Consider the following 226308-nt stretch of genomic DNA (forward strand, 5'->3'; position numbering starts at 1 on the left):
GATTCACTTCTCTTCCCACTAGGGAAAAAAAATCCAGAAGAATACAAAACCAACTGTCTGCGTTAGAAAAAGTTAATTTTACTTAAGCACAGGGAATTGTCCCACTGACATCCACACAATCAGGGAGCCTGTCTGCACCTAGGTTTGCAGAATCACAACAGGGTCTCATCCTGTTCCTGTTAAAGAGAGAAAATTTCTATTACATTTCACAATGCCACATTGGTGACAGACCTGTGCCAATAAAGCTTTTTTCCTACAATGTCATAGCATCTTGTTTCTCAGTTGTAATGATCAAACATAAAATAGTTCTGCCAACTTTTACATATATGGAACTTATTTAACATACAGGTTAATTGTTACTCACACAAATATTTCTATTCCTACATTATAATTTTGAACAGTATCAAATTAAATAAAATTCACATGAAGTAAGCCTATCCTGAGTATGGAAATGAGCAAACAAAATTGCAGTGTGAAGAATCACAGCATGTTTTTATGTGTTTTAGCAACTACACTTCAACTTAAGTAATGACACCAGACTTCAGATAAATGCTGTCGTTTTGGCAAAGCCTTGCTGAGATCAAGGAGGCATCAGAACAATATATCCAGTCAATCAGTCAGTCAGTCAGTCAGTCAGTCAGTCAGTCTTTCCTGGGGAGCACCAAGGGTTTTGATGCAAACCTCTGGTATGACTACTGCCACAGAACAACAACTACCATAGTAATTGTTTAGTGAAAAAGGCATAAGTAGAATAATCTAAAAAAACATTCAAAAGAATATATTCATGACATAACTAGGAAGTGCCTGTGATACTTCAATGTTTAGTTTGTTTAGGGCATCAGTTAATTTAGAGCATTTTGAGAATGCCTTCAAGCCAGAGAAACAGCCTCTGAAAGTGATGTGTATGTGAGATCAAGCATTGTATGGGGAACAGCTGCTTGTTTTCTGTTTTCTCCTTCTTCTCCCAATCTCGCTTTTACCATTTTCCTCAGCCTACTCATACAAACTCCCTTCTGCTCTACCGGTGTCTATAGATGGTCCCGTCCAACTTGCTTCCCTACCAGTTTGTGAATTACTGACGTTCACCCATAACTGCCCACATGAACACATGACTCGGGTGAGCAGAAGGTCCCAGTGATATTGTGATAGCTGGAGGGGTGGGTGAGGCACTGAGCAGGCACAGTCTCCTTTCAAGGTGTTCCTCTCTGTCCTTCAGTTCAGACTTCAAAGCCCGCTGACTGGCTCCCTGCTGGAGGGAAGGGCATCTGGCCTCCCTAAAGTTTGGGAAATGTTCTTGTGTCCAATTCTGGGCTCCTCCATACAAGAGGGACATGTAGCTGCTGTGGGTCCAGTGGAGGGCAGCAAGGGTGACTGTGAGACTGAAGTATCTCTCTTATGAGGAAAGGCAGAGAGAGCTGAGCCTGGTTGCTGAACATGTGACTGAGGGGAGACCTCATTACTGTGTGTAAATACCAAAAGGGAGGTTTCCAAGACGATGGAGCCAGGCTCTTCTGGGTGGTCTCAACCACTCGGATATGAGGCAACAGGCAGAAACTGATGCATGGGAAGTTCCACCTGAACATAAGGAAGAACTTATTAACTGGAACAGATTTCCCAGAGAGACTGTGGAAGTTCCCTCACTGGAGGGACAAGAGCTGTCTGGACGCAGTCTTATTCCACGTGCTTTAGGACGACCCTGGTTAACCAGGGAGGTTGGACCAGGTGACCACATCGGTCCCTTCCAACCTGACCCACTCTGATTCTGTGGCTCTGTAGCGCTTCTGCTCCCACGCAAATTATTATGAGCTTCCATCATTAAGCTGCAAAGGAGCTTCGCTGCAGGAGAGCGTCCAGCCCTGGCGGAGCCTTGCTGCGGGCCGAGCCCTGTGTTCCTGGCCGGGGCGGGGCCCGGGGCCGTGTCCCGCTGGCCGGCCGGAGGCGGTGCGGCCCTCTGGGCGCTGCCCGCCCGCGCTCCGCGGCCGCTCGGTGTCGCCCTCGCAGCGGCCACAGCGGCGGCGGCGCCTCCCCCGGGGCAGCCCCGAGCCCGGCCCGGCGGCGGAGGCGCCGCTGGAGGGGCAGAGCGGAGCGCGGCGCGGCGGGAGCGGCGCCCGGGAGCGGCAGCGCAGGTGAGCCCCGCCGGGCTCCGCGTGTGGCTGCGGGGCCGGGGGCCGGGGGGCCCGGGCGGGGCGGGGGTGCTGCCGGCCCGGCCGCACAGGTGATGGCGGAGGTGGTGGCGGGGCCGCAGCTGGGCACGACCGCGGCGAGGGCAGTGTCCCGGAGCGGAGTCGGGAAAGTGTTCCCGTATTCCAGCCCCGAGAGGGACCCCCCCCGTCCGGCAGGTCGGACCCTCCGGGATGCCGCGCACGTACAGCAGCCTGTGTCGATGTAGGGGCTCGCTTGCGGGTTTGGGGGTGAAAATGAGGAGAAGTAACGCTCTTGTTCCAACTTTTAAGGCCGCGTCTGATGAGAAATGGAAATCTGGCTCCAAGTCATCCTTCCTGTTGTTGACATCACCTGAAAACTCCGCTGGAAATATTTCCACTAGTTTGCTGCAAACATCGCCTCCCCCCGAGGTCTCAACACCTTGTGAGTACACACTGGCTGCTTGTTGAGCTCTGCTTGTGGAAATCCATGGCTACAGCGTGTCATTGTTCTGCAGTGTTCTTTTTATTGCAAGCATTAATAAAGAGCTTATCGTGCCCTGGGGTGTTGTGTGTATTACAGCATGGGCTGTAGAGAGCGCTCTGTTTTTTTAAAAAGGCATAACCAATATCTTCATGTTTTTATAATTATATGTGAAGCGATTATTTGGATTTCTGCTTGGTATTTCTGCAATGCACATGACCAAAAGGACATGTTGTCTGCTAGTGATATATTTTGTTCACAGGGAAAACACTGAGAGAGTTAGAAAGTAGCTTGCTGGTAGGTGGATCTTTGCCCCATGAGTTGTTTAAATGAACTTAGAATGTCCTACCAATGTTAAAGGAGTAATTGGGAAGATCAGTAAGTCCACCTCTGTCCAAACACAGAAAAATGTAACCATGTCTTAACTCTTATGCAGCATTGGTTAGGCATGGATCAGATCCCCTGGTAGGACTGTTCGAGTCTATGGGTTGGTCTGAGGAGAATGTTATTTACTTTCTTTCAAGGTGATGTGTCAGGCTGTGCAGCTAGTTTTATAACAACTTATTTTGGCAGGCTCAAGTTTCAGGTATTGTGTAATCTTCATTCTCCAGATAGCTGGAAAACAAAGTGTTTCTGGAGATGTGTGATTACTTGTAAGATCTGCAGTTGCATTGCAGACCACAAGACATGGTATAATGACTCTCCCTCAGAACTTCCTAACAATTTCTGAGCAGAAAATACTCAAAAATAGTTAAATACACTGCATGTAGCAAAACCTGCAGTTGGATGGCTACATAAAGTACTTACTTGCCTGGTATGTAGATGATGTATGCCTGTTTATCTGTGAGGACCTATCTGCAAGGGTAAATGGGAATTGTGCAGCAGCAGTAGTAATGTCACTGCTTTTCTCTCTGTTTTTTTGTTTTGGTTTGGTTGTTATGTTTTGGTTGGGGTTTTTTTTGTTTGAAAATAAACAAAAAAAAAATTAAAAAGGAGTTTTATGGTAGTATTCAGCTGGGAAGTTTTTACTTTCCCTTGCTACTTAATATTTACCCAGACAGTGCTACCAACCTCATACAGGAGACTGGCTTTGAACACAAGAAATGAAATAACCAGTAAATGATTGGCAAAAATACAGTGGAAACCTCCTGATCATGCAGGTGTTTTCCTTCAAGATTTTTTCACAGAGGTCCTTTCATTTTTGAGGAACAGAAATTGTGAGAAGTTGTCTGTGCTAGTGGGGCTCCCGTGTTAGCTGATCTGATGTGGTGGCAGCACCAGGCTCAGCCTCTTGCCCTGTCACAGGTGGCATGTTCTGGAGTTCAGATTATCACACTTAGCATGTTCTTGGACTAGATGAGATGAATGATACCTGAGTAAATCAGGTGCTTGTAGGGTGTGGTGGTGAGCAATTGAGCCTCAAGCTGCATTTCCCCATGTGTCTTAGCTTCACCTCTGTTTGACTTTGCCAGTGAGTCATGTGATGAAAATGAAAAAGACCTCGCTGTCCTTTACTCACTAAATCTGTGTAACAGGATGAACAATGCTTATTGGTTTGGATAGGTGGTGTACCAATGAACATTTTTAAAGCACTTTCAGGTTCTTAAATTAATTATACTGACAACTGTATTTATTCTCATTAGTTTCAGATGTGCACTTTCTCTTTTTCCCTCAACAGTTAGGACTTTGGATGAACTGGCAGAGAACTCACAGTTGTATCTTTTTTTAGAGCTGTATCAGTACAACAGGTCCCTGGTGGAAGTATTTTATTTAAAACCACAAATGAGGTGCCATATTTTATTAGCAAGATTGATATAGGGATATATTTGTCAAAGACATAAATTGATTGGAATTGCTTTGGGTAAATAAAAATTTGAAATGAGTATTTTTAGTTCCTTTTGTTTATTCAGGAACTAAATATGTGACTTAAATGATCCAGCCAAAAATACAAGGTGCAGAACTGCACTTCAGAAAGACCTTAATTCATAACAGCAAGGGGCTAATTTTCTTCCTTGCCTCATATCCAGCTATTTTGATCCCAAAAATCTCCAGAATAGCTTCTGAAGTACAATACTAGAAATATTCTTGCATACCATTGCTAACTTGTGAACCATTTAGGAATAGCTTAGTTATTTCTCGCTTGGCTACTCCACTCCCTGTTAGCAGGTGCTGATGGAGAATAGTTTGTTACAGTTCATTGACAGCAGTTGTGAGAACAGTGAAATCCTGAAATACCCCATGTCTTGCTGTGACCTGTCACTGAATTATGTGCACTGGTCTCTTTCCTTTTGTTTGTATTTGGTTTATCTCATGCTGCCATTCAGAAGACTGTTGGATTTGTGAAGGCAGGCGTTCCAAATTTTGGAAGAGTCAGAATAAATATGCGGACTCCTTGCTAATTTGTTGCATAGCTTTCAAACACATGAATGTTGGGATGTTCCCTGTGCCTGGGATGTTCTCTGTGTGTTGCTTCCTTTGGCAGGTTGTGCATGTGCAATGATGCTTTGTATTCAAAGCTGCTGGTTTGGCCAGACAGGTATTTTTCTTGTTTTCTAGAAAATACTGAGGTCGAGTTGGAAACGTGAAGGTGTTGAGAGTGAAGCAGGAAGGATACTGTTGGTGTGCAGTAGTTTGATACCAAGGTCAAGAATGCTATCAAAAAAAACCAATGATGAAATGAGTGTCAATTTAGGACACATTTTTAGAGGTGTGTGATAAATGAAGCATTAAGGCTGCATGGGACTTTGAGGCTAAAAGCAATCTAGTTTATTACCACTAATAGTTAGTTGGGTGTATCCTGTTGCCATAAATCAATCCCCATTGGATGGCCTAATGGATACAGTACAACAGCTTGAATTCTAGCATTATCCAGATGGAGAGAGGTTGTCTTGGTAGCCTCAGTGATGTACTTCTGGAATACCAAATGCACAGGTAACTCATGGTACAATGCAGGGCTGTAGATTGCTGGCTTGCTCTTGCACTGTTTTACTTTTGATCTTTTGGCAGAGATCCTGCTATGTGTGAAATGTAATTAAAGGTTTTTGGAATGAACAGGAAGACGCTTCCTTCCAGCCAGCACTCGTGTCTTCCTGGTGTCTCCTCTGTGGCTCTCTCCTTCCCACAACCCACACCCACTGCTGCTCCTCCCAGCCATAGGGCATCTCAGCCAAGCCACAGCCATGGCGGGGAACCTGGCTGTGATTAGGGATGGGATTTGGGCACATCTGTGGCAAGTGGTGGATGGGAGTATCTGGTGTGGCTGCCAGCCAGATGGAGCATACTGGGGCTGCAGGGTATCTGGGGTGTGATGTGCTGAGCACAGGTACCGTAGGGGGATTGCCGTAATCCTGAAGAAAAATTGATATACTCCTATGCCAGAAAAGTCTAGGCTTTTTAATGTCATGATCAAAAGCATTTTTGGAGTACTCTTCAAATCATTAAATCATGCCTCCTTCAAATCCTGGATTTAAACAAGCTTCTTCTAACAGCCTATGCCTTCCTCCCTCTCTCATGATTTGCTACCTTCCCCACCTAAACACCACCCACTTTGAGAAGTGGCCACTGAAGATACAGGTTTTGTGTGCATGTCTTGGCATGCTGTTGGACGAAAGCATTTTCATTTGCATTATGGAAAATGCATTTGGAATCGATGGAAGTGAGTTCCTTAAGGGTGTGCATCTTCATTGTGTCTGCATTGCAGTGGGATAATTCCTTTTCCAGTTTGACATGCCAATTGCTTTAAGCCAGTCAGGAATATTTTCTGTTGGTTTTAACAGCATCTGCAATGTGACATCTTAGGAAGATCTGTTGCTAGGTCTATTTATATTGTACCAATACACTTCTGAGTTAAAGTGCCCTAAATTGTCTCAGTTGGGTCAGTCACTGAGGGAAAGTGCCATGAATGTATGGTAATTATATATGAGCTTAATATTTGAGTAACATTTTAATAGTGGTCACAGTGAATCATTTTAGGTATGATTTACTTCTGCTCAGAGTTTGATGTCTGTGCAACAGATGCAGAAATTGCAGCTGGTGCAGAGTCTTGGGCAGGATGTGATCTTTTCACTGTTATCATTACTGCTGCAAATAATTGCACTAATAACTGCCAGGCAGATCCGTTCCTAACTTGGTATTTAGCATTTTGTAAAGCTTACATATGAGTAATTTTCCTTTATTTTCTGTCTGAGCACTTTTGGGACTTGACTTTGTCTGGCTGAAGTCTTTCAAGAGTATTATGGGATGGAGGGAAATGGGGGGGTGTCTTTCTTCTGGCTGCAAAATTATCTGCCTGACATCTACAGTTTTTCATTGATGTTATTGTTTTGGTTTGAATCCAGATTTTAAAAGTGCAGCATTTTCTTATCAGTTTGTTTTTTCCTGACTTTGCAACAGCTCCTGAATTCTTGCAAATATATGGTGGTGTTTTTTCACAGCTTCTGGGTAAAATCCAACTATACTCTTTCAATGTGCTCTTTTTTATTTCTAAGTTTATGGTGATTTTTAATGGTTATTTTTAATGGTGTAAATATTGCTATGAATGGCAGACTCAGGTGTGGAGTAAGCTTAAACATGAGTTTGAAGTATAGTATTTTCTTAATGAACAGTCTGCTACCAAGTTGGATTCCCTTCCTTCCTTGTAAGACTACACTTAATCAGTTTGGAGAAGACAGGTTTTAAGAAATCCTGACCTGGCATGCACTGGGTGAGGCTGTCATCCATTTCACTTATTCCCTGGTGTCTTGACAGACAAGTGGAGGTGCCCCTGCAGGTGAGCAGCTTCACTGCCAGCATGCCTGATAAAGCAGAACTGGATTTGGGGATGAGTGAGGACAGCTCAGTAAAAAGATGGTGTTGATCTTGGCTGCCTTAGTTGCTGCTAGCCTCAAAATAAGCAGGATCAAATTTAATTTATTTAAATTCTAGTAATGTAAAGAGTTTTCAAAAACTTACCGAGTGACATAGATGCTTTTGACATAGGTGGAATAACAGAGTGCCTTGCATCAGCTGCTTCTCTGTGTGACCTTTTTTAACAAATCATTCTTTGGTTGAAGACAGTGAGAGGTGGATATCTCTTGCTGACTAGGGCAGGACTGTCTGTCTGGGGAGAATTCCTTCAGCTCTTCCATCTCTGTGGCCAGGCTGCAGGAATGATGAGCCTGCTTTGCAGGTGTGGGTGAATGGTGTCGTGGTCAGCCTCACCAATTCTCATCTCTAGCTTGGCTGTGTTTCATTTACAGGGAGAGATGACACATATTCTCTTTAATGCCTTTCACTCCTGTAGGGCATCTACATCAGTGACTCTGATGAGGGAAACTGAGGAGGGAACATGAGTGAATGGGAAACAGCCTGAGAAAATCAGAGAGGGAAGACAACAAATGACAAACATAGCTTGAAAGTTGCTATTTGATAAGACGAGTTATTTCTTCTCACTTGTTTTTGAGCTTGAAATATGCTGGTCTGACCTGATGTCTTCTAGTATTTCTCCAACCTGATTTTCTTCTACTTAATTATCCTACCTTTGGTTGTCTTATGTTCTCCTTCCTGGAAACTTTTCTAGTTTTGCTAAACCTTTTTAAAGATGAGAAGGCCAGACTGACAACTTCTAAGATGCAATTGAATTTCTTAGATGATTGAATAAAGGTGAGATTGGTTGTACTCACTGCAGTAATTTTTAGCACCCTTCCTGCTTTTTAACTGTGCTGATGCTTTCAGAAGACCCGTCCACCGTCAATCCAGGATTTCATTCCTGAATCATCCCAAGCCCATCATTATGCATATGAAGTTGAGGATTTTTTCCCCAGCCCAAATACCAGACTGTGTTTATATGGTATTTGAATCTACCAGCCATTTTTAACAGTTGTAATCTTTCCCTGTCCCCTTGTGATTCATTAGTGGGTGTAATGAACACAATATATGCTCAATGCAGATGGCTCTGGGGCTGCAGGCTCAGTGTCCTTCTCTTGGGAACACTGACCTTGTAGTGTTTATTTCCTGTCTCACTGGTTCTCTGTACAGATGAGGACTTTTCCTGTTCTCCCATGACTGCCTAGCTTTTATAATACTGGGACTTTTTTTGTGTTTGTTTGTTTTATTTTTTTTTTCCTTTTAAGCAGCCGCCTTTCCTTTGGAGGGAATCTTTGGGGATTGGACATGAGTTATTGGGAAATAACTTCACATCAGTGCAAGTGTGGTAACAGGCTATGTGTATGCTCACCACAAATGTGAAGTAGCTTAGTTTAAACATCTGTCTTGTGCCCAAATAATCAACATTCGGCTCCATCTATTCTACATTGCAGTCACATCCCAGCTTGCTTCATAAAATTTTAAGTTTCAGTATTCTGTTTGGGATTTAGTTTTGGTTAAAGAGAACCCTGTGTGTATTACAGTAACTCACTTCTGCTTCTCATTCTTCCTACTTGTCAGAACAGGTTGACTGTTTCTATATTTAGCTCTGCTTTGTTTATTCATCCTTTCTCAATAAGAATTTTACACTTTGTTTACCAGGAAGCAAGATGGGTCCCAATGGGAAAGTGAATGGCAGAATTAAAAGGGTGGTATGAATACTTGCCCTAAGAAGCATGCCATATCAACAAATCAAAGCAGAATTTGCAGGCATAAGCTCTGGTCCTTGCCAGAGTCTCTTAACTGAAAAAAGCCCTATATATTTTAAGAAATTAATCCCAGATTCATTATCTCCATACAAGAGTATTTTAGGTTGAAAAAAACAAACTCAATTTTTTTCTGCCTCCTTTCTGTTCCCCTTATCTCTACCCATCAACATGTGGTTGAGAAGTTTAAAAGCAAACTTCTGGATTCCATATTCTTTCAGAGAATTTAGTCTTTCATGTCTATAACTGCAGACATACAAATGAGGAGGATGCTGCTGCTTCATTTACTAGAACTGTGCCAGTTTTTCTTCTTTTTGTTTGTAATCCTGAAAGTAGGATACATGTTATGGAAGACAGAATCATATTCAAAGCTTGCAGAACTTGGATACATGCATTTACAGCTTTTAAGAATGACTTTTTTGAAAAGTTGTAATAATATGAATTAGCTTACATACCATATGTGGGTTTGTACATGGAGCAAATGTCTGCATATACTTACATGGGGTGAGCTGGTTTTGGTGAGCAGACGCACCAAGAAAACAGGTAAGGGTGCATTCAGAAGAACTGAGCACAGCACTCGAAAGGAAAAAACAAACCAACATTTTAAAGGTTTATTTGTTCTCCTCACAATTTGAAATTAAGACTCTCTCCTTGACTAGGCTGAAATAAGTGTTGAGCTACTCAGGAGCTGTGGTTTAAAGCTAGTTTTGTCTGGGACCCATTCTCAGCCTTTCCCAGACATGGAATAAAGAGTGTCAGTGAAACTGAGAACTTGCTGTGTTTCAGTCCTGTGTAACTCTCGTGAAACACAGGATACTCTGCCTTAGCAGAAAAAGCACTAAATGTGCTTTTCAAGTAAGCTAAGCCAGGGAAGGTTATCAGAGGAGAGTGACACTATGATGGAATTTCTCAGAACATTAGTAAATATGTGCTACAGTGTTTCACACTAAGGTGAAGGATTTTTCTGTCTTTCTAGGGAGCTGTATACTTGTCATCTGCCCCAAAGGACTGAGATTTTGGAAAGCATTAACTGTATAGGCAGTGTCTTAGTTTGATGGTCATTAATAAAGTCACATTGTAAGTTTTAATACAGCAGCAAGCGTGTGTTGTATGTCTGTCCTTTTTGCCTGTAAAAAGCATAAAACTGACCTTCAGTTGATCAGTTGTCATTATTCAAATTTTGAGAATGAGTATCCACTTTTCTGCTAACAGAAGTTTTTCATGGTTTGTCTGTGTTAAGCTTAGCTCAAAATACATATGGTGTTTCAGGGAAAACAGAGTCAGGCAAAGTGCAATGCAAAAGTTAGCAGATTTTAGCAAGTACCATTTGAAAATCACTTCCCTTATGCTCCACAAGTGGGATTTTCAGGCCTTGCTTGATTAAGGATCAAGAATAAAGTGATACTGAAATAATGACTTTTTAAAAAATTCTCATGATTTGTACTCAAATAACAGTATGGTCCACAGAGAGGTAATTATCAACAAATTGTTTGCAGCAAAATTATAATTAATTTAGTGTATTACATCTTAGAAGGGTAGAACTGAAAAACAAAACCTTCAAGTAGTTTTTGCATTATTAGATAGTTTAAAGATGGGTGCTTATTATCCTGTTCTTTTAAAATTTTATGTTGTATTTTGTATCAGTAATACTGGATCAAAACCTGATTTCCCTGCTTCTGTGGCTGATCTCATTCAGTTCCATGACTGTTTATGTGAATAAGACTCAAAGAATGTGGCTTTGTATGAAAAATATCCTCCCAGAGGGAGTTGTAGTAGGCTCACACTTAATATAAAGGGAAAAAAGACAGAAGTGAATGTTTACGTTTCATTGTCTTGTTGTACAATGATTTTCAGTGAAGTTTCATATTCCGTGAAATTAAATCTGTAGCCAAGATAATATGATATTGGACAATTTTTATAATTCAGCATGCAGGTCTGTGCTGTTGAAACAAAAGGCTGAGTGTTTTTAGGTGCAGATAGCCTGACTAAAAGAACATGTTGCCAAAGAAGTTGCAGTGCATTTTTGATAATGTTGAGCAGAGAGATAATTGTGAACTCTGCATGGTGTGTTACAGTCATGGGAGTAGTTAACAAGATAAAGAAAATCTCAGCTTTCTCTCTGTTTACAAAACTGGCCTTTCTGGAAGGACTGGAAAACAAGAATACAAATATATGATCTGCTTGCATTCTCTTTCTACCCCTCCTTTTTGCCTCCCTGTCTTGAGCCAAAAATGGAAGACAAACTGTAGGAAAACAGCACGAGAGTCAGTTGTCCTTTCCCTTAGTTTTCTATCCCTGTTTTATACCTCACTGGGAGCTGGTGGTTGTGTGGCACCTGCAGCTCCCCTGGGTAGGTGTGATTCAGTCCTGTGGTGCCAGGGGAGAGCAGAACTCCGCTGGTAACTCCTTACTCACACTGCAGAACCAGCAAATCCAGAGATGGAGCAGCACAGCTCAGGAGTGAAGTTTGGTCCTGTCTGCCCTGAGACACCAATGTGTGCTTCTACCCCATTAGGCCACTCCTGTGATTGTAAGGTAAAGAAGATGTCCTTGTCCTTTTTACCATTTAATTTTCCCATTTTCTCTTCCTTCTGTGCCTTTTCTAAAAGCTCTGCATTGTTCCCCAATTTCATCTTCCCCTCTCTTTTGTCCTAGTACTTTCGTACCATTGATAACAGAATCATCTGATTTTCTTTGATCTGTTTCTCATCTCCTGCAAATCTCCTGTTGTTTTGCTAGTTGTGCTCCTAACAGTGGTTAGTAAGTGCTGAGTCAACACTTAGAACCCAAAAGAGATGTGAATAGAGCAAAAGGTTTTTTGACAATCCTTTAAGAAAGAATTTGTGAATGGAAAAGGATATGTGTCCCTCTTCCATACCTTTCCAGGCCATCTTTATAGATCAGTTTGATGGTCATGACACATCTTCCAAGGCTATTTAAAGGCTTTATGTTGAGTATTTTCTTCCTCATCCTATCCTCTGACCTTTATCTGTCTCAATTGCAATCTTATTTTTTCTGCTTTCACTTCAGCTCTAGTATTGTTTTGGGTCTTGGGGCATGTTTCCATCTCTGACTGCTTTCAACTCTCTCAGTTCCAATATCAGTAGCTTATGGGCTTTTCTGGTTGTCTTCTACCTTTGCGAGGCTTCCAGTCCTTATCAGCGTGCTGATTTTTTGATAACAACTGACCACTGTGTTCCTTGGTAGGAGTGATGGTTAAGGAATATCTATTTCTGTCTTACTGGACAGGAACTGCCACCTTCTTGAGACTTTTATTGTGTTTTTCCTGTATGTTGTACAAGTGAAAATGGAATCTCTTTCAAAAGGGTGTCCTCAAATGTAAGAGGTGCAGGGGTGCTGAGCTTCATAAGGGTAGGGAAGGAGATGGCCATGAGGAAAATCCTGTATGTTTCTGGGAAGATAGTCCAGGAATATGATGTCCCTCTAGCATGATCTGCTCTTCTCTGTTTCTCTGTCATCAGGTTTGGGATTTTTTTGCTTCTTATTTTCTTTGCTCTTTAGGACGTGGGCAACCTTTGTGGGTAGATAATGTAAAATGTTCTCCATGTCTTAACAATCTTGAACGAGCTGGCCTCTTGTAAAGTATGAAGGAGACTCTCAGATATGCTGAGATTTCAGAATATTCATTAACTATAAAGCAGATACACTGACCTGCATGATCCTTTTCAGTACTCAGAATAGACCAAAGCATCTATTTTGACTGAAGACTTAAAGAGAATGAAATGAGTGCAACAAGTAGCATCATCCTCCATGGTTCCTGATAGTGGCTGACCAAGGAGGTGCTTGTACTAAGGGATCCTGACTTTACCAAGGTGCTGTAGGTAAGCCCATGTAGTAACACATTTCCAGGTTTTCCTTTCTTTCAGGCTGTGGGAAATATCAACAAGCATCAAGAGGCTGAGTGTCTTTAAAGCCAGTTTCGGTTCCTAGAGATGGCTTCTATTGCAGGACTACTCCTTGGGGTTCCTGCAGTGCCTGTGAGCACCCAGGGGAAAGGAGGGGGATCAGGGGGCAGTGTGGGGGAGTGAGGGTCATTTGTGTTCATTTTGCACTCTCAGCTCTCCATACCTGACACAAGTACAAATATTTCTGGATTGTGAGCCTGTGACTTCTTGTGTGCAGCCATGAGGGCAGAGTCTTCCCTGGGAGCTGAGGTTCTGTCCTACAGGAGGAGAAGCTTTCAAGAAATGCAGTCTCTGTAGCATAGTTTCTTGAAACACCTAAAATTATATTAGTGGTGATCCTTTGAATCTGTACACAGAGCCTGCTGGTGTGGGAGATTTTTATTTTACCTGGTTGGGTGTTGCATTTCAGTGCAGCAGATGGCATGTGTGTGACAAGTGCCCTTTGGTAAGAGAGTAAACACAGCAAGAAATACCCCCCAAACCCCTGGCATTTTCTTAGGCCTTTTATAACATCAAAGCACTCTTGTGCAATGCTTATTTCAGTCACCTGATGCAAGAGCCAAGGTTTTGTGATAGCTGCTTTCTTCTGTTGTTCCTGTGTTAGTACAGCTGGCAAGATTCTCAAGATACAGGGAAGAGCAATGTGATATTCAAGGTGAGATGTGTTAATTGAGCCATAGCCTGAGCTGAGAGAGATTAACTTCAGTTTCTTGTCCTGGAAGTATTTTGTGTTGATGCATAGGTTTTTAAAATTAGCTGAGATCCTAGTTTGCAATATAAGTAGCATAGGATGGAAGCATGGTTTTGTTTATTTTGGGCTTGGTGGGGAGGCATTCCTTGCGAATCAAATGCTGAGTTGGGACTCTTGCTCTGCATGGCTTGCACAGAACAAATGAAGGAGGACATTTGGGATCTGGGCTGTTCAGTTGGGTTGGAACAAAAGAGCCCTGAGGTAGGGAATCACTTTTGTTATCTGACTGAGATTCCCACCAGTGAACTTCTGCATGGAGTGGGGAAGAGTCTTCTGCAGAACTTGCAAAGAATTTAGCAATAATAAAGATAACACAGAGGGTGCCCACAACCCACTGAGAGATCCTTCAGCTCCATATCTGCCAGTGGTCCAGGCAAGAGGATCAGAATTTTCATTGTTTTGTTTGCATGACCTGTTTGGAGATTACTCACAAACATCACCTCTACAGATAAAACTGTGAAGGGCAGCTTGACCTTGTATTACAACTTTATAGAGGAATTTAGATTACTTTTTGCAGATACTGTTTCTTATGGTGGCCTTCCTTCCAGAAGAACTTAGGTAAAGTCTGTGTCTGTGTGGTATCAAACTGTCTCTGACTAATGATAATGGTGAGTGCATTAAACATCAAAGCCTTATTTCTGTTGGGAATCAAGTCCCTAGTCTGGTCCCCCAAGCCCAGAACCTGCTTTATTGGTATGGCACATCCCTTTGGCCAGCTCAGGTCAGCTGTCCTGGCCATGCTCCCTCCTGGCTTCCTGTGCCCTCCTCACTGGCAGAGCAGGAGACCCTGAAAGGGGCTGGACTCAGGGCAAGCACTGCTGAGCCACATCTGAAACATCAGCGTGTGACCAGCGTTGTTCTCACACTAAAGCCAAAACACAGCACTGAACCAGCTACTAAGAAAATTTGCTCTATCCCAGCTAAGACCAGGACAAGGAGAAGGTGTAACAGGAGCGGGCAGGGTGTGAAATGGACTGGTGCAGCTGAAGGCTTTGTGCAGATACTTCTTCAGACCAATATTATTCAAACCAATGCCAGGACTGTCTTCAGACTGTGTTTACATAAACTAAACTTACTCTTGAATTCTCATTTTGTAGTGTCTGAATCAGCAAATATGTCCTACTACTGTATTCAGCCCAGTATGTTTTAATGAAACAAAGTCTTGTACCAAAACTGCTGCTGTCATTATTGTGCAGTTTTTGTCCCAGCTTTTCTCAAGTGTAACTTTCTGTCCCAGCTTTTCTCAAGTGTAACTCTCATTCTTTCCCCAAAATCTAAAATTGTGAAAGTCTTACTGGCCTGCCACCACATGTCTTCAAAGAACCCAAGGGCATTTTGAATGAGAATTGCTTTAGAATTCCTGGCTTGATTTATGAGGTAAAGAAAAAAATAATCACAGAAACATTATCCTCTAACCTGTTAAAATTTTTTTTCTTCAGCTTTATGGTGATAACAGCTTAACTTTTTGCAAATGGAATAACCAATGTTTACCTGTTTTCCACTTAGAAATATAGACTGTCTTTGCTTAAATGTAAGACAGCTTGAGAGAAAGGGAAATGGAATTGTAAAGGACTAGAGGTCTTTGCTCTAAATTGTGGAATAAATAGACATTCAGGGCCTCAGAATTGGATGTTGGCTGAATATTTTTCCCATAACTTGTCTTTGAGAAATAAAACTGAAAATTTTTTAGCAGTTTACTGTACTTTTCTAAGGAGGTTTTTGTAACTTGCACAAAGTGAGACAAACATGGCAGCAGGTTTTCGCTTTTGGTTTCCTCTCATCAGCCCACCAGTGTTAATGTATGCACTTTCTTCTTTCTTTTGATCAAGACTACATGACAGCCACAGAAATAAAGCAAGTACAATCATTCTGCACTATTTATATTTATGCATTCATAATCATAATTCATAAGCATGTTCACAGATATAGAAATCCACTCCAGCCCATGCTGAGGTCACCAATTACAACAGGTGCCCTAAGTCTTATCAGCATCTTCACTGCCTTTCAGAAAGTGCCAAACCTGTTCTCATTTATGCTGTACTCAGCCACTAGATGTAATTTCTCACTATTCAGTAACACCTCCCTCTCCTTTCCCCCCCTCCAAAAAAAAAAAAAAAGCTTGACTCCCAGCATTCCTCTCATGTCTTACAAATATGTGTGAAAGTCTGTGGCAAGGAGCTGACTCTGTTCCTCCCCACTAGCCAGTCCTCTTCTGCTGCCCTGTATTCTTGTGTCTTCCAGAGCTTATTCCCGTAGTTCAGGTGCTGGAGGAGGTGTGCACCGTGCTTTTAAACACCCTTGAGTGCAAGTCCTGTGGAGCATTAGCATGGCAAAGTGGTGGGAGAGAGCACAGAGGCAAGGGTACTGCTGGATGTTTGGTTTTGGTTTTCCATGGCTTTTATTTAAAAAGGAAACTAAACGTGAAAAACTGTAAGAAGAGAATGCTGTGGTGTAAACCTTAAAGACGTCCTTGAGTGTTTGCTGCTGTGTGGGAGACGTGGCCCGTGTGGTGCCCAGGGCAGGGCTCTGGAGAGGTAAGAGCGCACTTTGTGTGGAAGCCATGACCTGGAACCCCGGAGCAGGCTCGCACCATCGGCAGAAACGCTCCACTGATTCCGGCAGTTCTGCTCTCTCTGTGATTTGCTTTGCAGCTTTACTGTTCATTAACTCCTCCTTGGTGTTACATTAATCCAGGGCAAACAAGTTCCTTGGGTTTCTTGTTGCACTCCCAAATAAATGCATTCATCAAAACTAGGATAACTTTCTGCACATACTTCGCTTTTACTGTGTTCTTTTGCATGCCCTGACACTGCACAGAAGTCTGAAAAATATATTTCAGGATTTTGGTTTCCTTGTTTTAATACCTATCTCTGTAAGTGCTATACTGAGGGGTTAGATTTCCAGGGAAGTTTATTTACACTGCACTAGCAATGATCAGTTCAAATGAGTTTAAATCCAAGGAATGAAAAATTATTATTATTATTATTATTATTATTATTATTATTATTATTATTATTATTATTATTATTATTATTATTATTATTATTATTATTATTATTATTATTATTATGATGTCCCTCGTGTGGTCCAGAGCAGAGCTGTGTCTGAAAATGCAGAGAAAGCATTTTTTGAGAGGAGACTGGCACTCTGTTGCAAAGGTTGCCCAGATGCCAGGTCTGGTACTCGAACGAGACATTTCTTGCCCATATTGGTTCTGCTGACTTTGTTTAAATCTCTTAATTGGTTTTTATAAGCTTTGAATCAGAGCAAGAAAGAGCAATATTCTTCTCATAAAAATGGTAGTAAAACCTCCTGCCACTTCTGAAGTGAATTTCTGTATATCCTCATCCCAGCAGGTCTGTCAGCAAACTAACATGGAGTCTAGCAAGGGAACTTGTCAAATAGGACTTTTCCTAACCAGATGAAAATAGAAATCTGTTGTTCTCGGTCTTCAAGCCTAGTTTATATAAGAACTCAGATGCCTTGTAAGAGGTCAGCTACAAGACTGTTGATGCAAAATCACAAGTATTGTTCTTGTGTGTAAACGGTTTGTCAACATTGCTGGAGGTACCAAAACAGAAAAAGTAGAAAGAAAACTGTACTCACCAAGGAGATAGTCCTACTCTGCTGATGCTTCTGACAGATGTTGTGCTGTGTAGGACAGGAGCAGGATCGATTTCAGATTCTTCATTTCTTTACCTTCTGCTGCTTCCTGCTGAACTACCCTTTTTTTTCCCCCAGTAGCCTGAAACACATTCCAGAAATGTCTGTGTGAGATGGAAGGGTAAGAGTGCCAAGGCTGTTGATTAATAAGAGACTTTGTGATGAATCTTGTAAAATTGGACCTTTTCATTCAGAGAACAGTTCTCAATTACTGAGTCTTTTGTTGCCTTCTTTTGAATTGCCCGGGAGAGGAGGAGATGGTAGGTGTTGTCCTGCAACACTTCTCTCTAGCGTACCTGAATTACCAGAGGGGTGAATTGCTTTGACAGGGAGGGGGTGGGTAAGGGAAAATGCAGAGGAAGTTGACTCAGTTTGTTAAATCTGGAGATGCAGCAATCATATTACCTCACTTTTGAAACGACATCGTTTTGGGATATTTATATTTACATCAGAAGTTTGATTTTGAACTTGCTGATCCAAGTTGAGAGATGATAATGAAAACTTTCAGCTTTGAAATCACCACTTTTTAAACAAACGATGTTCAGGTCTTACTGACACCCAGTTCCTTGGAATAAATCCGTAACATTAAATTTTTTGCTATTCTAAACTGTTTTGCAACAGTGTTATTATACTAAGATTTCGTTTATTTGTTTACTAGTTGATACTTTGTTGGAGCTTCATACAAGGAGAATTTGGATTGCATGTATATTTTATCCAGGCTATGTCAGAATCCCAAACATACATTTTTTTCCTGCATAGGGTTTTCCTGCAGTAACAGCTGGAGCACTGTGGTGGTTTCTATCTTAACAAGGCGGTGTGCAGTGTGTGGTCAGGGCTGCAGCAGCTGTGTCCCTGGAGTGCACCTTGGAGAAGTTAAGCTTCATGCCTCAAATGGGAGTATCTGATTGCTAACAGGCAATAGCAATATGTACACTTAGATGTGTGAGCTGTCACTTCAAGAAGGGGCACTTGATGCCATGGAGGAGCTGCCTTCTAGTTCAGCAGGAGTCCTTGCTTGTGAAAGCTTGTGGCTAACAGAATTGAGTCTCACAGACTTGTCTCCAAACCCTTGGTTCTTCATTAGGTCTGACAGGGTGTCATACACATCTTTGAAATTAATCAATTATTTGAAATTCCTGTGATGCTTCTTAACTTAAACACCTTGAGAGAGTGAGAGAGAGAGTGCCTTTAAATAGTTTCATATTTTCCTGTGTAATTATTGTAGGAGCTCCCGTTGTTTCCATTTGCAGTGTTTCCTTCTCTCCCAAGCTGAGGTGGGCAGCTCTGCTGCAGCAAACACTGTAGCATCCTTTCAGCATTGCTGCCAGAGCCATCAGTTTCCAGCTTCAAGGGAGCTGCCCTGTCTCCACAGATCCTTCCAGCTTTTTGTGTTGGCTGTGGTGCATTGGCTTGGCAGCCACTCTTGTCTGGGAGAGCTTTTTAGAAACTCCCATGCTTATTTTTATATGGAAATCTTCTGGACAAAATCTCTAACTCAGGAGGTAGGCAGCTGCTTTCCACGCTCCACCACATTCTGTGTTTCATTTCTTTGTTGTGTACAAGGGCTTTGGCTGGGAAGGCTGTGCTCCCTCTCTGTGCTGCTTGTTCTTCTGAGCAGTGGCAGCGGCCAGCATCCCTTCAGATCTCAGGGGAGACCTCAGAATGCAGTGGCAAACACCCAAATCTCTTCAGTGCTGGGGCAGTGCCCTGGCAGGGGGCTTGTTGAGGAGCACTGCAAGATACCTGGACAGGGCTACTTCTCTCCATCACCAGGCAGGAAAGGAGAGAAACCAGAAGTGGTTATAGGTTTCAAGAGCAAGGAGCCTCTTCTCCCCGTGCCTGTGAAGGAAGCACCCTGACAGCCCATGCCACCTGCTGCACCTGATGCAGAGCTGCACTGGTGGCTCTTCCCTTCTCCCTGCAGCCTGAGATGTCAGATGGCCTCTTTGCTCTCTCCCTGATGGCTTTGTTGTGGCAGGGCACCCCAAGAACACAGCTCTTCAGTCCTTCTGAAGAGCTTCCCACATTTATAGGGATAGGGCAGGCCTGCCAGACTCACACAGCACAGAGGAGTGAGTGGTATATGATGAACTTGCTCCTGATTTCTAATATGAAACCTTGCTCACTGATGTAGGGGGAAAAGACAAGCACATGCCTCTTTTAAAAATGCTTTCTGTGACCAGTTTTTTCCTCCACCCTGCAAAAAATGGTATTGAGGGCATAAATAATTTTTAAGGGAATGAGTCCTGTCATAAACCAACATTGCTGCTTTTGCCCACCTAAGAAAATTCGCTGTGGAGTCTGTTCTTCTAGCTGGGGAGCTCAGCACTGGCCTCTTGGGAAGCAGATAGATAGACTCCTGCAGAAAATAGAGCTGTAGACATATGGTTCCCTGCAAGTGTGCTGAGATACCCTTTTCTTTTGTGCCAGCAGGTGACAGTGTCCCCTCCCAGCAAAGGGACTTTGTCAGTCGTCTTAACTCTTTAACATTACTGTAGAAGTGAGGCTCTGTTCTTAAGGCAAGATGGAAAATCTGGTATCCTCAGTTTTTCTTAGGCATTTCCTAGGTTTTTTTTTATGGACTCATAGAAACTACTGATTTAAGTCAGAAAATACTGAATATTGTGAAAATTGCAATGTGCATTCGCCCAAGAAGATTTTTGGCTGTATGTTGCACTTTCTCCAGAAGGGTGGGGAATTTTCTGAAGATTTGGGTGTTTTGTTTTGTAAACCAAAAAACTGGGTTGTTGCCTAGTGTTGTTGCTACAGATCTCCAAGACGTAGCTCCAGGACTGAACGTGTTTTGCAGGATGTTTGCTCTCTCATCGCTGCCCTACTCTCTCTAACCCTAGCTTGCCACTTCCTCCTTCATTTAATGAGGACAGAGGGTTCTTTATTGTATGATAGTCAAAATGTAATATGATAGGGCTGCAGGAGAGCTGGTGCAATGGTACCAGGTGTTTGGTATTTTCTGTCTCAGGGAGATCTGCAGCTGCAAGAATGGCTTCTGTCTGACTCAGTCCTTATGCAGGAAGGGGAGGCGGGTTGGGAATTCTTTGCGGTGTGGCACCTTGTGTGCAGCCACAAGCCTTTCCAGGGGCTGCAAGTTGGGGTGGATTGTATTTCTCAACACATGAGAAAACCTCTGAGTTGGCAAACGAAATAGATGTGAAAACCCATACAGAATCTCCGAAAGATCCCATTTTAGATCACGTTTTTTCATGAGGGAAGTTAGGGGAGATCTGTTTTTGTATAAAGGCACTGGGGTTGTTCTGTCCCTGGCCTCTTCTGGAAGAAGCAGCTGAAGTTTCCTTATAGAATGTGCTTTTAGTTAGCTGGTTCTGATCATCTGCTGTAGATATTCCCACTGTTTCTGTTTTAACTTCTGTTGTGCTCCAAGTGAGCCAGCACATCCTACAGTATTGTCTTTCCTGATGGGCATACAAATAAAGCAGGACTGATAAATTGTTGTTTCAGAACTGCTTCTTGAAAGACACCTCCATCATTTTGTAGACAAATTCAATATCCAGAACATGCTTTCTTCCTTTTTGAACATATGTCTCAGGAAACATGTTATCCCATGTGCTATCCCATGAACACATTGTTCTTTGGAAGTACTGTTGACTGTGCTTATTAATGCATAGTGAAAAATCTCTTATAAAGAGAACTTGCATAGCCTGTATGGAAAAGTACCTTAATTCTCCTGTCTTTAAAGATTACTTTCATTTTGGAGCTTCTCTCCCAGCAACAGGTTTAAAATAAGACACTTATTTATAAGTTGTCTTGAACAATTAAGCCATTGAGGCAGTCTCAAAATGAGTCAATAGCAGTAGCAGCCTCCTGTTCTCTCAGAGAAGGATGTGTAACTTTTTCTTCTAGCTAAATTGTATATCAGAATTTAAAAAAGGCTTCTTGTAAATATTCCCTTGCTGAAGGAATGTTCAACCTGCCACTGCATCCAATTATATTCCCATATGAAACCATCCTTTGACCCACTAGTATCTTGCATTTTTTCTGGCAAGTAGAATACATGCAACATAAGCCCTGAAACTGAATTCATACTACAGTCATTGTGCAAATTAATTTATTTTAGAAGAGCAAAGTATTTCCATATTCTCCCAGTATATATGCTGATTAATATTTTCTAATCTCATTCATACCACATAATATTTGGGTTTGGAAGGGATGCCTGGGGAAGCTGCAGACTTTGCATGCTGCAACAGTGCATTCCAACCTGAAGGAAACTAAATCAGGTCCTCATACACCCTGCTTTCCTGATTGAAGATGAAACCACTTTTGGCTCAGTAGCTTTCAGCTGTACTGCTGGTCTCCCAACAGTAGCACACTGCTATCGATTTCATCCTGAGTAATCATTCCACAGCTGCCCTTACATCATTGCCATGTTTTTGTCCTTCGCCCTTGACTGAGCTTGTGAGCAATGAGCATCTGGTGAAGGTGATGACAATGATGAAAATGTAACCATTCAGAAAAAAAAAAAAAACGCAGCCAAGGATGTTTGCACCAAAAGGTTTGTGTTGGGTATTCAGCTTCATAGGTGAAGCAGTAAAATCTTGTCAGGAGGTCATTCATTTTGAGAGTAATTGGACAGGGCATTGCAAGTTTTCATCTCGTGTTATGAAGAGTGGTCATGCTGGTGAAAATTTCAAGCTAGTAAAAAGTCATTTCTTGATTTTTCTTTTAAAAAGAGATCAGCCAGGTCTGCAGCCTGTCCTGTGTGGTTTTTTTACCTACTGTATGCTGACATCATTTGGATCTAGCTGCTGCTGAAATAAAAGGCCATTTTACCACCTGTGTTCAACTGCTACCGTGAGCAGAAAGAGAGAAATATTTTGAATCCATCTCTTAGGATGAACTAAGTGCCAGGTTAGGAGGGCTGTTTGGACCCATGTGGGCACATGAGATCTGAATAATTGTCATAGTCTAGTTTCTTTTACAGCCCCTTAAGGCAAGTGTTTGTGGTTTGTGATTATTTGCTGTAAGATACAAATCAGAAATAATATGTACATTAAGATTTGGGGACCATTGCATTACTCTAGCGTAAGAAGAGAAAAAAGAGCCTGGGTAAATTTCCTCATGCTAAAGGAATTTCTTGCAACGCCTGTTATCTGCAGCATAGATGTCATGAAGCATTTTTAAAAGATACCTGTTGAAAGCGAATTGCTGAATTTCTCTTTTTAGTTGGTGGATCAGAAAGCCATTACCCTCTTGAACAGCTTTTGCTCCAGTATCCTGCATAGGCGTTCTGCTGAGCAGCGGAAGGCACAGGAGGAAGGAAGGTCACTGCATGCTATGAAACCTCTCCTGCAGCCCTGCATTAATAGATTCCATTTTTCTGGCCTGTGTAATACCTGTCAGCTGGCCCTTGTGCCATGTTTGCACAAGGATCATTCCTGCAGTGTATTTGGCTCCAGTTTGTGCCGTGGCTGAATTAGATCAAGCCAAACCAATATATAACACTTTTTTCTCCTGCTTAGATTGACCCTGGGAGTAAACCTGTTCTCTGGGGCTGTGTCTGGTTTAATATATGTGCTAGGTCAAGGTATTAACTGTTAGTCAAAGTTGCTGTCTTGTTCGTGGTTCATTACAAATAAAGCAGACAAGCTAACACTGAATCGACTGCTCCAAAGCTGTGTTAATGTTTTCCTTCCTGACACAGGTGGCGACCTGAGCTCTTTCCTCTTACTGGTGGGTTTGTATGCAAGAAGCTTAACTTGTCTTTAAAATCTCACTTGTCAGTAAAAACAGCTGTGTTATGAAATACAAAAGCTCATCTCATCAGTGAAAGAAAATACGCTTTTGCCCTGTAACACAGTACATAACAGGGCAATGTGAAAGTGCAATCCCTCTGTCTAACAGAAATGTGTAAGTCAACTCTGAAATGTTAACTGATGTAATTTACTGACCCTTAGTGCCTTTCTCACCTATTGAGCATGTCCCCTAGGCAGTTTGGGAGCTGCCCAGTGCATTAAAGGACACCTGAGATGCTTTTTGTTCCCAAGCAGTGCAGCTGTTTTTGTGGATGCAGTGAGAGCTGTACTCCAGTTTTGGAGCTCCTTTTACCCTGTGGGGGTAACAGCAGCTTTTGATGCTGTTCCTGAGCATCTACAGCTGTGAGATACTTGCAGCCTTGCCCCTTCACTTCTATTCAGAAGTGGTAGAACCACTGTATCACTCAGATGGTGGGTTGGGAAGATGCCTTGTGGAGGCTGCATCTGCTCTGTAACTCCTCTACCCAGAGCAGCACAACTCCTTGTGACTGCTGTGCTCTGCTTTTGTCACAGTGGTCCTTGCTGTGCCAGAAAGCATCCAAATGAGACCTTCCACCCTTCTTTGGCTTCCTCGGGGTAGATTAATTGCACCCTTGAGAGTAGTAATAAATGTGAGTTTGAATATTGCTATTTAACTTTTATCTTCCGTTCTCAGTGTTTCGATTAAGGCAAATTAAAAATGAATCACATAGCAGCCTGTATTCTAAGGTCATGCAAGTTAGCAATTTGAATTCATTGAGTATGATGGGGGCATAAAGATAAAATGAGAGGTTTCAGGGGGTCTTACAATACTAATTCTTTAGGGGTGAGCAAAATAACAGACTGAGATTTGCTAGACTCAGAGGGATCCTGGGATAATCAAACCATCCACAGGTCTGGAATCCTGTACAGTGAGATCCTAGATAAACATCCAGATATGTAGACTATTAGATAATCCATATCATGTTGTCATTTCTTTGTCTGTGCAAAAAATACCCTACTACCCAAATGGGGACAAAATGTCAGGTACACTTTCACCAGTATGACCGCATCTGCTCCAAGTATCCTGTGCTTATTTTAGTTCTGGCTGGAGATTTGTCTCTGGTTTCACCCTCTGCAAGGTGGGATATTGGCATCACCAAATACCTTTTTGAACAGTAAAACTAAATGTTACCTTTTTTGGAAAAAAAAAATAGGCACTCAGTCATCTTAATAATAATGATAATTTATTTTTATAAAATATCTTACGTAATTTTCTGAAATCAAAGCACTGGGGCCTAAATAGCTGAGCTTCATTAAGAAGATGAAATGAAAGAAGAGAAGCATCTGGCAGAAGAATGGAGGGCAGTGTAAAAATAGAGGCATATGGTGGTTTGAGTAGTATTAGTAATTTCTGAAATTATATTGCCTATGAACCTCTGCTCCATTCAAAGTAGAAGACTGAGCCAACAGAGCCAATTTTCAGGACTCTCACACAGTGTTCCTTTCTTCCTGAAAATAAGTTTGGGGAAATCAGAGGTGCCTTTTGGCCAGCAGAAATTTTTGCCACATGGACAATTCCATAACGTACCCTTAAAAAGGCTTCAGAAAGCAAATCAGTTTTTTTTGGGTTTTTTGGGTGTTTTTTTGGTTTTTTTTTTAATGCTGTTTTCCTAAAACATGTGCCCTGATTCATTGTGATTGGTCGCTGTAAGTATTATGGAGAATTTTCCTTGTATAAACACACAGCCCTGGTTTGCACATATTTATCTGTATAGCCTGTATGAAGAGGCTGGCTTGCTTGGTGCTGGGTTGTGGAGCTTTTGCCATAACATGGCCTAACATGCATTTCAGAAACATTGATGATTTTTCAAACTTTTAATCTTGACTTAAAGAGTCAGTTTCAAACTTCTATTGTAAACTCCTTGTTTCACGGTTTTTGTTTGTTTATTTCGTGGGTTTGTTTGTTTATTTTTGCATTCCTTTGGGTTTTTTTTCTCCTCCCTTACATCATTTTCCCCCACTGTCTACTGTCATCGTTTATGTTCCTGCTAAGAAATTTAGCTGGGTGTAGATGGTAGTGCATTCCTGCAGTACCACTGTATGTCTCAGTAAATCTGGAATCAGTGTCTCTAAAGGTTGTAAACCACAAGTGTAGGAAAATGAAATTAATCTTAACAGCACAGAGAAAGCCTCTGTCAGACCTGGGACTGGAATACAGGATTTACATATTCTGGTCACATCACTGCACCGTGCTACCTCTGTGTCTGCTTGCTGTTTTGTCTAGGTGATGTTTTAATCTTTCTCATCTCACTGCTCTCCTAATTTGAGTCTTCTCACAACAGGCCAGGTTGCTTCAGGCCTGGCCACTCTGGAGCTGCTTTGGCAAAGGTTCATCTGGCTCTCCTTAATGCTTTCCACCATGGTTATAGTGTAGGCAGGACACTGACTGCTGCTTCTGGGATCATAGAGATGCTCAGAAATAATATGGTGGGGTATGGATATGCTATTTATTAGGAAAGACTTCAGAATGTGTAACTGTTGTTGTCTATGGAGAAGAGGGTCTTCAGGATTATTTCTGATTTGTGTAATTGTGAACATGTCCAGCCTGAGAGGTGTTTTGTCCTTCAGCACTGTATTCTTTATTTCCATTTGGGTTTTGGTTTGCTGTGTCTAACAAGTGGTTTTCTCCAGTATTCCTGCTGAGTCAGTTCATTCCTAGTTTTGCATTTTTAGAGTTGATTATTCCTATGTAAATGTGGAACTTTGTACTTTATTGATTGCATCCTCTTTATTCCAGACCCTTTCTGCAATTTGAAATTACTTTGAAAAGTGACCTCTCTCTAAAGAACCTGAAATTTTCTCTGTTCTGATGTTAGAAAGAGATTTCACAAGTGTTATGTCTGTTTCCTTGATCCCAAATGGGGCTGTTTAACAAAATTGGACCAGCATATACATATATAGGAGCCTATCAGAAATTTCAGGATAGTTTGATAAAGAAACCTTCAGAGATAACTACTGAGCTATCGATTTTCTAAACCACTTGGGCACCCAACTCGCACCCATAGGCTGTAATTTGTTAGTTCATGTGTCAGTGTCAAAAGCCTTACTGAATTCCAGATGCATACACTGCTCTTCTTTTTGCCTACTGAGAGGTTTCCCTGTCCAAGAGGAATATTACATCAGGCATAATTTTTGATGATTTTTGTGCTGTTAGAGGTTTTTTTTTATCTTACTTTCATTCTTGTATTCTACTTTTGGCTGCTTAACCATTTATTTGTGGGTGGTAAGGGCAGGGTGGCAGTTTGGAATTCTTTTAGTTTTTCTTCTTTTCACCTTTTCAAAGACAATCTTGACCTTCCTTTGTAGAAATTGTCAATTTTCTCTCTTCTCAGCAAGTTTATAAATACAAACCTAAACAGATGTAGGGACATTGGTGAGCATTTTAATTGATAATATTTTCTAGAATGTCCTGACCTCCCCCTTTGTTTTCTCTCATGGGCTTCTTCTATAAGAAGGCAAGGCAGGAAAATGAGCAGCTATATTGTCTTAGCTGGACCAAAAATCTCCTCCTCCTGGCCTCACACAGTGGCCAGAAGTGCATGGCTAGGGAAGTGAAGGAAGGAAAACTGTCTCTCCTTGACTCCATATGATCCTTCAATATCTACATCATCCTTTTTCTGGGTAAGATGGGGTTGGATAACAATGACCTAAGCTTGATTTCCTAAGTATTGAATGTTTGTGCTAGTTTCTGAAGGTAAAACAGTTATTTTGCTACAATGTAATTGTTGCTGGATATTTAAATAATAAATACTTATATCTTCATTAGAACTTTCTGGTAATTTTTCCTTGTGTTACCCTGTGACTGCTGTAGCTGAAGTGTTCTTTTATTCTAAACTGTGGCATGGCTTTGGAAAGGGTGCCTGGCCTAGAGAGTAAAGGCAGCTACTTATATATTGTGTGAGAATTGAATGACTCTAACATTATTTTGGGGATATGAACATGACTGATAAAAGGTTTATCTAAAATGGTTAGGCATAATTGTTTATATTTTAAATTAAAACAGTAAGCTGCTTTTAGGGAAGAGAGATGAAAGAAGGATGGCAGACTTTGATGAAACAATAGGAGAGAAATATAAGGTGCTGGATACATTTGGTACAACTGGGTGAACATACTGAAATCATGGTGCTTGGAGCTGAAGAGCTGTAAATTTGTGTAAGGTTTAGAGGTTAGTCCATGAGATGTGAGTGTCAGTGTTACTTGTGTGTTTTATGAAACTGATGATTGGGCAGATTAGGCTCTGCAAACACCTCACCAGGTCTAGGAATCCGACCCAATGCTTTATTTGCTTGTAGTTCATCTGTGAATGAAAGAAGAAAACTATATAATTTTATTTCAGTGTTGCTCACAGCAAGTCTGAGAGGTTCTGTTGTTTCCCTTGGTTGCTTCAGTTGTCATTATAGCAGTGTTTCAAACACCACTGTCTTCTCTGGATGTGCTGGAAGTCTCCATGGAGAGCCAGCGTGGTCAGGATGGGCAATATCCAGCTCTAGGCTGCAGGCTGGTGTGATGCAGGAAATGCTTTGCACTTGTACTGAAGTGATGCAACTTCCTGAACATTATCCAAAGCAAAACAAAGTAACAGAAAGGATTTTTTCTTCCTTTGGCACTTTTGCTGTGATGCTTACTCTGACATCACCTTTCCAGTCATTCATGTGGCATCCCAGGAGAGGCAAGACATGAATTTCTAATACAAACAATAAACAGGAGCTTTCATTCTCCTCAACTAAATATGTACTTTAATATTGCAGGGACTGAGGATATGTTTTCTTTGGCAGGTAATTTTTAAGAGTCTTCCACACAATTTTTATGCCAAAACACTTCACTTAAGTAATTCTGTCACAGAGGGACATTAAGAAGGTCAGGCAAGAAAGGCAAGACATCTTCTCCTTGGGTTTGAAACAGCTTGGAAAGTAGATGAGGGAGGGAGGTTTACAAAAGCTCTTCCAGGTTCAATGGGCAGGGAAATGTTTTGCACTAGCAGTGCATTTGGATGGGCACAGCAGAGGCCTGTGCTGCTTCAGCCAAGAGCAGGAACATCCTCTAGGGAAGGGATGGGAAGGGATGTGTGCCATGGAGCGGCGCAGGCTCGTGATGCTTTCTGATGCTCTGGCTCTGTCCTGCATGGGCACCACCACTCATGTGGGCACCAGTGCCAGAACAAAATGTGGCCTCGTCTGAGTTGCTTACAGATGAGGAACATGTGTGTTGGCCCATCATGTTGTTTATTCTGTTTAAATTTGTTAATGTGTAATAATGTGAGAATTTAGCAAGTTACCCCATTCCTCCCCACTTCCCTCTGCACTGAGGCTGCTGCTTGTATTGTTTCCTTTCTTCTTTTCCTTCTTTCTCTTTTAATGTTCACCAGAAATGTGGAATGAAGAAGTTTTACACTGCTGCAGCAAGTGTAGCACCTGCCATGTGAAATCTCTCCTTTTCCCTTTGAGTGAAAGCCTTAAGCAACACTTCCCCCAGACGGAGATTAAGGCCTTGGAATTCCTGTGTGGGGTGGACATTTGATTAACACAGGGTCCTTTTATTGTCACCCTGCCTTTCTGCTCTTCCTCATTAGAAATCAGTGACTTCCCCAATTCATTCATGGCACAGAGAAAAGAATGTCTAATTATACATATAAATAAAGAAAATATATAGCATGCATTCAGCTAGTAAAAGGAGCTATTTTCCCTCATGGGGAGGGGATTAGTCAGGGGGGCATTTGTCTCCTGCAGCTGCTGGTAGAAGCGTCTGACAGATGGCAGTGCAATATACATATATATATATATATATATATATGCGCACATGCATGTACATAGACACACAAGTAGGAGAACTAAACACAGTTGCTGTTCATAGGTAATTTTGTGTTATGTTTCTGTTTCAGTGAAGGGATGTGGTGGCCTGCAGTTGTGGGAGGTTTTGCCTTTGAAGGTTGGAAATAGTTTTGCTCCTGCAAGCTGCTGTTTCCGTTAGCACTTGACAGCACCATTGGATGGAGAGGATTTATTTGCTGGGGATTATCCAGGGAGGGGTGTGGGGGTGTGTTTTGGCCACAGCATGGTGCTCTGGGGACATAATCCTTCCCCTAAGCAGTTGCACAATTTACAGGATAGAAATGGGTATGTTGATAGTTTGCTGTAACCCTTTTAGCCCTTATCTCCAAGGTTTTCTCCACTTTTTAGTGATGCAGTCCTTCCAGACACAGCCAGGGTGAATATGTGCATCAGTTCACCTGGGGTAGAGTTCCCCAAGTGCTTTTCTGCTGTCCTCTGCCTGCTGCCTCCCAGCTGAGCAGCTGCAGCTCATGCCAGGGCTGGTGTTTGGGGTTCCCTTCAGCCTGGTGGGAGCACGAGCACAAGATCTGTGGTGCAAAACCAAACCAAAACCAAGCTCTCTTGGGCTTGTTACCCTGTGCCAGGGCAGTGTGGAGGCACTGCTGATGCAGAGAGAGGTGGGAGCTGCCTGGGGGAGACATTTCAGGTCCAGCTGCTCCTGGAGGGGGTTTGATGGGGAGCAGAAGCTTTCTTCTGAAGGGGCAGGATGGTTGTGTGCTGTGTTGGTGGTGGGAGCAGTGTGGCCAGGGCTTGCCTTGCCCCTGGAGCTTGGGGGTGCAGGCTTGGAGCTGGCTGGAGCCAGGCTGTAGGGATACATGCCAGAGGTGCCCAGAGCAGGGTTACCAGGCTCAGTGTGATAGGGGTGGTACAGAACAGAAGGAGGAAGGAAAAATCACCCTAGGTATCTATAAACCATAGTGCAGAGTGTAGAAAGTAATGTGAAAAAAACCCATACATATATAAATATATTTCATGTATATGTAAATGTGTCAAATATATATATGTATCAAATTGGTAAGGAAAGTTTTGCTTTGCTCACCTTCTTGGTCTCCATGCTCAGCCCTGGTGGTCTTTGTAGTTTTGTCATTCAAGTTTCTGACAGAAGTAAGGATCAAAACAAAAGCCCCCCAGCAAGTGTGGTTCAAGGTGAGTTCAGGTGAAATGAACATGACTGAGGCAGATGTACTTGCACAGGTGCTTAGTGAGTGCTTTCTCAATGGGAGATGCTTGTCTGTCCACTGCTGTGGGGGTCCTGCCTTCAAAACGTACTGGATCCACTCCAAACCATAAGGTGGCCATGGCCAGACCGTGCCTTCCTTCATCTTTCAGTTGGTTTTACTTCTCTTTTTAATGTTTCAGCATAGTAAAGTTTTTATTATCCCCACACCTCCCTGAGAAGCTTATTCTACTGCTATGTAAATTGACCTGGTTAATAACTCAGTTTCAGTATTAACTTTTTTAATGCATTGTCACATGGGTACCTGAAACTGTCAGCTTTCTTTGGCAGTGGTGATCAAGAACCCAAAACTAAGACCTCATAGAGAGGGTGTTTCCACAAACACCTGTTCACTTTCTTTGTGGAGGCACAGAACGAGCTTCATTCTTGCAGCTCTGGTAAATGAGCTGTGACACACTCTTACTGCTGCTGCTGCTGCAGGTAATCAGCTAGAGGTTACTTTGCTGAATGAAATACATTTAAATGGCAGGGAATGAGAAGACTCTGGTTTATTTTGATTGCCTTTCCCCATGATATTTGAATACTGCAGTATGTAATATGAGCAGTTATATACTAAGATTTTTTCTCCATACAATACCATAAATCAAGAGAGAGTTTTAAAATACCCAAATTGCTTTTCCTGACTTTTCCTTTTCCCCTGAAGAGCCCAGGAGCTTATATCTGAATGCTTCAAATGAACATAGTGTTCTATTTATGCTGAATAAAACTATAGATTTTTATGTTGGATAATGCATTTCTGAGGCAGATATCATCACCTGAATGTACAAAACATTTAGAGTCAGCCCTCTTTGTTTATGTTTTCATTCCCAGGTCAGTGGTAAAGGAGTAGTTATAAAACTGCTCATCAGAGGTTTTGATAAACATTTTTGTATAGCTGCAGAGTGATTAAGATGTAATTACATGTTTGAGATATGTTTGAGGAATTAAGCACTTAGTAACCTAGTACAATACTAGCTGTTACAGAACAGCGTGGGTTTCTTCTCCTTACCAAAGAGGTGATAAATTAGGGTGTTTTACTGTGCCAACTCCATCCTTTTTCTTAGGTTCAGCTTCTTTTAAATTGACAAGAATGGGAAAATAAATATGACAAGGATAGGTATAATCGCTCAAAAATTCTTCATTCAGAGTGCATGAATATAAATTGGGGGCACAGGGGTGAATTTGGAAAAACAGAACAGAAATTTACTCTGTAATCTGTTTGTAACAGCAGATTGATACTCAACTCAAATGATAGCAGTTTAAAAAGGGGGAGAGCCTTTGAAGGAGCTGAGGCAGCAATGGAAGCCCTTGCTCGCTGGCTGGCTTGTGCAGGCAGGCGTGTGTGGCTGCTTGTTTTTCAGACAATTGTGCCAGCGCTGTAAGAGCTCTTGTTTGGCACAGCACCACTTGAGTGCCCTGAGACCGGGCTGCTTGTTTCATCCCAGCATCTGGTGAGATTAAGTATTAGTGCTGCTGTTTAATGAACAGTGTGCGGATGTGCATGAGTATTTGGGGTTGTTTTTGTTTCCTCCGGTTTGTGGCCGACAAAGCTGTAGGGATGAACAAAGCCTCCCAGGCTGCCTGCTACATAGATTAATTTACAGCTGCCAGATTATATTAGTTGTTCTATTTATTCTGCTTCAGTGCTTTTTTGAGGAAAGGAGTATTTCTTAGTCAATTGTCTGGCAAAGAGAAAGGAATTCAAGAAATGTGAAGCAAACAAATTCGCGGTAATTAGACAAGCTTTTGGCAGATGAACTGTTTGCTCCCTTTTCTTATGATATTATGGTACATGGAAGGACTGAAGTTTGAAAACAGAATTTAAGTTGACATCTAAACTTTGTCTTTACTCTCCTGTTCTCTGTGTTGGTGATGCTGAGCCTTGATGAATGGCAGCTTTAACCACATCTCTTGTCTGCCTGTTTAGCGTAGCCCTACGGGAGGTTTTGACAGGCACAGCAGCTTATGTCTCTTGTCTCTGCAGCTTTTATGATGCTGTAGATTTATCAGGAATGCTCTTTATTTGTGTTTTCCTGTAACTCTCCTTCTCCCTGTCTCTGCACTGAGTCCTGTTGCTGTGTGCTGCCCACCTGATGCAGCCAGGAGTCCTGGCTCTTTCTGCTGGAGATATCCAAAGCTGTGCACAGCCCTGCATGCCCTGAGAGGCAGCTCTGTGCATTAGGTGATTATCAGTTAGTGCACAAAGTAAATAGCTGAGAGTTTATCCAAGAGCCTTATGGAAATGTCTGAATATTGATAAGGCAGACTGATTTATCTTGTCTGTCTTCTAAAACAATTGCTTTGAAGGACTCAAGTAGTTCAGAGGGGGATTAGTTGGTTTACTCAGAGCAGGATCAGGCACACTGGGGCATGTGCTCTTCTTCCCCACCCTCAGTGGAGCCAGTAATTTGTTGCCCAAATTACGGAGTATAAGATCAGACTGGGCTAAATATAATCTGGAATGATCCTGCACAGGTCATTCTCCCTCTTCCTTCTGCTGGGTTGCAGGGTGGGGAATAATGCACTGGGGGCCTCTTTGGAAATCAAGTGGCAGCTGGGAAGACAGGAGACACCCCAGGTGCTGAGAAGAGACCTTCAGGAGCAGGAGCCTCTGCTCTCAGGACCCCACAGCGTCAGGAGAGCCCGTTCTCCACCTGGATGTCCCTGATGGACTGTCAGCTCTGAGGGAAGGCAAGGAAGTGAAGTCTCTGTAATTCATTCGTAAACCTTGGCAGGTAGCAATTAGAGTATCTTGTGTACTTGGATGAAAGTGTCTAAAGAGAGAACTGTCATGCAGAGATAGATACAGAGGCATATGTGCATATTTATTTTTTTCCTCCTGTTTTTTTCCTCCTCCTCAGAAGGTGGTTTTGCCTGACTGTTTTGCTCTGTAGTCGGTGATTAGCAGCAGGCATGACACTGGTACTGTGATCTTTGCTTTCTTCTGTCTTGATTGGACTTTGGCTTTGGAGCTTGCAGGTGCCTCTGATGATGGTGCAGGTGTTTGCTGTGCAATGTGCAGCTTCATTTGAGACATGCTTTCTACTCCTCTTTTGATCTTTATCCTTTTGAAGGTCTTTGAACTGATTTGGAAATACCCTTTAATGAATGGGGTTTTTTTAACTGTTTCGTGTCAGGTGTTTCAAGTATATGTGTGCTCCATTAATATGAATTTTATTTGTTGACTGTATCAAAAGTTATTTGATATGTCCTATGTGAAAGATTTCAAAACCTTATTAGCTAATCATGTTGTTTTTAAGATTGTGTAGCAAAGTGGAGCTGGTACCGAATTTCTTCAAAGTATACTTTGACATGCAGTGGGTACTTAGAGATAAAAATAAAAAACCCCAAAATCTTCTAAATGCCCCAAACCCCAAAACAACCAGTGAATTATCAGAAAGAAAAATATTACATGTGAGGGTTTTTTTTGTTGTAACCAATCTTTAAAGTTTAATAATTAATAAAACTATTCTAAACCCACTGTTTTTCAAAATTTTAATGGAAGAATCATTCCCTCTAAAAACAGCTCTGCACAATATTGAGAAGTAGCAGTTGTATTGTATAAAAAATACACCAAACAATTCACTGTTTTCTAATACTTTTCTTTGTCCTGAATACACATATGTGAAAATATAGTGCTTTTTGGTTACAAAGTAGAAATGTCAATTTTTATATTTTGTTGCAAGTGATTGTGTCTTTATTACCAGACATGCTAAGCTTTCACATTCTTAATATTACATGTAAAATTAGTTCTTAAAATTAAATCACTTCCTCCCAATGCCTCACTTGCCAGTTAAATCTGCTGCTCAAAAAAAAAAGCTCTTAAGGAATCTTTTCGGACATAAAATCTCAGGGCATGTTGGATCATTTTCAGAAAATGTGAAGCTGAATGAAATGTTGTTTTTTTTTTCTGTTGCTGTTGTGGGAGGTTTTATTCCTGGGTTGAAATGGCAAAACATCAGCCCAGCCCCGTGCCCATTCAGCTGCTGGTAGGGATTAGATGTTCAGAGTTATTTGCTCTGTGGCTGGGGTGGGTTTACAAGTGTGCTGCTTGGCTTTGGTCGCATCCAGCTCCTGTGCCACGGGCTGCAGCCTGGGTGGCTGTTGGCTGCTGCACTTCTCCCTCTTAGTGAGATGAGAGCTCAGACATGGGATGCTCTTATGTAATAACTTTCAGGCAGTATTTTCCTTCTTGGTCTTGGTACAAACAAGATGACCAATCAAATGGTTTTTACCTTAATTTTTGAAAAATATATGGACATTTAAATTGCTTTGCTGTTAAATTACTGGTTTTTGTTTATAGAGTCACTTTCAGAAATTCTGTATGGTTCTCTTTTGTCAAGGAATTTTTATTTCTTGTTTTTTATCATATGCATTGTTTTATGTTACAGCTGAATAAAGAATCAAATTTCTTCATTACTACATGCCATACAGCAATCCTGAGTAGCTGAGAGAGAACTAGAGTATATCTCAGTACCTGGCCTCTTCATTCCATGTAGTTTGTGCTGCTTTGGTAGGCATCTAAAATCATTGCACTTGTTTTGATTGCTATCAGAAGGCAAAAAGTCTGACAAAAGTGCAGAGACACTTGTTATTTTTACTTTCTCTTTCATTCTTTCCTTCTGCAAAAACATTTATCTGTTTTTTTCTATTACACCACCTAAGTCAACAGAAGCTTCATCCTTGTCTGTGTGTGAAAGGAAAATTGCCTCCTGTGCAGATGAGCAGGGAACAGGAATCAGACAGTATCTCTGTTAAGCTTCTTTAAACATTTACTAAGAGTTTTACAGTAAAACCTTTGGCAAATGTTGTGGTTGAAGACTTTCACATCAAATGATGGTATAGGTTTCCTGGTTTTCTTTTATGTCCACAAATGACTTAACAAAAATAATGGCTGTTGACTGTATTATAGAAATATATTTTCAGAGCGTGCATCATTAATAAGACCTTGAAAATAATTACTGTGTATAAAACTCACAAAATCCCACAAAAAGACTTTAAATTACATATGTTATTTTTTTTTTTTGAACGTTTTCTTTTCAACTCTTGATTTGCCGTTTTTTTTTTTTTCTTTTCTTTCCTTTCCTTCTGCTGTTTCTATTGGAGCTCACTCTTAAGAGCACAAATAAAGCAGAAAGTACTTGGGATATTTTTAGGGGTTTTTTTTTCAGCTATCCAGGTTGTAGCTATCCAGTTGCGCCAGCTGATTTTGAACCTTTTTCCCTTTTTATTTGTGCCACAGATGGGAAGCAGGCAGTGTGCTGAGCAGGTAGGCAGTCACCAGCACAGCGGGTGTGCCTTCTGACAGACCTGCCTTGCCTGCCCAGATGTGTCTGTGCATCTGCTCAGAGCAGGATTCTTATGGAAAGGCTGGAAATGGTCAGGAGTGGCAGTGCAGTGAATCCCATATTTGGGATTTCAATATCCAGAACTGAAATGGGACTAATCCCTCACAAACATACACGAAAAGTATGCTTTTTAGTTTAAATTAGATGAGGAAAAGTAGTTCCTGTATTTGCTGATACATTTTAAACATGATGATTTGGAATGAATGTGAGAAAGTGAACAGGTCACTTTGCCAAGTCTTTCAGGTGTTAGTTGAAACATCAGACTATTCCAGTTTAGACATTTGATTCTTAAACCTGCCTGTCTGCCTGAGACTCTCTTTTAGGGAATGGAAGGAGACATTTTTTGTCTGAAGGGATGTTATGAATCTCCAAATTAAGCGCCTAGCGTGGACTGCCTTCTGTTTCTTTCTCCATAAGCATGCTCTGCAGTCACTGAAGAGAATTGGTCTGGGCTACCTGTGGACGTGTATCCCCAGTGCCTTGTCCTTTCTGAAGGGTGGTTGTGAGGTGGGACAGTGTGGCCAGCAGATTCTTCTAGAGGAAAAATCTAACAGCCTGTTCATTTGTTTCAATTAATTCCTACATATGGTGATCCTAAAACTCCCCATCTTTAGAGAAAGCTGAGTAAGTGACATTTCATAGGCTGTCCATTCTGTTATCTAAAGAGCTCCTCTGTTTTCATGTGGAGGGCACCTCATTCCCACGGTCACAGTGCTCCAGAGCCCTTTGTTCATCTTTGCCTCTCTTTTTGCCCCCTTTGGATGGAGGGGCATAAATCTCTTTGAAACATCCACCTAAAATGTCAGGGTACTTAATGAATCAGTGACACAGCTACTTGTGCTCATCATGAAACTTCTAAACAGAAAACAAATAAACAGACAGTAAGTTCATAAATATAAAGGTTTGTTTTCCTGGTGCCTGTGCCTGTGCCTTGCAGCCTGTCACAGTATCTGGTTTTAATGTGTGTGCCCTGCAGTATCTTTGCAGGTAGCTGAATTGTCCTTCCTTTGGCATCCCTAACTTTGAATGGAGTAAGTTCTATCTGCCTAAACTTCCCCTCTACTCTTTCTTCCCTTTCTCATTTGATTTTCTTCTGAAAAGCAGTAGAGAAACTAACAAAAGAGAGGGAAGTAAGATAAAATGGAGAAATGCCATAGTTCAGTTGAACCTATACTTGAATTAAGAACTGCTCCTTTTACAATTCATATTTTGGAGTTGTATTGCAGGGTGAAAATCCCTGTTTGCCTCAAAGAGTGTACATGGATTTTAATAACAAACATTACTCCTAGCAGAAAGAATTCTCCAGCATGCTGTGTTATAGATCGAGATCCATGGACTAAATATTCCAAGATCCAAAAAAATAGCCTAAAGATTTAAAACTGTTTGTAAATATGAACAATAATAAGCCTTGTAGCTCTCTGGGTATTAGGAGTTGGAGTGAAATAATCAAAGTTAACAGTGAATTTCCTGTGATGTAATAGGGTCAAGGATCATACTTATATTCTACTTAAGGTTTTGCATATGTGAGGTTAGAAGTGGTGAAGGTGGTACCAGAAATAGCTTTGCTGCTTTAGTGACAGCAAAATGAATGGTGATTAAAAGGTGCTGGGAATCCTGTAGCCTCAGATGGGAGCTAAGGGCTATAATAACAGTTCAGAAGACAGTCTAGAAACAATTTTTAGCTCTTTCTTTAAGAAGATGGAGGCCTTGACATAGCAAAATATTTTCTCTAAAGGATGGCCAGGCTGTTGTTGTACATGGGGTTTGTGCAATCTAAGCAGAGGTGTGTGAAAATTAGAGGTGATGTCCCTTTGTGGTCAGAGCAAGGGCCAGAAAGCAGCTGGGGCATCCCTGTGCCTGCATTACAGTTGTTTGCCTTTCTCCATCCATGGTAGAAGGGAATGTAACCAATGTAAATCAAATTTTTTTCAATAATTAAGTTATCCAGCAAAGTTTATCCAGCATGGTGACTACTGCAAAGCTTTATGAGGGACTTGTGGGCTCCTGTTAAGAGAAAGAAATTGAAAGAATGAGTAATGTATTGCCTGTAAATAGTGTAAAATAATGAGTGGGAGGAGCAGGGAATTGCAGAAAATTGGCTCCAGGGTTTTGTCTTTCCCTTCCCCCTTGCACCTGGGTGGATCAATAGAAAGGGAGAGCAGTTGTGTAATGGCTTTTTTGCCCATCGCTGTGTGCTGTTGCTTTGACACATGCAATTTACTTGGAAAAGCTTAAGTAGCCTTAATAACAGAAAGTCCCAGCAGAGCTGACACTAATGGTCTCCCCTGTTGTCAGTCTCAACAGAGAGATGAAGAGCTGAATGAACAAAGAGGCCCAATTAGTGTCTCCCCCTCTGGAGGTGGCCCATGAGAGCGGGTGTGAGCTGTGAGAGTGGCTTTGCACAGACCCTGCCGTGCCCTGGTGTGAGCTGTGGCGGTGGCTTTGCACAGACCCTGCCGTGCCCTGGTGTGAGCTGTGAGAGTGGCCCTGCCGTGCCCTGGTGTGAGCTGTGGCGGTGGCTTTGCACAGACTCTGCCGTGCCCTGGTGTGAGCTGTGGCACTGGCTTTGCACAGACTCTGCCGTGCCCTGGTGTGGGCTGTGGCAGTGGCTGTGCACAGACTCTGCCGTGCCCTGGTGTGGGCTGTGGCAGTGGCTCTGCCGTGCCCTGGTGTGAGCTGTGAGAGTGGCTTTGCACAGACCCTGCCGTGCCCTGCTGTGAGCTGTGGCGGTGGCTGTGCACAGACTCTGCCGTGCCCTGGTGTGAGCTGTGGCAGTGGCTTTGCACAGACCCAGCCGTGCCCTGGTGTGAGCTGTGAGAGTGGCTTTGCACAGACTCTGCCGTGCCCTGGTGTGAGCTGTGGCAGTGGCTGTGCACAGACTCTGCCGTGCCCTGGTGTGAGCTGTGGCAGTGGCTGTGCACAGACTCTGCCGTGCCCTGCTGTGAGCTGTGGCAGTGGCGTTGCACAGACCCTGCTGTGCCCTGGTGTGAGCTGTGGCAGTGGCTGTGCACAGACTCTGCCGTGCCCTGGTGCGAGCTGTGGCAGTGGCGTTGCACAGACCCTGCTGTGCCCTGGTGTGAGCTGTGGCAGTGGCTGTGCACAGACTCTGCCGTGCCCTGGTGCGAGCTGTGGCAGTGGCGTTGCACAGACCCTGCCGTGCCCTGGTGTGAGCTGTGAGAGTGGCTTTGCACAGACCCTGCCGTGCCCTGGTGTGAGCTGTGGCAGTGGCTTTGCACAGACCCTGCCGTGCCCTGGTGTGAGCTGTGGCGGTGGCTCTGCCGTGCCCTGGTGTGAGCTGTGGCGGTGGCTTTGCACAGACCCTGCCGTGCCCTGGTGTGAGCTGTGGCGGTGGCTGTGCACAGACTCTGCCGTGCCCTGGTGTGAGCTGTGGCGGTGGCTTTGCACAGACCCTGCCGTGCCCTGGTGTGAGCTGTGAGAGTGGCTCTGCCGTGCCCTGCTGTGAGCTGTGAGAGTGGCTTTGCACAGACCCTGCCGTGCCCTGGTGTGAGCTGTGGCAGTGGCTTTGCAGAGACCCTGCCGTGCCCTGGTGTGAGCTGTGGCAGTGGCTTTGCACAGACCCTGCCGTGCCCTGGTGTGAGCTGTGGCAGTGGCTTTGCACAGACCCTGCCGTGCCCTGGCGTGAGGGGGTGCTTGCTGTGCTCTCGGGTTGCTGCCAGCACTGGGGGATTTTGCTGCAGCATCGCCCAGCCCAGCTTGTTTGCACTAACAGTGCAGCCCAGTCATGCCCTGATAATGCCCATTACAGAGCACTCTTCAGACACTCACCATCCAACACGCTGTGCTAAACCCAGCCCAGCTGAGTCTACCGTTTTTTCTACTTGGACAAATCATCAAATAATTTCACAGACAAATCATCTTTTCCTTCCCAGGCTCTCAGGGAGGTGGCACAGAGCAGCTCTGCAGGGTGTGCAGCCACAGACAGACGTGTCCCCACTGGACTGGACTTGCAGAAAGGTCTCAAAGAAAACAGAACATTGTTTCTGCTTTCATCCAGAGCTCGGAGCGACTTGGTTAATAACAAAACATGAGCACCATCTGGGAATGGCTGCACACTACCCTTTATGAGTGCTGTTCCTCAAATATATTATAAAGCACAGCGCCAGCTCTCTTTTGCCTCCCTTCACTAGGACAGGTTTGTACAATCAATTCAATATTCAGTTTCAAAAAATTGCTGCTGCATGTGCTATAATTTTGTGTCTGTTTTTTATGGCTAAAGTGTGGAAGGCTTTAATTGCAGCTCATTTCTCACTAAGACTGGCCTTTTTTCAGGAATTTTTCTCTCCTTCTGTTTCTCTAGCTTGGCAGACCAAAGATTTCTCACCATTAGGAAATAAAACAAATGTGTTTCAAGAGGGCTCTAGATGGCCTTTACCAACATAAGGTTTGATCGATCATGATTGATTTGAAAAATATGTACCCCACCTTATTCAGTCTCAGTATTGAGGAAAAACATCATCTTTCAGTGAACAGCTGATATTTAAAGATGCTATCCTGTTGACAAACTGTTAAACCAAATCTGTCTCCCTGGGATTTAAAAGATTAAGACCTAAATAATACTTACAGCATCAGTATCCACATTGTCTAGCCTTGCCAGTCTTTGCTTTATAGCTCATTGTATTTTCCAACATCACTTAAAATACCAGGTACACCAGCTGAATGGTGGAGCTCAACATATTTGTATTTCAAAGGCAGTGAAATAGGTGCTTTGCATTTAATTAATTGAATGTAAGTATATGAACATTTAATTGATGTATATGAACTTATTTCATTGATGGTTCTGGAGAGGAGCAACTGCTCTTGTTCAATATAATAACTAATATTTATGCTGCTGAAATATACTTAATATGCATAAAAAATAATGGGTTTGGCTAAAACCAGGTTAGTACAGCTTTGTGTGTTTTTCATACAGCATAAAAAGGAGCACTGCACATCAAATGAATGCAATATTTAATCTAAAGTGAAATGCTTAATACTCATAGCAGCAGTTCAAAGATGAGGACAGTTTGATGAGTGTTTTAGAGTCACGCTTTCTTAAAATTGAATTCTCGTCTTACTGTGATAATTAAAGTTTTGCTGTTGATCTCCAGTGATTAAATTGGCTCCCTTATATATCACAGTTACAGTGTTGGTTTTTTAAGTGATTTGTGCACACATCAGAAATTGCAGGGAGGGGAAAAAAAGTGTTAACAATCTTTATTAACAAAGACTTGCATGACTGATGAAAATAGAGGAGTATATAAATTTTCTATTCCCATCAAAGCAAAATTTGAAATACCTCCTCCTTAATGGACTGGAGTGCATTTTGGGAAATACCTGTGTGTTTCTTAAATCATAAGCACTAAGCAAATACGACAGTTTATAAAGAAGTAGTAATTTATTATAAATATTTACTCTACAGCCCCAGTGAGGTTTTTGACAGCATGGGCTTGTCCCTGGGAGATTCCCTTTTTTCTTCGTCCAGTTCTCTCTCAGCAATTGTTTTGAAGAGAATACTGGCAAAAGAAGCTTTTTCATTGTTTGTACTCTCTTCTCCTTTCTTAGAAGCCTTTCATTCTTCAGCAAAGGCAGAAGTTCTTTGCCTGCCCTCCTTTGCTAACCCTTCCACTTGCCCTGATGGTCATGTACAGTCTCAGACCATTTCTTTACTTTTTCAGCTCTTCTCTTAATGTCCACCCTCACGTCTCATTCCTCTGGTTTTGCAAGCAGCATCTGAACCTCTTCCACCATGAGAAAAGACCAGACCATCACCAGTTACATTTGCTCTTCTAGATACCTTCTGCAATTCTCTTCTCCCCCTTATTTGTCAATGTGCTGTCAGTAGTTGTTGGTGGGACAGTGACTTTTCCAGTCCAGCTTTACACATTTCATTCTGGGCAATCCTTTCCTGACCTCTCCCTCCTCAGAGCTGACAATGTGTGCTTCCTCCTCAGCCTCACATCAGCGGCCATCTCTCTGCAGTCCCTGATGTTCCTGAAATCCCGCCCATGCTTTTGTTCTCTGATCTCATACAAGATGTTGGGTGGCGTGCCTGGGCTCCTAAACTGCTCATGGCATCCCTCCTACTCTGTCTGCCACTCTGTTCAATTGCTGATGCCTGATTTTCCTCACAAATACAGAACAGGGATCTATTTCACCTTTTGGACCCTTTGAACTGAGTTTCAGATTGTTAGCAGTCTTTAATTTAATGTAAATTAGCAGCATGTTATGTTAATTTCATACTGTAGATGCTATTTGCCAGATAGAATATTTGTATTGCTGTGGAGTTACTTCTGCTAGCCTGCAGTTTTCAAAGAGTATAGATAAGAGATAAGATAACCAAGTGAAATCACACTAGCTGTGTTCCCAATGAACCTGCTGAGGTGAACAGAATGACACACTAATCAAATTATCTTGAATTAGGCTTAATTATGTTAATTATGTTTTTGCATGAATGTTTCTGGTTTGTTTATGGTTTGGTTTTTGTTTTTTTTTTTTTTTTTTTTTTTTTTTTTTTTTTTTATAAAAAGGAACCTTCTGTTTTTTCCAGTTTGTACATGAAATTTTAAGAGCACATAACCTAAGGAACTTGTACCACCTCTGAGACATTTTAGGAACCTGTCTTCAGAGTACACCATTTATTCCTAAACTACAGTAGCATATAAATTCATCCAAGCTGTAAGAAGGGATGAGCCTGTCCAAGTTCCGTTTCTTGATTTTTACTTTAGGCTATGTCTTTTTGCACATCATCTTGAACGTGACTGTTGATAGTCTAGCTGTAGTTTATATACAGTCTATTTATTTGGTTCTTTATATTTCAATTGGTATTTCCAATTAAAATGAAACAGCAAGGTGTTTTCACAAGACAGTGGCATTGTCATTGACAACTTAGTCAGCAAAACAGTACCAGAAGGTCAAGTCACAGACATAACTAGTGCTTAGTTTTCCAATGCCTTTATGCTTTTGTACTTAAACATATCTGCTGATCTGAATGTATTAGGAAGAAGGATAGCAAAAGCAGCTAAATTATGTGGTAATTTTAATTAGTAGGAAAGAGGGATGGTAAGGTCTTCCAACAGCATTTTCTAATTGAAGTCACTGAACTGGCATTTCAGCAATGATTTCTGCTTCAGAGATCAAGAGAGATTATTTATCCTTAGCAGTTTTCAGCACTCAAAAGTTCATGCAGGCCAAGTGACTTCCATCATTCATGAACACTGTTGTGAACTTGTCCCTTTCCTGATTTTATTGATTTGTCACGTGATTTCTGGGAAGAAATTAAAGTCTCTGTTACATTTTCCTCATCCTTACAAAGCAGTGAGAGCTGCACAGTTTTATTTTCAGAGGTCAGATAGTGGGAACCAAACTGGAGAGCTGTGGCTGGAACTTGTTTATAATGGGAAGTGGGTGTATAAACCTCAGGAGGAAAAGCCTGGGTTTGCCCAGGTGTGCAGGCAGCTGAGTGCTGCAGTAAACACTGGTATTAAATTCCTGTGTTCTCAGTCTGCTGTGATTCTCTGTTTATGATGTGTTTCTCCTCACCCAGGAGCAGTGTGCAGAGACTTGCTGTTGTTGCCAACACTGGAAAGACTGAAGCTGGCACCCCCATAGTCCTTCTCCAGAGGTTGCCTTGCAAGACACAGCTATAAAATGTTCATCAGAAAAAACTGAACCCTCGATCCTTAAGAGTGAGTAAAAAACAAATGCGGCCTTTCCGAATTTTTGTCTAAAATGTATAAAAATAATGCCATGGATTTTGTATTTTAGAAATGCATTCCAGTTCCTGGGTAACTAGGGACTGTGAAGAGCTTGGACTGAGCCTGTGGCACTGGGTTATGGTATTTACATTGCACTGCTGTGTTCTTTGGGGTGTGTAGTTCCTTGCTTCCTCTGCTGTCCTTGTACGCCTCTGTTGAGCTCCATTTTTGAGGACCAGAGGCTTGAGGAGTTTCAAAGGTTGAAATGGGATTTCCCTGAGCAGGAGGCTAGCTTAGCTAGCTTGAGTTCTTCAAGATAAAGACTGTCCCCCTAGGAAGCCCCATCCTCTGCACAAGGAGGGGTTTCCATGCTCTAAAGTGTTCCATTGTTTCTGGAAAACAAGGCACTCTCAGTGCTGGAGGACTAGCTGCTCTTGTGGGATCACTGACTAGGGCTTAGAAAATTAGACCTGAGAGTGTGATGCAATTTCTGAAGTCCATGCAGAAGATAAGTCATTACTCAGATTTGCTGGTACTTTCTGCACCGGTTCATTTTTGCATCTCTTTTCCAATCTGAGTGTTTTCCCGTGGTAAGTTAGAGTGCTTGCTCCACATGGTTACTCCTGCTCTGTGGTCCCACTGTCCTCAGCTTCCATAAAGGACACCTCTGATTGAAGAGGTGAGTTATTTGAGAACTGTTACCTGTCAGTGTCCAAGGAGAGTCTTTTCCCTCAGAAAGCATCCCTCATTATCATGCTATCACCAGTGCACCTTCTGGTCTCACCAGAGATCTTTCCATTTAGATAATCCCTGCACAGCTGTCTAGTGTCACCCTTGCAAGCCAACATGAAAGCACCATCAGCCATGCCATCAGCATGGAGATATCTTCAAGTTAATAGCACAATACAGTCAAGCAACAAAAAATGTAATCTGGTGTGATGCATACAGCCCATAGAATATGTGCAAAGCACCTTATTTTTTTTAGTTTTATTTTTAAAGTTATTTTTATCCCCTAGACTTGTTTTTCTCAAAGATTTGGCTTATTTAGGTACTTTGTATTGTGGGATGCTGCTAATGATAGTAATTCTTTTATTCCTGAGAGGACTGAGGCATATTGTAAAATGGGATGTAACCATCCTTTAATACAATATAAAAGGGTTTCCATGTAGATACATTCCCTGTTGCTGCCTGAAATATTTGTGGATTTTGGCTCGGCAGGTTATTACTGCTTCTGCCCCTCCTGCTTGTGTAACTGCAGAGAAAAGAGTGTTAAAACAGGACCATTGGGCTTGTCACACTCAATTGTGTTCTTGGTGACCCCAGCTTATGAAAAATAGAAACAGCATTTAACCCTCAAATCACTAATGGGGTGGTGGGACAGAAAGAACCTCTAAGCAGTGTGGGAGGGTGGAATAGGGAGGAAATGCAGCAACTTCAAAAGGAGAGGAAATCCATGGGGATTTAGCTCCTCTCGGTCCAAAATCAAGAGGATTAAACTCTGCTCAGAGTTGAGTGCCAAGCACTACACTGTAAGAATGGATCTGTGATTCCTACAAGGCAGAGAATTACTCCTTAAGCTGCAGAAATAAGTCTGAGAATTTGGAGTGTGTGCTGGGAAGTGAATTTGGTCTGTCTGATGCAGTTGCGAGGAAAGGCAAAGCCCAGTTCCAGGGCTCTGGGATGCAGAAGTTGATCTGTAGAGGAGATCAGAGGGAATTATTAACTGTGTGGTCATCATGACCTGAAGGGTTAACTGGCCTACAGAAATAAGAAGATTTTGACCACGGGGGGTTTCAGGGATCCTGTAGCACAGAAGTGGTCCCAGGGGAAGAGCAGTAAAGCAACAGGCAGAGTCTGGCATCAATGATGAGCCTTGTCACAAAGCTGGGGGTCAGCCAGACATCCCTGAGGAGGGTCAAAGAGTTTGTCTAGAAGATCTTGTGGAAAGTTTGTGTGGGGAGCTCAACCTGTGTAGGAAAACCACAAGCAGTGCAGGAAATAACCAGAGGATTTGGGTAAGAAGTCCTTTCTATGGCACAGAGACATTAGAGGGTGTACAACACACTCACCTGAGCAGCCAAGAGGTGCTGTTAGTTTGTTTTTCAGCTGAGAGAAACAAGTAGATGATGATGATGATTTCTCACATCTCCGATCACTGTTTCCTGTTCTTGCAGTTAGAACAGCCAGTGGCAGTTGTTGAACCTTCCTTTCTCAGGATGTTTGCCCCTTTTTCCACTTTTCCCACTTCTTTCACCTTTTCAGATGATAAGTTCCTTGCTTTTCTGCTTCTTGATGGTATCTCAGGATGGCTGTGGTTGCTGGACACCCCCAGCTGCCCTTCAGAGATGCTGGCTGCTCTTCTCAAGGATGCTGCTGGCTCCAGGCTCACAGTGCAGCAGGCATCTCCTCTTTCAGCACACATACTCTGCTCAGTGTTTCTCTCCTTGCAACCAAGTTGCCTTTAGGGCTGCTCACATCAAGAGCCCTCTGCAAATATTCTGTGTAGTTTTGAGTACCAAGCCTCAAAAGAGCTGTGCCAGGGGATGAATGAGCAGAGAGCTGGAGTAAGTTATCTAGAGGGGAGTGGCAAAAACCTCCAGTGTTTTGTCTAGACAAGAAAGCAATGAAGGAAATGAAAGGAGGAAAGGGGACAGGGATCCTCTAGAGTGATCTTCCATACTTCATTATGTTTGTCAATATAGGAGATATATATTAGGTGTCATTTTGATAAACCAGCTTATTTTGTGGGGAATAGAGTATTTTAATTGTCTGGAGTACAATACTGACAGTATTGAAATCTCTGTTCATTGCCCCAGTTTCTGTGCCTTCACATGGCAGTCCAGTCAATTTTCTGAGACTGCTGACAAATGTATCCTTTGATATGTGTTGGAATCATTTTGTCATTTATGAACAGCTTTGCACCAGAATAGGAGTAGAGACCTTGTGTGGGTGTCATGTAGGACCCTGCACAGCCAGGAAACAGCAGTTTTGGTGGCTGACTTGCCTGGCTGCCAAAGCAGAATTGAGCCCACGGTCTCGAGAGGAAAAGCTTTGTCACCTTCAGCTGCTGCAGTGTGACCCAAAACACTGAGCAGCACAGGAGGCGTGCAGCATGGGGGCTTTGTGCACTGCATCAGAGTCTTTGCTGTCTGGATAGCATAGGGTAAAGTCCCTGAACTTTTCTCTCCTTGTTAGGATCTCCTCAGAGATGATTTAAAGTCGCTCCCCAGTTCTTTAGGTCTCTTGCAAAGCCTGCTGAGGTCAGAGAGAGCCCTCTGGCAGACTCGGCAAGTTTGGAATGTTTCCTAAAGAGGTTCCCTGTGTGAATCAGATGCAGCTAATTTAGCTCATCAATAATGTTTTTTTCTTGGGAGCTACAGCCAGTTTCTCAACAGCAGCACTGGGAGATCAGTGCATGGGTTTAGAAAATGAGAATTACTGTCCCAGCTGTGCTGACCGGTGGGGTGATTCTGTGCAAAAAAATGTGACCTCCATGTCTGCTTCCCTGCTGTGTTCAGTTTCTCTCACTTGCCCATTTTCCAGGGTGTGCCAAATCCCTGGATATTTGTGCTTCCTCTTGCTGTTGCAGTACCCTGTGGTGGGAGGCAAATGGAAAAATCATGATCTCTTGATGATAATTGTGTGCACCATAACAGGGGCACACACCTCTCTGGGGGTTGCAATGGACATACTCAGCACTTCCACCCATGCTTGTCTGAATACACCTTTCTCCCACCCTGGCCTCTTCATCCCTAAGATTTCATCCACTGACTTTCAGCTTGAGCCTTGTTAAGCTTTTAATTGACACGCTGCCTGCCAGACTCTTGCTCTCATGCCAGAAGCCCAGCAAAACTGAGGAATGTTGTGCCAATATCCAAATATCTTGTGTCTCCATGATTCAGTGCTGAGCTGGGTGGCACTGGTTCCCCTGCCTCACCCCACCTCCCCGTGCTCTCCCAAGACATCAGCTGTGAAGGTGCAGGAGGGGCTGTGTCATTGCTGCTGGCAGCTCCTAAGTCGTGCTTTTCTTGAAGAGGAAGAGCATCTCCAGTGCTCTTTTGCCAGCTAAAAAATATTTTGAAGCTGGTAAATGTGTTCTTTTCTTCTCTGCTGTGTCAGCCAGAGCATTTCCTCATCAATGCCTGGGTGCACATCTTTAATAGTGTGTATAAAAGATAGGATCTAGCTCAAATAGGAGTTTGTGCCTTGGTACTGGTTGGCATTACATTATTGTAGTGGTGTTTTCTGGCCTTGAAAAAAAAATCTGTAAGTGTAGCAATTAGTTTTTCTTGAAATTTTCTGGAGTGTATTTTGCAGCATTAACCTGAGTTACTGTTATGTGCTGTCTGGGAGGGTGTGGGGCTGCTTGTGCTGGCAGGGAAGAGGGTTCAGGTCATACATGGGCAGGAGGAGATCTGTGCACCAGCCCTGTGACATGGCAGCAGCAGGGTCCCCAAACTCAATGACAGATGCTGTCCATGCTAAAGATCATGTGAACCCTTGCAGCACAGGACATGCTTTGGGATCAGAAAAGGGAGAACAGCAGAGAAGGACAGGGAGTTGGTTATGGAGAGGGTTATGGCACTTTCTGCTCACAGTGAGGTCCTGCAGTCATTTTAATAGGCTCCTGCACAGAGGGTGACAGTGAGGGACAGTTCTCCCGTCCAGAAGCCCCACTGTGTGTGATGGTAACAAAAAACCCCACTCTCCCATGAGCACAGCCGTGTGTCTGCTTGGTTCCCAAGGTTAGGCTCTGGCACTTCTGTTAAACAGCAGTCAGCTGGAAAGATCTCCTAACTGGTTTTATGCAAATGGGAGCAGATATGTCATGCATGTGTGTTTGCACACTGGCACTGTCCCCTATCAAACAATAGATATTGTTTTGTCATGTAAATAGTGCCCAACTGACAGGGCTTTCTGGGAGTTGAGCTTGCTTGTACTGAGTGGTTTTGACATGTGTGTATGCAGGTGTTGAAGGAGTGGGGACTAACAAAGCTGTGGAACTTCAATGAGAAAAGTCAAATAAACCCCCCAGATCATGTTATATGGAAAGTGGTAAGTATATAACTTGTGTGTTGCATAAGGGAGATCAGGGCTACGTGGCAGAGAAGTAAGTAAGAGGAGAAGAAAAGCAATTGTTTTCATACAAGATTGGTTATGTTCAAGCAATGACTTGAAACTGCCTCTGGTCATCATTGCTGGTCTCCGTGTGTCCGTGCCTTTCTCCAGGAGCATCCTGCCTGGCAGGTGCAGCTCTGGAAGTTGGTTTTGGTGGCACCAAGGCATTGCCTGAGAGCTGCCAGGCAGCTGAGGGTTTCCACTGAGTGCAGCCAGCAGTGGAGGCCAGGCAATGGAGATGGACAAAGCAGCTGGAGAATTGGCGGTCGCTGTCTCTGTGTCCATCCCGAGCGGGGCTGGCTGTCTGTCCAGCCACCTGCAGCGGAGCACTGGCATCAATCAGTCTGCTCTGCTTGTGCTGGGAAGCCTGATGAGCAACTGTCATGCAGATGCTCCCTGGGAGGCTGCTAAATAGTCATTGTTGAAGTAATTACCAGCAACAAGTGTGGGGGGGGGAGGAAGCAGCTCAGAAATTGTTTTCAGATGTCTCAGACAGTGGTGATACTTAGGGTGATGAATATGCAACTATCCATATGAAAACTAAATTATTGTATTTTCCACAATAAAATATGTCATGAAAACAGTAAAGTCCATCCTCCCAGACTCAAAGTCTATGTAGATGTCCAGTTCAAAATGTTCCTTTGAACCCATAAAACCTAACTCCAAAAATAGTGTTGATGATGTTGTAAAGGAAAGAAGAAAAGTGTGAATCAAAAGCACATTGTTCTCAACCTGGTGGGGGGCTTTACTGTTTTCCAGATGAAGCTTCTGCTGGCTTTCACAATTACACCTTTGACTGATTTTTAACTGTCTTTTGGGGCAGGAAGGGGTGAGAGGCAGTATCCTCCCTTTAGCAAAATATATATTTTTCCTGAGTTGTTTCTACTGGATCCATGATGAAACTAAAGAAAAATCACTGAAAGGGAAGCAGTGCTGCATGTCTCAGACAAACCCTTTTAAAGTCAGCTGAAAGAAATGGCAGATATATCAGCATCCTGCAGTAAATGATAAATGGGTTCCAGGAAACCCACTCTTTCTAATGCAATAATCCACTCTGCTGAATAATGCTGTTATTCTAAAGTGAATACAATCTTAGTGTTTACGTCATATTTTATGTATGACAAACTGCTTTGCAAAGAGGCTGCATGAGAAAAAGAGCATTTTATAGGTTTTTATACTATTATGTACTAATAAAAAAGAAACCCATTTTGCTGTGAGAGTCAAGCAAAGAAGAGCAGTATTTAGATGCAGGGAATTTTCTTAGAAAGACTATTATTATGAATTAGTAGCTTTTATCTGCTCCCCCATAAAAAATTTGTATAGTTCCATATTTTAATATTGGAGTGTTCCAAAATAATTTAGACTAATTTTATTCCATTCTTTATGTTGAATAAAATAAAGGTACAAGATGTTGAGATTTTTTCTTGTACTAGATGCTCCCCAGGGCAGTGGTCACAGCCCCAAGCCTGCCAGAGTTCAAGAAGCATTTGGGCAATGCTCTCAGGCACATGGTGGGATTTCTGGAGCCATCTTGTGTGGAGTCAGGAGTTGGACTCGGTGATCTTTGTGGATCCCTTCCAACTCAGGAAGTTCTGTTATTTTATGATTCTGTGGTTCTATTCAGCATAATTTCTGATGATAAACTGAAAAAGAGAATTTGAGATCCCTTGCAGAAAACTGGGGGTCCCTTCTTCTTTTTTTCCCCCTTTCATCTTGTACCTCAGCACATATGGAAACTTTGTCTTAGCTATGTAAGCATTCTTTTATTCAAATACCAATTTAACTTAGTGATTGCATTGAGAATGACCTGTGCTCTGGCATTTCATCTTTTCCATTTAGCACAGAGAACTTCTTAAAATTGATTAGCTCACAGCTCCTAAATCTTTCATAGTTTTGGCTTTTTTCTCTTCCCTCAGTGAGAAAGCTGCTGGTTTTAACCCTTTGCATGAACTGAGGGGAATCTGCTGCCTAGCCTTTCAGTAACTGTGATGTTGATGTTTCCTAGACCGTCCTTTGGCTTTTGAAAATCATCATTCCTGTGCTTTTTTTGTTACTGACGTGCAGGCGCTAGGGCTACTGAAGCAGCCTGGCAGCAGTTTGGAGGGGAGGGAGCTGGGGAGGGGAAAGGTGCAGAGAGTGTTTTTGCCAGCTCTGCCAGTTGCATGGGAGAGAGGACAGAGCTGGGAGCTGTACAGCCCTGCCGCCGAGCAGCCAGCTGCCCACCCACCCACAGGCTGCTGTGCCACCCCAGACAGACAGACAGACAGACAGACATGTCCTGAGTGTCCGTGGGCAGTGTGGCTCAGAGAGCTGAGAGCATAATCCGTGGGGATGCAGCCGGACCTCAGCACCAGGGGACGGTGCCTCGCAGCTGCCGACCGGGAGCACTGATCCACAGTCAGCCTGTCCTTTTCCACACTCCACTGATGGGGTGAGCTCCTTATCCTCGGCAGGGACTGACCCACAGCAGAGCAGCTCAACCTGTGGGCATCACATCTGGCCAGTTTCCTTGGAGAGGCTCGGGAAGTAGGTGTTGCTTTCCCAGCCCGCTCCAGGTAAGTAATCTGATCTTAAACAAAGAAGCACAGAGATGGCTGTTTTTCATTTAAAAATATGCTAAAGCAAAATAATTTTTTCTGTTGTTGTTTTGAAGGCATAAGGTTTGAATATTCTCATGCTCTGTGCCTCCCTTGAGCTTCTGGATCTTGGGAGTGATAATGAGGGATTTAATTCTGGGCAGCAGGTGCTGGCAGCAGGGATGCGATGCAGCGCCTGTAATCGTGTTGTCGGGTTCATTTTGCACCATCTGGGTGTGAAAGGAGCAGTCAAGCTTTTAATTGCAGTCCTTGGGCATCTGGTACCTTCCTCCTGCTGCTGGGGGTGCAGGCATGGTCAAGGAGAGACACTCTGTGTGTCTGAGGCACGCAGAGAGTTAAAGCTGGGGGCAGCGATGCCACTGCCAGTGTAGGCACTGTGCTGGGGATGGGTCCCTGGGGAGGGGAATGGGAAGGCTGTTCCCACTTCCACTGTTCACCCATCACCTTTTTTACCAGCTCAGGAGAAAAGGAAAGTTGGTCTTTCAGTTGTCTGGGCTTCCTGTTCTAAATGGACTCGCTTTTCTGAATTGCAGATAATCCCAATTGAGGAGATGTAAAGCAGATGTGGTCACAGGGAATGTGGCCTGTTGTTTGAGCAGGAGCCAGGCTCGTGCTGTGACTGCCCTCTGGGAACAGGACCAACACCTGCTGGAGACCTGGGCAAAGAGGGAGATACCCCTAAAAGACCAATTGCTAAATCAGCTCCTTGCTGTGTTTTTATGTATGATCCAAGTGGTGGAAAAGACAAGAAGGCGAAATCCATGATAACAGTGACGTGGTACAGTCCATCACTCCAGCGTGGCAGGGCATGGCAGGAGGAGGCTCATGATCTCAGTGTGCTGCAGGGATGGCAAAACTGTGGGAGAGAGGGAGAACTATTCAACTAGGGAGTATGATTTCCAGCATTTACCTTGCATAGGTTATCCAGACTTTTCCAGCCCTACATTGTTGAGGTATTAGTGTCTTTCTAGCAGTGTGGCTAAGATGTGATGAGCATCTGTGGTTTCTGCAAACTTGCTCAGAAATATCAGTGTATCAGGAAAATATCTCATTGAGACTGAAATTTTTGTAGTGAATATCTGTCAGTGACAATGATGTCACTGCATTGTTTTGCTTTTGTTGGTTTTTGATTTTGTTTTTTTTTTTTTTTTTTAATTTTTTAATTTAAGAGGTAAGAAAACCAAGCAGGTTCTGACCAGAGATGTTTTAAGATGTCAGTGTACATGCCTCCAGCCAAAGTGTTGGCAAGCATCTTAGGGGTAAGGCTGGGGCGAAACAAGTGATGGCACAGTTCACCTGGAAACTATCACTGCCCAGGCAGGGGCTGGCACAGACACAGCCCATCCTCTGCCTGAGGAGCTCCCTGTTGTGAGGTGTGCCCTGCACCGTGTTCTGGTGACGGAGGGGAGCTGTGGGGTGTGCTCCTGGGTTGTGGAAGCTCCATTTGGGATGTGATGGAGACTCAGGGATGTTGGGAGCAGGGGACTGGGAGCATGGGCGGGTGGTGGGAGGTGTGGAGGGAGGGTGGGTGTTCCACTTGCTTTGGACGCAGGAGTCACTGGAAATCAAGTACTTGAGGAGGTAAGATTGAAACTGGTGTTGTTTGTTACAGTTCAAATTACTAAGTATAGGCCATCTGTGTCACTTTTAAAATGGTTTGTACTATAATGTGTACAGCACTCTGCCAGAGGAGCAGGGTATGATGTGCTAGTGAAGGACAGGAGGGTTTTTCTTTCATGTTCCCTATTTTTCCATTTGACCAGGGTACAAACTGTGTCCATTACACTGAGGGTGTAGGCGAAACAGTCCAGTGGCACAGGGTACAGCACCACCCCTCTATTGTCCTATGTTATGCTGACTTTGAGGCCCAGAAACTCTTTGGTTTCTCTAAATAAATGTGTAGCTATTTCCACCTTGCTCCAAACATGTTTGCATTTAGAAAGGAAGAGAAAGGTGAGGAAAAGCTAACTTGAATCTTTTAAATGGAAATGGCCTTGCCTAATGCTTATACTTCGAAATCAAGAATCAGCTACCTGGAGTTTTTACTGGCTTTGGCATAACTTTCTATTGACCTCAGAGAAAGCAGTAACTTTCTATTGACCTCAGAGAAAGCAGTAACTTCTCTGTGCTTTCTAGGGCCTTTTTCTAAGATGCAAATAATATTCTCCTGCATATTGCTCACCTCAAAGGGTGTTATAAGAAATAAAGCTCATAAAGCATTCTAAGATTTGCTAATATAAATCACCTTAGGAGTGCAAATTGAATTATGTTGCCTTCTACTACTACAAATTAACCTACACTTTTAGTTATAGCTGTTCTGAGATGGATTTAAAGGATAACATAAGGGTGAAAGACATTGTATTCCAGTATTGATCTCCAGGATCATCCAGGACCCTGTACCTATTACTCTTTGACTATATAGAGTGTTTTGTACTGGTGGCTGTTAAGGGCCAGTGCAGTGATATTTCAAGAGGGGAGGGCAGATAATTTGTAAATACGCTGGATATCTTGAAGGTGTTTTTCCTGTGCTGAAACAATTGCATGCTAAAGTGAGAAAAGCACAAATAAAGCTGAAATCTTCCCAAACTAGGCAGATTCTGGATCCCACAGCTCAAAGTGACCAGTGGAGACATTTTCTGTAATTATATCAGAAAACTCTTTTCAGCTCTGATGGCTCATTGGATGGGTCAGTGAAGCCTGGGGAGACAAACATACTCACAGTTTGCATGATGAGTGCTAAATCTGAGTTGTTTCTGGAATCAGTGGGGAATGATGTCAGCTTGATGGGGAGAACATAATTTCTCAGTGACAGCAAAGATGAGTGTTTCCCAATAGCAGGCTGTGATCTTTCCCAGAGGTGTCCTTGGGATGGTTCAGGGGAGGCTGTGAAGCATTTTATACTCGTTAGGGAACAGTCAGCTGCCTTTAATTGCTGACTGCACTCAATCCTTCCAGGGCAGAGGTTTGTATATCTATATCAGCAGCCAGTAGCTATAACCTATTCTTGTTCCTTTGGCCAACAGGAGTTAACCCACCCTTGGCTAATTAAAGACCAGGAAACCTGGCGAGGGGAGAGAGGATGAAAGGGGACCACACAAATAGAAGTTAGGCTGAAAGAGAGTTAAGCTCTCAGTTCAAGGATTTTTGTGCTACTGTCTATATCCCTCCACCTTGCAACAGAAGTGCAGTGTCTTCAGGAGGTTCTGAGGAGTTTCTGTGCTCCCCTCCCAAGCCAATGCCAAGATAAACGCTTAGGGAGGAGCTGCTGTAGTGCTCTGTTTCTGAAAGCTGCCTGACAGCAGTGTTGTTTTCTGATCCATAGGTCCAATGGATGGCATAGCAATAGCATCACTGTCCAGGGAGCTGGAATCCTTCCTCGCCTGCCTGCATGCTGCTTGAACTGATCCCAAGCCTTTGTTTTTGGACTGAAGAAACGTGAAAACCTTTCTCTCCTAATTCATGAGCCAGCAGGATGTGGTCGCCGTGCTTTCAGAACGCCTGCTTGTAGCCGCCTACAAAGGCCAAGTGGAGAATGTGGTGCAGCTTATCAACAGGGGTGCCAAGGTAGCAGTTACCAAGGTAACCAGAGAAAAACGCTTTGCAAAACCCTGGGAACTAATGTAACTCTTCTAGACCATTGTCTGTGAAAATGCCCTCCTAGCTTTACCAATCTGAATGTGACTGAAGTTAGTGTTCAGATTTCCTTCAAGTTTGCACTTAATAGCTCACACAGATTTGTAGCGTAGTGCACGTCTCGTGTTTATTCCCTTTGCAGTGGGTGCAGCTGTGATCAACACTGAGTCCTTGCAAACACAGTGATACAGACAGAGGGGAGCAACATTTTTCAAAGCATGCCTTGACTTTTGAGCAGCGTGTGACCTGATGAATGGAGCGATTCATCACTGTCAAGGGAAGGCGGGTCAGGGCATCCGTCTCCCTGGGTGAGGGGATGGGGAAAAGCCACCTCTTGTGGCAGGGTAAAGGGATGCAGAAACTGCTTCTTGCTGCTGAAGTCTCTTGGTGCAGCAGCCTCACTTTCACCCAACCTCTTCATTGGTTTGTTTTGTGTAGTCCCTTAGTCAGTTCCAAACTTGGGGTTTGCAAATAGTGTTCCCTGTACCTTTGACAAAAGTCAGAGTCAAAGGATTTCTGCTTAGATATAAGTGAATTCAAACTGATATTCACCTGTTCCTAATTCTCAACATGTTATAAATAATACTCTTAGAAAAGATGAGATGTAATTGCCTGTTGCAGAGAAGGTTTGATCAGCAAAAAACCTTAAAATAGCTAGGTAAGTAAAATCTTTTGACCTGTAACATAAAATTTGGGGCATACTGTTTTGATGAACTGTTGTTTGCCCTCCCACCTACTTATATTTGTGTTTCCATATTGGTTTTGAACATTACATATGTATGGAAGCTAATATTTACAGGTAGAAAGCACATTTGATAAAAAGAGGAAAAGACAGAATGCTTATCTGTCAGTGACAGTTGTTTTCAGTCCCCTCACAGTGTTTGAGTTGTAGATAATGCTTATTTTGAAAGCTGGAGAGATCCAAGGACAACCTGTGCTTTTAAGTTTTGTTTGCCAAAATAAAACTTGCTGGTGGATATAAAGCCCAGATGTTATAAGCATGAATACTCCCACATAGGCAGCTGTTTGCTTCTGTTCTCCAAGCAGCTCCGTAGCTGAAAAACTATTGAAGGTAGTCAGCAATAGACCGGGAAATACTGCCTTACACATACCTGAATGGTAGCTCAGGGTTTTGTGGCTCTGTTTTTTTTTGTTTGCTTGTTTTGGGGTTTTTTTTAAAGATGATGAGCATTGAGGCTGCTCAGGGACCTCTGCTAATTAGAATAAGAAACAAATAGTGTAGATTTGACTTTGAAACACAAAACCAGGTTAATTTGATATAATGCAGATTTCCTAGATTTGACAAGGTTTTCTTTCCTATATGACATAGGTGGCTCCCTTGCTTTGTTGTTCTGCCCTGTGTGGAAAATTAAAACAAAGCTCATTTCGCAGCAAAATTGTGGCCAGGTGCAAAGAGCTGGTGTTTCTGTGGAGACATGTGCTTGCCAACCATGCTGGAGAGCTGTGAGCTCTGATGCCATGCCTGTAGCTCACCAGCTACTACAGCACTGTTGCAATTCTTTCCTAGAAGTTGTGGGTCATCCCGTGGAGCCAGAGAGGGAAGATGACCAGAGCTGTCCCTGTAATATATTGAAACAGGAAATCTGGAGGGGCTTTTTAGCAACAGGTTCTTGTGCAGTTTTCTACTAAGCAGAACAAGCACAAAATAAGAACAACTTTCAGGATAGAGGTTCTTAATTTTAGAATGGCAATTAGATGGCAGAATTTTTGTAGTGCAGTAAAATAGACCAAGCTTTCAGATAAATTGAAAACCAGAACCCTCTTCTCGCCCAAGATAAAACACATTGCACAATGAAGCATAAAAATGAATTTATCCATGTGCCTGCCTTATATCTGCTTTACCTGTATGTCTTCTGCTTTCATTAGTAGTTTACAGTTTGTTCTGCCTAATTACAAATTACAGGGGTGTGCTTCTAAAAAAGAAAAAAATGGATTTGGTCATTGTCAACCAAACTTCCTGCTGAATTCTCTGCGTTTTATTGGTGGAGGATACATGGAGACAAAGCTTTTTGGAGGGAAAAAGTTCCCCCATCACAGCAGGCTTTAAATGTATTTCTGATCCACATCTGTAAGCACAGACTAATTGTTGTGAATCACACCATAGCGCCACAGATTAAAGTGTCCAGGATCTAGAGATAAATTCTAGAGTTCTTTATTCAAAAAGAATTAATCAAGCATATCTTAAGAAAATTGAAGGATATTTTCTGTAACAAACCATGTACTAGTAAATGCCTTATAGCTGACTTGTCCAGTTCTGGTTCTGTCCTGTATGTAAGGTCATATGATGTGGTTAATTATTGCTTCTGTAAGCAACAAGTCATCTGCAAAATAGTTTTTCATTTTTGTCACTTCTGGGTAGATGATCTCAGAAGAAAAGAGGAAGAATAGGAGAGAAACAAAATCCAATGGAGAATGCACACACACATGTCCAGGTGCTGACTTCAGCATTATGGTGAGGATGCACTTATTTCATTTTTACAGCATTACCAGCAAGGCATCTCTGCAGGTGGAATCAGTATGGAAACGTGCACATCCTCTGACTCCAGTGAGGGAGACTCAGGCTCATTCCAGATTTGGGGCCTTTTAAAATACACAAAGAGCAGCTGATGGCCTCTAGGCCCCGCAGGTGCTGGCAGTGTGCCATCAGGGAGCCCGCAGTGGGAGAGGGCTGGTGGCACTGCGTGGCACAGGCGCTGGGCCCTCATGGTGCTGCTGGACCTCTGCCAGCAGCCGTGTGGGGCTGAGGCCCAGGGCAGGTGCCCAGCAGAGGCCTTGTGGCTCTGCGCTTCCCAAAGGGCACCTGCTTGGCCAGGGCGCTCTGTCGCTGCTCTGCCTGATGTGACAGAGATGGTTTCCATTTTTACACCTTTTTGTCTTCAAAGGTATGAAGAAGAAAGCAAGAAAGTTGGTCCCTTCTTTCAGTCTTTTTTTAGAGCTCTCTTTTAGTGAAATTACTGACAGCTGCATCTTTGGCACAACAGCCCGGGGACTTTTACTGAGCTGATGTGCCTCGCTGTCCTCCCAGGATGCTGTTGTCCTTTTCCTGAGGGTATTGGGTTGGCATGGCCAGGTTTTGGTAGCAGGAAGGGCTACGGGTGTGGTTTCTGTGAGAAGCTGCCAAAAGCTTCCCCAGGTCTGGTAGAGCCCCTGGCAGGTGGCTCCAGGATGGATGTGCTGCTGGTCAAGGCCTGGCCGGTCAGCAATGGTGGTAACTCCTCTGGGATAATGTATTTAAGAAGGAAGAAAAAAATGTTACAGAGAAGATGTAATCATAGCCAGGGAGCAGCAGTGAGAACATGTGAGAGGAACAATGCAGACTCCAAGGTTAGTGGTGGAGGGGGAGGAACTGCTTCAGATGGTGGAGCTGAGATTCCCTGCAGCCCATGGAGACAGACCCATCCCAGAGTAGGTGGATGCCTGAAAGATTCCAGTGAATTCCATGAGAAACTTGTGCTGGAGCAGGCTCCTGCATTGATCATAGCTTTAAAATTGAATTCTGCAGAGAATGGATGATTATTCAGAAAAAAAAAGCCCTAAAGAAATGGAAAAGGTAGTGCTTCTGTTTTGATTCAGTAATTGTTTGATTTAACTTCTGAAATAGTCATGTTATGAATACAACATATGGCAGCACTTCTGTAACGCTGGGCTACTTTAAGTCAGCTTCAGAGCATGTTGAGTACTTTAAAGCATTCTCTCTTTTTCTTCTTTTTTAAGCTAAGACAGAAGCAAAAAAATAAATGTGTTTTGGTGCTTTCACATTTTTGCACTCCTTCAGTTTGAAAAGCTATTTGTGTCTGTTTTAAACAATAAATAAAGATAAATTAAAAGGAACTAAGAAACACTTAGGAACTTGCTGAATGCCTGTTGAGGTCAATGAGAAGCTTTCTGCTGACTTGAGTGAGCAGGTTATTCATGGAGAACAGTCCAACAAATTATCAGTGTGAACAATGTGACAGGACTTGGATTTTGCTTTCAGGCTTTTCCAATAAAATGTGGACAGGCATGTTTTTCATGAGTGCAGAATGGATGAATAAATAACAGTCCTTGTGCACCACAAGAATAGGGTGAGATGGAGAACTGGATGTACCTGCAGAAAAGCACCTACGCATAGCTAAACACAAGGAAGGATCATGGAGCTTACATTGCTAAGGCCCCCTGTATGGGTTTGGTTGTGGAGTGCATGGCAGCAATGCTGGGAGGATTCTGCCTTTAAGTGCTGTGTATTGACAGCTGCCTGTCAATATCTGGAAGCTGGAGAGCAGATTTAATGCAAACAGAACCCTACCCTTGCATTTTATGCTGAATTTCCCGTGGCTGTTTGCAGTGCTTGGCTGTGACCCATGCACCCCACAACTACAGCAGCGTGTCACAGTGCCCGGGAGCTGCAGCCTCAGCCCCAATGGGTCCCATTTATTTTGTCAATAAGTCCGTGACACAGGGCCATTTGTATGATTTGTTGCCTGATGGAGCAATTGTTTACATTTGAATAGGAGTCCAAATTGCTGCTTTTTTTTTTACATATGAATGACTGGTTTATTGGTTCATTAATCCCAAGTTGCAGCAGTGTCTCATTTGTATTTGTAATAACCCCCAAAACATTACAGTTTATATTTGGCACAGCTCACAAGCTTCTAAGTCAGTAATCTGCATGTAGAAAGTCCCTGGGTTTGGTGTTGTGTCCTTGAAGCGAGCATCTAGGAGACACTCTGGTTTGTATGTTTGCTTTCCCTTATGTATATTCAGATAAACTCCCTCTTCCTCTTTGCTGCTGCCTTCAGTGCAGAATGTCTTTATGGAGGAGAGACACAGAGGGAGTTTTGTCTGTCTGCCTTCATCTTCCTGCACCCTGTATATTTTGGGTAGGATGAATCGATGTGAGAGAAAAACTTGGTGGGCTGGTGGTTTGACTTAAAGACATGAAGGCAAGAGCAGCCCTGACTTGCTGCTGTGGCATGGACTTTTTCAGTGTTTGTCTCCAAAGCTTGCTCTGCTCCAAATTTGTCATCACAGCACAAGTGGCACCCAAATTGCCTTGTATCTTCCTCACAGTTTGTTCTGGATTGGTGTATGCATGTGTATGTACATCCATACCTGTGTGTAAGTGTATTTGTGGGGGGATTTGATGTTTTTCCAAGTGTTTGCATTGCCCACACTGGAACAGTGTCCAGCTGTACCACCCATCTCTGCTCTCATTTTGGGGTTGCTGGGAAGAATATCTGGCATTGCTGGTTCTTGCAGGGTTGTGATTAATCTTGAGATGATCAGTGCTCTTCCAAAACCCTGAGCCTTTAATCAGTGCAATAAGCTGGAACTGATCTTCCTTCCCAGTCTCCTTTCCTGGTTAGTATCAGTTTTTGTTTACAGTGTCCCCCTAAAGTAGCAAGAACTCAAGGACTGCATGTGTGCAGAAACTCTGGTTCCTGAAGGCCTCTCTTCAGGGTTTTTCAGTAGGTGAGATGCCTCTCAACCTATCTTTCTGGATAGAGAATCTGAATAAAAAAGGATTAAAAATGATCCTGTAGTCTTCCAGTTCAACCATGCCAGCAGGCATCGTTCATGTGGCAGTTGCCCAGGAAGGTGTGCTTGGTGAGGAAAATATGTCCCTTGTATTCAAATAAACTCCTATTCTGCTTTCATAGCTTGCTTTTAACACAGTACCTTTAACTGCATGTCAGCATTTTTGTGGTGGTTAGAGCTGGTTGTCTTATCAGAACGTTTCCCTGCTGGAATATGCATTCATGTTGTTAATGGTTTCTTTTTAAAGCACATGAGCTGGATTGATGATGGGTTTGTTTGGGATTTTTCCTTCTCCATGCACAGATTGCTATAAATTGTTTTCATGGTGTATTAATAACCTTCCAGGAAGTGAGATGGATGCCTGGATTAGGTGATTTACTTAGTGTCATTAAGGAATGTAGAAAGTCAGTTCCCGTAAATCTGAATGTGCTGATTCATAATATTCATAATCCAAACATACTGTTCGTTGTTGGGAATGGTTTTTCAATTTAGTATTTTACAAAAATTTTATTTTATTCTTTTTTCCCCCCTTTCTTTTTATCTTTTTATCCCTCTATTGCCTGGGCATTTTATGCCTCCTGCTATTGAGTTAGCTGGAACAACAACATACCCCTGGCTCTCCTCCAGGCTGATAAAGTGTGGCCAGTGCAGCTCAATGCCCTTCAATAAAGGGACAGGATTTTAGGGACCTGTGGCCAGATAGAGCCAGAGGCACCCAGGCTGGATGGTGCCCAGGGGCAGTGGTGACAACCAAAATGAGCCCTTCCTACACCTTTAGCAGGGCAAGAATGGAAATTTCTGTCATGGGAATGAACTGCTGCTGCCAGCAGGGGACAACATTCAGGTTTTGAGAGATCCATGTGCCATAGTGTGAGTGAGGATTTTGTCCTCAGATCTGCCCCTCTAAGTCAATAATGTTGGACAATTGATCAACACTTAGTGTTTCTGAAGCACAGCACAACTAATCAGTAATGGCACAAACCATTGTGTTGATTCCAACAGTGTTTTTCCTTTTTCTCTGAAAAGGCCAAGTTAACAAGGCTTTACCAGGTATGTGGGTGTGGCGTTTGCTGTATGAAAACAATCTCGTCTTGAGCTTGGTTTATTGCATACTTGAAGTAGTTTTCTTTGTGAAGAAGTTGCTTAAAACCTTGGAGAGCCATTGGTTGCTTTCTGTGTACTTCGAGCCAATAGTCAGACAGCTCTTGAAGTGTTTGCCCCTTCTGTGGTTGATGTGTCAGGGCTGTTTATGCTCCTTTGCAGGATAAATCATTGGGTGGAAAAATTGACAACAGCACCAGTAGTGAAGATTTATAATAAATACAGGTGAAGAGTCATGTGACTTTTAATGTGACCCTCACAAAATGCCTAGTGGAGAAACCAGCATTCTTTGGGAAGACACTTTGTGAATTTAGCAATTGCTGGAATCCTGTTTCCTTTACTGCCATTAAATAATCTGCAGGGAACAGTTTTAGTGTTGTTGTTTCACAGATCTTCAGGTGTTTCACTCACTTTGAGATTTTACTGAGAGAGAGATAAAAATAAGTATTGTCTAAAAAAACCTGGCAGATCTTTTGTAAATTGAAGTTGCTTGTCATACACACAAAGTCACTTGGAGTGACTACCTGCCTTCCATTCATTTTCAGGGGAGCATCTGTCATGTGCAACAGCTCAGTAATTCTTATCTCTGTTCCAAAGACAGCACCCATTACAATATATGAATTAGCCAGTTAGTGCAACTTAGCTGTACAGAGGGAAGGTGAAAGCAGTTGATAGTTTCATGCTCCAGAGAGACAAAAACAAGAGGGTCATGAATTCTGCTTAGGCATGGACACAGAGCCAGCTCTGAATTTGTAAGGAAGGACCCTTATGTGAATATAGTATCCCTTTTGTAGAGTGTCAACATTTCAACGTAAATTGAAATGTTGCAGAAGGTGGAGGAGAAGTTTTCAGCTTTCACAAAACCAAGATAAAGCCTTTGTCACACTAATACATGTCAGTTGCTACAACTGCAGGTTTCAGACAGTGAGGTACAAAGAGAAGAATGATGAAAAGGAGATAAAACTATTCTAAACTACCATGCCAAAAGATTAATCTTAAGGTATTATTATTTTCTTCTCATTCATAGCATGGCCGGACCCCCCTGCATCTTGCTGCCTACAAGGGTCATCTCCACGTTGTCCAGGTTTTGTTGAAGGCAGGTTGTGATCTGGATATTCAGGATGATGTAAGTAGACACAGACTTCTAACTTGGGGTGGAGGGGAAAAGGTGATTTACAAATAACAGTAGACACTCACTTCTTTGAAGTGGGATTAAATGGAAACAAAATCTGTCTCTATTTTCCAATTTGGAGACGTAACCTCTATTAGAGATGCAAAAGAGCATGGGAAACAATGTAAAATGTGGTGGTTTTCAGTGAATAGCTCAGTGCTCTCATTCAAGCTGCAGAGCTTTATAAGAGCTCTGCTTGTGCCAGGCTGTGTGAGAGCCATCATCTGCTGCTTCTGGTAAAAATGCTCTAGGAGTTCATTGTGGGAACCCGCTGGAGGACATCAGGTAGGGGACACAACCAATTTTTGGGTTTGCCTGGAGTGGGAGATGCTTTTTGAGTAGGCACATCCCTCAGCATCCGGAGCAGCTGCCCACAGCCCAGTGCTGTGCCATGGGGAGACCCTGCTGATGGTGGCACCGTGCTCCATGTGGGGGTGCTCCCATCTCTGAGGTGGTGTGTGCTGAGGCATCAGCACAACAGCCAGCTTTGAATTTAGCACATGGTAGTTTGTGTTCTTTTGGCAAAACACGTAAGTTGCTGGAATTTCTTGGGTTTCTGTAAGAGTAGTTCTAATCTAGGACTGGGCTTTAAGGCACTTTGGAGTGACAGGTTATGTGGTTTTAGTACCCTCACTGCTGAAAAAAGGTATATGCTGAAATGTGCAGTAGCAGTTGAATAACCATGATTTCTTAAAATTGATTGCTGACTTCTGATGGCATGCTGGAAGAAGTTGGTGGTAGGGTTGCTTTTTTCTCCCTGAAATACATAAGGTGGAGAGCCTTCAAAGGCCATAGAGGCCCAAAGGTGTTAGTAGAGCCACCTATATGACTGGTAGAAGGACACAGGAAATGTCTAGGTGCCTTTTAAAAATACCTTTGGGCATTTGTTTGCATCTAGAGAGTTAAAAGTCTGTAGCATCTGGAAAACTGGTTTCTTTTTCTGCTGCTGAGTGGCTGATTGCCTGGGAGACGTGAGCAGTCTGCCTGACGAGCTTGGGACTGGGGTACTGATGTGGCCAGCTTTCTGCAGGGAAACTTGTTTTTCTAGGAAGAAAATTTGCTCCCTGTGCTCTTTATTCTTTCCCTGTGCCCATCTGAAATGGAGCAGATTTGCAAGTGCAACGGGAGAATCAGTTTATTCAGATGTGTCCTGGGTATGCTTTTTCACTTCTCCCAGCAGAAATGGTTCATTAGGTATTTAAGACAAAATTGCAGACACTTTACAAATACAGCCAGTTTTCCTGAGAAAAGTGATGCTTTAAGAAAGCAAGAGATTCCACTGATTTGGTCAAATTGAGTTTCTGTGGAAACTGTTTTTGGAATAAGTCTGATTCATTTGTTTTAATCATCTAGGAATAAAGTCTATGCTGTTTATATGTAAATGTGATAGCCATGTTAGAAAAACAGTAAATCAGTGTTTAGCATCATTTCAGTTCAGTGGAGCATCCTGCACTTGTAGAAATACTCAGCTCATAGATGACTTATGAGCTTAGGGGCTTTGTTCACAATTGGATACTGCTTCTACATGTGGTGATTAATATGGGCAGAGTAGCTGCATACCGGATTCATAGATACTGTTTCTTTAAAATATATTTTGATGTGTACCTCTGTATTCAGGTGTAGTAGTAATTTGGTTGGGATTGAGGAGAGCCTCAGGCATTTCTGAATTTCAAAGGGTGTGTTTGGATTTGTCTTGTAGAAGGAGGAAGTCTAAAACTCCATATGAAGATTTTTGCTTGCAATAGGTATTAACTAAAATATTTCTGCTTTCCTTTTACATAGGTCTTCAAGAAGGTTCTCAGCTTATGGCTTCTCCTTGTATAACTGATTTTTACAGTTTATGCCCCACAGAATGTTTGTAGTGTCTTTTAGTTGCAATCTCTTGATTATGCCTTCAGTCACTTTTACTGTGTGCTTATGTGGCAGTGAAGGCATCTTAATCTCAAGTGTTGATTAACATCTGTATGTTTCCTTGCTGTTTTCCAGGAATGTGGATTTAGGTTCAGATATGAAAACACCTGTAAGAGTGGGGAGTATTGTATTTAATTGAAATGCAGATTATTTTGTTGATTTTGGTCTATGGCATTGTTGTGATAGCCCAAAAAAATCCAAAATTATGACCTACATTTTATTTTTCAAAATAACAAGAGAAACCGAAACACTTAATTTTTGAGTTTTAATCAAATTCAAGAACAAGTTTTAATTTGTCAGATGATAAGCAGAAACTTAAAAGCTGCTAATTGTTTCGGAGAGATTAAAATGCTCCCTTTCATGTTCTACAGATATATTCCCTAAACACGGTCAGAGCCTTAAGAATTAGTTGAAGAATGACCTCCAGTGGCCTGGAGTGGGATTATTATGAATTTCAGCCGGTGGAGTCCAGCTCTGTAGAATATGCCACTCCAGGAGCTGACTCCTTCCTTCTCCCTGCCAATGCTGCCAGCTCCTACTGGGATCCCAGTGCCATCTCTGAGTGGTCCATGAGTGTCCATACAGCACACGCTTCAGGAATAGTACAGGAGAAAATTGTCCCGGTGAAGGAAATCAAGGATGAAAAAAATAAGAGAAACCAGAAGAGAAGGGCTAGGAAGGAACCTAGAAGATCAGAAAGAGAGAAGGAGGTTAGAGCTCTTGTGCATCCCCCCTGCGCTGCGCCTGCCCGGCTGCGGTGCATGCTGCGAGCCCCGGTGCAGGCTGCGCTCCCTCTGCGCTGCATGGCTGCTTGGTGCTCTGTGCTCTGCATCCTCTCCTGCCCTGCCTGCACCCTTGAGAATAGCTGGGGAAACAAGCTCAGTTAAAACAAAGGGCAAAGGCCCCGAAACTTCCCTTCTGGAAGCTCCAGTTTAAGAAGCAGAAAATTAGTTTCAAATGGAACAATAGCCCAGGGTTCATAATAATTTCTAGCTGAATGGGAATGTGCAAAGTGGCTTATTCCTGTGGTCCCATTTCATTTAGGCTGTAATTTGTTTTGTTCATGATGATTTTTCATGCCTTGATCACTTCTGCTGGTCATGCATCATCATTTATTGTGCAAGAATGAAGTTGTTCTTAACTGCGTATCACGACTGCCTCTCTGTAGCAAAAGAGGAGAGCAGCACAGAGACACTGAGAAACCTGAGAGCATATTCAGTTCCCTTTGTGTACAGCTGCTTCAGGATATCCACATATGCTTGTAGGCTCCTGCGAGTATTTAACACTTGGTTATATTTTAACTTCAGAATATTTTGATTCTTCTACTGTGAATGTAGTGACTTGATTTTATATTATATGACCTTACAAGTGCTGTTCAGCACTTTGTATCAGGGATTGAAGCCATGAGTTTTTTCTGGTTGTTTTGGTTGTTTATTTTTTGGTTGGCCAAAGTTGCAGATGCAGTGTACAAGGCCAGGCTGGATGGGGCAACCTGGTCTAGAGGAAGGTGTCCCTGCTTATGGGAAGGGAGTTGGAACCAGGTGATATTTAGGGTCCCTTCCAACCCAAACCATTCTGTGTTTCTGTGATTTTGGTGCAATTCTCCAGCAGTCTGTTGATTTCTGCAAACATAGAAGTGAGGAGGCAAAGTGTCACATGGGAGAAGGGCTTTAAAGGAGATTGTACAACTGTTGGATGCTCTGGAGAACAGGAATGGGCAGGAAAAAATGTGGCTATAGTTTGGGTTTTTTTAAATCGGAGAAAGGAAAAATTAATGTTTACTACAAACTAATGTAAACCAAATCTCACTTATTTGGGTCTGTAGAGTCTGTAAGAGAGACTCCAGTAATTCAGGAGAGCTGTCAGAAGTCTACCTGAGACTGTATTGGAAGTCACTTTGTTGTTTTGTTCCCTTGGGGTAAACTTCAGATGTAAATAGATACCTGCCCTATTTCCAAGTGCCTGGTCCCAGTGGTTACATCCACTGTTTTAGGGTAGCACATGAGGAAGCTCAGGGAAATAGTTGCCAACATCAGTACACTGAGCAAATGCCAACAGCCACGCCAACAGAACAGTGCTAAAGAAAGGGTAATGCCAGAGTCCATGAGGAAAAATCAAGATTTAGGTGTTTGCCTTTCTTCAGGACTCCCAGCCTGTAAGCCTCTCCTGAAAGCAGGTGTTTAAGCCCTCTGTAAAGAGCCTGGTTCCCCCCTCTTGAAATGTACCTGCTGCTGTGCAGGAACCCTGTTACAGGTAGAGCTGTCAGATGTGCAGTTCTGCATCCTCTGCATCAGTGCATGCAGATTTCTATCCCAGTCTCCAAGTGTCAGCCTCTTACTATCCCAATGAATACCAAGATTTTTTCCTAAAACTGGAGAACTTTCAACACTGCAGTGCTGCCTGGGCAAGACAAAATGACTGAGCACTGCTGTCTCTGGGCTACTGTGGAAAAACCAGTGGCCACTTCCTTCACTGGCTTTATTTTGAAGGGTGGTGTCTGTACCTGCAACATGCCTGGATCTGCTTCCATCAGGTGTGTGGCAAGAGCTCTCACAGGGCCAGAGAGAGGAGGGGAGCTGCCTGCAGTGGGGCTGTGCAGGGCCAGGGTGTGCTGTGCCACCCTGATGCAGTGCCCTGTACCTGCCTTGCAAGCTGACATGTCCAGGGCATGGACATCTTGGAGTAGAATTCCCTGAGTTTGAGCTGCCTTCAGGGCTAGGCAGAGTCTGAGGAAGGGGGTTTAAGATTCACCAGTGTAGACCTTAGTGCCTTACTTCTGACGAGCCTCACTTAAGGCTTTTTGGCTTTGGGCCCACATCTGCATTTGGGCAGACTGTTGTTTCTGTCAAGGTCATGTTTCTGTGACACGGCTCTGGAATTGTCTCTCTTCATTGCTACTGATCTGCAGTCTGTTCCTAAGGCATAAATCTCTTGGAAACAGAATCATAAATTGTGCCCAACATAATAGTCTGGATGGTTAATATGCATTTACCGATGTAATTGCTCTCTGAGTCTCTGGAACAGACCCCTAATGCTTTGCTAAAGACAGAATTGTAGTGAGTGCTTCCAGAGACATTTATTTCAGTAATTAATAAAAGGTACACAAGTCTGTGATTACACTGCCTGAAAATTCATGCTGTGAAAAAACCACAACTCATCCGTTTCCTTGGACTCCGTGAAAGGCAAGGCAGGGATGATTTGCTCCTCTGCTGATGGGAAGGGAAGGCAGGTTGGAGTGCAGTGGTGCAGGCACTGTTATTTATGGGATGGCTGTGCTCTCCATGGCTGGGTTGCTCAGTGGCTGTCACACAGAAGCCATCACAACCTGGTGGTTCAGCTTCCACAGCACTTTAAGGTGACTGTTTGTGCTGAGGTGTAAGGGAACAGTGGACCAGGTGCTGCCCTGTCCTGCTGGCTGAGGGATCTGGGGCTGGCAGGGACAGACCCTCACCAGGACAATGATACGTGCTCTCTCTTCACTGGGAGGTGCCTCAGTTGGTGAAACAAGATTTGAGCTCTCCTTTGACACTCCCTGTTACACGGATGAGGTGCTCATTGTGTCCAGTCAGGGTGTGGGTTGGACCTTACTCTTGGCTGCTCATGTGGGGAAGGTGTCATAACCAAAGCCCATACCTTGGGCAGGAGGCACTTGAGCCTGCCATTTGCAGAACTTGTGTCCCTTCACCTACGTCTGTTTCAGGGACCAGAATGTATTTTGGGACAAAGGCATGGCTGAAGCTGTCCCAGTGCTGCTCTGCATCCCCAGTGTATGGCCCCCCACCATATGGGTTGGGATTACCAAGGGGCACCTGGTCTTGCAGCTGTGAGGTGTGAAGCCCACTTTCCAAACAGACAAATGTTTATATAAAATCGAAATGAATTAATTTAAATGAGATGCTGTTAGAAGTAGCTGTCATATCAACAAAGCCCCAAAAGCTGAGTGTTCTTTGACCTCACTGCTTACTGTGATGTGGGGACAGGAGCAGCCTTGATTTAAACTGTCCCAATAGGAAGATCCTTAATTACAAACCAAATTCTGTACAATTCATTTCTGCCCCAAATTTGCCTTCTCCACAGTAGTTTTCCCAAATGTAAAGCAGCAGGTACCAATCATTTACTGTTCAGATTCCATCCACTGCAATGGCAGTTGCCATTTTGTTTTAGTCTGTTTTATAATATCTTCTGTGGATTTGCTGGTGCATCAATACCACTTGGCAGGGTGGGTTGGCAGATTACTTTCCACTTCATGATAGTCAGATAAAATGATTTTTGCACTGTCCCACATGACTCACTACTGCAGTAACAGTAGCTGTGCCATTATCAAAAATGAGATATAAAATTCTTCCTTAGTTTGCTGGTGAGCAAATTTCCATGTAGTCATAGTAACCAGTAACTATTTGACATTTGTACTTGTGAGATGGTATAATTTGGACATTTTCCATAACATTTTGGTTGTCTTTGAATTTGGAACAAATACATAAGTTCAGAGCACTTGCCATGCTGTCAATTTTCCAATTCTTTTTGTTTCCACTTCCTGGAAGCTTTACTGCCTTTGCTGAAATCCTCTAAAATATATTTCCAGTCACAAGAACAAAAGTAAAAATACCTAACCTCTAGAAACAACAACAAAAAATAGATAGGAGGCTTTTAAAAAGCACCTTCAACACTATTTTTTAAAATCAACTTCATTATTATAAGCCAATTTAATGATTTGCTGGTAGGGATTACTGAAAGGTTATGGTTGGCAATGCTCATTTTTTTTATAGATTAATAACTATTTTGGTGTCTTTAGCACAAAAGAACCCCACCAAGAGCAATTTTTAAGTCAGCTGCTAATTGCCTTTGAGAACAAATTGTTCAAATAAGCCAGTTATCTAAAGACTTGGACACTCTAGAATAAAAAATAAAGAAATTCCTCTGATTTCAGTATTTAATATAATATGCTATTATCTGATGAAGAATTTTACCAGAGAAATTTTGTGTCTATTTAGGACTTGATTTCCTGCAAGCTTTTTTAGGACACATGGCATATCTCTGCCCTGTGTGTGTTTGTGGTGACCATCACCTAGATAAGCAGAAATGGATTGGATTCCAAATCTGTTTATTAATCCCAAACAAGTCTGTGTGCAGCTCTGAAGCCTGTCTCTGTTCCTGGATTCAGGCTGTGCTTTGGCATTCCTGGTTGAAGGCAACTTCAAAGGAATGCCAAGACCAGTTGTTGTGGCAGCAGTGAAGCTACTGCAGCTCATTTTCCCACTGATCCCTGTCTTACATCCCTACACAACGCTTCACAAATCCTTCTCTTGCCTCTCTTTTATCAGGTTCTACCAACATGTACATAAAAACATAGATAATCCCTGGTGGGCCGGGACAATGGTTTAAGTTTCCCGAGTCTTCAGTTTCTAGAAGAATTCTGGAAACTGACCTTGGGCTCTCTAGCTCAGCAAATGGGTTCAGCAGTTGTTAGAGAGGAGATAGATGGGCAGTCAGACAAGATGACCACATCAGTACAGTTTCTTTTGGAAACCTTAAAGGAAATAAACTGATGTAGGAGACTTGCTTGCTGCTGCTATGTGGCAAGTCAAAGAGAAAGGAAAGTCATTTGGACTTCAGGATGGCTCAGTTGCTTGAGTGGAACACGTGGATGGTCCTGCAGTTGTGGTTCTCATGGTAAAGTTGCCTCCACTCGTTGCAGTAATTGGTAAATTCATCAGAGGTGCTGAAGAGACCAATCTCATCTCGTGCTCCTTATCCTAAGCAGGGCTGATGGAGCAATCAGAGCCAGAGCAGGAGAGCCTTATCCAGTTAGTGTAAGTCCTGGAGGATCATGATGATGAATTACGACAGACACTGATGACTGTTAGACACGTAGAGCCAAATGTGTCCAATTCACTGCCTTCTGACACTGCCATGTTTTTGGAATGCTTCAGCACTGTATATGGGATTGTGATGACTTGCAAACTTCTGTAAATGGTTTGTAGCTCTGATACTTGCAATAACTTCATTAATCTTGGAAACTTCTATGGTAGTTGTTTAGGGGGACTGTTTTCAAAGACAGCTTGGATTTAATCATGTATGTGTGTTGAAGATCCAGCCCCTGTGTGTGTTGTCTGCATTTGCATTAAGTCAAAGTGAGGTGGGAATTGTACCAATTACAAATGTGCTTCTTTTTGCAGGGTGACCAGACAGCGCTGCACCGGGCTGCTGTTGTAGGGAACACTGATATAATAGCAACTCTCATTCAAGAGGGCTGTGCTTTGGACAGACAAGACAAGGTAACAGACAAAACAAAAGCCCTGTGGAATAGCAGCTTTGGCAGTCAGTAATGTTAAGGTCTCAGAGAAAAAGTTCATACTCCTTAGTAAGTGTCTGATGCTTCAGGAGTAATTGGAACAGTTACATTGGAAAAAAAATCTGTACCATCTCTTTAATACAAATTACTGGTTTAGTTATGCTTCTATATTAGGCTGATAGTTTTTGGTTTAAGAGTCTGTTCTCAGCTCATTAAGGGATGAATTAAAGGAATGTACAGCCATACTATACCCTACACAAAAGGCTGCACAGTTCCAATGATTATCCCAGAAACTTGAGAATCCCAGACTGTAAGTTTAATTTAGGAGTAAATATAACTAATTTCAAGTTCCAGACAAATAGCCGTGTTTTTACCCTCTTATAAGAATAAGATAGAAAATAAGCTTGTAGGAAACAAAAATACTTTTAAGAGAGTAGGTTGGTTATACAGCCCCTAACATTCTGCTCTTGTGTGTGTGCTCCTCAGGATGGGAACACTGCTCTTCATGAGGCTTGTTGGCATGGATTCAGTCAGTCTGCCAAAGTGCTTGTTAAAGCAGGAGCCAACGTTCTTGCCAAGAACAAGGTGAGACCCATGCAGGAGGAGCTTTCAGTTCTGGTCTAAGGTGGCTGATTCTCAGAACTGGGGATTTCTGGCCATGCCATTTCTCAGCAGGTGGGGGGCCAGCTCTTAGTGGGACTTTTTTCTTCTTTTTCTTTTCATTTATCATGCCTGGATGGTTCATCCACAGGCATTAGGAAATTCATATTTTGACAGCTGACGCAGGAGAAACTCAATAACGCGTTGAATGATACATTAATTACAGCTGAGGAACACTGCCATTCCTGTGGAAATCTCCATGGTGCTCTAATTTATACTGAGGAGATTCATTGTGATTGGTGTGATTTAAAATGGAAATGAATTGTACTAATAAGAAAAAGGTATTGAAAACCTGTTTTTTTTTCAGAAATTAAACAGCCAAAGGAATGTAAGCCACAGGGGGAAACAAAAAAAATGTGTCTTTTGTTACTAAGTTTTTCCTAATATGTTAGCATAGTCTCTTCCCAGAATTTTGTAATGAACCTGGATTATGTTCCTTTTGGTATTTATAATACCTTGAGAGCCATTTAGAGGAAAGAATAACAAAGTAAAGGGTTTTAGTTCCACTCTAATTGTTATAACTGAGGGGCACTTCAATTCAGTAATTCAGAAGTTAATGGAATAGTCCAGGAAATGGTGGTAGCAGCCCATGGTGTGAGCAGAGTCAGGGTTTGGACAGCTGTGCCCTGCATGACAGGGAGGGGGCTTTGGGAGTGCTTTAGGGGATCTCTGAGCATTTTTGGTAAATGTGTCTCTAAAACAACAACTGAAACAGGGCTGGGAAAGAAAGGAGACAGCTGGTCAAAGCCTAAGGTTTAGAGTAAAAAGACATGATGCTTGGGCACAGTGTTTCTGTATGTGCACGAGTGTATAGGCACTATAGAAGCATATATTTGCACAGTTGGGGTGACTTTGTGGTCTGCAATTCCATCATCTTTGATATTATTTTATGTGTATTCCTTCTTTTGTATTACTTCAACTACCAATTTTTATTTACTGCAATTACTTTTGCTGTAATGTCCACCTAGATTTGTATCAAGGATATTTTAGAAAACTTCTCTCATGCTTGACTGTAAGCTTGTGAACCATTTTGCTGCTGTCCCTGGATACGCCTGTCTGTGTATACACATACACTTCTGTACAAAGGTGTGGGCTTGAGATGCAAGTCTGGTTATCCTGCATGCTTGGGTGCCTCAGGGAATTAGAAGATTTAGCTTACAATCCAGTTTATGTCAGCTGGAGGCAACCTCTCTGGGAAAGTATGTGCACAAAACAGCTCAGCAGGGTTGATGGCTGAAATATGACTGGCAAACTTAAAGACTAGCACAGGAGCTGCTCAGGCAGTATTTGATGTCTTGCCCTTTGCATTTTACTCTTTGGGTGGTTTTTAATGGACAAGATATATTGTCTGGAGCTGCTGAAAAATGTGGGAATCATGCATGCTTGCACCTGCTTTTACCTTTGTTTTCAAGAAAAACTAAGAGCTTAAGTCCACATAATCCCAAAATGGTTTCTCTGTTCTGTCAGCTTTTTGTGTTACTGATGACAAGGCATTATCATTCTGTCAGCTTTTCTGGCAGCCAGGGTTGAGTGCCATGGGCAGGAGCATCCCACAGGCTGTTCACTTACACCTGGGTATTGTGTGATTTTGGATGGATGGGACAGATATGGGCTGCTAGATCTGCCAAACCTGTGAAGCACCAGAAGAGGGGAAGAATTTGACACTGTGTTTTGGGTAGCTGTATTTCTCCTGCACAGTAGTCACCCTGGAGAAGAGGTTTATTTTAATTTACGTTGGCTTAATAAAACCTTTTCTGCTTTGACAGATCATCCAGTGAGATCAGTCATAGATCCTTATTTTTAGATTCTTCATCAGTCTGTACATTTCAGTGAAGATTCCCAGACTGGTACAACTTGGAGCTTCTCTCCCTCTCAGAAGTTGGTGAGAGATTTGTCACCCCATGGGAGATGAGCCAGATGAGCCACTCTGAGCTCTGACCTTGGCACTGCCATTCTCCCAGAACTGAAGTCCTCACCTGCTGCACAGGACCTCTGCCTTCCCACCAGGGCCAACCTGCCAAACACCAAATGATAAAGGCATTGCAGAGGCTTTTCAGAGATAAACCTGTGAGGGAAAAAAATTGACACTTAAACACAATTTAGCTGAGAAGAGAAATGTTTGTGTCTGCCACAACTTAGAGGCTGACACACATATTCAGGTCTATAATATGGGAGTGAAGACCTAAGACCACATCTAAGAGTTGGCTTTTGTAATTCAAACCCTGCAGCTTTGATCTGTGTCTTGAAAGCAAAGGGGACAAATCAAAGGACAAAATCGAGGTGAACAGACAGCGTAGTAAGCCTGGTAACCTTTTTACCTGAGGTGATTTAATTTCTAGCTCCCAAGAGCCAAAAACCCTGAATGTTTTCAGACCAACAAAAACCAAATGATGCCAGAAAAACTTGTCAGACCAATAAAATAGTTCACTGTGTTAGAAAGATAATACACAAGCCAGCACTTCTTTGATTTCTGTCCACTTCTGCACATTTTCTTCTTTGAAGAACCATAGCATGTGATTATCTGCAGCTTGGGTGGCTTTTTGCCCTCCCTTCTGATCTTGGCTAGAGACTGGTGTGCCTTCTGAACACCAAAGCTTCTTGGTAGCCTAAAATCTGTGTCCTGCCCAGTGAGAGCACCTGCAGACCCAGCCAGACTTCAAGCTGGTTTGCATTACAATTGTAAGGAGACAGGAGTTGTGACAGGAGTCTGCTCAATACCCTGCAACAGTCGTGGCTGGGATCCAAGATCCTATAGCACGGCAATTTGGTTTTTTGTGTCTGTGCATGGGGGAAACCCAAAGCACAAGAATTACAGTTCTTTAAATTAAGTATTTAATACTGCTGTTTGAGACTAATGAACGAGACAGTTTCTAGAGTTCTTTCTTCCTGTAAACAGATTTGACCAATGCAGATATCATTATACTGTCCTATTTGTGCCTTTATTATATCCCAGGTAAGCCATTGAAGCAGAGATTTCAGTCTCTGGGTTCCTTCATCTCGTATCTTTGGGAAAACGACAGCTTCCCACCCTTGGGTGGATCTTCTTTAGCAAAGATCTGTGAGGGTTTATATTTTAATGCTTATGTCCATTATCTAAATATGGCTTTTATATTTTCCTGTATTTCTCTAAGGCAGGTAACACACCTCTTCACCTGGCTTGCCAGAATAGCCATTCCCAGAGTACTCGTGTTTTGTTACTTGGAGGATCTCGAGCAGACCTCAAAAATAATGTGAGTTTTGGAAATAACATTTTTGTGTGACTTTGTTTTAGGTATATTGCTTTAACTTGTAGAAATACTCAGAAAGGCTTTAAGCAATGATTTTTATTATAAATTATATTGAAAAAGCTCCACTACTCAACCATTGTATACACCATGCACAGGAATGCTCTTGGTAGGATTGAGCATTGCTCTACTTGTACCCATCTCTTGAGCAAGGATAGAAGGAGCCAAATAGGGTTTTGCTGTTGCACAGACAATGGTAAAAGGCTTCAGATCTGCAGATCTTATATACCGTGTGTCTATCTCTCAAATGACTAGATTCAAGGTGGTTTCAGTTTCAGACAGCTTTCCTCCTATTTTATAATGATTCTGGCCTGATGAAGATAAAAACAGTCTACAAAAGGAAGCCAGATATTTTTGCCCTGCTTGATAACTTGGTAACAGAGCAGGCAGAGAAATGGAAACCTGTGGGGTTTTGTGCAGCTCCTGGGCTCAGCTGCACAAGTGCCACCCTTCATGGGAATGCTGCTCTGGCTGCCACTCGTGTTTTCTACATTATGTGGAATCCTAAGTTGAGATTCCAAATTGCATTGGGTTGAGGTTCAGAAGAACAGATTTAATGGGAAAATATAACTAACTCCGGGTTTGTGGTACCAGTAAAACAGCATTTTATTTTTCCAGTATTTCCCATCAGTGGTTAAAGAATTCATGCTCTCACCTCTCCTGACCCCAGCTCTTGCTAAACTTTCCCACCCATGATAGCAGACTTTGCACTGCAGAGAAGACAGCATTGCTGCTCTGTGGAGGTGTGTGGTGTTTACTGCTCTTTCTGATTTAATAGGATTATTTCATCCCTGAACATCATGACGAGTAGAGACTTTCTCACACTGATTACATGCTCAGAGCTTTGTTTCTGTTTGCAGGCAGGAGATACCTGTCTGCATGTGGCTGCTCGTTATAATCACTTGCCCATCATTAGGGTGCTGCTCAGTGCTTTCTGTTCTGTCCATGAAAAGAACCAGGTCAGTGCATGAACCTCATTGTGACTTTGTGCCCTTTGCATATGGCCAGTTGTTGGGAAGAGGAATTCCTGCCCAAGTAATCCTGCTTCACTCTGTGTGTTCCACTGTACCACCAAATGCCTAAGCTTTTAAGAATAGCCTTAAAGTAATGGCATATCAGTGGTTTATTATTTTGCCATCACATTTGCATTATTTCTTTAAAGCATTGCTTATTTATGAGGTGATTTAATGATCTTATAGCCATTACAGAGACATTGTGAAGCACAACTCACTGACATTTAGATGCTACTAAAGTGCAAATTCCTCTGGAATACTTTGCTGCATTTTGCAGTAGGGGGAATTAAGAGGACATAAAAGTGAAGACAAAGCATGCTGTAAATTCAAAGTAATGATCAGTCCAGCCTAGAATTAATCATCCATAGTTGTTTTATAGGGAAGTAACTGATTGCTGTACCTACAGCATAGCATAATGGGGTAGTAGAAGGGAATGAAATTGGTACATTAAAACATTTTAAATCTGCTAAATAAACATATTATGTGGTGCTTAACTATGTTTTCTCATGTTCCTGGGAAATCTTCCATGTGTAATTGAGGATCATAAAGATGTTTTCTGAACTGTGCATTTAATGTTCTTTCTTCACTATGAGATATTACAGCAAACAAAATAGGTTTCAGCATGTGAAATTTACTATGTAATTTTATTTGGAAATTAGTTTTTTAACTTGCAAAATGAGCTACTGAATATTAAGATGGACTGGTGTGAACCTGGCCCAGAGAGACATCCCTTTCCCTCATTCCCCAGCACTACCTGAAGTTATTTCATATTTGCCCATAGAATTATTTGATTTAGGAGTACACCTCATCTAAGTCAGCAACAGGCACTAGTCCTGAGGAAATGTGATTTTATGAAGGCCAGATGCAAGAGCAGGGGGACAGGAAGGCATTGTGCACACGTGTCCGGTCCCACTTGAACAGTTGCTGGCTCTGTTACCAGTGCCCCAATCTGATCCCGGCTGTCTTCACCTCACTGCACCAGGACAAGGGCAGGGCAGTGTGTTAGTGCTGGACCCAGCTGCCTCCTGGCTCTGATCCAAACCTGTTCTTCCTGAGGAAACCTGTGAGGAGCATGCCAACCCTCTCACTGCCCGTACTTACCTGAGTATTCCTGAGTAATGTGATACATCACCACCTGCACACCAGATAATCAAACCTGAGGGGAAAAAAAAGAAGAGAAGGTTGTAGTGGGAAAACTTGTTCTACCCTCAGATGTCGTATCCATTTACTGGAGGTAGAGCTGGGCTGTCTCCAAGCTGCATCGTGTGTCACTTGGATTAGATAAATCAGATCACCAGTGCCCCAGCTGCATTTCTCAAACCCAGGCTGAGGTAGCTCTTTGCCCCCTCCTGTCACCTTCCTCCCCAGTCAGTCATTTTTTATTGACCAGGCCTTATTTAAGCTTAGTTGTTGCATCAGCAAGTGTAGGTTATTTCCCATCTCTGAGCATCTTTTAGGAAAGTGTGAATTCTGTAGGGTAAGACCCAACGACTGGTGTCACAAGTTTGTTTTCTGCTTTCTGACTTGCAGGCAGGGGATACTGCACTCCATGTAGCTGCTGCCCTAAATCACAAGAAGGTGGTGAAGCTCTTGCTGGAGGCAGGGGCTGATGCATCTGTTGTCAACAATGTAAGCAGGACACAGAGTTTCTCTGGTATTTTATATTGATGTAGAGTCTCTTCAACATTCCTCATTGGTTGTGAAGTGTTGAATTATATCTGGGTAAATAAATGCAATTAGTCACTTTACTCTTGTGCACAGAGTATATACTGAACTTGGTTGGAGAAATTTCATGTTTCCAGTAGCTTGTTTTGAATGAAATGCTGTTCTCTTTTTTCTCTCAGGCAGGCCAGACCCCTCTAGAGGTTGCCAGACAGCACAATAACCCCGAGGTTGCGCTCCTGCTCACTAAAGCATCACAGGTACATTACACATCTCTCCCCAGCACACACATACACGAGGAGCTGAGGCCACTTAATCTTGGGAGGCTGCATCCCCTGCTCCTTGTCTTCTGCTGTGAAAGGTTCCTACATTTCTGCTGGCATTGTGGGCTGGGCTCAGGTCTATTGACATAGAGCCTTTCACTCCCCAAAGTGAGCAAGGTGTACAGATTAAGCCAGCATGAAGTGCTGTCAGAGGTTTCTGTGTCCTGACTGGCAGAGGCACTTGTTCCCTGCAGTGGCCATGGGGTTAGAAAGTTGCCCTGTACCCTGAAGCTCCTGAGTTGTGTCTCTGCTGCCTGCCTCTAACATATCCCATCCCCAGAAGGGTGGTTGGCACTGGAGGATGCTTTGCAACAAGGACAAAATGTTTATGGCTTGTTTATACTTTGCAGCTGTGTGTGAAATGCTGCAATGCTCTTCAGGCCAGAAGGCAGGAAGGCATGAGACCAGGCACAATCCTTGCCCTCCTCCTTGTCACCTCTGCATGAAAAGGGCTGGGCTTGGCTTGGGAACCAGCCCAAGGATAGCAGAGGAGGTGCTCAACCTTCTAGAGGACAGCAGAGTGCCCCAAGAGACTGAGCTCAGTGCTGGTGTGTTTTCACAGCCATGAACACCCACGTTGCTTGGCTCATCAGTGTCCATCTGGCAGTGCACTCTCCTTTATCTGTTGCCTTTCAGAAAAGGAAAAGGTCTGCTCTGTTACTTGTCTTCTGTGGTAGGAAAGAGCATGACATCACTGAGTAACAGTGTGGTCTGTCTTCAGGTCTCGCGTTTTAACCGTGGGAGAAGCCTGAGGAAGAAGAGAGAGAGACTGAAGGAGGAAAGGAGGGCTCAGTCGGTGCCACGGGATGAAGTGGTGCAGAGCAAGGTACAGCCTGGCATTACCAGCTGGATCTGCTGTAAGGGGGGACTGTCACCAAAACCCATTAAGGACACAGTCTGTTTGGAGCCATCACTGTGCATGGCCCCAGCAGCTGCCCCAGGCAGTTTGTCATGCTCTGCTGCTAAAGCATTTCCCACTCACATGTGCAGAGCAGCTTAAAGCTGGGCAATGGAAGAAGGGGCTCCTTTTCCCCATCTCTTCAACTGCTCTGAACTCCCTGTCTTTGCCTCAAGCAGGGCAGTGTCTCAGCTGCTGATGACACACCAAGCAGCGACCAGCCCCCAGAGAGGAAGAACAATCTGAAGGATAAACCCCGGTCAGCCTCACCAGATCCCAAAGGGAAAAAGAGCAAAAAGAAAAAGCCAAAGGAAAAGGTATCAGTAGATTTAAAACAGCAGAGAGAAAGAAGGGATAGCTGTTCAGAAGTGGTGTGGGTCCCTTTGGTGTGTTGGGGCAGCAGCCCCACCATGCTCCTGGGGCAGAGATAATCTTCAGATAAAAGTAATTTTTGCTGTAATTGTCACAATAAATTTGTCCCATTCCCACCAGGAATAGTTTACCAAGGGGCTCATATAGGCAAAACACTGTGTGTATGTTATGCAGGTTTCAGCACTCTCAGACCCCATCTCCCCAGCTGACCAGCAGGCAGTCCCTCAGCCCCAGAAGAGCGCGCCCAAGCGCAGAAGCAAACACCACTGCCCCTCTCCACCCCCTCCCCACGAGGTGCGAGCCTACCAGCTCTACACGCTGTACCGCGGCAAGGACGGCAAGGTGATGCAGGTGAGCCCCTGCCCTCACTCAGGGACACACTGCAGGGAGCCTGGGCACCCGGGACACAGCTAATGGACAGAATATATGCTCCACTGACTGCACTCTCAGGGGCATGAAATCATGCCTTGGGATTGGTTTTCCTTGCTTGGGCTTCAGCTGCATTTTGGCCTGAAGTCTGGCAAACAATAAGGTGGTTTTGTGCCTGTTAAAGAAGACATACTTAAGTAGTTTTGATCTGCAAAGATAAGGGGTGATTGGAAATGACATGAAAACTTTCATTATATACTTTGGAACATTAAGAGCTCTGACAGAAGAAAGAAAATTTCTAAGGAAAAGCAGTGTGTGAGAATCCAAAGCTTACTACCTAAACCAAGAGGCTGAGTAATCTCAATAGATTTTGTTCCAGTTCTTTTTGGGTTTTGCAACATGTCTTTGGGTATTCTATATTTACTGGGGGTAGGATTTGTATAGAAACTGAAAAACAAATAAACCTGGAGCTATCAGGTCACTTGCATTTATTCCAGTTTGGAGAATACTATTTTAGTCACTATATTACGCAATAAATTACCAGTAGACATTTATAAGAAAGCATAAGAACAGTCATTAAATTATCCTATAGACACTGTACTCCTGGAAGGTCTGTCCTTTCATTTCCTTAGCTTCTCACATCCATACATCAGCTCTTTTAAGTCCCTTCCTGTAGTTCAGAATTTCAGCAGATTCTGAAGACCATTGAAGTCAGACTTCTAAGGTTTTACTGGCTTTTTACTGCTTTCCAACCTCTCCATGTAATGTTTGGGAAATTTCCAGACAGGGGCACTATGGAATTATCCTATAGCAGACATCAGGAAGGCTGGGGGACCTTTCATACATTAAAGGCATAAAAGAGCAGAGAGGTGCAGAAGGACTTGGGGAGTAGAGAGGTGCAGAAAGCAGACAGGACTTGTACACAAATCTCATCTGTTCACAAAGATTAGTTTAATAGTGCTAGACTCCCCTGCAGTATTTCCTGAAATACATGATACTCCTCTCTCCTTTCCTTTTTTGCTTGTCTGTCTTCTTTGATGCCCTGAGGCCATGAATAGCAAACATACTTTCTGAAGTACATGTACTTCTGAAGCTTTCATTAGTGCTCAGCAAACCACCCACCTTTCCCTGCCAAGGGAATAACCCCCAGTTTATGAAACATTGCTAAAGAAGAGAGGGAGGCTCCTCTGCAGACAGAGTTCAGAGCAGCTGCTTTGGGCTACTGGCAGAGCCCCTGAAGGAGCCACTTTCTGCCTTTGGGCTGCAGAGGAAGCTGATGAGGTTTAGCTGTCCTTTCTTAAGGGAGCCTTTTGTGACCGTCTCCCAGAGAGATTTAAATGTGGTCAGTGCAGCTGCCCTTGCAGAGGGGCCATGGGATGGTGACACACGAGTCAAAGGCAGGCACAGGAGTGCCCAGCAGGCAAGGGGCAGCTGAATGCCAGGGGAGTGAGGACAAACAGAAGCAGAGAGGCCTTGCCATCCAGTACAGAAAAAGGACAGAGCACATGACTGGCATTACGTTTAAAAGCAAATGCACACAATGCACATGCATCCACAAAATCAGATTTTTTTTTTTACAATTGAGAATTACAGAATTGAGACACAGTATGAGGCCTGTGTGGTGGTAATTCCCTCAGCCAGCACAGAGGTTCTGAGCTCAGTGCTGCTTGTAGCCTCAGTGAAATCAACACTGCCATTTTAGGGTGTGCCCATACACACCAGATCTATCCCTGTGCAGGCTGTGCTTTTTCAACTCACAGCCCATCTGCTGAGCTGCTGTAAGGTACTGTCAGGAGGGTGAGATATAGTACATGGGATAGAAGAACCCAGGACTGACTGAAGGAGGCTGTGATAATGTTCCAGGTGTGCTCAGAGGGTGTAGCAAGTAAATGTATCCTCATCATTTTGATCTGCAAAGGTAAGGGGTGTAGAAAGTAAATGTATCATCATCACTCCTTTCAGGCACCTATAAATGGATGTCGTTGTGAGCCCCTGATAAATAAACTGGAGAATCAGCTGGATGCAACAGTGGAAGAGATAAAAGCTGAGCTTGGGACAGTACAAGATAAAATGAATATTAAGCTGGGCCAGATGGAAAGCAAAACTCAACACCAAGTAAGAACATGACCTGAAGTTCTGTTTGCCTATATGATTCAGAATCATATCCTAAACTTCATTAATATTTTCATTGTAAAGATTCATTTTTTGCTTCTTGTGTTGTAAAAGCAAACCTGCACTCTAATACTCAAGTCCAGGGAACTGTGACATTCCACTGGGAATTGATATTGCAAACTAGTGTCTTGAGAAAAAACAATTTAATGTGTTAAGCGGCTTCTGGTGCTTCTTTAGACAACAAATCTTAAGGGCTTGAGCCATTAAGAGAGAAAGAAGGCAGTCCTATGACTAGTCTGTTCATAATTGTCAAAATCCTCTTGCTGAATTATGAATGCATTGAGATTCAAGATCCTCTAAATTACTTTTTATTTTTAATTTAATAGTTATTCATTGGTAATTTTGTGATTGAGCCTCTTTGCAAGCTACATCTAGTTGTAGTTAGCAGCATTTTTAGAAACCAAGACTGAAGGACAGACTGTGGTTTGATTTGCAGGGCTCGGGGGTGGGAGTTTGGTGTGGCACACGATGATCTCAGCTGCACAGCGTTGTTTCCCCACAGCTCCGGGTTCTGGACAAGCTGATGGCCGAGCGGCTGTCGGCAGAGAGGACAGAGTGCCTGCACCGCCTGCAGCAGCACACCGAGCTGGAGAAGAGCGAGGGGGAGAAGCGGCAGGTAGGGCTTGAGGCAGCCACTCCCTCTTGGTCCATCCCCTGGCAGGTCAGCTCAGGAGTTTCATTCCAGCAGGCAGAAAATATCAGAGATGTGTCACGTCTGTTAAAACAGGTAAAAGAGCTTCAAAAACCAATTTATTCCTGCCCACCATCTTAGTCACTAAACCAAATTTATGATGTTTTTGCAATAGAAATGAGGAATGTGAAATCCAGTCCCACCGCTGTAATTTAATTTGGTGCATCTCTAGTGTGGGATCTACAACAAAATACTGTTTTTCTAACATAGTGATTTGCAAAAATTTCCAGCACTTAATTTTTCACAGTTGTGCTTTCAGCTTTTGCTTCATTAGAGGACATATGCAGGAACATATCCAAATAGTAAAAAAGACAAAGATCTGTGTTGTTCCTTTTCCTTCTCATCCATTTCGTTGTGGGCCCTGGGAATCTCTCCCTTCTTCTCTATCTGATCTTTTTCCCTCCCATGTATTAAAAGGCTGAAGTTCTTTCCTCTGATGTTAGCAACACAGCACTATCTTCAAGCTGTGTATTACTGCCAGTAGGAAAGTCCTTTTTGGTATGCTTGTTCAACTAGCAGGACAAGAACAACTGCTCCCATAGAGATCCAGCTCCTGCAAAAACTCACCATTTAAAACCTACTGAGAAATTTGTTTTTCTCCACTCAAACATGAATTTAAAAAACTGTTCATTTTCTCTTTATTGGTATTCTTACAAGAACTGAGAAGTACACTTTGTGCTAGGAAAATATCATGAGAGTTTGTAAGACCATTCCAAATCCATGTAAAAAGACTGACAGCTGTGATAATCCTTGCATAGGATACTGATCAAGATACTTGGCTCTAATGTCCACCAAACACTCTTCTCCAAAGAAAAGTACTTGCCAAACTAAGGCAGCTTTGATTTTTATTTTGTACGAGACCTAAGTCTTGCATTGGCTTCTGAACATCTAAGCTTGTGCTCCATCTCCTTGTAATCTTCATTTAAGACACAAGATGCTGGAGTGATACATCACTGAACTGAATTAAGTGATGTCAGCTGTTTCTGCTCAATTAGGTCTAATTGAAACACCTGAAAAAACAGAATTGGGCTTTACTAAACACACTAAATATCCTTGTGCCTAGGAGGGCCTGACCTAAATTTGTGATGTCACATGAACAGTAGGGTGAGAAGAGCTACTCCGACTTTAAATTATTTAAATGCATCTGCAGCTGACACTTACTAAGCATCTGTGTAATTTGAAAGCTGTTACTGATTTATCATTTAGTGGGGGACTCACCTTTATGACTGAATGAACAGAGAAGCAGAGGTTGGTAATTTTATAAAGTTGTCTCCCAGAGTGTCTAATTTGAATTTTACTCTTAAAAAATGACCATGTGGTGTTCCTTGCACTTACAAAATACCATTGACTGTAGGTTTAGACAAGTCATCCCTGATAGAGTACTCAGAGTTGAATTGGAAGTAGCATATTCATATCTAAGAGGTGGTAGCTTGGACTAAAGAGACTGCCTTTCATAAGCTCGTGCATAGTTCTCCACCTTTTTTGATCTGGAGTCCTTTAAATATTCCCAGTGGCAGCATGACCATCTGAACAGGGAGTCTAAGCCCATAGATACCCAGCTTGCTTCTCTGTGTCCCTGCCACATGCCCTCAGCAGCCCAGAAACCACAGGATGTCATAATAGGATTATGTAATTTACAGTCTCTTTCTGATAGATTTCCTTGGTTGATGAGCTGAAGACCTGGTGCTTGTTGAAGATTCAGAATCTGGAGCTCAAGCTTTCTGGAGATTCCAGGTCATCAAGACCAAAATCAACTTTGTCCACTTGTGAGTCTCTCACTGAGACCCTGGATACTGACAACAACCCCAACAGTGCCAAGGACTGTAAAGCCAACCAGCCTGTGCTGCAGTCAGAGGGCTCCCACCAGCATTCCTACATCACACTCCCAAACAGCCTCTTGGAAGATGGGGGAAGGAGCAGAGTCCAGATGCCAGAACAAAGCTTTGGGCAACACTTTTGCATTAAACAAGATGGAGCATTGGGTACAACCACGTCAGGTACTTAGCTGTCATATCCCTCCAAGGACGAGCTCAGTAACTGAGGGGCACTTGTATTATTTATAATAACTCTGGTGGTGTGCTCTCCCCCCTCCATATGCCTGATGCCTTGGGATTTGAATGCCCTTCAAGGCAGCCACTGGGAATACTTTAAGAGGTGGCTGGGTGGAATTCCACTGATTGTTCCTGATGCTTCTACTTTTGCTTCTTTGAAGCAAAAGTCCTTTGGTGCTTTGAATAACTCTTGGCCCTGCAAGCTTTTGAAGAAAAAAAAAAAAAGTGCAGAACAGCCAGGTGTCCACAGCAAAGCAGAATGCTACCTGAGCCCTGGCTTCTGTAAGGTACAATCTATGTCCCCTAAACACTAAGCAAAGTGAACAGGCATGGATGCCCCATCAAACAGAAGGGCATATAAGAGAACTTGTGGTGCTTGAGTGTGAGCTATTTTGCATTGAAACAGTTCAAAAGCATAGAAATGTGTGACCTTTCCAAAATTACTGGGACTGCAAACTTTGTAGAAGCAGGGAGTTCCTAAATATCAGCAGACACAACCTACTTTGGAAATCTAGACTGATAGTTGTTAAATGTCCTTCTGATGAAGTCACAGAAGGGTTTGGATTGGAAGGGGCCCTAAAGATCATCTAGTTCTGGACACTTTCCACTGTACCAGGTTGCTCAGAGCCACATCCAGCCTGGCCTTGCACACTTCTGAGGATGGGGCAACCACAACGTCTCTGGGTAACCTGTGCCAGTGCCTCACAGTGAAGAATTTTTGGCTAGTATTTATGTCCTTTGCCTGTTGTCCATCCTTTAATGACTTTCTATTACATCACCTGACTGTGAAGATGTGATAAATATAAGCCTGTACTAGGTACACACAAAACCCCATCATTCATCAAACAACGAGGTCTTCTGAGTGCTAAAATAAATGCCCAGAGCTTTTCTTAATATATTGTCTATAATTTGTTCTATAGGTACAGAGCAACAGGTGGCTGGTGGACCAGTTTCTTCTTCTGCCCCTGCTCAAGATGTCAGGCCAAAGGACAAAGCTGCGAGTGCCAGCACGTTCCACAGGTTCCAGCAGGAGCTGCCCTCCTCCGAGCTTTCGGGCTCCAAATTAAGACATGTTAAAGTTCAAGCTGCTTTGCAGCCAGTGACTGAACCTGCAAAGGCCGAACCACAGAGCGGCTGCTTCCTGGACAAAGGAACTCAGACGAAGAAGCCCAGCAGAAGCGGGCAGGCGAGGCACAAAGCTGCGCACCACGGCGCGGCTCAGCAGGGCCAGGAGCAGCAGCCCTCGGGCCCTGCCCCTCCGCTCAGAGACACCTCCCAGGCCCTGGAGATAACCCAGTACTTCTTCGAGGCCGTCTCCACGCAGATGGAGAAGTGGTACGAGCGGAAGATAGAAGAGGCCCGGTGCCAAGCCAACCAGAGAGCGCAGCAGGACAAAGCTGCGCTCAAGGAGCACATCAAATGCTTAGAAGAGGAGCTGAGCAAATTAAGGACTAAGGTGCAGAAAGAGAGCTAGCACCTGCCAGGCAGCTAATCAAACAACGGGACTCATTTTGGAACCTGCTGTATGGGAATTGGGCATATTGATAGATATTTGTAGTGCCTGTTACATCCAAACACGACACTCTATTTCAGGAGTAGAAATAACTTTGGAAACTCCATAACTGAGGAGAGTTCATATGCAAACTATATTGATAACAAAGAGATGCTGCAGATTAGATCCTTTCTTTGTTATTTTCAAGAGTCTGTCAATATTGCACTCTCAGTTTCCAGATGCTGCTTGAAACCAAACTGCATTAGTAACCAAAACTGCTTTCTGAAAAAAGGAATTCCCTTACTTCCACACAGGACACAAGACTAGAGGGTTCTACTGTATGCTACATGTAAACACGTTGTGTTACCAGTACTGAAATAAATCCAAGATGTTTGAAAGTTTTTGACAGAATTACTTAGTGATGAAGGGCTATTGATCCTATTTTAGATACTCCCAGGGCCTCTCTCTCGTCAGGAGAGGAGCCAAAGAACCCACTCCAGGTACAAGCCCAGGTAGCTGACAGATGCAGGCTTCCAGCTGGGAGAGGGCAGGCAGCTGTGGAGGGAGATGCTAGGGCAAATCATCCCAATAGGTACAGAAGCTTCAGCAGAAGCTTCACTTTGCTTTTCTCTTGGTTTTTCATTATTAAAACAAGTGCTAAATCTGATTTGTCTTTTTTTTAATGATGTCCTGCTTGCAGAGCTTCTCATGATTACACTATTGTTGAGGCTCTACTCCAGTAATCTGACTAAGAATTTTGTTTAGGGCATGGATGACAAGTATTTTACTGTAACCATGGTCTGTTTTTTATGTTGAATGTTTTATATAAATGTTTTTTCCTTCAAGCAGGAAATGGCTAAATTGTCTACTATTGAAGAAGCTTGAAAAAGTCCTTTATCTAAGGAAGTGAAAGCTTGGCTTCCTGAATTCAAATTTTATTTTTCTGCAGTCAGGATTTTTTCTCAGGCACCTTGCCCAGACTGTCTACCTTTTTTCCGCTGAATGATTCCTCCTGGTTTTTTCCCTTCTGTCTCTAAAAAGGAGACCAGGCCCTGATGAGTCTACAGGTTTTAGGACAAACAGTCCCACAAAACAGCACTCAACATTTAGTTTTATAATTGTGTTTTGTTATTAAATCAGAACTTTCATTGACCAATGTTGTCCATGCTGACAGACTCCAGATAACTTCAAGGCACTGTAACTACTGCATCTGCATCCCTTTAGGGTTTCCTCCTTACACATCTGAGAAGGCTCCATCAGATCCTGCTAGAAATGTAAATTTATTTACCAGATCATGATAGAACAACTGTTCAAAAACAGTTCCAACACAGGATGGTACTGTTATGCCACGGAGAAAAATATTTTCTGTACTAAGGAGCTCCAAAATAATACAAAATACTTTACAGTGTTGAAGAATGCCATTCACTAATTAGTAATTAAGCCTTTGTCTTCTTAGCAGATGTATAAAGCAAAAAAGTCCTATTATATATTTTTAAAGTTCCTATTAATGCACTATCATGACAGGAGAAGTATCTGCAGCTATGGAAATACTAGTTTTCTTGCTCTGACTTCTGTAGTCTAACATAGACACTTTGGTATGTTTACAGTTTTGTTTGAGCTACAGTAGGAATGCAGAAGCATGCTATTGAAGTTTTGTATCCCCTGGATGAAGTTCATGTCTTGCCAAGCAATTAAAGTAAGTGTTGCTCAGAAATGTGTGGTGTAACATTTTCTACCCACAGAAAACTGACACAGTCCTCACTTGACTCTGAAGGGGGAACAGAAGATTGGAAACCTGTAAGCTTTTTGTTTGTGGTTATAAAACACAGAAGTGGAATCTGCATCTGTGCAGAGGGAGGCTGCAGGGATTGAGTGCTGTCTGTTGGCTGGTGCAGGTGTCCCTTTCAGAAGCTACAGGGCTGAGTTGTGCACAGATCACACACACACTCCAGAGCTTGCCCAAGCTCAAGGGAGAGGCTGTGCCTTTACTTCCCATACAGACCACACTGGACCACACTCCTAGGTCCAAGTAATTTAAGTAAACCCAAGTAATTACCAAGTAATCTAAGGCAGTAACCAGGCTGCAGGTTACTGATTTTAGAGGTTCTCTGAGGCCAGTGAGTGTATGGCAGAAGAAAGAGAAGCATTTTCTGCTAATTCCTTTCTATACCCCTCCCTTCTTCAAAACTCTGAAAGACTTTATAAAACAGGTGTGACCCACCTACCTGTCTCTTCAGGTAAATTTACTTACCCTCACAGGCTGTACTTGGACTCTTTCAGGCTTCTGGCTGGCAGTTTCATACCTGGCAAGCCCAGAGCAGTGGAGATGAAAGGCAGCAGCACTGAAGGCATCAACATCTGTCCAGGGCCCTGTCAGTCCTAGCTCTGGATGACATGCCCACAACCTGGAAACGTACAAACTGAGAGTCCAGGGGGGAATGCAGGCCCTGGGCTCTGAAAGGAAAGCACCATGGTGAGGCAGCAGGGCACAGCCTCCTGCTTAAGGAACAGAAATCCAAGCACTGGCTGAAGGGGAATGGAAGGCTGCTGTGGTAACTGCCAACATTGGTTATGGCTGTTTAGTCAAAATACCTTTGTGAGCAGCACAATACGAAAATGTTCTGTCAGTCTGTTCTACCATAAAATGTTAATAAAATGTAAATTTTAAATGAAGCATTTTTAGGTATGTGTTTTTCACTGACTGATTGAAGCTCAGAGGCTTCAGTCTATACAGATCTGAACCACAGCTCCTGCTCTCAACTGGGGTCAATCCTCCTGTAGCCTGGAATTCTGTCCTGTCCCTTGCCTGGTGCCAGTGGTGATCACTATTTACCAGATTTGCTGCCAGTTTGTGCAGCTCAGGAATTCTGCAGAAAACCACCTTTGAAACAGGGGTTCTCCTCAAGGGAACTACAAGAGCAGAGTGGAAGAGGGAAGAGATCCTGCATGTCTTGGAATCACAACCTAAAATGGTAAGGTATCAATCTGCTGCTGCCTGTCTAGTCATGTGGAGAAACTCCCCAGGTCATCCAGGCATTTTTAAATTAAATGGAAAAAAAAGATACACCACAGCTCAAGGAAAGTGAGAACAGTTGCAAGCTAACAATTAGAAGTAAAGTAGTATAACGTTTGAATACACAAATAATAACTTTTGCAGTTAGTATTTTTCACCTGTGATTTTTCTTTATATATTGACTTTTAAATACTAGTTTGAAGGTATCTGGTAATAAACATCTCTGAGGCTAAAATCTCCCATTTTCATAAATAAAGACCTCTCCTTTTAAGTTTTATTCAGCTACTACTGAAAATCAACATCTACACACAAAACATTTATTAATGTTTGTTTGTTCTGGGACAATATATCCCAAATTCTTTTTTTAATCACAAATTTTGGTGAAAATCCTTGATATAGTACATGAACAGCTGTCACTGAGAATATTACCAATTACAGCTACCAGAGTAAAAAGTAGACAAAATAATCTGGCATATATTTATTTTCCATTGCACTGGCATTAACACAGGTGTTTAACTGCAATTTTTGGTGCTTTCTGCTTTTCCTGCAGCACATGGTACATCATGCATGCAGTTCTTTAATGTCCTTTGTGTTCAAGTGATTTCCACTTCTGAGGGTAGCAAAACTGAGAAATGGATTGAGGAAGGGGGAAAACCAAAACCCTCACTCTGGTAGATTTCCCCTTCAAACATCACCAGGTTGCCAGCAAAAGCTGTCATTGTAACCACATTCTGGAAAAAACACTGTGCCTATTTGCAATAAATAAAAATTAAACTGTCAACAAAATGAAGATCAGGATTTAGCCAGCTTAATTGTTCTCTGAAGTTCCTGAAGTTGCATGTTGCCTTGAGTAATCATCATCCTGATGGCATCCTGTAAAAGAGAATGGAATCTAGTGAACTGCATGTCTGTACACAGCATGGGTTTTACACAAGCACAAAGACTTTTAATGCATTAAAATACATTCAATAACATACAACTCTTACTGGCACTACTGTCATTTACTTGTGTGACATAACACAGGTGGTTCAAAACCAGGTAAATAAATGGATTCATTTTCTCCAGTTCCTTAATGTACTTGGTAGTAGCTTTGCTTTCAAACTCAGTTTAAAAGAGGATTCAAACCCCTAACAATGGTTTCTTTATGCCTGTGTGTGTGTATTGCCTTTGCCAGCCAGTAGTGAGACCAGCACATGAGCATTATGGAGAGGGTTTTACACAGCAGGTGCTGGTTTCTCTCAACATTATCTAAGGGTCTAAGGCTTTGTCTGCATAGTTCAGCCACCAATGCCTTGGGCACTGGCTAGAACAGGGACTGAACGAGGAAGCAAAGGACAGGATATGTACAAGAAATGTGAAGACTTCTGCATTTCAAACTTGCATCATTATCCTTAACCATCCCATCTCATTGTATTCTGCTTAAATATAGGTTAAATTTAAGCTAAAAAAAGAAGAAAAAAGCTATAAAAAGCTTAACTGTTACTAACTTTATGTTAATTACCATATATATATACAGTTTTCCTAATCTGTGATTTGAGTAAGTACAGCATTTGTTTTTTTGTTTTTTAATTCCAGATTATTCTCTGGAAATTTGAGAAACATTACTACTGCTTAGAGGGGGGGAATAATATTTAGAGATGCTGGATTATTTCTTCACATCAATGAGGAAACAGCAGCAGGGGACTTTTCACCAGTCCGGAAGCGACACCTACAAAACAAACCCCAAGACACAGGACAGTGCAGTGACCATGCCCGAGGCCAGGCGATCAGAGTGGCAGGTTTACAATCCTCACCTCTTCTGTAGCATCCTTATTTCTCTTGAATTCCTCCCTGGCCCAGTCCCTCAAGTAGCGGCGATCCTGCTCAGCAGGGACCTCCCGGATAGCCCGCAGGATCTTGCGGTACAACTGAAGGACCTGCTGCCGCCTCAGGAACTGCCAAAGAGAGAGGGAAGTCTGCCCGCCGCCCCAGGGCACTGCTGCACGCTGCACCCTCGGCGCTTTGTTTTGAGGGGTATTTAAACAACCAGAGTTCCCCATCGTTTGTACAGGACGCAGCTTGCCCGAGCCCCCGTGCCCCGTACCTGCTTGAGGGTGAGCGCGGCCGGCGGGAGCCGCCCGGCGGCCATGACGCGGCTCCGCCCCTGCCCCGCCACGGGGCCGCCGAGCCCGCCCCGCGCGGGCGGGGCCGAGGCCGCCATTTGCTGCGTCACCGCAGCGCTTACGGCCAGGCCGGGTTGGTTCAGCTTGCATCAATTCAAGGCGCAGACGTCGTAATTACAAAGAGTGGTACCTCTCTTTATTAGTATAGACGATACAAGATGCATAGCCTTTGCAATGAAAAATCACGTCCGTGATTTATGAAACATCCCCAACGCCTGCCTCGGACGGGGCAAACTTCACAGTGTAAAGTGGTAAGGCAGGGATCAGCGTATGGTGTGATTCAGAAAACTCCATGCTGCTATCGTCAGGCAAAAATCGGCAGTAATTAAAAAGGATGTCTTAAAACCGCAGAACAGTTTCAAGTATTCAAGTACTTTTTTTTTTTTTGGTTGATTAAAAACATGTGCCTCTCCTGCTCCCCCACTCCTTCCTTCCCAGAGGCACCTCCACATGGGTCATGCTGGAAAAGGCTTTATTTGTGAGACACCTCAACTTCCAATGCAGAAATGCCTTCCTGGGAACAAGACTGGTTTTACTTATGGCAGGGAGGGAGCGGCAGGAATAATATTACCTCTGTTAATATTACAAATGCTTTTTTTTTTTTTTTTTAAGGTAATAAGTTATTACAAGAGAATTTGAGACAAGATTTCCATTTCTTGTGGGAATAGCAGGAGAGAGTCTCCCCATTGCATAATTGTCCTCTGATACACCTTGGGAGGATACCCCCAAACCATTCTGTTCTTACACAGTCTCTGCTCCAGGGCAGCTCCTGCAGGATAATCCCAGTCAGGAATTGCAGTTTCTGTATTTCAGCAGTTCAGCAGCAGCAATCAGGTCTGACCTTGTCTACAAAGCCTAAAGAGTGTCAGAGGCAGTCACCAGCTCAAACCACTGCCTGAGGGCATCGCTCAGAGTCTCTGGGAGCGCGTTCACGTCTCTAAGGATCATGTAGAACGGGAATGGGAATTCTTCCATGTAAGACCTGATTTCAGGCAGTTCTCCAGGTCCTTTGAATATAGGTACTTTAATGTCCAAAATAGAATCCTGTAAAAAAAGTGCTGATGTTACTACTAAATGACACACATATTCTATGATCACTGATAGAATTTACCCTATTTTCTAAGTACTTATAATTCTCCTCCTTAGATTAAAAGTTAATAAAATACTTTTAAGATTAAAAGCTCTAAGTGTTCAGTGGTAAATCAGAGCAAAAGCTGAACATAAATCAGTTACATTCTTTTGCCCTTTTAGATAAAAGAGTACTAATCCACGAATTATAGGCTAGAAGGGACTAAGCTTAAGCTTCTGCAATACCAAATTCTGTAAATAGTCTTTTCTTAGCATATTACAATTTGCGTTTACTGTTGGCACTTTAGTTTCATTAATTTGATGCCTTCCCAAGAGTCTGTAAGCTCTTTAGTGCTGAGTTCAATTCATATTTGTGCAGTGCTCTAACAGAAGATTCTTTAGCAACTTCACAGTATTTCAGCAAATACTACAAACACAAAAAGCAGATTAAACTCCAGCTGTGCTTCTTGTAAAGTAACTTCTCAGTTGCTCAGTAATTAATAAAGGTTATGGAAAATACCTTTTTTTACCCAGAAAAAAAAGCTTATGAAAAAGACACTCAGAATTTTCACTTGATACTACAGCCAGGTTTCATCAGAACCTTTCAGCTGTTTGTCAGCAAGAGAACTGTTAGTTTTTCAACACTAAATATAGCAGATGAGTTTTCTATGCAAAAATAAAGATACAGGAAGAAAACACAAACAACAAAATTAAGAGTCCTTACCACATAATTCTCTATCAGGCTTATGTTTGCTCACTTACTGCCTTACAGAGCCTTCCTGAAACACTCCCAGATATTTCAGCCTCCCAACCAAGGATATCTCAAGTTCTCTTCCCCCATTACCAGATGCAGGACTCAGCTTTCCCAACAGAGGCACTAAATAACTCTCACACACTCCCTTCTGTCTAATGTTTAATCTCATACTGGCTCCAGCCGTCATGTCAATTGGGGACTGCTGTCAGAAATTATCAAGCTGAATCAGAGCTGAGATGGAACAAAGCATCTCTCAAACTCCAAATCTGTCAAGCTGCCAGCTGCTTCCCTGGTGGCCAAGAGCTACAAGCATTCCGTTTGAAGACGGGAGCTCTCGGCCTTTCTGTGGCATGGAAGCAGAGAGGGCTCTTTTTAAAACACAAAAGATAAAAAGCACAGTAGGAAGAAATGTTAGATCTGACAGACGTGGAAAACTGCACTTGGGCTCAGTATCTCTGACCTCTACAGAAGATAAGGTAACTGTATGGCACTATAAAAGACAGGAAAAGGATTTGTATCAGTTTCTCATTCACTGCAGTTGAATACTTCTCCCTTGTTCACTTACCCGGGAATTAGGGTTGTCCAACACTACAAAAATAACAAAGATATTGGCACTCCGAGCTGCTTGAACTGCTGCTGTCACCCGCTCCTTGCCTTCCAAGAAAAGGCCTCTTCCATCAGACACAATCAAAAGCAGCTGCGCTGTTTCTGAGCACAAAAAAACATTTCAAACTCCAGTAAGTTCAGAGTAAAACATTTAAAAGGCAAAAACCCCTACTTTGCTGTTTGGCCTGCTGGTATAAGGGAAAAAGGAGTATTCCTAAGGATATTAACTCCTCAAATAGAATTCTGTCAAGTCAGTCCAATTAGTCTGAAGTAATCCTCCTGAAACATCATGCATCACACTCATGCTGGGTTCCCATTTCTGAAGACATGTTACTTTTAAGTTATGTATTTAATTACACATAAAATCACAGTAATTATAGTCAGGAATGCAAGCCCTAATTGTTACAGGGGGATGCAGAACACACTTCTGCAGACAGGCCCCAGATGTGACAGGACTGTCTTTCCACAGAAGGAGGTGATGAACCCTACAGCCTTTTCTCTTGCCAGCTCCCTAATCCTAAGGAGCTGACTGCTGCTCCATCCCCACCTAGTTTACAAAGAACTGGATGCTGCTCCCCCTCAGAATATTGTGACACCCTGGCCACCCTGTGGCAAAGCAGCTGTGGATTATAAATCCCAGACTGTCCAGTTTTTGGCGTGCTTCAACAACAAGAACTTGTAAAAATACAAGTGCCACCATGACAAGCATTTAACTATCACAGAGCAATCTTTTAGACTAACTGTGGGGCAGACATGAGGTAAGCAGTCTTCCAGCTTTTCTTGGGAAAAAAAAGCAGCTCGTGACCTAAAGTTTCAGGACAGTGAAAGGCAGGTAGGAGGCAAATTCCCTCCTCAGAGCAATGTGCTTCTGGATACCCAGAGAACTCAAGCTCTCAAGCAGGAGCAGAAGTGTCTAGAGAGTCAGGATCCTTAGGAAGCTGGACAATGCTCCCAGCTGGCACTGTCTACACCTTAACACAGTCTGCAATCAGGAGGTAAAGGCAGACAGGTAATGTGTGCTTTCTCAAAAAGTCTTACACTAAATTTTAGTGACTTACTGACAAATATGAAGTAGGTGTCACCTGGGTTTTGAGCTAAATTTTAACAAAACATTGCTTTTGACAAAGCAAAACCCAAAGCCCCAATGCAAGTGATGTTTCAGTCCTAGGAGTCTTCCTGGCAGGATCCTACATCGGGACTGCAGTGAGCATTCTGCTGCCATGGCAACAAGCACAGTAACACAAAAAACTCACCCGGATTAATATTTTGAGACAACTGCTGTGCTGCAGCAAACATGTTTGCTGATGATTCTAGAAACTGCAGAGGAAATAGGTACGAAAATCAAGTTATCTCATCTTAAAAATAATAAACTTAAAAATGAAAACATTTCTAAAGAACAGCTTTCTCTCTTTTAAATGCTAAGACAGTCTGAACACGTAACACAGATACAGGTCTTAGCATTTTCCTGTATCAACTCCAGCTTTAAATTTATTAAGTACTTTTGAACTAAAGAATCTTCAGAGAGCCGTCAAACAGATTATTTTTTTCCCCAATACTAGACTAGCAAATCCATCAACACAGTACACTGCTAATGAGATTAATGGCTTCTTTGAAAATATACATCCTGTTTCTAGGTTGAACTTCTTTGGCTTCAGCCTGAAACAGACTTATCTAGTTTAATACTCCCCATTAATATTAAGAACATCAACAGTACCCAAAATACTTTTAAAGACTCAATAAAGATTTTTTTTATACTTAAAAGTGGTATACATCAGAACTAAAAGTGAGAAAACACTCTTTCTGTTACAAAATTATGACCATTTTACTTCTTTGTTATCTAACCTGCTATCAGACTCTCAAATACAAAAAAACTAGTAAGTGTTACAAAGTGATAATAAAGCTGCTGATATCTTGTCTGGAAAAGATTGGTAAACCTGTTGCCCTAGAGGCGTTTTTGTGTACCTGGGCTATTTTTGTTTTCTTCTGCTGAAACTTGCACAGACGCAGTATCCGTGTCCCTGACTGGTCACTGAACTGCTCGTGGAATGGGTGCAGCAGCTGAACTGTCTCTCCAAAGCTTCAGAAAACAGGAGAAAATTAGAGCAGGAAACTGGTATTTACATTCTGCTCTCAAGTACTGAAGAAAAGTTAAGATTTCAAATAAACTTACCTACACACAGCAATTTGTCCCACTTCTAGAAGACTCAGAGCATTTCCAATAACTGCCAGGGATTCATATGCAAGCTATTAAAGAAAAAAGTTGCATCAAAAATAGCACAGTCAATGTTTTACTCAAAGCCCAGTATTAAGTATGAAGAATGTTACTGAAATTATTTTTTATCATCTAGAAAGAGAATTGAAAAGACTGCCTATCCTTCTGGCCTATCTTATGTAAGACAGTCAGTGCAATAAACATACACTAGTTCTGCTTGAGGGCTTCAGCTGACTGATTTAGAGACACCACTTTACGTAGTCTAATGAAATAAATAAGTAACTGTTCAGAAGGAAACACACAATTTTAATTAATAAAAATCCTACAAGTGGTCTATGATGAATGGGTATTTAGTGCTCCAATGAACTGCCAGATAAGGAAGTTTCAGACTTTTGTAGGCCACAGCAAGTGGTTTTACAGTGGATATGTACACCTCTACCAAACTTAACAGCTCATCCTTTCAGCTAGTTTTCACTGATCTTATGTTAATAATTCTCTCAGGCAAGAAGTGACAAGAGTTCAAGCACACGGACTGGAAAAAGAGGTGCTTTGGAATTATCACTTTCCAGCAGCCACCAGCCCTGTATGAAACAAGTCAGCAACTACACATCAATGACAGGTGGTTTCTCCATGCTCCTCCCAAGGTTTATTTCACCTGTTTAGAGTGATTGTCAATCATACTAGAGGAATCATCAATAGCCAGGCAGATCTGGTACTGCCGTTTGCTGGGCTTGGTCCTGCGCAGCCAGATCTTGTCCTTTCGGAACTGACTGGCGATGTACGGGATCACTTTGCGCATGTTCAGCCTCTTGCCAGTTCTGTAGTCTCCCCTGAAAGTTGGGAAAAAAGACACGGTGACAGGGGTTCTCAGCAGGTATCTCTATATTCTGGAAATCCATGTCCTATGCAGCATAGCCATGAAATAATTTTCTTTTAAAAACAACAAATAGTTTTAATACTGGTATTTCGTTATAGATAAAAATATCCCCACATTTTTAATGTAAGATGGATATTCAGTGTTTTAAAACAAGTTCACTTCCAGGTACCTAAAATGGAAGGCAGACCTTGAATTTACATTCCACCAGTTTGAAACAAGTCTATATTTCTTTAAAAAACAATCATTTAATGTTATAAACAACGTAAAACATTTTGACATTTTACATAATCTTTGACTTAACTTCAAATGGTGAAGTTCATTAATCACCTGTTGCTCAGGAGGAAAAAAAAAGTAGAAGGCAATATCCTCAGGGTGGGTGCCAACTACTATATCATGTTTGCATTTCATAAAATAACCTAATGTTCCTGTACAAGGAAATTGAAGGCATTTGCAAACAGGAATAATTTCTCTAATGCAAGAATGACATAATGCTGCAGTTTTACAGAGGTTAAAGCGCCCCAAACCCACGAGTTTAAAGAAATCAGAAGCCTCAGAAAAACCCAACTTACTTCAACTTGGCAGCCTGAGTGGGTTCCAGGATGAGTCGCAGCTGTTCACAAAGCTGCTGTGATAGAGGAGCTGTCAGTACTAAATACTTCTGCCACAGCTGTGCTGCTTCCTTCTCCTACAACATCACACAAAGAAATTAAAGTGAATTATGAAAGAACAAAACAAGAGGGGGAGCACTGTCTGAAGAAAGAAACTGAACCACAGTGCACCAAGCGGAAGGCAGCAATCAGCTAAAACTGAGGGTGCCTCACATGACAATCTGCATTCACATTCAAAACAAGATCTGAAACAGCATCCTGCTTCAAGAATAATGCAGTATGCTTTTTAAAGTAAGGTAAATGTAACCACAAAAATAGTATCTATATAATGTGATTTTGAGTATTTAAATTCCAGCCTGCTTGGATTCCTCAATGTTTTAGCAGTAAAAGAAGATGAAATAATGCAATGAAGGATTCTTATGACAGTTTTATATTCAAATGAGGTCACGAACCTCCTCTGGAGTTCCAGGCTGTTGTGTCTGCCAAGCTTCCAATTGCCTTTCAAGTTCCTTTCTTAGCTCTTCAGGATCTCTAATGATGTGCTAGAAGTGGAGTTACAAATTTTATGAGACAGAAAATTAAGTTTACACATCTGGTGATTCCCAAAGTATAGCAAACTATAAAGAAAGTAAAATGCATTGTCCTCATTCTTATAAACAAAAAAAAAAGCCCAAATACCTCAATGAAGATTCTAAATCTCCACGTTTTTTTAAGAGCTTCTATGTACATGAAGGATAAACACCTCCCCACAAATATCTCCATATGCGATTTAATCAACATAGAAAAAAAGCTAGGAACATCCATGATAATGACACTGAATACAATAAAATATAGAATTTCAAGATAAATCAATGAAATTATCTTGACAAACACCAGATTTATCAACAGCATAATGGAGACCAAACTATTGAACAATACACCTAACTAGTATCTTTGGAAACAAGAGTACACTTAGTTATATTTTTATACAAGCTTCATTGAAACCACTTGAAGATTGAATGACGTCACCCTTGTTACCTGGCACCAAATATTATTTGATAAGCCATTCTATTGAAGGACACCCAATAGTGACAGCCTCTGTTTTCAGTGACAGCCTCTGTCCCTGACTTACAAACCCCCAGTTTGGCCAAATAGCAATACATGGTCTGTATAACCTGCAGGCTTACAGACTAAGGAAAATAAGCCCATGACTCCAAGCTCAACAGTCCCAGTAACTTCTCATTCCTCAAGAAGCAGCAGCTGTCCCACTGGTCACCAGCTGCACATTTAAGGAAGGGAGAAAGAACAGAAATGGAGCAGATTTCTCTCTTCTTCCTTCTGCTGAAAGGTGAGAAGCTGCACTTTCCCCCCAGCTGCCTCTTTCCCTTCCCCTTTAAATGGCGCTGCAAGAGCTCCCTCTCCTGTTCCACATTTTGCATGCCAGTTGGAAAAAACCTACAAAGTTCAAAGCCACAATTATTCTGACAACATGACAACACTTGCACTCAGCAGCCTTTTTCCAAAAAGCTGAAATACTTGGCATTAGGGTAGAAATACCGAGTGCAGCTGGCACACAATCCTTTCTGTGTTATGCATAGAAACAGTAAAATAGCACGCTCTAAGTATGTACTTAGGACACCATACTATAAGAATGAAAGGTCAATCCTTCTAAAAAAAAACCACACACTGAAAATATTTATATTTTATCAACAGCTTATCCCCCCCCAACTGCTTCTATCCCATAGGTCTTTATGATAAAATGTGCTTTTTCACAGAAGTTTGCACGGGAAAACTATGCTACAGCAAGCTCTAGGATCTTCTAAGCCATGGTATTTTTGGATTGAGACATTAATAAAAAGCTCAAAAAGATTCTACAATACCGACAATCAGCTGTTATAAAGAAGTATTATATTAATGTATAATGACTGAATTGGCTGGAAAAAAGTAATTCTAGTCATTTGCATTCACAGAGTTTCATTAACACAGGTCAAACAAAACCATTGCTTTCTCCTGCTGTAGCTGAAAGAAGACAGACTGGGTATCCTACCTGGGGAATGTCCATCAGGAACTGGTGGGCTGTGTGTATGGTCGAGTCCTTGCTTCTCTCTGGCTTCTCTTCAGCCACCTTTGGTAGTTTTTCTGGTGCAGAGTCATTGACATCCTCTGACTCAAAAGTCTGGAGCTCTGGCTCCATGTCACTTGGTCCTACAATCACAAAATTCATTACTGACTTCATGGGTCAACATAATACAAGAAACAATATTGTATCTGTCTCTTTCACAGAGCATCTCATATGCTTTGTACTGCAGCTGACATTTCCTTCTAAAAGAAGTGCCTAATTTTAAGACATTTAATTCTAGGAATGGGATGAATACATCTTGCAACTCACTGGAACAGAAAACCATGCATTTCCTAATGCAAATTGTTTTTCTGTCTTGTAAACTTCTTGCCAAACAAAGTAATAGTTAACAGATAATTTGACACCTGACAGTTCCAATGGTGAAGTAAATTTACTGACTCTCATAGTCTCTATGACAGAATGATAGGAGGTATAAAGTCATATGAGGAGTCAGAAAACCATCATTAAAAATCTTTGCTGATCTTTTACTCTCTTGATTTTTTTTATAGAACAGCTTTCTATAAATCAAAAATCAATTTACAAATAAAGGAATGGACTAGAGAGTTTGTTTCATTACTGTTTCTACTGTACTATGATATTTAACAACTAATTTCTTAAGAACTATTCTAAAGGAGATAAAGAATGATGTTGTAGGACATTTCAAAGACCAGTTTTTCCAAACATAGTTAGAGAATCATGTGGAAAAACAAGTAGACTGATTACATGCACACCTCTACCATAAATAGAGTCTAGCAAGAGATCTAAGTGATTAAAGCTCAAGGGAGTGGGAGGCAAGAATGTAAGCTTGTAAAACTTGTCTCCCCTCTCCAGCCATGCTTTCTGTTGTTCAAGAAGAAATCTGTTCAAAATTCCAATCTATGATGTCATTTACCTAGATTCATCAAAATTACAATTTCTATTGCAATTGGCAAGAGATACTTCTACCTAGCTTTTTTTTGAAGGCGGGGTGGGGTGTGTGGCTGACAAGTCAGACCTACCTTGCCTACCAACTACTGCTGTTAGCTGCTCAGTTTTGTTCCCACTTCAGAAAGAAGGCAGTGAGAGTTTGGTGCTACCTCACCAGATGTTCTTCAGACCAGCTCCTCAACTTCTTGCTGGTTTGTTTTTTTTGGGTTTTTTTGCCAGAAGTTATACATAAAACAGTTGAGTTATGTGGTGCTGATGGTGGTGACACTGGAATGCATTGTTAAATGCCAATTAATTAAGTGAATTGGCACTGTGTTGAACAGCAGGGAAGTGTTTGCTTTTTATTTCTTCAAAGTGGTGGATAAAGATTAGAGACCATTAACTTGAAAGAAAGCAGTAAACCTCTCTGTCAATCAGTTTAGCAAAGGCTAATGCTGGTTACTGGGCAGAAGTAAGAATACTGCTGCAGAGGAATCAATTTAGAGCAGGCATTCAGCCTTATGAAACATATCTACTACATGCAAATCTGAATACCTACATATACATCTAAAGATCCATATCAGCATGCATTTAGAATGCTTTACAAGTTAATGTACCAGAAGGTTTAGTGGCATTAGACTTCTTTTTTTCTGGTTTCAGCTCTTCAGTGTCTACTGCTCTGAGATCCTCATCTTCCATTTCTGTTTCCATTGCTGCATCTTCAAAGTCTCCTTCTTCCTTCTCTTCAGGAGGCATAAAAGGTTTCTCTTGCTCCTTGCTAGCTACATCTGCACAAAGACAACAACACTTGTGAATAGGAAAGTGGAAGGAGAGGTAGTAAAGTTAAAAAAAAATTACATTCTGAGGCCACTGTGTATCAATTTCAGTGAACTTAGAAGAGATCTGAGTCTCAAACCCCTGCTTTATCTTTCATTCTGGTGTGCCATGTTATGTCAGTAAGCTCTTGCCTTGATTAGCTGAAGTAAGATTTGAAAAGAATAGATTGTGAAGATATTAAGATAAAATTTATTTTTAAAGTCAAAATCAGTATTTTCAGAAGTGTTACTGTTGGTTAGAGTCTGACTGCACAGTAGCATTTATTGTAGTGAAATGGTGTGGCACCTTTAACCAAAGCAAGACAACTTAAGAAAGCAAACAGGGGAAACTACAGCAAAAACAAGTGTTTCACGATTTGATTCTGCAATGACAACTCTTTACCCCCAGAAATCCCACTGTACCATATGTCTGTGCATCATAGTGTTCAGAGCTTTGTTTAATATGTTCAAATGCATCAGCCTCCTCCACGTTTTGTTTAGGCTGAGCTGCATCCTGCTTTGCTTCACTGCTGGATTCCATGGTTCTCAGTCGCTTGTGGATGCGCTCATTGTGATCTCCCATCGAGCGCTCGTTGTCTGCATGGCCAGGTTTCCTCTTGAAACTCTGAAAAGGAACAAATTAACACCATGAACTTCCAGAGAGGTGTAACCCACCACTAATGACAACTGTGCTCTGACAAGGAGAAACTGAGTCCTGACTATTTGCTGGTCAATATTAAGACATTTAAACAAAAATTTAAAAGAAGAGACCAACCTGCGTATTTTTTATGCTTTGCTTCTGAGAAGCCATCCGGGCCATGCGTGTGGATTCATGGCCTTCTGACTGATTTGCACTTGAAGCTCCAGTTCCACTTTCCTGAAAGAAAAAAAAATAAATTTCAAGTGTAACCAAAAATAGAAAAACTACTGTAAATAAACTCCAGATGTTAAACTGCCGTGCTTTGCTACTTTCTGTTCTAAATGACCAATGGATCATAACTGCAAGTATAATTCTTATGGAGAGCAGACAAGCCACTTCTACAGTTCAACAATTATCCTAAACTTATCTTTACAGCAGTGAAAGTGCTGGGTATCACATGGTCTTTACGTTTTTTTTTTCAGTGAATTTACAACTGGTATAAACTAAGGTCTTATATACAGTTCTTAAAAACTATGGCAGCAGTTCCCTGATTTCAACTTGAAAACACAATTTAGCATTGTGAAAACACAATTAACAAATTTAGCATTTTTAACTCCAACACTTCCACATAATTTACCTCTTTAGACTGGTCTCTTTCTGAAGCCTCTCCAGCCAGCTCAACAGCACTGTCACTCTGCAGATTTTCTTGCCCAGTCTGCCCTTGTGTTTCATGCTCCGTTCTTTCCTCGGCCTCAGGGATCTCTTCATCCATCTCTGAATTACCTTTATCCTCCTCTTCCTGAAATAACAGATTATTTTAACATTCTAAAAAACACTGAGAACTGTGTGTTACTGAAAGGCACTTAAAGACAAATACAGTTGTAAGACACAGTCAGGATGGCCTAACAAAGGGAAAGGCCCGTTTAACTGGATAGCCCTTCTGTGATGAGGTCACCAGCTTAGCACATGAAGAGAAGGCAGTGGATGTGGTTTTTCTGGATTTTTAGTAAGGCTTTTGATAGCATCCCTCACAGCATCCTTTTGGACACGTTGTCCAGCTGTGGGATGAGTGGATTCACAGTATGCTGGGTGGATTCTACGGCTAAAATAGTTGTAGTGAATGAGATTTCATCTCGTGACAGTCAGCAGCTCCTTGGGTTTCAGCTCCAGGACTAGTCCTCTTTAATGTATTTATCAATGACCTAGATACAGGAGTTGAATGCTCCATTAGCAAGCTTGCTGATACAAACTGGGAGGTGCTTTTATCCTCTCTTGGAGGATAAAAGGCCCCTTGCAAAGGAATTTAGATTGATTGGGGCACTGGACTATGATTAACAGGACGAAATTTAACAGGTCCAAATGCTGGATTCTGCACCTAGGATGGAATAACACTGGGCTCAAGCATAGAGGGAAGAGAAGTGGTTGGAGAGCAGCCCTGCAAAGGGATCTGGGGATGCTGGCCCACAGCAGGCCCTGTGTGAGTGAGCACTGAGCCCTGGCAGCCCAGAGGGCAATCCCCATCCTGGGGTGCATCAAACACAGCAACCCCAGCTGGTCAAAAGAGGTGCTGAATCCACTGTATTCAGCATTGGTGCAGCCTCATCTGAGTGCTGTGTGCAGCTCTGGGCCCCACAAGTTAAGAAGGATGTGAAGGTCCTTGAATGTGGCCAGAGGGGAGTAACAAAGGTGGTGCAAGGGCTGGAATGTCCTATAAAGAGCGGCTAAGGACTTTGGGCTTGTCTAGTTTGGAGAGAAGGAGGCTGAAGGGTGGCCCCATTGCTCTCTACAACTTCCTGAGGAAGGGACATAGAGAGAGAGTTGCTGATCCCTTCACCCTGGTACCCAGTGATAGGATGCATGGGAATGGTCATTAGGAGTTTGGTATCACTTCTTTACTGACAGGGTGGTCAAACACTGGAAAAGGCTTCCTAGAGAGGTGGCCTATGCCCCAGAGCTGTCAGTGTTTAAGAGGTATTTGGACCATGTGCTTAATAAATATGTTTAAACTTCTGGTCAGCCCTGAAGTGGTCAGGCAGCTGGACTAGATGATCACTGTAGGTCCCTCACGACTGAAAAAGTTCCACTCTAACACAAGGCCAAGGAGGCAGCAGGAACACAGACAGCAGAAACACATGCTTAATAGGCAGTTCTTAGTACCTTGATGAAGACTCTCACTGTGTCTATTCAATGTCAAATTTGTTTCAGAGTATCACACAGCACATCCATTTCTTAAATCTCGTATAAGGCAATAAAAAAAAAAGAAAATCACACTTTTATTTATTACATTGTACCTGAGGTTGAAGGCCTTGGTCTTCATTAGGGATTCCCTTATCTTCAGCAGATTCATTTTTTTTCTCATCAGGTGGTTGCGACTCTTCGTCTTCTTCTTGTGCATCCTCAGTGTTCTCTGCCTTTTCTTCTTGATTGTGATCTTGATCTTCTTTATCTCCTTCATCTTCCTTCTCCTCTTTATCTTCAGAAATGCCTTCTTCAGCTGCTTTTGCATCTTGATCATCTCCTTCTGTCTCACCAGTATCCTCTGCATTCTGTTCTTCTTTCTTCTCTGCCTCATTTAAATCCATAGGTTTCTCATCTATTTCAAAATCATTCTCTTCTTCTGAATAAAAAAAATTCAGAAAGGTATATAAAACTTTCAGTGAAGTATAGAGACAGTGAATATTACAGGTATTTGGTATAAAACTGCCCAGCCTGTCAAAAACCTATAAAATACTCAGTTCTATACACAGAGTCTGTGTTTTCTATAGCCAGATAATGCCTTTAAGTCACAGCTGATTTCTAGCTAGCAGTACAACAGGATGAATTCCTAGTAACTTCCTTTAACCTAATATTCCTGAAAGCAAATTGACTTTCGAGAGTACAAATACTTAGAAGTATAATAGAAGAAAAATGAAACCACAAAAGCAACTGGACAATTAAATAAGGAGATTCCAGCCTGAGTTAGGCTGTATCACTTGGGCACCATGAAAAACATGCTCCACAGTGTGCATGAAAGGGAGGTAAAGGAAAATGTTGTCATGCTGACTTCTTGTCTGGCCTGCACTTGGTATGTTGGTGTTTGGATGCACAAATGAATTTGTAGCTTACTGGTGGTTACACTGAATCCTACCACCATCTCTCTCCTTTCTGTAGACAAAAAGGGTTCATGATCTGATCGTCCCCCCACCCCGCTTTCATGTGGCTTTCATCTCGGAATCTGTAGAGATTTTCAGCTGTACCTTCCTCCTCCTCATCATCACTCTTCTCATTACTCTCCAGATTCAAATTATCAGGCAGGTCCAAAGGTTCAATTTCAGGCTCCTTTTCTTGCTGGCCATGATAAGGATCTACTTCATTGTCATCATATTCACGCTGTCAGCAAAAGAATGAGGGAAACAATAACAGGCACGGACTAAGTGTGAGGATAAGCTAAGATTAGAAACAAGATCCTACTCTCCTCCCTAGGACAAAGACATCCTGGATACAATATTACATTTTGATCAGTTAAAAGTGGATTTCCAGTGGTACACATAATCATGCATAAGGAGCAGAAAGATTAATTTCAGCAAATACATTTACATAAATTGGTGGTACTTACAATCACCATGTTTTGTGTTCCAAAGCCAATTTTCCTAGCTGAAACATTCCAAACAGAATATGCACTCTTGGAGATGCTAAATGTACTCTTGCATACTAAGGTGTTTCTTTTGCTAAACACAACAGAATTAGAGTTTTGAAGCTTTGTCCATCAAAACATCAATTCAATGTAAAGCCTGTTTTGGCAGCTATTACAAGTTCAGCTATTACATATTCCAGAAATCCTTTCTGGAATATGAATCAGAAAATAAATGTGTATTATAATGGATACAGTATGGCTTACTTTTAGCTCTGAAATGAACTTTTTTCAGGGTGCTTCACTATTAAAAAAAAGCATTTCAAATTCTCAGAAACATGGTATGAGCAACAGAGTGTGGTTTAACAGTAAGATACTCCATTTAGTCCAAATAATTTTTACCTCATCAATTTGTTCATGGATTTTCTCTTTATTTCCACTGTCCTCTTCCTGTTGCTCTTTTTCCTCATTCTTGGGAGGCTTTTTTTTATTATCCTTGTTTCCTGTCCCCAAGTTGTCATCTTTTGCAACGAGCTCTGAATCCTCCTATTAATAAATCCAAAAGAAGCTCAATTAACTTTACCCACTTTTCAAAGTCTTAGTGACATCATCTCCTACTAAAAAAAAAAAAAAAAAAGCCAACACTCAACAGAACATATTCCCTGAAATTATCCCCTTCTAAGGCAAAAAGCTACAAGAGCAATTCCCATCTAGGTCACATTAAGTTAGCAGAGTTCAATTCCTTTGATACTTTCCCCCCCCCCCCATCTTGTTCCTTATTACCTCATCCATTCCTGGTCCAGTTTCTTCTGTTTTACTACTAGCATCTTCATCATCATCATCATCTTCATCATCCCCCCAGAGCCTTTCATCTAGTTTATCATCAGCTTCAGCATTATCAAGATTGCCCATCTGCTTATCCAGTTCTTCCTCTTCATCTGAATTTTCCTCATCTTCTGTGTACAGTTCAGAATGTGTTTCAGTATGGAAGAGAGAAAAGATGTTTTATTAACTTTAGAAGCAAATAAGTAATCATACTCTGAACCTAAATTTTATCACCCCATTCAGTTTAATTGATATAAGCTGCAAAGGACACACATGCACATGTTATAGGAAAACATCAACCATTACTAAACTGATCTATAACTTTTCTTATAAGTTTGCCATAATGAAAGAATCAAACCTTTTTTCTCCAATTCTCCATCATGCATCTTTCCTTCAAAGTCTTCAGACATTTCAATTGCATTGTCTTCTCCTTCAATGTCTGGTTTAGAATCTTGATCCTCTTTCTCCTTCTCTTTCCCTTTTTGATAACTGTCTTCTATCTAAATCAGTGGTAAAGCAAAAAATTACAATTAATCTTGCCTATATATTAAAAGCTTCACAAGCATATTAAAACACACAAAAACATATTGTGATATTAAAAGTATCACAACAAGATCTTAAACTGATAAGCAAAAATAAAAGCCAACATAAATAGGAGATTGAAGATAACTTTGTGTTTCTTTTTACCTAACACATCCACATCATGGATTTCAAGAGCTTTTTCAGTTTCACTTCAATTAAACAAGATCAACCCCAAACACTTGCCTGATCTTCACTTTCTATTTTGTCGCTCACATCCTTCTTGCCTTCCCCTTCTCCAATACCACCATCCTCATAGTCATGGAACTCTGTTGCTCCCTCTCCTGCTTCTTCTTCAAGTAACTCTTTTGGCAAACAAAATCCCTGCAAAGGTGAACAGAAACTCAAAATCTTCCTCAGTAGTAAGTACATTTTTCAGCTTAGTTTCTACTCAAGACTTTTACACATTAACTATATGCTTGCCATAAAGCCACTGTTACCTCTAATAACTTACCTTCAGAGCAAGCTCTGTAAAAATGCTGGTTAGAACAGAAAGCAGCTTTGCAGTACTCCTGTGAGATGCCAGTGAAATAGTGAGGTAGAACAGGATGAGGTCTGAATATTTGCAGAGCATGGGCTTTAGGCGCACCAGCAAATAGCACGACTGGTTGAAGAACTACAATTAAAGTAAAAAATCAGCTGTCAGTCATTACTTGTACTTACTGACATGCACCTCAGAGAGGCTCATGACAGTGACTGAAAACACGCTCAAAGCAGAAATACCAGTAGGTGAGTTTAAGTACTAATTCTAATGTTTCTGGAGCTTTTCCTAGATTTTTCACAAAAACTTTGTCTTCTTACTACAGGAATGTTTAGCTGTTTAGCTTTTGCCAGACACTACAGAAGACTACTTTTATTTGTCCCCAGTTTCTCATATGCTTCTAGTTCTAAGGCACTGGGCAAGAAGAAGCAATGCACATTTAACCCCCAAGTAGTTACAATTCCGAATATCTCAAGACTCCTAAGCCAAGAAACTCATGAAAAGAAAAAAATTACCTTATGTTTATATGAAGTGCAGTCTTCCCTGTAAGATTTCAGGATCTCCAGGAGTTCTGAAACACCTAAAATTGCCTTCTGCACATGTAAAGCCTCCAGATCAGCAGACAGATCTTGATCCAAAAGTTTAGTTATATGTCCAGCTTTAATCACATCAAGTAAGGCCGCATCCTCTTTGTTTTCAAACACATAAAAAAATGGAGATCAAATCAGACATTTTTAGAATGTTATAGCAAGTAATCTAGAAATAGCCACCCTGTCTAAATACACAATTCCTATTACAATAGTAATTTCCTTGTGTATTGGTACCTCTGACATACACTGTTTAAAAAATTAATGTTTGCATGGTTTAAACTCTTCTGCTCCCCACTCAAGTATATTGACAAACTTACCATTTTCCTCTGCAGATTTTTCTTCTTCTTTTCCACCTTCCTGTTTTCTCTCTACCAAACACTGAACAGCATACAGAACAGCATGGATAACAGTTTCCACTTTTGTTGAGAATTGCTCCACAAACTCTTCATCTGACTGTTGATTTCCTTTTGAACATAACACAGGCAGTTTTACATGCTTGTAAACATCAGATTACAGGTTCCTATGTTTCCTTTATGCAAGGACAATGACAGCACTATGCAGCTTTTACTGTACAGTTCTACCAAAATCTTCTTGTTAATTGTGACCTATAATTATGGTGCAGGATCCATCACTAATAGAGATGGTAAAAAAAATTCTACTGCACAAATAAAGTCTGGACTAAATTTTGCAAGTTTTCATTTCATGAAGTTTTTGGATATCAGAAGGAACACAGGGCCACCTTCAGCAATAACCAAACGAATAAATTCTTATGTCTTTACCAACATTATAAATCAGGTAGAGAAAAATTATCCTCACCAGTGCAATCTGACACAGGAGCAAGAAGCTGTGTTCTCCAGGCTGTGAAGCGTGAAGATGTGTTATTAACTTCTTCTTGTATATACTTCAGGCTCTTGATTAGGGCAATCTGATTTGCAGCTTCCATGTCTTGTCCATTTGGAAGAAACAGGGATTCTATGCTTTGTAACTGGGCTGACACTTCCAGCAAACAACTCACAGCTGATGTGCAAACTTCAAAGTCTTTCCTGCAACAGAAATACCATAATACTGAAACAAGAACAAACAGTCCAACTTCAGATTAAGCCTTTTCTTGGTCATGGATAAGGGAGAGGCAGCATATCTTCATCCTGAATTTAGTAAGTAAAAGATTTGACAAAAAGCTTATAGTCACACTTTGAAGCAGAGAGAAAATTAGAAGAATATTATTAAATAGGCTACAAACTTATTTTAAAATGAAAATCTCTTCATTAAATTTATATTTGAAATTCACCTCATTAGCTAACGATCTATGGGGATAAAATCCTGAGAGACCAAAGACAAAGTGGGAAGCTGAGACAGAAATTTTTTTCACTTGTCAAGGGAATGGGAGAAGACATACATATCTTAAAGAGTCAGGCAATGCATTTTGCAAAAAAAATGAATGGAAAAATGTTTGAGGAGCACCTGAACCCACTTTTGAATATATGCATAGGCAAAAATTTTCCAAAATCACTTCACACCTACTATGTGAACATAAAGAAGAGATGTTCATGTGTAGGACTCACCAGGAATAAAAGGAGGTCTCACGTGACTGTTGTCTTACTCTGTCCACCTCTGCTTTCACGGCCTTCACGTTTGCTATCATTGCAGTCAGTTGTGTAGCTACCTGCAGCCACAACTGATCCTTATTCCTCATCCTGCACCCAGGAGGCAACTGCTCAGCTGATACTGGAGACAAGAGCTTTAGATCCGAGGGAATCAGGTCAGGTATTCCTGCAAGAACATCTCCCATTTCAGGGACTGCACCCTGAGCAACGTTGGGTTTCACATGGCTCCTTTCACTGTCACTGCTCCTGGCTGACTCTTCTTTTGGGCAGCACTGGAGAAACCAGGACAGCTCCTCGAGAGCCATCACACACTGCATGCAGAGCTGCTGCAGTCTGTCTGTCCAGCACTGAATACTGCCTTGAGGAGGAAATGCTGCATTGTAGTCTCTGCCAGCAGTCAGCCTAGAATCTATCTCTTGTATACAACTCAGGAGGTTCCTAGTAAAGATGAAAGAAAGAGAAGGTAAAATCACTGAGTCTTAAGCTGTACTTCATTTTTAAAAGATATATCTTTAACTAATTTTTTTTAAAAATCTAGCTAATAACTTCTCCTGGAAAGACTAAAACAATAGTTTGTTGGGTTTTTTTTTTAAACGTTGGTTAATTAGTGATTTTTTTCCCTCCCTGAATTATGAAATACTACAAAGCCCTGGAAATCTGATTGTTATGAAAGCCATAGTAATGCAGATAAATGTCCACAAAGTTTTACTATTTCTGTGACTGTAAAGCTAAGAAGTTTGTTTAGTTGGGGTTTTCTGTTTATTCATTTTTTTCAAGTTTCCTGGCCTCACAATAAATTTTGCAGCAGTAATCTCCAGTCCAGAATTCCTTCTCTGTACAAAGGTGCTAGCTCCTAACCTGACTTCTAGAAGTTTTATGGACTAGAGTGCTAAGCACAAATATGCTCAACAAAGGTGTCATTTGCAATGACTCTGATGACTCAAGCAATGAAATAAAAGATCACATAGAGTAAGAAAGATTCTTACACACTTTTCCTTTTACAGTTTTGACACAATATCCAGTATGTCCCACCTTTCTAGAATTTTTCTTTGTAAGCTGTTGATGTTTTATTTATTTTGGCTCAAAATACCATCCAGATCATTTATTTGCCCCAGGTCAAGCCAACAACTTGAATGTACACAAAATTTACTTAGGCCAATACCAAATGAGAGATACAACAATCTGTAAGATTAATGGTTTAACTGTGTAATTAACTACAGAAATTAGCTCACATATATGCCTTACATGTTCTACAAAATTATTTTGATTCCAAAATACTGGCTGCAGTGATAAGATAAACTTAGATCTTTCCTATCTAGGCTTGAGAGGAGAAGAAATACTGGGAAGCAGAGGAAAAAGCTGTTACTTTCTTCTGCCTTATTTTCCATCTTTCTTGAACTGATCTGCTTACTGTCAAAACTTCTTGCCAACAATTTAACATTGGAAGATGGAAAATACCTGAGTAAGATCCACTGTTCTGTGAGTGCAGTAAGAGATCTCCTCTGTCTCACAAGCATCTGCATGAGGTGTGCAGTGAACCCTTTGCAGCGTTCAATGCTGCCCAGCCCAATATCCTAAACAAAACAGAGACAGAAAAGGTGAGAGGGGACAGTTAGATGAACAACGAGACCACAGCAGTCTGTGTGCCTCCATTTCACTGAGCAGGCTGAAAGATTATGGTTTAATTGAACAAGTCTTACAAAATTTGCATAAAATTTGCCTTTCAAGTAATTTCTGTAACAGTCACTCACATTAGATTTCATTCCACTGCAACAATTCTTATCAGGAATTCAGTTCCAGTATTAAATCTACCTTATACAAATAATGATTAAAATCTGAAGAAGTACCAGCCTAAATGCTTTACATTCATGACCAATGCTGCAACCATTCATTTTACCAGATATGACAATTATTTTCACTCCTTCCACTAGAAGTGGACACATCTTAAAGCTCAGAATAGATGGTCACAACACAGAGCATAACTGATCAAAGCCACATTCCACTATTTGTATCTATTATCGGGTGTGACTTTGATAAGATCATGTTGTAAAACAAGAGGTAAAGCATAGTGAGAGGAAGAACATCTGGAAGAGGTGCTTTATTACTGAAATTTTGGAAAAGTTGCTCTGGTATGGCAGAGCTCATTTGTCTGCTCTACTGGTTTTAGACCAATCTTTGGTCTAAAAGTTGAATCTAAAAGAGACACAGACTCCTGTTACGCCCAATTATAAATATCAACTGATTTCTTCAAGAACATTGGACAACATTGGGATTATTTTCCTTACAAGTTTGGATTCAGCATTTCATGAGTTTCTTCATGCACAAAAATGAGGCAATTAGGGATCTGCTGGGATGAAAGATAATGTACACTGAACAGATCATTAACTTCTTTCCCTAAACCAATTTTGTCCCTACAGAAAACAGCAGGTTTCAACATGCTGCATTTAATGAGAGCTACAAAAGTGTCATATTTAGTATCACATTACACAACACAGTGTTATCTCTCATCACTTTTTTACCACAAGGAAATTTCAGTCCAAGCTGGTAAATGAAGTTAACAGAACTAAGATTCTGGTTTTTCTTTGCTGGTTTTACCTTGGCAGGTGCTAACAAGGCTGTCTGGAGCCGTGAGTGACGTGCAAGTGACCGATAGAAGTACTTCTGGCACCCATCCCAGGCAGAAGAAATCTCTGTCAGCAACCTGGCAGAGCACAAAGAGCATGGTATTAAAAAAGTACCTCAGCATGCTGGAGCCACCACATCAGTTCTTCAACCCAACAGTTTTGCTTGAAATCTGCTGTTTAGAAAATCCATCGATCTTCCAATTCTGCTTTTTATCTAAAAATATTCTAGTCTTAAGAATACATTTGATTTTAAAAATAAATTCTAAGAAAACCCTAAGCAACAGCAGCAAGATCTCTATCTTTGAATACCATTTAATGCTTTCATAGTGATATTGTTTTTCTTGCCCCCCATGCAGGTAAATCCAGCTTCATACAGAAGCCTTTCTTTTCACCCTGATACATAAACTAAATGCTTACATCCCAGGACAATAACCACCATGTCTCAATGACAAAAAAGCCCTTGTTGACAGAAAAACAGTTAAAAAAAATCTGAAAAAACATCTTTCCCCTAAGAAAACTTTTCCAGTAATGCCCACATTGAAGTATATGTATTTTCTCCTGAAATATCCCATTATTTAATGAAGACAAAACAAAGAAGAAATCCCTGAAATCACAGTTCACTTTCAATAAAATCAGTAGCAGTTTATGCTCTAATATACTGCTAGCAAAGCATCCCAGGCAAGGCTGGACAGTGGAGGGCTAACTGAAATCTAATTCATGGAAAGAATGAAACTAAGGGTACAGTTGGTAAAGCGCAAATATAGAAAAAAATGAAATTAAAAAAGCCCCGAATCCTTGCTCAGTTGTACATACCAAACTGAGATGCAATGGGAGGAAGGGAACATGCAAAATCCTAAATGAATTACTGTTGAGAAACCCCAGTGTAAATCAACACGCCATAAATTCCATATATTACAGCTGCAATTGGCCCAGTCTGAGGGTGAGAAGTGCTGGTACATACGTGGTGTCCAGCTCACGTGTGCAATCCACGGCGGCCAAGGCACTGCGCACGTCCAGCGGACGCAGGGACAGAACTTCCTGGCAGTTTTCTGAGCGGGACCAAGACAGACCTTTCCGGTATGACAAACCTGGAACGGCATTTCAGCACACACCCTTTGATGCCCTCGTGTTTCCTATGAAAAATGTCCCTCACACGGTTGGTAGTAAGGCATCAGATGTTCTTATTTTGACAAGTCTTTGAACAGGCTGCAAGTTTTGTAATGTAAGAACATGTTGTAGCTCAGCTATCTTGAGCTGAACAACACAGCTGAAATAAGACTAACACAGAGCTGTGTACATTAAAGACTTTTCACTGCCCCATGTCCTTTAAGAAAGCTGAGTTAGGGATCATTTTAAAGATATGAAAAGGCTGATGAATGAGGAGGGTAAAGGTGTTACCTTACATCATATTATGGTGGGTTTAGATATATTGGCAAAGATAGTAAAATACTCAAGAACTCTGTACTTTTAAACCAAGCCCATTTTTAGTGGAAGCTCACCTGTTTTAGCAAGGCTTTTAAAGAGATCTGACAAAGCCCGTTGCTTTTGCATCTGAATATGCTTTGCCTCTGATTTCTGCTTCTCCTTAGTTGCTGTCTGATCAAATGTTAAATTTTGCAGTTCCTCTACAGAAACAATAATACCACCTGTATAGAAGACAACAGACAAAGGTATGAGATTTAAATTTTCATGTACGCAAAGCATTCTCTAGGAAGATATATCTGCACTTTTTCCTGACTTGTTCCATTTATGGCAGAGAAGTCAACTGTGGTATGGACATCACAAGAAAACCTAACCTGTGAACTGGTCGAGATTTTCCACCAGGTTTAAGAATGAATTATTTTCTGTAACTGATGTACACATTTTCTTCATTTTCTTCGTCAGCTTAGACAGACGATACTGAAGAGAATCTGTATGAAATGTGATGACACCCTGACATTCTGGGAGTGCCTTCTGAAAAAAAATGGAAGAAAATTATACACAAATGCTCACAGCTCTTGTTTGATCCCTAGGAGTAAATTGATTTTAAAAAGGGCTCAGTTCTGCATTTATCTGAAACCCCAAAACATGTTCATGTGATTCTTTCATCAGTTCAGCACCAACACTTGAGAAAAATCGTAACACATGTATGTCAGGCAGGCATTATTTTTGAACAGTCAAGTGATCTTACTGTCTTAGATGTTTGTCATTACCTCTATGAAAAAAGTAGTCATTGCTTCAGGTCAGCTTCCTCTGCCTTCCAAGCTTAAAGGTATTAACCTAAATCACTAATGCCCCCAGAGTGTCAGGTAAGAACACCTTCACTCACTTTCCACTAGACAACAAAAACAGTGTGCAAGTAGAAATTATTAAATAACGGAATTAATTCCTCAGCATATCCAAAGCTTTTTAAAATTTTTTTTTGTTCAATTTCAATTGTTTGCATGCATCTTCTTTAAGGAATGAAGACAACATGGAGCTGCAAGAAGTGAAACCAATAACTCTGTTAACCAACAGTAACAGGCTTACAAATCACCCACTAACAAACAAAACGCTCAATCAATCAAATACATTAGATTTGCATTAAATTTCTGCCTCCTTGCTCTACCCTCCTGTACAGGACTTTAGCAAGATCAGCCCTCCTCCTAGTCTGAAAAAACAGAACAAAGCTGAGGGTAACTCAGCATTTCCCACTCACCACCAAATTCTGATGAGTTATGATTGTCTGTCTTCTTGCATCTTGTTAATAGAAACTAATGATATGAATAGAAATCTCTTTCAGGAAGAAAATTAGCTGACTTCCTCTCTGAGCTGGGCAAGTTATTTAGAGACATAGTAAACTGAGACTCTCTGGAACAGGATTTACCATGCATCAGCTTGTCCAAGGCAAATGTTCACAGTCCACAAACTGTCAGTCAACAGCAAACGTGTCAATATAGTGCATTCCCTTATTAGTATCCAAGCCAAAAGTGATTCAGTATTTAATCAGACCTCATATGCACACAAATCCTACAGCTATATCATTATTTGTTTGGGTCCTTTTTTAGAAAAAAAAGGGTAATAACAATTTCAACTCCCAGGCTATTTTACTTCACTAGTAGCGAAGTAACAAATTGCTGCAGACACTACGTAAGCAAATGGGAGATGAGATGTGTACCAGCCTCATCTCTGTGTATCAGACACAGATATAGTGCCAGATCAGTACAGACCATGCTTGTCATCCCATGCTGCATTCCCACCCATCTGCAGTGTTGCATAACACTGAACACAAGTAAGACCAAAAAAGTTTATGATATATTCAACAGATCTGACACTTACATAAGATTTTCCTGCATTAATCAGTGAAAAGCAATGTATAGATGAGAATAGAGAAACTGTTCTTCCCACACTTAGAATAACTAATTCAGTCACCTTGGTAACATCTGTTCTAGCAGACAGAACCTTTCTCAATGTGTTGTTTAGCCTCTGAATTTTGGTTTCTTTGTCTTCAGACTCTTCTTGCTTTTGCATGCAGTCCAGCTGCTCTTCCTTACCAATCTCCACCAAGGCAGGCTGACACGGCTCATCCAGAACAACTTCAAACTTCTTCATGAATTTAAAGAGAGTTCTAATTAACAAATGAAAGAAAAAAAATTACTGGGTTTTGTAATCCTGGAAATCTCTCAGCTGCTGGAAATAAATGTTTTCACTGTGTTGTGAGCAGAAGAAACATTTCTGCATTCAAATGTAACATTATAGAGAAATCATTCAGAAGGAAGGTTTCAAAAAGGGGAGCTTTATTTTAAGTTCTGACTTACCTGCGTATTTTTTCAACTGATTGCTTTATAGCCCAGAAGCTGACATCGTTCCACCTGGAAATCTTCACAAATTCCTATTAGGAAAATAAATAATCAATGGGATTACTTATGTAAATGAAATGAACTATTTCTACATCAAAGATGATCTTTAAACCTTATCAGCTATGATGATCTGGTAGCTTTAAAATGCCAAACATTTCAGTAAGTGAGCAAATTATTGCACAGGCATCTTATTAAAAAAATATTTGCACTGCATAAAAACCGCTGCATAGCCAGATGTTGTGAAATGAACAGGGGCTTCATCCCTGGGTAGAAACCTTCATGGATAAACGGGACTGATCAAGCATTAAAGCTTTCAATCAAACCCTCCCCCACCTCAAGAATTAATTCTTACCAAAGAAAATGTTTAGTAGGGATTTCAGAGGCTAACAGAACTATTATAGACAAATTCAGATATTATCTGCTCCACTGTTTCTTTGGTTAGACTGATACATTGTCTGAGCCAAGTCTCCTTTTACCTTAAGTTCCTTTTCTATGGGCTGACGAAGTTCAGTGATTTTGGCCTCAACACACTCTGAAAACTGCTTATAGTAATTGTACAGATTCCACAGGATGCTGCACAGAACATCTAGAAGGGAGAATGGACAGATAATAACAATAATAATCACCATCATCCTTTTTTTACAAGAGGGCATTTTTCAGTATCATTACAGTAAATAGAACACAGTTCTTTTTGGAAGCTTAGCAACACTGAAAGCTGGGATAAATTGACCAGCAGGAAAACAGTAAAACAGCTCTATTGGCTTGTGTTCTATGTATGAGCTCAGTGACCTGTCTGGAAAGTCTGGAACACCTGATGGCTGAATACTGGGATGCTGTATAGGTAACTCATCAGAGGTAATGCTAACAACTTACCCCTTTCTGCTCCTTGAGGCATCAGCAAGACATGGCAGTGGAAAACCAGCAGTGTTTGGAGCCGTGCCTGAAACTCTCCCAGAGTAGAGCCTTCAATGAAAGCCTGCAATGTGCTGACCAGAGTTTTCAGATCCATTTGCTCAGTTCCTGAACATTGCGCCGGAAATTCAGAAAAGAGAGAGAAAACAAAAAAAAAAACCTTAAAATATCTACTTGAAAATTGTTGTCTGGTCTTTATAACTTTCAACTGAATATTGAGTCTCAATTAGGAAAAGTTCAAAACAAAACAGGAAATGGGCAGAGAGGGGAAGAATTCTGATTTAATAAGTAAAACTAACAGATGAGACGCTGGAAGAAAGAAAAAGGAGCAAGAAGCAGCATTAAGATAGTGGCTGAGAAGGTCACTTATATGTTGAATTTCAGAATCCATTGAGTATTTACAGCATACTTGCTATTCCCTATGAATGAATGGCTTTTTCAGTCATGATAAGCAACAGCACAAATAAGTCACTGCCAGTTCCTTAATTCCTCAAAGTCATGAGGACAGAAATAGAGCAGAAGAATGTGGTAGAGAATACAGTGTCTTTAGGGTATTATCTGTGGAAGAAGACATGCTGTCTTCTTGGAGATGTAATAAAACTTAAGGATCTGAAGCTCGTCAAGTACATTAAGTAGTCATGAGATTGGAAACTTGGCCTCAAGCCAGGATACTGCTTTCATCTTTACAATTCCATTAAATCTGGGGGAGGCAAGGTGCTGCCCCTCATTCCCCTATTTTATGTAACATGAACACGTGCAGACAGATTTGCTAAGAACAGTATGTACCAAAATCTACTTTAAGAATTCTTCAGGCTTTATACAGAATGTATAAAGGTGCCTTTTCCAGTTGCAGATGAAGGCCTCCTACCCTCCAAATCTGTTTGAAATGTTTGTATATGCATGATATACAGCTATCACATTTGTACTTTCTTTTAGATGCTTTTTACAGACATCTTTTCTTTACATCACAACACAGGCCCTATGAGCCACAAGTAGTTTCACAAATATATATAAAGTTCACTGCATATGGAAAACCCTACACAGTCATGGAATTTACTGCAGGGCAAAGACCTATACCTGAAAGTGCATTATCAAATTCTGGCATTTAGGATCTTAATCATACATCCTTAGTAATTACTAGAATAAATTACATTAATTTTTAGGCCAGCACTTACCTTCTGTGTTTGCCTCTGTCTGTTCTTGAACATACTTCTCAATCATCTGATAGATTGAGAACCAGCGCTTTGTGGATTTCTCCACATGCTGCTTCATAATATTGTCCAAACTGACTGACCAGCAACTAGAAATAATAAGAAAAGGGAGAGATAAATCAAAAATATCACGGGTACTTTGGGTTCAAAACAAGTAAAATTTGTTTTCTGTATCTATTAAACTAATGGAAAATTTAGCAGGATGAAAGAACCTGCACATAAGCTTAATATATACAATCAATTTCTGAGGATCACTGTTTTTCTACCATTATTAAATATGAGAGAAGAAAAAAAGAGAGACAGGTTTAAAAGTTTATTTTCTCAGAAATTGAGGTAGACTTGTGGAATTCCTGATTGTGTCACACTGTGGCTTTAAAAATTTCATATGGTCTTAAACAGGAGACTGGACAATAAATTTTAAGGACAATTTAATGATGATTATTAAACAGAAAAAACCTTGCAGGCTCAGGAAACATTTGGATGAAAACAGGAGAGCACTGGTAAAATATTGTTTCTACTTCTCCTGAGGCAAATACACAGAGTCACCACAGCCTAGACACTCATTCTGATCCACTGCAGCTCCTCATTGGTGGTCTCTTTCCCTCACATATTTTCACCATGACAGATACACACACAGAAGCATGTTCCAAAATGAAGGCAGTTCTGTATTGGAATGTGCCTCCATGTGGAGATGAAAGTTTACAGTATCTAAGGAAAAGCAGCATGGAAGGACAATCCTTACTTCAACTCCAGCCTGCGCCACTGAATGATCAGCTGTGTGACCAGATCCAGGTGCTTCCGCAGGGACAAGGCCCGACTGGCGTTCTCCTCCCAGTCCTGGAAAGGAAAAATTCCCCTTCACACAAGGCAGAAATGAGTCACTGCTTGGCAAAACTCATTGCATTACTCTGGATTACTGGGTTCCTGCTCTTTAAACTTTCAGCATGGAGCAAGTTCACTTCCCCAGATCCTGACAAGCAGACAGTTTTCATGTACTGTTTGTCATATAGTACCAAATATAGGTAAGGAAACATAAAAGAGAAAAATGAACTTTCCCTTAGACTTCTTCTTACCTGTGCCTTTGCAAGAAGAATTTCCAAGCCGTTCAGAAACTTTGAGAGAGGACTAGAAAGTGGAAAACTCCGGATTCTGTCCATCACAACTAACAGCTGCAGAACAAAACCAAAACCATTCAGTAGATGCACTTCAACAGAAGAAGCCATGAAATTCAATTAATATCTATGAGCATAACTGACCCTCACAAGAGATAAGATTTTTTTTCTTTTTTACACATTTTTAAACAGTTTTCTCAATTTAGTATAAGATCACTAGGAGTTCAGTAAGGCCAATGCACTTGGAAGGCAGCACAAATTACATAAGGCAAAGAGCTCATCTGGAATCTGAGTTTCTACATTATCCCACAAAATGTAACCTGAAGACAACATGGATGCTGTAAGAGGGACTAAAAATAATTATTCTAAAGCATTATGAAAGAAACAACTTCAGAAGAAAACTGAGTAGAAGCAGCAAGACCTCAGGGATCTTTGAGCTATGGCAGACTGAAGGCTGCTTAAAACTCTAAGTTCAGACTTGGCAGAATTCCACTTAACATTTCATGATTAAAATATAACAGTTTTAATACATACAGCAATACCTATACCTCTTATGAATAAACAGGTATGACTTCAAGACATCTGCATGAGTAATACAACATCTGTGCAAGCATATCAATGTGCATGCACATGTCTATGCATATCTATACACATATTCACACATAAATGCAATCCTAAAATGCTCCAGTTTGCCCCAAATATTTGTTGAGATGTTTTTACCTGCACAAGTACAGGATGCTCTGGCCACTCCTGCATTAGCCCATTTATTTCTTTAGCAAAATTGTCAAGCACAGGCTGGCACTGTCGGACTTGCTGAATATTGGGATGCTGATAGAAGTCATAAGGGCCATCTTGCTGCAGCACAAGATCCGAAGTCACTTCCTCAAAAAAGGTATTGTGGAGAAGAGTGCTCAGCAGAAGTTGGCTTCCCAAAAGACTGTCATTCATTTCAGCACCTAGGAAGCAAGTAAGGAAGACACCACACACGCTATTAGTTCTTCTCTCAGTTGAATAGATAAAGTTAGGGGTTTTTTCCCCCCTGTATCCCAAGCCTTAGCATGTTATCTTTTATAAAGACATAAGACTATACCACTGGAACAATGAGATGGAGTATGGAACACGAGACATACTTAGAGTTTATATTCTCTATTTTATCGGATTTTCTATGGAAGTACAAGGAGTGTTATAAAGACAGGCTGTAATCCTGTCAGAAGAACAGATTGTCTGTATATAAATTTACATCAAGGAGATACTACTAAAAAGCAAGACTCGGTGGAAAAGTAATCCAACACAAAAAATTAATCCCACATACATTATGGCTCAGGTGCAAACACAAACATAAGGTACTGTAGAAACAACAGCCCTTATCTGCTTCATCTTAACTGCACACACACCTAAATCAGAACTGAAATACAGAGCTGTGCTTTAACAAGTGATGATTCTGAGTTCTCACACATTGTTTAAAAAATTTACACATCAAGTTTTTGCAAATTCAGGGTGGAAAAAAACCCTATACCTTTTTTCTTTTTACTTTATATACATAAGCTAAATTTAAAACAATTATTTAATGAACTTCACTGCAAAATTTACTTCTGAGAAATTTCTTCAAGTGCTTTATCTTCCACAGGACTATGCAGATCCTAAGATCAAAATTTCACTCAGTAGTCAATACACTTTTAAACTCTGCTGGTCTTCTATATTACCAAATGGAATTAAAAAATGCATAGAAGAATAAAAAAATCAAAGTATGCCATTCTGAACATGAGACAAATTCTCTGGAAAAAGAATTTTCTGTTTCGTGCATTTCCCCCGTAACAGGTGTATTTCATGACCTGTAATGTGATTATTTTGAAACAGATCTTTACAAATCTAAACCAGCATATCTGAAATACTACTAGCAGTCTTACCAATTAAAGGATAGAATTGTGACACCAGGCATGCACCAGTCTGATAGCAGGAAATAAATGTACTGAAATAATGCTTGGCTTGATGAGAAGGCAGACTCTGTTGATACCACAGGGATCGAGCAAAGTTTAAGCACAACTGCTGATGAACCTTCATTACTGTTTGCATGGAGCTCTTGGACAAAAGGGCTCTGTCAACTTCCAGCTGGTCTTCCACTGGATCTCCAGTTTCCATTTTTTCTTCTAAGCTTGGTTGAGCTGTGATATCTTCAAAGTCCTGCAAATTACATGATAATCAAAAAGAAATTTTCATTTCTTCCTTTAATGCCTCTTCTCCCTATCTCCTCTTTTGCTTTTTTTGGCATTGCAATGACATGCTAATGATTTGCAGCTGGCACCATACAGACAGACTGCCAGTCTGAAACTGAACACAGGTGTACAGAACATTTCAGGGTGTAACTACAGCAGGCAGGAGTGCAGTACAGTGAACCCTGGGCTGCTGCCAACGAAACCTCTTTGCAGAAAAAGCAGCAGCAGCTGTGTCTGCTGATAAACCACCTCAACACCCTGGTTGCTTGAGGACCTGAACCATTCCGTCCCAGCTGCTTTATTTAATCAAGGAGATCAGCCTTCTCCATACATAGTAGTACCTCAGATGACCTTACTTGCTAAACAAACAAAATTCCAACCTTTTACAAGTAACTGTATTATCCTTCAGTTATATAATTTGGGATTATTCACCTAAAGCACAGTACAGTTCAAGCCTGGAAATTAATCCCAAAAACATTTTTCAACCAGAAGGTGAAATAAACCACAAGCACATAACTGAATACCTATCAAAATCTACCCCAATTTGGCTTTTGGTTGAAGGAAAAACTGCTTTATTACTCGTGTCATTTACAGCACTTATTTTCAGGAGCAATTTCAGAGGTAATTTTTGTGTTTCTTAACAGAGTTACAGCTATTACCTTTTCATGAAAAGGAAATCTCCTCCTGAATTCTTCTTCTTCCTCTTCCTCCTCGCTGCATCCCTTCCCGTGGCTTTTGCTCCTGTACCTGTACAGGCTGTGTTCCATTGCCTCCTGCTCCTGGGCACGGCGCTCCTGCTCGTCCCACTCGTTCACAATTGCCTGAGGAAACACAAAGCAAGATGCTTCTACACAAGTTAACATTTAACATCATCTCCTATTCCATCAATGGGACAGCATCTCTTTTGCTGGGCTCTTCCCTCCTCTGTGGTCTACAACAGTAGAAATCAAAGCCATCTAACATTTGTGAGTTACCCTCCTAACAAGCAAATGAGGAAAATGTAAAGACAATACCCAACAGAGTACTTGACCAAGTTCTGATCTCCTTTTTTAAACATTTAATAAAGAAACTCTCCACAAAGTTACCACTGGGGTGCATTTTTCTGTGTGTGTCCACCTTTGGGTTTTGTTGCTTGGGGCTTTTCTTACATAAATAAAATCTTTACTAATTATTACAGGCTATTGTTTTATGCCTTGATAAATTCAAACAAGTTAATCTAGTATACTAGATTATCTTTTACAATTAATTGGGAAAAAATTAGAAGATTTTAAAGAACATCATACTAATAATTATCAAGATATGGACTTCTAAAGATCATCTAATCCAACCCCTCTGCCATGGGCAGGGACATCCTCCACTAGACCAGGTTGCTCAAAGTCTCATCCAATCACTTACAAACACTTTCAGGGTTGCAGCGTCCACAACTCTATGGACAACCAGTTTCTGTGTCTCACCATGCACATTTCAAAACAATTATTTTCATATCTGATCTGGATTTACTTTCTTTCAGTTAAAAACTCTTATGCCCTGTTCTACAAGCCTTGGTAAAAAGTCTGCTACTCCTTTTTATAAACTGAAAAGCCACAACAAGGTCTGCTCATAGACATGTCTTCCCCCAGTGGAACAACCCCAGCTCTGTCAGCCTTTCTGCACAGGAGGGGTGTTCCAGCCCTGTGAGGATTCCTGTGGCCCTCCTCTAGAGCTGTTTTAGCAGATCCATGTCTTGCACAGGGCACAAGGTCAGAGCAAGACTCCCAGCCGTGGGCATCCAGAGCTTACCCGACACAGATGTCTGAAGAGCTGCAGAGATTTCGGGTCCATCTCTCCTCTGGATAGCACATGGCATCGAAGGTGCAACAAAGCATTCACCAGGAGCTGCTCCAGAGTTGGGGAAGGCTGCTCACCTCCCTCAGATCCTCCCTCAGAGTGCTTCAGAGAGAACTTTTTAAGCCCATTAAGTACCCCAACCGAATTCACTGAGCATACAATTTCTGCCCGAGCAAAGTAAGTGGGGAAGGCCCGGCCCACAGAAGGAAATGCCAGCAGAGAAGCGAGGAGGTTGCTGAGATCAGCTGGGCACACCGAGCTCTGCAGCGCCGCGCTCGCCTCGGAAGCCACCAAGCGCATGCCGTGCTGCAGCTGCACGATGGCAGCCTGCAGGGGAACCACGGCGTCAGGGAACACTGCATACTCCTCTGCCAGGCGCTTCCTGAACTGATGGTGTGACTGCTGCCACGATGCCTCTTCATTCAACAGGTTCTGCACAGCCTGCAGTGACTTAGGCCTCTCTCCGCGGAGGAACTGCAGGAGGCGGGCGAGAAGGTCTTGGACTGAGGAAACCTGTGCTATGCTGCTGATGTACTGGTGAGCCTCCTGGTACAAGCAGTCGTACAGAGGAGCTGCAGGCCTGAAGGCCTTCCTTCTAGAGAGACTGCTTATTTGTTCCTTCAACCTTTGCATTCTTTCATGCAACAGCCTGTTAAGAAATAACATTGACCGGTTCAGACACGGGAATATTTTTCATACGAACTTGTTTAAATAGATCTAACATAGCAGTTAGACACAGGAAAAGAATAAGCAGAAAATACTCTGCTATTTTGTGTGAAACAACAAATAAGGAAAAAACAAGGTACAGCCACATTTAGCCCACACATGCAGATTTCTTCTCTCCTTGCCACTTCAACAAACTTCAGGTACTTTTTTCCTGCTACCTGACAGCTCTGTGAGCATTAAAAAAAAATATTACCACAAGCAATTGGTAAAACTCTGCCATTCAGAACTTGCTTTCAAGAAGTTCAAGAATTATTATCATCTCTTTAAGCAGTAATATGGAACTACCAGAGCGTCTATATGTATAATAATGAAATAAAAAAATTCCTACTAAAAGTGGAAAATAAGGAATAATAGACAGTTGTTATCTTCACGTACACAGAACACACCTGGAAGGCTGCAGAAAGGAAAAAAGCTCTCTTGGCTTAAAATTTCCTCCTGAAGTTCCTCTGATAAAAAAGAACTACATAAAGCCCTAAACATAGTAACAGTGGCTACATATTCTAGTACCAACAGTGTACTCTGTGTGGTAAGAAATTTAATTCATCCACTGCAACACAGGCAAAGGCTATTGCTAAAATACATATATGTAGATTTCTCCCCAGTAAAAAAAGCTGAAGAAATTTGCAAAATAGCACTGGCACATATAATGGCCTTGAGAAACTACAATGATAGATAATTAATCTCATTTCAACTGATTGATAGTATTGTCACATCTAAGGAAAGTACTGTAATTTAAATGTATGGCATTGTTTTTACTTCTGGGCATGGTTTCAACTTCATCAATATATGATGGCCACTGCTTTAATTGTTCTATTTTCAGCAGTACAAAGTGTACAGACAATTCCTTACTGCAAGTAAGGAGCACAGCTGCTGCTTCTCTACCACCTCAATATGTAAACTGATACTTTAAAACCAGCAACTCTAGTTTCTGTAGAAAGAGCGAAAAACTGTAAAGCTTCAGAGCCTGAGCCCACAAAGATGACATGTCCACTCTAAAAGAGAGGTTCAGTGCCTGGGTGTTACCTGATATGGGGATGAATATAGTTGCTGACTGTTTCATCTTCAATACTTTTTCCTGTATGCAGCTGACATGAAAAATCATGTGTTTTCCATTCACACTCCAGCTGGTATAACTAAAAAGGAAAGAATAAGCCTTTCACAGCGGTTCTTATTTTAGTAACCAAAGAGGTACATCAACTTTTTGGACATATGAAGAAGTTTTAACAGTATAGTTTAAAAATCATGACCAAGCCAAACTCCTCTGCATTGATTTTATACATAACAAAGGTAAAATCCAACTTGGCTTCATACTCACCTCTTCTTTTGAGTACTTGAGCTTGTATTCTCTTTTAACAGCTGGATCAAACCTGGTCTGTGGAATCCACATCTGGATCTGCACCAAGCCAATGCTCACCCAGAGGCTTCCTCGCCAAGCTATCTCTGGTAACTCCTGAAGCCCTTCCCCATAGAACTGATGCAAGCAAGTGAGCAGAAGGAACAGGAATTCTTTAGGAAGTAATTCCTGATCAGTGATGCTTTCAAGTATCTTGAGAAGGTACTCATATGCAACAGGATCCTTGAGGTAGAGCTTCTCACAGCACTCCAAAAATTCTTCTTGAAGATCCACTGGAATCAGATCTACCAGGGCAGAGAGGAGTCTGCCTAGCATTATTCCTTGCAGTCTAGCATCTGTGTGTCTGGAGAAAAAGGAACGAGAAAACATTTACACACAGTAAGCAACCTTCTGTAACATGCTTGATTTAAACAACAGATATATGGAAGAGAGGTCTTAATACCTAAAATCTGCTATTGAAGAGACAGCCAGGTTGGTCCACAGCGCTGTGCTGACTTTGTGAAGCTGCTGTGCTCTCTCCATCCATTCTCCCAGTGTTACATGGGATGATGACAAGACAGGAAGCCCACTCACATCCCACTGGCTTGTCTTGCTGCTGCTAGTTAGAATTTCAAAGAAGCACTTTGAGAAAACAGCTCGGGTCAAAATGCCTGGGCCCTGAATCAAGAGATTAAGAGTTAGATCATTCAGATGCAACTTGCTCTGACTATGCTAGAACTTACAATATTGCTTTAGAAAACTTGAATTAGTCAACAAGAGCATTCAGCCTAGAATTTGATTAGGTCAGAAGAGACAAACCTTCATAGAATGGTTCACATGGGATTTAGGGAAGTTATTTTCCTCTGCTGCAGGCAGTGGCCTCCAAGTCAACCAGTAATCTGGGTCTGTGGTGAAAGTACTGCTCCAAAAGGATGCTAACACAGCATTAACTAGCTGAGATGACAGAAGAGACATTTCTTCAGGGGAGATCTAAGGAGAAACAAAAACCTAGAGGTGAGAATAATGTACAGGGAGCAGAAGAGAATTAAGCACACACGTACAAAGAAAATATGATTCTGTTTTTCAGTAGGGATAGCACAAGATACTCTCCAAGATCCCTTCAAATTCACATAGCATTTGCTTGCATCTCCTCAATGAAAAGTAAATTTCCTGAGGTCATCACTGCCTCCTGTCTGTGAAATATGCAGCATGTTCAGAGTAAAATGTTAGAATACAGCCTGTAGTCCGTGACTGTGCAACCTTTTGTTACAATACACAAGGATGCAGAGGCATGAAACAGGTAAAGCCATCCAATACTCTGCTCTGAAGCATTTAAGGTGAATTTGTGTTTTACTGTGCTTTGTGGGAACACAACCACTGTATCATAAATATTAAGCAGAGTTATTAAATGTTCTACAGAAAATGCATCAAGTAGCTTTATCAATCTGTTTGATTTGCAACAGAACTAAAAAAATTAGAGGCATGGGAACAGAGGAAAGCATTTTTCGGCATAGAATTACTTTGAATATATAGATACAACCAGGCTGGCACCTTCCATCCAAACTATTTCCCATTAAGTCACAGATGGATGTATGGAACAATACTACCAAACAAAATAATACAAAACTGTTTTATTTGAGATTTTGTTGTATTTTATCTTTCAAAATTGTGTTTTAATTACATTTTCTCAGGCTTGCAGTTAATAAGCTTTCTTGTTAAAAGAAGGAACAGCTTTTGTCAGGCAGACAGAAAAACTGCATGTCAAAAATCTCGGTTATATACATATTTTGAGGAACCTTTTAAAACTTCAGGAAGATTAGGTAAACTAAAGATCTGATTAAATTAAAATAAAATGTGTTCTTACTTCATTCAGGTGCAACAAGTGCCACAGTCCAGAGAGCTGGTGAGAAGCAGCTGGTGTCAGCGTCAGAGAAAAAGCTATGAACTGAGCTACATCTGAACAGATGCTAAAGTCTTGACTGCAGTTCTTCCTGTAGCAGGTAAAAAAAATACAACCTAAGCAGTGCTTAAACACTGAAATTAATCACTTGGATGTTGGAATACCAACCATTAGAGTTCCAACACTTGGATAGTAAAACAAATTAAGAATGGCAAGCAAAGTCACCAAAAGGTTAAAATGACAGAGTTCCAAATGTTAGGGAAGAACAAGCACTCAAATAATACTAAAAACACCTGAATCCTTCAAAGCTAACAAAATCTAAACACAAGGAAAAAGGGGGGAAAATGTTATCTCCTGTAGCTAGAAGCTCCATGTTGAGCAAAAACATACAAAATGTTTGGGGACAATGGTTTGGGGACAAACCATTTTCTAGTTTTACAGCTTTTGTGAAAAGTCAGAACTTTGCTGAATTCAAGAGTGAACCCGTGACTCTAGGAGTCTCATTACATAAAACATTACTTTCACTGAAATCCATAAATGAATAGCTTTTTTTTCAGGAATGGTAAACCAGACTAAAATAAATACACTTGGCCCCTTAAAACAACACTAACACTTCTTAAATTAATAATGTTATTTAAAACTATGATTCTATGTGTGTATAGTCTACACAAAAGGAAGCATGCATGTTAGTCTACTTCCTTCATCTCCAATTCAGTTTTTCTGCAGTAGCCCCCAGCATTTCAGTATAAACACCTTCTGTTGATTCCTGATACACATGTACCAGTGTGCTGCACAGATATATATGCACATACACACAGGTGTACAGAAATCACAAATACATATATACAGATTTACATGCAGATATAAAGCACGAAAGTTACAGCTTCTAGCTAGGGATTTGGAATATCATGAAAGGAATACAGGAGTTCTTTCTCCAAACTTTTTCTTACCTTCTTGCACAAGCCTTGGCCACATAATCTGCTGTTAGTTTGTACTGCCAGAGCACCCCTATGTATTCCATTGCAGGCCACAGCTGAACCTGACTGCAGAGCTGGCCTAGCAGGGCAGGGTCCAACTGGTTGGAAATGGTATCTTCAGGAAGCCTTTCTTCTGAATAACTGTATTTGACTCCTTCTGCTTTCAGCTGTGAATGCACAGCTTTCAAAAACAGCTGTAGCTGACCTGTTTGACAGAATAAAAGAGGCCTATAAATGTATATGCTATGTTTCTTGTCAGTGAACATTTAATATCTTTTCTATCTGTGTACAAAAGAATGGAGATGGCAGAAATCATCCTGCTGGGCTCTTCACAAGTGTTACCTACCCAGACTAACATCTTCTAAATGATTGGCTCTTATTATCAGGCCATCAGCTTGCAGCAATGCCTTCTTCATCTTCACTCCTGTGGTAGCAATTTTCACACAGCACATTTTTTCCTGCCATCTACTGTCTCCACAGGCCAATCTTAGCTCCAGGATGTTCAGTGGTTTGCTGAGAGCTTTTAACTGAGAAAAACATTCCATGCCCAGTTTATCCTAGAAACACGAGAAGGACAATTTGTTTCAGCAGTGCTAACAAAGCAACAAACAAGATTTGTAACCTCAGACAAAAATAAGATTTCAAATTCACATGTACACAACTAAAGTCTAAGTATATATAACCAGCCTGCAACAACAGCCTAAAAATCATCTTTTAGTAGCCTGACTCAATACAGCAAGAAGACAGAAATTGAAACAGGTGGCTACAATTCCTCCTTGTCAAGTTAGGGCTTTTTCCCCTTCATGAAGAAACTACACAGATCATGCAGACAAATACTACTTCAGCTGGGCAATTTACCTAAATCAAGGGCAATAAAACACAAAATACTAAAAAAATACCAGGAATTACTGTCACTTACAAGAAATGATAGTTTACACCTGCAATTTAAGAACGTTTGGAGGCTTAGATATATTAGATGCATTTGGATGCCTAAATACATTTGGATCTTTCTAAACCCTTAGTAAGCACTGAATGTTTTGCAGTCTCATAAAGGAACTATGTGCATTTTTTGATAGCTCAGTATCCTTGAGAGAGAAGGCCATAAAAACCCAGGTCTAAGCACTAGTGACCAACACAACTGCACGTGACTACTTGTGCACTCCTTTTAAACAGGGAGTTGTACTCTAGAAAATTCACCAAAATATTTTTTTAAAAATTAGTTACAACAGATTCTGAAATATGTGAAGAGCAAACTCCAAAACTGTCACATTTTAAAGGCCTTGTTTTGGGAAGTCATAAGGCAGCCCCATCCTGTGCTGTATAAAAGGAAGTGCACAGGCTGTTCTAAATACACCTATGTTCACTGAATAAGCAAGTGGCATATTGATATTCACAAGCCTCCAAAACACAGCAAGGAGTAATATTTTTATGCTCAGGTCCGCCTTTCTATGACATAAATAATTTCTTAACATAGCATAATTAATAGTAGAAATGCTATCTCTGGATAACTGATATATTTCTGAAAAGATATGTACGTTAACATGTGTTGAAAATTTTTAAAAATCAATTTTAAAAATAGAAAAAAACCTGTGTTTTCTCTGTCCTGAAAAGCAAGGGCTGTAAATATAATAAAGCCTATCTGGACATTGCTGGAACTACAAATCTTTTGCAAACATAATATTGATACCTTAAAAGGAAGGGGTCTTCCTAGAGACTTCTGTAGTATCTTCATATTGGCTGAATTACCAGCAGGATTGACCAAGCAGCTCTGAATCTGCTGTGAAATGGATTGAATTTCCCTGGAAATCCTTGTAGAGGGAAAAATAAAAAACGGGAGAGACAGATGGGAGGAAAAAAAGCCCACAGTTAACAGAAATTTGAGAAACAGGCAAAAGGATGTATAAGGATGTATAAGTATTCTTTTACTAACGGGGTAAAAATTCTAGATGATCATTTGAGCAAGCAGAAGCACAGTGCTAGGAAACACAGATTTTAAAAACAAACAATGTTATTTGCCTCACTAATGAACACAACTTGGGACACTAATCTAAACAATGCTTAGCAGCTATAACACTACAGAAAAGAGTAATTTATACAGCTATTTAACAGAAACAAATCAAAAGCCACCAAACAAAGCCACTCACTTGTTCTGGTCTGACCCAATGAGCATCTGAGGAATCCTGGCCACGAGGTGTTTCATGACCCAGTGCCAGTGCAGAGCCAGGAGGGACAACCCTGGCGCATCCACGGTGACAGAGTCGGAGATGGCCCAGAGCCGGTCCCGCCACAGCGAGCAGCACAGCACCTGGAACCAGCCACGGGGGACACAGTTACCCCTGCCACAGCTCACACTGCACTGCTCACTTCCAGCAGGAGAAAAAGCAACACGACCTTCACTTGTGTTAACTTCAGAGCCCCACAGCGCTCTGTATTTAGTGCTGCACAACCAGGACTCAACTACAGGCTCTCGAAAAACACCACACCAGCAAGGGGAACTACAGCAGCCAAAACAACCAATCCCTGCACCAAGTCTACAATGTCAAGATTTGAGCAAAATGATATTCATGGCCTGAAAAGGGAAAGGGAGAAGTGCCACTTCTGTGGCCTGCATGTCAGCCGTCCATGTTCTCGCATTCTTATCACAGATAGAAATGGATACTCTGTTTATCAACAGTGGACAGAAATAGGTACTCCTACAGCACACTTCATGCCATCCTAAGTACTGGAGGGCACAAATACAGCCACTGAAACAAACATGATTTTTTGCCTACTGTTAGGCATATTCTGAATACAAACAGAAGCACTGCACTTTATTTCATGGCCCCTGAAACTAAAAGAGTGTTCTGCACACAATCTCATTTCACCTAATTCCTATAAATGTACTGTGCAAAGTCTACTCACATCATGTGTGTCATCATCACTTAAGGCCACCTGAGTAGACTTCACCCAGTGAAGTACAAATGCATCCCAAAGTTCAAAGAAAGCAGCAAGGCTGACCACGACTACATGAGGAAGACAGTTGTAACTCCCTGGATCTGAGGTTTGGGGAAGAGGAAAAGAAAGGCAGACAATGAATATTCCAGCTACATCACCTGACACATGTGGGTCAATTTCTGATCACTAGAACCTCTCTAAGATTGAGAAATAAACCACAACCTGAAAAGATCCAAGAAATGAAGCAATAAAAGTAGCCCTTCATTATTTTCACAATACTCTGTTACCTCTATGCATTTTATACATATATTAAAAATCCATAATGAGAGTTGATTCCTTGATCAATTGCTTCTATGCAGCACACTAACTTCAATACTAAATTTTACCCTTTGTTTTAAAAGTAAAACTTCTTACTTACATAAAACAAAAACACATCTGAAGAATTTGGTTATTCTTGTTAGCTAAAGACAGAAGACTATTCCAGTTTCTCTCCACTGTTATTCTTAAGTTTGGTTAATTAAGAGAAAAATCATAATGATTACTTCATAGAGGCAGGACATAAATAGATACCTTAGATATATCTAATTTAAGAATAATGTGTTAGATACCACACTAGTCCTCATTTGACTGCTTTACATTCACATATTCTTTCTTTGCACACCATGTTAAAAGTACACATTTCATAACAATGCAAATGAACCATATTTCAAATTGACTACAGAACCAAAAGGAACAGCAAAAATCAACCCACTTTTGTGGAAATCTAGAGACATTCTTAAGGCACTGTTTCTTGGCTTCTTGCTGGCAATCAAACTCTTCTCAAGGTAACTTCTCTTTTCTCGGTCAAGAAACAATACTGCCCTGAAGTAAAAATAAAGCTGCTATCAATCCAACTGTTTTAAACCTTGGCCTTATGAGAATGGTGAACTACAACATGGCATTTGAACTGCAAAGTGACATAATATATTCAGTGTATTATGGAAGAAGCATGAGGTGCAACACAACTAATTACTTGAATATTGTTTCTGTAGAAGCAAGTTTCACAAGGAGCAGATTCCTGACTTCACCAGGAAGGAAAAACCAGTGAGCTGCTAAACAGATGCAACACCACATCCTGTAGGATATGCTAGCAGCTGCTTTTTTACACTTTAACTTCAAAATCTGTGCACTTTCTAATCTTATTAGGAAAAACAGTCAAAATCCAAAAGCAGGAGAACTATATAAGTTTTATCAGAGATCTCACACTACTGCTTCTGTCCCTTTAACGCTTTATCCCACAGTTCTGATTTTTCCTTGAAGTACTGCAGCCTGTATGGAATGCTGGGAGCTCTGTTCCTATTTTAAGTGATTGTGTTTAGTATGCTTCTACAGAAAACAGAAGCAAAGAATTTAAATACCTGTACAAAAACCTCTGCTAGACGTTTTTGACCACACGTATCAAAACCTAAAATCACACTTGGCAGACATCTCAAGTGTTTACTCAGCACTGGTTACAGGCACTGGGCACTCTTTACAAGGTTTTTTTGCAACCCACCGATTTGCTGCAGACTTCAATAGCATAAGAAGCTGATCCGTGTGTTCCATTTCTGTATCAAAGTTCATCGAATTTCTAATGATCTCCAAAAACTGCATATTCCATCTTGGATCCAGAGGCATCACATGTTCATCTGGAAAGGCAGACAGGACAGGACAGCAGTGAAACATCACTCAGTTCTCTTCTTGGTCCCCCTGCCTATGCAAGAACATCAGGGAAAGAAAGAAGCAGCCTAGGAGGAAGACAGTCAAACTCTCCCACTCCAGATATCCAAACAGAAAAGCACTAAAGCTGGCTGCAGGTTCTGTAAAACAGAACAGTGACAATAAATTAAACAGGGATTAGAGTTTAGAAACTCAAGTCGGGCTCACAGTCCAGGCAAGACACCCAGGACCATCCCTAAAAGGCCCAGTGTCATTGTATGCAGCTTCCATGCACCTAACAAGCTCAGAAAATAAGCCACAGGTCTAAGCTCCCCACAAAACACCAAGGGAAAACTACAGGCCAAGCCATGGGTTTCAGATGGGCTAACACAAATCCTGAGGAGAAAAAGATCAGGGTGCCTAAACTATCAAGTTAGAAATGCAGTGAATATTTGAATCACACTTCAGAACATCACTGAGCTGTAGGAAAACATCTGAGTCACAGATACACAGCCAGGACTCATGGGCAGAGCACTCATCTCTAACTTGAATAGAGTATGAATGCATTTAATGCCATATTTGCTATTCTAGACAGCAAGAATGCTTGTGTTTGTTGTAATTTCTTTTTTTGTTTGTTTGTTTTCTTTGTTGTACTTTCTTTAATGACAAAGGCAACATGTGTTTGGAATTCAGCCTTTGTTTTGCTACATACACTTCCTAAGAAGGGTTGCAGTGTGTTCACAGAATAAATAAAGGAAGCAATGTCTTACATCCATCTTTTTCAATACCTGTCATAGTTGGCTGAAGCAACTTGATCATGTTACTGACTCCAGATGAGAGGGGACTGGCATAAAAACAACCAAGGGCTACAGCACCTGCTTCCAGCTGAATCCTCACTGAATCTGCAGGTGAAGAGGGGAGATAAAAGAGTGTTTAGTACAAATAAAAAAAATAACTTCAACTGAGCCAGCACAAGCAGACTGAAACAAATCTGTGCATCCACTTTGGATATGCTGGTTGGTCATAGTTTGTATTGGCTCCAAAGGATTTAAATTTAAAAGCACCAGATTTAAAAGCACCAGAATGTCACAGCTGAAGACATAGCTCTTATAAGGAGTTCTAGTTGAACTAGTGATACTACATGTATGTTAGTAAAATATGGTTTGTGAAAATCCATGAATTTTTACCTTCAAATCTTCCTCTCAATACATCTATTTTTGTTTTTGAGGGGGATGGGTGTATTTTCTTTACAATAAGAAAAAAAAGAGCACGCTTTTCATTAATTTTTTACATATTTTTCTACTTTATAGACCTATTTGCCTAAAAAAATGGCAAAATAAAGAGGAAACAATTAATATAGGGACAGCACATCTGAGATTTCAGACTTTAGAAGAAAGCTGAATGTGTGAATTATTTGGACTAATGGCTGCCTAAATGCTCCATGAGTTTAATGTGATTAATTCTGTAATTAAGTGAATAGCTTATCTCAGCTATTATCCTGAATGTTCTTCAGGAAATCTCAGTTCTGCAGTTTCCTGGCTTTCCAAGCATTTGTATTTTAACACCAGAACACAGAAAGGATTTGCCTGCTTTCACTATCACTAAAAGAAATAGTGAAAAGACATATTTACTTACACAGATGAAAAGCCGATCCAAAAGTAAATAATTCAGAAGTGGTACAAGCCAAACACATGGCTGAATAATAAAGGATAATGTTTAGCCCAAATCTCCTTATTTCCCTAACATGCACAACCTGTTTCTGTCCCTCCCTGGAGCCTCCATGCCCTTGAATTAGTGTGGATAGCTGAGAGTCTTTATAACCCATAAGTTGGAAAGGTCTGAATTTTTCCATAGTATACCTAACAACTCAGCCCTCAGACAAAGCAAAGTTAAATGATTACATACCAAGCACCTGTGGCAGATTTTTGGCCAAGGAGTTAAGCCATTTAACTCTTAATTTCCAGTCTTGATTGGTTGCCTTTTCTGTGAACAATTTCACTGAAGCCTGGAGAACTTCCATTTCATCCATCCAGTTTGCATCTATCTCAACAGCACTGAACTTGAGATTCTCAGGATTAGTGGAATGCAGAACTTTCTTAAGATCTTGCAGAGTCACTGGTAATGTCCTGAAACACAAAAGTGTCCAGGAATAAAGGGCTTGAACTGCCAGATCCAGGAAAAAATATATTTTGCAGGTCAAGATGGTCTGCAACCATCTTTAGGCATCAAGTGTAGCAATGCAATGATCTTTCCTCCATCATTTAGCTTTAAAACCAGTTTCCAACTTCAAATCAATTGGCAGTGTCTACTGTTAGGAGCTCACTGCTGCCAAAAATTCATCCACTATCTCAAGAGAATATGCACAGAATTTCACCGAGAAATTCTAAATGATTTGTGCACCAGAATGTTAGGCAAAGTTAAATTTAAAAAGACAGGTAGGAAAAAAAGTGTCATTGAGTAAAAAATAAACAACAAAACTGAACAAAAATAGCAAACAACACAGCATATTGCTAAGAGTTTACAATTCCAACTTTTTATCTTACAACAAGCTTCCCCACTTGTTTCACTGGAAGCAACCCACAGTACCTACCTGTATACCTATAGTTCAGAGGAGGTTATTAAGCAAAGAAGGCAGAAACAAAGTTTTTGCACCAGTGTTGTAGAAACTAACAGCTATACTGCACAAGAAATCATTAGAAAATTCTTTTATATACCCCCTGCATGGGGGTCTCTGCTTCTTTCTGACAGCTCTGTCTGAAGAAGGAAATTTGTGGTTTTACTTGAAGCTAATGGACCTAAAATTACTGATGAGCAATCAATTACATGAAAACCGGAAATCCAGAGAATCATTAGTGTACTTTAAACTAGTTCAATGCTCAGGTTTTTGAAAGCTTAGAAGGAAACTGAAGGGAGAAATTTTGGGGCTCTTCTTACCTACTAAACCCAGTGTTTGAATTCACATTTTCTGCTAAACAACTCTCAAAATTAGTCAAAAGCACTTACTGAAGATTAAAAAGTCAAGTATTTTGAATGTATCTGGAAGACTTAAGAATAAAGCAGTAAATAATTGGACTTTCATTTGCAGTGGCTGTATGCAAGGTAAAGGTAACAGGAACAGAGTATGACTATCACAATCTCTATCTGCAAAACATCATGAAGACAGGATTTTGCAATAAACAATGACATGCCATGAATAGTTCACATATATTGTTTCTCTTTTACCAGACCAAAAAAAAAAAGCTTCCTGCCTACCTGCAGTTTCTGAGGTTTAGTCTATGCAGACAATACATCAGGAGCTGCCCATCACTCTGGACTGTGGAAAGCAGTGAGTCCTCAGCTGCAAACAGAGCCGAAGGCAGGGAGTCTGGCCACAATCCCAGTGCCAGCAAGGACTCACCCCACGTGTCAGGGGAAGCCAGAGACGAAGCATGCCTTGTAACCAATTCTAACACAAGCTACAACAAACAACCAAAAAGCAGTTTAGAGTCACATTCAAACATGTAGCATGTATTCAAGCACCAAACCTCAGGAAACTCTTTAATTACATCTATGTATTATGAAATTACTAGATACCAAATCTTCTACAAACACTATATAATGTACACAATAAAAGTACCAAAACATTCCTACCAGAAGTGAAATAACACACTGTGCAGTTTCAGAGAGTAAGTGAACGTGTCTACAGATGAGTGTGCACAGTGCTACAGGCTACAGATGCACCAGTGAATATCCCAAAGTCTCAGCTGAAGCTGTCACTAACTACAAGCCTCAGAGTCCAGACAGGATACTGTTTGGTTCATCTTTCCAAGAGCACCATCTTCATCAGTCTCTGTCTCAGGCATTTAAGAAACAGAGGATCTCAAACACTAGCCTCATGAAGTTACATTTTTCATCTATCTAGATGATCTAAGAAAAGCTTTCAAATACAGGATTTTTACCTTTTGGTTAATCTGCAGTTGTTGTGAGCGGCCATAAACTTCCCAACAGGCTCTGTAAAAAGACTTTGCTAATCCAAAGCCTCTCTGTATTTGCTGCACAATTAATACAGCAGCCTGAAGCAAAGGTGACAAAGATGACACAGAACCTGAAAGATACACAGCAATTAGAGTGATACAAATGTTTAGCAACTGTCAGCCCTTTAATGTGACAAACACCACTTCGGGTATCATGATACAAAACAAGTATATCCTATTGACCTGAAAGCTGAATGGATTCTTCCCAAGGTTGATAAGAAAATCTGACAAGACTGTAAATAACAGACAACTAGCTCAAAAGAAGACATCAGACAGCTGAGCTGAATGAAACTCAGCTGCAAAATACAACTTGTGCAAACCTTCTATTTTGCTCATTTTCACTTTGAATACATTGGCTTCCCAACAGCAAGGGAGGATGTGCCAGTGTCTGATGTCGCCCTACAAAGCACAGTAGCTACCACGTTTCCATGACTGGGGCCTACTTCCTGGGAATGCAAAAAAACCAATCCAAAAGTACCTGACTATAGTTTTATGTGCTTACTCATATCAGCACATAACACCACAAAATAACCAGGGTTTAATACTAAAGACTTGATCCAGATATACATAATGAGCCCATGTTGCTAAAGAATAGTGAACAGACTTTTTTTACCTGCTATTGCTTCCTTGGTTTCTGAATGCACAGCCAGAAGCGCATCACAGACACTGTCTCCAACTAAACCCAAACCATGCAGGAGTAATTTCAAATCCAGACTGTCCAATATATTTCCATCATTCTCCCCAGGAACGTAAATTTCAATCCCACGATTCCGCATGGCTCTGGATATTTCCCCATGAACTGGATCCATAGAAAGGAAGAGCCTGTTGGATATTAGAAAAGCAGAACTCAAGTTGGAAGCAGCCTACAACAATCATCCATTTCAACTGCCTTAAATTCTTAAGGTGTAACTTAGGTCCTTAAACTATCACTCTGGAACTACCAGATCTGCTTCTCCATAAAGTAACTTCACCTTCATAAAAATGGGAACACGGTATCTAGAAACCAGGGACAGCTACTGAATTTAAATGAGAAATCTGTATGAATAGTTATACTTTACAATTAGACACAGATATTCTGCATGACTTCTAACTTATTATCTGAATTATGTCTGTTTTATCATTTACCCACTTACAAAGAAAAATTAGACTGTGCCTCCGAGCTATAAAGATTTTTAAAAGTCTTAGCAACAGCTTCAAATAAATCTGTGCTATTTAAAAACCAAAGTACCCAACATTCAAGTAGTTATTACTATCAATAGACACCTCTTAAAAGCAAGGAGGAAAAAGTACTTCTGAGATACAAAGTAGTGGAAATAGGTTTCTGAAAAGTCAAGAATGTTTCCAAGTCAGAGGAACCAGAGGGTATCAGTCCCAATATCCTTGTCATGAATTTGTAATAGGTAGGAACGATATAGAATCCTGTTACATTCTCCTTCCATCTTCCCCAGAGATTACTTCAGATCCGAGAGAAAAGACTGTCTATTTGGGTGGTTTGTTGGGTTTTTTTTTAAGTCCTGTCACTGCAGGAAACTCAAATTTATATATGGGACAGAAAAAGCTGGGAAGAAAATTATTATGCCCATATACCAGCTTTCAAAACCAGCATATCTCAAGACTTCACCATCCTCAATGCATCCTCAATTTCATCACAGTGAAACAGGGAAGTGCTGGAGTCCTAAACTAGAAATGCAAAATCAAGGCACAGGCACACTGCTGTGCATTTTCTTGTGTAATAGTTCATGTTGTGACAGGGATATAAAGCAAAGCCTCTTAAGCTTTTATATGCTCACCACAGTGCAGTTTTCTTTCCTGCTAGAGAGTGTCACTGCAGTGCCTGGCAAGCTGAACAGCATTCAAAATATCAGAAGACTGGCTCACTAATAACATTTCTATGCTAAACCTGCTATTTGATAACGAGAAAAAAAAAAAAAGGAGAAACACAAAGCAGAAATAAGTACCTGAAGTTTGGATGAGGAGCTATGGTAGGAATTGTGCCATCTATGACACCTCTCTCACTCATGGTCAGAACACCTCCTGGCTCAAGCAAAGCGTTCAAGCGGTCCAGCACAGAAGGGCTGCATTCAAAACAAATTCATGTGGTCATTAAAAGGTACCAATTTGATCCCTTTCTGATCTGAAATCAAAATGGTACCAACCTTATGCAAAACCCAAACAGTTCATTACTCTATAAGGTAAAAGGAAAACCGTCAAGTGCTAAGCTGTCTGAGAAGGAAGATACTCTTCCAGAAAATCTAAGTTATTGCTTCTGTGTATCATCAAATGCAAAACATTCAGCTGTGAACCACTCAGTAAGAGGCAAAGTCAATCAGGGAAGTCAAAGGGCTCACTGAAACAAAGCCACTAAAATCTCTTACTTGCAGAAATTAACATTGTCCATTAGGAGCCAGTCTCCAGATTGCAGGGCCTGAACCAACATCCCATCTACCCACTCAAAAGTGCCATGGCTGTTGCAGTCAGCAGCCTGGGTCTGCTGCAGCTTGAAATGCCGGAACTCTTCTACCAGGTGAGCAAAGTCTGAAAGGAAATACAACTTACACTGAGACTTACATTAATGAAGTAACTTCCAGCACCATTCAGGAAAAATAGTAGTTATTTTGTTAATGAACATATATTCTTCCTACTTTTTAGGGGAACATAAGAGCAGAGACTCTTCAGAAGCTTCCTATAGGCAAAAGCCATGTGAACACAAAAGGTTTGCAAGCACAAAGAAATACAAAAGAGATTGTACTCCCTAAACAGGTACTTTTATGCATTCCTTCTCCCTCATTAGATGAAATTTGATGAGTATTGATGCCTTATTTTACACAATGATTAAAAAATAGAAACAAGAAGGAAAGCCAATATACATACCTGCCTTTGTGTAAGAACTTATTTTGTTGTTTAGTCGCTGGATAAGTACAAGTATTCCCTCCAATTTGCTCACTAATTCAGCTGTAACACTTCCACCTCCTTCCCCCAGAGATTTGGGTTTGCAATTCAGGATGAAATTGCTCCAAGCACGCAGCACGAGTTCAGCATCATCTGCACAGAGCTCTGCCAGGAGCAGACTGTCCCGTACGAGGGTGCTCACAGCACTCTCCACCTTGGCCAAGAGGCGCTGCCACGGCCTGTTGATATCAACCTGCACACAGGCCAGGAGAGAGTCAGCTCACCATGCAGAACACCGTGCTGCCAGGGCTCCATTTACACACAGTAAGCTCACAGCAGACTGGCCACCATTAGGCAGGAAGGAGAAATTCTGCCATATTACCAAACCAGTATTTACCTGCTCAAATCCACCCAGGAGCTCAGTTGTGTCCATTGCGCTGTTCATGGCCATGATCTTCAGCCGACGGCCGGTGAGATGGGCCAACAGCTCCACCAGACTGGTTTTGCCAACAGCTGCTGGGCCCACCAGGATCACCATCCAGCTCATGTGCACACACTTCATTATAGACTCCAGGGACTGCAGTGAATGATGCAGGAGTGAGAGAGTTCTGCCAGAATGAGGAATATAGTTGCCACGAGAAAGAACTGAATAACCGATCTGAAAGGGACAACAGACAGGCAAATGGAGTTTAGCTGTGCAAGTTGTTTCCTTCCCTATCCCATCACAAAATCCCTTGTCAACAGTTTACCTGAACATTATATGGATTGATGTGAAACTCCCTGGTTCCTGTATACACACTGGCCTCCTGGCCAAAAATGTCTCTGTATACAGAAATAACCTAGAACAGTTAAAACAGCAGAAAGAGACTTATGAGTTCAAGTTATCCACTGTTCCAAAGATTCACTTCTAAAGGTTTACACCTCAAGTATCTTTTCCTCTCAGCTCCACAGCTGTATGACAGTAACTTAACACTGTAAATTACAAGCTCATTTAACTCAAAGTGCAGCAAGCAATGTGAGTGTGAGATGCCCACAGCAACCATTTCATTAATCATGGTTTCCTGAGACTTGAAATACTGTAAGCAGTGTTTCTCTTTAACAAAGTAGTGGGATAGAATTTACTTCATAAATAAGTTCTTTCTTTGGTAACACAGAAAAATGTGACAATGTTACAGGCAGGGGAGAGTAAAGCCATGACGAAATAGCCAGCCACATACAACCAGTAACTTCAGTTTCACAATCTGACTTTCCAGTTTAATACCACTTAAATCCTGAGAAATTAAACAAAAAGCACAGGATTTCTAACCAAGAGAGGGATAAGTAGGTAGCAAACATTATTTAATACAGAATCACACAAGAGTATGATGTGTTTTAATTTAAGTCCTATGTTATTCTGCTTGCCTTTATTTACATCAGCTGTCTGCTTTTATACTAATTAAACTGATATTTCAAATGGCAAGGGGAGAAGGTATCTATAGCAAACCCCAAAACTCCACACAAACCTATGTTTAATTTTAAGAGATAAGTGTCCATGAATGAATTGCAAAGAATCTTCAAAGTGGAGATTGAAACTTGGATTTCTATAAATATATCCTGAGCATCTGAAGAGAAAGGAAGGAGAACAATGGCTCACCTTTTCTTTGTCTTCTCTGGTTCTCATTCTTTCTCCATATACTAAAAACACATGCTGGCCTGGATCATAACATCCTGGTGACTGGTCAACAAGCATAAGCTGGCACCAGCGGAAAAGATCACGTAAGTTGAACTCCCAGGGTCCTCCTTTCTGTCCCCACTTTTTTTCAGCCATTACTTCTTTTTCAATCTGAAAAAAATTGGTAGTAATTAAAAAAAATAATCATTTATTCCATCCACAAGCTGGTCTTCAAATATTTTTTTAATGTTGATTCAGCTTCTGCCTTTGGCACTGCTGACAAGACAAAGACAACTGAAAGAGCAGGCTGAATTTACTTTGCTGAAGATACACTAGGAACTAAAGCTTGATTTAGTTTGTCTCTTACTGTTTCTCTTAACACACAGCTTAATTTTGCAGTTTACTGTTGCACTCTTAAATGAATATGTAGTAAGATGCTGACACAAGAGATTTTACCTGAGGTCACAGAATATTACTTTCCCCTGTGTATGAATGTTTCATCTTCTGTGAAAAACAGTGCCTCATCAAATATCAACAAGGCATCTGATTGTCATGGTACAAGAAATCAGATTTAGTGGTGTTCTTTACTTTCCTCTGCATATATTTCCATCCCTCTTTTTTTACCCACACACTTCTCTATAAAAATGCTTGGAAATAAAACATTATACTTAATTTTTTTCTACTTACTGCATTCTGCCTACTTCTACAGAAAAGAAATTAAAATATGTTTACCTTGTTATTGAAAGCAACCATTTTAGCAATAATGGTTTTATCAATAGCAGGAAACAATGTATTCCCAATGAATTTCATATCTTCTGCTGACAGTGGATCAACATACACCTGTAAAATCAAGAGAATTCAGAATGTTTTTATCAGAAACCTGCAAGACAGGATCATGACGTAGTTGAAACCAAACAAATAAGCTTGCCTGTGTAAATCTATTAAGAAAGGACTTGGGGAGACCCTTCCTTCCACCTCCTTGTCTGTACGGATTCTGGCATCCAAAAATCTTTGTCGTCTTGTGCTGTACATGAAAATTCATTCCCAGTTCTGGAACATAAATCTCAGCTCTGTGGTCAAAGCATGCATTAAGCCCCTCTAACACAGACTGAGAAGCCAGATTCAACTGAGGAAAGAAAGAAGGATACAATATTAAAGCTGCACAAAACATTTTTGCATAATCTCTAGTCTAATAGTCTGGGATATATAGAAGGCAAAATTCCATTTCATTCCTGTTCTAGAACTAACACAAGTTATTACCACCAGCTAGACTGTTATTATACTGCAGCAACTAACACTTCCTTATGTTGACTTGTTATTTGTACTGTGGTTTTTTTCACTGTGATAACAAAACAATTCTCCATTGTAAAACCTGCATTTTCAAGACATTTTTTTCTAAATTTATGTTCATACATTTGTGGCACTCAGGGCATTTTATTTGTTTGTTTGTTTAAATTCAGGCAGTCTCTAGTGGTTGTTGGAAGTGACATTCTTCTCAACAGGGGGGAAAAAAGGAGGTTTACAAGGGGCTAAGGAAATGAAGATTTTGCACTCTGCAGTAGAGTGCATATTGCCAAGAAGGCAGATCTGTCACACACATGGTTGAAAGCACTTGCTACAGGGTACATGAACAATCCTGCAATGGCAGGAAAGCTTATACTGGCAAGATGGAACTCTTCCCCATCTCAATTAAATCCATAACCAACACAGTATATCAGTCCCAGGAAAACACCTTTTATTTCAGTGAAATTGCATCCATAAAGAACAGTTGTACCAAAACTTCTGTTGACACTCTTCCCTAAAACCTTTCAAATGCAAATCAAACCTATCCTTGGTCTTCTGCAATCATTTAAGCTGGGATTCAATCCTTGTTCTCTTGTCTCAAAACAGTCTAGTCACCACCTGCCTTCATGAAGGGAGGTCATCAGCACTTGTAGGTATTTATTCCACAAGGCAAATCAACCAAATTTGCTCTTCTAGAACATTCCATTTTATTTGTCCCCAAACCTGAACTTACCTCATCTAACACAATCCAGTGTCCAGCCTTTAATGCTGCTAAGAGTGGTCCATCACGCCAGGCAAATTCTCCTCCCTTCCCACCTTCAACAGGCAAGTCTGTCCCAAATAAGTCTGTCACATCCTTTGGGAGAAAAGAACAGAATGGGGAAATTGAAGAATTACAAAATTTAACAAAAGTTCTTAAACATTATTTGTTAACTTAACTCCCTTCCCTTTTAATACCTACACTTTAGATCTAATTAATGATTTTCAGCAATTGCAAAAAATGCTGAAAGCTTTTTCATTATAGAACCCCAGTGATAAGGTACAATATTTAACAACAAAAGTTTAAATTGCAACAGAAAAGCTAAAAAGCCTTAAAGCTAGTTTCAAGTAACGTTGCAGAAACCAAGAAAAACACAGTAGACAAAGAAAAGCATGGCTTCACCTGAAAAGAACAGAAATATCTGGGAATTGGCACTCAATCACAGAAGCTTACTGCTCTGTCTCCTTCCCCCTCCCATTCAGTTCTGAGACCACTGAGACCAAGAAGGAAAAACTGACATTTCAGACACAGTGTCAAAGTTAAAGAGAACTGCACTTTAAAAGTTACACAAAGCTTCTACCCTGCCATAAACACCAAGTAATGAAGGTAATATTTTATTCTACCGTTTGCTCAGACAGGTTGATTCGAACAAGACAGTTTCCTGAGGCTTTTGCCAGGGCAGCCACCAGGCTGGTCTTGCCCACTCCTGGGGAGCCCTCCAACAGAACAGGTTTGTTAAGCTGTAGGGCTCTTAACAGCCTTTGTGCATTCACTGCTGTAGTCCCAGCATTCAAAGCATAATCTGTCATGTTGTTCCTCTGGAGAACAGGGCCTAAAATAAAGGAAAGATAAACCAGAAAGCAATTAAACAATTAAAGAATGTTTATGCTGGAGGTGCTGATAGTATGCCTCTGAATGAGCTCACTCTGTCTGTAAATTTATCTCAGTGCAGCAAGCAATGGAGATCCAGCTTGCATGTCATTCCTGGAGACGTGGCACATAGATTTTGTTTGATCCACAGCCACATCTCAGCCCATCTCCACATATTTAAAGTGAATTTTGCAAAAAAGCACATAGATATATGATTTATTTTGCCATGAAACCTCAGTATCTCCTGGTTCATGACTTAAAGTAGAGATCTATCCCTGAACAAACATAAATGTATTCTTGCATTTCATTCATGTGAATCTAAAACTCAGAAGCAGCTCTTGAAAAATTGACACTGAGGGATACAATCCAGTCATGCTCCCACTGCCCCTTCTGTGAAGGAACAACCCCTTAGTTAAAACTTTGCTTCTCCTTTATTGTTATTATGGCATACAGTGGGGAGAGAGCACAGAGCTTGTCTGCCGGATTCCAGCCAGTACAGCTCCTTGGACATCACTGCCCCAAATGTGTAACACAGCATTTCTCATGTATAGAAGATATTGATCACCAGTGCATCCTACACAAACTGATACCTGTTTAGTAGGAAAGGGATCCAAAGAGATTCCTTTTGTGAACTAATCAGCAAAGGGGAGCTAAGCAATTTACAGAAAAGCTTTACTTTGTACAATTTTATACATGACTAACACAATCCATGAATGCCAGAAAGTCCAAATGTGAACAATTAGTACAGCATTAGGAACACACAGGTCCATATGCTAAGAAATAACCAGCTGAGTTAGAAAGCTCAGAGTCATCACTTTTTAGTCTTGTTGTGGTATTTTAAGGGCAAGCAGCAGTGTTTTGTTAGTTCCATTTGCATTCTTTGTCCCATGAGGAACTGAAATGCAAAAATTAATGATTTTGGCAAAATAGCAGCAAATCTTTGAGAGCCTAGAGCAAGGCATGGCATTAACCTCCATTCTGTTTAGCTTTGTCCTGCTTTCCACACTTGGCACATGGGCCAGGACGAGCTGCAGCTTTAGTTAGTGGAAGTTAACAGGCCTTTTGAGCATGCAAAAGTGACAGAAAATCACAACTCAAAATTTTAAAAAAGCTTTGTTACACCAGAAAAGTCTATGAAAATTAGGCCATTAAGAAGTAATGAAAAAAGAGAATCAACAGATGTGTCTTAATAGAAGTGACTGAGTTGCAATCTACACACTTGGAGGCAGAAAAGGGATTTTTCTAAAGCTTAAGAACTAATAAATTGTTTCTATGATGGTTCAGGTATCCTACTTAGATCTAGTGAATAACAAAACTACTGAAAATACAAATCACAGAATAAATGTCCACCCACTCCCCACAGTCTCTTGCCTCTTGGAATAAAAAACGGGTGAATTCCCATAAAGTTGTCCATCCATACAAATTCTTTTTCCTTTGTTCTGTCATAAATCTTCAGTTCATTCTTCTGACAATCAGTCAGCTCAAAGAATTGACTCATTTTCTCATGTAAGAATGTCAGGCATTTCTCACGAGCTAATAAAGCTGTATCAGCTGAGCAGGATGTTGTACCTGTAATTAGGAAAGTAAAGTGTGCTTCAAAACATTAACTAGGCACATTCATGTCATGACAAGAAACTCATCCCTTCCTGTGCATGCAGGTTTATATTTTATTTTAATGTTTTCAGTGCTTCCAGTACTATTTACCATGGACAGATGGTTCTGTGAGCCCAGAACTAAGGACACCATATTTCCAACCCCCTTTCTTCTACTGTCACAATCACCCTGATATCTTGCCATAGGCCCCCCCCAGGCTTTTTTTCCTGGCATTTCTTGTGCCTTCCACTTTTCCTCCTCTCCCTTATCTACTATTTATCAGCTGGGCCAGCAGCCAAACACGAAGATGCATTCTCAGCTATGTGCACAGTACAGGCCAGCACAGACAGATGCTGACATGTGCAGTGGGGGAGAGCATGAGAGCATAATATGTGCTCAGGTACTGTGACAGCTCAGTAAAACCACATCAACTCAATAAAAACCACAGGTTTTCTTAATATGCGTGCTAGCCTTTGTAATATTATTAATCCCTGTAATTTACTTCAGCTTGCTCTATTACTTAAACTCTTGCTGAAACACAGAAAAGGCACATGATGTACAGAAGGTTGTCAAATGGAAGTGAAAATGTCTCCTGGAAGAGTCCCATGCTGCCCCAAAGCATTTTGTTTGCATTGGACTAAAAATATTAATACAAATACAGTGTTTCATATTTTCTGCTAACAAATGAGCACTGAAGACTTACCTGACCCTATTCCATCAATATACACCAAACATGCAGCGTGGATAAAAGACATCCATGGGGAAACGTTACGGTGGCTGCATCCCTTGGCAGAACTTGACTCATCCTCTGCCATGACATTCATAAAATTAACCCAGGCCAAGATGTCTCTCACACTGAGAATACACTGGCGACCAAACTCTTGATTAGTCAGCCATTCAACAAAGTCCATCATGAGTTCTGCTATGTCTGCCCCTAAAAAAAGATTAAAAACAAACAAACAAACCACCAAATAAATTTGAGTTACCATTTTTTTTGGTCCCATCTGCTACACTGTTTTAAAAACATCTTTTAAGGCAGGTACAGCTGCATGAGCAATGTAGATGGGTACTCTTTATCCTAGAAACAGAATAAGAGAAGAGAAAGCTCCTGCCCGAGCTCTGGTTACAGTTCCTTTTAAATTCAGGTAACAAGACAGCATCACATGACTAACACTAACAGTGAAGCTGCTGGCAGAAAGTGAAGTGCCAGTTCTTTCAACACTCTATATTAAAACCAAGCTGAGACACTGAAGGGCTGGGGACAGTTCAACTACCTGGATGGTGAAGTAAACACAGCCTTGAATTTACTTCTGGCTAGACATGTACCATACAGAGAGAAGGAAGAACAAAGTCCAGAATATAGCATACTGTCCTCAGGGAGAAATGTAGCAGAAAAAGGGTGACAGTGGTGTACATCCTGAGGAAAGGCTGTCAGCCTCCAAACTCCTTACTTCCTGAGCAATATTTGAGTACCAACACACAGAAATACCTACCCTTGTGCTTTACTGCACCCAGAGACAATCCTGGATGAAGATTGTGCTTTACAATCTGTATCAAATCCTCACGGCCATTGCTCTGCGGACACCAAATTTCTGTAAATCTGTTGCGCAGCGCAGGGGAAAGCTGCAAACAAGCAGAGTGTCAGAGCAATTAAATTAAAGATTCATTACAACATCTTCCCTAAAGGTCAGTTAACAACAGCCTTGTAGTCACTGTAATTGTAAACAATTGTAAATAAATAAAATGAACAAGATAGCTATTTCCTTCTAATTTTGACAGAGACACTTTGTAAGAAAATCTTTCAAAGAAGAAGAATTTTTAAGACTTCTAGTAGTGGCATCAATGCAGGAAATGGGTGATATAGAAAGTTCAAAAGAATATGGGAAGAAACTGAGGTGGTTTGCATCACCAAAGCTCCATTTCATTTCAGGACACCATGTATCAAACAATGGCTCTGTATTCTCCCTTTGCTTACAGAGGCAAACCACAACATGGAAATTTGCCTTCAATTACAGCTTGTTTCTTTAATTCCTCTCTTCCTTGGCTGAATTTGTCAAACAAAAATTAGTAGCAAAAATGCAATCTAGAAATAAATCCTACTTAAACACATGGCTTCAATGAGTGGTTCTCTACTTCAGAAACCACTTTAAATGGAGTACCCATCTTCTTTTGAGTAAAAGAGCTTCTGGTCCTTTTTCATCAACCTAGCTTCCAACACTGCTTAAAAGTTGTAGGGTTTTTTTTTGTTTTACAGGTTTTGTTTTTTTAAATATGTTTAAAATTACTTAATTCTCAACTTCAGAAACAATTTTTTCATTTAATGAAAAAGCTCTTTTGGGATGCGATGTTTATTATTCACTAAGAAACACAAGATGGCCATCACTTTCTGAACAGCATTAAGGAGAAAAATCTGATATGCAACTTTGTACTGCCCCAGAGACATGGATTTACTTGCTTCACAAGTCACAGCTCCTGTACTTGAATATTCTATGTATCAAGCCTAACTCGAGTATTTAGAGGCCTGAAGCTTCTTTTGACATTTTGCTGAGTATTCATTTATAATGCCAAAGTGATAGCCCACAGAAGTGGCAGAAAACAGATTCACCCCATCCTCCTTTAGAGTGATGAAGCAGATGCCAACTAGAAAGCACTGGATGCCAGAATTGGCATGATGCATTTTTGTATTGTACCTCCAACCAGTTAATGGTCAGTAATGACCAGAAGATGCATGCTGTACTTCCAGATGTTTTGGCATTTACCTCTTTTTTCCCAAAGTCACCTCCTGGGTTCATGGTCGCAAGGATCCGGAATTTCTTTCCTGCAACTAACTGTTCTACTTCATTCTCCTCATCATCTTGGCCACCTTTTTCAGCAAGTACCAATGTCTTTTCAGCTTCAAGAACACTAGAGAGAAGGTAAAAAAAAATTGCTTAAATTTTGCTCCACTTCAAAAGATCACTTAAAAATGAAACTCATATTAATTGGCCTGGATAAACTTTCCTTTACCCAATATAATGGGTAACAGAAAAGACTAAAATGAGGGATACTGCTGCAAATAGATAATGAAGTTGAATTTATATTTTAGTTGTTCTGGGGGTTTTCTTTACACACACACAAAAGAGGGGGAAAACCAGATTTTGTTTTTGGGATTTGACAAGATATTCATAATTTCAAAAGCTCTCTGGCAGGCTGAAAGCATTAATACTGCAAATGGTAAACCAGAGATTTTACTTTCAAGTTTTATTTGTACCATTGTCCTTTTCGGCGAGAGAGCAGCTCACCTAAGCCAGGAAACAAAAGTGCCTAAAAGAAGTCAGATTTACCCCACTCATGTTTGGATAATGAACACTGAGGATGCTTAGTACTACCACATTTCAGACATACCTGTTAAGTCGCTCTAGTACAGAATCATCAGCTAAAGAAATCTCATCGAGGAGGAAAAAACCCTCCTCCTTCATTGCTAAAACAAGAGGACCATCACACCACTCAAAGAGTCTAGAGCCTTCAGATTCCTCCTAAGAAAAGGAAAAAAAGTGAGAAGTGGTAACTGCTCCTTTTCACTTCCACGGGGACACCACCCAAGGTATTACAGACCTGCTCCCTGGCCCTCTGCCGGACTGGCCGCAGCCCTCCCAGGAAGTCTGATGTCTCCATGTGCAGGTGGCAGTTCACTGAGTACAGCTTCTGATCTGCTAACGCTGCAAAGATCTGACAAATGGTGGTTTTACCACACCTGCAAACAAGTAATTTGATTTAAAAGGATGAACTAAAAAAAAAAGAAGCAAACCAAGCAATCAGCTCACTCTGGACAGGATTCATACTTTCATTGAAGAGCTATGAGGCAAAGGCCCAGCACGCAAATTTTCTTCTGCTCCCTTTCATTGAAAGAAATGTATGCAAAGTGAAGCCATTTTTGGCACAACTGTTGCTGATTTGCACAAGAGACCTTTTAAAATTAAAATTAAACCAAAATCAATTAAATTTAAATCAATAGCTGTATTGATGGATTTCTGCATGTTCAAAGTCAAATTTATTTCAGCTTGCCCTTCCAGATACTCAACCAGCCCATCATTTCACTGAACTGGAAGTGCTACATGTCTACACCAAGCCTAAGTCTGATGGAATAAACTGCTGAGCATCTAGTTTTCATTTACTACCCAAATAAATTTTCCTTCTCTCTTTTCTTGCATTTTTCTTTCCTTCTATTCCATAAAAATTTACTCTACAAATTTATTACCAGCACAAGAGCAGACAGTATTTACGTCCATGACCTCCACTACCGTATATGAGGTGGAGAAGTGGCAGCAAGATTATATTTTCATTTTCCTACTTTCAAGTAACTTCTATGTAGTTACACAATGCAGATGAACCCATCAAAGACACAGGTTAAATGAGATGCATCTGCTTCCCCCCAGAAAGGAACTGTGAAAAACAGCAGCTGCAAGTCTTCCATGAGACAGGCTCAAATTAAAAGATCCCAGATGAAAGTCACACTGAAGCCCACGCAATGCTTTTGTCTCCAGCTCAGTAGCTGGTACAGAACATCATAAAAAGCAAGATTACCCAGTGTCTCCCACCAGCAGTACTGGTTCACCAAACTCCAGGGCTCGTCCCACCAAAATGGCAATTCTCCTCATCCCCTGAGTCCAGACAACATGGCTGAAATCTCTGTCCATCACTGACATCCATGTGGAAGACTTAGCTGCACAACACAAAGCAATCCATCAGCTTCAGTCCATCTAGAGATCATCTACCAGTGGGGCCCCTCGAGGAAACTCACCCAGCAGCTTTTTGACACTTTCCCCTGAGAAGAGAGACTCAGGATATATTTTTTTCTTGAAGTGTTTTTCAATGACACTTTGAATGACATCCACCTCCTCCTGTTTCCTGACTCTGCCCGCCAGAAGCATAAAACCTACAAAACAGAGGAAGAGAGAAAGCAATTACTACCTGGGTAATCAGCGACAAAAATTTACACTTCAGAAGCGGGGACTGGAAAGCAATTCCACAGACACTCGCCAAAGCTGGGGCAGCAGAGCTCACCATCATTGGCCAGGTGCTGAAGCCAGTCGTAGTCCCGCTGCAGCTGCTCTGCCAGCCGGTACCGCTCCGCCCAGCGGAACAGGTCCCGCAGCGTAATGAAGCCGTGCTTCCCGGCAAACACCGTGGAGCCCCTGCGGTACGACTGCCACGAGAACAAACGTCAGCTATCTTCTCATCAACCTGTGCAAACACTGCTAGCAAAGCTAATCACCCCTCCCTGCAGTGGCACTGCAACAAGAAAATGCTATGAATAACTACCTAAAGAAGTTTGGAAAACTCACGATGTCTAAACACTAACTCCTTTTAGGCAGGTATTTGATGAGCATTAGGAACTAAACAATTTAGATAATGATAATTTTAAGAAAAAACAACTAAGAATAGAATATTCTTAGTTGCTACCTGGAATAAAACTAAATCCAGCTTGTGCTGCAATAATTGCTTTTAAATACAAGGTAGTTTTAGTTACATACTAAGTGTCAAACGTCTGTTGAATACAGGAGAATCTAAACATATCCAAAATTGCTGCTTAAAAATAATACCAAATTTCACATGACCCAAAGATCCCTACAAATCCAATTCTGTGCTTTGGCTCCAGAGCAAGGGATAATTCTACACATTAAATCCCAAGGTGTCTGTTTTTTTGGTGGGTTGTTTTTTTGCTCCTAGCTTTCTTTCAAATCTGACATCACCTTTCCTAGCCTTAGTCTTAACCATTGAAAATTAGTACCTTGGTGGGTTCTCTCCGTGATTTAGGATTTTAAATATACTTTAGCTAACAATACCTCCCCCGTGAAGGAATTTCTGTTTCTTTGTGCATGTTACTTTGATGTTTGGATTTCTTATACTAAAAGAAAAAAAAACACACTCATACTTGCAGGTCTAACATGACTTTGACAAGCTTGCTGCAGTAAGAAGGTGGCAGACTGCATCGCTTGTGCAGGATGGTTTCCAGTTCAGCACTTGGCAGTTCATCAAAATGCAGCTCCACAAAACGATTTCTGAAGGCTCTGGACAAAACCTAAAATATGAGACCACACCAGTGTTTGAACTTTTTCCTTTGATATTGCTCATAGATATTCCCCTACACATCCAAAGGAAATAAGGATAGTGTCATAGCATACAAATTAACACACACACATCAACATTGAAAGAAAGCATAACAGACAGATTGGATGATGAGAAAGCTTTCAAATGGACTGGGTGTTTTAAGAGCATAGGCAGCTAGGCATTACAAAGCTACGAGCTTACTCTCCTTACAATGGGAGTATTGGAAGGGTAAAAGTGATAAAACTTTTTAGGCTGAGACAGTTTTATAGGTAAAGCAAAAGGTGCATGTGCAAGCAAAGCAAAACTAGCAATTCATTCATCACTTCACATCAATAGGCAGGTATTCAGCCATCTCCAGGAAAAAAGGGCTTCATCACACACCAGTGCTACTTAGGGAAACAAACACTGAACTCCCCTTCCTCCTCCTCCTGCCCCCAGTTTTGACTGCTGAGCACAGTGCCATATGACATGGAGCATCCCTTTGGGCAGTTGGGGTCAGCTGTACCAGCTGTATCACCTCACAGCATCTCATGCACCCCCCACCTACTCCACAAGTACGTGGGGCAGTGTGAGAAGCACAAAAGGCCTTGAATCAGCCCAAGCTTCGCCCAGCAATCATTAAGACATCCCTGTGCCATCAACACAGTTTTGATCACAAACCCAAGCACAGCACCATAGCAGTCACCATGAAGAAAATTACCTATTCCAGACAAGAAACAGTACAAAATGGACTTGTACAGCTCAAGTAGAATCTCTTTCCCAGTGCTCTTGGACAAGAAATTCTGATTCAAGTGTAATATACATTAAGTTTGGTTCACTAAATCACTTAAATCATAACTACCTAAAATTAATTAGAAATTCTGTATCCATGAAGCAAGTAACTCACCTAAACAGAGCTCAGCTGTACTGACAGTCCACAGCCAGCTCAACTCTCTCTCTCTCTCTCAATTCATGCTGCTATACATCATTACATTTTCCCATCACACTCTATGTGTGAGAGAGATTAACTCCCTGAAGTCTTGGCTACCCAAAAGGAACAGATCATACACACCTTTCTGCCACCATAGAGACCTGGAGGGTTCTGAGTGGCAAAGAGCATGAAGCGAGGGTGAGCTTTGACAACCTCCTGGGTCTCAGTAATGAACAGCTCCCTGTTATCATCCAACAAGCGGTTGAGAGCCTCCAGAACATCAGTGGGAGCCAAATTCAACTCATCTAGAACAATCCAGTAGCCCTTTCTCATTGCATCTATGAGAATGCCTTGGGGGGAAGAGAAAAATGCCTAGTTAAAAATCTTATAAAGCAAATCTAACAGAAGCATCCACTCAGATACTTTCAGCAACCCATTTCATTCAGGATGAACACTAATCCAGAGAAGGAAGCAACAGTACTGTTTAAGTTGTTGCTGGCTTAGCATCTTTAGGTCCCATAGGACAAGCATAAGGAGACTTTCCAAAATTCATTGAAATTCACACAAGTGATTATCATTAAAGTGCAACTACTAACTTTATGACAGGTCATCTCTCTATTGTAATAAACCAGACAAGTTAATCAGAAAAGGGGGAAAAAACTCCCAGCCACTAAAATGAGACAGGAATTTGGAGTATATGGAACATGCTCACTTACCTTCCTTAAATACCAGCTTTCCAGAGGCATCTGATGTGTAACAGCCAATATATTCTTGGATATCAGTATGCTCATGGTTGTTGATCCTTACACAATGATTCCCAGTGGCAGCAGCCAACCAGCGAATTAAACTGGTTTTACCAACTGAGGTCTCTCCTTGAATCAGTACTGGATGAGTCCTAAAAGCCATGACCAAAACAGTGGGTTAGAAGCACAAGCCATGACTTTCTCACACACAAGATGTCAACGTTGTTAAATCACACTACCAAAACACCACCACTTAACTCATTTGGGGTATCCAGGATCACACAATAACAGGGAAATAAAAATATCTTCACTCCCAAGTGCTAACAGCTACCCATGAAGCTTTTCATGGCAGTGTGAAATAAGCAGGTTATTCTAACTGCAAATTTCTAGATCAGAATTTAAATAAAACTAGGTATGGCAGTAAGATGGTTTAAGGAAACAAAAAACACATGTATAAATTTCAAGTCACTCTATAATGAAGTTAACTGTAAAGTAGAAGGAAAATAGACATTATTCATCCAAACAATAAAGATTAGAGGGACACCAACAACTCAAGGCCTAAACAAACATAATTATATTAATTTTTTAAAGTAAGAAGTTAAAACACTTACCCTGCAGAAACAACCCTGACAATGTCCTTCAGATTAAGCTTAACTGAAGGGGTGAGCACGTAACTCTCATCTACTGTAGGTTCTTTGTCTCCAGCTGAAATCCAGTACCCTTCTATAAGTATGAAACTCCCTCCTTTAGGTTTTGGTATTTGCTAAGGAGACATGACAGAAATAACAGATTATACAGATGGGTTTCAATTTGCTAATGAAAACAACTACTGTCACACCACTGCTACATATTCTCTAAAGAAATTTTTAATTAATCCCCGAGCACTCCTGCAGTAACCACTATCCCCCTGCCACAGAATGCAAATTACAGGAAAAACCTGACCAGATTATTTCAGGGTCATGAAGCAGAAATCTTTGCCAGTGGCATGAAGATGAAAATGTCTCAAGAGTCTTAGCACTGAAATTTGAAGGGCATTTACAAGCAGGAGCTTTGCTTTAATCTTTTTTATATATTTATACACATTTTCCAGCATGAAAGGGTTTATTTTGAAACAAATACCCATCTCTTTAACTGGCTTCCCCATCCCCCATGCAAACTCATGCTGGGTTCCCAGCACTACTGACATTCTTCCTTTCCCATAAGAGACAAAGCACAGATGCTTCTTCATATCCATATGTTCTGCATTCAGTCTAAAAATATAAAGCCTGAGAAAGCTTGTCCAAAGTCTGTGAAAGCTTTACAGTTGGAACCACTGCATTAAGCTGTCCACACTCCACAGTGCTTCAGTTATTCAGGCTTCCATATTTTTTCAAATTAATAAATAAAACCAGCTAACACATCAACATTCAAGCAAAGTAAAAAACTAGAAAAGAATGGCATTAATTTTTTCCACTTCTTAACTTTGTAAAATGAAAAACAGAACTGCAAGAATGAAATGTAGAGGAAAATCAAAGGAAGACAACTCAAAATAAATTCTACATTAAATACTAGACAGCTCTTCATAATCTTAGTTGCTTACCTGCTTGAGAAGGCTTTTGATGTTGCCAGAGACTATATGCTGGCATATCAGCTTTTGAACCACTGGGTGAGAACCTCTGTCAAGCTGTGTCAGGAAACTCAAACAGAAGCCCTAAGAAGAAGAATTATTTTCAGTGATAAACAAGAAAAATAAGGAAAAAACATACAGATTTAAGAACCATTTCTGTTCAATACTGAACTTAGAGAAGATTATCCTTTACCCAAACAACCTCTGTAGGGAATACACACTGAGCACATGCCAGCCCAGGTAATCACCTCATACAGGGAGCGTGCTATGCTGCCACAGGGGTTGGATGCTGCAAATCTCAGGGCCCTGCACAGGGTACGGAGACTGTAGTGAGGTCTGTGGCCAGTTCCATCCACCAGCTTGGTTTCTGCTTCCTTTCTCACAGACAAATAGAAGCTGCAAAAATACAGTTACATAGAGCTGTTACTGATCAGCCCGCTGCTCCAAGCAATCAAAGCCCAAGTATGAACACTTCAGTTTATCCCCAACTGTTACTTTTCTCAAAAGCTCCAGGTTAGGAAAGCCATGCCAAGCTCTGCCATCTGTACAGTCAGTGAAGCACAGCAACAGGGTATTTTTAGAGCCGTATTTCTGACAGAGCTTGATACACAGAGAGTGACTATAAACTCCAGATATTCTAAACATGAGATAGGTCACCTCACACTAGGGGAAAGAAAGGTTACTCTGGACAAACACACAATACTTTCTTCAGAATTATCTACAGAAGCAAACCATTGTAGTCTCCCAGACATGAAAGAGGACTGAAACAACAATGCTATATAACTGGTGCCACCAAGAAAACAATTCTGAGTTTCAAAAAATTTAAACCTCCTTCCCACAAATACAGAAACCTGCAGAATTAAAGAGATGGATGTCTACACTCTTCTGTTTCCTACAGCTATGCCAACTGCTGCATGGAGAGCATTACAGTGTTTCCCAAAGTAGGCTAACCACAGACTATCATCACATACTTATTTTTTGTGTCTTATTTCATCAAGAATTTAAAAAGATTACAGTCGACTTACTTCACAATTCCTTGTACTGTATTTCTGCTCACATTCAAGCTTCTCAGATAATCCATTATAAGAATTTGCAAGTCTCCTTCATTTCTCAATTCTTCTACATAAAGTTCAGTAAACCTGCAAGAATCAAATCAATCTGTAACACTTCAGATACCCGACCATATGGAAAAATCATGTTGTATATAAATCCCATGGCATATAACATTTTAAATTTGTAATTAACAGTTAAAGCTGCACACCTATATACTGTCCAACCTACAGACAGACTCAAGAAGCAAAGCAGTTGAAAAATAAGGTATTACTAATATTTTCAAGTAATTTATCTGAATTAGTTTAACATCTTAGACTGATAGTGAACAGTGTGATTTAAATTACAAATTTAAACAATTTGCAATAGATACTCAAATGTTACAGCCTAAACAACAAAGTACTGACACAGCAGTAGCTATTTTTGACAAATAGTAGTAGGTATTTTTGACAAATAGAAATATAAATTCATTTAAACTTAGTAAGTTATGCTGATGCTGAAATCTCTTTTCTTCTGTATTACACTAATTTTCTTTCCTTTCACTAGTCTGCAAGAGAGCCAAGAGCAATAAAATCTTACTTTGCCACTAATAACTACAAATGACTAGTTACACATAGCTAGTGCATCTCTAGAGTCTTGCCCAGTGTTTATGAATCTGGAAAGGGACTACATATGCAACTTCTGGCACTCATGAGTGAAACTGCATCAAGGAGGAGATGTGTGCATACAGGAACAGGTAATGGTACTGAAGAATGGATTTGTCTCAATTCCAATTGCCTTGCCACATTTTAAATGTGCTGAGACCACATATCAAATATTGGGTGCCACCATGCAAATCACCTTCCTTTTGAGTAAACAAGACTGGATATTCAGCTTTTTGCAAGGATCATCAACACTTCTAAGTTAAGAGAAAGGCTGCTAAGCAGACACTTACCTGTCTTTTTCACTCCCATCAGGAACATAATGCTTTTAGCATTATACTGCAGTACCTGGGAATGCTGCAGTAACATTCCCAGGTGCTGACAGCTTCAATGTGAGGAATAATCATTTCCTGTTCCCAATGACAACACTCTACACTACTGCTAGACCATTTGCTCATGGCTTAGCTACTTCCAAGTATTTTGCTGACTATTTCATGAAAAACCTTCACTATACATCTCTCACAGGTAGCAAATGAGTTCACACTTGCATCCTCAGGCTTCAGATAAAGCATTCTTCACTGGGCAACTCCTGAAACTAATTAAACTCTGAAAAAGACAGTGACCATTTTGTCCCAGAATCATTATTTCCTACCTGTTTCTTATTCCTAGAGGAAGATTTCTCTTTCCAACATCTGTAGCTGGATTCATGCACGCAAACAAGCGAAAATCAGGGTGACGGACAAGAGGCTCTAAAGGAAAACAGAAATAAAAGGCAAAGTTCATGATAAACACAGGATATTTATATGTTAAATAAGGTGTATTTGATCTAAAGCAATTTTCTATTGCTGCACTACTACATTTCCTCCATTTCCTTCATTTCCTTAAAAATGCCAGCATCAAGAATTTTCAGAGAATAATCCCATGTGATTTTATCAGAAGTACCTGCATCTTCACAACAGCCACAGGCAAGTAAAACCCTGACTTTTTTGTGTGTAGCAAGATGTTGTAACAACACAAAACACTTCAAAAATTATGTCAGCCCTAAACCTGGAACTCCTTTTGCCTCTTTCAGAACAATAGCCAGTGCTTCCCTCAGCCAGAAGAAAATAAAGCCTGGGATGCTTACACAACATTTGCCTCTCTCTAGCTTTTGAGAGCAGCATTCAGCAACTGTAGTTTTTTATCTTTACATCTCTAAAGGGAGTTAACTTTCTACACAGCAGTGCTCACACTGCTGTTGAGAACAGACCACTTGCAAAGAAGTATGAAATCTACAAAGAGCACATTGCTCTCTTCTGCACACGTTCATTTTAATGGTAAATGATCTCAACTTATTTTGAGCTACATAGAATAGGGAACTCAGCTGAGCACCAAGATAAGGCATAAGCAAGCACAGAAATAGTACCTGTGTCTCCTCTGTCCAGTAACACCAGTGACCCAGATGATCCTTCCAATAAACCACTCAGGCACTCCAAAGTCTCTGCTGCAGCCAAGTTAATCTCATCCAGTAAAATCCACTCTCCATTTTTTACTGCTTGTGCCAGAGTACCCTAAAAGAAAGATCAATTTGTTAAACATGTTGCCAGGAATGAAATGTCAACTGAAGCATTCAGACACTGGAATTACTTGGTGTGCAACCTATGGCTCGATTAGACAAATGGCAATTCCAGACCTTTTACAGAATAGCAGTTTTACTGCTCTCCCTCAATAACAGCAATCATTTGGCCAGTCACAGAAGTCACACAGTTATCATATCATTGGACCAGTTAGCAGTTAGATTGGCTCAAATACAACAGATTTAAGATCCCTTTTTTGTGCAATCTAGCTCTGTGGTGCATAGGTGCAATACCACATGAGAATAAAGTTAATCCAAAGAAATCCAAAGACACAAGCACTATTATGCTCCTAAGGAATCTGTACCCTTTTAATTAACACTATATTAAGACAGAGGTTTTCCAACTACTCACAAATACATTTTTCTATAGAGGACTGGTCAGCATTTCACACACTTTACATGAAATTTGAGAGAATATATTCAGATTATTGGGGTGACAATAAACAAGCATAAATAAACCTCATGGTTTTTCCTAACCACACATAACGTCTTCAAAACATATTACAGGTTTGAAACATTTGGAAAAATCACTTCTAGATAAACAGCACAGATTCTTAATATTAAATCCTTCACAGGATTCCCTAGCCAGAAGCAAGACCTACTGGAGGACTGATCAAGAAGTTTTTTCTAATCTCCTAGAATTAAAAAGAAGATATGACATACTGATATTTTTGTCATACCAGTCCTAATTCCTGTTATACAGCACTGAATTAATGTGCTAGCACAAACCAGTCTCCACTGTCCATCTCACCACTGCTTCCTTGAATCTGCACGCTTGATTTCATGGAGTTATCATGGCACATGTTCTACTTCACAGCAAGGTTCTTGCCAGGAAGCTACTTATATAATACTGATTGCAAAGTCTTTTAAATACTTCTCCTTATTCCTCCTAGCATCAAAATGCACATGTCTAAATACCTCAACAAATGCAAAGAGAAGGGCATTTTCTGTCATTTTCATCTGTTGATGAGCATGATTCAGTTTAAGACCAAATGCCTCCCACTTTTCCTTCAGTGGTAAGCCTGCAAGAAGAACAAATTTTAAGTTTGTACCATCAGAACAGTAGCACAAAAAATGTTTCACAACTGTTTTTTAATCAAGTTGCTTCAAGCAGAGAGATACAAAAGCTCAAGCAACAAAAAAATTTAAGTCCTTCAGATGACAAACCACAAATTAAAAAAATAATTTAATCTTGTTGACTTGGTTTCCTGCATGTGTGGTTTTTTGTTTTTTAAATTTAACTGTGCCCATATGTGAATAGTGCTCAGATAATTTGCTATTCATTCCCAGATGAGGAACAAATACCTATATTGCACATTGTTCCAGCATGACTGTTACCACTGTCTAATTTCCAAAGACAGAAAGAGACATGCCAAAAAAACAAAATCCAAATTTCTAACCCTTATGACAGAACAGATTAATTATGAACACTTCAGTATCAATAATTAACACACTATTGCTTATCAGATACAATATTTACTATAGCACTGATTTCAGTTATTTGTTAAAATCCCTACATGAGCTACATGCAACATCAAAATTCTTTAAGACACTTTGCAAGATTTCAGCTTGTCTTTATTTTAGGATTGTCAATTCCTGCAATAAGTGCAAGAATTTTTTAAACTTTTTTTTTTTTTTTTAAACATTTGGGAGCACTTATTTTAATATCTGCATATTCAGAAGAACCAGTTAAAAGAAAAGTGGAGATAAAGTTTGTGATTACTTTTATTTAGCCCAAATGGAAAGAAAGATACAATTTCACTTGTTCTGCTGGTCTAGAACCAGAAACAACTCCAAGCAAGGCAAAGTATCAACAAAGCCTCAGCCCCAAAATGGGTTGTGAAGTATAAAACAAGAAAAACTTATTTGGAGATAAAACCACTCTGGAACAAAATAAAGCACTAGGCCAGTCAGCATCACTAACAGAGGAACCAAGGCAAAAGAAAGATCTTAAAAATAATTTCTACCCTAAAACAGTTATTACTTTGGGTTTGGTTCTGTTATTGTTGTTTTGCTTTGTTTTCTAAAAAGGACATTTGTGAGACACAGGCAGGTTCCAGGGCTGAAAGTGGGAATGCATTCACATAGAAGAGCGACACACAAATGAGCAGGACTGCTCCCCAGCACAGCAAACAAGTACTGAGTGGAGACCAGATGTCAAGGGTACCACAAAGCAGACAATCTCCACACTCTCAGACATAGCTACCAGCAGAGATGAGTTAGAAAAAGGAAAAACAAAACAAAACCCAACGACTGTTCTAACACTGTTCGGAATGTCTTGTTGCAATGCTGACATTGCACTTCTCAAAACCAGAAAAAAAAAAAAGATGTAACATAGGGGAAGGGAAAAAACCCTAAACTTCAAACAAACCCAAACCAAATTCACCAGTATTCATCTACCCTCTGCATAGTTTAGTATTAATGTGTGTTTGAATCATCTGAAGTCTTACCAGATGCATTTTCTTTTACTTCTTTATTAATAGCAGATTTATGAATATGTTGCATTAGTTTTAGCAGATCATGCCAACGTTTCTGTCTGTAGCAAGTCTGAATGTGTCCCAAGAACGTTTGATTTTTCTTCCTAGAGAATGTCTGATAGAAGAGTTCTTCAAAAGACTCTCGCAGAGGGAGCCAGATCAGCTTGTTATCCACAGGCTTGTAACTGAAGAGAAGCAAAAGAGTAATTATTTATGTGAGACAGTCACCTGTGAACTTAAAAAAGAAAACAAGTCCAAAACCAGTTACTTGAAACAACAATAAGCTGCATGGATGAACCCTTGTTTCTAAAGTTTTTTACTCAACTAATGAACTAATAGAATTGTACATATCTTAATGCACCAGGAGGTGATTTTTGCAAAGACAGGAACACCCTGATGAGTAAAATATTTGTAGTGCTACCAAACAATCTGTCCAGTGAATATTACATCAGATGTATATTGAACAGCTTAGGCATTTTTAAAGCCATTGGGCTGTGTTTTTGAATGACTTCATCACACACAGCTCTGCACACAATTCAGTGCAACTGCTCTGCTCTTCAGCAATGACAAGAAGGTTTCTGCATGCAAACATATTTATTAAGACATTTATCCTACTAGGTAACAGATACTGCCCATTTGTTCTGCAGAACAGACAAAAGAGTGGTCAGTGACTCACCCCCCTAAGAGATCTGCTGTGTCACTTTGTTGGTTCATGTTGACAACCCTCAAACGGTGTCCTTGAAACAGAGATGAAAAGCACCATCAACTTGTGAGTTTGTTTGTTGTTTTTCACATTATCTTCAAGGAAATTACAATTTTTACACATTATTTACCTGTAATATGAGCTAGGTACTGGACGGCTGAGGTTTTGCCAGTTCCTGTTTCACCAACCAAGAGCACAGGCTCCCCTTTGACAACACACACTGCAAGCTGTTCAATCAGAACTGCAGATGGCCGTGTGGCAGCAAAGGTATGTTTTGCCCTGGAAAAACAAACCAAGTTACTCAAACTAAGATTTATCAAGGAGTTAATTTCAATTTTGCCTTTAATTTTTTTTTTTTGTGGAGGTTTGATTTAGGAATTTTTTTAATGTAGGTCGGAAGAGAAATAGTTCTAAGATACCCTTCTAAGATACTCATTTTTCTCAAGATACAACCTAAAAATGCAGGGTTTCCAAATAACTTCCTGGCCAATGAAGTTACCAACACATACAAAAATCTCCCTCAACCAAGGCAGAGCCACCACAATCTTTTTATAACAGCTGTGGATCCACACTCTTTTGAAGACACTCTAGTTCAGAGAAGCTGAAAATATCCATGCTTTGGCTGCCAGAAGCATGATGCAGACACTCTTAAAAATACACAAGGTAAAACTTGGATTGCAAGGGAAAGAGCTCTCACATTCCTTTCATTAGAATGAGAATACCCAATTCGAATTTTCCTTAAACCCTGTGACCTGCAGCCTATGTGAATTTCAATTCACATGGAAACTACAGGATACTCTACCTTTGAAGAGTGAGAGCCTGGTTCTGCTTCTTCACAAGATTCACTCTTCCAACAGAGACATCTTGTTCCCGTATTGAAATTTCCGGTTTATAGAGTTCACAGAAGAACTCCACCTGTGGAAAAAGCATCAGCATCTCCAATACTAACGTTGCTTCCACAACAGTAACAACACCCATGCCATGCTACCAGTATTATTTTGCAGCAAGTTAATTTTTAATAGCATAATTCTGTATTTTGGAGGTTTCACATAATCATAACAAAACACTGTAAAACAGTGAAGGACTTCGGAAGTGTTTTTATCTATACAAACAACTTTCAGCTTAATAACTTGGTAATAGTCTTTGCCACTGTATTTCTACTTCACCTACTTCCATGGTAGTTCAACAACACAAACTTGAACAATTATTTTAACAATAAGAAAACAATCTCTCTTAAAAAAAAATCCTTTGTGTAAACAAGGATATTTTGCCACTTGCAGGGAATAATACAATCCTCTAATGAAATAATGCAAAGAAGGACAAAGAGAAAAATCCACAGAAGAGTCAGGGATCCATCTGTCAACTTAAAAGTAACTATAGATGGAATTCGCTTTGCAGACTCCTTTCTACAGTCAGAAATAGTTCACAAAGAAGTGATTTAGTTTAATTTTGTCATTTATACAGCTCCAGAGAGGCAGCTGATTTTGTAATCATGAGTACAGAACAAGTAGCAGTAAAGATCATGTTTCTCTCTGATCTCTCTGTTTAAGAGTTTAATATTCACTGTAAACCATCTAAGTAAAACACATTCTTTGCTACCCTGTGCATATAGTGGTATCATGTGCTTAGGCAGCTATGCTGCTCCAGCTGTGAAATCCTTCTTTTACATCCTGAGGCCATTTGCTCTAAAACAGGTAGCGGGGAACTTTTAGAGAAAAAACAAATGCAAGTGAACAAAAAATAGGATAAAAACAGATCCTGGGATGGAACAGAAAGCAAAAAAACCTGTTTAGGATGGAAAAGTGAGCATAATTTAAATAAGAAATAGTGTAACATATTTCAATTAATCATAGAAAAATTGCAAGCTATAGAATAAAGATCCAATAAAGATCATGTTAATTGCAGCTCACCATACCTTTTTTTTTGAAATGTTTAGGTAACTTCCAATAACTTTTGCCATTTTCTGTCTGCTCCCTTGATTGGACAACATGGCTGTGAAACAGTCCAATGCCTGTCAAGGGGAAAACCAACTTCTTGAAAACTAATTTTGTATGATTTTATCTGACAAAGCACCATCTTAATCTAAACGAACTCAAATCCAATCCAGCCATTGCAAATAAAACTATTTCACTGTCCTCTGAGGGAGTCAAACAACAGAGTTCAAAAAGATGCAATAAGAACTTCTAAACTCTGTAACGTAGTGGGTTTACACCAAAAATAAAAACTTTTCAATGCCCAACCACAAAAGCTGTTTTTAGACAAATGGACCAAAATGGAGATGGAAGTAACATTATAAGATCTCACATCTCAAAACTGCCTCTGACAGATGCACACCCAAAAAGTCCTCAACCTATACTGTAAACTGATGAGTAGGTAAGAAGAAAACTAGCCCCATATTACAAGAAAAAGAAAGGTCTCAGCCACACGCAATCCCAGCTTGTATCAGTTACAATTATTTCCCACCATGCCGTTTGTACAACAGCACAAATTTCTTTTAGCACCTTACTGCAAACAACTTTCCTAGTAGCAACAAAAGCTTCTGATCAGAGAGATCACAAACATTCCAACTACAGTCCAATTGCTTCAAAACAAAACCAAACAAATTCCCATCTCACATTCCCAAAGAGAGGATTTCGTGAGACATCAATAGAATTTGGGATCAATTTCCGCATCAAGTCTTACCGCACCTCCTGAAAAATATTCACTGCTGTGGTTGAAGAATTACTGTCAAAGTTGCAAGCAATCCTGCTGCACCAATTCAGTAGGTCTCTAAAAAGAAAAAACAAAAAGATTTGGAACAAACATGCCAAAATAAACAGCATCTTCTTTCATGTTCAGCTTAGGTCGTGACATCATCTTGCGGCACTTGCACGCATAGTTGTTGTGCAAGTTGTACATGGGAAGATACAAAGGACAATAATTCTGAGGAGCAGCTGAGCACACACCAACATTGCTTATAAATAGATCATACATACTCCCATTAAATCATAACTTTAACTGTAAAACTCAAAGGTATTAAAGAGTCCAGAAAGGTATAAACCCCCTATTTTTTCAAGATACAAATTCCTTACCAACAACAAGATTTTCCAAAAGGCAAGAAAAGGAAACTTTGTTCTAGAAAAAACTGACATTCTTTTGCTCTACACAAATATCAGGTACTACCCACACCTAGCATTTACTAACTAATTTACAAAGCACTACTGGTTACAGAAATTCCAGATGAGTAGAACTGACATTTGGTAGGAGAGGAAGAAATAATTCAGCATCAAACTACATTTCATCACAGAATTTCTGAAACTAACAGCACATTACAGATACAGTTATTTTCAGACACCTTAAGTTATAATGCTGAGTGTTCAGCATGAAATAATCAAGATAATATACTCAGTTACTGAAAATGTTATTTTCTAGCTACCGAGATAACACTATAAGCACCTTCCAGTTCTTAACTAGTACCAATATCTTGTGTTAACAATAATTAAGAATAAATTCACATGGGCTGATGCCAACAAAGTACTGCATATGACAGAACCCACACATTCCCCCATGCCACCCAAAAAGTAAGTATAGCAAATAGGAAGTTTAAATAATCCAGAATGAGTTTAGCTTCTTTAAATGATATATTAATCATTATTTAAAATGAAAAATCTATTTCCCAGTTTTTCACATTTAATTATTAAGCTATTACCATTCTTTCTAAAAAGTTAAGAAAAATAACAAAACTAAACCCTTCTATCTCTGTAGCTAGCTGGTTTCCAATAAACATGTAAGAAAAGACAACCTTAGAGATAGTTCTCGTCCTTCCAGACTTGGTTTCTTATGTTCTGATCTCGATTCTGATGTTGCTTCTGGCACATGACTGGAGCCAGCAGTGCTGTTTTCTGGTGCCTGATACTTGTCTCCAGCAAGGTCAATGAAAATGTCTAGCAAGTGATCTGTCACAAGAGCAAGGTTGGGGTATCTCCTTTGGAGGATCTGAAACCAGAAACAAAAAAAAATTGAAAAAAAAAATTGAAACAAAACAAGAAAACAACAAACCCATCCACATTGGAAAGAAACCATCAGCACCCCAGTTTTCACTGGGAGATGCTTCAATAGATATAGCTAGCAAGCAATATGAAACTGCTCTCCTGAAATCTCTCACCTGAAGAAATCAGCAATTATGACTACTATGATACTGATTTTGATGCCAAAAACAAACTTTTCCAGCTCAGCTCTGCTCCAGATCATTTAATACATTTGCACAAATAGCAAGAGGAAGAAAAAAAACTACATTCAATCTTATCTGAACCCAAATCGTGACCAGTTTACAACTGGTAACAGAAGTCCTTACCTCCCATCCTTTTATTGACTAAATTCATATTGCATTCAAATTATCTACTCACTGTGCTGACAAAGGCGCGTTAAGGGGATAATTTTTCTTTTGAAACTTCCTTTCAGCTCTGTTCTCTCCACTAAAGCTTGCCAACCAAAATATTGCTTCTCAAAATTACTCTTCACAGATACAGGCCAGGAAAACTGGTCCTACCCTGCCAGACAGACTTTTAAGATAATCAAAAAGATCACGAGACTTTTTTTCAAGGCAAGTAAGTGGGTATACTACTGTGGAATCTAAGTACTCAGTTTATACATTTTTGTGACTTAAGCTACAAAGTTGCAGAAAAAGAATAAAAAGAACCTGGTGGTAAGAGACACAGCTAACACTCAAGTTTTGTTTTTTCATAAGGTTTTTGTAGCTGTTCTTGCCCCACTCCTACCAATTAGCTGACAAATGACAAGAAAGGAAAAAAACCTCACAGATATTTAAGGCCACCTATAATTGTGCTGGCTGCTGAATGAGACCAAAGGAGTGAATGAATTCTACTGAAAAAATTGTCTTCTCCATTTTAGAAAATTCAGAACTTTCTCCCTAACTGTTCTGCTATATACCATTCACTGCGTTTTCCCTCAGCCAAGGTTCTTCCAGAATCAGATCCTGTTTTGAGCTCTGTATCACAAGGAGAATCTCCAGAGAACTGAATTTTCATATGAGCCCTAGGCTGTTTTAATCTTCTGAAGAATTACACAGAGCAAACACCTCCCAGAGATGCTAACAAAAGAAAGATGTTAACAGAAGCAGTTATTTTTAACTGATAACTGACCAACTATTTTTCAGCTCAAAGCTTAGAACACCAAATTAGAGTAAACTCAATTTTCTTTTTTGCTATTTCTCTCTGCTTTCAAGTCCCTGTGGGCTAATAAGCAGCAAAGTAACTTGATTCTTAGACCCACACAAAGCACAATTGTGTCTGTCAAGGCAAGTTCCAGGAATCTTGGTTCAATTCACTTCAAATTTTCCTGACAAACTGCCTGTTTACTTCAAAATTGGCAGCACAAAGCTGAAATTGTAAGGGTCTATTGTAGAACTTGAAGATAAATAAGGATTCAATTAACTACTGAAAACCATTTATTACTCTAAGATGAAACAATTAGTCACATGCCACAATGGAGCAACGCACCCCCATACCTCCTTGAGCTCTCCTTTGCTCATGTTATCCAGATGAATTTTGGTCCAATATTTGTCCAGGAGAGCAGCATGGCTGCTTTGCTGCCTGTACCAACCTCCACCACAGCTGAATATCCTAAATCAAAACAACAATGAAGAAACACAGCATGTTGAGCGTGGCTGAAGAATTCAGCCTTTTCAGTGCATTTCTGTGCATCAAAGAACATGGTACATACAGCTGCTACAGCATAATGCAACAGGCATAAATGACACTGTTTGTCACTGTACTGTCCTGTAGCCCACCTTGCCTATCCATGCCTTCCTATATGCCAAAATCTCCACTGAAATACTTTCAGAAAGACTTAACTTACTGTTAGTTGTCTGTCAGAAGCAATATACAGGATCTTTTGTAAAGGGAGAAACCTGACGGAAGTGGCCTGTGAAGAACCTTAAAGGATCTGTGATCTTACTGCAGAGGTGCAGAAAAAGCATCTTCAGCCCTGTCCCCTCCACAGTGTTCCACAATTCTTCCTCCTTGTCCTCCAGACTCAGCTCTTTCCATCATCTATTTCATACTCTTTGTTCTTTTACTACAGAAATAACTATGCAGCATGTAAGAAGTAGCCTTGCACATGCAAAGCATTAGATTTGGGGTTGTGGTTTGGCTTTTGTTTTCTGGTGGGTTTTTCATTAAATTTTTTCTTCTTTGTTGTATTGTGTTTTGTTTCAATTGTTAAATACTATTTCCCAGCTGTAAACTGCAACAGATTTACAGAATCTACTCTAACAAGCCTAATGAAAATTATAATTTGCTGCCACACAAACTGTTCACTGATGGTTTTGACTGGGACAGAGTTAAATTTCTCCATAGTGTGGGTGGCTGGTGTGGGGCTGTGTTTTACATTTGTGACCCAAGCAGTGCTGATAATGCAGGGATGTCTAAGCTACCCCTGAGCAGGGCTTCCAGAGAGGCAAGGCTTTTCCTGCTCCTCAGGAAAGCACCAGCACCACCCAGCAGAGAGGGGTGAGGAAACACAGGGAGCTGGGATGGGACACGGCCAGGAGAGCTGATCCCAACTGAATATCCCACCAGGATATTCCATACCAGATTCCCAGCTGACCACAAGGCTGTCCCATATTCCATATCAGCAGTGCCCAACACACACAGCTGTGGGAAGGAGGAGGAAGGGTGGGGATGCTCAGAGTGATAGGGTCTGTCTTTGTTTGTGTGGAAAGCTTTTGCTTTATCTAAACTCTATTTCAATCCATGACTTTTCCCATTTTTAACTCTTCCAACTCCCTCCCCTATCCTTCTGCAGAGGAGTGAGCCAGTGCCTGTGTGGTGCTTAGTTGCTGACCAAGGTTAAACCATGACAACCACGCATAAAGAAACACAAATTCTTATGAAATGAGGCAACCAAAGGAGTGGAACACAGAAGACTCAATTCCAGAAAAAACACATCAGAAAAACAAATTTATAGAAGTAAGACAAAATCAGGGAAATTTGTTAAAGGCTTTGAAATAAACTACAAAATATTTGAAAACCATATAACTGTCATTCCCCATACAGACCTCCTAATCTTTAACCTTGATACAAATATTACATTTTCCTATACAAAAAGTCATTTTGACATCCAAGGCAGGAGCCACTACAACAGTGAAACAATCAGGCAGAGCATATTCTATCTTTCTCTGGTTAGAAAAAGTTAAAAACACCTATATTGACACTATAACTATTTCATAACTATCAATAATAAACCTTTTTCACACATTCCTACGAGTGGTGTTTTGTCTTGGTGATGGGTTGGTTTTGTAGGGTTCCTCCTAGCAAGGTTCATTTCTTCAGCCTTGCTGAAGCTATTTTTCTGTACAAAGACTGGGATTCACCCCAAGGCTGCCTTCAAGTGGAAAAAAAATTATTTTCACAGTTTCTATGATTTATATTGCTTGTTAACTGGAAATTGCTAGAATACTCCTATAAAGGTATCCTGTAAAAATCACCATGGACTTTAAAATAGGATACCATGTTCCCAATATCATTTAAGTTTACAAACCTACCTCCTGGTTGCAAAAAATTGGAATCCTGGTGCTACTTTTAAACAGTCACCACGACCAGGTATCAGTAACTCTCTTTTCTCCAAAAGTGGAATCAGCACAGAGATCTGGAGAGAAAAATTATAAAACCCTTTTTGTTTTGGTGACACTAACAGACAGCACAACCATCCACACTTATTTCACACTCGAGATGCTGGAGCAATGCCACTGAGCACCATTACATTGCCAGCAACTGCTATTTCCAGAGATACACTTCCAAGTGATGCTACCAGGAACTGCAGAGCTCCCAGCAATTTTAACCAGCAGTGGAAGCCAAAGGTGTAATGCTTACTTACCTTTTTTTTCTCCTGTATTCAAATTTAATGGTAAGACAATGGAAACGGCAGCCAGTACACTTCAAGTCCAAATCAAAACTATTAATTTTAAAATTATCAAATTACTTATTGGACACATTAAAATCAGAAGCTTTATTTTGTTCATCTGCCTGAACAAAAATAACCTGTGTCTCAAGGATGACATTCTCAACCATAATCCTTTTTCAGTGTATACACTGCTACCCCAGGACAGTTTGGTACCTATTTATAAAACCAACCCTTCCCTGGGGAGGGACAGTAATGGTGGTGGAAAGAAAGAAGGGAGGTATGACCACACCAACCACTCAGCACACAGGGAGCACACAGAAATCCTCTGATATGGACAAAGCAGACAGGATGCCTGCAGGGAGGATTGAAGAAAGGGATTTGGTGAATGCAGGATAATACTCAGGGTATGCTCATCATGAGTGCACTGAGCTAAATCCACAGAAGCAAGTAAGTGCACAACCTCCTAGCAGTAAACTGTCTGTAAATACAAGCTCTATTAATTTGCTTTCTTATAAATTTTCTATTTCTATACCAGAAAGCCTAGAACATAATAAATAAACTGACAGGTTATTCAGTCACATAAAGGATGCTTTATGGAACAGATATGAAAGGAAACAACCAGCAAAGCACCTCTATCACACCATGCTTGCAAATGACTTGTTTTCAGTAGCCATTACTTCAAGAGGCAAGGATGACTGACTAACTAGTTGTTCTGGAGCCAAAAAAAACCAGGAAATATATTAAAGCTTATAATGCTTAGTGCAACAGCACGTTTTTAATATGGAAGAAATGTGTAAGGAAAAATATGTGGAAGGGAAAAAAGGGCACACAAACAAAAAAAGTCTTAAGCCTCATATATTGACAATATTCTGTGGTGTTCAGGGCCACATTTGGTTTCAAACACCAAAACACTACTAAATAGACACGTTATCAGACACATTATCAGTGTCAACTCCAGTTTTCAGAGTGAAATCTGTGATCAGTGTCAGGGTCATGACTACTCTGTAACAAGGACAAAAACAAATGAGGTGTGCAAACATGTGAACCAAGACAGGTGAATTCTGTCTAAGCCCTTCTAAGCAGCAGCATTTTCAGTGTGCTGCTCCAGACCCCTGGTGATCAGACTCCCAAAACTGCCATCATGGGCAGTAAGAGCAGTACCTTAAAGCAAACACAGAGCTACATACCACATCCAGAGGAGCATAATCAATATCCTCCAGGAGTATCCAGCGACCTTTGGTGACAGCTTGTGTCAAGGTGCCAGGCTGCCACACAAACTCCCCAGGTACATCTGTGCACCGATACATCCCCAGCAGCGTCTGTGACAGAAACAGGCACATCAGAGACCTGGGCACGGCCTCCCCAGGGCAAAGGATGGCAGAAACGACCAAAGCTGGGACAGAAGTGACACTTCAACTCTACCTCACTGAACAATCTGGCTATCTGCGCCCAGCATTGCACTTTTTTTAAATAAGAAGAAAAGTTTCCCGCCTCCGGTGGCAATTTTACTGAAACTTAATTATTAAAACAAACCAAGTAATTGGAAGTAAATTTATGAGCTGTGCCACCCTAATTTGTAAGCAATCTAAAGTAATACAGAAAACTGTCTAGGGTCACACCAAGCTTTAGGTTTATGTTTTTGTAAAGTCTGTGACTAAGGTAGTAAACAGAACTGTAAGGCAAGTTATTCAAAGGTCAAATCCAGTCAAAGCTCTGCTTTTCTCTCAAATTGTAACTTCAATATAAGCACTGCTTTAAAAATTGAGTTTGTGATTTTACTGCTACATATTTTATACCTTGAACTTCACCACTTTGTCTTAAATATGGTGGCCTTACTCTTGTATATGAGAAGATGCAGTCTGTGAGATGGTGAAACCAGGTGCTCCATGCAAGCATAGAAAGGTGCTTATGGATGCTAATAAAAACCTTCTGATAACTTCTGGTAAATACTAACCACCTCAAAAACTAAAAATAAATTGTGCCAAACAACATAACTCAAGCTCCAAAATTCTGTATGAAAAACAAGAAGTACATAAAATTATCTACAGGTAGAGCTTAATCATTAATATGTAACTGCAAATCACCTCAACATCCCAGTATCTTACTTTATCTCACCTTTATATCACAAAAAAAAGACATCAGATTAAACTAACATTAGCTCACTTAAACTGAAATAAGTGTTCATACAACCTCTGGCACCAGAATCCTGCTTTTACCAATACAAATCAATTTTTTTAATAAAAAAAAAATCAATAGTGCTCTTCCACAAAGAAAAACCCTGATAAAACATAATTTGAATGATTCAGGTTTAGCAAAATTATGCAAAGAATTTAAAACCTACTGGAAAAAAAGAGTTATTTTTCCTGTTTGTTTATTCACTCTCACCAATATTAAGACAAGTACTAAAGAGCTGGGCACTGGGGTCCTTGGGTGAAAACATTTTATTATTAGAAAATTAAGTCCATGCTTTAAGTAAAAGTTGTGTCACATGATTCAAACACCAAACAAATCCATCAGTTACCTTACTATCAGTTTGATCTCCAAGCTGAACTTTCAAAATATGAGGAGGTTTTGCTCTTCCTGTAACAGCTGCTAAATATTCAATTAAAGAAGTTTTGCCACATCCTATCGGTCCTTCTAATAAAACAGGAGTCTGATATGATACAGCAATAGCAAGGTTTTGAAGATTTGTGAAGGCAGATTCAACCAAAACAAAATTGCTGGTGTTATTTTCCTGTTCAAACATAAAATTTTGGGTTACCACATTTGAAATTACTTTTCTTACAGTTGTACCACACAGAACAATTAGGAAAGTGAGTCTAACAACAAGAAAAATTTTGGCCTGCAGATCTGCATATAAAATAAAATAAAGGAGTCTAAAGTTGTATCTATTAACAGATACCAAAATAGATTTCATCCAAAAGCTATTACAGCTGAAACACTTAATGAAAAGTATACATGCAACTTGATGCCAAGGGGAATTCACACTAAGTTGTCAGTACAGGCACAGTAACTATTCAGTCATAACTCATGTCAATCAAATACAATTTGCAATATGAGTGAAATTAAGTCATTGGAATGCATCCAAATCACAGGACAAATCAAACAGCAGTTGCATTCAAACAATGCAAATATGAATATTAAGTGGATAAATGTGAGTATTTACTTCTTTCTGTAGAGGCCAAAGCATAAGATCATTAAACTCAGTGAATGAAAAAAGTTATACTCAATAACATTTTCATTATATTCAAAATGAAATGAATTCAGTTTATGGAATGGTAATTAATCACTGCCACGGATAGTCTCCAAATATTCTGGCTTTAGTCACCTATCTATATATGGCACAAAAATTAGTGCTTTGTGCCAAAAAGCTCAGAGGAAGGAAATCAGAGCATAGAAACAAGTGTCTTGTATTTAAGTCTGACCTTTTTCCAGATATAGCTTCATGTACTTCTCTGGAAACAAGAGAACCCGCTTCCCCTGTTTGCTCCTATGTCTTCATCAGACCTCCTAAACTGTCACTGGAACCTCCCTATTGTAACTGGAACTACACTGTAGACCAGATCAGTGGAATACCTTTGGCTATTAGAAAATACAAGCATTCCTTTCAGGGAAGTTCTCCCCTCCCTCAGAGATAAGAGAGTATTCCTCCAGTAATCCAGTTTATAGCATGGCCTGGCTTCAGCAGAGCTGCAGCAGCAGTGATGCTGCCATGGGAGTAAGAATCTCCTTAAAGAGCTCTACAGCTTCCCCTGCTACAGTGAACTCCAAACCACTCTCTCACAATCCTATAAAAAAACCCCAAAGGCTAAAAAACACTGAATTCAAAAACAGAAGCTGGGAGAAAAACAGCATGGGGAAAAGAGGAATTTGGAGGGGAAATCCTCTTTCCTTGCTTCAGCCACTCAAATAATTCTGGACACTGGTACTCTTCATTAATTTCTTTCTCCTGTTGTAGATCATTGTTACAAAATTAAACAAAAGAACTCAGCTAAGAGCTAAAACTCATACCTAAAGGAGAAAAACAGTCAGGAATACTGGCTGTAGCTACAAAGAGGGATCTGAACAGCTTAAGTTAAATAGCAATTTAGAAGAAAAAAGGTGAAATACTGTTTGTTTAAAAACGTTTATGCCTCCGATGGGCTTCCATAAGGCATTACAGTCTACATTACACTTTCTCAAGTGGTGACAGTAAATTCTTGCTCACTTCCTTTCCCCTTTCTCTGTCTTATGGAAGAATTTAAACAGCGGCCTTGTTTTCTTCTTTTCATAGAAGAACTGAGTGTATGTCTGGAGAAAGGCTGCATACAAGATGCCTGTATAGCACAAAACCCCTACGTCAATGCAGGTAAAAGCAACTGTCCCAGATCCTGCTTTAGTCAGCTATGGATTGTCACCCCAACTGCGACTGAAGTTATTATGTTAGGCTGAATATTCTTTTGTAGTATGTTTGTACAAACTGCTACATGAAGGTAAAATGAACAGCACTATTGCTCCTTCACTGCTTCGCTCCACTGCAGATTTTCTGTGTGGTGCCAGAATTATGCAACACTAGTTTACAGCACACACTGAGAAAGATAAAGATACTGTGAGTATCTCAATACCATCCAATCAGGAAATAAAGTCAGTTCACTGTACTTAGAAATCCCTAAAACAAAAATGTACAGATTTAACTGTGGATTACATACCTGCTCTTCAGAAACATGCTGTAGTCTGGGCAGCACAATGCCACAGACAGCCACTACCCGTGCAGAGAGGTCACCCGACACAACGTGTCCCTGTGTATAGTGTGGTTCCTTCTCCTTTTGCCAAAATGAGGAGTCTGGATTAGCCAAAACTAAGGCTTGTTCCACATTCTGCAGCTGAGATTCTTCTAGCAACCTGTGAAACCCATGTTTGTTAACTCAGCTGAAAGCCATCAAGAAAAACAAATAATGTTCAAGATTTTTAAAGTCCTTACTTCAGCCTAAAATGTATCAGCTCCTCAGGATTGAATATCTTCTTCAGGAAAGATAATTTATGCTCATCACTCATGCATGTAACCAGAGCAAGACAGTTGGAAGTATACCTAAAAATTACATTTAGAACAAAATATGCCAAAACAGTTTTAAGGAATGTAGTTTGACAACTATCAGTTGCATAACAAAACATCAAGTTAGGAAAAACATGCAGAAAACTTTATTCATAGAAATTATTTTAGCACTATGTTTAACATTCTTTCAGATTAGACAAATATCTCAGAACTGAGGAAAGCAATTCTGTCATGGCACAGTTTTAATTTATTCCCCAATTAGCTAACATTTCTCTGAAGAATTCAATTATCAGCAGAAATATAATAACGGAATGCACTTTCCTAAATAAATGAAGGTTAACATATGAGACAAGGAAAATGAAGTCATCTCCGGCCATTTTTTTTCCCCCTACTATTTCCCTTCCAAAACTGCATTTCATGCTATTTCTAAAGTAAACTTAATGCAATGAAATCAATTCTGAGTGCCTAGAAAAGCCAACAACTCCCAAGTCGTGACTACATAAAGCTGTCTTGCAACAAAGGAACATTTAATATAAATCATAAACCAGTTCTCATTCATTATAATGCTGTTTTTAAATTCCAAGAACAAAGTTTTCAAGGAGCATGATGGGGGGAAGGAAGAGATGGGGGAAAGGCAGAAGATTGTTTCAGGATAAATGTTTAAGAGTCAGCTCATTCACTTACTTAAGACTATTGGTTAAACACCAGGTAAACCAATTCTACTCAATGAATTCCAAGTGCTCTCTTTTTCTGACACTGTGTCATTTTGAAGAGCTTCATAAATGACTGATAGATTTGACAATCTTGGTTCTGCCCTTCCTAAATTATACACCTTACTGAATCTATATGCTACCAACACAATTCAGAATTTATGTTTTAAAAAGTGAAGACTATTAAACATCTTTTTTAAAATAAAAGACACTAACATTACTAAATAAGGTAGAGCATGTTATTAGGCTGAAGGCCTGCGGGCAGACACCTAACATGAAAGATCTGACCAAAATCCCACACAAAACCTGTGACAAGGCCAATACAAGGTGCAGCTTAAACAAGCTACATTTCACAGCTGCTGAGAAATCAACACACAAATAACTGAAAAAAGAACCATCTTGGGCAAACTGAACTAATTGGGAAGATTCTCTAGACCACAGCTTTAAGCACTACTAAGTGCTAGTCAAAAATTCACCTTGTGATAGATCACTACAGCTTTCAAAAGGTCAGTTAAGAAGTACAAACACAGGTACCACTGGTATGGACTGCTGGTATTACTTGAAAACGCTTTCTACTGCATGTGAACGTTTTTAATTCCAATTCAAGACACAGATACAGCTATTCAATGAAGATTTGGAGGTTTTAGCTTACCAACGGACTAAAGTGTCATGGCTCCTCAGGAGCGGAACACACACACTCCAGTCCCACAGCTCCCGCAGAACCGAGGGCTCCCTCTGTAAAAACCTGTAGGCAGCCTCCATGAGGTCCCGCAGCTTCATTCGTCTGCGCCCGTACCGGACCGTGCTTGCGTCTGAGCTCTGCAGGAAAAGCCGCTGGAAAACTGGCGATGTAGTTTTAAAGTATCTTAAAGCAAATCTTTAGAAGAGAGTGAGAGAGAAAGAGAACACAAACGTGTAAGTCAGAAGAAAGAAAACCAGACACGAATAAAGACATCAGGGCACAGGTCCTAAGACAATAATTGACAGTACTAAGAACTAAGCCTGTAATTAACTTCATCCACACATGAGAAAGACGACCACTTCAGCAATCAGCTGACAACAGACACTTTGCCTTATTAGAAATCATTACTTAATTATCAAAGGGAAACAGTACTGCCTTTGGTGAAAACTCTCTGACTGCTCTTGTCTACTGAAAAAGTAATACAGATTCCTACTTAGGCAACTTTATATTCTACCAGCCTAGAGGTCTAATATTAAACTCGGATATTTTGGTTGTGAACTATTTTCAAACTGTTTTGCTTTTCTGTGTATCACAGGTGAAAGTGAAATTGCATCTTACAACACGATTTAATCAAAACAAACTGTGTTTGAGACTTGTATTTACTTAATAACTATTTTCGTTCAAAACACATTTGTTACTGTGGGAGACATTTCAAATCCTGACACTACCTCTCTTCACCAGGGAACAGTAACAAGCACGTTCGCCTGGCTGAAATGTTAACTGCAATGTTAATGGTTAATGATGACTCAAACAACTGCCCATTCGCAAAAGCATCAGCGCCTTGCTGAGGATGTGCAGGGTCACAGCCCAGGGGAGAGGGGCTGAGCACCCATCCATCACCCAGGGCCACAAGCAGGGGTCTGGGCCACATCCGGAAGAGACCAGTAAGAAGCAAATCCTGCAAGGCTGGATAATGCTTTTTATCATGACAATGTCCTCCCTTACAGGAGTGGCTCAGGTGTGAAAGCTCCCCTCGGGGAAAATACCAGGACATTCACACTGAAAGCTTTCATCCCTTGCGATGGGGCATAACTGGCTCAGCTACATTAGAGGCAGCAGCCATGTCTTGGGAGGAGTCATGAATCAAAGACCCCTAAGTGCCCCCAGGTTCACTTTTAGGAAGTTCCATCAGAGAACTGGTCACGATCCACAGTGTTACAACACAGCTAAAACTCTCCTCCACTAGGGGAGGTACCTGGGCCTTCCTACCTGAACCTGAGTGTTTATTAACCCAACAAATTTTGTATTCCGTGGGCTTCCCCCACCTCATGATGGATCAACACTTCCACCATCACTTGGACCAATGGACACAGAAACTGCAACAAGCAAGTCTCACCACTGGCACCATGGGTAGTGACATCTTTCTGTTCTTATCCTCTTTCGTTTCCCTTTTTCATTTCCTTAAGTGTTATTTTTTATGCTTATATATTGTTGTATTTCTACAGGTAATAACCAAAACGGCTACATATCTCCTTTCCATTGCAACCAAATGTTTCTAAAATAAACAGAACACCAGTAATAAACACCAGTTCTAAAATTAAAAAAAAAACACCAGTCAGTCAGTGTCCTTCTCTCTAATCCATCCCAGTCCATCTATTAACAAAAACCTGGTTTACCCTGCCTCCAGGGGCAGGCTGTAACACTTCCTAAATTCAAACACTGACATCCCATTACTCACGGCATAACATCAGGGTGGTCAGCAAGCAGCTTGCTCATTGCTACACAGAGCCTTTCATGCCGATCGTGGTTGATTTGGCCTCCAGCTTTGATAGCTTCTGCATTCCTTTCCAACAAATCCAGCAGGATGGGCCGCAGCTGGCGGCCGATCAACAGGGTACATTCTTTATCCAGCAACAGCTGTGCGAAAGTATTGAGGATGCACTGACGATCCTGCTGAGTCCAAACCTAAAGGAATGGGAAGTGAAAACAGGTTAAATGGAAAACGATTTTGACTATTAACTTCAGAACTATTCATGCAGGAGTCAGGGTGAATTTTACAGGAACAAATAATTCAAAACCAGAAGGGAGTCCAAAAGCCCAAAGCAAGTACTCAATTGACACAGTTCTCAGTATTCAAAAAAAAATTTCAACACAGAAGGAGTAAGATGCAGAATGATACACTAAACAGGGATTACAAAGTAGTCCCAAAACCCTAAATTATATTTTACAGCTGAAAGATAAAGCAATTTGTATTTTTTTAAAGAAAAAGATTGTGGAAATGTTGAAACAATTAATACATCTTCCTAGAATTTCCATTGATCTTAATAGCTTGGTCTCATGAGAGCCACAAAACATTTAAGACATTAAACTTAACATTTAAACTTGCTTCATGTTCACTATCTCTTTACAAAAATGAAGCATTCAATCAGTCATGATCACAGCCTTATTTTTATAGTTCTGACAAGACTTACAGCAAGCAATGCTCTTAACAAGAAACATCTTGTATCTGCAGTTTTGAAGTTGAAATTCTTTTTCTTTTTATACTGTTATACAAAAAATTGTCATTTGGTTCCTTAAAATACAAGGAAAACATATTGACATCTGCTGGAAGGAAGAAAAAATCCAAAACCAACACACCTTAACCTCACATCTCCCCTGCCTAATGCTCCCAGCCCTCCTAACTGTTACTGATGAACAACCCATTTCTTGGGTCTTACCCTCAAATATCTCCCTTTGAGCTCACGTTATTACCCAAGCATCTCTCCACTTCCATGATGTTTAACACATAGTGCAGTATGATGAGTAAGTCTGAAAATCGGGATTATGAATTTGCACTGGTGGTTTTGCTCTCAACTCGGATGCTCCATGCTCCCCTCCCTTCCTGAGTGAACCCTTATCCTGTTCAAGACAGAAATATTCTGTAAAATATTCTGTAATATTCAGGTAGTCTTTTGTTTCAGCACCACATGCAGCCAATTCCTGCTTCTCCTAGGCTTTAGTTACTCTGTTAAGACCTGTTCCTGGTCTCACCATCTCAGGGATGGTTTCATTTTTACAAGAGTGCAGCTGTCCTTTGATTACACCAATACACACCCTTCTAGAACACATGCAAACCTGTTCAAGTTCCTTGGTCTCCTGAATTTGAAAAGACATTCATCCCCATACAGCATTAGGAATACCAGTGAGGTATATACACTACAAGTATCAAGCACATCACATTAATTGCAACCTGTTTCTTACACGGCTCGTGTTTGCTTTTACAGAACATAAGTTTATCTCCCTATCACATCACAGGAGATAAACATAAGTTTATCTTCCTCTCATCTATCACAGCAGCATCAGAAATAATTTTTAAAATGGAGCAAGGCCCTGCTCATTACAGGGAATCAGATTTTGAGTGGCAAAATGACTAATAAGCTGTTTAAAGGCAGAATGGCTCCAAAGAACCAGAAATAAACTCAATTGGAAAAAAAACCCAAAAAGTACCTCAAATTTTCAAATCAATTACATCTTGGGCTACCCAAACAAGGCACAACAGGGTGCCTAACTTACTAACCAGAGCTCTGAATATCAAATAAAGCCAGCTAACAATAAAATAATAAATAATGTGACTGATTCAGTAAAATTTTGTATTTACATGTCTACTGTCCAACAAGTTCATGCCACTTGGCAATTTTGTGAGAAGAAGCAGTTTTTTAATCGTTGTGTGCAGTACCCTTAGGACTTATAAAACTGTTCAAAAATCACAGTGGCAACACTCTCACTCTACAAAGAGACTGCTTATCTGAGCCTAAATGAAAAATGCTATGGAGAAGCAGAATACTCTCAGAGGGGGTTATTTTTAACTAAACATGGCCTTATGAAATACCAGCTTTCTCAACCAGTAGCAATAGACAGCTGATCTGAAAGTGTTCCAGTCTGGGACAGTCAAATCTGCACATGGGGTATCAAAGAGGTGCTTTAAGAAAGCATCACGGAAGGCTGTGCCTCCAAGCACACAGCACATACACACAGTCTGTAATTGAAGAGACACCCGAAGCAGACACACAGCTCGGACAGACACCCGGGACACGATCCCGGCCGCTGCTCCAGCAGCAGGATGCACATCTCCTTCCCAGCTTGCAGAGTTTGTGTGCTCATGTTGGAACCCAGGAAATTCCTCTGGCTGCCCTGGAGGGCTCAGAGACCTTGGCACAGAGCCCCAGACCCCTGTAACTTTGATTCAGCCCTTGGAAAAAACAATTACCAACCTTATATGAAGAATTACAAGCCACGACAGTTTAAGTAGAATGATAATGAATTTATCACAGGGTGAAAAATAGATTTTTTTGGGGGTTTTTGGAATGGGGGTTCAGGGGGCAAGATGGAGAAATTGGGGTGTACCCAGCCTTTCTCCTTCTTCTTCTTCTTGGCTTCCATCTTCTGCTGTGATGTTGGCACTTTTAGATTGGTTTAGAGTAGAAGCTCACTGTCTAACATAGGTGATAGGTATTGAAAAATAATTGTAAACATTGTACACATAGTTTTTGGTATAAAAAGATAACACTGCCCCAGGGGCAGGTGGAGTGGCTCTGACAGTCCTGCTGAATGGACCTCGGCAGGACAGGGACAGAATTTTAGCGATGAGATACAATAAACAACCTCGAGACCGAGAAATTAAGAGCTCTGACTCGCTCTTTGACTGCCAGGCTGGGAAAAGAGACTTTCTGACCTATCTCAGGGTCACTCTGACCAGCCAGAGATCCCAATGCTCAGAACATACAAACTACAGAAACCTTTAATAATACCTAGCTTAATCCAAACTCTAAATTCGTAAAAGGATCACACCAATGGGCAAGCTGGTGTATGCAATATACATTTCTGCTCAGGACACACAGGTTACACTAGACACAGATTTAACACTGGGACACTCCTAAAGAGTTGGGAGGGCATGAGGGCCACACATGGAAATCTTTCTTCCCCTCCATCCCAGGAACTTATGTTCTCTCTGTCCTCTCACACAACAGCTGTGTGATTGTGCAGCAACCAACTCAGCAAGATGATCCAAATTAATCCTTCTTACAAAGTCTTACACTGGGTGGGAAAGTTGAATGATTTTCCAAATCAGCAGTCATTCTGGGATCAAGGTAAGAGAAACAACACAAAGGAGTGGCTCAGCCTTGGGAAGAGGCTAAAAGGAAACAGAGCAGCACCACTCTTTGGCAGCTGTTCAGTTCAGCAAGATAAACCAAAACACGAGCCCAAACTCTTCCTACAACCCACACAGTTCAAGGAAAATAAAAAAAATACCAGGGGTGATATGCAGTCTCACAAGCTGGAACTTCCTGAACCTCCTCCAACACATCCTTGACAGAGTTGGACAGATCTCCCCCTCACAAGAGAGGATGCAAGCAAGACGTTTCTCATTGACTTTGCATCACTGACATACGGTGTGCCAAAATCCCAGCTTTTCAAAACATAGCAGGAGGAGATGAAAATGCAGCCCAAGATGGAAGTCAAAGTGCAACATACCTTCCCTTATTTCTAATGCTACATGATGTAAAGTCTTTCAAATAAATCTTTCAAATAAAATGCTGAAGTTACATTTTAGAATGAAAAAACCTCTGCCTTAGTTGCCAGAGCATCAGGACATCTTTCTGACAGACAATGGGTAACTGTGAGAATTTGAGACCACTGGGTCATCTCCTTTTTCCTACATTTAATAATATTAAGGAATAAAGGCATTTCTCAACATCAAATGCTAAGACTGAAGGCCTCTAAATAAAAGCTTGGAATTATTATTAAAACAAATTTCACTGCTACATAGGAAAATGAAATGCAAAATGAAGGATGCCAACATAAACCATCAACAAATTAAAAAAGAAAAATCAAGAATGGTGCGCTCAAGAGCTCCTGTCCCGTTAGGAAGGTTGCATAGGCTAAATAGAAGAAACATCCCAAGGGGTCAGGTTCTTGGATACATATATTTCCATACAAGCACTGTGGCAGATGCAAAGGACAGAAACCAGTAAGGGTGGTTTTGGATTAAAGTTCCATTCCTAGGAGTGTTTTAACCTTCTCAGTGATCAACTTCTCTGCTGAAATTACACGATCACAGGCATCCAAAATACATTTGCACAAAATTCACATTTGGAATTCTATGCAGAAAGACTTTCTGGCAGACTTTTGGTAACTCAGAGCCAAACGCACATTCCAGCAGTTTGTGGAGACCTATTGCTTCTACAGTTTGCTTAAATTATTCAAAAATGTAAACGTGGGGAACAAAGGCTGGTTCAGAGAGCTTTTCATCCCATTCTCCTCATTAAGAGTAAATACAGAATCTTTGTAAAGTTCATAATATATAAAAATACTTTACAGAAAAGGCTCTAATTCTATCCCACACCCAGGCACAGGGAACAAAACCTTCCATGACCACATGAACTGTGCCACACCATGAACCTCATAAGACTGCTCCTTACTTAGCAGCTGTGGGCAAGTTTCATTCCTTTATGGAATACTGCTGAAGAAATATACTGCCAGAAAGACATAACAAAGCTGTAGAGCAAAAAGAGTTCCACGTTTCCAGAATGCAGGCTTCCTGGGTTATACACAAAGCAGGAAATCAGGTATGATGTTTAGACATGGAATTTGTTTACTGGCTCAAGACAAGCTTAAAATAATCCTAGAGCCGTAGCTTCCAAGCCTGGAAACAGCAATTCAGTTTTCAAAAGGATGTGCCAGTGTTAAATCCTGTGCTGTTCCAGGCTCCCTCTATACAATCACTCTTTAGGAATTTCCACCTAGCAAGGCTTTCAAACCCGAAGCATTTCTCCAGAGGGAAAGGGCTCAGTGTCTTTCCCAACCTCGATCTCGGTGACTCACTTCTGGCTCGCTGCTCCATCTGGCTGCTACAGCCTGTACTCACATCGTCCCCCTTCCTATTTCGCAGCAGCTTCTCCCTCGTGAAAAGCAACTCCTCGTCACTGCTTCCCACCAATTAGCTTCCACTCACGAGTGTATATTCGTGTCAATTTTACTTTGATCCTGTCATTTGCAGCGACAGAAGAAAGAGCCATCTGTCTACCACAAAGAACCTCGAGTACCAGTATGAAAGCCTTCCCCAACCATAACTGCGACAGCAACTCAGGCTGAAAGCCAATATTCTCAAAGAATATGATACTTCAGACTTTTCATCTTCAAACAACTGGGATATTTCCTACACACTCAAAGAGAAACGGAGACTTTGAGCCCCAAAATGTGTACACATCTGAGGGGCTTCAAAAGCTCTATCACGAAGAGCATTAATAAAACAATATCTGATGTGCTGATATGCTGTTACCACATGTCCTCAAGCATTTCAGTGCAAGAAAGGAGATCGGTCTTAACTCTTCTAGAAGGCAGATGTGCCTCTCAGAGCTAAGGCAGCCTAAGCATGAAAGTGACTATAGGACCATGTTTTCAGCATCACTACAACCCGGAGACTGAGATTAAAAAAAAACCCTCAAAGCAAAGTTTAGAAAATCCATGCCTTTTTTTATCCCACATGCTGCTTTAAGGTAATTAAAGAAGACACGCAAAACAGCAACAGGGTAGGGACTAGTCACTGTCTCGGTGCTTGATAACAAAACACCTTTCGCTGTCACGCCTCCAGAGTCACCTTAGGCGGCACGGAATGGATTGAAGATTTTAACTGCGAGGCGAAACGCATCAGGAAAGGTACCAGGATACAGAAGCGGACCTTCCCCATGGGCTGCACCCGCGCACCCCCGACAGGGGCGGGGACGGAGAGAACCAGCACCAGGGAGAGAGGGAGGGAGAGAGCGGGACCAGCTCCCGCCGGCTGCCCGAGGGCCGGGGGGCTCGGGCACACGCAGGGCGGCCGGGAGGAGATGGCGGCACGGGGCAGGCACAGGGGTGCGCTCCCTTCGCTCCTCAGCGGCCCCTGCGAGCCCCTCCCTGACGGAGGGAGTACGGACACCCGGGGGCTGCCACCGAGCGCCGCACCGCCCGCTCCTCACCTGCTTGGCCACGAATCTGCTCAGCTCCACGCCGCTCTTCTCGTTCCTGCGCGCCACCAGCTGCAGGGGCTCGGCCAGGCGGAGCCGCAGCTCGGCCGCCATCCCGCTGCCGCTCGGCCAGCGCCGGGAGGGGCACGGCACAGCGCCGGGGGGGAGCGCGGAGCGCAGCACGTGCGGCGCGCGGCGGACGCGGCACCGCCGACTTCCGCTCTGCCGCCGTCACGGGAAGCGCGGCCGCCGCGCCGCCCCCCGCCCTGCCGGACTACAGCTCCCGGCGTGCACCGCGCCGCCCCGCCCCTCCCGCCGCGGGCGCCGTCCGGGAGCGGAGCGAGGCTCTCCCGCGGGCTCAGAGCGCCGGAACGCCGCGCGTGGGGGGCTGCGTTTGCCGTGCCCTCGGCCTCCCCCGCTCTCTGCTCCCCGGAGAGCCATTTGCCGCTGCTGCCGCTGGACTCGCCTGCCCGCGAGCCCTTTAAGTCTGCGTCGGGAAGGCGGCCGAGGGCGGGCGGTGACGGACGCGGCAGCGGGTGGCCCCGGCTCGGGCGGCAGGAGCGTTACGCCCCCGGCGGCGGCCGCTCGCGGAGGCCGAGCGCGGCTGTCGGGCGGTAACGATGTCCCTGCAGGGGTTTGGCAGCGAGATCGCCGACAGCAGCAGCCGCCGGCATTAAACCTTGGTCTTCCCGGGAGCACCGCCGCAGCAGCCCGGAACGACACCAGGTAAGCTCGTGTGTGCCGTGCGGCACAGCCCCGGGCAGCCTCCAGCGGCCGCGGCCCAGGCCTGCGTGCCCAGTGATTGCCGTGAGCTGCGGGCCGGAGCAGGCGGCAGGCTGCCGGCTCGTCCCGCCGGGAGCAGCGCGCGATTTCCCGCGCTCGGGGCCGGGCCGGGATGGGGCCCGCGGCCGGGAAGGGGCGAGGGGGCGGGGCCACGGCCGAGGGGGTGGGGCGCGGTCGCCCCGCGCGCCTCACTTTGGCGCCAACTGCTCGGGGCTGGGGGCGTGGTTTGGCGACATCACAGCGGCGGATGCGCCGTGCGGCTGCGGCCGTTGGCTGGCGCGGCGCTGGCCCCGCCCCCCGCTCCCGGCCTGCGGCGGCCGGTGGGCGCTCCCGGCCCTGCGCGCTCCGCAGCCGCGGCACAGCCTGCCCGCCCCGCGGGAGCCGCCACCGCGGCTGCTCCTGCGCCCAGACCCCCGGGAGGCCCCGAGCTCTAACGCCGCGGCAGGAACTGGGGCGGGCCGGAGCCCCTTCCTTCCCGCGTGTGCGGGGAGGGCGAGGGGAAGAGCGGCTGCCCCTGAACGGGCTGGGAGCCGCTCAGCGCTGCTGGGCGCCTCTGCCTTCCCCCCTGCCAGCCCCCCAGCCCGGTGCCGGTCTGACTGGTGGTACCAGACAACGGGGATTTGCTTTTAAATGCTCAGTAGGGAAGAAATCGGAAATATCAAATCAGTTTATTTTAACTGGGTAAGCTGCACGTTGGGATAAACTGTTCATATCATGCAGTGCTGATTTTCATTTCGAAATTTCTTTGTCGGATCGATAAGTGATAGTTAAACATCTTCAGGATGCTCATTCAAGTAACAGATAATTTTTTACGTTTCTTGTTGCCTTGATCCAGGAGTTTTCCTACTCTAGTGCTAGATTTTATTGAAGAGCAAGGGCCACATGTAGCACAGGTGTAATTTATGTACATCAAGATGGTGCTGTTTTATGTTGCTGTTCTGAAGTTGTCGATTAATCGGTTCCCTTTGCTCCTAGATGGGGAAGCCATAGGGAGTTGGTACCATGGCAGCGGATGAGGATGGACTGGGACTGTACGATATCCGCTACAGTGGTGAGAAGTGTTAGATTACTTTCTGGCTCCTGGGGAATTAATTAAAGCAGTCTTATGCAAATAAATAGGTCTAGAAATAACTTAGAAAACAAATTTGAAGTTGTGACAAATACTGATGAGCTTCAAATGTAATTAAATGGTTGTGGCACAATATCATGCAAGCCCTATCCCATTAGTAAGTTTGCATGTGAAACTCTACCTGTGTACTTTGGATTTCTGGAATGTTTTGAAGGGGTCTGAAACTGGTCTCTCCCCTGCCTTTCCCAGTGTCTAATTAAACCTTCAGCTGTGTCTTCGTGAAGCTTGCATTTGAACAGTGTGGGGCACTGCTCCCTTGTTTGCTGTTTGTAAGAGCCAATGTGCTCCCAACTGCCACAGTACCCATAAGTATGGGTAAGGTTTGCCATTACCCAGGGTAATCACAGAAACTGCCACAGTACCCATAATCAAGGTAATCTTTATTTCCAGCTCCACAGCTGGTTGATTTAACACATATTTGGGAGATTCCCAGCCTCAGAAGGACTGTGGATATTGATGCTTTTCTTTATAGAAATAATATTTGTTGCAGAAATTGAGAGGTGTACATAGAGGACATGAGAGTGATAAGAGGCGCTGCAAAAAGACATGAAGCGAAACTAAGATGATTTAGATTAAAATACATTTACAGAATCAGTTAGTGTGTTAGTAGATGGCAATACTAAAGACTAAAATTGGTGCTATTATGATAAAGACTGCTACGATGCTTTCTCTTTAGCAAGAAATATTTTCTTTAACAGTAGTGGTTTTATCATACTGAATCTTTTATTTTTGTTTTTGGATTCTATATGTTTTGTATTTAGTGTATTCTAAGAAAAGAGTTTCAAAATTAGATCAATTTTACTTAATTTGTCATTTTAAAATATATTTGCCATATAGTTGGCTTTATGCACAGTTCTTGTAGTTCTTTACAAGCTGATCTTACAATTTACTTCCTGATGGCTGATCTTTTCTCCACAGTAGCAGTAGTTTCCTGGATAAAATTCCCCTTTTACTGGTCTGTACTATAACCTCTACTATTTTCTACTGGTATAGAGTCACAGCTGTGCTTACTTTATGGGAAAGGTAGAGTTTGCAGTTTACTAAATGACTACTTTAGCCTTTTTTTTTTCCATTGCTTTAGCTGAAACTTCCCCCTTCAGGGAAGGAGATGAGAGCTCTGTGGATATTTATGATGGCTTGGACAGCAGTTTGTCGGTTTCTGGTAGGTTAATGGTGTCTCACTGCTCTGCTTGGCACATTACAGAGTCTCTGCTTCTTGAGCTGATTTCAAGTAAAACATATTTAGTTTTAAGTTTACATTTAGCTGGTGCAACCTATGATTCAGCAAGCGACTTGTTTAAATTCAAGACAAATATCTTAGGCTGTATAAATGCAGCAGAGAATGCTTAAATCTGTTTGCTGAATGAAAGACCGTTTTCCTAATATTGGCTATTTGAAGATACTTGAGCATGTATAGGGGTGCTGAAAACCTTAGCTATTTTATCTGTGCCTTGATAGTAGGGTGTTTTACCTTGGAAAAAATACCCCTATTTTGTGTTTTTGTAAGCTTCAGGATCAGATCCAGCAGTCACTGATCACTAAATCCCCAGTGAGAGATCCAAAACATGCTTTCAGTGTGATACAGTAAATTCAGGGTATCCTTTAAACCTTTTGTTACTGTCCAAATAATTTGATGTGCTGTTGCAGCACGGGCTGAAGTTCCAGCCAGGATACACAAAGTATCACAATACAATTTCAGAAGGCTTTAAGCATTTTCCCATACAGAATAATAACCTCATATCACACAGAAGGCTTCAGGCATCTACCTTTCTTGTTCTTTAGCCCAACCTTTTACACCTCTCATGTTGCTGCACTGCAGCTGAGTGCCCTCTGTTCCTTTGGTGCTGGTCAGTGCCCCTGGGCACTCCCTGGCTCACTGCTGTCAGTGCTGCTCACAGCTGTGCCCACTGGGGGTGAGGCTCAGCCACAGCCCCACTCCCAGTCACCACAAACCTGTGCCTACAACATGCTAATGTAAATTAATTTCCTCTTTTAACCTCTTTGAAAGTGAAAAATAAATGGATTCAGCACTTTTTTTGTGAGCCTTTGTGTTTAGTGAAATGCTGTTTCTAGTATTTAAGCAATTATTTCTCTCCTGATATTACTGCTGTGAGACCATTGAATTTGTATGAAGAACTGTACTATATCCTACAGACATAAAGCATCTATACATCTTTATCTCATTTTGCATTTTGTATTTCTTCAGTTCATATTTCTTATATGGAGATGCATTGTTTAGTAAACATCAAAGACACAAGGAGCAATAGCAATGCAGTAGAAACATTTTAAATAGTCCAGTTTTCAGTGACCTTGGGATTTTAAATTTGCAGAGAGGGCTGGTGAGATCTTTGCTCTGTACAGATAAGATGTTGTTTATACATCCTCTTGCATTGTGTTAATAATACTTTTTGCATTATGGTATTGTCCACAGAATGAAAGCACAGCTTTGATAGCTGACTTCATTTATTTGTCTGCAAATGCATCTGTATTTCAGGGGTGTCATAAGCCAGGTCCTCTCAGTGAAGTGTATTTGGTAGACAGGACACCCAGGCTGATTTGAGGAAAAAACACTATAATTAAATAATTTCGGTGTTGGCTTGTCAGTTGGTTTTGATTGTTTGGGGTTTTTTTGTTTCACTTTCATTTCACTTAGAGATGGCTATTTCAAGATATCTCTGTGCCTTATTGCAACATGGTATGATATGAGCATGTAATAATTACTTTGTGTGTTGTTACCTTGTAAGTAAAAGAAGTAAAACCAAAATGCACAGACAGTATAGAACTGTGTACAAAATGCAAGATGGTTAGAAAAATACCTTTTTTCTCATGTAATTGCTTTTCTTTATATAGACAATTTTGCTCCAAATACTACACCATCTAGAAGCAGCTTAAATTTATTTGATGAGATATTAATTGAAGAAGGGACTGCAAAGAAAGCATCCTATGATGAGGTATGTATTAATATGGGGAAAAAAACTTCTGATGTTTTGGGGGGGATTTTGTTCCTCATTTCCTTGTGTGAGAAATAAAGTACAGAAAATGTTGTCAGCATGCTCACATTGTAGGAAAAATAGGCTCTTTTTAAGTAAGTAAAAATAGGAGTGTGCCAATAACCTCTTAGAACAACAAGTTCAAGTGACTGTCACTCTGTGACATGATCTGTTCCCATTTCTCATCCTTTGCATGCAGTTCATTTATCAGCTGTGTTATGGGAAAATGTATGGGAATTTCCCTGTAGTCAGCAATCTGGTCAGACATCTGATACAAAGCTAAAATATTGACATTTCTCCCAACAAGTTTTACCAGAGTAAAGCTGGTAAATCTGTGATCTATTTTACATGTTGTTAAATTCTGTCCTTGAGACTGAAGGTGGCCATGCAGCAGGTAACCGCTTCTAGCAAATCAAGACAATGCTCATTAAATAACATCACCAATCCTGGCCTGTAAGACACATTTAAATGGCATGAAAGGGACAGGCATTAACAAATGTTACAGAATAAGTAGGAGTGAAACCTCCAGGACTCCACTGAGTAATGAAAATATCACTTTGCAAGTTTGAAAGTTGTTGACTGTTTGAATGGAAGTTGTCCATTCTCCTGTGAAAACTTTGTCACTATCTACCTCTAAAGAAGAGCTCGTGCCAAATTTATTTCACTTAACTTTGTGATCTCAGCGGGATCGTGTCCTTTGCAGTCTATTTTTGCAGCCCAAGTTTGTTGTAGTAACTTTTTGTTGTGTTTTTCCTTACCTGTTTTATCTTAGATGAGCTCTGTCAAGAGTCCCCATCCATTTGGCTCTCAGAACTCCTGCTCCTTGGCAGTTGTCTTTAATTTCACAATCATATGGCTTCCTGTTATTCTTCACCTATTACTGTGAGGCAGGCACACCTAGATTTCCTCTTAGCTGAGTGTTTGTGGTGTTTTAGAGATCTGCATACCAATTGGAGCATATTGGAGCCTTTTGTTTCAATACGGCTTTCATATGTTCCTTTGGGGGAAAAGCAGAGGTTTGTAACATACATTAATGTGTTAACTGACTATAGATCTTGAGAAGTAACTCTTCTGTATAATTAAGTCCATTTCTGTGCTCTGAATTCTTCTCTTTTTGACAGTTGCAGGCAGAATATGGAAAATGTCAGCAGCAAATTAAAGAGTTGATGAAGAAATTTAAAGAAATACAGGCACAGGTATTGTAGTTCAAAAGGAAATATTGTCAAGATCATGCAAAGTAAATTGAATATTGCTTTGAGAAAGCAATTTCATATGCTTTCTAGACTTGATCCATTGCACGGATGGTTTGTAAAGCATCCCTGTGGATGTTAGGACCTTGTTCTGCCTAGGATGGTTGGGGGGGATAGCCTACTGACAAGATCAGTAGGTAAATTAATGTTTCACAATGTTGCGTGCAGTAAGGCTTTATTTGGTTAAAAGCTATCTTCTGTCTTCCTGATTAGAAAGTAAATGTGTCAAATGAATAGTTATCAGAAAGGTATCCAGTACTCTTGTTTTTTTAATGCTCCATGGACAAGTCTGCAGTGGTAAGCAGCTGCTGCCCTGTGACACTTCTGTATTGTTTTCTGCAAAACTTGTCTACCTTTCTGAGCAGGCTTTGCTGAGGACAATTATCAAGAGAAGGGACTAATTTCTAGGGTTGGCAGGATTCTAGAATATCATCCCTAGAAATGTTAGAATGATAAAGTGCCCAAAGTTGGTTTTGATACTTTAAAAGACATACAGTTACCCTCTTTCTCTGAAAGTGCTTGAGAGCTACATCTCTCATTTGATGCAATGACCAAGAAAGAAATAAATGTGTAAATGAATGAAGCAAAGAGATGGATTATCATTTTTTAGCTCGCTTGTTTTATAGCTTATTTTAATTTTACTAAATTGTATGCTTGAAACGGTACACATTTCAAGCATATTTCTTGTTAATAAATAATTACCAAGACCACAAACAGAAGCATAAATGTGAGTAAAATTTCAAAAACAAAAAAAGCCTCATACTATTTTGGATCTGAGTAATTCTGATTTCTTTGAAAGATTTTACATATGTTTTACTGTCACTTTGCCAACAATGGGACATTTTCCTAGTGATTGTCTTGCACTGTTTTTCATTACATGGTTGGATATCCAAGCTAATTCTTTTTTTATTCTCTCCCTCTCTCTCTTGCTGTCTCTTTTATATATATTTAAAATAGAATATCATTCTACAGAATGAGAACCAGGCTCTCAAAAAGAATATTTCAGCTCTTATCAAAACAGCAAGAGTGGAAATTAACCGTAAGGATGAAGAAATCAGTCATCTGCATCAAAGGTACAAATAGACAGTAGAACTGAAAACATGCTTGTGATCTGATCATGTTTATATACTTGTTAGGAATTTTTGTGTGCATTTCAAGAAAAATTAATGAAAAAAGTAGTAAATTATTGTGTGGTTTAGAACCAGTACAATCAGAGGAAATACAACTCTCCTTTGCCTGATGAGGTCTTGGGTTTCTACTTAAGAAAAGAAGGAGTCCACATGGTGACCATTTGCATGAATTTTTGTTTGCAACCCACTATTCCTTGTGGGTTATCTAACTATCTCACATGCTTGAAAGCATTATCTTACTAGTTTTGAAGCTGAATTGTGTCTGGTTTATGGCCTCAGACATGAATTCCTTGGAACTTCTCAGACAACAACTGAGAAGAAATGAATTATATTGTGTTTTCCTGGCAAGATATGAAATCCTGTCTCAACTAAAATTATTTCTGTGTACCACTGATGTTAGTGGCAGGAGTTGAAACAGTGGAGTGTGGATGGGAGAGCAGCTGACAGTAGGGTTTCTGAACCATGTAAAGCCAGAGCAGGGATTTGGGATTCAGGATGCCAACGTGTCAGAAGGTTCCCTCCTTGTCACTCGGGTCACACATCATTGGTTTGTTTGTATTTTGGTTTGACCATTTGATATTTTCCTGCACCAAAACATTTTGTGAAGAAGTTTCCTTTGAGGTCCCCATGCTAAAGGCTATTTGCATGTAAACTATGCAGGTTTCTTTGCTAAATACAGAGAATTACTGGGCACAGTGTGATGGAGATCAAGAGGTTTTGACATGTGTAGTTCTTTCAGCTCATCAGCTTTCACACAAAAGCTGTCATTTTCACACCTTTGAGGGCAGTGAATTTAAAATTAAATTCTTTGAAAAACAACTTTTTGTTTTGAATATTTGACCACTTTATATACTTTACAAGCTCCATTTCAATATCATCTGATGGTGCTGAAAGTTTGTGAACAAGGTATTTCATCTAGATATTTTGGAAGCATCCATCATGGAAAATTGTGGGAAAATTGGTGCCTTGAGAGCTTAGAAACATGCCTTGTCTGCTGCATGGTTTATAGTAAATTAGCTTTTCTTAAGCAATGCATCTGTGTGTAAAGATTATTTCAAAGTTAGTATCTCTCAAAGAATTGTTAGTGTTTAGCTCAAAAAAAACCCCTCAAATATAAAACCACAAAACCAAAAAACCACAGCTGGATACAATTACATTAATCAGACATGTATACCCTTTCTAATTTGATTTTTTTAAGTTATTTTTAATATGATGACTTCTCAGCAGTAGCATGTGGCCTTGATGAGGCTTGGTTATCTATCTATAATGTGTACTTGTTTTCTGGAGCTTGCAAAAACTCCCACATACAGTTTATTTCCTTATTGATGGTTTTTAAATTATTATTATTTTAAATCACTACTGCTGCAAAGAACAGCTTTTTTTTTTTTTCCCTGGGGGAGAGCTCTTTTTATTGCTGGACAATGAAATACTAATTTGAATTGAGATTGTTGACTAGACTCAGTATTTTTTAATAAATCTTGATTTTTCTTTAGATGAGTTTCTTTTGGAAAATGTATATATCAATTGCATTCTTTTGTTCTGGGCTGATGGAAATTGTTAAATGTCTTTTTATATCACCCTTTCTTTCAGCTTGAAATTGAAAGTGTTAACAATTTTTACAGAAACACGGATTCATTGCAGTTCAGCTTTAGTTATGCTTAAATAAATTTAAAAATTTAAAATTAAACATCTTAAAGATAAGATAACTTTTTTTGTTTTATAAACAGGCTGTCAGAATTTCCCAACCATCGAAGCGTTTTCACCAGAACATACCTTCCAGGAGCAACTAAAACAAAAGATTCCAAATTCAGACCTTCTGATTTTGGTGACAGCATGAAGATGGAGCACAGAATGAAGAATGACTGTCCAAAAGATGCATACCACAGTTACTCATCTCACAGCACGGACAGTGGCAAGTGTGGCTCTGAGAAAAGGAACACTCCACTTTTGCCAAGGCAGCACCCTCCTGAGGAGCCCTGCAGTGATGGTACTCACACGTGTGCACTGAGCTATGACCACACCTCCACCAAGGAGAGCAGAAAGGAAAGGAAAGAGACCAAAAGCAATGAGCAGCACAGCAGGGGAAGTGGCAGCAAGTACAAAAGAGAAGTGCATCAGAGCACTGGGAATGATGGGGACAGCGAGGAGGGGAATGCGGATCCTCAACAGAAGCTGAAAACCCTCTCAGAGAAGGCTAGTAAAAATGAATTGCAACAGAAAAGTCAGAGCTCAAAACTCAAATGCAGTCCAAGTGTGGAAAGAAGAGCAGAAAGGGGTGTTTCTTCCTGGGAGAAACAGACAGCTGGTAAAGACAGATTTCAAGCAAGAGGTGAATTGTATGCTGATGAGAGATCACAAAATGTATTAAAAAAGGACAATAAAACACATGATAAAGGTGAAAAACATGCTGGCCAAAAAAATAAACCGAATGAGAAGCTGCAAGAACAAGCAAGGAGGCCTAGCAGGGGAAGCAGTCCACACTCCAAGAACGACCATTCAAAGAGTCTTCATGAATCACATAAATGTCGTGCAGAAGAGTCCAGAAAAGTAAAGCACACTGACTGCAAGAGAGACAGGAGCACAGATGATCATGGCTCTCGAGAAGGAAGGACTTCACCTTCTAATTCCAGCAGCAGAGAGCATAAATATGCACGCTTGAAGGAAAGCAGCAGCAGACATGAATGGGAAACAGCACATTCCAAATCAGAAAGACACAGAACTGAGGAAAAAAGGAAAAGGGAAAGAGAGGATCAGGATGAAAATAGACATTTTAGAAATGAAAAAAAAGTTGCAAAAGAATTTTCTCACCAATCTGTAAAAGACTCCAAGAAAGGTACCCATGGTACAAAAAGTGAGAGAAACAAATCCTCTAAGCTGGAAGAAACATCCAGAGTAGCAGGCACCTTAAAAGATAAGGTACCCAAAACTAAAGGTAATCACACTGGGCAAAAAAACAAAGACTTAAAACTTAGCTTTATGGAAAAGCTAAATTTAACTCTTTCTCCTAATAAAAAGCAATGTCTCTCTGCAATGGATGGACTTAAAACACCTTCCCAAAAAGCCACTGATGAGGGAGGTGCAGAGCTCACCCTGCAAGCAGAGCTCTTAGATTGTGCCCACCCTGTGGACTGTGGTCCCACAGGGCACAGTCATTCAGCACTGCAGGTTCTGGGCACTGCAGCTCAGAGCAGCCTGGAACCAGCACTGCCTGTTGCTGCCAGTTCTGGAAATGGAGCCTCGAAAGCAGCAGCAGATGCAGCACGGGCTGAAGCAGTGCCTGCAGTCACAGCTGATGAGCCAAGCTCAGAAACCTTACCAGAAGAAGAAGAAGGGGGTCAGGTACAGCCCCAAGCCTTGCCAGCAGCAGCAAAGGTGCTGGTTCCTGATGAGATGGACTCTGAAACGCCTTCAGAAGCAGCACAGACTTGTGATCCAGATGCATTGGAAGGCTCAGTAAAAACAGCAGCCATGACAGGTCTGAAGCACCCTGAGTGTTTGCCCCTGGAGGTGACAGGGAGTGTGGCAGAGTGTGAAGAGCTGCCTGTGACAGAGGGTGAGATGCAGGATGATGATGAACCAGCAGCACAAGTGGCAGGACCTGAACCTGCAAGTGCAAGTATGGGAGACCTAGAGTCAGCAGAGAAGAAAGAGGAAGATAAAATGTGGCTGGCTGCTGACACAGAAAGCTCTGCAGATCAAAGTGGCTCTCAAAATGCTGGCTTAGATGACTCAGAAGCCAGAAGTTCTGGTGACCCGGAGTCCTCTGACATTGCAGATGATAGCAGTGAAACAAAACCAGACTCTTTAATGGAAGTAGTGAGGGATGATGATCACCTGGCTGCAGAAAATGTTGACTATCCCATTGAGGAAAAGAGTATCTGTGAAGTTAATACAAGTGCATCTCATTCACTGGACAGAACTAGGATAAGGGATAAGGATGAACCACTAGTTGACCAGAATACTTGTGATCTGGGGCCAGACCTAGCTGATAACAGTACTGCAACAGCATCTTCTCTCAGTGGTGAGACGTGCCCTGTGACTAAAGAGAGAGTATTAATTAACCCAATTTCTGTTGATGATGACAGCTCAATCCTGAGCATTGATCTCAATCACTTGAGGTATATTCCAAAGGCAATCAGCCCACTGAACAGTCCAATACGTCCCCTGGCTAGAGCACTGAAGATGGAAAGTCCCTGCAAAGGCCTTGTGAAGACTTACAACAAAGGTATTTGCATGTGTATATTCTAATTTGTTTTCTACATAAAAGATCCTCTCATGGAAAGCAGAAACTACTTCTGACTGCTTTCTGAAAAATACAAATTGTGTTTTCTTAAGCTGTGTATGTCCCAGTGGTCCTTTTTGTTAGTGGTGGCAGCATTTAATGTTGCAGCCAGGATTGTATCAATTTAAATATTAGTGCTCTAAAATTGATCACTATTGACAGAAGACTGCTTGAAATAAGAGTTTTGTATTAACTTACTAAAAATAATACATATGCATTTCTTAATTGTGACTGGTGTTACATAGATCTCTTTAGGTTCCATTATTGGGTCATTTATTCTCAGTTTGCTTTAGTTTTGAAATTGTTAAAAGAAAAGCCAACTATTGTATGTAAATATTAGTTCATGTGAGAGTTATAATTTACCTGGTGCAGTAATCAGAAAACTTGTTAAAGTAAATGGAAAGAAATTTAAAACCGATGAAAACTGCTACATTTTTATCTTTCCTTTATCTTTATCTTACACAAATTGATGTATTTGTGAGATAGTTCACATATGTTTGGTGAAATGTTGAGGCCCCTTAAAGCTCAAAATTTGCTCAAAATAAAGTTTCATTTGCCCTTTAAAGCTCAAAGAAATATATTAAACTGGCAGCTACTGAAGCAAACCACCCAAACTCGTTATAGCTCAGGCTTCATGAGCTCAAACAGTTCTGAACAATCAGTCTACAGAAGAGAATCTTGTTGTTCTGAAAATATCTGTTTAAAATTGCATTTTTTTGTGGTGATTAGCAAACTGTTTTCTTTTTATAGATTTAATGCCTGAAAGTACTGTTGTCATCTGTCCCTCAAAGAACTTGTCAAAGGAAGTAAACAAAGAAAATCAAAAGCCAGTGAGCATGTCTGATGAACACTTAGAGATGGAGTCTCGGCTGAGTATCTCTTCTGATGAAATAGAAGAAGGTGAAATCATAAGTAGTGATGAAGATAAAGAAAGATCTAAACCAGAGAGAGGCTCTGAAAATACTAAAAAGTCAAGACCGAAAGCTTCTTCTGAGGCACGAAATTTAACCAGCAGCCCACAGAATCAAAATAGCAAAACTGTGCACTGCAGTGAAGATAATGGAAAATTTGTTTCTGTGCAAGTAAGCACACAGAAGAACAGAGAGAGGCATAAAAATCAGACCTTCAGATCTTCAAAGAATATGAAGAAAAACAAAACTGTGAGCATTGCTTGTCTTGAAAAAATAGTTCATGTTATTGTTGAACCTTCAAATATACAAGAAATCATGCAGATGCTCAAAGCTATACGAAAACAGATGAGGAAAAGTTATATGAAGTTCAAAGTACACTTCCCAGTTCAGCATTTTCACAGAATTATAGAATCTGGGATCATAAATTTTACAGCATTAATAAGATACTTGAACTTTTCCAAGATGTGTGCATTAGGTGATACGTTAAAATTGAATATCTGTGATATTATAGAGTCAAAACTTAAACAAGTTAAAAAGAATGCAATAGTGGACCGTCTTTTTGACCAGCAAGTATCAGATATGAAAAAACAGTTGTGGAAATTTGTAGATGAACAGCTTGATTACTTATTTGAAAAGATAAGGAGAATTATAATAAAGCTATGTGATGTGGAAAATGAGAGTGAGGAAGGGAAGTTTGAAAGAGTCGGAAAGCAAAACCACAAGATCAGTCATAAAAATGATGTGGAGAGATCTAGAAAAAAGTCCCCGAAAGAGGGTTCTCAAAAGCCTGAAGAATATATTTCAAAACAATCTGTGGATTATGAACAATCTAACTGCCACCATGAGAAAAATAAGCTAGGTGCACCAAAAACTGCCCTTACAAAATGTCTTAATTCCATTGATAACACAAGAAATTCCCAAACAAAAGTTCACCTCTCTAAAGAGAATAATTTACAAAACACTCTTACTCCACTGAAGGGTGTTAAATATGAGAAGGAAGGTCTCCAGCTGTCCAGAGATGCTAACAAGTCTGATCTTAGTTATGAGCTTCTCACAGAACAGCAAGCATCCAGTCTTACATTTAATCTAGTAAGTGATGCTCAAATGGGTGAAATTTTCAAAAGCTTATTACAGGGTTCTGATCTGTTGGAAAAAAATGGTGGCAATATCAACAGAAATGACTGTGAATTCAGGACTCCAGAAAAACAGTTTTTAGACAGTCATAAATACAGGGATAATACTGCTGAACTAGAGCAAGACATCAGTGCAAAGGAGGCATGCATGGATTGCAAACTGGATGAGGACATTAGTTGGACTATTGTTTCACCTGTAAGAGCTCCCTCACTGGCATCCAGGTCTCAGATGCCTGTTGATCCAGATGTGCTGGATGAGAGCTGTATGTTTGAGGTTTCCACAAACTCAGCTTCGTGCAAAGAAGATGAATGCAATTTACAGAAGAATAAATCTTGTATTTCTTCTATCCTCCTTGAAGATTTGGCTGTTTCCTTAACCATTCCATCGCCTTTGAAATCCGATGCTCACCTCAGCTTCCTAAAACCGGAGAATAATTCCAGCTCAGCTCCAGAGGGTGTTGTTAGTGCACATTACAGCGAAGATGCACTTCTTGGAGAGGAGGATGCCACTGAACAAGACATTCATTTGGCTTTGGAATCTGATAACTCAAGCAGTAAATCAAGTTGTTCCTCATCATGGACAAGTCGGCCTGTTGCTCCCGGTTTCCAGTGTCGCCCCAGCCTCCCGATGCAAGCAGTGATCATGGAGAAATCCAATGATCATTTCATAGTAAAGATCCGAAGGGCAGTGCCACCTGCCTCACCAGCCTCTGAGCAGATGGCTCCAGTGAAGGAGGCACAGGCATCCTCAGCCAAGACTGGAAAAGGAGAAATGAGAACGGGGGGAAAAGAAAAGGACAGCCCGAGTGCCACCGTGAAAGAAACTGTCAAACCAGATGTGGTTAGCATGGATCACTTGCCTCATGTCAGCACTGAACAAGAACAGAATTCTGCCTTAGCTCAGCCTCTGAAGGAGTCACACAGTAGTGTTGAAAAAGAAGAAACTACTGGCTTGCTTGTAACCTCTAGAAAATCTTCAGACGAAGAGAGCCATGACACTGAAAGCCTAGATAAAGGCTCTGAGCAATCTGAGGCACAGAAATTGCAAGTATCTGAAAACATAAATGAAATGCATGTTAGATCTCAGGATTCTTTTCCTGCTGGATGCAGTAAGAAGTCATGCATAACAGATGGTATTGTTGGTGGAGCTTCATGTCATACAGTGGAATCCAGAGCAGATAGCAGGACTCAGGAAACTTCAACAGGAAACTCAGAAGTCAGTGATAAAAAGGAAGAGCTGGAAGAGTGCTTGGATTCATCTGCAGACCTAACAGAAGAGCTTTCTGATGAGACTGTAGCAGGTGAATGTGATCTTGAAGCAAAACCCTGTTCAAAGACTAGTGGAGGATGTCAGATAAGTATAGATGATAAAACTAATAAGAAGAGGAAAAAAGAGACTATCAAAGAGAATTCCAATTCAAAAAGGCAACGAAAAGGAACTGAATCAGCAGGTGAGGGGAGTGATGAAGGTAATGTCAGGATTGAAGATAAAAATTCATCACCCAAGCAATGTTCCAGTAAGAAGAATGACCAGCAGAATAAAGACTCTTCTCCCTCGGCTTCATCTCCATCCTCACCTAGCCTCTATGCCAAAAACATCATTAAAAAGAAGGGAGAAGTAGTAGTTTCCTGGACAAGGTAATTTCTGATTCAATCTGCTTGATTACTTTGGGGTTTTTTAAAACTATGTGAAACACTGAAAATAAGGAGGAAAAGGGGTTTTAGCTAACGACCAAAGTTATTTGGTAGCTCTACACTCTTCTCTAAAAAGGAGAAAGGGAGCCTGCTTTTATCAATGCAGGATTGCTGTAGGAGATTGGTGTCCATCTCATATCCACGTCTCCCAAAGCAGGAGTCCTTTTGGTTTTTGTTTGGAAAGCTTATTTGCTGAGGTAACATGACCTACTGTAATCCACTCTGTGTTCTTATTTCCCCTGCCCGGTTTATTTTTTCTGTCCAAAAATTCCAGCCAGGCTTGGTAGGGGATGAAGTTCCTTGATGTTCCTATGAGGCATTGGTGACTGGTGAAGAACAGCTAAAGATTTCCCCCTCTGAGGGAAGGCATGAGAGCGAGCAGTTTTCTGGTTTTGGGCCTGAGCTGCTCAATCTGTGGAAATGGAGCAGTCAACCATTCAACTCAATGTATTCTGATTTGCAGGATGTGGGTGACAAATGAAATGGTTGTCTGTGTCAATAATGCATGCAAAATTATTGTGGTGTATTCTTGTTTTTAAGAAACTGTACTTGGCAGTTTTGCTGTTCTTACTATATAACTTGACACAATGAACACTTTATAAAGGGGCTTCTAAAATTTTCAGGATAGACTTTTCTAAACTATAGTTCAGATATAGTGAGTTTCTAGGTAGCATTTTAAAAGAGAACCAGTTCCTTCACAGAAAAAAGACAGCAAAAGCTAATGTGATTTTTTTAATGTGCAAATCAACAAGGTAGAAAGAGACTTAAAATTTTCTGTGTGAATATGACCGGGTTTTCAGTTTTGCAGGTTTTGTGTATCTTTGAACTTTTATCTTTTTTTAAAAAATACATTTATTTAAATAACTAGTCATTACATTTTTCTTTGAAATTGAAGAAAAAATATACAATTTGTTGAAGTATGATAGGTTTCAGCCAAATAAAATTGCTATCTATACATTTTGCCTAAATTCATTGATGAGACAGACAGGAAATTGGTGACGCACTTCAGAACAGACTCCTGGATTTTTATTCTCATGTGAGCAGTAGATGTGCTCTGAGTATGTTTGTTACATTAAGCCCCTTAGAGAAGTCAAACATCCTGAAGTCATGTTCTATAGTTTGGAAATACTCTGAATTTTATATATACATGTATGTATTATTTTGTTTGTGTACATTTACACAACTATATGTATTAATGTTTTGAAAATGCACTTTTGCTGTAGAAATGATGACAGAGAAATTTTACTGGAATGTCAGAGAAAGGGACCATCAAGCAAAACCTTTCTTGCCTTGGCCACTAGGCTGAACAAAAGCCCAAGTCAGGTAGGTGATGATCATTCCTGTATGTACTACCAGCAGTATTCCTACATTTACAATTACAAATCTTTGGAGATCATCTGCAAATCTGTTGTTTTCCTCATGTCTTTTCTGGGAGATTATTGAAAAAAAAAGCATCTTAGATTCTGCCAGTTGTTACTTCTTAAAAATACACATAGGGATATTATGGGGATTCTTAAGTACCTGTTTGGTTGCTGCATTGGAACTGCTCCACTCATAATCCAGGTACAACAGGATTGTTCCATTGTTGGATCAGCACTTAGATAAAGAAAGGCAATTTTGAGAGGCCTGAAGCCTTTGGACACCTTTAATGAATTAGAAAAAAGATTCAGTTTAGAGCTGAGAAAAAGTATCATGATTGTGCAGAAAGGTCATTTTTAATAAAGGCATTTCTTTTTTTCCTTTCACTTTTAATGTAAGAGTTTCAAAGGACACAGGTACCAAATTAATGTAAAAATATTCCCAGAGGTTTGCATCTAATATTATACTTCGGTTGAATTGTTCTCTTAATATATATCCTGCAAATCTAGAAAGGGAGAAACACATTTGACTCCATTAGGAAATCCTGCATGATTGGGATTTAGATTTTAGGGTATTGTGTTGTATGGTTGTAGAGTTTTTGTGGGGTTTAGAAGCTGTCGGGGTGGCTGGTTAGATAAAATAATGTTATCTGTGCATTTATGCCTCTCTTCCCAGTTAGTTTGGTGGATCATCAGTATGCTATGGCAATATGTATACAGCAATAAAATGTAGTAGCTTAGAGCTGATTGAGGCCACTACTTCAGCTGTAGCTATGTTCAGGAAAAAGGCCTTTTGCTCTGATCCACAGACCAGTTTTGTAAAATCCCTGTCAGGCAGATTATTCCATGATGAGCAAAAAATACCTGAAGCAACAATTGTACAAGAGGGTAGGAAATAGCCAATAAATGGTGCTTTATGTGGAGTACAAAATAAGCTTTTGTCTTTACATTTGCATTTTACTCACAGTTATATGTGCCAAATTCAAGGCTAATTGGCTTTGAAGCCTTCATTTTTCCCCCTTCTTGTAGGGACACCTGTGTTGGCTCTAGCTGTCTTTGATTAACCTGGAAGCTATTTCAAATAAAAAAGGTACAGGAAGACTTCCTAGATCCAGTTAATATGTTAATGGTGCTCCTAAAATTCTACTAAAATTTCTTCAAAGTAAATAGTGGTGGTCTTAAAAAAAAACTTGATGTCAGATCAGTCTGTTGTGGTAGATGTGGAGGTCGGGGGCTTTAATGATATGTCTTTTTTTTTTTTTTTTTTGTCCTCTCTTAGGTTTCAGAAAGATTCAAGCAGTTAATGAAGCTGTTCAAGAAATCCAAGTGCAAGTAGACTCAAACCAAGTTTCTTCATGGTTACAGGGCTCAGGTGTTGCCTGCAGGGATGGACTGGAGCCACTGCATTCATATGGTGGGACTATGGGGAGCTATCTGAGTCAGAATACTGAGTTTGGTAAATCCTGTGCACTGTTAGTATTTACTTGTCTGAGTTTCCTCTGAACTCCTTTAACAGAGTGACACAGAGGGAACTTCACAAGCCAAGTGGCCAGGAGAGAAAGGGCTTTGACACTGCACATGGGGCAGTGTCATTTCAAGGGGGTTATCTCTTATCAGTTAAAGGTGTTCTGTGCGTGCAGACAGGGGCAGGAGTGGGAGTGATGGCTCTTGCTGCACTTGTTGGAAGTTCTGTGTGTGCTGATGTTGAACTGTGATCTCAAAAAGTAAGAGTGCTTTGGAATCCAGTTGATAGATAATCCTGGAAAATGACAGGTAGGTCATCTTGGTGACTGTGGAACATATTTTAAGAAGTGAGGTCTTTTTCTTTTAAAATAAGGCAGGGCAATGATAGCAATGATTCCAAAAGTTGCTTATCTAGTAATTGTGTTCTGTTGCTCAGGAAGAGGTGGATCTTGCAGCTTGTTCTTAACAACCATTTGTGACAATTGTTTACTTTCTAGAGATGTAAATCTAACAGGATCTGTTTTCAGAGCAGTCAGTGTGCAGGGTGGCGTAAATGTTACTTTACATGAACGCTCCTCTGCAAAGGCCATTGTGTTTTTCTTTTCCAAATTACATCTGGAAAAGGTACTTTGTTTAGGTCTTCAACATAATAAACATTCTGTTTTGTTAAAAAAAACCTAAATATCGAGGAGTGATTTTCTTTTAAAAATTGCTTTCTTTTAAAAATTCAGAAATAGACTTTACAGTTTCATAAAATGTGACTTCATAGTTAATAACCAGAAGCAAGTTTTTTTCCATAAAAACAGGCAGTTTTCAAAAGCTTGTCAACTTGGCATGTTTTGACAGCAATTGCATCTATATTTACACATTGTTTAGTGCATTAGAAATTCATTATGTTCTATTTTAAAAAAATCTGTTATAACTGTTTCCAGTTTTACTAGAACATACCTAAAGTGTGTGTGTGTGTATATATATTTACACACACATCTCATACACACTGCTGTTTATCCCAAATTTCTAAAAATGTTTTGTTTTTTTTTCTCTCTGTGAAACATTCCTGGAGGTTGCAGGGGTTTTTGTTTAACGAATTCATTAATTTTCGAGGTTTTATTTTCTACAGAGGATTGGAATTGCTGTAGTCTTTATTCAGTCAGAGCATCTGCTGAGTACAGTTAGACTTCATTTAATAGCCCTCACCTAAGTGCATTGCCTTTCAACTTGGATTGAATTGGCTCTTTTTCAGAGTCCAGTAACCATTTCTTCAATGTCAGCGTGTTTTTTGTTCCCTCTCCAGCTAATGGGACAGACTTCTCTTTCTAATAAACCATCAGATAATTTGTCAGTGATGTTGTCACTGACCCCTTTGGAGTGTGGTACATGTGGCCTGTGGAATGGATTGTCGTGCTGCCAAACAGTGCATTGTCCTTGTTTTGGGCAGTGCTCTGGAAACTGTTACAAGGAACAACTTGAGTGGGTGATGATGTCAGTTCTGGCAGCCTTCCATCTTTTGTGCTTGTTTCTGAGCATTGCTTTCAATGATCAAATCTCACCTTCCGTGCTTTGCTGTCAGTCAGTGCCTGGTAATTTCAGTTGGGGGATCAGTGCACCAGCCCGTGCTTGTTCTTAACAAATGTTTGTGACAATTGTTAATTTGTTGGAGATTTAAATCTAACTGAAACTGTTTTCACAATAGTCAGTTTGCAGAGAACTGTTGATGTGTGCGGAAAATTCAGGCTCTCCCAAGAGTGTTGTTTTAACCATATCCTTACAAATCAACATGTGCACAGTACTGAAGGCTCTGAGGGAAGTCACTTCTCTCCAATTAAGTGCTTCCTCTCTGCATCAAAAAAGGCAGGCAGTATTTTATTACAAAGTTGTTTATTCCTTATGTGTGTTTACTTACTTTCATATCTGTATAGGTGATGGGGGCAGAGTTTGACGGTTTTGAATCTGACTTGGATTCCTTTTTTGTAAAGTGTGAAACTTGGTTAATGTTCTCTCTATTGTATCTATGTGTACAGGTTCCTATGTGGTCATGTAAAATATCTGATGTTTGTATATATATAAATATATGTATAAAAATAGAGCTTTGTTTTAGCCAAAGATGATTTTTTTAAAGTATATAAAACTACAGGTTTATTTTGTATAAACTGAATAGTTTGCTTACTGTAAGAGCAATACAAAAAATAAAACTCTAAAACTCACACACGTGTTCTTGTTGAACAAAGGTTGGCTTGGAGTGGTTTTGTAACATTGTTTGTAATTTATTTCTCCAACAAGAATTTTGATACATATATGCCAAATGTACTGTATGTAATTCTACAGTCTACTTTGTGAGACCTCAGGTAAATCAAAATATTTTCTAGAACTGTTGGTTAATGGCTTGACAGCTACACATGCTGTGAAGCAGCATTAAAATTTACTTCTCCTAGTTTGTATAAGTGAGTAGCTATGTTGATGTTCTGGCCAATAAACATGGAAGTTGTCAGCTGCTGCTCTGCTCTAATTACTGCTCTGAGTACATACCGCTTATTTCTTAGTGAATGTGACTGGAAATTGGAGAATTTCACAAACCACATAAAACCCTTAAGCCAGTTAGGAAACAGGACCTACAACTTCAGTATTTTTTCTGGAAACCTGGGGTTATTGTTGAGTGGAATATTACAAAGGATAAAGACCATTTCGTGTCCCAAGACCTTTCACTGGAAGAGTGTAGCTGGTGGCCCTGCAAGATTCTTACTCCAACTTGCTACTGAAGGATAGGTCTACTTCGGTCCAACACACATATTTTTACAGGATCCTGTTTAATTTATGTGAGTATTCAAAAATTTTCCAGAGTTTAAATTAAGAGAGTGGAGATGTGCATGATAGTGAAATCATGGGGCATTGGCCATTGAATTTTGAGGGATTCTCTCTAAGGCAAAGTCTGTTGGCAGCTAAAGGTGTACATACAACAGTTGTCTTAACTCAGAACACTTCCTTAGATGTCAATCCAGCAACACATAGCTATTCCCATTAAGGCTTTCCTCTCATTGTATTCACTCTAAAACCAGATGCAGAATAATCTTCAGCAATATGTCTTCATGGAGGGAAGCAGCAGTAATAAAGCATGCTGAGGAGCAGTCTTAAGGATTTCTTAGAAGAGTCTATGAAATCAGTTGAGGCATTTCAGAAGCAGAATTGGCTTTGCTAGGACAGATGGATAGAGCTTCAGGGGTGGCTGTTTGGTTCCTGTGAAAGGTAACTTGCTCAGAAAGAGCGAGTTAGTACCAGTAGTAACAGTAATGTTTGTCTAGTAAAATGGAAAGAAGTTCAAGTGAACTGACTTTTTCAGTAAGCCAAGGAATTTCTCACTCTAGATAGTGAGAGTACAATGTATCAGTTTAGTGATTTAGTCTAAAGCTAAAATTCTGTAGTCTCACCTTTGCATGTCATTATGCCCATAGCTGAATTGCTTTGGCTGCAGCCTGTTGTCCAGCTCACTGTTCACATCCAATTTGTGATGGGTTTGGTGAGACAGCAGACAGCATGTGCACTTTGGAGTGGTTTTGACCCTGTACTGTTAGCTTTGTTGTGATGTCAGAATTGTGAAGTATTAGTACAAGGAAATGCTGCTGTCTGTGTTATAAGAAAATTACTATTAGTTCCCATATATATCTTTTTCTGTTTTTCAAATGTGTGAGTGCCTGACAAGAATGTCAAAACCTGCAATGCTATAAAAAGTGTATTTGGATCTAACACTAGAAGAACTTATTTTGTACTAGCTGGGAGTTCTAACTTAGAATCAAAAAATATTGTGAGTTGGAAGAAACCTACAAGGGTCCAGCTCCTGGCCCTGCACAGGACAGCCCCAGCAATGTCACCATCTGCCTGAGAGTGTTGTCCAAATGCTTCTTGAACTCTCAGGCTTGGTGGCTGTGACCACTTCTCTGGGGAGGCTGTTCCAGTGCTCAGCCACCTTCTGAACAAAGAACCTTTTTCTAATACCCAAACCTAAACCTTGCCTGACTCAGCTTCAGGCCATTTCCTTGCATCCTATCACTGGGCACCACAGTGACGAGATCAGCATCTGCTCCTCATCTTCCCCTCACAAATTTGTAGATTGCAATGGGGTCTCGAGGCTGAACAGACCAAGTGACCTCAGCCAGCTCCCCCTCAAGGCCCTTCACCATCATTGTTGCCCTCCTTTGGATGCTCTCTCCTATGGCTGAATGTCTTCCTCACACTGTGGCACCCAGAGCTGTCCCCAGCACTTGAGGTGAGGCTGCCCCAGTGCAGAGCAGAGCAGAGCAGGACAATCCCCTCCCTTGCCCAGCTGTGCCTGATGCACCCCAGGACAGGGCTGGCCCTCCTGGCTGCCAGGGCACTGCTGGCTCGTGTTGATCTTGCCATGGACCAGGATCCTTTCTGTGGCTCTGTTTCCAGCCTCTCATTCCTCAGTCTGCACCTACATCCAGGGTCACCCCATCCCAGCTGCAGAATCCTGCTGTCACACACAGGACAGAGTAAATGCCACACTCTGGATTTGGATGCTGGGATTTAGTGAATAACCACCAGGACCGCCCTCCTTGGCTGTGATCTGCTCCTGCCCCAGCAATATGTTCCCTGGGTCTCTGCTTCCCAGCAGGGAGGTCACTCCTGCTCAGGAAGGTCAGGCATGAGGATGTGCTGGTTCCCACTGTGCTGCTTCTCACAGTTGCCTGTTCAGTCACCGCTGGCCAAGGTCCCATCTCTGATCTGCAGGATCTATTCCCTCCCACCAATCCACACACAGCCTGCTGTCAGCTCACGCTGTGAATCAAGCTGGCTCTGTCTGTGGCAGGAGCTTACAGCAAGGGGGTGTCCTGAGGCACCACAGATTCTTGCAAATGCAAACACCACTGTCCCTGTGCCCTCACCCTGCTTCCCTTTCATGCACAATTAATTATATGGTCCATTAACAAGCTTGTAGGAGCAGTCCTTTAACAACATTAATTATTCTGCTGCTACAGCAGAAATGCAAAAAAATTGTCCCTGAACAGCCCACTGTCACCTGCCTCGTCCCCCGAGAAAACCAAAACCTTAAACCAGGCTCCCCTGAGGGCAGAGTGAAGTAGGCACTGTGGTTCTGGACCTGCCAAGGGACAGGTGGGATGGGACAGAAATGTGCTGGGCCCAGAATGAGCTGCTTCTGCAGTGAACAGCTCTGACAGGGTGGGCACATCATAGGTGCTGCAGCTCTTGCTCTTTTCTCAAGCTTTCACAGCCAGCAGAGGTGAAGAGGGGGCTCCTGAGAAACACCTGGGACTGTGGAAGCTGCTGGAGATGTCAGGTGAAGAGCATCTGATGAGGCAGCACACAGGACCAGGCCTGAGTCAATGCTCTGAGCTGAAGCAGCAAGGAAAAGATTTAAGGACTTGGTGGCCAGATTTGGAAAGAAGAGACATGAAAATAAAATGTCAATGGCAGGTATGTGAGAGTTTATGGATGAGAAAGGCATGGGGAGGTCTGGATGAATATTAATGCACATCTCAGGAGTGAAAATTGTATTCCTAGTGCCTGTAAGGCATTTGTTTGTAATGTGTGCATAAGCCATACATCTGCTGTGTTAGGCTGAGGCTAGAGGAGAGCCGCTGCAGCCACCTCAGCTGCTGCAGGGCTCTCAAGGCACATTCAAACAGGACTTTCAGGGGGACATGTACAGCTTGTGCAGGAGAGAAGGATGCAAGGGTGCATAAATCAGAGATCATTCCAAAGAAGAGGTGAGGCTATTCTTGTTTGAGAACTGGCCACTGGTTTGTAGGAGTATCTTCAGGGAGAGGAGTCTGAAATAGAAATCATACATGTACCTTATAAAATGGAAGAAAAGGGCCAGAAGAGGGCCAGAAGTTCTACAATAAGAGAGAAAAAAACAAGTATTTTGTATTTCCATAAAATGTAGGCCTGGGCATGGGCAGGAGTAGGCAGTACAAGATCTTAGAATGGGTGACTCAGTTCTGGTGGCTCCAATTTCTCATAAAATATTATTTTGACAACTTGCCTTCTTTTATAAACCTTGTCTCTCACAGATACCCGTTCTGAATGGGCTTGAGGGCAACTATTCAGCCCAGCTGATCTGATGAGGGGTTACTGTGCTGAATGCCTGTGTTTCTAACTTAAGACTCGAGTCGTAGTTCCTGTGGCCTCCATTTTCAAAGGCTCAGTCTAACACATCCTAAATTAACTCACCAGGCAGCAGGGTATGAAATCGGACATGACCGATCGATCCTCGAGCATTGATCCAAAGCTAAACTAATGGAATGTAAAGAAAATGTAAGACTCTATTGTACTGTAAAAGCTGCCTGTTTAGCCATTTTACAAAATAAAACTCCATTTGGGTGCTGGGTGAAGGTGTAAAGTTCAAAGAACTGACTAAAACAAGGCATAGGGACTTATCAAACTGCTGCTGGACAGATTAAGCCTTGGGGGAATGGCTTTATTAGATGCCACTGACTACAATAATTGCATGATAATTTTGGCTAGAGGCACCATCCTATCATCCATCCTATCATCTGATGATTTTTAAACTGTGCATGAACAGTTTAGACAGAGTGATCTTGGCACCCAGCTGCACAGAACTGAGAAGCCCGTTCAGTGTACCACGTCTATGCTTGGGCTCTTGGGGAAAAGGAAAAAAAGGAAAAAAAAGAAGATGTCCTAGGACTCCCAAAGAGAGATCTCTGAGAAATAACAACAAGCAGTTCTGCATGCTCCTTCTGCAATGCTCTAAGAGATTAACCAGGGGCATTCTCCTGAGGTAAGTGGCAGAAAAATAATTCTTTCTAGGGCTGTATGGAGCAGGCAGGTGCCTGTCAGTCTTGAAGCAATGCAAATTAAAACCATGAGTATTTGCATCTTAACGTTTAACTTCTGACAATAAATTAAAAGTTTAATGCTGCTATTTCATACCTCAACTGATGCAAACATGGCATGAATGTCGCATAGAAGTGATTTGAATAGTAGCTAATGACAAGATGATTTTTAAAGTAGCAAAATCAAAAAATAAAGAAACTTCCTCCAAGAGAAATTATGGATTTCCATCTGGTTCTAACTGATTACATACATGAATTTTTATTGTTTGAAATAACCATACAAAAATACTTGGGCAGACACAAAGCTAGATGGTATAATGAGAAATGTCTCAGGTATGTACTTTCTATACTGAAAATGATATATTTCTATTCTACAGTGCTAGTGGTATAGAAGAGGCTGTACTACTAGAATTTCTAGTCTACTAGTAAACTGGAAGTAATGATATAATTGATATTTAAGATTGCTGTCTTACAGTAAACTGAAATTACTCTGTTAGAACTCAATTAAGACCAGGGAAGGGGACAGAAATGGAAAAATTAGAAGCGTGTTGCTATGACAAGGTTGTGAAGTAGTTTGTGCTGATTTCTTAGATATGCTGGCTTTTGTGGCTCTAAACTAACTTCTTTATTTTATACTCAGTATTCACTGCGTCATTATTTATTCTGAGAGTTCTATCAGTGCAGAGCTGAGGGGAAGTGTCCTGGTATCAAGGGCTCACTTAAAGACTGAATTTATACCATTCCTACAATTTCATTTCTTCTGTTGGCTTTTATAATGCAAAGGTAAGGACAGTTACTTAAACAATGGTGGAAACAACTCAAGAAACAAAACTCTCTCGAGCCAGAGTGATATGTTTAGACACCTCCCTTGCCCTGAATAGTTACATCCACTTTCTGTTCCAGACATAAACTTTCTGTTCCAGTTTCTGCTGCCAGAGAATTTCATCTTTGGGATTAAAACATATTTATCCCTGAATTTACACTGTAGCATCACACATAGGGTTTTGTTGTTTGGCTGGGGTTTTTTGCTGAGTCAATCAATTTCAGTGAGGGATCAGCCACTGGCAAGGCAGTGAATATGCCTAAAGCTCCTTTGCTTAACTGTTGCATTGGACTACAATAATTATTGCTGACTTTCTGTTTTCCTCCTGTGTCTCGTTGCAATGATATGCGTGGGAGGAAAGGAATGGGGAAACAAGATATTCTGGGTGCATAACAACACCTAAGAGATTGCTTGACTAGATGTGTTTACTCAGCCAGTTCCATGTGTGAAAATTCAAATTTGCAGACCAAAAACAGTCCCAGCAACATAATAATAAAGTCTGTAGGATGCCTATGCTGAGAATGACTTCATTGCCAGTTACAACTGAATTTTTTTACTTGTGGTGTGGATAAATATAGCCTTGAAGCAAAACTGAACTTCCTGGGATCATGTCATGAGCCAAGCCATATTAATAATGGTGATATCACCCAGCTATGCTATCATTTAAATATATACAAGATTTTGGGTGCATCAACCAGCCAGATCTTTGAAAAACATCTTAGAAATTGTACTTTACTAAAGGTTGTGGTTTAGTGGAATTTGGGATGTTTTGAAAGTATTGTAGCATAAAAGAAATTCAAGTGTGAACCCTAAGGTAGATATGATCCCAGTTGCTTCAATAATTTATTGTCATATTAGCAGAAAAAGTTCTAGGGGCACAACACCAAACATGCAGGTGATTCACAAATAAACAGTCAAATATCTTGCATTTCAATTCCCCACATTATCTGAAGCTCCAAAAGAAAAAAGCTTCAAAAGAAGCAGCTTGTAAATCAAGCAGAACACAGACCAATTTGCTTGTGAATCAGTTTCTGGGACAGAGACAGTTAAAAAGATTTTCACACACTCACTGTTAAAAACCTCCACATCGCTCTGATTCAATTACCTCATATGTTACAATTTATAATTAAGATGCAGCAAAACTTGATGCATAAAAATAAAGGTATTAACCCTAGGAGCACTCAGTTTATTGATATTATCCTAGAACTGAGACTGCAAATGTACAGCTATGTGTAAATCCGCTGTGTATTTGTAGTTTCAGAGAGAAACTTGTGAATTGTTACCCAGGTAGATGGGGAAAATGTTGGATGGATGGCACTAAAATTGCTACTACCTTAGGGTAAAAAAAGAAACTAAATCACAGTTATAGGACGCTTCTCAAAACTTTATCAAAAAAAGTAAAGCCAAGAACATAATTTATTGTGGCAAAACGATGCCAAATCCATAGTCAATGTGGAGTGAAGTGGGTGTAGAATTAAACTGTAGTTGGCAAATGATTTGCCAGGTGGGAAAAAAGTCATCTTCACTTGTAGTGGGAAGAAAAGAATATAAAGCTATGGGCAGTTATGAAGTACTGTGGTTTATAGCTGAAATAATATCTCTTAAACTTGAAATAATCTCACATGTACATCTTTGACCAGTAACCATGAAGTTTGAATTAATCTAAAGGCTCAGTAAGCAGAAAGTAATGACGAACATCTAAGAGCTCTCCAACTACCAGAAGAATGTATGTGAAACACAAATATTGAAATTAACAAAAACACCCCAAAACAAACAACAAAAACTAAAAATGTCCATTTCCAAAAGAAATCCACCACTGCAGGAGAATAACTTTTTTTTCCCCCCCAGATATGAACTTCTGACCATGGGGGACTGGAACTTGTTGGGCAGCATCCTTGAAGAAGTGCACATCCACTCCACCATAGTTGGCAAAATCTGGCTCACAATCCTGTTCATATTCCGGATGCTGGTGCTGGGAGTGGCCGCTGAAGATGTCTGGGATGACGAGCAGTCCGAGTTCATCTGCAACACGGAGCAACCTGGCTGCAACAATATCTGCTACGACAAAGCCTTCCCCATCTCTTTGATCAGATACTGGGTACTGCAGATCATATTTGTCTCCTCCCCGTCCTTAGTGTACATGGGCCACGCGCTCTACAGGCTGAGGGCCCTGGAGAAAGAGCGGCAGAACAGGAAAGCCCAGCTGCGGGCTCAGCTCGAGGACCTGGAGCCCATGCTCGAGGAGCACAGGAGGGTGGAGAGAGAACTGCGTAAGCTGGAGGAACAGAAGAAAGTGAATAAGGCACCCTTGAGAGGGTCCCTGCTGCGCACCTATGTCCTACATATCCTGACCCGCTCGGTGGTCGAGGTGGGCTTTATGATAGGTCAGTATCTTTTATACGGGTTTCACATGTCTCCCCTTTACAAATGCACTCGGCCCCCCTGCCCTAACACGGTGGATTGTTTTGTGTCCCGACCCACAGAGAAAACCATCTTTATGGTTTTCATGAACAGCATCGCCGCCGTCTCCCTCTTCCTCAACATCCTCGAAATCGCCCACCTGGGCATCAAGAAGATCCGGAAGAGCCTGTGCGGGCAGCCGCTGTGGCCGGCGGGCCCGTCCGAGGAGGATCCCAGCGCGTACAACTCCAAGAAGAGCTCGGTGGTGCCGCCGCCGCCCTGCCTGGCCAGCAACGCGGCCCCGCCGCGCCCCGCGCCCGCGCCCGCCGCCCCCGCGCCCGCCGGCCCCGCGCCGCCCCCGGCCCGGCAGCACCGCGGGCAGCTCCGGGCCACGCCGCCGCCGCGCCGCCGGCACCACGGACAGCACCAGCCGCCCTCGTCCAGCAGCGAGGAGGCGCCGCGGGCCGCCCCGGCGGGCGGAGGGCCGGCAGCGGCGGGAGCGGCCGCAGCCGCTCGCCGGGCGCCCCGCAGGCAGAGCCGGGTGAGCGCCTGCCGCGATCTGGATGAGGAGCGCGGCGACTCCCCGGACAGCGGGCACTGCCCCGGCACCCGCAAGTCCAGCTTCCTGTCCCGCGTGCTCGCCGGGAGCCGGGCGGGCAGCGACAGCGAGAGCACCGCCTCCCGCCGCGGCTCCGGCCCCGGCCCCGGCCCCGGCCCCGGCCCCGGCCCCGGCCCCGGCCCCGGCCCCGGCCCCGGCCCCGGCCCCGGCCCCGGCTCCGGCTCCGGCTCGGAGGGGCAGCGCCGCGAGGAGGGCGCGCCCAGCCCGCCGGGCGCCGCCTCGGGACGCCGCCTGTCCATGGCAAGTAGCGCCCGGGACAGCCCGCGGGAGGGGGGCGGCGGGGGGCCCGGGCCGGCCCTGGGGAGGAGGGGGCGAGCCGGGGGAAGGAGCGGCTCGGGCTCGGGCAGGACTGCCGGCACAGCCCCAGCCCCGCGCCGGCCCCCGGACAAAGCCCAGCTCCCAAACGCTCGGCCCCCTTCGGCCGTGAAAGCAGGAGTACCAGGGAATTGCTGAGTCCCGAGGAGCTCTAAGTCAGCGAATCCCAGCTTCTTTATATACTCATTCCATCATCCCAATCCACTCGACGAAGATTGTCCCAGGGAAAACTTCTTCAGCTCCAGCGAGTGTAAGAAAGAGAAGCCAAGAATGCATTGAGTTCAATGGCACAACTTCTCTCGGTTTCAGGTTTGTCTCAAAGGTGGTCTCCAAGTCGAATAATTGTTCAATGAATGAATCAAAAGATCTACATGTAAAAATCCCCACCAAATAATTGTAATGCCAGAGCTAACGACTACAGAGATGCTTTTTCAGCAGCTCCTCCTTTTCCTTGGCCACGTGCTCTAGGCTTTTTTACAGTCATAATGTTGGCAAGTTATAGTGCTCACATTCAAGAGTCAACAAGGCTTTCTTAAAAGTGATTTGAATTCTGGTGGTCTCAGATCACAGGTTTGGTTCTTTGAGAGCATAGAGGCTCCTTTACAATTGCTTGCAGTAGCAAGCCCATAAATACCTTTTTATAGGGCATGTAATAAACAAGATTACTTCACACAATGCTCAAAGTCATAGATTCTGTTCAATTCTTTTTCCTCACTCTTCCTAAACAGCCCCCTCCCCCCACCCCCCTGCTATTTCTTTTCCTATATGCAAAACAAACAAAGCCAACAAACTTCAAATCTTTTCTGGTAAGAAACACAAGGCTCCATTACACTGCTCATCCAAAAATTGCTTGTGAGTTCCAGTTTCCATGGGATTGCAGTTCCTACAGTAAGCCAGTCAGCATAAGCCGTGTTAAATTGTCACTCAGGTGCAATTTAACCACTTTCCACTTCAATCTTTCTAATACAGAGAGAGGGCCTAGAGCCTAATCTGTTGATCTGCTGGCTTTAGATACTCAGATAGAAGGATCTTTTAAAAGGTGAATGCAGAAAGTTATTCAAAGCAAGACAGAATTGCAGTAGCACTCTCTTGAGAACTCACAGAAGTTGCCTGGCAGCTTTTCCTAGGTAATGACAATGATTCCACTTTCCAGGGGAGACCTTCAGAGACATATAGTCAGTTTGCAAAACAATGTCATTATTCGTGAAAGTAACAGTCTCCCAGCATGCTGTCTTTGGAGATCATTATGTATAGGACTTGTGCTAGCAATTTAAAATGTGGCTGATGAAGGTATGCTGCCTGGCGCTTCCTGCTTACAGCATTCAATATTTAAAAGTACAGGTACTTCTTAATTCCACTGAGGCAAGGTTTTGGCAAATGCACTTTATTCTGGCACTGCTGCAGCATTTTGAGGAATCCTGATTTCAGTACACAAATATCCCGGTGCATCATAAATATGTTGAACCTGGATATTAAAATCTAAATACTCTTCTGGTCTGTATTCCTCAGTTCCTTCATTAACTATTTAATTTGGTCAAAGGCCCTCAGCAATGGTATGATTTGTTTTAATATTGGTTTCCAGAAGACGATAAACATGTATTAATGATAGAATCACAGAATTATTTGAGTTGGAAGGGATCTTAAAGATCATCTAGTTCCAACCCTCACCCTGTCAAGGGACACCTTCCACTAGACCAGGTTGCCCTAAGTCCCATTAAGTCTGGCCTTGAACACTTCCAGGGATGGGGCATCCACAACTGCTCTGGGCAACCAGTTCCATCACCTTGCCACCCCCACAGTCCCTCTCCAGCTCACTTGTCAGCTCCCTTTTACTTACTGGAAGGCCACTATTAGATCACCTTGGAGCCTTCTCCAGGATGAACAATCCCAACTTTCTCAGCCTTTCCTCAAAGGAGAGGTAATGTTTAGATAAAAGAAAAATGTGTATGATTATATTAAAATCAATTGATAATATTTTTAGTAAGTACTTAAAGTAGCTAATATTAAAAAAAAATCAAATGAAGCATACAAAAACATTGCCTACTGCCATCCCTGATTAACAGTGACTTGCAACACTAATGCAAAAAAAGTCAAAGTACAGACACTTCTTAACATAGCAGTGAATCCACATGCACAAACATACTTTAAACAGACAAAATATAGTCTATTCTAACCGGGATCTTAATAATCTAAGCTGGGTAGCCTAGGAGCAGAATTGACACTGTTCTTCGGTTTTCTTTGATAAATTTCCCAAACTATCATCTTTAGTTTCATACTGGTTCAAGTTTTTTTCTTTTTCCCCCTCATCCACACCATTCTGCCAGAATTTGTCTGTAGCATTCTTTGTATTAGGTTCAAAGAGAGAGAAGCATCAACTCAACATTGCAAAGATCCCTTTCTACACCTCAATAACCATTCCAGCAGCCTCCAACCAAACACATACCCATGTTCTGTGCTAGGACAGCAGGGCAGCTGCAGCTGCCCACAAACACCATAGTTTTCTTCCTAGCTGAAAGAAACCCTCAAAGTTACACAAAATCCATCCACCTGATAGTGCAAGAGTCTTCAGACAAGTCAACTGCCCTCTGTGAGCTCTGGCACTGAAAGCACCAAGCAAGGCTAAGGGTACAATTTATGGATGCTTGACCTTCAACCAGTGATGAGCTTTGTTTCTGACCGGTATTACCAATGCCATTTCCACACCAAAACTGAATCTCTAACAGGCAAATAATAATCATTAGGGACAAATAAATGTGTTATAAGTTACTTCTCATTATGTGTTGGACCCTGTGGATCAAACTGTGAAGACCAGGTGATTGGCTGGGTCATATAACGGGATTTCTTTCATAAGTACAAAACTGCATCTCTCAAAGAGAACAGGAAGTTTGCCTTTGGCCTTCCTCTTTGGAGAAAAGGTTATTTTGGACCCTTAGGAGAGAATGCATTTAATTCTTCACTGAAAGCCCCTATGAAAGAGCACAGAAGGATATTGATTACAAAACATTTGGCTATCAGGATTCCTCAACTTTTCCAGACTTCAGTTCAAACCAGACCAGCTCTAGATCTAAAAAAGAAGAAATGCCCTTCCCATCGGTAGGATTTACAGACCAACCATGTTTGGCCACAAACTAGAAGGCTATTTAAAACTTCCTTGACTGGAATTGGTGGAGGTGAAGAGCCATTTCGTTGTTTCACATCCAACTGCAGCATAAACCCCTGACAAAATATTTACATTGCAACTGTTTAGTTTTACACCCAAACCACTCACTCTTCATGTTCTGTTCCATTTCTTTCATGTGGCATTATCCAAAGTTAATAATTATTCAGACCAGGAAGCCAAAGTCAGAGACAGAAAATCTAAAAACTTATTTGATTTGTTGGAAAAAAAGAAGGCCTTTTTATGAGCCTCTGTTGGTCAAGCTTTAGGTTTATTATATTAAGAAGACAGACCACCAAAACTGGACCTTCAAGCAGATAGCAAAGCAAAGGTGGAGAAGCAATGCACGACATGAGGGTTGTTTCCAACTGATTTCATTCCACCTAAACACAATGACAAGAGCATTGCTGACTATACAGATGATCTAATCTCAATAGAATGTTACAAAACTCTATACTGACAGGGGATTCCAGCAACTGTGAACAGCTGAAGTCAGACTATCTGCATGTCTCCAAAACCTTGATCCTGTGGACCACAGTCAGCATGCTTTGAAGTGACAGAAAACATTTTGTTCATTGATAACTGTCTCCAAGCTAATAATTTTCAAGGCTCACTTAGAGGATACATCTTAAAGAATAAACAGCATTTTATCTTCTCAGAGATATTGTGGGTACACACATAGTTCTGCCCTAAGGTTTGCATCTCTCACCACATTTTAACTTTAATTTCAGGGGAGATAGAGCTATGGAGCAAAATGGCATCTTCTGCATGGTGCCAGGCTGCCAGACTCCGTTAGGTGAAGCAGGCCTTAAATGGCAGCTTTTCACACACAACTGAGTGGAAAAACCTTCACTGAATTTAGTATATCCATAATCATAGCTGACAGACAGGAGGTGGATCCACAAAGGCGTGAAGGAATTATGCTGCTGTCCATAGGACTCCGCACATGAATTATATTCTGAGAAAAAGACCTCATAATTTGCACCAGTCAGGGTCTTGAGTGGTGGATAATACATGCTTAAGCCTGATATGGTTAATAGACTGATGCAGTCAAAGATCACTTTATAACAAGTACTGATACAACTTGTGCTCTCTTGAAAATAGGCAGGGCCAGGAATTACAGCCCAGAATAGGCACCTGGCTCTTGGAGTATTGCACTGAGAGGTATTGTCTCCCAGCATCCACATGCAAGACTGTGTCAAGCCATTAGGACCACTGAATAACTCTTCTTATCTCTGGGGGCATGAAAAGCAGACCTGAGCACTCCAAATGAACAATTAGAGAAAATTGCAGCTTTACTTCCAAAGGCACCATTTGCCAGAATCAAGCAGTCTGCCTTCCTCCTCACCCGTTTTCTGCAGACCAGGGAGTGATTGCAGAACGATCAGACTGCTCAGCTGAGGTGACCACAGCCTGACTTTCCATCTTCAGAGTGTCACAATGTCTTCCCAACTCAATAGCTGAATGTAATCACTTCTACAAAAGCTGGAGGCTGTCTGGTATTTCATTGCTAGCTGCATTGGAAGTCTTTGCTAGCTGTGTTTCCTGCCCTTCTAAAGCAGAGGATTCCAGTTCCATGCTACCTGAGCAGGATGTCCAGCATCAGCTCTTTTTGGTCTTTACCTATGTGATAGCTTTCTAAAGAATTCTATGCTGTTCTCTAAAACCTAGGAGTTTTAATTTGATTAACTGGGATTGTGAATATTTACGCTAGATTGACATCTCTCTTCACAAAGGCACCAACTTTCACATGACTTGGAACAAATGATATTTGCAACCCATGCCTGAGCCTGTATTAAGAGGTTATGTGCTCTACTGTGCTCGTGCTCTTTCTAGAGTACCCAAGGGTATTCCAAGAAGATGGGGGCTTGACATTATCTAATGTTTGTGTTTCTTGATGAAGCCATGATAAGTTCCTATATCAGGAAACAAAACTGGAAATCATTAGAAGATGTATAATGATCTTAACAACCAAAATTACTAGACCAAGACTTCCATAAAGAAATCTTAGGCATTTTAGGCACTCTAGACTTTTGTTTTTCAAGAAGTGCTTAATCTTCCTCATCCTCTCCTCCAGAGTGTCCTGTGCTTTCACAGTGTCATTTTAATAAGTCTGTATTTTTGGCTATAAAGTAACAAATGCATCTTTAAAACAAGACTCCCTTCTTATGATGAATGAAGGGAATAAAATTAACAATGAAGCAGATGGTGACACTGATACCCTCAGACTGCAGAATTAGTGTGAGATAGGGCTGCTGATTTTATTCTTTTGCAGAGGAGAAAGTCTCTAGGGCTGAAATCCTGGTTCTGTCAAAGTTGTGAAAATTTTACAATTCACTAGGTTTGGTTTCCCTCATTGCACTGCTCTTTTATTCCTCCATGCTGTTCAATTTTTTCCTGCTTCTCACTTCTCCATTCAGCTTTGAGCCTCTTACCCACCGGGAGAACTCTCCATAGTGAGCAGGATAGGGAAGAGAAAGCTGCTGTTCAGCATGAGTGCTTGCCATCTTCTTCAGAACAGGGCATGTTTACTCAACCTTTCAGCATCGTGCAAGGAATAAATACTCACTCATTTAACTAGCTCACCTGCTCTTCTTCTGGGGCTGCAACCGCTTGATAAGAGTGAATGTACGTTGAAATAACAAACCTGATAACCATGGAGGAGTTATTTATAGCGCTGAGCTCCACCAGGAAAATCTGCAGGTGGGGTTAGGGACTGGCAAAGCCCTGTGTTCCTCTAGGATTTCTGAGAATCCTCAAAAGTATTCACATTTACACCTGCTGTGACTACTGCTGGTTTTGTACAGTTTTTCAGTGTAAACACCTCTTTAAAAAAGAAATAAATCCCACAGTACTTGTATTTTATTCTGCCCTGGAGCACTCAGAAGAAACTTGTGGTGATGACAGCAAATATACCAATTTTCCTGCAAAAGCCACTTGGCCACCCAAAGGTAACCATTCACCACTTGCACAAACACAGATAAACTTTGGGTATCAGCAGCAGTTGAGCACAAATGAACCTCTCTAAGGATCTGTGCAACAAAAAACAAACAAGCTGGGTTTTAGAAAGCAGAACTTGTTTAATTTAGTCCATCTTTGTAAGGTTTTAAAGAATTTAAAAAAGATACAAACCTCCTTACCAGGTACAGGAAGAGCTACTAGGGTGGGTTCACTGATTTCAGACAAATTACTAAATCACATAATTATAGAATCAGAATGATTTGGCTTTAAAAGGACCTTAAAGATCATGTAGTTCCAACTCCCACACCCATGGGCAGGGCTGGGTGTCCATCCCTCCCACCAAACCACGTTGCTCAAAGCCACATCCAATCTGGCCTTGAACACTTGCAGGGATGGTGCATCCACAATATCTCTTTTCCAATGCCTCATCACCCTCACGGTAAAGAATTTATTCCCAATGCCCAATCTAAACCTACTCTCAGTTTAAAGCCGTTTCCCTTTGTCCCATCACACACCCTTGCTAACAGTCCCTCTACAGTTTTGCTGTAAGCCCCCTTGAGGTACTGGAAGGTGCTGTAAGGTCTCCCTGAAGCCTCCTCTTCTCCAGGCTGAACAGCCCTAACTCAGCCTGTCTTCACAGGGCAGGTGTCCCAGCCCCTCTGGCCATCCTGCTCTGGACTTGCTCCAGCAGGTCCATGACATTGCTATACTGGGGTCCCAGAGCTGGATGCAACACTCCAGGTGAGGTCTCAGAGGAGCTGAGTAGAGAGGGAGAATCACGTCCCTCTACCTGCTGGTCACACCAATGCATTAATGTATTTATTTTGGTTCAAAATCAAGGTGTTTCCCCTCTTCCCACCCCCCATTAGCATTGAACAAAGCCCTACAAGGTAAGTATGTTGTCAGCTAAACACCAGATTCCCTTAACGAGGTACATGCTGGGGTTAATTACTATGATAGCCTTTCTTTTTCTCCTTTAAACCAACGCAGTTTTGTGCTTTCTTTCTCTTGTTATCTTTCAGAGCATGCTCCTAGAACTATCATCCATCATGAAAAAGTAAGGACATTCTAAGGAGAAGAAATAAACTAAGGGACTGAGTACAGACTGCATTCAGCAGAGAGATGAAAAGCAGATTTTCTGTCATTATGTTCCCCTGTCCCACTGCTGTAATGCTAAATTGATAACACAGTTTGAAAAAGCAAACACTTTATTCCTCCATCTCATGCCAATCCCAGCTGTGCTGTACTCTGACTGCTGGTGTTCTTGGGTAGCTCACTCCACAACTCAAGATTTCTCTCACGTAGATTGAGCTGATCTTGCCAGTGCGTGCTGCCACTGCAGAAACAGCCTTGTGTCTTTGGGGAGCGTTTTGGGATGCACAGCTTGTTGTGCATGCTCGTGGTGCTCATATCAGAAACCAGGCTGATCCACAGAACTTCAAGGTAGCCTAAGACCCAAGGCACTGACAAGAAAGGAATAGTTTGATTTGAAAGTAACCTGGAAGGCTGTGTGGCCTCTATCTCTCCAGACTTCAGCAGCTGATGAATAAAAAAACAGAAGAAACACTCATGGAATCTGAAAGGACAGAAAAGCAAAGAGAGAAAAAAACAGCTGAAGAATATCTGCAGCTTTTCTGCCTGTGCTAATGCAATCCTCAAACTCTGATAGAGCCTTTCCATGCTAACGTGGCCTCCTCATAGCTAATGCTTTTGTATTCAAAATTGAAACTAAGTGATATCAGACAATTTACTTTAAGTGCAAAACATCTATGCTTTCCAGTTTGCTGTTTGAGAAGATCACATTGTGGTCACAAAGATCCTATTTTTTTCACAGCCTCATTAACTCATACAGAAGAACTAAAAGACAAGCAAAGCTAAAAAGAGCTCATTTCAGTTTGCTAGTACAGCCTAACTGCAGAGGGTTGGCTTTCTGGGTTCTGTGCAGCCCAAGGAAAAGCAGCTCTTCCACTGGTGTACTTGGAAAATAAAGCACCTTCTTCTCACTGTCTCTGATCCTGCTTCTGGCCACACACCTAAAGCTGCTTTTATTTGTCACAGTTCACATTTCACAGTTCACATTTGCTATCATCTCAGGAGGTAATGATGCTTGGAACAAGTTTGTTTGCTATGCAGCTTTCCCTATGCATAAAAATCCTCCATGACTTGACAACTCTAAGGCAAGGCTGGCAGAAAGCAGGACTGCAGGAAAATAACTCAAGCATAAAGATTGCAGTGTTTTGGTTTTTTTCAAGAGCACATGATTTACATTCATATTCTGTGATGGTGGTCACAGGGGTTTTCAGGTGAGGGAAGAGATGGGAATGTTGACTCCATGTTCAGAAGGCTTGATTTATTATTTTATGATATATACTACATTAAGACTATACTAAAAAGAATAGAAGGAAAAGTTTCATCTCAGAAGGCTAGCTAAGCTAAGAATAGAATAGAAAAGAATGAAAACAAAGGTCTGTGGCTCGGACAGAGAGCGAGAGCAGCTCTGCCGTGACTGGTCACTAATTCCAAACATCCACACGAGACCCATCACAGATCCACCTGTTGCATTCCTCAGCAGCAGATAACCATTGTTTACATTTTGTTTCTAAGGCCTCTCAGCTTCTCAGAAGGAAAAATCCTAAGAAAAGGATTTTCATAAAAAGATGTCTGTGACAATATTCTGCCTCACTAGAAACTCATTGACACATTGCCTGTGCATGTGTTCAGAATTTTAAGGGAAATACTTGAAATGGAGGCCATTAAATGCCAGCAACAACTGAGGGATGAAGAAACATCTTTGCTAATGTACTCTGTCTGCTGCCAGGCTGCGTAGGTGTGGTGGATACAGCCTCTGACAGATTTGATGGGGTGAGAAGCCTTCTTCATATATGCTCAACAAGAAGACATTGAGGTTGGCGGCCAAGGGAACACAATTGATGGTCTTCTGTCTGATGATAAAAAAGCCTGGGAGCCTCCCTCCAGCAGCCTGACCTCCTGCTCATGCCACAGAGTGTCACCCCAGGTGTGTGGGCCAGGGCAGGACAACTGGTGATGCCATTCCCCCTCCCTGGGTCTGCTCCTGCCAAGCTGCTGAGCAGGCTCCCAGCTGGCATCCAACACAAGAGAGAGGTGGCAGATGTGGGACCCCACAGCACAAACACCTCCTCACTGGACCCCATGTCCTGCTTGTGGTAAATAGCATCTAAAACTGTTGTAATTCCTTCTTCCCTTTCTGGCTTTCCTGCTAATGGTCCATGGCACAAGTTTTCTCTTTCAGGGTGGAATACTACAGAGATTTTTTAGCTATGTTTTGTTTCTACACAAACTTCTCTCAGTTTCTCTCAGGTTTTCCTTAAAGGGGAAACAAACCTCAACCTCTTCCCTTACTTTCTAGCAAGTACACTGGCATTTTAGAAGACCAAAACAAAGACTGAGCAGAATTGCCTTAAGTCATGTACTAGGGGAACGAGTATAGATACAGCTTATTTGATCTTCCAAAAAAACTTATTTCATGTTTGCAACGGAACACCCTGGGCTGTTCCTGCAGATCAAAGGTAGCTTGGATCCCTGGATCAAAGACTGCTGGGGAATTAGCAGTGGGACCATGTGAGTAGAAGCCTCTTCATTAGTCCAGAGATTCACCTGGCAGTAACAACTGCTTCCAACCCACCCTGCTGCATTTCACTACAACCTGCGTGTTAACCAAGCCCCGAGTTAACGTCGATTTCAGAGTCACGATGAGACAATTTACAATACATAATGATATGTCTTTATTTCATCAACAGAAATGGTGTCTAGACAAAATTCAGTTAACACTAGCAATTCAAATGAATGAAAAGGGTCGGGTGGTTTTTTTTCATTTTTGTTTTTTTGCACAATACTGTATTTACAATGAGTAAATGACATTTTAAATTCATTAGTTCATAGCAATGCTTTCTTCCAAAAAGGTAAAAATTCTTAGTAACAGAGAGTAAGCATCAACAGCCACCTCATTTATTTATACAATAAAAATCACAAGAAACCACAGTCACCTAGAAAAAAAAATGAAGACAAGCTTAAGAACTAGTACAATAAAATGATGCATTGAATTAAGTTACATTAATCGCATAGAATTTGTGTAAAAAGTATGTAGAAAAAACACCTGATGTAACCTGTTACAGTCATTGACCAGTTATGAGAGGTACAGAGGGTTATACAGGTAGATATGTGTGAAAACTGTCCATACTGTTTGACCTGGGGAGGAAGAGAAGAGGGGTTGCACCCCCTTGCATACACTGATAAAACCCTGTTTTGAATATGGCCTCTGAAGTTTGTAAGGCATATATAAGAGGTGCACTTGTAACCAACTGGTTCTGGAACAAACTCTTAGGGCATCCTCACCCTTGAAATCAAAGGTGATGCTTGCAACTGTGAGTAAACAACCACGCATTGAGTATCACCAAAGTGTTTAGTATCATTCCTGCTGGTCTGGGGGATCCAGAGAGCTTCAGGCAGAGCAGTGAGAACAGGACTGAAACCATGCACATTCCTCTTGGGCGCACCACAGCCGCAGGGCACCACCGGCCTGGGCAGGGGGTGCCAGCCACAGCCACAGCCCCAGCCACAACGGGGCAGCTGCTCCCTCCCGTGCCCACATCCCCGAGCCCACACCCCGAGCACGGGCTCCTCTGGCTGCAGGGGCGAGCCCCCTGCCCACTGCAGCCCCCACCTGGCTCCCTCCAAAGCGGGGCACTCGCTGGGGCTCGTAGCCTGGGACCATCTCTGCTTCTAAGCAATCAATGAAATCAAACACTGCCAGTTCCCATTGCTATTTTGGGATGTTAGTTTCTTTCTGCATGCCCTTAATTAGCCAAAAGGGACAACAGTGGCACTGCACGAACCACACGGCGACTGTCAGTTATGGCAAGGGCTCTGCCCGCAGTCACTTAAGTTTGCACAAGAACAGGAGTCATCTAACTGGCTTTTTAGCAGTCGTTTGGTTGGGGTAATAAGCTTATAAAAAAGGTATTTTTAGCATTCCTTCCTGCCAAAAAGTGATTTTGTTTGCAAAAATGGCAATATTATTAATGTAATACCTTAAAATGCTCATCAATAATTGACTTCGATATAAATAATACCTATCTTGGTGGAGTGTAGGAAAATACTGTACACTTAATCTTTGCAAGTAATGCCATTAAAATTTTAGGAGTAAAGGGAATAATTATTCTACAGACCACCAACAACAGATCTTTTAAATATACACACAGTATTTGAACATATGCATATACACATATATTGTATTCTACAGCATCAGACCTGATGCCTGAGTCATAAAATACTCCAGGGAGTATTATAAATATACATATATGTATTATAAACAGGAAAATACACAAACACACACTCTGACTAGAATTATAGATGTATGTATACATACATACATACATGTATTCTATATATGGATGCAAAATTAACATGGACTGTGTTGGCAGAGACAAAACTGAAATGAAGTCAAAATCTGTTGAGAAAATTTTTAACAGGAAAGAGAGCAGAAATTCTTTATGTTAATAGTTTGAGTTTCACCTCACTTCTGATAAAAATAAAACTGCTCCATACTTAGCAGATCCCTTCCTTATGCAAAGCCGTTGCTCATACTGAGTTAAAACTTCTCAAGGCAGCCCTAAAATAGAGACTTTTAAAATGCTGTAGCCATGGGCTACAACATTCACCCAGAGGCACCTTCAAAAGCATCTCAGATCAGGGAAAAGAAAAGGTGGAAGCAGCACTCCTTGTTGCACTGGTAGAGGATGTCAAGTGGAGCAAAATGTGAGACTGTGGAAACCTGGCAAACATCCACTCTGTCTCACTGCAAAATACACTATGGGTCTCCCATTCTGTGAACGCACCCCTTGCTCTCTCCTCAACACCACAGCAGTGGATTAGAAGACACAGATGAGGATGTGGTGTTGATTCTGGAATTGCAAGGCTTCACCATGCTTTCTCCTAGTGGATCAGTTTTCATTTTATTACAGGATTATAGTGATTCCAGCATGCAGATTTTTTTTTTTTTTGTTTTATTTACTAGGCAGTCATGAAGTCACATATTAAAAAAATTAACTATATATCTAGGCATTTTAACTTCTATTTAAGCACTCTTTAGGATACAGACATGATGAAGTGTCACACTCCAGATTAACAACCACAGTATCAGCATTAATCATTTCTCTGGCAGGAGTTAATCCACTTAGCAAAGTTACGTATCTCGTTCCCACTCTGCTTTTTAAAGAGAAGTAGCAGTTAGCATACTAATCACTGTGGCTTGCTTTTGCAGCACATTTTACTTCCTTGGGAAAAAAAATAATACAGGGATTAGATCCAAAAATATAGTGCATCTTAAAAGCAGCATATATCCTTAGAAAGACATTTAATAAATTACTTGTACAATATATAAAATAATAGTTTTATACTGCAGCATCAAACTCTTGACGCCTGAGTCATCACGTTAGGAAGTCAGTGATATAAATACTGGGATCTCCTGATAATACAGCCAACATTTTTGCTTTTGTTTTGTTTGTTTTCTGTTTTGTTTTCACTCTTTTTATTTTAAATTTATTTTTTCACTACCTTTTTGTTCCAGAATCAGCTTGCAATGAGCTTTAATTGTGTTCAAGGCACCCCCAGAGAACGCAGAGAAACAAACACATTATATAGTGTAGTACTCACCTGACAAAGCATAACAAGCCTAAATGAAATGAGGTTTCCTGGCAATACAAGTATAGCAATGGCAGAGGAAAAGGAGGACTAGATACAGACTGGACAGAGCTCCAAGGACTCACGTGCCCATGGGAGCAGAGCAGTGCTCAGAGGGGAGATAGGGTCTCACCACGCCATTCCCAAGCAATGCCCAGCAGGAGAGATGCTGCATGTGTCCTCTTTGACAAATGCAAAGAGATTCTTAAGATCACAGTGACCACTGGCCAAACTCTTAGAATTCTGCAGTCAGATTTTTTTTCGCTCTTTCCAATGATGTTTTGTGGTCATTGGTTTGGCCTTGTGAGACAAGAATGGTCGGGTATGTAAACTGATGTCCAGGTCTGAAACTAATTCTCCCAGTATTTTCCTTTAAACCTTAGCCCAGTAACTGCTTTGAAAGCCACATGGTTCAAAATAGCAAAAAAAACCTCAAAACAAAATAGAAACAAAAAACAACCACCACCACCACCAAAAAAACCCCACTGAAAAACCATGATACATGTAAATATAGGAAGCAATGACACAAAATCAGCCACTTCTAATGAGAAAGAATGAGATCAAACATCCAGAAAAGCTTGCAGGGGAGGCAAAGAGAGAGACGAGAGAAAGGTTGAGGAAGA

At 41.3% G+C, this 226308-nt stretch overlaps 5 protein-coding genes across 12 annotated transcripts; 3 read left to right on the forward strand and 2 right to left on the reverse strand.

Moving 5' to 3' along the window:
* Positions 1-2344: 2344 nt before the first annotated feature.
* On the forward strand, positions 2345-87531 carry ANKRD6 (ankyrin repeat domain 6). 5 transcript variants are annotated; one of them, XM_058020828.1, is made up of 18 exons: positions 2345-2365; positions 2454-2586; positions 43319-43460; positions 54507-54763; positions 62484-62582; positions 70715-70813; positions 71317-71415; positions 74622-74720; positions 75635-75733; positions 77318-77416; positions 77632-77709; positions 78494-78598; positions 78850-78987; positions 79217-79393; positions 81374-81526; positions 82086-82199; positions 83929-84271; positions 85246-87531. In XM_058020828.1, the coding sequence occupies exons 4-18, from the start codon at positions 54644-54646 to the stop codon at positions 85797-85799; spliced, it is 2376 nt and encodes a 791-aa protein (XP_057876811.1). In that variant the 5' UTR covers positions 2345-2365; positions 2454-2586; positions 43319-43460; positions 54507-54643; the 3' UTR covers positions 85800-87531. The 5 variants fall into 5 exon arrangements, with proteins under 5 accessions (XP_057876811.1, XP_057876812.1, XP_057876810.1 ...); XM_058020829.1 differs by lacking the exons at positions 2345-2365; positions 2454-2586; positions 43319-43460 and adding an exon at positions 50747-51142; XM_058020827.1 differs by lacking the exons at positions 2345-2365; positions 2454-2586; positions 43319-43460; positions 54507-54763 and adding an exon at positions 64910-65248 and having other exon boundaries at positions 62498-62582.
* A 985-nt stretch (positions 87532-88516) lies between these two features.
* On the reverse strand, positions 88517-90977 carry LYRM2 (LYR motif containing 2). 2 transcript variants are annotated; one of them, XM_058020741.1, is made up of 3 exons: positions 90914-90977; positions 90624-90764; positions 88517-89703 (listed from the first exon to the last, which is right to left on the reverse strand). In XM_058020741.1, exons 1-3 carry the CDS (start codon positions 90956-90958, stop codon positions 89623-89625), a joined length of 267 nt encoding a protein of 88 aa, XP_057876724.1. In that variant the 5' UTR covers positions 90959-90977; the 3' UTR covers positions 88517-89622. The 2 variants fall into 2 exon arrangements, with proteins under 2 accessions (XP_057876724.1, XP_057876723.1); XM_058020740.1 differs by lacking the exon at positions 90914-90977 and having other exon boundaries at positions 90624-90907.
* Positions 90978-91103: 126 nt separating this feature from the next.
* On the reverse strand, positions 91104-183849 carry MDN1 (midasin AAA ATPase 1). Of its 2 annotated transcripts, XM_058019739.1 has the most exons (102): positions 183748-183849; positions 177489-177715; positions 175721-175945; positions 174287-174394; positions 174015-174207; positions 171848-172060; positions 170514-170645; positions 168968-169071; positions 166931-167045; positions 165206-165399; positions 164112-164193; positions 163340-163435; positions 162227-162339; positions 161555-161703; positions 161398-161458; positions 160695-160906; positions 159163-159266; positions 158035-158179; positions 157282-157378; positions 155964-156077; positions 155187-155334; positions 154912-155022; positions 153944-154095; positions 153306-153484; positions 152731-152939; positions 151504-151650; positions 150633-150774; positions 150370-150504; positions 150153-150291; positions 149184-149322; positions 148974-149104; positions 148349-148493; positions 147083-147212; positions 146293-146523; positions 145368-145565; positions 143750-143958; positions 143100-143222; positions 142011-142208; positions 141815-141922; positions 141065-141253; positions 140181-140270; positions 139829-140089; positions 139414-139684; positions 138918-139077; positions 138501-138617; positions 137156-137364; positions 136468-136613; positions 135782-135984; positions 134435-134655; positions 133318-133431; positions 132387-132519; positions 131604-131713; positions 130820-130953; positions 130063-130223; positions 129606-129726; positions 128265-128475; positions 127892-128123; positions 126906-127032; positions 125861-126031; positions 125505-125719; positions 125024-125405; positions 124732-124841; positions 122935-123631; positions 121815-121976; positions 120850-121123; positions 119663-119898; positions 118904-118999; positions 118573-118667; positions 117795-117919; positions 116581-116727; positions 116184-116293; positions 115666-115739; positions 115280-115475; positions 113686-113842; positions 113389-113535; positions 112851-112977; positions 111861-111966; positions 110724-110839; positions 109224-109703; positions 108478-108704; positions 107979-108125; positions 107587-107759; positions 107045-107206; positions 106777-106914; positions 106370-106511; positions 105970-106142; positions 105589-105732; positions 104813-104945; positions 103868-104193; positions 102214-102375; positions 101712-101813; positions 101360-101561; positions 100739-100909; positions 99144-99301; positions 97570-97659; positions 97079-97194; positions 96288-96462; positions 95591-95664; positions 95383-95497; positions 94674-94737; positions 93380-93522; positions 91104-92036 (listed from the first exon to the last, which is right to left on the reverse strand). In XM_058019739.1, the coding sequence occupies exons 1-102, from the start codon at positions 183847-183849 to the stop codon at positions 91848-91850; spliced, it is 16719 nt and encodes a 5572-aa protein (XP_057875722.1). In that variant the 3' UTR covers positions 91104-91847. The 2 variants fall into 2 exon arrangements, with proteins under 2 accessions (XP_057875722.1, XP_057875723.1); XM_058019740.1 differs by lacking the exon at positions 183748-183849 and having other exon boundaries at positions 105970-106139; positions 177489-177596.
* Positions 183850-184328: 479 nt separating this feature from the next.
* CASP8AP2 (caspase 8 associated protein 2) lies at positions 184329-204062 on the forward strand. 2 transcript variants are annotated; one of them, XM_058020493.1, is made up of 10 exons: positions 184329-184461; positions 185494-185569; positions 186729-186809; positions 188498-188598; positions 189759-189833; positions 190845-190960; positions 192745-195242; positions 196050-198981; positions 200262-200361; positions 201676-204062. In XM_058020493.1, the coding sequence occupies exons 2-10, from the start codon at positions 185521-185523 to the stop codon at positions 201730-201732; spliced, it is 6009 nt and encodes a 2002-aa protein (XP_057876476.1). In that variant the 5' UTR covers positions 184329-184461; positions 185494-185520; the 3' UTR covers positions 201733-204062. The 2 variants fall into 2 exon arrangements, with proteins under 2 accessions (XP_057876476.1, XP_057876477.1); XM_058020494.1 differs by lacking the exon at positions 186729-186809.
* Positions 204063-210167: 6105 nt separating this feature from the next.
* GJA10 (gap junction protein alpha 10) lies at positions 210168-213200 on the forward strand. Its single transcript, XM_058019970.1, has 3 exons — positions 210168-212175; positions 212284-212578; positions 213157-213200. The coding sequence occupies exons 1-3, from the start codon at positions 211303-211305 to the stop codon at positions 213198-213200; spliced, it is 1212 nt and encodes a 403-aa protein (XP_057875953.1). The 5' UTR covers positions 210168-211302.
* Positions 213201-226308: the final 13108 nt, after the last annotated feature.

Source organism: Melospiza georgiana, chromosome 3 (assembly GCF_028018845.1).
Source record: "Melospiza georgiana isolate bMelGeo1 chromosome 3, bMelGeo1.pri, whole genome shotgun sequence".
Lineage (NCBI taxonomy): Eukaryota > Metazoa > Chordata > Aves > Passeriformes > Passerellidae > Melospiza > Melospiza georgiana.

Bases quoted from the DNA above. Each gene is read 5' to 3' on its own strand.
- ANKRD6 (XM_058020827.1), top strand. From the start codon at position 64,955: ATGACCTCCAGTGGCCTGGAGTGGGATTATTATGAATTTCAGCCGGTG. The intron at 71,416-74,621 runs GTGAGACCCATG...TATTTCTCTAAG, and splicing joins ACGTTCTTGCCAAGAACAAG to GCAGGTAACACACCTCTTCA. The intron at 79,394-81,373 runs GTGAGCCCCTGC...CACTCCTTTCAG, and splicing joins AGGACGGCAAGGTGATGCAG to GCACCTATAAATGGATGTCG.
- LYRM2 (XM_058020740.1), bottom strand. From the start codon at position 90,869: ATGGGGAACTCTGGTTGTTTAAATACCCCTCAAAACAAAGCGCCGAGG. The intron at 89,704-90,623 runs GTGAGGATTGTA...TCTCTTTTACAG, and splicing joins ATAAGGATGCTACAGAAGAG to GATGCCATCAGGATGATGAT.
- MDN1 (XM_058019739.1), bottom strand. From the start codon at position 183,849: ATGGCGGCCGAGCTGCGGCTCCGCCTGGCCGAGCCCCTGCAGCTGGTG. The intron at 159,267-160,694 runs GTAAGACTTCAG...TTCTTCTTGCAG, and splicing joins AGTAAAAGAAAATGCATCTG to GCTTACCACTGAAGGAAAAG. The intron at 149,105-149,183 runs GTCTGTAATACC...TCCTTTTCTTAG, and splicing joins GGCAGAGGGCCAGGGAGCAG to GAGGAATCTGAAGGCTCTAG.
- CASP8AP2 (XM_058020493.1), top strand. From the start codon at position 185,521: ATGGCAGCGGATGAGGATGGACTGGGACTGTACGATATCCGCTACAGT. The intron at 185,570-186,728 runs GTGAGAAGTGTT...CCATTGCTTTAG, and splicing joins GTACGATATCCGCTACAGTG to CTGAAACTTCCCCCTTCAGG. The intron at 188,599-189,758 runs GTATGTATTAAT...TCTTTTTGACAG, and splicing joins AGAAAGCATCCTATGATGAG to TTGCAGGCAGAATATGGAAA.
- GJA10 (XM_058019970.1), top strand. From the start codon at position 211,303: ATGTCCATTTCCAAAAGAAATCCACCACTGCAGGAGAATAACTTTTTT. The intron at 212,176-212,283 runs GTGGTGCCGCCG...CCGGCCCGGCAG, and splicing joins ACAACTCCAAGAAGAGCTCG to CACCGCGGGCAGCTCCGGGC. The intron at 212,579-213,156 runs GCGAGAGCACCG...TCTCGGTTTCAG, and splicing joins GAGCCGGGCGGGCAGCGACA to GTTTGTCTCAAAGGTGGTCT.